The following is a 288,358-nucleotide window of genomic DNA, read 5'->3' as shown; positions in this document are numbered from 1 at the left end:
TGCTACATTCTGCAGCACACATAGGAGGATGAAAATGCCTCCAGTGATTGTTTTGGTCCAGTTAGGTGTCCATTCCTTCCTACAGCACAGACACCCTTGCACCATGGCAGCCAATTGTGCACCAGCACAGTGGAAGTGGACAGGAATGCTTTTCCATCTAAGGTTTCCTCCTATGCTTTGGTATCTGGCTATAAGTTACATCATGACAAATGTAAAGTTTTACCGCTGAACAATTTCACTTTTATTTACAACTTCTCCTCTTTCAACTTTAAATGACAACCCTTCACCATATCTAACTTTCCTTTAAATATTCCTTGTAACTCATACAAAAATTGTATTCAATATTATCCTCTTTTCTTTGGAATAACAAAAATCTCTTGTTTGTCTCTTCTTAAACTACAATGTCTTAACTCTGAGGGTGGAGTGAATTTTCTTGATTTCTCCCATACCACAAAGCATTCTCTTAAGACAATCTACACATTTAATCACATCTTCCCTACCATATACTCCATTAAGGGTACATTTGGAAAGCACATTTTTATCACGTTTTTCATTTCTGAATATTTAACCTTCATGCAAAAACACCAGAATTGTTTTAATCCAAATTTCAGGAAGACCTGTAACTTGTTATCTTCAATCACATCCTATTATCCCACAGACTTCTTTTATAAACTCTACCTTTTGGCACAATGAACATATACAAATGAAGAATCATCCTATATATTGGCAAACCTTGAGATCAAGAGGGCTAGTCTGGCTCAATCAAAAGTTCAACCAAGACTCCTTTATATCTTTCTCACAAGCTCAGACACTGTTCGACCTCAGTGGCGGCTCCCCTGTTACGGCGGAGGAGCGTCACTCCCCTCCCTCCACCAGCAGCAATTGCTGCAAATGCCCTGCCCATTGTTAAAGGGGCAGGGCATTGGGAATGACAAGCACTGAGGGGAGTGCACTGTGCACTCCGCTCACTGTGCATGCGTGTTTGGCTGGCCATCACAGGCCGGTCAAACACACATGCTCAGTGTGCTCTCTCCAGCTTGGCACTGTGTTGGCAGGCTGGATAGAGCAGGCACAGGCTCCAAGTCTGCCTGGAAGCACCCTAACTGGGTGCTCCCAGCCAATCCTAACACTACTTTGAGCAGGGTCAGGATTGGCCCCAGGGCAGGCTGGGAGCCTCTGCCTGCCTGCTGCTGAGGAGACTGCAAAGAGGAAGCGTGGCGCGACGTGCAGGTAAGTTTTTTTTTAAATGTATTTTTTTATTTTATTAATACCCCCCAGCGCGCCGCCCCCTGAAACTTCCTGGAGCCACAACTGTTCAACTTTACATCTACTTTCTGAACCAATTTTACATCTCTACAGAACATCATTGCTCAAGCATACATTTGTTTTGAACATATTTCTCCACCTAATCCAATACCTACCAATTATCTTGCTATAATTTTACACACAGACCCTCAGTTTTCTACTATTTACTCTCACTTACTATAAATACTTAAAATGCATTGCTACTAACAGACCTCAATGTAACATTGAGCTAGCATGGGAAACAGACCTTTCCACTACCTTTTCCATATCGACATGGAAACACATTTGGATCAAAATTAGGAAATCTTCCTGAACAGCAAATACAACACAAAAACTTTTTTCATTTACAATAGGCTTTTTCTGACACCCATTGTTCTACATAAGATTAATCCAGCTACTCAGATACTTGCTGGACTTGTTCTTCAAAATAAGCTGTTTTGAAATATTGCTATTCACATGGCCTTTAATTTCCACTTTTTGACACAGGTTTGGGATCAAATCAATTCTATATTTCATTCCAACATACTTTATTCTGTCACTAGTGTGTTTTGGGTAGCATATCTGATGCATAGGCAGATGTCTTACTTGATTTGAAAATATTGGACTTGTTATTAGCAATTGCCTTTCAGCAAATAACTGGGCATTGGCAGGACTCCTTGCAATTGTCATTTAAATCATGGTGGTATGCAGTCTGATACAATCATCTTTTGAACACTGCTTATATGCACCCTATATCACTTGTTTTAATGTGGAAATTCCTTTGTACACCTGTTACACAGTTCCTTGACAATTCTGCAAAGCTGTTGTTTGACCCGTTACCCTGGGCTAAAAACGTTCTTCAACCTCCTTGACCTCCTTTTTTAGATCATACTTATATACCACTTGTTCTATGTTTCATTATTTATCATTTGTTGTAATCAGCCACCTGTGCATAAACATTATGGGGGTCATTACAACATTGGCGGTAAATGCCACTTACTGCCGTGTAGAAGACTGCCAACACACCACTGCGGCAGCGGAATTCCGCCACAGCTATTACGACCCAACACTACTTTATTGCACAAAACTTTCAATCCGCTATGTCCCTGTCGTAATGTGTATGCAAGGCCTAGATATGTGTGACACATTTAAAATTAATGCCATGTGGACCCCTGAAATGCCGGCTGCCTGACCTGTAATGTGGGACAAGGGCATATGAGGTAACTGCGCTGGCGTTGAACACCGTCGCGGTAGGCAGTCGAAGACCGAGGCGCAATCCTGCATTGGTTAATATTGGACCCTATGGGTCTCAGGAGCCAATTACGAGGTATGCACCGCTGTGGACGTGACCGGCATTTTCTCTCCATTCACTCACTTGATACCTGATCTTCGACAGGAGAGGACCTACACTGCAAGTGCTGCTGTGACCTCAGTATGGAAGAGACAATGGCTCATGTGTCTGGGGAAAGGGCCCCTGCCTTCACCATGGAGGAGTTGGAGAAACTAGTGTATGGGGTCCTCCCCCTGTACACGCTACTCAACGGTCCTCCAGACAAACAGGTAAGTACACCGTGAGCATGCTATATGGGCAATGCCTGTGTGGAGTGGTGTGGATGGAAGATGGGATGGGAATGAGGCATGCATGAAACGACGGTGAGTGCATGTGCGTCATGGCAAGGGTAGGAACGCGGGCCAATGACTGTGACGGTCTGGACGGTTATATCTTCTCCTTTTCCCCGGTACCATTCCTCTAGGTCAGAGCCCACCAGAAGAAGGATATTTGGCGTGCCATCACCAAGGAAGTCCGGATCCTGGGGTTCCACCACAGACGGAGCACCCACTGCCGGAAAAGATGGGAGGACATTCGCCACTGGAGCAAGAAGACGGCGGAGGCCCAGCTTGGGATGGTCTCCCAACGTGGGAGGGGTGCCCGTCGCACCATGACCCCCGTGATGTTCCGGATCCTGGCGGTGGCGTATCCGGAGTTGGATGGGCACTTGAGAGCATCACAGCAGCCACAAGGGGGTGAGTACACTCTTATTCAGCTGATTCAGCACGCATTATGAGGTGTCTGGGTGGGGGAGGTGGGCTGTGGGTTCCCCTAGGCCAGGGCGAGTTTAGTTGGCAAGGTCCCTTTGTAAGGCAGGCGATGTGGCCCCCCACCCCACCAGTGTTCAGAGGCAACTACACCTAGTCATGCTCGTGTGACTTCCATGTGTGCATCAATCGGGCATAGGCCTTGTACCCAATGTCCCTGTGATTAATTAGGGAACTCTAAGTGCACGGCGTAGTGCAGAGCTCTTCTGTGTCTCTAGTGTCCGCCAACGGTAGCGGTATTGCATGCACTCAACATGTCTTTCTTCTGTCTTCCCCCCCCTTTTTTTTGGGTCTCCCTGTTCTTGTGTGCAATAGCATCATTAGACGGAGGAGCAGTGGCACCGGAGCAGGAGGGAGCTGCATCCCACATGGTCCTGGAAGGCGAGACAACGGAGTCTGAAGGCACCAGTGGGACAGAGGGTGAGGGGAGCTCCACGGCGGGGACAGGAGCTGAGACCAGCGACACGGACTCCTCCTCTGATGGGAGCTCCATTGCGGTGGTGAGCCCCTCTGTGCCCTCCGCATCTACAGGTACAGCCGCCACCCTCCCTACCAGCACCGCCCTCCCAGCAGCCCCTCAGCGTGTGCCCCGTGGCCGTTCACCCAGGAGGGTGGGCATCTCCTTCGTCCCAGGCACCTCAGCCTCTGTCAGCCCTGCTGCCCTCAGTGAGGAGACTATTGACCTCCTCAGATCCCTCACTGTTGGGCAGTCTACCATTCTGAATGCCATCCAGGGAGTAGAGAGGCAGTTGCAACAGACCAATGCATACCTGGAGGGCATTCATTCTGGTCAGGCAGCCCAACAGCGAGCTTTTCACACTCTGGCCTCAGCACTGATGGCAGCGATTGTCCCTGTGTCCAGCCTCCCCCCTTCAACTTCCTCCACCCAGACCCAAACCCCTGTACCTCAGCCTATACCAAGCACACCATCAGACCAGAATGCACACACCTCAACACACAAGGGAAGATCTGGCAAACATGAACACCACACATCCCACAGGCACTCACACAAGCATCATACCCATGCAGACATACCAACATCCACTGCCTCCACTGTGTCCCCCTCCTTCTTGTCTCCCTCCTCCCTCCCTGTCACATCTCCACTCACACCTGCATGCACTACATCTTCATCCACTATGTCCATCACCAACACACCCATCACCACACATCGCTCATGTGCAGTCACTGCCCCCACTACCATTCACACATCCCCTGTGTGTTCTCCCAGTGTGTCTGTGAGCCCACCTCCCAAGGTACACAAACGCAGGCACACACCCACCCAACAGCCATCCACCTCACGACAGCCTCCAGCCCATGCACCTTCACCCAAAGTCAGCAAACGTACACCTCCTACAGCCACTACCTCTTCCTCCACTCCCAACCCCCTCCATCTACACGTCCCAGTGTGTCTAAAAAACTTTTCCTGTCCAACCTTGACCTCTTCCCCTCACCTCCCCCACCCCTTCAGTCCACTAGGGCCCGTCTTTCCAGGTCCCAACCCAGCACCTCAGCCACCACATCAGCGGGGACAGTGGTGCCAGCAGTAACCCGCTTCTGGAGTGCGCCAAGCAGCAGGGCAGCCAGTGTGCCAAGGAACCAGACCACAGACAGTCCCCCACCTCAGAAGCATAAGAAGTTGGCCACTGCCCAGAGGGAGAAGGGTCAAACACCTGCAACCAAGGGCCCTCGCATGACTACAGTTGGGAGTGAGAAGAAAGCTGCACCAACATCCAAGGTGGGGAAGGGGCACAGAAAGAAAGGGAAGTCGCCGCCAACCTGCACGGGGGACAAGACCGCTACCAGCACCGCTGCCCAGGACACTGCCGCCACCAGCACCGCTGCCGCCACCAGCACCGCTGCCAAGGACACCGCCGCCACCAGCACCGCTGCCAAGGACATCGCCGCCACCAGCACCGCTGCCCAGGACACCGCCGCGACCAGTACCGCTGCCCAGGACACCGCCACCACCAGCACGCTCACTGAGCCACCCAGCAGCACTGCAGGCCAATGAGCGCCGCAAGCACCGCCTCTAGTGAGGCCACCACGAGCAGGATGAAGCACTCTGGGCACAAAGCCCCCTCCAGAACCAGTGGAGAAAGGCATCCACTACCTCAGTCCTTGGCAGGATGAAGCACTCTGGGCGCCAAGCCCCCTCCAGAACCAGTGGAGAAAGGCATCCACTACCTCAGTCCTTGGCAGGATGAAGCACTCTGGGCACAAAACCCCCTCCAGAATCAGTGGAGACTGTTATCCACTTGAGAGTCTGTGGCTTTGCACTCCCCCAGGATAAAGCAGTGGGCAAACCACCTACTTGAGAGACTTGAGAGACTGTGGCTTTGCACTCCCCAGGATAAATCAGTGGGCAAACCACCCACTTGAGAGACTTGAGAGACTGTGGATTTGCACTCCCCAGGATAAATCAGTGGGCAAACCACCCACGTGAGAGACTTGAGAGACTGTGGCTTTTTACTACCCAGGATACAGCAGTAGGCATGGAGCACCCTTGTGGATCTGGTGTCGTGCACTCATCGGGCTGAGGTGGCCCGGCCTTCCCTTCCCCCTGAGGTGCCTGTTGTATTTCTATCTGATGCCCCAGCAGTGTTCTCTCCGTTTTGATCGGGTATCGAGTGTGGGCCTCGCCCATGCATTTTGGGTCCAGTGGTCCACGGACCTTAATGGTGCAATACCTGGACTTGTATTATTGGTATATATAATTATTTATAGTGTATATATATCTTTGAGTACTGGATTTTAATAGATTACAATTGTTCAAATCATTTCCTTTTGTCTTTGCATTCTTCCGGGGGGGGTTCGGGGATGTAACTGTAATGTATCAACATGTATTTGTGTGTGTGTTGTAGTGGGTGAGGGTGGAGGTGGGGGTGTTGCATGTGTGTGTCACTCTCTTTTCCCTCCCCCTTCCCCTGTGTTGTAGGTGCAGTACTCACCATGGTCTTCGCCGCCGGCCTTCGTGTTCCTGGTAGAGGAGCAGGAAGACAAAGGCAGGGAGAATATGGAGTTCTGGCTCCATGGCGTCTTGGTTCCCCTTGGGGTGTGTAGAGGTGAGCGTTTTCCCTTCCAAGTCTTGTTTCCGCCGTGTTTTTGTTCACGGTGAAACTGCCCCGGAAATGGTGGCGGATTGACCTGTTGTAATACTGTGGGTGGTACATTGTCTTCCGTCTGTCTGTTGGCGGTTACGGCCGCAATGTTTGTTTGTACCACCGTGGCGGTCGGTGTGTTAAAATGGCTGTCTTTGTTGGCGGTTTCCGGCATGGTCGTGATTCCATTTTTTTTCCCGCCGGCCTGTTGGCGGTTTTACTGCCGCTTTAACACCGACCGCCAGGGTTGTAATGACCACTTATGTACCTCCCCCTTCCTCTCTTTCTTCTCTCCTTCTGTTTATTTAGCTGCTTCCTATCAATCAAATGTATTACCTGTTATGTGTTTTAATCTGAATTACAATGTTCATAATAAACTTATTTTTTTAAACTTTAAAAAAAAGTGCTTTGGGCCTACTAAAAGGCGTGTGTGATTTATGAATATGTTCTTCTTATTTACTTTTTCCCCTTGAAATACTTTTCTTAGCAAAGGTTCTGTAAAAATGCACTCTTAACATATAGTCAAAGACAAACAATTGTATCATCTATAAACCACCACCAAAATGCTGTATTTACTGATTGCTTCTTTTAACATTGACATATTTGACAATGATCTCCCTCTTTTCGCAAAGCCACAAATCTAGCAATGATTAGAACAACCTTCCAAGGACAGTGCCAAACACTCTTCTGGTCTGATGTCCTTGTCTAAACAGTTTGCATTTGAGTTTAACTTTACAGAACAATAAATCTTGCACATGTCAAATGGTCAGAAAATTTCCTCTTTACGATTTATAATATCCACTGAACATGAACAGAAGCTTAAGAAAAATGTTTGCAAGGTACTAAACTAAACCGCATGGAAAGGTAGAATCATTTTAACATTGTACTGAGCACACTGTCAATCTCTGAATATTTATCCAGTTTCTTGAAGAAAGCTTGTGGTTGCTGAGACCTGAAATGTATTTTACTCTGTCAAGATGAGGGCCTGGGGGACATCCGACCACAGGTAGGTCTATCCCCCGGTATTATTGGAGGTATGGAGCAGACCAAATGACTGGGCTCTTTTTGGGCTACAACCGTTATGGGTAGTAGCCCAGTGGTAAATATAGCCAGCTAATTTGGGCTGCCACCCACGATTTTGTTGTACAAGTGACACGGTGATGGCCCATCTTAGGCAGAGTCCCCTATTTTCTTTTTGTCCCCTCCCATCCCACCACCTTTTTTCAGAGAATTTTGTCAGGCTTTTTCGGATAAGTGTATTGCATCATGTTCAGGTGGCTTTATATGAGAAATCTGCACCGAGGGAAAGGAGTTGTGTACAGTTGTTGCTTGAGACAGGTGCAGATCGGTTCGCAGTTGGCCGAGAAGTTTCCATGGTTTTAGATTATGTTTTTGTTATTGCAATTGGTGAATCAGTAGGACGGGAGGATGTGAAAACAATCACACCATAGAAGAAAAGAAGAAAAGAATTTGAGTGTTACCTTATGGGAACTAAGCCTATTAGATGTTAATAGATCCAATGATAGGTGGCAGGAGAAGGTTTTAAAGTCACGATGACAAAAGAGCATTATGTTATGATTATAATACTTGCTAGTTTATATCATGTGGGGAGGGCTGGTCATCTAGGGGTGTGAGGTAGGCAGTTAGGTGACAAATCTGTATAGTGGTGTTTTTTTTGTGAGGCAAAAGCCCTAGGAATTTTTGTGATGCGCACCTGTTTCAATAAAGGGGCCCTTTTCACACACAGAAAATTGGTCAGTGGTATGTGCTGTGCCTCTCTCTCCCAACTAACATTTACTGATAGTTCCAAACATAGCAGCGAGGACTCGGGTTCACCCTTATGGGCTGGATGGAGGGACAGGCAGAAACACTTACATATTGAGACTTTCTAGAGCTTGATGAGTAGGAAATAGACTCTGAATGTGGATATTCCTTCACTGGCAATCAGGGTAAAATGTTTCATGGCACCAGACCTGTTATTAGAATGTTTCACCATAGAGATGATAGAGGAGCATAACTTTGGCCTGAGTATATTTTAGTGTTCGCCTTCAAGTCTTACTCGGGGGTTACGGCGTGAAAATATTCAATTAGGGGCATTATTAATAAACGAACGGTGCAGTTTTCTGCAGAAGATTTGCCTTAGGATAGTAGAAAGCGCGACACGCATTTTTTGAAACTTAATTTGAATTTCTGACATGAGACAATATGTCTCATTTTCCAACCACGTTTAAAATAGCACTTCAAATATGTGGCCCTAGCCAGTGCGTACATGTCAACATTTTAGAGCTGGCAAGTGGGAGATCTAAACTCTGCTTTGGTTTTCACTATGTACAACTACCAAAAATAAAATGAGGCCTGTCATATGCTCTAATCTCCCCCTCCAAGAATTAAGATGAAGTGTCAAGCTTTGGTGTCAGAGGTAATTCGTGTAGGGGTAGATTGGAGCGTTCTGATAGGCATCAATATTTTATTTTTTACAGTTTTACAGAACTCTAAATCAGGTTTCTGCATACCCGAATAGGGAGGCGGGAGACTAGCTTTGAAGTCTAGTCTGTCGCCTGAATCGGGAGGGTTGGCATATGTGCCAGTGCAAGGCAGAAGACAATTGGAACCCTTGATGAGGGCACTTTAAATACAATTTACGTCAGGTACCCTTCCACTTGCCTCTTTCAATTGCTCATTGTCCAGCTGTTAATCCGAAATTAAATACTGAACTATGTGTAGCCTTGCCAAATAAATAAGGAGAAATGTAATGTTCTTCTGCAGGGCATATCACAAGCCCGGGGTGAAATAAATTATTCCTTCATGCTGTAGTATGGGAATCCAGCACTACTGAGAATATGCAAGATTTACACCAGCGCCCATGTAGTTTTTGCAGTTTCGAAGTTCCTACAATCCGGTTACGGATATACAGACTAAGTTGATAGGGACAATTTTGTGCATGAAATGTAATCTATACTAAATGGTAGTAATTAAATCCCTATTGTCCGTTTTCTAGAGCGTTTTTAGAAATATTTTAGACAACGTCATCATACCTGGATGGAAAGAATGTTTCGTATGTTTATGATGTCAATTTTTAATCTTCTTGTAGATGTTCATGTTCTTATGCGTTAATGAGTATTTTAACCCGATCAAACGATAAAGAAAGCGTGAAAGAATTAGAACATGTGACATGTGACAAGCGAGTTGGGAGATGACCTGAAATGCAGACTATTCAATGCAAGACAGTTGTGCACGCGAGGCCACAGACAGGTAGAGAAACAGGAAATGGTCTAGGTATCACAAAATTACCACTTGGACAACTGCCTTCAAGCGGAAACATGCAGCAAAGTAGTGATTTTAACGTAATTGTAATGTAATAAAAGCATGATCAAGAGAGTTGATTGATCTGCGGCGATGGGGAGTGTGAGTTATCGAAGAGAAAGTGCACGTTTCTAACAGATACAAATGGAGGCGGATCAGGGAAAAGGTCTGAATGCCATCAATTAGACATCCAGATCTTTGGAGGAAAACCTATGCTCAAGATCTGTTTTATCAATATTTATTTTCAGTGATTTGGAACACCTCCAGTGGACCCGAGCAGTGAGTCAAAAAATAAGGGTGGGTAGAGATTACCATCCCTGTTGGGTTGAATTTGTGTGTCATCAGCATAGATAAATGGGAAAATAAATGAAGAAATGAGCTTTGTCAGTGCATCAACATGAATTATAAACTGTGCAGGACTGACACATGGTATTCATGTAATTTGGACATTGACAATGTTAGGAATAGTTTTTCTGGTTGGCAGAGGTATTCACCCTATTCAAGCAGGAACCACAATCCTAATCGGAGTAAGTCAGTTGCAGACCATAAATTAAACCGTGCTCACCTTCTGGTAGCTTGGCACAGAGCAAACAGGCTTAACTTAGGAGGCAATGTGTAAAGTATTTGTGCACATCTCAATACAGTAACTCAGTGATAACACCACAAAAACACCACACCAAATTAGAAAAACAGTTTATATTTTTATAAGTGAAACAAGACCAAAATGAGAAAAATCCAATAAGTAGAAGTCGAGATAGAAATTTTGAAAGAATATCTGCAATTGTAGTGCTTAGAAGCTTAAAGCACCACCTAGGACTATCTGGTCATGCTAGACCGGGTAAAGTCAAGGGTTCAGGCTGGCCGTGATGGAGCATGTGCCAGCTACTGAGACCAATCTTGTCCTCCTAAAAGAGTAAGTTGTTTGGAGAGTTGCATCAATGTCAAAGATCTGAGTCAAGGAGGAGAGGAGACAATCCGAAGGCAATGCTTCGGTTCCGATCTGCCCAGTCAGGGATACGTCGTCGCCAAGCCATGCAGTCGTTGATGTGATGTCCTCGAGCAGCGATGTGGCAACAGACCCTTTGAGCTGAAGATGATACAATGTCGTCAAGTCACACAGCCACCAATGTGAAGGCGAATCAACTGGGCTGCGCAATTGGTGTTGTGATGTCCCTGGCCTCAGCATCAATACGTCGGCGTTGATGCAAGATGCAGCGGTTCTGATCAACGCAGTGATGACGATTCATGGACTCTGCTGGATCAGCACAGGGAAACCCACTTCCAATGGCCCAGGACTTGATTGGCACCAGTTGCTAGGGCAGGACTCATAGTTGGCAGAATCCAGACGCTGTAGCAGAGGTGAGTGAAGTCTTTGATGTCCCTGAGACTTCAGAACAGGAAGCAAGCAGTAAGCTCTTTAAGTCACTTTTGTTCTGGGGATGTAGAGATGCAGGTCCAGTCATTCTCACTCCCAGACAAAGAGGGGAGAAGGCACCAGGGTAAGCACAGCAAAGCAGAAGTATAGCAAAGTCCAGCAGTGCAGTAGAGTCCTTTCTTGACAGCAGTACTTCTTTCAAGCAGAATTCCCTCAAGTCTTAAAGGTTACTCGTTTGGTGGTGTCAGAGGTCCAGTTCTTATATCCAGTTGAACCTTTAAAATTGGGAGATTTAAAAGAGAGGCCCTTGAAGTGCACAAAGTTCCTGCCCTTCCTACCTTGGACACACTACAGGAGGTTATGCAGCCCCTCGTGAGGGCTCAAGACCCAACCGATTCACGTGCAAGTGTCTGCTCCTCCCTCTGATCAAGATGTCAATGGCCCATTAGGCACACCTAGATTCCCTTTATGTGTGGCTGTCTAAGGGAATGCACCAGATCCCAGCTGTCACCCACCCAGATGTGTATTCAGAGACAGACAGAGGCACAGAATTGTTGAAAAAAAAAAATTCCAACTTTCTAAAGGTAGCATTTTCAGACTTGTGACTTAAATTCAAACTTTACCATACGTTTTGATTTTAAATTGTGAGTCCAGAGACATCAAACTAGAAATATCTATCTGGTCTCAATTAGAAATTACACTTATAGAAATGTAATAAGGCAACCCCACTGTTAATCTATGGGAGAGTTAGGCCTTGCAATAGTGAAAAACAACTTTCAGTATTTTTCACAACCTGGACATGTAAAACCTAAAAGCATATTTCCAATCTTATAAATATACCCCACCATGCCCTTGGGGGTGTTCAGGGCCTATGTTGGGGGTGATCTATATGTATTAAAAAGGAAGGGGTGGGCGTTGGAAGAGGGTTAACTTTCTAGTTCGGCATGGCAATTTAAAACTGTACATACAGGCTCTGCAATGGCAAGCCTGAGTCATGTTTAAAGGGCTATTGACTTGGGTGGCACAATCACTGCCTGCAGGCCCACGAGTAGCATTTAATTTACAGGCACATGTAATGCGCTTTACTAGGGACTTATAAACAAATTAAATATGCCAATCGTGGATAAGCTAATTTTACTATGTTTTCAGCATAAAATACATGCACTTTAGCACTGGTTAGCTGTGGTAAAGTGTCCTGCGTCTTAAAGTCAACAAAAACAAAGTCAGCAAACAGGCGGTCAAAAGGCAAAAAGTCAGGGGGAAACCATGCCAAGGATGCCAGGTCTAAAATCACCAGTGATAAAGAAAGGGTTAACATCATTTTGGACATATCAGATAAGAAGCAAGCTAGACAACTTCCTGGTGAAGCACACCAACAAAAAAAACATTGAAACAGTATTTGGGGTGATACAATGTCAAAGGAAACAAACAAATTCAATCAATCTTTAAACTTTATTTCGCCCGCCAGGGCCATACAAGTGCAACAGCAATACACATACAAGAGATATACAGTCAGATTCCAAGCAGTAGATAAAAAGTTAAAACAGTGATATAATCTACAACAATAATGCACACCATATAAGCATGGTGATATAAAACAATATATTCAAGAGGCAACATTGAATACCGCACAAAATCAAACCTTTGCTGATAGAAATAAATATTTGTTCTGAGAAGCCACAGGGTGCCAAGAAACGTAGCAACAGAAATGACTACAACTTGTTGAGTGTCCATCATAAGGATGTGAAGAGCTGTTAAATAGCTGCGAACACCTATTAGTGTACAAGCAGGGGCAAGCCATTTCCTGCGAGGCGAAGCATAAGCTGGACAAACAAATAAAACATGGGGTATGTTTTTGATATGGATATTGCAAGCCGGACATACAGTCACATCCCCAGTTGACCACTTACAAGTAAATGATCTTAATTGCAGAACCCTCAAAGGAAACTGGAAGTAAACCTTCCTATCCTCAGGTACCAGGATCTCATCCCAAAATGCCTAATATCTACTCTCACCTTTAAAATCAGTAAAATCACATGGCAGCTTAAAACAAACAGTGGTCTACCACCATCCAGTATCACTTTTCAAGTCACTCTTAGAGGAAATGAGGCAGCCTTTTGGCAGTCCCATAGCTCATGCAGGCCAAACAGATACATGTCTTTGACTCTCCTCTGCCAAGGGACTCTGGTGAAATGATCAGCTTTCAGCAAAACCTAAAGGGCTTCAACATAGTGGGCTCCCTGCGGAGTGGCCCACAGCTGCCTCCAGTACAGTAGAGGCCACAAACTAACTTTGGACCCTATCCCCTTAATACCCAAGTCCTTAAAAAGAGGGATCAACGGGGTGCTCTGTGGAATGGAGACTAAGGCCCTCATTATGTCATTGGCGGTAAATCCCACTTACTGCCACGGTGGCCGCCGCCAACTTACCGCCACCGTGGCATATATCTGTTCACCATATTATGACACACACACACACCAATCCATCAGTATTCAGCCACATACAAAAATCCACCACACCAAAGGTCAGTTATAAATTGGCGGTGTCAAAGCTCACCCCGTTACACCAACAGAACTACGCCCACCACATTATGACCCACGAATCTCCATGGCGGTAAACCACTGGCCGTACATACTGCGGTGCTCACAATGGGCACCCATATACAAACCAGCACCACATTGGACAATTCAAACAACACACACTTGACACCCATACACACAGCACACCCACACACCCACACCACTATAAACCACACACCCACATTACCCACAACCCTTTACAAACAACAATTACTGCTAGGAAATTGACACCAAGACCACTGACACAACTCGAGCCACACACTATTCACACCTATACACCACTCACGCACTACACATCACACACCCCAACACATTACCCAACACACCCTCACCAACACACCTCACATAACACCCATGGCACCACAAAGACACCCCGTTTCACGGAGGAGGAGCTAAGGGTCATGGTGGAGGAAATTGTCAGGGTAGAGCCACAGCTCTTTGGAGCACAGGTGCAGCAGATTTCTATAGCTAGGAAGATGGAGCTATGGCGGAGAATCGTGGACAGGGTCAGCACCATGGGTCAGCACCCAAGAACTAGGGATGACATCAGGAAGATGTGGAACGACCTATGGAGGAAGGTACGTTCTATTGCATCAATACACCAGCTCGTCATCGAGAGGACTGGCAATGGACCCCCACCTTCTCCCCCACAACTCACAGCATGGGAGGAGCAAGACTTGGAAATTCTGCATCCTGAGGGCCTGGCCGGAGTCAGAGGAGTATTGGACTCTGGTAAGTCAACTCTATACTACTATCACCGCTCCCTACCTACATTCCATCACATACCCTCACCCTCACTTCCGTCAATCCATTACTTCTCACACACCCAACCATCACATCTCACTCATCCCTATGCCAAGCCCTGCGTGCTCTACCAATGCATGGACACCCCTCACAGCCCTGCATGGACCCTCATCACTAAAGCATGCACACCATAGAGAGCTAACAATCCCTCCATACACTAACATACACAAGTGAAAGCTGCAAGGGTAAATCCAACCAAAGAGGGGAAGCCACGGATGTACAATATGTCAGACACAGAAACCATAACACATCATTTACATCCCCACAGGTATCCCAGCCAATGTCAGCGGAGAGGAGGTGCCAGCAATATCCAGTCCCCCAACTGAAGAGGCCCACAGTGATGACAACAACTTTGGTCATCAGGATCTGGATGACCTACCTGGCCCATCAGGGACCACTGGACAGCCGGTTACCCAAGCCCAGTCACACACCACCGCAGAGCCTTCCCCATCAGGAAACTCCACTGCAGCACCCACACAGCGTACCTATACTTCTGTCCCCAGGACACATCATTCAGCAGTGTGTCCACCCTTACAGGGACCCTAGGCCGCACCTCACCCCCAAGACAATCAGGGACCTGGGGTCAGTGGCAGTGGGCAAGCAGTTCAGGGGACAGAGGCACAGGCCAAGAGGGACACTGGGAGGACTGCTGTGTGCCAGGGGGAGGACAGGCCCAGGGAACTGACTCTCGAGGAGGCTCTGGCAGAGATCCTTGGAGCTTATCAGCATTCCCAGGACATGACAGGCCAAATCCTGGACTATGTGCAGGAGAACAGGCGGCTGCAGGAGGGACAGTACCAGGGGATCAGGGAGGACTTGCAGGCCATTAACATCACCCTGATCTCCATCGCAGGGGTGCTGGCAGACATGGCCAACATTATAAGGGAGGACGTTTCACACCAGTGGGCCCCTGCCACTAGCCAGACATCTGAACAGCCTTCCACTTCTGCTGCTGTTAGTGGCCAGGAGGCCCAGCCACAGGACTCACAGGCCACCAGCATCCTTCCCCCTGCAGAAGGTGAACCACCACGCAAACGTTTCCTGCGATCCAGACAGAAGCCGGAGACAGTTGCCAAGACCCCCGCCAGGAAATGAGACTCTCTTGATTGTCACCCTTGTGTCCCACTCTGTCACCCTGTCCACCTTGCACTGCCATTGCTCTCCTTCCTATGTCCCCTTGGACAATGCACCTGTGCTACAAACAGACTGGAACAATACCCTGGACCTTCCTCCATCCTCACCCCATCCCAATGCACTTGCCCCTCCATATATTCACACTTCAATAAACACCCTTTGATAAAAAACAATTTTGGAGTATGTCATGTATATCAAATATGTATTCATTGTAACAGGTACAAACATTGCAAATCAACTGTTCTAAGAATGAGCATAGATTAATGACCTGTAGCTGGCTGTAGTGATCACACCAGGAGTATATGTCAGGTCATCAACATCTACAAAATGAATTGCCACAGGGAACAGTAAGTGGGCATGGAAGTTTAAAATATCAGCATGCCATTACAACACAAATTAAATCATTACAATGTGAAGTAACAATGTGCCTACCTGTGTGTCATTGGAAGTATTTTCGGATCACATATGTTCTGTTGTCCTCACTCTCATACTCTGCCATCTCATCCTCACTGTCCACAGGGTCTACTGCTGTCACAATGGCATCTCCAGCCTCCTCCTCCTGCAGGAATGGGACATGGCGTCTGAGGGCCAGGTTATGCAACATGCAGCATGCCACCACTATCTGGCAGGCCTTCTTTGGTGGGTAGCACAGGGATCCACCTGTTAGATGGAGCACAAGAACCTGGCCTTCATGAGGCCAAAAGTCCTTTCAATTATCCTTCTGGTTCGCCCATGTGCCTCATTATAACATTCTTCTGCCCTTGTCCTAGCATTCCTCACAGGGGTCAGCAGCCATGATAGGTTTGGGTAACCTGAGTCACCTGCAAATGTTTAGGGACAATATTTAGCCACACACTATCCTATATGGCCCACAACATAGCCATACACCAACAGCTACTGGGTGGGAATCAGGGCTCACCTATTACCACACCCTGTGCCTCTGTAGTTGGGCCATCGCATGTGGGATGCTTCTATTCCTCAGGACAAAGGCATCATGCACCAACCCAGGGTACTTAGCATTGACCTGGGAGATGTACTGGTCCGCCAAGCAGTGGAAACTCTAACGATTCCTGAACACCTGTTCATTCTAGCGGGGGGACAAATGCAATATGTGTTCCATCAATCACCCCAATTCTGTTGGGGATATGTCCCATTGCATAAAACTCGGCCTTCATTGTGGCCAAATCTTCAACGTGGGGGAAAACAATGTAGCTGCACACATGATTTATCATGGCAGACAACACTCTTTTCAGCACTATTGAAAACATTGGCTGTGACATTCCTGCTGCCAAGCCCACTGTCACTTGGAAAGAACCAGTTGCCAGGAAATGGAGTACAGATAGCACTTGCACAAGAGGTGGGATTCCAGTGGGTGACAGATAGCAGATATCAGGCCAGGCTCCAATTGGGCACACAGCTCTGTGATTGTGGCCCTGTCAAGTCTATAGGTGAGGATAATGGGCCTATCCTCCAGTGTTGCCAAGTCCACCAGGGGTCTATACATGGGGGTATGTCTCCATCTCCTCTTCATCTGCAGCGGTAGGAATCTAAGGGACAAAAGAGTGAGAATCCGGTCACAAATTAAACAATGGAAATACAACTGAATTTTGCATCCTGTAAACATGAAATGGGTCATTGTGATTTGTCCAGTATGTGCTAATACCTCCTGTGATGCAGCATTATTCCAGGACCTGTCCCCCCATACCCTGAAGTGGCATCCGCCTGTCCTTTGTGGAGGGACAGGTGGAAGTGAGGCAATTCCGCTGACGTTGTGCGTCGTTGCGGGAGGCGGTCAGGGACCGCTGTGCAACTCCTCATTGGCTAACAATGGGCCCTATGGGTTACAGTGGCAAATGGTGATCTACGCCGGCGGTGACGGTATGCACCGCTGCGGACGTGACCGCCATTTTCTATCTGATTCCTCACATGTTACCTGACCTTCACTGCATGTGCTGCTGTGACCTGTGTCTGGAACCTACCATGGCCCGTGTGACTGGGAAAAGATCCCAGCCTTCACTTCGGAGAAGTTGGAGAGACTGGTGGATGGGGTACTACCCCAGTACGGATTGCTGTATGGGCCTCCAGACCAACAGGTGAGTACAACGTGAGCACGATGCATGTGGCATGAGTGCATGGAGTTGTGTGTGTGAAGGCCTCCTGTAAGGGGGGTGGGTGGATGTCCTCTTGGCGGTGTACAGGTTGTGTGTTGAGCCATGTGTGTGTAAAAGATGATGTGAAGGGTATGGTGGGCCACAAGTAAAATAGGCTGGACTGTTTGTCTAATTCAATTTTCCTGCGTATATTGCCTCTGCAGGCCAGTGCCCATCAAAAGAAGGGTATATGGTGTGACATCGCCAAGGGTTGCGGACCCTGGGGGTCTACGGCAGGCGGAGCACTGACTGTCGCAAACGGTGGGAGGACCTGAGACTCTGGGCACAGAAGACGGCGAAGGCCCAGCTGGGGATGGTCTCCCAACGAGGAAGGGGCGCCTGTCGAACCCTGACCTGCCTGATGGCCCACATACTGGGGGTGGCCTATCCAGAGCAGGATCGGCACTTGAGGGTATCACAGCAGCCACAAGGGGGTGAGTACAGTGCCCATCATTACAACTTATGCATGGTAGGATAGTATACGTGTGGGGGATGTGTGTCAATGGATGCCCCTAGGCCAGGCCTGACATTGCAGCGTAGGTCCCCTGGTGGCTAGGGTTCAGAAGGGAAAATCTTGCTACCTAGCTTGTAGGCAACCACTACTGGGCTGCTTGAGTCCCAGGTGTGATGCATTTGGCGGTGTGTGCCCATCCCCATGCCTTGATGGCTAACTATTTCTCTGGTAGTGCAATGCATATTGCGTAGGCCTGTTTCCTGTGTGGTGTGTGAGGGTGCTGTGTACGCCAACTGTGGTGTTGGTGCAGCCATAGACCCAGTGTATCCTTTGTCTCTTTCCCACCTTACTTGTTTTGTCATCCTGTCCTAATGTGCATTAGCATTGTCTGACGGAGGAGCAGAGGCACCAGCGATGGAGGGAGCTGCATCCCACAGGACCCAGGATACGCAGTCCACTGATGCTCAGGGCACCAGTGGGACAGAGGGCGAGTGGAGCACCATGGCGGAGACTGGAGGGGACAGGTCTGACACAGATACCTCCTCCGATGGAAGCTCCCTGGTGGTGATGGACACTTCTGTGACCACCCCAGCTACAGCCGCCACCACCCGTACCAGCACTGCTTTCCCAGCAGCCCCTCATCGAGTTGCCTGTGCCCGCTCACCCAGGAGGGTGGGCATCTCCTGCGCCCCAGGCACCTCGAGCCCTGCCCCAGTTAGCCCTGCTGCCCTCAGTGAGGAGGCTATTGACCTCCTGAGATCCATCTCTGTAGGGCAGTCAACCATTGTGAATGCCATCCAGGGGCTGGCATCACAGAAGCAACAATCTAATGCATTCCTGGAGGACATTCACACTGGATTTGCGGCCCAACAGAGATTGATTCAGGCTCTGGCCTCCTCTCTGATGGCAGCCATTGTCCCTGTTTCTACTGCCCCCCCAACTTCCACTGCCCAGTCCCATTCCCCTCAACCCCAACCTATCCCAAGCACACATACAGACGAGTATCCACACAAGACAACACCCAAAAGTGTCACAGGCAAACACAAGCACCACACTTCATCCCACAGGCACTCACACAAACACCATCCAGTTGCAGACAAAATAACATCCACTATTTCCACTGTCTAACCCTCCTCCCCCCTTCACCACCTCCCTCCCAGCCATGTCTACACTCACACCGGCATGCATACCATCCACTACTCAATGGTCAGGGCTTTTAACTGAATAGCTACTTGTGACCACCTATTAATGGGTGAAATATCCAAATAAGAGATGGGCCACACCATATCCTCCTCATAAGTAATGAGGAGGTAATCGAAGTCAAGGAACTTAACGGTGACATTAAAGTCACCAGCAACAATAAGCTGGAAATGTAGAGGACACTGCCTAAAAAATGACTCAAGAGTAAGAAGAATACAAGAGGCCATACCCCCTTAGCCCCTTTTACATAAACATTGATAATAATTATTCCTAGATTTAGCCCAAATTGGTGCTGGATGCCTAGTATGTCAGGAGAATTGATAGTTAACTGTTGGATGCAGCAATTTAACGCTGTTTTAACCCAAGTGATTAGACCACCTGAGGGTTTACCCCTCCGAGTAGGGAGCACAGTGATACAAAAATTAAGAAAGCCTGACCAGAAAAATGGGTCCAGGGCCCATGTCTCCTAGAAAAGACAGATATCATAGTCCTCAAAAATTTGAGTACAAGAAGGAAGAGAGATCTTAGAACTCAACCCTGCCACATTCCAAGAAACAAGTCACACCACAGTTTGTTGAGATGCTGTTGGCAACATAGATGTAAGTGTACTCTAGTTAACTACCACCTTCTGGATTTCTTTCAGAGGTGGACGATCAGAACAAATTCAAAAGTATCAGAACTGCAGTGCCACTTTGATCTACAGTTCTCCTTAGGCCATCCACGAAAGCAGCTAAAACTGATTCAGTACTATGCAGAGACGGGGCTCTAAACAAGAATATTTATTTTAGAGAGTCTGGACCCCAGCAATAACATTACAAAGGAGGATTTTAGTGGGACTGATTCTGGTCTCCTAAACAATATAGACTTATCTAAAAGGTAATTTGTGGCTGAACTATAGCAATATTATCTGCTCCCCTTCCTTCCTGCTAAGCTAGTCTTGGATGCATCAATTTTGCCTCATTACATACTAACTCAACTCTGTATGTCCAGTGCTCTGAATTGACCTGCAGGTGGTATTTAAGCATTTCAGAACATGTTTGTAAATATATATCGTGACATTCTGAAAAGTGCCTGTGAACCCTGCCAAGTTGACTAGCTCCTGTGATCCGGGGAGAAAACGACATGCTTGCTTGTTATGTAGCAGACATTTTAGTATTGACCCTGGTGTTACAGTGATCATCTATATGTGACAGTTTATCCATTTTGTTAATCAATGTACTAATAGTTTTATTGTTAAGTGATGCACTGAAAGTAATTTTAATGTGCATTCGCTGTAGAATAGGTTATTGAATGGAATGTGGTATAGCCTTAAACATTTACCAAATTACATTGTTTCTATGTTATAGTTTATCATGTTAATTAACAGTTTGCACAGAAAAATATTTTTAAAGTGACATGCAAAAGTCCAAATTTGGAGTTCAGTGCAACAGTTGTATGAATGGTTTGACAGCGTTATTTCATTTCAAGCGTATTGTAACATGAATATTGCTAAAGCTTATTTTAATTTTTTACAATTTTGTTTATTGGCATTTCAAATAATACATATCTGTTTGTTCATTTTCCCAGGACTTAATACTCACCGTTCTACATCACATTGTTATACAGCCTGTAGGTATCCATTACGTACTTCACAGAACAACAGTCACAGGATATCGTATACCTTATTCACTCCTTGACATACAAAATCATGTTTGGCAAAGTCTCAGACTTGTCCTCCCTGTGTGTGTAAGCCAATAATGAAATAGAAAGAAACAAAACAATATAACTAGTTAACTCAGTAACTTGCCCAGATTTCCAGAGATCATGTGTGTGGTGTGTAGTTGCCCATGCTAGCCCCTGAGTTTCAGGGGCCGGGAGGAGGGGGTGTGGCTGTGCGGAGGGGCAGGAAGGAGCAGACCGGGGGGGGGGCAAACCGAGGGGGGTCCCGCCCACAACGCAGATCGACAGTGGTCAGGTCAGTACTAGTTCTCTTTCATCCCCGAGATAGGGCCCCACCCGTGCCATCATTCACAGCAATGTCAAACGTTTCCCGTGCATCCACCACCTCCGCCCACAAAGGGGCGATTGGTCGGTGCATCAGTCTCCTCATTTCTTCTCTTTGCAGTACCCTCTCCTCCGCCCTTGCCCAGTGAGTAATGTCCGCCACCCATATGGCCAGCCGGGGTCTATACTTGTTTTTCCAAGCCATCGCCACTCTCCTGTGTGCTAGTACTAATGCCAAGTCTGCAAATCTATTTCCCACTTCTTTAATTAAGGGCTTTTAAAAAAGGGCCAACAAGCATACCGCTTGCCCATCTTCGAGTTGTTTAAGTAAAACAGTAGTGTTGAGATGAGCAAACACCTTTTCCCAGTATGGCCTTAGCTTTGGACAGTCCCAGGTCATATGGTGAAGGTCCACATCAGCCAACCGACACCAGGGGCATAGATCCGGTTAATTCTGCATGGGGTAAGATAGGTTCTTTGAACATAGTTATACTGTATAAACTTCAGTTGCGTATTACGTGAAATCTTATATGCAGAGGCTAGAATCATATGCCATTCAGCATCTGTCATGGTTCTGCCTATATCGGCATTCCATTTGAGTCGCAATCCATCTAGTGGTCTCTCAATCATCCCATTTAATGCCTTGTATATCCAGGTGACCAGGTGCCAACCTCCACCCACAACCAGCACAGTCTGGAGGGCGGCTGCCATGGGTGGTTCACCACTACCATTTCCCAGTTCCCTCAGGGCCCGTGCTACAGCCTCATAAGTCAGGAATTGGCAGACTGGCAGACCCTTTTGGTCTGCTAGGTCCCCGAAGGGGAGCAGCATCCTTCCCTGATAGCAGTCGCCCACTGTAGTGATCCCTGTCTCTGTCCAATATTTGAGTTGTCTGCAGGTGAAGGCAGACCCAGCTGAACCACATGGGAGTCCCACAAGGGGTAGCGCAGGTGCATAGGGATTATTTGTGTCTGTTCTCCGAAGGTCTCTACGCCATACTGCTAGAGCTGTGGATACCAATGTGTTCGGTCTGGGAGGTACTGGTTTCCCCCTTAGAAGTTGGGCTATGAGTTCCTTGCCTTGCCCAGCTTCGCCGTCCAGTATTGTCTCTGCTAAGTTTAGCCCTTTAGCCATTGCACCAGCCATTGTAATTGAGCTGACAGGTAGTATAATTCAAAGTCTGGGGCTACAAGTACCCCCTTCTCAGACAGCAGACGAAGTGTCCCCAGTGCCACCCTTTGACGTCCCCGTCCCATATCAGTTCACGTTGTAGACAGTCTAGTGTCCGAAACCACAACACCGGAACAGTCAGCGGCAAGTTGGTGAAATAGTAGAGGGAGCATCACCATCTTGGTAAGTGTGATCCTGGCCATAACTGGTAGTTTTAAGGAGCGCCAGAAAGCCACTTCTGTTTTCAGAGCACGGTATGCTTTCCCCAGGTTACCCTCTCTGTGGTCTTTTTTATTATGATAAATCTGGATTCCCAGATATTTAAACATTCGGGGAGCCCATTGTACATTCACAGGGCACGAGAGCTGACGTGCCACTCCCTCGAGCATTGGGAATACGTACGTCTTTCATCAGTTAAGCCATAAGCCTGAGTGTTTACTGAAATCCTCCAGCGTCTGAAGCCCCTGAGGGAGCACAACGCTCCCATCTCGCACATAGATAAGGAGGTTGTCTGCGTACAGTGAGATGATGTGTGGGGCCCCTCCTCTAGTCACACCCCACTACCGTCCCCTATTCTGGAAACTCTCCGCCAGTGGCTCCATGGCCAAGGCAAAGAGTAGAGGCAAAGGCGGGCAGCCCTGTCTGGTTACCCTATGAACTTCGTAGCTGGCAGATATCGTGCGTTCGGTTTTGACCCTAGCTGTAGGGGGGGTGTAGAGCAAGTTTACCCATTTACCCCACTCCGGTCCCAAGCCCATGCGTCACTGTCTCCAGGAAGTCCCAACATATTGTGTCAAAGGCCTTTTCCAGGTCTACTGACACTATCATAGCTGAGGGATCATGTGGGTGTTTCTTATCATAGAGCAGCATGTAGAGCTGCTGTAAATTACTGGATGTGTTTTACGTAGGGATGAAGCCGTTTTGGTCCTCATGGATGAGGTCCCTCATATGTGGGAGATGCCGGTTCACCACCACTTTGCTGAATATCTTGAGGCCGTTGTTTAACATTGAGAGTGGGCAGTAATCAGCAACCGTTGCCCCGTCCTGCCTCCCCTTGGTAAGGGTATCCCCAACACCTCCGTAGCAGAGTGAGGTAATTCCCTCTTTTCATAAGCCTCCATGTACATCTCCAACAGTCGTGGTGTCAGTACTACCATGAACCTTAGAATTCAGGGGCGAGCCAATCAGGTCCTGGGGGTTTTCTCCATCACCAGGTCTTTTATAGCAGTCTTCACCTCTTGTGTCAACACCGGTACCCCCAATTGTTCACTGCCCGGCACTGGCAGCATTCGCAGTTGTAGTCCACCCAAGTAGGTATGCAGCACACCCCTCTCTGCCAGCAGCAGTGCGCTATATAGGGTCATGTAGTAAGATCTGAACTCATCATTAACCCCTTCGCTGCCAGGCCTTTTCCCCCTCCTGTGCCAGCCCTTTTTTTACCTATTTGGAATAGTTCTCGCTTAGGCCCTCATAACTTTTTGTCCACATAAGCTACCCACGCAAAATTTGTATCCTTTTTTTCCAACATCCTGGGGATTCTATAGGTACCCAGACTTTGTGAGTTCCCCTGAAGGAGGCCAAGAAATTAGCCAAAATACAGTGAAAAATGTGTTTGTTTTTTTTAAAATGGGAAAAAGGGGCTGCAGAAGAAGGCTTGTGTTTTTTCCCTGAAAATGGCATCAACAAGGTGTTTGTGTTGCTAAAATCACCAGCTTCCCAGCTTTCAGGAACAGGCAGAAAAGAATCAGAAAACCCAATTTTTCAACACAATTTTGGCATTTTACTGGGACATACCCCATTTTTACGATTTTTTGTGCTTTCAGCCTTCTTCCAGTCAGTGACAGAAATGGGCGTGACACCAATGCTGGATCCCAGAAACCTAAACATTTCTGAAAAGTAGACAAAATTCTGAATTCAGCAAGGGGTAATTTGTGTAGATTCTACAAGGGTTATCTACATAAAATAGCAACTGAAAAAAAAAACATATTGAAATTGAGGTGAAAAAAACAGCAATTTTTCTCTATGTTTTACTCAGTAACTTTTTCCTGCAATGTCAGATTTTTTAAAGCAATATACCATTATGTCTGCTGGACTAGTCTGGTTGCGGGGATATATAGGGCTTGTAGGTTCATCAAGAACCCTAGGTACCTAGAGCCAATAAATGAGCTGCACCCTGCAGTGGGTTTTCATTCTATTCCGGATATACAGCAATTCATTTGCTGAAATATAAAGAGTGAAAAATAGCTATCAAGAAAACCTTTGTATTTCCAAAATGGCACAAGATAAGGTGTTGAGGAGCAGTGGTTATTTGCAGATCTCTGAATTCTGGGGTGCCCATAAAAGCATGTGAATTACAGGGCATTTCTCAAATAGACGTCTTTTTTGCACACTCTCTTATATTTGGAAGGAAGAAATGAAGAGAAAGACAACGGGCAATAACACTTGTTTTGCTATTCTATGTTCCCCCAAGTCTCCCGATAAAAATGATACCTCACTTGTGTGGGTAGGCAAACCTCAAAATTTGGCTAAAAAAACACATTTTCCTCCCATTTCGGTGACAGAAAGTTCTGGAATCTGAGAGGAGCCACAAATTTCCTTCCACCCGATAAAAATGATACCTCACTTGTGTGGGTAGGCCTAGTGCTCGCAACAGGAAATGCCCCAAAACACAACGTAGACACATCCCATTTTTTGACAGAAAACAGAGGTGTTTTTTGCAAAGTGCCTACCTGTAGATTTTGGCCTCTAGCTCAGCCGGCACCTAGGGAAACCTACAAAACCTGTCCATTTTTTAAAACTAGAGACCTAGGGGAATCCAAGATAGGGTGACTTGTGGGGCTCTGACCAGGTTCTGTTCTGTTACCCAGAATCCTTTGCAAACCTCAAAATTTGGCTAAAAAAGCACATTTTCCTCACATTTCGGTGACAGAGAGTTCTGGAATCTGAGAGGAGCCACAAATTTCCTTCCCCCCCAGTGTTCCCCCAAGTCTCCCTATAAAAATGACACCTCACTTGTGTGGGTAGGCCTAGCGCCCGCGTCAGGAAATGCCCCAAAACACAACATGGACACATCCCATTTTTTGACAGAAAACAGAGGTGTTTTTTGCAAAGTGCCTACTGTAGATTTTGGCCTCTAGCTCAGCCGGCACCTAGGGAAACCTACCAAACCTGTGCATGTTTGAAAACTAGAGACCTAGGCGAATGCAATATAGGGTGACTTGTGGGGCTCTGACCAGGTTCTGCTACCCAGAATCCTTTGCAAACCTCAAAATTTGGCTAAAAAAGCACATTTTCCTCACATTTCGGTGACAGAGAGTTCTGGTATCTGAGAGGAGCCACAAATTTCCTTCCACCCAGCGTTCCCCCAAGTCTCCCGATAAAAATGATACCTCACTTGTGTGGGTAGGCCTAGCACCCGCGACAGGAAATGCCCCAAAACACAACGTGGACACATCACTTTTTTTCACAGAAAACAGAGGTGTTTTTTTTTTTACGATGTGCCTACCTGTGGATTTTGGCCTCTAGCTCAGCCGGCACCTGGGGAAACCTAGCAAACTAGCACATTTTTGAAAACTAGACACCTAGGGGAATCCAAGATGGAGTGACTTGTGGGGCTCTGACCAGGTTCTGTTACCCAGAATCCTTTGCAAACCTCAAAATTTGGCCAAAAAAACACTTTTTCCTCTCATTTCGATGACAGAAAGTTCTAGAATCAGAGAGGAGCCACAAATTTTCTTCCACCCAGCGTTCCCCCAAGTTTCCCGATAAAAATGGTACCTCACTTGTGTGGATAGGCCTAGCGCCCACGAAAGGAATGGCTCAAAACACAACGTGGACACATCAAAATTATCAAATACAAAAGTACCTGTTTTTGCAGGGGGGCGCCTGCGTTTTTGGTCCTGGGCTCAGCAGCCTTCTAGGGAAACCTACCAAACCCAGACATTTCTGAAAAATAGACACCCAAGGGAGTCCAGTGTGGTGTGACTTGCGTGGATCCCCCAATGTTTTCTTACCCAGAATCCTCAGCAAACCTCAAATTGAGCTAAAAATTCACATTTTTCCCACATTTCTGTGTGGGATCATCACACTGGGACACATTTCATACCACCCAATGTTCCCCTCAGTCTCCCGGTAAAAAGGATACCTCATTTTTGTAGGTGGGCCAAGTGCTTGTGAAAGGGAAGAGCCAAAAACATGTCGATATTGAGGGGGAACAAATGGGGTCCAAAAGGGTAGTTTGCAAAAAAAACACTTTTAGGCTGACAAGTGCAGCAGAATTTTTATCGGTATAGATGAGACAATGCTGGGTGGTAGGAAATTTGTGGATTTCTGCAGATTCCGGAAGGTTCCATCACAAAAACGTGGGAAAAATGTGTGATTTCCAGCAAAGTTGGAGGTTTGCAGGGGATTGTGGGTACAAAAATGGTGCGGGTGCATGTGAAGTACACCAGTCTGGAATCACCCAGATGTTTAGTTTTCAGATGTGTCTAGGTCTTTTGGATTTTTCTACATGGCACCGTCCCAAAGACCATAAAGTGCAGCCCTCACCATTCCAAGTGGGATGATTTTGAGAGTAAGCCAAGTTCTCATGGCCCAAATGTAAAACTAAAACCCAAAATAATCAAATGCCTTCTTGCTTGCTGTGGGATAAGATGTTTTAGAGTGCGGGGGAGAGCTGAAAGACTGCTACCCCCTTCAGTTGAGGTGGGGGCGTAACCAGGCCCATACTGGTTGGTAGCCACCACCCCAATATATATATATTTTTTTTAAATTCCCTGGCATCTAGTAGACTTTCTGCCCCCCCCCCCCTGGTGTAGATCAGGGGTGATTGCCCCATCTGCCCACTAGTGGGCAGAACAACTTTGGCCCCATTTATTTGGGGTGGGGGTATGGCCATACCCCCACCCTCTTATTTTTGGAAAAAAAACTTCCCTGGGCAGATGGGCCTTCCAAAAATAGGCCCATCTTCCCCCAATGGGGGGCAGATATGGCCAACAGTAATGTGCTCCCATGGGGAGCGAACTTTACCAAAGGGGCTGCCTCCCTATAGAAAACACACGCATACACACATACCAATCCCTGGTGCCTAAGTGGTTTCTGCCCCCATGGGGGCAGATTGGCCTAACAAGAATTGACCGATCTGCCCCCAAAGGGGGCAGAAGTGGTCTAAATACAATTTGCCCCCCAGGGGAGCGACCCTTGCCTAATGGGTCGCTCCCCATCTCTAAAAAAACAAACAAACCAAAAAAAACACAAAAAGAAAATTAGCCCTGGCGCCTAGAGGTTTCTGCCCCCTCTGGGGGCAGAAATGGGCTAAAATAAATTTGCTCCCCCACCCTCCCAGGGAGTGACCCTTGCCTACCGGGTCACTCCCCTTGCGTGACATTGGCGCTAAAAAAAAGATCCCCGGTGCCTAGTGGTTTCTGCTCCCTTTGGGGACAGATTGACCTAAAATCACCCGATCTGCCCCCAAAGGCGGCAGAAATGGCCTAAATACAATTGGCCCCTCCAGGGGAGTGACCCTTGCCTAAGGGTCGCTCACCATCTGTAAAACAACAACAACAACAAAAAATCCCTGGTGCCTAGAGGTTTCTGCCCCCGTGGGGGCAGATCGGCCTAATATTAGGGGGTGCAGAAAAGGCCTTAAAAAAAATGCCCTCCCCGGGAGCGACCCTTGCCCAAGGGGTCGGTCCCCTCATGCCAGTTTCTTTTTCTAAAATAAGTCCCTGGTGTCTAGTGGGCGTTTCAAAAGTCAGATTGCTTTACAATCCGGCTTTTGAAACGCTCAGAGAGACTTCAAAGGGAAGGAAATTCATTTCCTTCCCTTTGAAGCCTTTCCGGCCTCCTCCACGTGATCGGAAGAGAAATGCTTTGCATTTCTCTTCCGATTGTGCTGGTAGCTGAGCTTCCAGCACGATGGAGGAGGCCTCTGTGATTGTCAGCGCACGATGCGTGCTGACGTCACGGGGTGGGGGGTTCAGGGTGGAAGGGGAAGGGATTCCCCTTCCATCCACGACCGGGGTGTGTGGGTGACGGGCCCATAGGGGAAGCGCTAGCACTCCCATCTGTTCCCGGGTGCAGGACGAGGTGATCTCGTCCAAGGCACCCGGGAAAAGGTGCCTTGGATGAGATCACCTCGTCCAAGGCACTGTACCGGTTAATGTGTGTCAGTGCATGCAGCATAGTCCCGTCCTGGGTCATCAGGTGAGTGATTGGTGCACCCCTGCTTTCCGGTTTTATCAGCCAAGCCAGAAGTCTCCAAGCTCTCCCCTCCTCCGCGTGAATTCTATTAGTGTGTATTTTATAGTCATGGCAGCAAAGGCACTCTAGCACCTCATTATGTGCTTCCCGCGCTACTGAGAGGTGTCGAGGTGCCTCCAGCTTGGCACCCATCCCCGACTCCCATCTACGTAAGTTGCCTCTATTTGAAGGACTTCAGCCGTCAGTTCCCTTCTGATTCCCACTTTTTGGCTGAGGCTATGGCCCCGGATCATCACCTTCAGAGCCCCCCATTCCACCCTCCGATCTGAGGCTTTCTCCTTATTTAGTGTAAAGTACTCCATCAGTTTAGTCGCTAAGGCGCTGCGGAAGACCTCATTGTCCAAGGCTCTAGGAAACAGGCACCACAACGGGATCAGCAGTAATTTCTCAACTGTCTGCATCGTCACTAGCAGTGGACTGTGGTCCGACACTGTTCAGCCTAAGTATTCTGAGTGTGTGAATGTACTGCTAATGCTGGCCGTACAGAGTATATGGTCAATCCTAGTATGTATTTGATATATGTGAGAGTAATGTGAGAAATCCCAGCAGTGCTGGTGCTGCAGCCGCCATACATCTTCCCACGCCCACCCAGATCTCCAACTCGACAAGCCCCTAGCCACCCGGGCTGCCACTGCCCCCACAGAGGTGGAGTAGAACGGTCTATTTTTTCATCAGGGACAGCACTGAAGTCACCCCCCAAGAAATAGGGACCGCCCGGGTGTCCGGCCAGCTGGGTGGACAACTTGTGAAGGAAGGAGACCTGATCTTGGTTGGGTGAATATATGCTCCCCAGTACTTTCAGTCATCCATACAAGCGGCCTTCTTCTAATAGGTACCGGCCCTCTCTGTCCGCGTCCACTGAGACGGGCTCAAATGGTACTCCCGCCCTCACCCAGACCAATGCTCCACACGCGTATGCAGAGTATGTGGTGGAAAACAGTTGCCCCTGCCACCATTTATGGAGGTGATCAGCCTCAACCTTAGTGAGGTGTGACTCCTGTAACAGTGCATTGTGGACTCCCCTTCTCTTCATGTATGTCAGGATACTATGGCGCTTTGACATGTTACCCATCCCCTGAATGTTCCAAGACATCAATTTAAGAGTAGTTGTGGCATGCATCAGGGAGTCCTCAATTGCCTCCAGAATATTTTGTAAGGTGTCTTGCACCTGGCGTGGCTGGGGTCCTCTCTGTGGGGTTGTTGTTTTGGCCCTTTGCTCAGTATCCCCAAGGGTCCAGGGCTCCTGCAACTCGCATCTCACGTGCGCTATTACCGTCGGTGGTGGTCGGCACTCACCTCTATTCTGTTAGATCTGGCACACGCCTGCCATTTTGTGTGGCTGCACCATCGCAGTTCACTGTGTCTTTGCCGCTGCCACCCGGCGCCTCAGAATGCCGCCATCCTCCGTTCTGTGTTGGCTCCGTTCCCTGGTCACTTGCCATCGGTTTTGGAGCTGTCTTAGGCCAGGGGCAGCACCCAGATTGGCAGGATAATTGCAGGCGGTCCGGAGCTGCTCCACTACACCGCCGCCATCTTCGGCAGTTAGCTCCGCCACCAATATTGCTAAAACGTATTAGTACTGTATTCACAATTTTAAATGTGTGTTAATTGCATAAATAAATGTGCTGTTTTAGTTTACTTTCCTTAGCCTAAGTGAGGCCTGCCAGGCCCTGGTTCCTGACTGTGTAGAAAATGTGTAGTAATTCTTGCTAAGGTGTACATATCTTTTAGACATCTTTTTCATGAGAATGTGGAATAGACTATGTATACATTTGCTTCAGTTTGCACAGATGAGCCAAGATAGAATGTCTTCTACATGTTAGCAATGAGAACTTTTGGCGATATTGCAGTCTATGTCGCATGACCAATTTCCATTGGATAATTACACCTTCTGTGTCACATGGAGTGATGGATGGACAAATCATCTTGCAATATGAACTTTAATATATCGCAGCTCAGTTGGACCTCAGTCTAACATTTTCTTGCCATCCCTTTAGGAGCTGAGCCCCTTGGACTCTGAGAGGTATAGGTCTCTCTACCCTTTGCCCCTTTGAGATTCTTTGCTGAGATTTAGAGATGTTTCCCTGACACAGAGAAGAAGACTCTTGATCCAGCTTCTGAAATGCTGGCACCTTCCCTTTCTCTTTTTACTTACTTTTTGCTAAACGTAGTCACTTGTTTCCGCAGATTTTCATTTTCTAAATTATTTTTGTCCTTTTTGTGGTTTTTGCCTTATTGTTCACATGTACTTGACCCAGCACACCAATAATATAGATTTGCTAATTCGTAGGGTTACCCCCGTTTAGAATACTAAAATGTGTGATTTAACAGCTAATGTTCAATAGCATTAGACAGTGCCTGTTTACTCCATTTCAGATTTTCTGATTGCTTTTGGGTGTAGCATTTTGGAATGTCTAGCCTTTTTTATTTTAGTTTGTTCGAACTTCTTCAGGAGGTTTGGACAGCCTATAAGGTTTCTTTATCTTTACAGCCTTGTGTCAAGAATTATCTACACTACTTTCAGCCTTAATTTGTAATAAACACCCTCAGACTCATTTTCAGACTGGAGTTTTCCTTGTATGGCCGCAGTGGTCATGCTGTGATTTCAAATTATTTGTTGTGTAAATTTGATGCCTCCGTCTTCACACTCCTATGCTGGGTGAAAAGATCTATTGAGACCGTTCAAAGCATCCAAAGAGAATTCACATAATTGAGCTGTCGTATTGCTGTAATTGATGTCAGGTTGAGCCTGTACCTTTTAATACCCATCCTGTATATTAAAAGGTATATGTATTGTCCATTCATCAGTTCCAGAGGAAACAGGAGAAAGCCTGACTTCATGCTACACAGTATAGATCCTGGTTTCCATCACCTATCGTTCTTGCCATTAGTACACTGGAAATATTGCCTGTTTAGGTCACAGTAAAGCCTGACAATTACAACTAACCTGTTCCTTGTTGGGATTTGTACCACTAGGAATTATTGTGTGTGTTTGAATTCACATTTACGCCCCCTGCATCAGAAATGTTTAACAATCACTGGCACATTTCAAGATGCAGACCACTAAAAGTTAGTCATATTTTGGAGCCAGTGAAGGTAGCGGACCCACTATTTCCATCATTCCCCCTGAAAAACATGCATGCCAATTAGGGTAATAAGCATGTAGCTGGACTCCAAGTAACTAAGGATTGTGTTGTTAACCAGAAATATGTGACAGGAAGGACAAGATAAGTGGGGTCCTAGCTGTATGATCAGTGTGTTTTTGGACTCTACTGTTTTTTTAGGGTGACCCCTTTAATTCTTGCCTCCTCCTGTTTTTAAGGGTGACACCATTTATTTCACTGTGTGTTCTCTCAGGGTCTAGTGTCACTGCATCTATATTACCCAAATACAGACCTACTTTTAGAACATTTACTACAAAGAAGTAAGGCAACTAGCCTTACTCTGTGTCAGACAAACCACCCAAGGATAACATGCATTCAATAAATCTAATGCCTCAATCAATCCATTTTTATAACACCCAGCTACTCACCTGTTAGGGTCTCAAGGGGCTGGGGGGTGAGGGTGGAGCCTCATCCAAAGAGCCACGTCTTGAGGTTCTTCCTGAAGGTGGTGAGCAATGGTCTTTATCTGAGATATAGAGGTAGGTTTTTCCAGCTCTTTGCTGCAATGTAGGTGAAGGCTCATCCTCCGGTGGTGGTTTCTCAAAAGCGAGGGACAGTGGCCATAGCCAGTTGAGTGGAGTGGAGGGATCTGGCGGGGGGTAGAAGGAGATATGGTGGTTCAGTTAGGCCGGTCTGATGTTGTACATGGCTTTGTATGTGTGGGTGAGTAGCTCAAAGGTAATTTGATTTTCTATCCGGAGCCAGTGGAGGGTCCTCAGGTGCTGGGAGATAAGTTCTTGGTGTGGGAGGTTACGGGCAAGTCTGGCGGCAGCGTTCTGGATGAGTAGCAACGTTTTGATGTTTCTTGTCATGGTGCCGGCATAAAGAATGTTGCCGTAGTCAAGCTTGCTTTTGACTAAAGGCGTGGATGACTGTCCTGCGGCAGTCTGCTGGGATCCATTTGACATTTTTCCAGAGTCAATGGTGGGTGTGCTAGCAGGAGGAGGTGACTGAGTTTACCTATCAAGTCATAGATAGGGAGGAGTCAAGGATGATGCCTAGGTTGCGGACGTGCTCAGTCAGTGAAGGCGGGGTGCTGAGAGATATGGGCCACCAGGAGTCGTCCCATTCTGCGGTGGCGTTTTAAAAAATTATGAGCTCTGTCTTGTCAGAGTTGAGCTTGAGGCAGCTTTCTCTCATGTAGGTGGTGACGGGTTCCATTCCCGAGTGGAAATTCCTTTTGGCCATGTCTGGGTCATCGGTGAGGAAATTGATGAGTTGTGTGTCGTTGGTGTATGACACGATGTTCATGATATTCATTCCATGGCTTCAGACAATGGCTGCAAGTGGGGTCATGTATATGTTGAAAAGAGATGGACTAAGAGATGATCCTTGGAGAACTCAGGAGCTGACTCCTGTGGGTTTAGATGTGTAGGGAGGGAGTCTGACACTTTGAGTCCTTCCTTAGAGGAAGGAGTGGGTCCATTTTAGGGCTGTTCCGCAGATTCCTTGGTGTGGAGTCTGGTGCATTGTGTGATGTGGGAGACCGTGCTGAAGGCCGCGGAGAGGTAGAGGAGTATGAGTAATGTGATGTGGATTGTGGACTAGAAGTGAACAGATGTAGTCAGTGGCTGAAAGAAGAGCGGTCTCCTTGCTGTGGTTGCTGCAGAACCTGGACTGAGAGCTGTCCAGAGCATTGTTGACCTCGATTAAATTTCGTAGGTGTGTGTTGATGGCTTTCTCCAGCACTTTGACCTGGTAGAGTACCCGTGAGATGGGCAGTAAGTTCTCTGGTTCTGATGGGTCGGTCAAGGGTTTCTTCAGGAAGGGGCGTACCTCGGCATGTTTCCAGTCCTCGGGGAAGGTGCTAGTGTTGATGGAGCGGTTTATAGTGTTCCTAAGCCCGGGGGCGATGGATGTGCTGACTCTGACGTAGATGTGGTGCGGGAAAGGGTCCGTGGAGGCTCCGGAGTGGGAGCTGTTCATGATGCTTTCTGTTTCCACCTTGGTGAGCGTGGACCAGCTGTGGAGGGTCTGGGTGGGTTCTGGGGGGGGTGGATTGGTTGTAGATTCGGGTGCTCGGTTGGTTTTCCGGGAGGAAGCTGTCTTAGATGTCTTGGATCTTGCCGTGGAAGAAGGTGGCTAGTTTGTCGCAGAGGTCTTGTGACATGGGTTGCTGGTGGCTTTGTAAGGTGTTTTTGTGAACTCATTGATGACTGAAAACAGTCCCTTTGTGTTGTGTTTGGAGGAGTTGATGCGTTCCTGGACTGCGTTCTTTTTTGCCTTCTTGATGTGTCGACAGTGGATGGAGGTTGTGGCTCTGACTGCTTAGCACTAAGGGTTATATAAGTGGGGACATATCTCTGCCATAAAGGTTCTATAACCATTTGGATATTCTTTTAGAGTGCCCCAATATTGTGGCCATGGGCTACTGTAGGTAAACAGTACCTTTCAGGATACTGCTTGGTAACCAAAGTCTTGCTCAAGAACCAGCATGCCAGTGAATTGCCTTTTCCGATGACTTTGAAAAATGAAACAATTGTTCCAATCCATTGGTCTAGCAGTGCACATGGGGACACATGGAAGTGCAGGAAATACCTGAGTCAGTCTACAACTGCTATACCCTTGTTGTATCATACGAGCTCTTACATTACCTGCTAATTCACAACATTGCAGAATACTACATTGCACCTTCTATGCATTTCTTCACCTTTGATTTTATCAGCAGCATAGCTGAGTGAATTGAAATCTCGCTTCTGGAAGATGCACCCCAAAGATGGGGCCCTCTGGAGGTCACTCGTCTGAATCCCAGCAAAGCTGGCTTCCATCCTTCTCAGTTTGGTAAGCTGTGTACAATTAATTGCAGTTGCAGAAAAACTAGGGGGCATATTTATACTCTGTTTGCGCTGGAATTGCGTCATTTTTTTTTACGCAATTCCGACGCAAAACTAACTCCATATTTATACTTTGGCGTTAGACGCGTCTAGCGCCAAAGTCCATGGAGTTTGCGTAATTTTTTTGCGTGGACACCTACTTTGCGTTAATGATATGCAAGGTAGGCGTTCCCATCTAAAAAAGTGACTCCGAGGCATGTGCGCCGTATTTACACTCCCGGGCAAAAATGTCACCCGGGAGTGGGCGGGTCAAAAAAAATGACGTCCAGCCGCTTTGGCATCGTTTTTTAGCGCCTGGTCAGGGCAGGTGTTAAGGGACCTGTGGGCTCGGAAGGAGCCCAGAGGTGCCCTCCCATGCCCCCAGGGACCCCCCCTGTCACCCTTGCCCACCCCAGGAGGACGCCTAAGGATGGAGGGACCCATCCCAGGGAACATAAGGTAAGTTCAGGTAAGTATTATTATTTTTTTTTTTTTTTGTGGCATAGGGGGGCCTGATTTGTGCCCCCCTACATGCCACTATGCCCAATGACCATGCCCAGGGGACAGAAGTCCCCTGGGCATGGCCATTGGGCCAGGGGGCATGACTCCTGTCTTTGCTAAGACAGGAGTCATTTCAATGGGGGTCGGGAGTCGAAAAGAATTGCGCAAATCGGGTTGAGGCGATAATTTTGCCTCAGCCTGACTTGCCCCATTTTTTGGCGCCCAAGCTCCATATTCCCCTACACCGGCGCTGCCTGGTGTACGTCATTTTTTTTGACGCACACCAGGCAGCGCCGCCGGCTAACGTCATTGAATAAATACGGCGCCCGCATGGTGCTTCAGAATGGCGTTAGCCGGCGTTAGATATTTTGACGCACAACTGCGTTGGCGCAGTTGTGCGTCGAAAAGTATAAATATGGCCCTAGGTATTTAAAATGGTTGGAAAAGGCAGCAGTGTCAAACTAAGCACTTGGAAATGGCAGCTGTACAGAACAAAGCACTAAAATGAAAGCGAAATATTATCATAAGCATTGTTATTATTATTACAGGCAGTGCCACTACCATGATTTCCCCTGCTTTTCTTTGTCTACCACAGAAGGTAGGTTTCCTGTATGTTGGATCAGTCTTTTCCCTATGTTTTGTTTGACTTGCACATCATGGAAATTAGTAACGGAGTGCATTTAAATCTCTAGTAGAAGATGGTGCACGGAGTTTCATCCTGGCCTCTGAGGTATGCTGTAATCTGCAGTCATTAGTTTGATCCTGCTGCATCAAACTCAGCCTTACAGCCATCCGAGGTTGGCAAAGGTATAATATTCGACATGCTAATAGTGAAAGCTGCTATTTACCACACTTAGAAATGGAAGAAGTTTTGATTGAGGTGCAATGTAAAAACAGCAAACAAAAAGACATATTTTGTAAATTCTTGACTACTATATGGTAAATAAAATGGTTAATCAAAGATGCTGAGGGAAATTACTAAAACTTTGTGCTGGAGTTGCACCCTTGGAAAGGATGAGACTCTGTTGCATAGAGTTGTTGGGATTACTTTCCAACCAAATCACAATTTTAATTGAAAAGTTGCCTATGGTGCGCCACTTTCTGTCAAGGGGATATCCCATTGGTGGTACATAGACATTCCCATGAAATCACCTACTTGTATTGGCTTTGTGTGATTTACTTTCGTGTATTTATGCAAATTATGTGTAATTACACAAAATGCAAAGCCATAATTTTGCTCTATAATTTAGGGCAAATTGAGTCCTCAAATCAACTTTTAATGTGAAGATATAGTTAAATAAAAGCATGGTGAACAACAGAGGCATGCGTTCTGTTGTAATCATGTGTTTGCAGTAAATTTTCACAATGAATTGCTTCTGTGTAGTAAAATGTTTTACCACAAATAGTGTGCAATGATGCGATATGGCATTGCTTTTTATTTTTGGGGGAATTTTGCTTAAGAAGCATAACAAAAAAGTTAATAAATTGCATGTATTACCTGGTTAATTGAAATTTTGCTCAAGCCTACTTTTGGCACAAAACAGGTATTTCCAACAACAAATATATTTTGCTAAAACAAGTGTGAGACTTGAACAAGTTTTAAAATACCTCACATATCTCTATCTTTGCATGTGTGCTGCTCTATACAACACACATGAAAGGTGGGGAACATTTTAAAATTTGTCAAAACAATTCTTCTGCAATTTAAGGGCAAACATTCAGAGCAAAATATATGCTTGACAGAACTCATGCACTCTTGCACTATGTTTTTTTAGCAGGTATCATAATCCAGATCACCTCCCTACATCACGAATAGTAAAGAGAAACTTAGAACCTTAACCCCTCAGGGGCCCAGGACGTAACAGTTACGTCCTCGTTTGGACCGCTCGAGTGCCGAGTACGTAACTGTTACATCCTGGTATGGGCCTTCGGGGGAAGCGCTAGCGCTCCCCCTGATGTCCTCATACTCCCCTCTCATGGGCAGGGATGGAAGGGGAATCTCTTCCCCTTCCACCCCCAAGCCCTCTCTGTGGCGTCTGATGAAGTCAGCGCGTGACATCATCAGAGGCGGATCGGAAGAGAAATCCTCCAATCACTTGGAGGTGGCGAGAGAGGCATCAAAGGAAAGGAAAAGCCTTTTCTTTCCTTAGCTGTCTCTCTGAGCATTTCTGCTGCCCAATCATGAAGTGATCGGGTGGCAGAAATGCCCACCAGACACCAGGGAGTTTTTTTTTTTTTAAATACAGATGAGGGGAGCGGCCCCTCTGGCAAAGGCCGCTCCCCGGGGGGCAAATAATTTTTAGGCAATTTCTGCCCCCCCTCGGGGCAGATCAGCCTATTATAATTAGGCTGATCTGCTTGGGGGGGCAAAAACCTCTAGATGCCAGAGATCGTTTTTTTGATTGTTTACATGTAGGGAGCGACCCCTTAGGCAAGGGTAGCTTCCCTGAGGGGGGTTGGGAAATTGTTTTTAGGCCATTTCTGCCCTCCCTTGTGGGCAGATAGGCCTATTTTTATTAGGCCAATCTGTCCCTAAGAGGGGCAGAAACCACTAGGCACCAGGGATTCTTATTTTTTATTTATTTTTACAGATGGGGAGCAACCCCTTAGGCAAGGGTTGCTCCCCTTGGGGGCAAATATATTTTAGGCCATTTCTGCCACCAGACAAAAGGGATTTCTTTTGCGCCAATTTCACACAAGGGGAGCAAATTCATTTTAGGCTATTTCTGCCCCCTTTCAGGTCACATCTGCCTATTTTTATTAGGCCAATCTGCCCCAAGAGGGGCAGAAACCACTAGGCACCAGGGATTGTTATTTTTTAATTTTTATTACAGATGGGGAGCAACCCCTTAGGCAAGGGTCACTCCCCTGGGAGGCAAATTCATTTTAGGTCATTTCTGCCCCCCTTGGGGCAGATCGGCCTATTTCTATTAGGCCCATCTGCTCTCAAGGGGTGCAGAAACCACTTAGGCACTAGGGATTGGTGTGTGTTTTGTTTGGGGGGCAGCCCCTTGGGCAAGCGTCGTTCCCCATGGGGGTACATTACTGTTGGCCATTTCTGCCCCTGTTGGGGGCAGATCAGCCTATTTTTGTATGGCCCATATGCACCTTAGGGTGGCAGAAAGCCCACCAGAGACCAGGGAAGATTTTCTTTAAAAAAAAAGGAGGGTGGGGATATGGCCATATACCCCCCCAAATAAATGGGGACAAAAGTTGTTTTGCCCTCCGGTGGGCAGAAGGGGCAATTACCCCAATCAACTCCCCAGGGGGGGGCAGAAAGCCTACTAGATGGCAGGAAATTTAAACAAAAAGAAAAAATAATGGGGTGGTGGCTATCAACCAGTATGGGCATGGTTATGCCCCCACGCCAACTGAAAGGGGTAACAGACTTTCAGCTCTACCTCTGCACATTAAAACATCTTATCCCACGGCAAGCAAGAGGACATTTGATTATTTAGGGTTTTGGTTTTACATTTGGGCCATTCCCACTCGGAATGGTGAAGGGTACACTTTTTGGACTTTGGGACACTGCCATATAGAAAAATCTACAAGACCTAGACACATCTGAAAACTAAACATCTGGGTGGGTCCAGGGTGGTGTGCTTCACATGCACCCTGGACCATTTTCTTACCCACAATGCCCTGCAAACCTCCAACTTTGCTTGAAATCACACATTTTTCCCACATTTTTGTGATGGAGCCTTCCGAAATCTACAGGAATCCACAAAATTCCTAACACCCAGCATTGTCACATCTATACCGATATAAAATCTGCCCCACTTGTCAGCCAAAAAACATTTTCTTTCAAACTGCCCTTTTGGACCTGCTTTGGTTCCCCCTCATTTTTGACATGTTTCTGGCTCTTCCCTGTCAAACGCACTTGACCCTCCTACACAAGTGAGGTATCATTTTTACTGGGAGACTGAGGGAAATGTTGGGTGGTAGGAAATTTGTGCCAGTGCGGTGATCCCACACAGAAATTTAATTTTTTAGCTAAATTAAGGTTTGTGAGGATTCCGGGTAAGAAAACACTAGGGGATCCACCGCAAGTCACACCTCCCTGGATTCTGTCGGGTGTCTAGTTTTCAGAAATGTTTGGATTTGGTAGGTTTCCCTAGATGGCTGCTGAGCCCAGGACCAAAAACACAGGTCCCTCTCCCGCAAAGACAGGTAGTTTTGTATTTGAAAATTTTAATGTGTCCACATAGTGTTTTGGGGCATTTCATGTTGTGGGCACTAGTCCTACCCACACAAATGAGGTACCATTTTTATCAGGAGGCCTGGGGGAATGCTGGGTGGAAGGAAATTTGTGGCTCCTCTTAGATTCCAGAACTTTCTATCACCGAAATGTGATGAGAAGGTTTTTATTTTTTGCGAAATTTTGTGGTTTGCAAAGAATTCTGGGTAACAGAACCTGGTGAGAGCCTCACAAGTCACCACATCCTAGATTCCAGGTTTGGTAGGTTCCCCTTGATGCCGGATGAGCTAGAGACCAAAATCCACAGCTAGGCCCTTTCCAAAAATCACGTCAGATTTCAATGTAAAAATGTGATGCGTTTATGTTGCGTTTTATGTCGCGGGCATTAGGCCTACCAACACAAGTGAGGTGCCTTTTTTATCGGGAAACTTTTGGGAGCACAGGATTCAAGAACAAGTGCTATTGCACCTGTCTTTCTCTAAACTGTTTCATCCCAAGTGTAAGACAGTATGTAAAAAAGAAGTCTATTACAGAGCACTGTAATTCACATGCTAGTATAGGGACCACAGAAATTCAGAGATGTGCAAATAACCACTGCTTCTGAACACCTCATCTTGTGCTCATTTCGAAAATACAAAGGTTTCCTTGATACCTATTTTTCACTCTTTATATTTCACCAAATGAATTGCTGTATGCCCGATATACAACAAAAACTCATTGCAAGGTCCAGCTCCTTTATTGGCTCTGTGCACCTAGGGGTCTTGATGAACCTACAAGCCCTATATATCTCCACAACCAGAACATTTCAGCAGACGTACTGGTATATTGCTTTTGAAAATCTAACATGGCAGAAGAAAGATACAGAGTAAAACGTGGAGAGAAATTGCTGTTTTTTTCATCTCAATTTCAATATTTTTTAAATTTCATTGTTATTTTCTGTAGGATAACCTTGTAGAATCTAAACAAATGAACCCTTGATTAATTCAGAATTTTGTCTACTTTTCAGAAATGTTGAGCTTTTCAGGATCCAGCATAAAAGCATAAAAGATAGTAAAAATGGGGTATGTCCCAGTAAAATGCCAAAATTGTGCTGAAAAATGTGGCTTTCTGGTTCAAGTCTGAATGTTCCTGAAAGCTGGGAAGATGGTGAGTTTAGCACTGCAAACCCTTTGTTGATGCCATTACCAGGGAAAAAACACAAGCCTTCTTTCGCAGCCCTTTTTTCCATTTATTTTTTACAATGACATTTTTCCTGTACTTTGGCTAATTTCTTGGTCTCCCCCAGGGAAACCCACAAACTCTGGATACCTTTAGGATCCTTAGGATGTTGGAAAAAAAGATCGCAAATTTGGCTTGGGTAGCTTATGTGGACAAAAAAGTTATGAGGGTCTAAGTGTGATCTGCCCCAAATAGCCAAAAAAAGGACTGGCACCTGAGGGGGAAAAGGCCTGGCAGCGAAGGGGTTAATTGAAACGAAGCATGAACAAATGCTAGTGCTTTGTGCCTACAAAGTATAACAAGCACTGATGATAAAAAACTTGGACACTAGTGCTTACACCACATGAAAAAAATTTTTTATCTTGATACAAACAACCTAAATCCAGGCGGTGATTGGTGCAAATAGACAAGGAGATAAAAACCTTTGATTCAAAAACATCTTAGTTCAAATGAAGCATGGAAAAGTGGTTGTGTTTTGTGCATACAAGGAATGATAAAAAAATTGAAACATTATGAAAAAATTGCTAGAGTTTACTGCACCTCAAACTTTCATACTTAGAATTTTGCTGACTAAATCAAAAAATGATACTGATACATGTAACTGAAAATCAGCTGATGATCGGTGCAAATAGAAAAAAAAAACTTGGATTATAATACACAACATGAAAAAAAGTACTAATACTTCATGCTTACAGAGTGCAAATAAGCAAATATAATAACCTGCAATCTTGGGTTGAGTCAAAGTAGGCAAAGATAAAGTGCTAGTGTTTTATACTCCTTTTGGTACACTGTGGCCTATTAACCCCCTCGAAAACACAGAAGATTGATTCACACCCTAATCACATTCAAGGAGCTGAAATTGCTGCCAAATTGCTGTAAAATTTTGACACTCCCAACTCTCTTTGTATGCACTTTTTCAAACTGATTAGTCCTTAACATTTTCGCCCACCACCCCTGGAGTGCTGGGAACTGCTGTGTTCTCCAATTTTTGCATTATTAATGAGCGGGCTATCGTAAATGCAGTTGAGATAATATACTGTCCCTATTTATGTATTTTACGGGTCCCCATAAATGTCTTGAATAACATAGCACTTGCTTTTACTTCCAACCTTGCCTGCAGAACTTTATTAATAACTGCAAACAGACCCTTCCAGAACTGAGAGAGTTCTTGGAATTCATAAAATATTTAGAGCCAATCCTCCCTGATGGTAGTGAAAGCACTGGTTCACAACTGAGGGGAACATTTCATGGAGAGCTTGGGGAGTGCAGCATGCCATCAAGCAGGACTAAAAGAACATCCTTTTAAAGTTTGCTGTCCTAAGGGGCTCATGCCCAAGCTCAACGATTAGCTGCCAATCTCCCTCAGACAACCTACATTGCATTCTTTAAAAAAAAGAATCCAAGAAATCCGCTGTCAATTCCTGAGCTGGATGATTACAAAGCAGCCAGAACCAATTTCCGATGCCTGTAAGTTTACTCCTGGCTAACAACCGCCAGACTGGGTAGTCTTCTTGAGTTGTTCGCTGTGCATTGGTAGATAAAAATTAATTATCTGCCCATAGCTTAGGCTTCACTGCATCCACACTATCCCATTCCATAATAAAATCTAATTTAATTTAATATTATACAAAGTCATTCACTTCCTTAAATCCCTTAGAATTCCAGAATTCTAATGCTGCGCTAGATACATTTAACCCAAAATAGTTACACTCCTGCAGCTTGAGATACCTATAACCAGCTTGGATCTGGTGGGAACTAAATAAAACTCCAATCCTGCTACCTAGCTCTTGGGCAAACTTGTAGCAGATTTTCTTGGGCAATTTCACAGTTTTTGATAAAAGCTGGGAGATTTACCACAGAATCATGGATCATGTTTTTAAATAAAAATACCTCTAGCACCTCTTTGCCATCAATTAATGATACCATGATATCGAGCAACTCTGCCCGATACTATGCTGAAAATGGGAGTGCTAGACCACCCTGGGTCTTATCAAACTGCAATATTGAATACTTCACCCTTGGGGCTTTCTTATTCCAAGAAGATAGTCTACTTCCCAGAATTAAGAACTACTAACTTTTATTGGTACATTGCTGAAAATAAAAATAAATAGTGGTGAGATGAACAAATTGACAAGAGAGACACCCCCTATCAATGTCAATGGAAGGACCAACCATCTTTCTAATAGTGCTTAAGCTTTTCATAACATGATTGTATAATTTAATTGAAATAACTGGTCATAGCTTTCTGCCATAAATATCCCCAAATAACAAATTGGTCATTGAGAGATAGGCTGTTGCTTCATGAAAATGGGAAAATCACTAGCGGTTGCAGTAAACAGAAGAACTTCCTTTGTGCTTTGATTAATCTTGTATCCGCCAATATTAGTAAATTCTTTAATCAGATTGAACACCCCTTATACAATTATCTCATCTGGCTTTCAATTTAAAATTATATTGTCCACGAATAGCTATATTTTGGGCTTAATTGAAATGAATGAACAAATTCCCTCAGTGCTGTGGATCTTTACAGTCAGTGACTCAATAAAAAGAACACAGTTTAGTGCCTCTCTTGATTATCAGCAAGTCCATAGCTCTAGAATTAATTAATATTTTGGCCTGTGCCCCTTGATATAGATTCTTAATCATCCTTATAAATTTAGTTGGGGACATGAAATGATCCAAGCTATAGAACAAGGCATTCCCATTGACTAAATCAAATGCCTTCTTGGCGTCCATCATTATTATTGCTGCTGCAGTTTGAGTATGATGAAAAATAATCTATCTCATGGATTAGAAAGTTAGCATTCAATACAATTAACCTATTAGGTACAGGTCTGCTCTGATCTATGTGAATTAACAATTGAGCAGCAGGGGTAATTCGAGCACCCCATACCTTTGTCAGCAATTTATGATCTGCTTTAAGCAAACTTATTGGGCGATATGAGCCAGCATTATTTGGGCATTTGTCGTTCATTAGAAAGCTGACTATGGTGGGCTCGTTGAAAGAGGAAGGGATCTCCTCATGTCCATTATATCATTAAACAATTCTACTAAGAATGGTACCAGTTAATTTGCAAAAACCTTGTAAGATTCTGAAGGAAAACCAGCATTCCCAGGTGCCTTTGCATTAGGCATTTGTGGAGCACCTCTGCACCCTTCAGGGCTGTTCTTTTAGCTAAAATTGCATCCAAGTGGGTTCTTGGCTACTCTGGCAGATAAATAGAGCTATGATATTGTTCAATATCAGAAGATGTATTTGGAAAAGTATTCTCATATATGTTACTATAATGCTACAGGAAAACCTGGACACAACATCATCCGGACTAAAAAGTAAGTAACAGGTTTCTCAATATGCCTAATTACTTGCTCATCATGTTTAATTCAGAAAAAGCAGGCCAGAAATGTTCCATTCTGTTGATTCTCTTCAAACATTTGTTACTGGATGGAGCTTGAGTTATTTATTTCCTTGCATATAAAAAAAACACATAAGATTTTGCCTAGCCCATCTCTTTTTTAGGGCCTCAAGACCGCCCCACGAATACAAACCCCTGTAGCTTGATTCACCACCAGCTGTAGATCCTTTACTCATGAAGCCCCCTGCTTATTTTATCTAGCTGTCTATTAGACAATATGCCCCTGTGTCTAGACATTAAAGGCCGCCGATACTAGAAAACCTGCTTCCGTATTATGATTGAGAAGAAAAAACTCTTTGATAAAAGTTTTCATATCTTCCAGCCAGCCCTGATTAGTTAACAGTGACCTATCAAACTGTCATCTAGGCCTTTCTTTAGTAGCAGTATCTTGATCTATAAAAATTGAGATTGCTGAATAATCCGAAAATGCATTTGCCCAGAATTCAGAACGCTCCCTTAATTAACATAAATGTTAAAAAACAAATCCAATCGTAATGCTGTTTTAAAACGCTGTGAGTTACAAGTGTATTGGGCTGACCCTAGATGATCTTCTCACAAGGATCTTTTAGATTAAAATCATACTTTATAATAGCAAAGATTTTTTGTTTTGGGTTTAATTGATTTTTCACTTAATTGGACATGTCAAGATGAGGTCCTGAATATAGTTGAAATACCTTCCGATAATGATGTACCCATCTGCTTCCATAACCATATTATGTAGCTGTGTTAGTAAATTGATCACGTCGCTAACGGGTCCATAATAATTAACCATCTCTACTGACACCCCCTGAGCTGAGACTTTCAACCAAAGCCATAAAACTCAGGGATACCTGATAACTTCTTTTATATCCCAATCAATCATGTTGTTCAAATAATGGCAAGCCCAGAGGAAGCAAGAAGTGCTTTGGAAGACCTTTTTTGGAATATAGAACTTTGGATCATTGTTCTTCAAAAGAGTCTTTTGAAGATACATCACTTAAGGAGTGAATAATACCAACCTTTTTAGCAAGCCCCCAAATGTATGATGATTTAGGATTCAGTTGGCATTACAAGATACCACCTTCAAATTACATTTCATTAGATAGCACTATTATATTTGAACTGCCACTCATCAGTCCTCTCACATTATTTCCATTGAACCATTTTTCTACCCTGTTCCTTTTATCATCAGTGTTCCCCACTGAACCTGAACCTCACCCTCAAATGCCCAAGTGATAACTCTCAGACCCCCAACCCCTGATGCGAGGGTAATTGCCCACTTTACCCCTCGCTCTTGCATCAGCAACTTTGGTACCATGTTGCAGCACCTGGCTACCCTTGTGGTGTCTCTAGAGCCCGCGCCCAATGTCTTGACCTAGAGGGAAAGAATAAATAAAAAAGTTTTTAAGTAAGCACAGGAAGGAGACCGGTTGTCAAGGGCTAGTCTGACACTTTAGATAGAAATACTTGAGCTTCTTCTGAGTTGATAAAAAGGTGGAACTGCCCCTTCACAAGGACCTTCACCTTCAACTGTTGTACCACCGATACCTGAGCACCCTGAGTTCTAAACATGCCAGCACATATTATGAACTTCTTTCGACAAAGTGCGCAGATGCCGACATGTCTGAAAAGATTAGAAACTGGATATTGTCTGACAAAGTGAACCTTTTCTTTTCAACTGCTTTAGCCAGAATCTACTATTTAACATGCTAATCAGAAAAGTTCACCAGAATAATACAAGGAAACTCTGAATTAGATTTGTGCTTGGCTAGCGCTTTATGGGCCCTTTTTATAGAAAAATCCCCCTCAAAGTCTGGAAACACAAGGGCCTTGATCAAAGAGTCCACTAGCTGTGGCACATTATAGTCTTTACTCCCCTCTGGGATACCCATGAGGCAGAGATTAGACAGTCTTGTATAATTTTCCAATTCATCTACCTTATTTTCCAAAGTGTCCCTTTTCTTTTCCAGATTAAGCATACGTTGCTGCACTGTTTCGATCTTATCCTTGATCTCTGAAATCCTAGTCTTTTATTCTATTAGGCAGTTTTGCCGTATTCTCCTCAATTATCATTAATCTCTTGAGAAGAGCTGCGATCTCTTGTGCCTATGAGAGTAAAGTTCTCTGATTTCCAGCAATATATTATCAAGCATAGCTTTCACTGATTCTGAATAACTGTCTTTCCATGAGCCCTCCTACCCCTGGTTGTTTCTGAATTGCAGCGAATTAGGTGAGCCATTAAATGCCTCAGTTGGTTGGCCAGAAGTTAGTCCACCACCTCTTCATTAGGTTCCTGTAAAGCCATCTGAAGAAAGATACTATTCTCACTCATGACTGCTGGCACTTACCATACTCCTACTACTGACAATTGTACTCCTCCTGATTTTGCCGGCACCACCTTTGCCATCACCATATCTACACTGTTTTTTACTTGCTTTGTAAACAAGGGGTATTCTTTGGGCTTTGCTTAACTTACTGTCCCACCACCCAAATCTACTGTACTTTCCATCACAGAACCTGCTTGCTCACCCTCAACACTACTGAATGATGCTGAGGAGGACTGCACCCCGAGATCGTCAGATTGAACTCTGGAGACACATCGAGTCTTTTAATTTCCACTTTCCTCTCACTCCCACTCTGAGTACTTGTCCTGCTAGCATTAGTTGTGCTGCGCCTTGGACATCCATTCTGAATTGATGGGAGCATGTCCAAGCAACCGCAGAATTTTCTCTACTGATGAAGGAATAATCCAGAAACACATGTGTCTAGAGATACAGCAATGACTGCACCAAATGAGGTGACTATTTTGATGAAGTTTGAAACCAGTGTGCTTAAAAGATACAGTAATGACTGCTGAATAGTTGTAATACAATAGCCAGCATGCTAAGGAGTAATGACACATGGATATGAGGCAGTGTGCTCCTACCCCCTCCTTTCACTGTTAAAAGGCTCCCATGAGCTGAAATGCTGACAGGCTTGGGAGCGTCTGCACGCCAGTAGCGGTATTGAATCTCAAGAAATTAATGGCAGCGTGTCCAAGCAACCACTGAATTTTCTCTACTGGTGACGGAATAATCCAGAAACACTTGTGTCTAGAGATACAGCAATGGCTGCACCAAATGATGTGAATATTTTGATGAAGTTTGAAACCAGAGATACAGCAATGACTGTACCAAATGAGGTGAATATTTTGATGAAGTTTGAAACCAGTGTGCTTAAAAGATACAGTAATGACTGCTGAATAGTTGTACTACGATAACCAGCATGCTAAGGGGTAATGGCACAAGGATATGAGGCAGTGTGCTCCTACCCCCTCCTTTCACTGTTAAAAGGCTCCCGTGAGCCGATAAGCTGACGAGCTTGGGAGCGCCTGCACGCCGGTAGCGGTATTGAAACCCAGGAAATTAATGGCACCATGTCCAAGCAACCCCAGAATTTTCTCTACTGATGACGGAATAATCCAGAAACACTTGTGTCTAGAAATACAGCAATGACTGCACCAAATGAGGTGAATATTTTGATGAAGTTTGAAACCAGTGTGCTTAAAAGGTACAGTAATGACTGCTGAATATTTGTACTACAATAACCAGTATGCTAAGGGGTAATGGTGCATGGATATGAGGCAGTGTGATCCTACCCTCCTGCATACTGTGAACCTTTCCTTTAATTTGCTGAATTACCCAAATTCCTTTTCTTTTTTTTCTTTTCCTTCTTTTTCCACCTTTTCCCTTTGTTCCTTTTGGTTCAGTACAGTTCCTGCTCTAGCTTTCTGAATGCTTTCAGGCACAAAGGCCTTAGTTACCTCACAGGGGCCATTTTCAAACAGAATACAACCTCCCACTAGGGAGAGCACCCTATCTTGATTCCTTGTGACTAGGTGCACTCAATTCTACAAGTGGGGGAAAGTCAACTTTCATGCCACTGCACCGCCGCGGCAGGAGATTTTCATCACTGCCCACTCCTCGCTTCAACAGCTTTAACCTTGCCACCTTGTGCTGCCAAAAAGCCCCTGTGTGAAGCAAAAAGTGCTGTTCTCTCCACTTGTGGGGAGAGAACAGCAGCTTCAGTGTTGCCGTCCCAAGCAATCCTGGCTGGACTGTTTAGGATCCCTTCCATTGCCTGAAAAACCCTGCACGATCAGAAGACGCTGTCCTCTCCACAGCACTACTCCAGCGTCAGTAAACAACAGCCTTCTGGGGCGGGTGAACTCCACAAGCTTGCTCAGCAACTGAACATGCGGGTGACTCCTGCAGCCTCTCCTCTCTTGCACTTTGATGATAGGGTATGTGCATTAGTGTATGAGTGCATAAAGTGTACCAGTGGTGGAGGAGAGGAAAACCGCACCATATCATAACTATGGTGGTGTGTTTCATGCTCCCTTTAACACACTGAAGTGCGGCAACACTTGTTGCTACATTGCAAAGTATGAAAACTCAGTAAATCTGCTCCCAAATGTTAGAAAAGAACCTAGAAATGTTTATACCATGAGCAGAGTATCTAACGAGGAAAGCTAATACAGTATATATGAAACGGACATTGACAGTGAAGAAATGAGAGGGAAGAAGGGAAGCTGAGTGAGAGTGGAAGGCAAGTAGAACAATGAGTGAGGAAGGTCTCAGAGAGAAGGGGAAAATCAGAGGAAAGGAACTGAGAGTGGAGGTAGAATGCAAAGTAAAGCTGGAGAGATATAAAGGGGAGAAAGAGGAGAAAAAGGGGTACAACTACACAGGTGCAGCAGCACCAGTTTATCTTTATTGTATCACAGGTACAACCATCACATTCTCACTGTGGGATCTAGGTACTTTGCACCAGTTTTATATCACAAAAGTGATGGTATGTGGGAAAAGTATTGTTATAGGGTTTCCTTTCAGCTCAAATCCTGACATACATTGGAAAATAGCCCTCTGGTAATATAACGTAGCGTTTTGTGCAGCTTTGCCCTATTTTGCATCAAGGGGATGTTTCATGGGTGGTACGTGGGCACTGGTGCAACCATCCATGGATTTTGATGTACAGGCTTATCTACTAAAAAGATAGACATGATGTTGCATGATAAATGAACCCTTCTTGGAGAAAGTGTATATTGTGAGAAAAGTTTTCTTTTCTCAAAACCCACACAGCATGAATACAAAGTGGGAAAGTGTCAAATCATGTCTAAGCATATTATGTTATACTAGAAGGGCACCCTAATGGAAAAAACATATGCTTGACATGACAGGCTCAGAACTCCTACATTTAGTACAGCATGTCCCTTATTATGTCATTGGCGGTAACGGATCCGCCACAGTGGCAGTGGCAGATGGACTGCCGCCAAGGTGACGGTGGAGGCCCCCATATTATGACCACAGTGGTCAACCCACTGAAACCAAGCCAGTTTCCCAACAGTACCGCCACTGCATCCAGACCGCCGACGAGGGCGGTTGACATCACTAGGCCGGCATTAGCCACTGCACCACTCAGCCTAATACGACACTGTAGACCGCCACGATTTCCGGGACGGGACACCCACCACCCAAAGCCTGGCGGAAACAGCAAGTAGAAAAGGAGCCACTCACCTCCAGGGATGCAGACAACTCCGCAAAAGCCTTGTAACACCACCTTGAAATCTTCCCAGCACTCTTCCTCGCCTTTCTCCCCTATGAGCGCCGATGCCATCAGTGAGTACACTTGCAGAGCACACAAGAGGGGAAGGGGAGAGTGACACACCCACACACAATAGACACACCATGCACGGACTCCAGAGCGCACACACGTTCACACATGCAACACAACACGCATACAGAGACACACACACACACAAAACACAGCCACGCCAAACACACACATCACATGCACACACCCCTGATCACAACTACACAACTACACAACTACACCAATAGCACCAACAAGCAGAGACACACAAAACAATACAAAGACACAACACAACATACAATGCCTAACTACAAGAAAGAACAGTGAATCCGAATGAAAGAATGTCTAGGAATGCACATTGAACAGCATATGATAGATTGATGGAAACTCATCAGAGAACAAAAATACTCAACAACTGTATGTGATGTAAATCAACAGGAATCCTGTTTTGTAAATATATACATATAAATGGCATGGACACAGGAGGACTTGGAGGTGGAGGGACTTGACTTGGGGAGGGAAACTTGAGGGGGCGAAGGCCAACACGGGGAGGAATCTGTATCAGTGGTATCAGCTCCAGTCTCTCCTGTGGTGCGTTCCTCACCCTCTGACCCACTGGTCCCCTCAGCTTTAGTAGTCTCTGCCTCCTGGGTCCCGTGGACTGCAGCCTCCTCACTCGCTGTTGCCTCTACTCCTTCGCCTGCTGATGCTTATGCACACAAGGATAGGACAGTACAAAGGGGAGGGGTGAAACAGATGGGAGTATAGGGCCAATACCAATCCCCATTGCACATATGTACATTTCAACAACATGACTCTATGAACATTCCTGAATACACTCTCTACAATGTCAATGGGGATTTTCCTACACCAACTGTGCATACACTCTGATGTGCATACACGATCATGATATCACTCCAATTACACTCAGGTACTACTCTACACTGTTAGGGCTCTCGTATACAGGGCCATTACTGTGAGAATTCTGTCAGTGAGTGACATTGCATATTGTCATACCTTCCTATGTCACCCATTATTGACATGTATAGATAGGTATGGATACCAACTGAAGATCCTTTATGTCCATGTGAAATCCAACAATTTGGCACTGAAAAAAAGCCATGAAAACCTGTTGCTCAGATGCTTACCCATCACAGCTACTTCTGTTCACAGTACAACTGTATCCTACCTAAATTAACTGTCATACCTACAGTTGACATCCTTGATCCCATGGCTAACACATCCAGGTAGTCCATAGCAAACTGTACAGAACATGTACTATGCCACTCACCTCCATGTGGCTGCAGTGTTGCTCTCAAGCACCCATCCAACTCCAGGTAGGCCACCGCTAGTGTGCGGGTCATCAGTGGGGTCAGGGTCCGATGGGCACTTCTTCCTCATTGGGAGGCCGTCCCCAACTGGGCCTCTGCGGTCTTCCAGGCCCAACATCTCAGGTCTTCCCATCGCTTCCTGCAGCGGGTGGTCCGCTGGATATGGTCCCCCAGGCTCCACACTTCCTTAGCAATGGCTTTCCACAAATCCTTCTTCTGATGGACGCTGACCTGCATGGGAGACACCGAAGGAAAGGCACATTAATGTAGACATGACAACCTACGGCATTCAGAGGCCTACCAACAGTACACAAATCAGCATTGTACACGACTTCACACGTCCACAACATTCCTAGCAGTCATATCCGTAGGTACACCCTGCACTGTAACATCCTGCATACGCTTACTATTACACACTTACAAACCCATGTAGCAATATACATAACCATAATGCAACATATCTGCTGTTCTGGAGCCCCATACAGCTTTGTGTACAGGGGTAGGACCCCATCCACAAATTTCTCCAGTTCTTCCAAGGTGAAAGTGGGGCCCTATCCCCTGTAACATGCATCATTGTGGCTCCCAGGAACACAACACAGTAACACACTCAGTGGAGGTCTTGATGGCTGGAGAGTCAGGAGTCAAGTGAGATACACTGTAAAAAATGGCAGTCAAGGTGGCTGCGGTGTGCACCGTCACAGCCTGAGGTAATCATCATTGGTCCCTGTATGACATAGACATCAATGTTAACCAATGAGGAGTTGCACGGCGGTTCTGACCTCCTACCGTCATGAGGGCATACGCCGGTGGAATAAGCTCACTAACATCTGTCCCCTGCATGCAGGACAGACAGCAGCCATTTTCACTACAACTGTAATGAATATATTAATTAATAAAGTCACTACTCATTTCCATCATGGACATGTGATGAGTTACGTCCTGGGACAGAGTAAAGTACAATAAGGCAGCATAACCTTTTCTGCTAATGACAACATGACATTGTGGGAATGAACTTACATATTGATGATGACTGTAGACTAGCAATGACAGAGAAGCATTTCACTATTGTTATCCAGTGTAAATCCCAGATGTGTGTGCAACTGACATGGGAACTGACTCTGCACATTGAAGTCTACTTTGCATGCAATAACTGGCAGCATATGTGTTTTGATTCACCATTTGTCACCCTGCAGTAGGATGCACGATTGGTAATCGTTGACATACTTATCTTGCATGCAATATGTGGATGCCGACCACTGTGGAGGGTGAGGCATGTACCTGTGTACCGGTCTCTGGTTAATTTGGCAACAATGGAAGAATGCCACATTATCTCCCACTATCAACTGAACCGTGCTACAATCAGGAAGCTGTGTACCCAGTTGGAGTCTGATCTGCTGACAGCCATTTGACAACCTATAGCCATTCCTCCAACTGTGCAGGTGGTATCTGTCCAACATTTCTTGGCCACTGGCTCATTCCAGGGGATAGTGGGAATGGCAACAGGAATGTCTCAACCTATGTTCAGCAATGTGTTGAGGAATGTCTTATTCAAACATATGGACAGCTACATTCAATTTCCCAAACTTGTAGATTTGCCTAGTGTGAAGGCTGATTTCTATGCATTGGTACATAACCATCATGTGATTGGGGCCATAGATGACACACACATTGCATTAATACCACTTGCTGATGAGCAAGTGTACAGGAACCGTAAGGGCTTTCACTCAATGAATGTGCAGATGGTCTGCTTAGCTGAACAGTACATCTCCCAGGTGACTTCAGGGTTTCCAGGGTCTAACCATGATTCATACATGCCCAGGAATAGCAGTGTCCCATGGCTGATGGCACCTCTACTAAGAGTGAGGGCCTACCTCAATGGTGAGTATGATGAGTGCATATGTTTTTACTGTTACACCAGCCTTACTACTCAGTCTGTATGTGACATTATGGACTGTAACTGTTGGTTTACCCTATTCACAGGTGATTCAGGTTATCCCAATCTGCCTGGCTACTGACATTGGTGAGGAATCCAAGGACCAGGGCTAGGAACGGTACGATGAGGCTCATGGGAGGACAAGAAGGGTGGTCGAAAATACATTTGGGGGGTCATTCTGACCCTGGCAGTCGGTGATAAAGCGGCGGCCAACCCGCCAACAGGCAGGCGGTCCAATAAAAGGTATTCTGACCCTGGCGGGAACCGCCAACACAGGCTGCCACTTTAACACTCCGACCGCCACGGCGGAACAGACAAACAGCGCGGCGGTCACCGCCAACAGCCAGGCGGCAGACAATGTACCGCCCACCCTATCACAACTCACCAATCCGCCACCTTTTCCGGGGCGGGAGCCCCGCCGATAAAAGCACGGCGGAAACAGACTACGAACGGGAAAACGCTCACCTATACACACTCCACGAGGAATCTGGACAGCATGGAACCCGAATTAAACATCCTACCAGCTATTGTCTACCTGCTCATCTACCACGAGTACGAACGCCGGCGCAGACGACAACGGTGAGTACTGCACCTACGACACAGGGGAGGGGGGAGGAGGAAAGCTTACGGGCACACACATATGCGACCCCCCCCCAAACAATCTACACACCAATGCAGAGCACCAAGTCACAGTGACACCACCCAAACCCCCCGGAATAATGCAAAGACATAATTAAAGTGAGAAACAACATTTATGTATATAAGAGGTTCTTTGAAGTCATGGTAAAATAGCAATATGAATTGTAAAAAATCAAGTAAGAACATTGCGAAACCGATAAACATAGGCACTAAGTCCTGCACAGTCACTTAAATTTCCACTGTTCGTGGGCCAAAGTGTATCGACACATGGGCAAAGCCCACACAGGAGACCTGAGTCCGTTGGAGAGAACACTGCTGGGGCATCAGATGACAAAACTACAGGCACCTCAGGGGGAAGGGGAGGGGGGGCACCTCAGCCACATGAGTCCACGACGCCAGATCCACGAAGGGTCCACCATGCCCACTCTGCCATCCTGGGGAGTGCAAAGCCACAGTCTCACAAGTCTCTACAGTGGGTGGATTGCCCACTGTGCCATCCTGGGGAGTGCAAAGCCACAGTCTCACAAGTCTCTACAGTGGGAAGGTTGCCCACTGGACCATCCTGGGGAGTGCAAAGCCACAGTCTCACAAGTCTCTACAGTGGGTGGATTGCCCACTGTGCCATCCTGGGGAGTGCAAAGCCACAGTCTCACAAGTCTCTACAGTGGGAGGGTTGCCCACTGGACCATCCTGGGGAGGGCAAAGCCACAGTCTCACAAGTCTCTACAGTGGGTGGGTTGCCCACTGTTACATCCTGGGGAGTGCAAAGCCACAGTCCATCAGGTGGATTACAGAGTCCACTGGTCATGGAGGAGGCATGGTGGGCAGAGTGCGTCGTGAAGGCCTGCCCGACTCAGAACCGGGACTGCCAATGGGACAGCGGTGCTTGACAGGAAGGGCCCAGCGGAGCGGTGCTTGACAGGAAGGGCCCAGCGGAGCGGTGCTTGAGACGGCGGGGCCCAGCGGAGCGGTGCTTGACAGGAAGGGCCCAGCGGAGCGGTGCTTGAGACGGCAGGCCCAGCGGAGCGGTGCTTGACAGGAAGGGCCCAGCGGAGCAGTGCTTGACAGGAAGGGCCCAGCGGAGCGGTGCTTGAGACGGCGGGGCCCAGCGGAGCGGTGCTTGACAGGCAGGGCCCAGCGGAGCGGTGCTTGACAGGAAGGGCCCAGCGGAGCGGTGCTTGAGACGGCGGGGCCCAGCGGAGCGGTGCTTGAGACGGCGGGGCCCAGCGGAGCGGTGCTTGACAGGAAGGGCCCAGCGGAGCGGTGCTTGAGACGGCGTGGCCCAGCGGAGCAGTGCTTGACAGGAAGGGCCCAGCGGAGCGGTGCATGAGACGGCGGGGCCCAGCGGAGCGGTGCTTGACAGGAAGGGCCCAGCAGAGCGGTGCTTGACAGGAAGGGCCCAGCGGAGCAGTGCTTGAGACGGCGGGGCCCAGCGGAGCAGTGCTTGACAGGAAGGGCCCAGCGGAGCGGTGCTTGAGACGGCGGGGCCCAGCGGAGCGGTGCTTGACAGGAAGGAGCCCAGCGGAGCGGTGCTTGACAGGAAGGGCCCAGCGGAGCGGTGCTTGAGACAGCAGGGCCCAGCGGAGCGGTGCTTGACAGGAAGGGCCCAGCGGAGCGGTGCTTGACAGGAAGGGGCCCAGCGGAGCGGTGCTTGACAGGAAGGGCCCAGCGGAGCGGTGCTTCAGACGGCGGGGCCCAGCGGAGCGGTGCCTTTCTGCACGGCAGGGCCCTCTTCAGTGGTGTCTTTCTGCACGGCGGGGCCCTCTTCAGCGGTGTCTTTCTGCACGGCGGGGCCCTCTTCAGCGGTGCCTTTCTGCACAGCGGGGCCCTCTTCAGCGGTGCCTTTCTGCACGGCGGGGCCCTCTTCAGCGGTGTCTTTCTGCACGGCGGGGCCCTCTTCAGCGGTGCCTTTCTGCACGGCGGGGCCCTCTTCAGCAGTGCCTTTCTGCACGGCGGGGCCCTCTTCAGCGGTGTCTTTCTGCACGGCGGGGCCCTCTTCAGCAGTGTCTTTCTGCACGGCGGGGACCTCTTCAGCAGTGTCTTTCTGCACGGCGGGGCCCTCTTCAGCGGTGTCTTTCTGCACGGCGGGGCCCTCTTCAGCAGTGTCTTTCTGCACGGCGGGGCCCTCTTCAGCAGTGTCTTTCTGCACGGCGGGGCCCTCTTCAGCGGTGCCTTTCTGCACGGCGGGGCCCTCTTCAGCGGTGCCTTTCTGCACGGTGGGGCCCTCTTCAGCGGTGCCTTTCTGCACGGCGGGGCCCTCTTCAGCGGTGCTTGTCCAGTCATTCAAGGGAGCCAGACCTTGCCAGGACTCCCTGCTTAGTCGCCCTCCGACCGTGCAGTTGCTGGACCCTTGTGTGTCGGAGTCCTGGGCCCGTGGGTGTCCTCCCTCACACCCGGGATGGGGCTTGTGGGGCCCTCCTGGTCCGCGCCCCTGCTGGCTGACTTCTCTGCCCTGCTGCCCTTGCCCTCCTTCGATGAGGCTCTCTGGCCCTTGCCTCCCCTGGATGTTGTGGCAGGTGACGGCCCAGGACTTTGCTCCTTGGGGGCAGCCGTGTCAGTCTTCTCGCGGCAGCCCCTGATTTTACGGGTCCTCTTTCCAGGGGGGGGCTGGCTGTCCCCTTGCTGCTGGCCGATGTATCAGTGCTGGGAAAGGGTGGACTCCAAAACCCGTGCACAATGGTGACACTTGAAGCAGGGCTGGTGGTGGCTGAGGTGCTCTTGGGACTCTTAGCAGATGAAGGGGGTGGGTCAGGTGGGGCAAAGAGGTTAAGTTTGGAGAGGTAAAGTTTTTTAGGACCAATGTAAAGGGTAGGTGTAGTGGGTATGGGAGTGGAGGAAGAGGATGTGGTTGTAGGAGAGTCAGGTGTGCTGTCTTTGGGTGCAGGTGCTTGTGACGTAGGCTGTCGTGAGGTGGTTGGCTGTTGGGTGGGTGGCTGCCTGCGTTTGTGTGTCTTGGAAGAGGGGGTGACAGACACAGTGGGAGAGGACACAGGGGACGTGTAAATGGCAGTGGGGGTGGTGACTGCACGTGTGCGGACTGTACTGGAGGGTGTGCTGGTGATGGAAGTACTGGCTGATGGTGGTGTGCATGCAGGTGTGAGTGGAGACGTCACAGGGAGGGAGGAGGGAGACGAGGAGGAGGGGGACACAGGGGTGGTAGTGACTGTTGGCATGTCTGCATCTGGGTGTTGCTTGGGTGAATGCTTGTGTGATCTGTGGTGCCCTTGGGTGTTGAGGTGTGTGCAGGCTGGTCTGATGGTGTGGATGGGATAGGCTGAGGAACAGGAGACAGAGACAGGGTGGAGGCAGTTAGAAGAGGGAGGCTGGAAACAGGGACAATGGCTGCCGTCAGTTCTGAGGCCAGAGCATTGAACGATCGTTGATGGGCAGCCTGACCCGAAAGAATGCCCTCCAGGTATGCATTTCTCCGATGCACCTCCCTCTCTACCCCCTGGATGGCGTTCAAAAGGGTAGACTGCCCAACAATGATGGTCTGTAGGAGGTCAATGACCTCCGCACTGAGGGCAGCAGGGGTAACAGGGGCAGGGCCTGAGGTGCCTGGGGCGAAGGAGATGCCCGCCTTCTTGGGCGAGCGGGCACGGAGCGAAGGCTGAGGGGCTGCTGGGAGGGCGGAGCCGGTGCGCTGGGTGGCGGCTGTACCTGTAGAGGCGGGGGGCCCGGATGTTGCCGCCACCGCTAGGGAGCTCCCTTTCGAGGACGTGTCGGTGTCGCTGGTGTCACCACGGGTCCCCGTTGTGGTGCTCCCCTCGCCCTCCGTATCACTGGTGACCTCGTTGTCTGTACCATGGCCCACCGGGGCCTTGTGAGTTGCAGCTCCCTCGTGCTCCGATGCCAATTCTCCTCCGCCTGATGATGCTAATGCACACATGCACAAGAAGATAAAGAAAAAGGGTGGGGGGAGACATAAAAACAGGTTGAGTGCATGCATTGTCAACACCGTTGGCGGAGAGGACAGACACAGGAGCCTCATGCACTACGCCGCGCAATCGGGGTACACAACTCAGTACTTGTGACTAGGCCAACAGGTCTATGGACAACATATGCGCACATGGGTGATGCTGGACCATGGATTGCTGTACTTGGCACCCTACAGAGGTGGGGGGCGGGGGCACAGGGCCATGCCTAAAGGAGGGGACTACACTACAGAAAGCGCCCTGGCCTAATGTCACCCACAGCCCTCCTCCCCCACCCAGACGCCTCCACTGCGTGTAAAGATAGCAGAATGTGCTGGTACTCACCCCCTTGTGTCTGCTGTGATGTCCTCACGCGCCCATCCAAATCGTGGTAGGCCACCGCCAGGATCCGGGACATCAGGGGGGTCAAGGTACGACTGGCACCCCTCCTACGTTGGGAGGCCATCCCCAGCAGTGACTCGGCGGTCTTCCTGGTCCTGCGGCGGATGTCCTCCCACCTCTTTCGGCAGTGGGTGCCCCTTCTTGTGTGGACCCCCAGGGCCCGGACTTCCTTGGCGATGGCACGCCAAATGTCGACTTTCTGATGGGCGCTGACCTATTTGACATGTACAGGGTGGGAAAGGAATTGTCAAAAATTTTCTGCATGTTAGATGTGATTCCCCCCCCTCCCCAACCCTGCCATGTGGCACATGCTCTCATCTGTTGTGCCTTGCACTCCTCATTCGCTCCCCACCCCACCATCTTACATCCACCATACACAATCCAGGCATAGCCCATTCAACGTGCACCCAGTGTACTTACCTGTTGGTCTGGAGGACCGTAGAGTAGCGCATACTGGGGCAGGACCCCATCCACAAGTTTCTCCAACTCTTCTGAAGTGAAGGCAGGGGCCCTTTCCCCAGTCGCAGCAGCCATTGTCTCTTCCAGACCGAGGTCACAGCAGCACTTGCAGTATAGGTCCTCTCCTGTGGATGATCAGGTCTCGAGTGATTAAGCAGATAGAAAATGGCAGTCACGCCCGCGGCGGTGCGTACCGCCGGCGCACATCGTCATTGGCTCCTGAGACCCATAGGGTTCAATGTTAACCAATGCTGCTTTGCGCAGCGGTCTTCGACCGCCTACCGCCACGGTGTGCCACGCCAGCGCAGTGACCTCACATCCCACTGTCACACTTCACAGGTCAGGCAGCCGCCATTTCAAGGGCCCACATGGCATGATTTCTACTGCGTCACACAGGCATAGGCCTTGCATTGCCACTCATACAAGCCTTTGAATGCATAGCGATTCGTGTACTGTGCAAGCTGTGGGAACGAACCTGTGGGTTGCTTGACTCTGTGCTCCATGTTGTCCTTCCTAGGCACTGTCCGCTGGGACTTGCGAGAAGAAGGATGAATCCTCATGTGTACCGACCGCTGGTGGACCTGTCGACAATGGAAGAACAACACATTATACTTCGATACCGACTTGACCGAGCCACTATACATGAACTGTGTGCACAGCTGGAGCCAGACCTGATGTCCCCCATCCGCCAACCCACAGGGATTCCCCCTCTGGTGCAGGTTCTGTCAGTACTCCATTTTTTGGCAAGTGGGTCTTTTCAGACAACAGTGGCCATGTCATCAGGGATGTCTCAGCCTATGTTTTCTAAGGTTTTGTCCAGAGTGTTGTCTGCCCTGATGAAATACATGCGAAGATGCATTGTTTTCCCTGAGGAGGGTGATTTGGCCACTGTGAAGGGTGATTTCTATGCCCTTGGACATATCCCCAACATCATTGGTGCCATTGATGGGACCCATGTGGCTTTAGTACCCCCAAAAGACAATGAGCAGGTGTACAGAAATAGAAAACATTACCATTCGATGAATGTCCAGGTGGTCTGTTTGGCTGACCAGTACATCTCCCATCTAAATGCCAAGTTCCCTGGGTCAGTGCATGACGCGTATGTCATGCGAAATAGCAGCATCCCTTATGTGATGGAACAGCTACAGAGACACCGTGTGTGGCTAATAGGTGACTCTGGTTACCCCGACCTGCCTTGGCTATTGACCCCAGTGAGGAATCCCCAGACCAGGGCAGAGGAACGGTACAATGAGGCACATGGGCGAACTAGGAGGATTATAGAATGGACCTTCGGGGTCCTGAAGGCCAGGTTTAGGTGCCTGCATATGACAGGGGGATCCCTCATGTACTCACCAAAGAAGGTGCGCCAGATCATCGTGGCCTGCTGTATGCTTCACAATCTTGCATTGCGACACCAGGTGCCTTTCCTGCAGGAGGATGGTCCAGATGGTGGTGTTGTTGCAGCTGTGGAGCCTGTGGAGAGTGAAGAGGAGGAAGACGACGGGGACGACACGGACAACAGGGACACAGTTATACAACAGTATTTTCAGTAGCACCCAGGTAAGAATCACCCACGCCATTTTACATTTACTTCTGGCCTCCTGCATCTCTACTTTCTGTGTTTCCCCCCAGTTCCTTTTCACTGATTTTTGACTTTCCCTTCCCTTTTCAGAGCTCTATGACCCACAGCGTGACTTCTGCTTTGTTTGCCCATGGACTAATGCTTATTGACACTGGTATGTTGTCATCACAATGTTAATGAACATTATTGCACCGTTATGTGTAATACATTTGTAAAGAATACAAGCAGACTCCTGACATTTGAAGTGCAATTGGTGATTTATTTTAAGTGCTGCGTATAGGTCCATGATAGTAAAACGGTGATGGGTGGGGGTGGAGTAATGTCCATGGCAGAGTCCAGTTCTCAGTAGCACAGGTGCATTGCCCATATGCCTGTGGAAGGATGGAGCAGGGGCAGTTCAAGGTTGGACAGGGTGACAATGTGGGACAGTGGGATGACATCAGGGGGTATCTTTGGCTGGCGGGGGTCTTGGCATCCTACTCTGTCTTCTTGTGTGATCTCAGGTTCCGCTTGCGGGGTGGTTTATCTTCAGCAGGAGGTGGGGTTCTGGTGGCCTGTCGTGGTGTGGGGGCCTCCTGTCCACTAGCGCCGGCGGAGGTGGTAGGCTGTTCGTCGTCCGGGCTGGTGACAGGGGCCCTTTGGGGTGCCACATGGTCCCGCAATGTGGTGACTATCTGGTTGAGGGCCAGGACGATGGTCCCCATTGCGGTACCGATGTTCCTGAGTTCGTCTCTGAACCCCATGTACCGTTCCTCCTGCTGTGCCTGGATCTCCTGGAACATGGCCAGTACCGTCGCCATCGTCTCCTGGGAGCGGTGGTATGCTCCCATGATGGTGGTGAGGGCCTCTTGGAGAGTGGGTTCCCTGGGCCGGTCAACCCCCTCTCGCACAGCAGCCCTCCCAGTTGCCGTGTTTCCCCGGGCCTCTGTCCCCTGGACGGTGTGCCCACTACCACTGCCCCCAGGTCCCTGTTGTTGTTGGGGTGGTGGGTCAGCCTGGGTGCCCTGTAGTGGCGGACACACCGCTGATTGACGCGTCCTGGAGACAGAGGCATGGGCCCGCTGGGTGGGAGCTGTGCTGGTATTCCCAGAGGGGGTTGGGTCTGCTGTGGCCTGTGTCTGTGTGTGGGGAACCGACTGTCCAGAGGTCTCCGATGGTCCGGGCTGGTCATCAGGTTCTAGGTCGACAGAGCTGCTGTCATCACTGGGGGCCTGTTCTGGGGGCGGGATGGACAAATCTGGACGCTCCTGGCCGGTGTGTTGGCGTTCGGGCCCTGCAGGGGTAAAAGAGTATGGGTATTGCTTCTGTGTGTGCCATGGCGTGCGATTTGTGGGTGCCCTTGTCCCCCAGTGCTGGCATTCCCTTGTGGGAGGAGTTGTGAGGGTGGTTTGGGGGGGGGGGATGGGTATGTGCAGTGGTCATGCTTGGGTGATGGGTGTCCATGGTTTGTGTTGGCATTCAGGGATTGGTGTTGTGGTGGGTGGGTTGTGCTGGTGAGACATTGGCAGGGAGGATGTGTGCTGGGGGGTTGGGAGTGAGGGTGGGGGTGCGGGTTGGCATGCTGGTGGTTGGGGGGGTGAAGTAGTTGGGATTAGACTTACCAGAGTCCATTCCTCCGCCTACTCCAGCGAGGCCCTCAGGATGCAGGATGTTCAAGACCTCTTGCTCCCATGATGTGAATTCGGGTGGAGTGGGTGGGGGTCCGCCGCCAGTCTTCTGCACAGCGATGTTGTGTCTTGACACCATCGACCGCACCTTCCCCCGTAGGTCGTTCCAGCGCTTTCGGATGTCTTCCCGGTTTCTGGGATGCTGTCCCACAGCGTTGACCCTGTCGACGATCCTTTGCCATAGCTCCGCCTTCCTGGCTATTGTGGTGTGCTGCACCTGTGTGCCGAATAGCTGGGGCTCTACCCTTATTATTTCCTCCACCATGACCCTGAGTTCTTGGTCCGAGAACCTGGGGTGTCTTTGGGGTGCCATGGGGTGGTGTGGGGTGGTGTTTGTGGTGATGAGTGTGGTGTGTGTGGTGGTGTGTGGTGTTTTGTGCGTGGATGTAGTGTGGGTGATGATGTTGTGTTCCTCTGTGTGTTGGGGTTTGCGATAGCTGTGCTCTCTCTCTCTCTCGCCTTCTCTCCGAATTTCTAGTAGTGGGGGTTTGTGGGTGATGTGGGTGTGTGTTTTATAGTTGATTGCATGTGTGGGTGTGGTGTGTGTATGTGTATCAGGTGTGTGTATTTCGAATTGTCCAATGTGGCTGTGTTTTGTAAAGGTGTGTGTATTTTGACCGCAGCGGTGTGTACCGCCAATGGGATACCGCGGTTAAAAGACCGCCGCATGGATTCGCGGGTCGTAATGGCATGGGCGTGTTTATGTTGGCGTGACGGTGGAGGTTTAGTCATCTCCAGTTTATCCCTGACCGCTGATGAGGCGGCCTTCCATGGATGTCGGGTTTTTGGCGGTTTGGCAGTTGTGGGTCAGAATGACCATGGCGGTTTACCGCGGCGGTAGAATGGCGGACTTCTGACCGGCGGTAAGAGCCTTTTACCGCCGAGGTCAGAATGACCCCCTTGGTCTCTTGAATGCAAGGTTCAGATGTCTGCATATCTCTGGTGGTTACCTGCAGTTCTCACCACAGAAGGTGTGCCAGACTGGTGGCCTGCTGATCCATGGAGCATCCACAATCCGGCACTAAAGAGAAACATCCCATTGCTGGCGGAGGTAGGAGTAGGGGACAATCCAGTGGCAGAGGAGGGAGGAAACAAGAGTGACAAAGATGGGCATGTGGAAGATGTAGGCACAAGGACAGATCTCATCCATTCTGGTAGGTACTTCTCTATGTTTGACATGTCACATGTTGGTGTACAGATTGGGTGTACTTCATTATCCATCCCTGATATCATTAGGTGTTGACCCCATTTGGGTTTCACATGAGTGTATACAGGAGTGGTCTGACAAGTAGGCCTACATTGCCACTCTGATGTTAGCTAGTCCATCTGTCTGGGTTACATATAGGGGCTCATTCTGAGCCCGGCGGGCGGCGGGCGCCGCCCGCCTGGAGGGAGCCGCCAAATGACCGCACCGCGGTCATAAGACCGCGGCGGCCATTCAGACATTTCCTCTGGGCCGGCGGGCGCTCTCCAAAAGAGCGCCCGCCGGCCCAGAGGAAATGCCCCTGCAACGAGGACGCCGGCTCAGAATTGAGCCGGCATAGTTGCAGGGGTGCGACGGGTGCAGTTTGCACCCGTCGCGTATTTCAGTGTCTGCATTGCAGACACTGAAATACACAGTGGGGCCCTCTTACGGGGGCCCCTGCAGTGCCCATGCCATTGGCATGGGCACTGCAGGGGCCCCCAGGGGCCCCGCGGCACCCCCTACCGCCATCCTGTTCCTGGCGGGAGACCCGCCAGGAACAGGATGGCGGTAGGGGGTGTCAGAATCCCCATGGCTGCGGAGCGCGCTCCGCAGCCATGGAGGATTCCCCCGAGCAGCGGAAAGTCGGCGGGAGACCGCCGACTTTCCGCTTCTGACCGCGGCTGAACCGCCGCGGTCAGAATGCTCGTGGGAGCACCGCCAGCCTGTTGGCGGTGCTCCCGTGGTCGGTGGCCCTGGCGGCCACCGGCCGCCAGGGTCAGAATGACCCCCATAGTTTTGACATCCTTTCTACTTATTCACACATTTGTGACTTCTCCATTCTGGAACCACATTTTTATTGGTATAGTTTACTGCTTCTTGTGACTTCAGGTGCTGTCAATACTTGGCATCCAAGGGTGTGAGCTGTGTGATACAACTACAACTAATTGCTGTTAGATGCAGCAATTAACTTTCCAAGTCCTTCCCTGTCACACCTACCCCAACCTCAGAACTAGCCATACCCCTCCCCTCAAGAAGAAGCCCACCCATATCAAAGTTAAACCTACCCCTCCAAAACAAAACCATCCGATCTGAAATCAGACCTCACCCTACCTAGGGATGGTCACTAGGGTGCTTGGCAAGCCCACTGTGTAGGTTCATATGGCAGTGATCAGGAAGTGAACTTGTGTTGCACAGCATTGTACATGCACTGATGTATGTGGAATGGCCATTGGCCCCTCATCAAAATGTAAGTTGTGTCAATAAACCAAAGTTGTTGTTTTTGGGTACACATTTGTCTTGCCATTACTTTTCTATCTTTGTGTTCTTTCTGAGTAATTTGTGATGTATGCTTACAGCTGTGATTCACCCTGATCACTGATCCATTTGCTGTGCTTGGCAAGATCAGACTTTGTGAGCAGTGCTGGAGTCACGCAAAACAAGGGGAGATGTACAATGGATGGATATGTGGGTGGTAATCCAATTGGGATGTCATTGTTGTTTGATATAGTATAGCTTGGACAAGTTCAACATGTATTGGGTTGCATTTGTCACCCTGATGTTGAATGTACATTGGTAGCATGTGTACAAACTACAGTTTTCTTTGTCTACCCATGGGGGTTGTTCAATTGTGCTACCTTCCTATACATTTGACTGCCCATGTGTCACTTTTTCATGTGTATATCTTCCACCTACTACATCTACATGTGAGACTCATGCTGTTTCTGTTGTATTTGCTTTCTTGACTTGCACTTACACATTGGGCACATAGGCATGGCAGTTGGTTATACTATTGTTTGTCCTTGTGACACATGGAGCCCCAGTTCATGTGCAAATAGTGTTTTAGGGGCATGTACATTGTAAAATGTAAAAATGTGCCCCAGGGGAACATCCTTCCTGGGGTCCCCATGATGCCACTATCCCAATTCTGCAGGTATTGTTTACATTGTGAGCTTTGGATATTTTTCTTACAAACTATTGTGCAATCCATTTACCTTCTATTCTCTTGCAATGTGGATGATATGTGTGGGTCCATTACAGGGAAGTTGCATGGAAGGTGTGTTTGGGCTAAATGACACATCCATACATGTGTGTCTTCAATATCATGACATGGCATGGCATGTGAGCGATGTGAAAGTGTCATTTCCATTATTGGTGTGATATTGATTTTGTGTTGCTGTTGTGTGACACATTGCTATGTACACTTCACTGTCTCTGAAACTGGGATGTGCAGACGTGTGTGGTTTTGTGTAGTGTGGTGGTGCAGTGTCAGTGACCTGCCTACAGGGGGCATCATGGGACTGTGATTGGGTCATACATTGTGTACTACTCTAATCCGGGACACACAAATTTATACCTGGTTCACGATGCCCCGCCCCCACATCAAGTTTATGGCGGCGCATCGATTTGTGGTTGGATTTGGGGACAGGGGTAGGTGTTTTGTCTTACTGTCGATTGCATCCACAGTGACGCTGATTTTGGCTCCTTCTATCATCAGTGGCAGGATGTGAAAGATCAGCTCCATGGTATGACAGGATGTTTGAAGCTGCCTACAAGTGAGTTCCTACCTTTTAAGCCTCTGTTTCTACCAGCTGAGACGTGGTAGTTGGACGGCCACAATGACATCAGCAAAACGCAACATCATAATATGTTTGGCGGAAACACTAGTGGTGCGTCCTCCAGCAGCCTTATTGGCCTATCTCGGGCTGCAGCGGTCTGCACTGTCTGGTGTGCTGGTGGGCCGGCAACAATCTTTTGTCTATGAAACCGCATGCATCGTAATATGGTCGTCCGACAGCCAACACATGGGCAGTCGGGCCAACGCCATAGCGGTCCGTGAGCCACTAAACTCGTAACCAGGCCCTTAGTGTGAAAACAAAATTGTGGCAAAATGAAAAAAACTACAGATATATTAAAGTCGATGTAAAATGGTATTTTTATATTTTAATTTAGAAATTTTATTTTTAAAAGTTAATATTTTGAATATTGTATATTATTCTTTAATGTAGTACAATGGTTTGCATATTCATTTCTTTAAAGAAAAGCATGTTAAAGAAGATTTGTTAGAACCACTATTTTTTTCAGTGTGTACTGTTGTGTTGTTTTTAGCAAAAGAAGTTAAAATTCAACATAAAAATTAATTCAATTATTTTGTTTTCCTTTTCTTTTGTAAACACCTTCAAGAATGTATTAAATGTATATTATAAATTTATGTATACCTGTGAGTTTTCATTCACTGATTAAACTACACAGAAAGATTACAGTGTATTTTTAATCACTGCATTGTGTTTAATGTGCAATTATGTTTATTTCTAAATAACTTTTTTTAAATAAAGCTACCATACGATGTACAATTCTCATTATTTTAGTACATTAATTTAAAATAATGAAACACAATATTTGTCAATTGTTTACTTTCTGCTAATGCTAATTTACCAATTTAACTACAAACACCTTTTTATAAGAAATAAGTAAATACAACTAATATTCTACATCCATTTCTGAAATAATCATTAAAAGTGTGTATTTATTGTAACTCACATCCCACATAAATGTAGAAAATTCAACTTTTTACTGGGTTACATTTATAATTCTAACTCTAGTCTACAAAACATTGTGAAAAGTGCATGTATTGTGAAGGCCAGATTTACTTGTCCAATCCCAATCACTCCAGTCCCACAACCATTTGGGAGAATGGATATGTTTGACAAGTAATATTTACTATTTTAGAGCCAATCCCTCAAACATTAGGGGAGTTAGGGGAGTAGAGCTGTCAGATTTACCATTCTAATTTCAACCACAGATACATTAATGAAAGTTTAAAAATAGGAAGGGGTTGGATTTCATATTCTAATTCCAGTTTCAGTTTCATACAAATGAGGATAAGATTGACTATTTTAACCCAGCTTCCCACACTTTAGAGAAAGTACAGAAATGTAGGGGTCAGGTTTACTATCTTAAATCTCACAAACTATATACATAAATATATACTCTTTGAAGCATAATTTTATTTTTTTCTTTCAAACATATTTTTTATTGAGTTTCAAACAAAACATACTAAACTTTGAGCAGTGCAAGATCCCAAGTACATTGCAGGAAGTGTACCTTAATCACAACAAAGGCAGTGGCCCTCAGTAAGTCCTCCAAGAGACAGTGCATTACTTAATCCAAGTAATTAAATCAGGTACATGGAAAATAATCCAACCTTTACACAGTTGCCTGTCATATCCATAACACATTAACTCAGAGGCCATCAAATTTTACTCCTCATCACTGGAGTCAGCTTCAAAGCTGGAAGAGTTCTCATCATTAGGGTTATTGAGGAGGAGCCCCTGTGTTGCAATTGCATCCAGAGCACATTCATCAGTGCGAGTTAGTCGCTTGTGCATCTCCTCTGCCACTCTCTATTCAAGGAGATTCCGCAGACACATGTTCATCACTAGTGACCTAGGACCCATCCAGACAACTGCTGCCCTCCTTTTGGCTAATAAGAGAGCAAGTTGGGTGAGCTTGAATGGCAGTTTTTGCCCTTTAGGTTTTTCTACCACACATAGGAGACAAGCCATCGGGGTCAGAGGGTTCACCATACTGGTGGCTCTCTGCACCCCAACAGTACCCAAGAGGGCCCATCAAGCAGCCTCAAGCCAGGACAGCCCCCGGATGCACACACCACGCAGCTAATGATTGATGAGGTTTGCATTGTGTTCCTTCAGGTGTAAAACAAGTCCTGTACTTCCCCTGCATGCACGGTTCCCTATATCCAGAGGATCCAAGGATAATAGGCTAGTGCAGCTAGTCACTGATTAGAGGTAGGTAGTTCATTTACCAGGCTTTTTTCTTTAAAATCAGTTCACCAATAAGAACCTGGTCCCCCTGGCCCCAAGTCAAGACCCCCCAGCTCCATCAGCCACCTCATTTGAGACCAGCGAAGTAACAGTATAGCAGGCCAGGTGTATAGAATCATCTAAATGTCCCCCCATAGACTCCAGCAGCCCCAACTACACTATATAGTTGTTCCCTATGCAGCAGATGACCTTCAAGAGCTCCATGAAGCCCTGCAGCAGCCACAGTCAGCCAACAACTCTAGGAGGGCCCCTGTTGATCACTCACCATGAGCCACCTTCCACGGGCTGGGGGAAGCACTACAGGGCCCCATGTTGGTCAGGGCCAGTGTCCAAATCCACAGTCCCAGCATGGTGAAGCAGAAATCGCCGCCTGCGGCCGGCACTCAGCAGGTACACCTCAAGGCCCGGAGGAGATAGGCCAGACAGCAGTGTAGGACCAGGAAAGTCAGTGGCCTGACTGAGCCCCGATGATATGCCCTCCAGGTGGGGGCTTGAGTCATCCAATGCAGTCCAGCTCAAGAAGGCCAACCCGGAGAGCAACACAGCTCTGATGCTGCTCTCTGGCCCAAGTTGCTGAAACGTCTCTCACCAGGAGTGAGAAGGCACCCTCGTACCAGTGCCAGCTCCCAGGGCTGATCAACACTCCAGTAAGGAGCCTGTCTGCCTCTCACCGTGACTCCTCCAGGTACTAGCGATGGGCACACTAGCACCGAATGTAGTAATGTTTCATATTTTTATCTTTATAAATCAGGTAAGTAACAAATATATAAATTTCACTAAAACTCCCAATTTGTTTTTAATAAAGTTTCCTTTATCCATTATCCGTATAATGCCCTAGTACTCTTAACTCCTTTTTATTACATTAAAATAATGATATAATTTAGTACCATTTCAATTATAGAAGTGGATATAGTTACTTACCATAGCACGCTAACCGTCCAATACAACTCAACATATAAGTTCATTCAAATATTTCTAAATATCCAAAGACACTATTTTTAAAATGCACACAAGTAAATTGTTTACTGTATTAAGACTCATTATAAAACTCTGATTATCTTTTTAAAAAATATTTTACATATGAAATACTACCCATTCAAAACAACAAAATAACCCACAACTGACAAAAATACAATGATTTTTTTTTTTAAATCAACACATAACTAAGAACACATCTACTTCTAAAAATATATTAGACTTACAAATTACAGTTTTATTGCAAAATCTATAAAAAAAATATTTTTGTGTATTACATATTGTAACATTGATTATTATTTACATGTCCAAAAAGTAAATAATTACCTTTTTATATTCTATATTTGTGAATATATATATATATATATATACATATATATATATATATATTCACAAATGTTTATTTTTCACAATATTATGGTAAAACGATATTTAGAACTTTACAAGTCAATACTAAACCATTCCACCTCAATAGCAATAAAAAGAAGAAACACAAGTTTCATTTTTACCTCATCAACATTCACCTATTTAGGAGACCAGAATGTAATGACATCTGTCCTGCATGTAATACATTTTCCAGGTTTCTAGTGCCTCAGGACTTAATTTATAAAACAATTAGTGCTGGTGCCCGAAACTCTGTTCAAAAGCCTGCAACAGGTCCTATTGTATGATAGTATGCCAAATAACAAGGCTGCAGAGGCTGGAATTAATCTCATACCTCTTTATTCAACTACCAGACACTACTGCCCCTATATCTCACGCTGGCAGATCCCTACTTTCTCCCTTTATGACAGTTTTCCATCTTTCTCTTTTTTACCCTTCTGTTTGTTTTTTTCCCATCTCTTGGTCTCGGTAAATACCTTATGTGGATAAATAAGTGCTGGTGGCCCCCACCTGCAACATCTGTCTCAAATTAAGCACTGATTTTCCTTAGAAGTTTGCATTTACAGGCTAAAAAATTGTAAATATGTGGATTTAATGGGGGCACCGTTACGGGGTTACAGGCAGCCGAGCAGGTTGCCATGACTACCCTGGACGCCGTAACCAGTAAGTGCCCCGGGGCCACTTTGATGAGAAATGACCCAACCTGGAGCGATGGCTTCCGAGTGAAGGAGGAGGGGCTGGAACATGGAGAGAGAGAAAAGCGAGCAGATGGGGAGAGATAGGGGCAAGACGGAAAGGAGCTAGAGGATGCCATAATGTGGACTGAGGACCCTAGGACAGTGAAAGATGAGGAGGAAAGAGAGGACATAGGAAGAAAACTGCCGGGGTCGAAGGAAGACCCAAGAGGAGACACAGAAGTTGAAAGGAGCAACGAGGGAGAGAAAAAGGAGGAGGAAAGCAGAGGACCAAGTGGAGGAAACCTAGCGCTTGGTGTTGGAGTGGATGGGGAACCAGCCAGAAAGGAGGACACCACCAAAAGACAATGCCACGTTCCTGGAGGAGAGTGGCTACACAAGGTACACCGATGAATGACGTGACCTGGGAACAGCAGACCTTCTCACCACTCCTTCCAAGGCCAGAGGAACCAAGCTAAAAGAAGAAAATAAAGAACTCTAGTTATATTTACAGAACAGTGTATATTTACTTGTCAAAAAACTAATAAATAATAATAACAATCCCACCATCCTCGACTGCGTGGCCATCAATAACCATTACCAGAAATTGTGTCAGATTTTCCACCACATGCACCATTTTCTAAAACAGCAAGGGCATATCATCTTCAGTGATACCAATTTCAAGACTTTGAAGTTTGCATACCTTTCTTAATATTGGAGCAGTCCTCTTTCTATGCATCTGGAATTTGAGGGTAACTTATTGAAATTTTGCATAGTTCAGAGCATTACCCTTTTTCTCCGCATATGCCCGTTTTGCTGCTCCTGACCTTTCCTCCCCAGCTTCTCTGCATTCCAGGTTGTGGACTCATTACCTCTTGCAATCCATGCCTGTTACTGGCTTTGGCTCCAGGTAGTCAGTGTGCATCATGGGAAGATATGTGGGACTTCTTAATGTCAAGGCTCCATGGTAACAACTGTATAGGAAATTGAAAAATTGTTCTCAATTTCTCAGGAGCTATCTTTTATCTTTCACCAATGCAGCAGCTTTTTTCCCTACTGTAAATGATCTGGGGCAGCTTTGCATTGGGAGCATAACCTTTTAACACAACAAATAATCATCTGACAAAATATATCCAATTTTAGCATATTCTCTATTATCTGCTTACATTTGTAGTTTCTGAAGGAGGAACTGAAAATTATAGTAATTAGTGTATGGTAGGAAATAACATGCAAGTATTCAGATACAAATCAGTTAAATATCTGTTTATCAATATATGACACAGGTCCTATGTGCCACCAGATTTCCCATCTCACTATAAATATAATTAAAATGTTAGTGATCATGTATATTCTGTCTTAGATGTTATTAATTATTGCTGAAATGTGGCATTAGGTTAACATGACATTATTTATAACAACATCTATCCATTACCACTGGGCGTATTTATATGTCTGATCAAATACATTGGGGGTCATTATGACCCCGGCAATCGGTGGTAATGTGGCTGTAGTACCGCCAACAGGCTGGCGGTACATACCGCCACATTATGACATTGGTGGGTTGGCTTCATACTACTCCGACCACCATGGCAGTAGCAGCCTCCGGGCTGGAGATAAGAATCTCCAGCCCGGCGGCAGCTACTGTACTGCCTCAGGCATTTTGACCCTGCCTACAGCCATGGTTTTCATGGTGTTCGTAATGCCACAAAAGCCATGGTGGTAGGCCCCATCAGTGACAGGGAATTCTTGTCACTGATAGGACGCCCCCACCCCCCTAACAACTCCCAGACAACCCCCATCCATGCTCCCCCATTCCAATCCCCCACCCCCTATACACACACACATGCAGACATGCACCATGCATACACACACCCACTCACATAGGCATACACGCATTCATACACACATGCATCCATTCATTCATGCACACATCTGCACCACTTTCACACTGACACGTAGTCACACAGACACGCATTCACATATCCATACTTACATACATTCTCACACATGCATACATGCACGCACACTACACATACATTCACGCACACACTCACACACTCTTGCACACACTCCCACACACACACACAAAAAACCCTCATCCCCCTCCCCTGTCAGAAACCCGACTTACCTGAATCCCTGGGGTCTTCTGGCAGGGGACGGGATGGGGCATTGCTCTGCCAGCAGCGCCCACCAGCAGAACACCACCAGGCCAAATTATTTCTCATAATACGGCTTGTGGCGGTCTACAGGCGTGGTGCTGCTAGTGGCAGCAGCTCCACCTTAACACCATCCACCAGCATGGCCACAGCCGGAATTCCGCCCTTCTTGTGGTAGAAATCCGGCTGTGGTCATAATTTGCCAGGCGGCTGTTAGCCACGGCGATGGTATTTTTGGTGGCTGTCGATACAGCGGTAGGCGGCATTTACCGATAATCTTATAATGAGGGCCATTGTGTTTCAACCATCTAGTGATTTGCCTAACTCATTCAATGTTTGAGATTTGCAGGGCATTTTATGGTAAAACAAAATAGTGAAATCCACATAATTCATACCACCATGGATTACTAGTTTTAAAAAATGTCTGAGTTCACATTTGAAAGAAAGAGCACATTTTGCTAAATCTTTTCAGAATTCATATTATACTATTGTGTAAATAATCACAATTTCTAAGTTCATTGCCATAGGTGCAATAAAAAAAAAATCATAGATTTCTTTCATACTATTTTTTCATTCATTAGATTTTGTCTATGCTGCATGGTTATACATAAAGCTCAATCTTAGTCGTTGACTCTGGGCATTGCATGTTCTTGGACAACCAATAAACAATATTTATCCCTGCAACTTGAACAGCCCGATGTACATTGCTGCATATTACTGCTGTAAATCGACCATCATTGATCGTACTTTTTTCATTTTTTTATGATTTTTTATACGATTAGTTTCTTTGGAAAAGAAGAAGTTATTCTTTTTGTATTTTAATTATTCCAGTGGGTTTCAAACCTGCATCCACCAAAAACCAGAAGCCACACAAATAGGAAAAATCGACTGGCACTTGGGAAAATGTGAGACAATGTTAAAAAAAACGTGTTTTTTTAACTACCACTGACAGAGATTTCTATTTTGCAACCAGATCAATGGCGTCAATTTCAAGGAATCTGTGCTGACAAAAGAACAAAATGAACAGAACAAAGTGAAGCTAATTCAAAACTTGCGGCTAGCGTTCTTGACTATTGCAGCATCATTTATTCTGAATTTTCCAAAAAACACAGTGAAAGAATTTAGAGTTTCCAAGATCTGGCTGCTGGACTATCTCATGAAACAAGACCATGTGAAATCACACAACTTGCTCCTGATCGGATCAAGAATTGCACACCGAATTCTATGCACGATAGATGAGGCTTGTTGAGACAAATCCTTGGGTACTTACATTGCCTTCACCTTCATTACACCTCATCCTGAGACAATTTATTATCAAACCTCAACCTGATTCAATCCAGATGCTTTAAATGGCTCATGGGAGTTAAAGCTCCGAAAACCCGACAATAGTTAGAATCGCTACATGAGTGTGAGAGAGCGTATTTGATATTACATATTATAGACGTGAAATGCTTATGTCTAACAATGCTGTATTAATAAAATATTCATTAAAGCGTATTCATAAATATGGAGAATCGTTCATATGTATAAACTAATGTCAACTGTAAGAAATAATCGTTTATAGTTTGCCTAACTGAGCACATTAAAAGGTATAAAACTGCATTCATTAGAACTCGTATATCTTAAGTTAGCATGAGCCAAGCAGAAGCTGTGTAGCTCTCATATTAAAGGCGTATTTTTCTGTCTCTTCAGTGTGCGGACTTGCAAACGACCATGACCCAGCTATTGTTCTTTCTGTATTAGTTTGAAACATGGGGACATTTTCCCATCCGCATGCTAGCATCTTTTAGTATAAAATGATATGCTTCGAAACATTTATAGATACTTCCAAGGACAATGAGACGAGGGAAAGAGAACTTTTAACCTGAGACGTGTGCCAAGATGGTGAAGTAACCCCGGATATGCCACCTACGAAAAGCCGATTATGAAGACCAATCAGAAGACGGAATAATATCAAGAAATGACAAATGCATTACTTAATGTATAATTTGATAGGTTAACAATGGTGGGGTGTATTGACTAACCAATAGAATTTTGGGGGAATGAATCACGAGAAAGGGATAAAAACCCATGACAGGGAACAAACGAGGCCAATTAGGTAGGGAATGATATTGATTGCATCCCGAAACTCTGTCACACTATTTTGTGACTTGAGACTTAGACAAAACCATCCTTGCCCATATTACTGCCCCTTACACTTTACTCCTTATGAGGAGAGTGTCTTGCCTTTAACTTGGATAGACTGACGGCGATCTAACTGATGTCCTGAAGACGAAGACTGATCCTGAATGCTGACTTAATCAGAGGAGGGTAATTATAAAATTGCTAATGAAAAATTCATTTTGCCTTTCTTTCTAGGTACCAACTGCTGTATGTTTTATTAGAGACCTTAGTTAGATGTTTTCCAAATTGGTGTTCAAAATTGTTTTGCATGAAGCCCAACATGCTAATGCTAATTAGAGGTTAGACGAGGTATTCATTCTGACTGACAAACTGACATGACTGACGTGGTGCTATGCTGAACTAGTATCTTAGAAAGTTCGATGTGTTATAATCTGCTTATATCTATCTGATTGTCTATGCTACTGATTTTTGCATTATCAAAAGCTTATTGTGGTTGTCATCTTGTAATTGTGCTTATATGCTTCTTAATCTTGAGATTAATGCCTTTGCTACTAGATTGTAATCAATAGGGAATAAAACTCATAAAACTTCATTAAGGTGTGGTTATTCATGACTGAAAGGTCATGGTTGCGCCGAATGTTTATTAATGTCTAAAGTAAGAGATATTTTGGTGTTAAACGTTGACAATGTTATTGACATATTGATTGATATTTTGATCAGTTATCTCGTCCTACGGTGTCTCACCACTGGGCCCAAAGATTCATTGGCATAAAACGAGTCCTGATGTGTATAAATTGACATAGACAGACGCGTTAACAGTTCTGGTAGCAGAGTACGGTTTGGCCCTTGGGGGCCCTAGGACGGAGTTTTCACTGTTCAATTGTTTTCTTGAGATAATGCAAACTGAAAACATGATGAGTTACTAGATCTGCCATGGGCTTTCCCGGGATCTCGGAGCCTGCCTAAATGAGTTGGGAATGTTCTCGGCGCCATAGTATGTGTGGTTAGGGTCTCTTTCGCTTATTAAATCTTATGCACTTTGCAGGTAATTGTGAATATTTGAGTGTGATTAGGCCAAATTAAGGCCCTCATTCTGACCTTGGCGGGCGGCGGAGGCCGTCCGCCAAAGTCCCGCCGTCAGGTTACCGTTCCGCGGTCGAAAGACCGCGGCGGTAATTCTGACTTTCCCGCTGGGCTGGCGGGCGGTCTCCTTCAGACCGCCAGCCAGCCCAGCGGGAAAGAGGCTTCCACGATGAAGCCGGCTCGGAATCGAGCCGGCGGAGTGGAAGCTGTGCGACGGGTGCAGTTGCACCCGTCGCGTATTTCACTGTCTGCGCAGCAGACAGTGAAATACATGTAGGGGCCCTCTTACGGGGGCCCCTGCAATGCCCATGCCAGTGGCATGGGCACTGCAGGGGCCCCCAGGGGCCCCGCGACCCCCCCCTACCGCCATCCGGATCTCGGCGGTCCGACCGCCGGGATCTGGATGGCGGTAGGGGGGGTCGGAATCCCCGCGGCGGTGCAGCAAGCTGCGCCGCCGCGGAGGATTCAATGGGGCCGCGGTACACTGGCGGGACCCCGCCAGTGGTGCCGGTCCGACCGCGGCTTTACCGCCGCGGTCGGAATCCCCATTGGAGCACCGCCGGCCTGTCGGCGGTGCTCCCGCGGTCCTCCGCCCTGGCGGTCAAAGACCGCCAGGGTCAGAATGACCACCTAAGTGTTGTTTAGAAGGAGTGGGCGTACTCCACAGCATGAGAGTAGGGAAGTCGGCGTACTTCATGTGAATGCAGCGCTTGTTGCTCAAAAATTATCCACGTGGTTGGTTGTTGTATACGGGCCTATTGAGGTCTAAGACTCCGGAGTATGATGTTAAAAAGATTTATGTTGTAATCTGTGTGGTTTAATAGGTCAATCGGGCGTGGTTGACAGGTCGAGTTTCGAGTTATGATGCATGCGTGTAACCTTCGATGGAGATTTGACAAGTTCTAAAGTGCACTAGAAGGAGTCATTGACAAGTCGAGAGTAGGATTTGCAGGTCGAATTCTGCTTGCGTATGAGGGAACTGAGAAGGAGAGTGTAGCGGCCGAGGCTTCAAGTGAAATCTCTGTAAAGTTCTGAAGTGAATGTGTTACCTTTCCTGTAGTAAACCGGCAGATTTGTGTTGTCATTTAAGTGCTAGCAATAATTTGCATTAGTTTGTATGAGTTGTAAGGAGTTAGCGAGGTGTGGACAAGCCGCAAGACTTTGTCAGCTGCAGTGTGTGTGAGTGTGACGTCAGTGGTGCCGCGCTGGGATAGGTCAGATGCCGAGAGGGGTCGCGCACGGATTGGCTGCCGTCCGTGAGAGGCAATAGGTTGAGCAAAGGGTAGGTGAAGAGTGTCCTGGGAACTAAGCCGTTTTCTGAGTAAATATTAAATAAAATGAACTTTGTTAAGGCATTCAAAAGCGCTTTGAAAGGAGATGTGTATATCGTTGCAACTGATGGGGAACCTACACCACCTGAGGGTACACCAGCTTACACGGTTATGGAGGAAAAGGGTGTTGCACCGTGTTTATGGATAAAACAATGGCGCAAGCTAACAGAGAAAGAAGGGTGTCTAGCGTTTCCAGAACATGGAACATTTAATCAAAAGGTGTTAGAAAATCTGAGGTGGATGTTAAGTACGCAGAAACCACCTCCTCGACCAGCACAATATGAGGCTTTGGCAATTTGGGACCTGATGGCTCTTAAACAAAGACAAGAAAGATTTCACAGAAGATTGACAAGAGCAGAAAAGTCCTATGCAGAGGCTAGGTGGGATAATGAGAACAAAATGTGGAGACGAGGAATAGTGGATGGGTTGAAGCTGTTTCCGGCAATAACCCAGGGAGAGGAAAAACAGGGAAAGAAAGCTTCTTGCAAAACTGACAAAGAACCAGGCAAACACAAAGAGAATAAAAGATCTTGGGAAGAAGAGGACGATTCAGATGATGAGGCGTTTATGGATAGATTGTTACATGATCGTCCGCCACCATACGCGGTGAACGACAGTGCTCCAAGTACTAGCTTGGATCCTGGGAACCAGACGAAAGAGAAGGGTGTTACTGATACAGTGCAGACTAGCGATACAGCTTTGATACAGAATGGTGTCAGTGTACCCACTGCACCAGACTCGCCAATACAGTTACAGCCCCCACCACAGATAAAAAGAATCTATCCCGATGTCCCAGTACTCGAGACTACTACGAACTTGGTGGTACAACCAGACCCGATATATACAAAGCCAAGGTTAATGCAGATTGAGTCAACTCCACAGTTAGTGTCACAACCGCCACAACTGATACCTGGGTATAACCCAGTAGCGGGTCCTTTAAAAGAACCTGCACCAGGATTATTAGATCAGACCTATGGTGTTGAAGCTCCAAGAAGCTTGGGAGCAGGCCAGACACCTACCGCTATATCACTACCCATTACAGTTGGCCCCCCGGTGCCGTTATATGCACAGGAGAAAACAAGGACGTGTGAACAGGGAGTCATAACTCATGAAACGATAAGAGGAGGGCCTATTATAACTCCACAAATAATGGCCCATGGAGGACAGGTTTGCGAACAATCAAGACCCTTAATGGACCTCAGTCCAATAGGGGCACCTCTTGAGGCAATGCGACAAGCAGGATTGGGGGTCCTGACTCCCCAAACTATGAGTACAAATACCTCATACACTCCAATGATACATGCAGGGAACATTTCACTGCAGGGTTTTACAGTACAACAGTTAAATGAGTGGTTAGAGAAAACTTGCACATCACAGAAGACTACAGCGACTGCAATCGAACCTGAGAAAGAGAAACACAATGAATACCTAAATCTAGTACGACTGGGAGCAGAAGCTGCTGAATTAGTGGATGGAACAATGGGAGTAAATAGGTTGGAGTCTTACACTGAGGCAGAATTAAGGTACTTATGCCCTAAAATCACCAAAGAGGTAGGCAAAGTACACCAGAAATTAACGAATTTGGCAGACAAATACAATATCGACATTGGAAACACGAAACATTTGAAACGAAGTTACAGATTAGATTTTGACACAAAGGATTTTGAGCACATGAGATCTGCAGGCATGAAGACACATTTGAAAGAGCTGCTGCAAAGCGCACAAATTTGGGGAGCACTAGAGAAATGGGAAGACCGATGGATGAAGAAAAGAGATAAGGGGAAAAGAGATAGTCCAGGATCTAATGAAACAACAGTCACACCAAACTTAGAGACAGTGAAAATCTTACCTATGAGAGAAACACCTGGTGGTGTTTTGGTGCATGTGCCTTGGTCCAGGGGAGACATTTTATCCTTTATGAATGATTATCCTAGGTTAAGAGAAAAACCGATCGAGTGGTATCAACAGACAGATAGATTCGTGAAGCTTGCGAAATGTCTCTGGGAAGACTTAAATACCTTGTTTGAGATCATTGTTCCGCCAGACTTGTGGCTTGAGTGCAAGAGAGGGGTAGATTGGCCCACAAAGGAACCGGCAAGGGATAAAGTGACTGGAGCACCTTCTGAAGAGGTGATGAAATATTATCATAAAGTAATTGAGTTTTTGAAACAAAAGGTGTCGCCGAAGGTGACTGATTGGCAGAAAATCGACCGGACCTCTCAAGAGGTTAAAGAGTCAATACATGCATATTATGAAAGGTTGCTGAAGGCATTCAAACATTACAGTGGTACTGAAACAATTGAGCCGAAGGACATGAATCATCTTGTGTTCAGATTCGTCGAAGGGCTGAGACCGGAGGTCAGCCAAATGATTAAAAATCATTTGATTTGTTGGCAAGCTAAACCGATTGATGAAGTATTACAGTACGCGAAGTACTGTAGTGACGAAATTGAGTTAAAGCAGAAAAAGTTGAAGGAGAAGGTGATGGTGATGCAGATAAGGGCTGCACAGGCTGGAATACAGGGAAATGGTGTTCAGCAAATGATTCAGCAACAACCGCAATTGAATGGTGTGTTTCAGGCACAGCCAAGAGGTAGAGGTCGAGGGTTTGTGAACCATGGTTCGTACATGAATAATGTTGTTGTTCAAGGTGATGGTCAAGGAGTGAAAAAGATGTCACCATGCCATGTGTGCGGGGGCGTGGGACATTGGAAACGGGATTGTCCGAATATAAGGCAGGATGGTACAGTTCAGCAGAGTATCAATGCCGGTACATTGCAAAATTCACGAGGTTCAAGAATGAGACACCTGAATCAGAACTATCAAAATAATTTGGTGCAAATGTCAGGGGTACAACCTATGCAGCAAATGCCAATGCCGCGTTTCCAAACAGTGTCAGTACAACCAATGCAACAGCAGATCCCTATGGTGCCTAGACAACAAATGCAGTTACCCCTAGCTCCGATGGGACAGCAACAGGTGACGCTTCCTCAACAGGTCACAGGTCAGGTAACAAATCAAAACAACACTGTACAACAATTCCCATTACGAGGTGAAAATGAGATGAATGAGGATTGGTCAGATGATAGCTCAGACAGTGAAGAGTGCAGACTCGCCGCATCCTTAGAGGTAGACCAGAGAGGCCCATATGTGGAGGGAAAAGTAATGGGCTACAAAGTCTCATTTCTAGTCGATACAGGAGCTACACGCTCTACGGTTCGCAGTGCAGAGGTACCAAGATTACCTCTCTCAGGGCGCACCATACGAGTGGTTGGTGTGGCTAATCAGTACCTGACTAATCCAATCACTGACCCAGTGCAGGTTGAAATCGGAAATTTTCAGGGCCTGCATAGATTTGTTGTATGCGATTCAAGTCCAGTATCCTTGTTAGGAAGAGACTTATTGTGCAAAACCAAATGTTCAATTACCTGTTCCAATGGTGGAATAGAGGTTCAGACAAACAGTGATGATGAGGCCGATGAGGGTCAACTCATGGAAGAAGGAGGAGAGATGAATGAAGACTAGCCTCTAATTACCGTTTTCCCAGTGTTCACCTTGATCGATCTACCTGCTGATCTGCAAGGATTGGTGATAGAGAAGGTGTGGGATTTGACTGGAAAGGAGGTTGGATTAATAAAGGGAGTAAGACCAGTCAAGGTGCAGATAAAGCCGAACGCAGTGTTCCCACAAGTGTCACAATATCACATGACTCAGGATGTCCTTATTGAAGTGACACAGATAATTGCAGATTTTCTCAGACAGGGAGTTTTGAAAGAGGTCCTGAGTAGTCCGTGTAACTCTCCAATTATGGGTTTGAGAAAGCCCTGTGGGAAAGTTCGAATTGTGCAGGATTTGAGAAAAATAAACGAAATTGTGGTAAAATGCTGCCCTGTGGTCCCCAATCCAGCAGTAATAATGTACCAGGTTCCTTGTGATGCTGAATGGTTTACCGTAGTAGACCTATCACAAGCGTTTTTCTCAATACCACTTCACGAAGACAGACAGTTTTTGTTCAGTTTCAAATTCCTGGATAAGGTATACAGTTGGTGCAGAATTCCTCAGGGGTTTTCTGAGTCACCATCCATCTTCAATCAGATATTGAAGAAGGATTTGGAACCTCTTGTGCTGCCTTACAATTCCACTCTTGTGCAGTACATTGATGATTTGTTGATTGCATCCAAAACCAAAGACAGCTGCAAATATGATACCATTGCCTTATTGAATCATTTAGGGAAAAACGGACATAAGGTATCACCTAAAAAGCTGCAGTACTGCCAAAAAGAAGTAAAATATTTGGGGCATCTGATTGAAAAAGGGTCTTGAAGAATATCAAAAGAGAGAATAACAGTTGTTTTACAAATGAATCCCCCAACAACAAAGAGAGATGTCAGAATGTTTTTGGGAATGGTGGGCTACTGTCGCCAGTGGATACCCAACTTCTCGATCATTTCAAAACCATTAACAAAGCTGACAGGAAAGGAAGTTAAGGATGAACCATACACAATCACATTGACAAAAGAAGAGCTTGAGTCATTTCTAGAGCTGAAAGAATGCATGTGCAGGGCTCCAGCATTAGGAATGCCTGATTATGAGAAACCATTTTTGTTGTTCTGTCATGAACGTGATGCTTGTTCTTTGTCTGTTTTAACACAGGTCCATGGAGATGCAAATCGCCCTGTAGCATATTTTTCAGCTACTTTGGACCCTGTCGCAGCAGCCTTACCAGGTTGTTTGCGAGCAGTCGCAGCAGTTGGTCAAAGCCTTTCACAATGTGAGGGCATAGTCATGGGGTACCCTTTGACAGTATTGGTTCCACATTCTGTTGAAATTCTGCTGACACGAACTAAGACACAACACATGACAAATGCACGACTTACCAAATATGAGACAATTATTCTGGGGTCACCTAATGTCACATTGAAAAGGTGCACTGTGCTGAACCCGGCAACTCTACTTCCCATTGAGAATACAGAAATAAAGGATGGGGAAGAGTTTGAGCATGATTGTCTGGAGGTGACTGAGCTCAGTACCAAACCTCGCTCAGATATAAAAGATACCCAGTTAAAGGAAAACGATTACATTATGTTCGTTGATGGGTCCTGTCTAAGAGATTCAACAGGAACCTTGAGAGCTGGTTATGCAGTATGTACCATATCTGGTATAGTCGAGGCCTCCTGGCTCGAGAAAGTGTTTTCTGCACAAGTGGCAGAATTGATAGCTCTCACAAAAGCCTGCCATGCTGCAGTAAATCTGAAAGTCACAATCTATACAGACAGCAGATACGGATTTGGAATTGTACATGATTTTGGTCAACTCTGGTCACAAAGAGGGTTCATGACATCCTCTGGTTCACCAGTGAAAAATGGAGAACAAATAAGAGATTTGTTACATGCGATTCAGTTGCCTCTCGAAATTGCCGTGGTGAAGTGCAGTGCTCACACCAGATCACAAGATTTGGTGTCAATGGGGAATGGTTATGCAGACCAAGTTGCCAGATTTTGTGCCTTGAACTGTATATCTTTTAAGGAGCAGTGGGAACTGTTACCACAACCTGAGAATGACACAACCTTAAGCCTAGCATTACGAGTGGTTGATACTTTAGACGAATTAAAGACATTACAAAGCCACGTTGGTAAGGAAGAAAAACGTTCCTGGCAGAAAATGCAGTGTGTACAGAGAGCAGACGATATTTGGGTATCAGGAGAGGGAAAACTAGTTTTGCCAAACAGTCTTCTGTCACAATTTGCCCGATTGTATCATGGGCAGGCACATTTAGGAAGAGATGCCATGATCAGATCATTTAAGATTGATTGGTTCAATCCAAAATTCAGACATGCCGCAGAAATTACTTGTCACAGGTGCGTCATTTGTCAACAGATGAACGCTGGAAAAGGAACTGTGGTAACTTTGAGCCACACTGGGAGAGCTGGTGGTCCATTTAACAAAGTACAAATGGATTTCATTGAAATGCCTGTTTGCGGAGGTTTGAGATACGTGCTGGTGATTGTGTGTGTTTTTAGCCATTGGATTGAGGCATATCCCACACGTAGGAATGATTGTCTTACAGTTGCAAAACTACTACTCAGAGAATTAATACCCAGGTTCGGGTTTCCGGTTTCTATAGAATCAGATAGGGGAAGACACTTCGACAATGAGGTGATTAAACTTCTGTGTGCCGCACTCAACATTGAACAAAAGCTGCATTGTAGCTATCGCCCTGAAGCCTCAGGACTAGTCGAGCAGATGAATGGTACTTTGAAATCAAGAATAGCAAAAATGTGTGCAGCAACAAACATGAAGTGGCCAGATGCATTACCTCTAGTGCTGATGTCTATGAGAAACACGCCAGATAAGAAAACGGGATTGTCCCCACATGAAATCCTCATGGGCAGAGCAATGAGGTTACCGGCGGTACCTGCAAATGCACTAGTGAATATTACAGATGATATGGTGTTGGATTACTGCAAAAGTTTGGCTGACGTGATTCGCTCTTTCTCTCACCAGGTGGAAGCTAACACGTTACCACCAATCGGCGAACCAAGACACTCTCTGCAAGCTGCAAGGTGGTTGTCAAGAAGCACGTAAGAAAATCGTGTCTTGAGCCGCGTTGGAAAGGGCCATATCAAGTGATATTGACGACCACTACTGCTGTGAAGTGTGCCGGGGTTCCCAACTGGATACATGCCAGCCATACAAAAAGGGTAGCGTGTCCTGTTGAAGAGGAACTTGAAAATTCCGGTCCAGCAACTTCAAGTGGAGAAGTCTCAGAGTCAGAGATCAGTCAAGAAAGATCTGAGACTACAGGAGAGCCCGCTGAGAACAGCCGTGTCCCTCAAACTATCAGTGAGTTCGAGAGAGGTGACGAAGTGCCAATCTCAGTGGAGGCAGCAGGAGAACAAAGTCAAGGAGAGGTTCTCCCAGAAGCAGACGAATACAATTCAGAATCTGAATACAGTGTCGAACAAGGAGAGAGAGACGAAGAAGTGGCAAATTTAAATCAGAACGAATCAGAATCTGCCGAACAAGTTTCAAGCCTATCAGGAGAAAACACCATATTACCAGAGAAGGGTGCTGTCCAAGGTACTGAAGGAAAACGCCGAAGTAAGACAAATAAAGGTGACAATTGGCCAGACAAATCACACTTTAGAATAAGAGAAATAGCAAACGAAACAATAATAGAGGAAAGCGATACCTCACGAGCAGACGATCTGAGTGAAGGAGAACAGCAAGGAGAACGAAAAAGAAAAAGAAAAAGAATAGCAAACAGAAGATATACCGGTCCTGAATGGGCATATGCTACAACCTCTGAATGGCAACAAGAATTCTCAGCATTCTGTTTTGATCGAGAAATACCAGGCCAGTACTACGGTACCTGAAGAATATACAACAAGAAAACTGAAGATAAAAAGATCGAAAATGTGAAAGCTGAAAAATAATAAACAAGAATCTTAGAGAAAGAAAAACTACCGGAAAGTGACATTAAACCTGGATTTGACTTATAGAAACCTGATTACGACAAGCTGCTAACCTGAATTGACGAAAAGGGTCCTGGAGTGAGTGAAGACGCTGTAAATTAGGCAGAAAGAGTTTGCTACTCAGAGTTGATTGTTAATCTGCTATTCTGATTCTATAAAAACATGGCTTATAGTAACAAAGGAAGTAAAGTGTGTGGCTGGTTAGGACTTATGATAGGTGTTGTATGCGCAATAATGATTGTGGGAGTGATTGTGGGAATGCCATGGAGAGAGAGTGAAACTATTAATGCAACTTCAAAACCTCAGACTACTACTACAACTAATAAACTATCACCATGAGAGAAATTTGAGCAAGACACAAGACATCTGCATGAGGGAACTAATGCAAAAGGGGAGCTTTCTACTAATGTTTTCTATCGCCTACTAAATGAGTATGTGGGAACTATGAATGCGAAAGACTGTTATGTATGCACTAAAATTCCTTCATCTGTGCAGGAGGGAGTTACTTATCATAGCCTCCCTCTTACGTATGGGATCAGCTGTAGTTTGCTACTAACAAGATTTTATGATCAAGAGCATGTGCAATATTTTTATTCAAATTTAGACGTTGTGTTTTCTTTTGTGCCTGTTATTGAATTCTTAAATAAGTTAGCTAAAGAACATGATATAAAATTAGTTAGAGGATTCTTTGAACCAACACTAACATTTGGAATTGCTTATGCACATCGCAATAACTTAACATGCTTACTGTCTCCTGTAGAGAAAAGCTTTTTAGATCACACAGATGATAGACGAAAAGCATTAAAGGAAAGATTAGAAAAAGGTTTAGAAAAACACACTTATGCAAATGATTATGCTTATACTGAAATTAAAAACACAAGGCAAGTTAGCTATAGATGCATTACACGTAGGTAGACTCTGTATATATAGACCAAAATCTGATCAAGATAATTTGTTTGTGGGAACGAGTGAATGTAGGCATGTGTTTTTGTTTCAGAGCAAATGGACCTTTATGTTAAATGGACAAGACCCAGCGATTCCTGGAATCTATTACATCTGTGGGTTAAATGCATATTACCGTCTCCCTAAGGGATGGTATGGGACATGTTATTTGGGAATAATATTCCCAAAGATTTACCAGATTGATGACTTAAAACAACTACCTAAAACGTCTGAATTACAACATACCAGACAAAAACGAGAATCAGTGGCGGCTGTCATTGGTGACATATTTGGAGCTATAATCCCTTCAGTGGGGGTTATCCTAAATTCTATGAAAATTCAAAAGTTGTCTACTATTGTGGATAACATGCTGACAAACTTTACAGGAGCTATACTTCTGATGGATACTGAACTTGCTGCAGAAAGAGCTATGACTCTTCAAAACCGGCTTGCTTTAGACATTCTTTTAGCAAAGAGTGGAGGTGTGTGCAAAATGCTTAATGAACGTCATTGCTGCTCATATATACCTGACAATAGTAAGAAAATTAGAAGCATGCTTACTAACCTGACTAGAGATAGTACAGATTTGAAGGATCTAAAAGAACTTGGTATTTGGGAGAAATTTGGAAAAGGAATTGCCCGAGTGGGAAGCTGGTTTACCAACATTTGGAATGGGGTACTTGCAAAAATTATGATGGGATTATTAATTGTTCTGATTTGTTTATTGGGATTTTGGGGAATATGCAAAATTAATGAAAAAGTGAAAAGAAATTTGGCTAACAGAACCAAAAGAAACGAAGAAAGTGAAAGAGAGAAAATGTTCAATGAAATATGGGAAAGTTCACATGAAGGAAAAGATGTTGAAATGCGCATTATGCGTAAGGTGAAAAATTAAGACCTGAAAGATTTGTGATGACGAGCGTCATCAGAGGAGGGACTGAGAGAGCGTATTTGATATTACATATTATAGACGTGAAATGCTTATGTCTAACAATGCTGTATTAATAAAATATTCATTAAAGCGTATTCATAAATATGGAGAATCGTTCATATGTATAAACTAATGTCAACTGTAAGAAATAATTGTTTATAGTTTGCCTAACTGAGCACATTAAAACTTATAAAACTGCATTCATTAGAACTCGTATATCTTAAGTTAGCATGAGCCAAGCAGAAGCTGTGTAGCTCTCATATTAAAGGCGTATTTTTCTGTCTCTTCAGTGTGCGGACTTGCAAACGACCATGACCCAGCTATTGTTCTTTCTGTATTAGTTTGAAACATGGGGACATTTTCCCATCCGCATGCTAGCATCTTTTAGTATAAAATGATATGCTTCGAAACATTTATAGATACTTCCAAGAGCAATGAGACGAGGGAAAGAGAACTTTTAACCTGAGACGTGTGCCAAGATGGTGAAGTAACCCCGGATATGCCACCTACGAAAAGCCGATTATGAAGACCAATCAGAAGACGGAATAATATCAAGAAATGACAAATGCATTACTTAATGTATAATTTGATAGGTTAACAATGGTGGGGTGCATTGACTAACCAATAGAATTTTGGGGGAATGAATCATGAGAAAGGGATAAAAACCCATGACAGGGAACAAACGAGGCCAATTAGGTAGGGAATGATATTGATTGCATCCCGAAACTCTGTCACACTATTTTGTGACTTGAGACTTAGACAAAACCATCCTTGCCCATATTACTGCCCCTTACACTTTACTCCTTATGAGGAGAGTGTCTTGCCTTTAACTTAGATAGACTGACGGCGATCTAACTGATGTCCTGAAGACGAAGACTGATCCTGAATGCTGACTTAATCAGAGGAGGGTAATTATAAAATTGCTAATGAAAAATTCATTTTGCCTTTCTTTCTAGGTACCAACTGCTGTATGTTTTATTAGAGACCTTAGTTAGATGTTTTCCAAATTGGTGTTCAAAATTGTTTTGCATGAAGCCCAACATGCTAATGCTAATTAGAGGTTAGACGAGGTATTCATTCTGACTGACAAACTGACGTGACTGACGTGGTGCTATGCTGAACTAGTATCTTAGAAAGTTCGATGTGTTATAATCTGCTTATATCTATCTGATTGTCTATGCTACTGATTTTTGCATTATCAAAAGCTTATTGTGGTTGTCATCTTGTAATTGTGCTTATATGCTTCTTAATCTTGAGATAAATGCCTTTGCTACTAGATTGTAATCAATAGGGAAGAAAACTCATAAAACTTCATTAAGGTGTGGTTATTCATGACTGAAAGGTCATGGTTGCGCCGAATGTTTATTAATGTCTAAAGTAAGAGATATTTTGGTGTTAAACGTTGACGATGTTATTGACATATTGATTGATATTTTGATCAGTTATCTCGTCCTACGGTGTCTCACCACTGGGCCCAAAGATTCATTGGCCTAAAACGAGTCCTGATGTGTATAAATTGACATAGACAGACGTGTTAACAAGTGCACAATCCATGCAAAACACTCATGAAAAAAGCACGGTTCAGTCTAACACTTAACTAAAGGCATTCACAAAAGTGTAGGCTGCGAAGAATACTGGAAATGGGGTTCCTCTGTGATTTGGTTAGGAAAACTTATATATCAACTTCTACTAATCACCCTACTCCGGTTTCTACTAATTATTTGACTCCATTGAGCCAAAGTTACCAAAAGGTGGTAATGTAGCACTTCACAATTGTCTGTAAGCAAATAAATAATTAAGCAAATGTATTTATAAATCCATCAATAAACTACAAGCTGATATTTGTTTACCACATCAAAATCTGCACCCACTCTCATTCTATAATTTAAGCCTTCAAGAGAACTTTTTGTTTTTCCCAACATTGTTTTTTCCTGGTGCGCTTCTTATCTTACTGTTTATTCAGGGTGTCTACTAACCAACACACGGTGGGAAGGCCATTATTTAAAAGCTTAACGCTGTGTGGTGTTAGATAGTGTTATATCAGTGATTTGCCGAATCCTTGTCGGCCAGCCTGTTTATTAGATGATTTATGGTGGATATATTAATGTAAATTAGAGACCTTGATAATTTGTGTATTGAAGTCCGTTTTTTCCAAAAGATGTTTTTTCGGAGTCTTAAGGGCTGATTTAGAGTTTGGCAGACAGGGGACTATGTTGCAAACACAACTGAGTAACCTGTCCACAAAGCTTTCAGTCTGCCCGCCTCATTTATGGTCGGGGTGATGTAAGCTTTCTTTCAATGGAGCTCCCTTAGCTCAGTTGACAGAAAGCTTTCTCTAATTGTCTGCCAGAGTAAGGGTTGTCGGATGAATGGCACTATACTCTCCACTCTAATTAGAGTGGATGGTCTGATGTTCTTTATTTGTCTTTTTTTTCAGGAAAAAACCTGCAGTGATGGACAGACAAATATGACCACCACCCACATCCTGGGAGAAACCCCACGAGGGTAGACATCATTCTATTTATTTTTTTTAGCAAAAAATGCCCTCTTTGGGAGTTTGTTTTTGAAAAAAAATACCGTAAAGCTTTGGTGGATGGACATCATGACTGATGGCGGCTGTCCACCAAAGCGCTGTTTACCTTGAAGTGACTGCGGATCGTTTCAACACTTAGCGATGACAGCTAGGCTGGCAGACATCTCTACATACAGAACATAGTAGTCCATCAGGACGGTGGCGGTAATATCCCCCTTTCCCCACACCCACACCCTAACAGACTCTCCATAACCCAAATAAGCCCCTTCATTTTAAAAAGTGAATTTATTGGTTCCACTGGCACCAGGTAATAGTCTCAGTGTGACATCTATATCAGCTTTAGAATGTCTGGAAAGATTTTTAGCATTACCTCTGTGCCTTATTTTCCCTATCCTTCATATGATGCTATCGACTTACTATTCTTTCACTTACATTCAGTGCTTGAAACGGGCCGGTACTGTCCCATACCGAGTACCGGCACTTTTTTATTTTGAGAGGGAGAGTACCTTCACTTCTCAAGATAGACGTGATACTTTTAATTGGAGAGTGCCAGCACTTCTCAGAAACAAGCAGGAACTCTGGTACAGAGTAACTGCACTTGCACTTTTCCATTTCAAGCACTGCTTACATTACAATATCATACGATTTGCGCACACATTAGTCTTTCATTACTTTCATTGACATTACCACATTTTCTACGTTCGACTCTGTCATAGCCCCACTTCACTGAGGCAATAAACCATTCCACAGTTCCTATTTCCAGAGAGTAACTTTCAGAAATGTATTTATTGTGCTAATTACGTGCTCCAATCTTTTGATAAATATGTATTGAACGCACACGTGTAGTTTAAGACCATGGCCAATAAAGCTAAGTAAGTATGTCTGTCTACATAACTAACTGTTCAGTTTATTATTTTGCTGCCACACTCCGATGCAAAGAAAGCAATGTAAGCAAATTGTTTGCCATTTTAAGAAACGGGGTATTTATTTTTTCATAAATATGGAAACAATTTTAACCTACAGGTAATGTAATATTTTGTTATTTGCAGTATTTTAGCAACACTGTCTTCTGGCACACGCCATCAGATCAATGATTCAGTCATTCAACAACATTGGGACAGAGGACAAGACAAAACAGAAGTGTTTCTGCTTTACTTTCAGGGATACATCCACCCGACTAATACATAACAAAAGGACGTCACTATGCTCAAGGGGTATTTGGACGCCTGATCCTTATTTAAGAGCTGATAAGGTGTGGGCAATGTTAATGGCATTCCTCGTGTTCTTCTCTCGGTGCCATTAAACGCATTCACCTTGGGCCACAGACCATGACAAGATGTCAGCCTACTTAACACAATGCTTTAGAAAAAAAGGAGACAAAGTGAACTAAAATGGTGACACCTCTTTTCTTATCGGTAGCCTGGGGGCTTTTGTGCGTGGGTCCTTAAAGAACAACAGCAATGTCATTATATGTTTTATCTCAGGGGAGATCTTTGTTCAGTGTGTGAGCCCGTGTCGAGGCATTGCCTCCTAGCCCTGTGGGGAATGAAAACACATTTTTTTTAAAGTACTAGAAAACAGACAATGTGCTGAGTCGCCCATAAATTAGTGTCTCCCAACCACGGTCATGCGTGACTTCCATTTTGCACCTTAAAATGGCCAGCGATTTGAACAGAATAGACGAGCATTGTAAAGCTTAATCACACCTTCCCAAACAATCTAAACAAAACAAAACAAAAGCGTCTAGTTATCATGTCTGATTTTTGATAATGAAAGAAGCAATATTAATTTAGACACCCAATTGTGTCTCAATAATATGCCAAACTACCGCATTTTCACCTTACTATTTGGGGTATTAAACACTGAGTTTATTAGACTTTGAAGTGCAACTTAAAGGTCGCACGCATAGACTAAAACACTGATGCATCAGATGAGCTGCCACATTACCAATTGAATTCCTCACACAAAACATTATCAACGGGACGCCAACACAGTGCCAGTACAGCTTTAAACTAAGCTAAACTTTTCATGGGTGCTAGTTTAATCCCATTACTAATGGTAATCAACACTAGCCTAGCGAAAAGTAAACTTTCTATCTCTTGGACGTCTGGTCCGATAAATCCATTAGAAGTTTGAAGTAATCAATGCAGGTTAGTTGTGTACCCAATATGTTCATGCAGAAAGACAACGAAACACTGGAAGAGACATCATTGAATTCAAAGTATTCTTTAGTAGCAAGCAATTGACTTGGGTGATTCTTGAGCGCCAGGAGGAATGCTTTGAAAGTTAAGATGTACTCTTCTTCCATGCCATGGAATTTTTCTACATTTTGAGTTACTTTATTGGACTTCATCATGCCCCAATACTAATATGTATTTATGCTTTTTGCCTTATTGGTGCATTTGTGTTTGGATGTTCCTGGTTCCAAGGGCAGATGGCATCTGTAGGAAGCACAACATAGGGACAGGATGTATTCCATCCTGGGATAAAAAGAAATCATGTATGGAAATTCAACCATACACAGCTCAGATCTGGGTAAACAAAGGTGAATGGCTACCTTTCTTATAAAGGAGGTAGAGATGCAGCTCGTGAACTAAAGGGACCAAATTAGGACTGGCAAGGAACAAATAGGTTTGACTCTTTCACATGTTTTCTGCTACCTTTGCTCCCTCAGGTCCCCAGAGTTTGGCTCAAGAGCCTGTGACTGCCTTGATTATGCAACTGTTCGATGTTGTGTCAAGAATATCACTTTAAAACATGCTAATGTCGCCATTGCCAACAAAGATTCACTGACACAAAGGAACACGTTCAAAACTAAAAGTTCGACCCATGATTGAAGTGTCATTCACCAAGTTGCCATGCCATTCATCACAAATAATACGCTTGTGTGACTGCATCTATTTGAGCTGCAGTGCTAAATACAATGACTAAGCCTTGCTTTCACCTCAAGCCTCTTTAGTACACCTGCCAAGCACTCTCTGCCTCTTTAGTTCACTTTTTCTTTTTCATCCCTACTTTCCCATTCAACAATGTTTTTCGATCTTCCTCTTTCTCCTTTTTCCCGCATTAGTCTTTTCTCTATCTTATTCTGGATTATAATCTGAGGATAAATAAGTGCTGGTCCCCAAAGATGAGCGTCAGTGTGCCGGACCTGCAATTACTGTCTCAAATTAAGCACTGAGTAAGCCTACAAAGTGGCTTCTTAAGGATCGGTCCAACGTGGCAGAGTATCACCCCAACCTATGGCCCCATCTCAGCATCACCATTGGTGCACAGCACTGGGCATCATAAAAAGTTAACAACGGGATATTGCTATACTGGGCTTTCATGTTTAAACCTTTTTGAACCACTAACTCTTCTATCACATTAGACATGAATAGAGAAGTAAAGTTTGAGTTGAGTGAAGAGTCATTATGAGGTCTGTTTAGATAAAATTGTGAGACCCTTTGATTGTGGGATTGGAGACTTGGCTGCTAGTAATCGACCAAAAGAGAAGAGCTGCTCCTTAGGCATGTGTTAAAGCTCTTACCTGGGGACCGTGTAATTGAAATAAAGGCCCTACATGGAAAATACCCCTCAAACCTTGTCTACTTTAAGTAGCAGCTTTCATCTTTTTAAACATTTAAAGCCATCCATTAACATAGCAAAAGATACCACCAATTGCTTTTGTGATCTGATTTGATGAATTCCTCAACCAGCAAAGAAAAACTGTCTGAATAAACCCATTGTGCTTTTTTAGATGTTACCATAGCTCCCATAAAAGTTAGGCTAGTAATGCTTAAGAAATTATTAACAACAATGGGTAAAATGTTTCAAATGTAGGAGAAAATGTGGGTGCATTGAATTAGCAAATTTATGTGAATTTTGTGGAATTTTGCTGTTTTCACCAACACATGAACAAAAGAACCAGGGCCGTAGCCACTAGCAGGGGCATTTGAGGGACAGGCCAGCCCATGTTAATCTTTGCCCCCTTCCTCAAATTGCCAAGGCAGCTGGTACAGTGTTTATAAGACTAAACAAACTGCATTCACCGTTGAATCGATACTGTTTAATTGTAAAAACAAATGCAGATGTTCAGAAGGTGAAGGCAAAATAGAAATGCCTTTTTTATCTCGTTACATTTGCTGCAAATTCAAAGACCGAGTTTAAACGCCAGGCTATTTATTTTGACACGTTTAAAGGTGGGGATGTTGTTTACATCTCTTTCTCTCACTGCGGAATGAGAGGATTTGTAAAGTGAATCAAGTGGCAATATTGTTGGGGTGCAGGCAGGGCCACTGAAATTAGGTGGCAGGGAAGGCCAAAATTATCCGTATGGTTGACTACAAGCTGCGTCTAGAAAACACAAATTATGCGGTTCAAGGTGGCACATTTTTTTATAGTATTCATTTGTTTTTTAGTCATTTGCTCGTATATTTTGTCACTTCAGGACAAAAGTTTCATTTTTTTGTATCAGTTCATTATACAATTACAGATATAAGTAACTGAAAAGTGATCAGTAAATCTTTGCGAAGGACTTCCCAACTGTGCAGCAGCACGTTACAACATTTTTTAGTACATTTGAATCAGTTTGAGCAAGAAACACATTTTTTTGTTAAACTCTCCAGATTATGTGGCAAATAGATATTTATGCAAAAAACGTAGCAGAAACGCATAGTTCCAGTCGCCCTACATACAGGGAGTGCATAAAGAAAAACTAGGATGTCAATTTGTTTCTAATGCACAATTTTTTTTATAATCTGTAAATGAACTGTACAAATGTTTCAACATAAGCAGCAGTTATGAAAGTCTAATAAAGCACACTTTGGTTTGTAATTCTGAAGTGTGATGGAATCAATGATTTTAATAGGATCAAAACAAATCTGGGTGATACACAAATGCTAAATACTGTATTTTATTGTATTTAATCATTTGTATAGCTATTACTACACCACATATGGCACTGAAGCACTTACATACATTAGCAGCAAGCTATGCCTTATAGGAGGGCTTGTGGTTGGAATGTTGTTTTTGTTTTGTGCTCTTATGTGGGAAGTGTTTTCATTTTGTGCGTATTGACAACGGAAGTGCCTTTATCGTGTTATGGGATGCAGAGTAGCAGTGTGGTGGATGATGTGTGAGAGACACAGACCTGTAGTTTATAGTTTTTAGGGTCGAGCCTGCGTCGCATGCGCTTGCGCATGCGTATCGCTAGCGAGACACTTTAGGCATCAGAAAAGGGCTCAGAGCCCCGTCGACGTCACGTCAGTGTCTTTCATTGGCAAGTGGGCTTGCCTGTTAGAATCCGCTTCTTTTGATTAGCGGAAGGCACGCATAGGTCATGCCTTTTCCGGTGGTTAGCCCTCCTCGAGCGCAGCGACCAACTACAGAAAACATGCGAGGCTAGCTGGGTTTGTGGACTACTTTTTCTCTGTTGATAGGTATTATTATGAGTGAACTGTAGCAGCGTGATCACGCTGTTTTTTTCTTTTAATGGAAGAAAAATCCGGTTGGGAGTTTACAACTGCGAACAGCTGTAACTCCGACAAATGCGAGACCCTAGTGCATTTTAAATGCTTGTTCAGTATGCAGGCAGAACTGAACAGCTCTGCAGGTCACTTTATTATATTTCTTATGATTACAATCTGCTTAGATAATTACTTTACTGGGTTGCCTAATCAGAACGTTTGTGTTTAGTTGTGGGCTTGAGCTGGCTTGTAGGGAGAGGGAGGTTCAGAGATTTGCGGGGATATGCATTGTAACTATCATCCCATTTCTGAGTTTCACTGTGAGATATAAAGACGTTGCCATAATATATATAGATATGGGACCTGCAGTTGTGGACTAGATGAAAGTTTTATGGCTGACCCGCAGTGTGTCAGACATCTTCAGTTATTCCATGCCTGTTCGTTTAATGATGGCTGGTTTAATGACTGCACAGTACTGGTAATAAACAACCCTCATATCAGATATGTCTTATGTTTGAGTGTTATAATATTAATATTAGTGTGGGTCAAAAAATTATATCTGAAATTAAATAATTAAATAAATGCCCGGTGCCCCATAGGTGACCCCGCCCCCTCAATTTACCTGCCTATTAAAAGTAGTTTGCTGGTTTGGTTGTTTTCAATCTATGGATTGTAAGTTGATGATTGAGCTTCAGGTTGATGATTGAGCTTCAGGCTGTGACTGTCTTTCAGGGTGCGGAATGTGCGGTGCTCTAGTTGTCTTGGAAATAGCCATATTTTCAACTGTCTTCTGAAGGGTATATGCTCTTGGATGCTTTGAATATTGGCTAGTAACGAGTTATAGAGCTTGGTGGATTGCACTGAGAAAGCAGTGTCTCCTACGGATTTCTTATGGTAAGATGGTAGAGTAATAAGTGGTGTAAGTCTCGAGCAGAGTATCCTGCTTTGTTTTTATTGCTTGAATTAGGCTTGTAAGTATAGCAGTCCTTTTCCTTGGAGAACCTGTGGACAATGCAAAGTGCTTTGAATGTTGCCCTACTTGCTATATGTAGCCAGTGGAATGATTGCAATACTGGAGTCATGTCTTCTCTTGGGTGAAGGTGGAGAAGTCCTGCAGCAGCATTTTGGAATAGTTGTAGTTTGTGTATAATAAAAGCAGGTGTGCCAGGATGTAGGCTGTTGGCGTCGTCAAGCTTGGGCATTATGAGTGTGAGGATGGCTTGCAGTTTCTTATGGTATTCAAGGTATGTGAGGATGCAACCTAATGTTTTCATTGCATAGAAGCTTCTCTGTTTGACGTTTTTAACATGTGGTGTCACACATAGGTCTGAATCGATGGTTACTCCTAGGTTTCTGACTTTTCTTGTTATTGTTGAAGGGGCCTCGTGTTTCTTAGGCCATAAGGCAGTGGGGTGGCATTTTTGACATTGTCTGCTAGTCATAATCTCTGTGTTTGTGGTACATGGTTTTAGATAGTTATTCATCATCTATGTGTTGATTGACCAAAGGCAGTCAATAAAGTTTGAAATTGTAGAGGTCTTCCAGACCATCCATTTTCAAATTGATTAGTGTGTCATCTGCTTAGTTGTAACAGGTGAAACTGAATTACTTAATTGGGTTTGGTAAGGGGAATAGGTAGATCTTGAATAATGGAGGAGATATGATGGACACCTGAGGGACACTACAATGTTGTGTGCACGTTTTGGACCTGGCCCTTTTTGCAGGGACATCTCCAAACTTTTTGCCTCCTTCCTCCTATTTTTTCTGACGTGCTTTTGTTGGCTTTAGGACTCTGGGCACTTTATCACTGCTACCCAGTGCTAAAGTGCATATGCTCTCTGTCTAAATTTTTATTGGTGATTGGTTTATCCATGATTGGCATATCTTATTGAAATGTAAGTCCCTAGTAAAGTGCACAAGAGGTGCCCAGGGCCCGTAAATCAAATGCTACAAGTGGGCCTGCAGCTCTGGTTGTGCCACACACATGAGTAGCCCTGTAAACATGGCTCCGACCTGCCACTGCAGTGTCTGTGTGTGCAGTTTAACCTGCCAATTCAACATGGCAAGTGTACTCACTTGCCAGGCCCAAACCTTCCCTTTTCATACATGCAAGTCACCCCTAAGGGAGGCCCTAGCTAGCCCCATGAGCAGGGTGCAGTGTATGTTAAAGATGGGACATCTACTAATGTGTGTTACATGTCGTAACAGTGAAATACTGCAAAATTCGTTTTTCGCTGTTGCAAGGCCTCTCTCTGTCATAGGTTAACATGGGGGCTGCCTTTAAGTATCTTTTAGATGCAGTTTCCCTTTGGGAGCAGATAGACCTGTGGAGTTTGGGGTTTCTGAACTCACAAAATAAATCTTTTAGTAAAGTTGTATTTTATATTGTCATTTTGAAAAATGCCACTTTTAGAAAGTAGTATTTTCTTGCTTAAACCATTCTGTGACTCTGCCTGCTTGTGTATTCCCTGTCTGTGTCAGACTGACAGTTGGGCGGTTTGTGAATCCCCTCTAGACAGTGACACAAAGGAAGCTGGGGTGTAGCCTGCATATCCTGATGGGCCATCTGGGCTAGAGTGGAGGGAGGAGTGGTCACTTACACGTGAATGGGCTGTGCCTGCCCTCACACAATGCAGTCTCCAACCCCCTGGTGTGAGTCTGGAGCCAGGCCTGGGCAAGGCAGAATCTTGTGAACAACACGGACCTTCCTTTGAAGTTTGCCTACTTCAAATGCAGAAAGATGTATAAGTAATGGTCCCAAAACTCCAGAGATGCAGATCACTTCAGAAACCAAGAGGAACCTCTGTCGAGGAGAAGAGCTGCCCCATTTGCCTGTGATTGTGCTCTGCTGCGCTGGCCTGCATTTGCAGCTTCTGTTTGAAAGAGAACAAAGACTGGACTTTTTGGTATATTCCTGCTTGTGAAGAAACTTCAAGGGCCTGGACTGAGCTTGCCTCCTGTTTTGAAGTATCAGGGCCATCAAAGACTTTCCCAGCCAGTACCTGGACTCTCTGCTGAGACTCCTGCCTTCCCAATTGGTGCCCTCTCCAGTCCCTGGGCCCTTGAAAGGTGAAGCTGGAAGAACAAGGACTGACATCCACGCACAGGATGCTGTACAGAGAATATTTCGATGCACCACCTGCAACGCGGCTGTAAAAACGATGAGCTACCCACCTTGCAACTGAAATTGACACACTACCTGCATTGCAGCTAGGAAATCGACGCATCACCTGCATCGCAACTGGAGAAATGATGCAACACCCGCTTACGGCTGCTGAAAATGAAGCAAACCCCATGCATTGCAGTTTTCCTTCACTGTGCGGCCGGATTTCTCACTCATCATCACTGGGCATCAAAGTCATTGTAAACCTGCGTGGACCCGAGGTGCCCGATCCGGGAAAATGACACACAGCCTCACTTGCAAGTGAGAAAACAACGCATCATTGACTTTTTTCATGCACGCTCACCCGGGAAGCTCTATTATTGATGCAAACTAGGTATTTTGTGCAACAACTTTTCCATTGTTTACTATGGAGCAAAACTCTTTATACTTTAAAAATTCATAACTTGAATTGTGTATGTTGGATTTTTGTCATTTTGCTCTTGTTTGATTCAGATACATATTGCCTATTTTTCTAAACTGGTGTGGTGTCCATTTTGTAGTGTTTTCATTGAATTACTGTGTGTGATTTTACAAATAATTTACACATAGCCTTTGAGATAAGCCTGACTGCTTGTGCCAAGCTACCAAAGGGGTGAGCAGGGGTTATCTTAAGTGTGTATCTCCATTGCCCTGACTAGAGTAAGCCTGCTTGGAGGGAGTGCAAACTGACTGCCAACCAGAGACCTCATTTCGCACAGTGAGGTAGTACAAACGCTGGCTCAAACTCACAGCTGAGAAACAAAGAATTCAATAGGCATTAGCTGAACCCTATCTTACCTCTCACATATGATATGCCAAACATATCATGGCTGTGTGAAAAGATTGAACTGTACAGGACATTGAGTTATGTTGTCCTTAAGCCAACAACTCACATGACCTTTCCTATTCCTGATACAAACCATTCAGAAGCAATGTCCAATCGAGAAATCCAAGATTCCAATATGTCGTAGTGGTTTGATTCGCTTATTGGGTTGGGTCAGAATTGTCAAAAGTCATTTGCCATTTGAATGGCATCAGTCCAGCCTACTCTGATCTGTTTTGAAACATAGGCCCTCTTATGACGTTAGCGTTAAATCCCACTTACCGCCATGCAGACTGCCGCCAAAATACCGCCGCCATAGCGGATTACCGCCACCCATCTTATGGCCCACACATAGCAATCCGTCACTATACAGCCACACACACAAATCCACCAGCTCAAAGGTCAGTGATAAACTGGCAGTAGCAAAACCCACACCGTTACGCCAACAGAATTATGCCCTCAGCATTATGACCCCCGAATCACTGCGGCGGACATTCAATGGCGCTAAACCATTGGCGGTACATACCAATGTGCTCAAAATACACACACCCAAACAAAACAGCACCACATTGGACAATTCAAAGTACACACACCTGACACCCATACACACACCACACCCACACACCACTATAAAACACACACCCACATTATGCACAACCCTTTACCATTACAAAAAAGTGCCACAAGAGATAGGAAAACCACAGATAAGACCACAGACACACACCACCATCACCTATACATCATCCACGCACCCTACATCACACACACAGCACCCACACACCCTCAACCATACCACTCACAATACACTCATGGCACCGCAACGACACCCCAGGTTCTCTGAGGAGGAGCTAAGGGTCATGGTGGAGGAAATCATCAGGGTAGAGCCACAGCTATTCGGATCACAGGTGCAGCAGATGTCCATTGCTAGGAAAATGGAGCTATGGCTGAGAATCGTAGCCAGGGTCAATTCCGTGGGACAGCACCCAAGAACAAGGGATGACATCAGGAAGAGGTGTAACAACCTACAGGGGAAGGTACGCTCCTAAGCAGCAAGACACCAAATAGCTGTACAGAGGACTGGAGGTGGACCCCCACCTCCTCCCCCACAACTAACAACATGGGCAGAGCAAGTCTTGGCAATCATGCATCCTGAGGGCTTGGCAGGAGTAGGAGGAGGACTGGACTCTGGTAAGTCAAATCTCTATTACTATCACCCCCCCTTCCTGCATGCCATCACAAACCCCAACCCTTACCCTCACTCCCATCACTTCATCACCTCCCAAATACCCCACCATCACAACCCACTCATCCCAATACCAAGCCCTGCATGCAACACAAATGCATGGGCACCCCTCACCGACCTGCATGGACACCCATCACTAAAACATGCACATTAGAGAGAACCACCTAGCCCACAAAATCACTACTCACACAAGGCAAAGCTTCCAGGGCAATAAAAACCATACAGGGCAACACACCCATGCACAAGATGACACACACAGAAACAATAACACTGCATTTACATCCACACAGGACCCCCACCCAACATTACCGGAGAGGAGGTGCCAGCAACTTCCAATCCACCCCAGAAAAGGCCCACAGTGATGACAGCAGCTCTAGACGCCTGGATCAGAATGACAAACCTGGCCCATCAGGCACAGTTCCATACCACCACAGAGCCTCCCCCCTCAGGAAACACCAGCACAGTACTCACCCAGCGGGCCCATCCTCTGTCCCTAGGACACATCAATCAGCAGTGTGTCCACCACTTCAGGGACATCAGGCCACCCCACAAACACAGGACGATCAGGGACCTGGGGTCAGTGGCAGTGGGCACACGGTTCAGGGGACAGAGGCACAGGACAACAGGGAAGTTGGGAGGACTGCTGTGGCACAGGTGGAGGACAGGCCCAGGGAACTGACTCTCCAAGAGGCACTCACCAACATCCTGGGACCATACCACCATTGCAAGGAGACGATGGGCCAGATACTGGACAAGTTGCAGGAGACCCAGCGGCTGTAGGAAGGACAGTACCTGGGGATCAGGGAGGACTTGAAGTCCATTAACACCACGCTGGTCACCATTGCAGGAGTGCTGGCAGACATTGCCAAAACCATGAGGGAGGCAGTGGAACACCACCGGGCCCCTGACACTTGCAAAACAGATGAACATCCTTCCTCTAGTGGACAGGAGGCCCTGCCACAGGAACAACAGCACCCTGCAGAAGGAGAACCACCCCGCAAAGGGACCCTGTGAGCCAGACAGAAGCCAGACAACATTGCCAAGGAAATAAGACTCTCCTGAATGTCACCCTTGTGTCCCACTCTGTCACCCTGTCCTCCTTGAACTGCCATTGCTATCATTCCTATGCCCCCTTGGACAATGCACCTGTGATACAAATAGATCGGACTCTATCCTAGACTTTCCTCTATCATCATCTCAGCCCATTGCACATCCCCCCTAGTCATTAGCAGTTAAATAAACACCATTTGAATAAATACAAGTATGGAGTCTGTCAAATCATTTAACCATATATTAGTTTAACAAGCTTTAAACACTGCAATATAACTGTACAGTAGTCTATACATAAGAATGACCTGTAGTTGGCTGCAGTCAACCCATCAGGAGCGATAGTGGGACACAAATATCTGAAAATAGAGATGCCAAAAGGGTACAGTAAGTGGCCATAGAAGTGGGAAAATCAACCTGCCAGTGACAATGTCAAATACAAAACTGTCAATGTAATGTGTAATTACTGTGTCTTACCTGTGTGTCATTGGAAGTACTGTCTTATTATAGCACTTCTGTTGTCTTCATCCTCTGCCCCCTCATCTCCACTGCCCACAGGGTCCACTGCTGCCACACGCCCATCTCCAGCCTCATCCTCCTGCAGAAAAGGCACCTGGCGACGTAAGGCAAGGTTGTGCAACATACAGCATGCCACAATGATCTGGCACACCCTCTTGGGTGAGTAGTACAGGGATCCACTTGTTAGATGGAAGCAATGAAACCTGGCCTTCAGGAGGCTGAATGTCCTTTCTATTATTCCTCTTGTTCGCCCATGTGCCTCATTGTAAAGTTCCTCTGCCCTTGTCCTGGGATTCCTCACAGGGATCAGTAGCCATGAGAGGTTGGGGTAACCAGAGTCACCTGTAAATATCGAGGGACAACTGTTAGACACACACTAACCCTTAGGGCCCACACCATAGCCATACACCAACAACCCCTGAGTTGGAACCAGGGCTCACCTATTAGCCACTACCGGTGCCTCTGAAGTTCAGCCATCACGTATGGGATGATGCTATCCCTCAGGATAAAGGCATCATGCACAGACCCAGGATACTTTGCATTGATGTGGGAGATGTACTGGTCCACCAGGCACACTATCTGCAAATTCAAAGCTCTTTCGATTTCTGAACTCCTGTTCATTTCTCTCAGGGGGAAGGGCAAATGCAATATGTGTACCATCAGTAGCCCCAATAATGTTGGGGATATGTCCCATAGCATAGAAATCAACTTTCACCATGGCCAAATCCTCCACCTGGGGGAAAACAAGGTAGCTGCTCTTGTGTTTAATCAGGGCATACAATACTCTGGTCAGCATTATTGAGAACATTGGCTGAGACATTCCTGCTGCCAAGCCCACTGTCACTTGGAAGGAGCCACTTGCCAGGAAATGGTGGCACAGATAGGACTTGCACAAGAGGGAGGATCCTGGTGGGCTGACGGATAGCAGATATCAGGTCAGGTTCCAATTGGGCACACAGCTCTGTCATTGTGGCCCTGTCCAGTCTATAGGTGAGGATAATGTGCCTGTCCGCCATTGTTGCCAAGTCCACCCGGGGCCCTGTACATGGGGGATGTCTCCATCTCCTATTCATCCACAGCGGTTGCAATCTATGGGGCAAACGGTAAGAAGCTGGTCAGTATTCCATATTTCCAAACACTACACTGCATTGCATGTTGTGACTGTAACATAATATTGTTGTATAGGCCCAAATAGTGCCTATGTGTACTGTGACGCAGTTAGGTGCCATGGCCTGCCCCCCCTGAAATGGTGTCCACCCATCCTGTATGAAGGGACATGTGGAAATGAGGTAATTCCGCTGACGTTTTGTGCCGTTGCGGGTGGTGGTCGAAAACCACCTTGCAAATCCTCATTGGATCCCATTGGGCCCTATGGGTTACAGTGGCCAATGGTGATATACGCCGGTGGTGACCGTACACATGGCTGCGGACGTGACCACCATTTTCTATCTGTTCCCCCACTTGCTACCTGACCTTCAACAGGAGAGGACCTACACTGCAAGTGCTGCTGTGAGCTGTGTCTGGAGCCGACCATGGCTCGTGTCACTGGGGAAAGGGCCCCTGCCTTTATCGCTACAGAGTTAGAGAGACTGGTGGATGGGGTCCTACCCCAGTACTGAATGCTGTATGGGCCTCCAGGCCGACAGGTGAGTACACTGTGAGCACGATTAATGGGGCATGAATACATGGGGTGCTGTGTGTGAGGGCCTCATGTGGGGGGGTTGGGGCAAGGGCCTTTGGCAGCGTGCTGCATGTATGGTGGGCAATGTCTGTGCGTAAGGGGCTATGGTGGGCCATAAGTGTAACAGGCAGGACGGTCTGATTGATACCTTTTCCTAGGTGTATTTCTCTGCAGGTCAGCACCCATCAAAAAAAAGGTATATGGCGTGGCATCGCCAAGGACATCAGGCGGAGCACCCACTGTCACAAATGATGAGGACCTGAGACACTGGGCACGGAAAACAGCAGAGGCCCAGCTGGGGATGGCCTCCCAACGAGGAAGGGGTACCCATCGAACCCTGACCCCCCTGATGGCCTGCATACTGGTGGTGGCCTATCCGCAGCTAGATGGGCGCTTGGGGGCATCACAACAGCCACAAGGGGGAGAGTATAGTGCCCCAATATACTACTTGCGCGTGGTGTGGTGGCATCCGGGTGGGGGATGTGGGCCTGTGGGTGCCCCTAGGCCAGGGTGGCCAGTGCAGGGTAGGGCCCATGTTGGACAGGGTCTGATGTCAACCTCCTCCAAACAAGCTAGTAGGCCTCCACTACTGGGCAGGGGTCTGTGGGTCTCTGGTATGCTGCAATTGGCGTTAGGTATCCCTGTCCATGGGCTGGTGACTAGCATTGTGACTGGTGGTGCACTGCCTAGTGCGTAGGTGTCAGCGAGACCGGATCCTCGGGGTTTGCGCCTGTTCCCAATATGTCCACCTCTTGGCAGCTCCAAACTCTACAAGCCATTATAGCACAGAGTTAAAGAATGGCCAAGCGGGGGATGGGGTTTAGGTTGGGAACAGCGGGGAAGGAGACCTGTGGAAGCAAGAGTTAAGAACACAATAGCAAAGTCATTCATATTAATCTTAATGAGCTTTGTTTTAACTCTTGATGCTCTAATAACATGAGAGATCAAGAACTTTTTAATAACGTGACCTTTTTATAATCATATACTCTGAACACTGAACTTTCTCAAGTTAATCCTCAGAGTAGCAATTACATCACAACAAGAGTCAATGAGTACATTCTTTCCCAAAGAATTAACTGCTATAGGATTCATGAATTATACTGTAGAATAGGCAAACTGACTAAACTTGTTTTGTCAAAAAATATCACACTCTGTTTGATCTAAGCTTCAAGATTCAATTGCCCAGAAATGATTGTGCATCTTATTGCCAGACTGCGCATCAAGACTCAAGAACCTGGAATGATCGCACACTCTGATGATCTGAAATGCAAGGGTTAATTGCCAAGAATGAATCGCGCACACTGTTGCCGATTCAACCATCAGGATTCAAATGCCTTGAAATTATCGCGCACTCTGCCGATCCGAACTGCAAGGGTTAATTGTCAAGAATGAATTGTGCACACTGTTGCCGATTCAACCATCAAGATTCAAATGTCTGGAAATTATTGTGCGCTCTGACGATCCGAACTGCAAGGGTTAAGTGCCAAGAATGAATCGCACACAGTGTTGCCGATTCAACCATCTAGATTCAAATGCCTGGAAATGATCGCCCACTCTGCCGATCTGAAATGCAAGGGTTACTTGCCAAGAATGAATCGTGCTCACTGTTGCCGATTCAACCATCAAGATTCAAATGTCTCAAAATGATCATGCATCATGCTGATCTGAACTGCAAGGGTTAAATGCCAAGAGTAAATCGCACATGCGGGAAATCACAAAGCCAAAACTTAAATGTTTCTAGAAAAACGGATTTGAGGTCTTTCCCGAACTCCACCTTACAGCCCTGCTTGAAGATCAGCAAGATAATGAAGACAGGGCCAGGAAATGTCCAACTCCCAAACCTTCACCCTCTTCCTGCCCCAATGTCCCTAAGAAGCTTTTCCTCTCCACCATTGACATCTTCCCTACCCTTCCTCCCCCCGTCCTTCACGTCAGGCCAGGGTGAAGAAAACCCAGGCAAGCACCTCAGCCACCCAGTCCAGGGGCACAGTAGTGTCGACAGCTACTGCAGTTGGGAGAGGATCCCAGGCACCAGGCAGCAACACTGACAGGGTGCCTGCACCAGGTGCATCAAGGAAGGGCAAGGAGGCACCACCGGCTGTGACTGGGAAGTGCAAGGAAGCACCACCAGCTGCAGGTGTGAAGGGCAAGGAGGTACCACCAGCTGCATGTGTGAAGGGCAAGGAGGCACCACCAGCTGCAGGTGTAAATGGCAAGGGGCAATCCCCAGCTGCTGAAAGGAAGGGTAAGGGGCCTGCACCAGAAGGCAGGAAGTACAGGAGGCCTGGTGCTGGGACTCATTCGGAGCCCCCACGACCAACCATGGTGGTTGAGCCGTCCGAGGCTGCATGGGAAGAACTGCAGCCTCCCCCCACCACTGCCAGCACCAACACCAGCACTGCCACCAGAACCACTGCCAGCAGCCCCAGTGGGCAGCCGTCCGAGGCTGCAGGGGAAGGGCTAGAGCCTCCCCCCATCAATGCCAGTGCCACCACCAGCACCGCCACCAACACCGCCACCAACACCACTGCCAGCAGCCCCAGTGGGCAGCCGTTTGAGGCTGCAGGGTAATGGCTGGAGCCTTCCCCCACCACTGCCAGCACCACAACAGGCACCACTGCCAGCAGAAGCAGCCCCAGTGGGCAGCCGTCCAAGGTTGCAGGGGATGGGCTGGAGCCTGCCCCCACCACTGCCAGCACTGCCACCAGCACCGCTGCCAGCAGCAGCAGCCCCAGTGGACAGCCGTCCGAGGCTGCATGGGATGGGCTGGAGCCTCCCACTACCACTGCCAGCACCGCCACCAGCACCGCTACCAGCGGCAGCAACTCCAGTGGGCAGCTGTCCGAGGCTGCTTGAATGGGCTGGAGCCTCCCCAACCACTACCAGCACTGGCACCAGCACTGCCACCAGCACCGCTGCCAGCAGCAGCAGCCTCATTGAGCAGCCGTCCGAGCCTGCAGGGGATGGGCTGGAGCCTCCCCCCACCACTGCCAGCACCAACACCAGCACCACCACTGCCACCACTGAACAGCCGTCACGGCCAGCGGACAGTGTGTAGTCCTGCCTCCATGGGCTGTTGTACGTCCTGGCCCCAGCAAATCCAGTGGGTCTGACACCCAGGTGAGAGACTGTGACTTTGTACTCCCCAAGATCTGCATCACAGGGCACAATGCCCCCTCCAGAACCAGTGGAGAAGCCATCCACTCATCCCATCCTTCCCAGGATGAAGCACACTGGGCACAAGGCCCCCTCCAGAACGAGTGGAGAAGCCATCCACTCACCCCATCCTTTCCAGGATAAAGCACACTGGGCACAAGGCCCCCTCCAGATCCAGTGGAAGAAGCTATCCACTGACCCTATCCTTGCCAGGATGAAGTACACTGGGCACAAGGCCCCCTCCAGAACCAGTGGAAGAAGCCATCCATTCACCCCATCCTTCCCAGGATAAAGCACACTGGGCACAAGGCCCTCTCCAGAACCAGTGGAGAAGCCATCCACTCACCCCATCCTTCCTAGGATGAAGCACACCATGGTCCAGCCCATGCACCTGCACCCAAACACAGCAGACAGACAACTCTTACAACCACTTCGTCTTCCTCCACTCCCAAACCTGCACCTCTTCCTGCCCCAATGTCCCTAAGAAGCTTTTCCTCTCCAACATTTTCCTCTTCCTTACCCTTCCTCCCCCCGTCCTTCATGTCAGGCCAGGGTGAAGAAAATTCAGGCAAGCACCTCAGCCACCCAGTCCAGAGGCATCAAGGAAGGGCAAGGAGGCACCACCAGCTGCAGGTGCGAAAGGCAAGGAGGCACCACCAGCTGCAGGTATCAAGGGCAAGAAGGCACCACCAGCTGCAGGTGTGAAGGGCAAGGGGCATTCCCCGCTTGCTGAAAGAAAGGGTAAGGGACATGCACCAGCAGGCAGGAAGGACAGAAGGCTTGGTTCTGGGACTCATTTGGAGCCCCTACCACCAACCATGTTGGTTCAGCTGTCCGAGTCAGCAAGGGAAGGGCTGGAGCCTCCCCCCACCACTGCCAGCACCAACACCAGCACCGCCACCAGCACTGCCACCAGCACCACTGCCAGCAGCCCCAGTGGGCAGCCGTCCAAGGCTGCAGGGGAAGGGCTAGAGCCCCCCCATCACTGCCAGCACCGCCACCAGCACCACTGCCAGCAGCCCCAGTGGGCAGCCGTCTGAGGCTGCAGGGGAAGGGCTGGAGCCTTTCCCCCACCACTGCCAGCACCACTACCAGCACTACTGCCAGCAGCAGCAGCCCCAGTGGGTAGCCGTCCAAGGTTGCAGTGGATGAGCTGGAGCCTTCCCCCACCACTGCCAGCACCGACACCAGCACCGCTACCAGCGGCAGCAGCCCAAGTGGGCAGCTGTCTGAGGCTGCAGGGGATGGGCTGGAGCCTCCCCCCACCACTGCCAGCACCGCCACCGCCACCAGCACCACTGCCAGCAGCAGCAGCCCCAGTGAGCAGCCGTCCGAGGCTGTAGGGGATGGGCTGGAGCCTCCCCCACCACTACGAGCACCAACACCATCACCGCCACTGCCACCACTGAGCAGCCATCACCGCTGGGGGACAGTGTGTAGTCCTGCCTCCATGGGCTCTTGTACGTCCTGGCCCCTGCAAATCCAGTGGGTTTGACACCCAGGTGAGAGACTGTGACCTTGCACTCCCCAAGATCTGCATCACAGGGTGCAAGGCCCCATGCAGAACCAGTGGAGAAGCCATCAACTCATCCCATCCTTCCCAGGATAAAGCACACTGGGCAAAAGGCCCCTGCAGAACCAGTGGAAGAAGCCATCCACTCACCCCATCCTTCCCAGGATGAAGCACACTGGGCACAAGGCCCCCAACAGAACCAGTGGAGAAGCCATCCACTAGAGAGACTGTGGCTTTGCAATCCCCAGGACCATGCAGTGGGCAAACCACCCACTTGAGAGACTGTGGCTTTGCACTCCCCAGGACAGCGCAGAGGGCATGTAGCCCCCTCCAGGACCAGTGGTGTTGTACCATCTACCGGCTGAGGTGCCCCCCATTCCTCATCCCCCTGAGGTGCCTGTGTATTTTTGACCCTGCAGTGTTCTCTCCATGTTGTTGCAGGAGTGAGGTGGGGCCTTGACCTATGTGTTGTGGCCCTGTGGCCCACAGACATTGAGGACTGGGAAGTTTCCCTCCATTTGTAAATATGTATATATGTTTGTAATTTAATGCACTTATTCATGTTCTTTAATCGTTTTACACTCACTTTCTTCCAATCATTTTGTCCTTGCATTATTCCTGAGGGGTATGGGGTAGATATGTAATGTTACTGCATCTGTTTGTGTGTATGGGGTTGGGGGTGGGGTTGTTGCGTGTGTGTGTCACTCTCTTTTTTCCTCCCCCTCCCTTGTGTGCTAGGCAGCAGTACTCACTGTGGTCGTCTTCGCCGGCGTTATGCAGGAAAAGATAGACGAGCATGGGAATTATGTGCAACTCAGGCTCCATGGCGTCGTGGTTGTTCCCTGTGTCTCCAGAGGTGAGTCCTTTGACTTCTGTGTTCTGTTTCTGCCGTGCTTTTGATGTCGTTGGTACCGCCCCAGAAAAGGTGGCGGATACGCCTGTTGTAATACTGTGGGTGGTACATTGACTTCCGCTGGCTGTTGACGGTTGCCGCCGTGGTGCTTGTTGCTACCGCCGTGGCAGTTGGTGTGTTAAAGTGGCTGTCAGTCTGAGCAGTTTCTGCCGTGGTAATAATTCCATTTTTGTTACCGCCGACCTGTGGGTGGTATTACTGCCACTTTATCACCGACTGCCAGGGTTCTAATGAGGGCCATAACCCGGTGAGATAAAGTATCTGCTCCAGAGATCTTTATTTTGTTGGCAGGAGCCAGATAGCTTGTTAGGTTAATCTGCGTGCTGCAGAGGTCTTCAAATACCATGACTAGCGGTAGGATGAGTCTGAAATGACCCAACATAGCCTGTCATGTCACAAAAGGGCTGTTACAACAGACAAGCTATCAAAAATAGATTAATATCTAAATAACCCTGGCAGGGTCAACATGCTGAAGAGGCATCTGATTGAACCAAATATTGTGGAAACCATAATCGATGCTGAAAACATTTGTATTATAATTGACCTCTCTAGACATTCCTGCAGAACAAAGACTAACATTTTCTGATTTGTATATAATGTATTTTAATGTCTGTGTACAATGAATTTGCTTTTTGAATCTACTTTATGGTCATTGGTAATAAATTGCTTTAATGAGGTCCTATGTAAATACTGCCTTAAATGCATAGTCCTTGGTGAACAAGTGTTTTTATTGGGAAACACATTGGAACACTGGGTGGTAGGACTTTAATGGCTTCTCATAGATTCTGGAATTTTCCTTCACAGAAAAATGAAAAAGATTTGTGATTTAGCAAACATTTGGTGTTTGCAGGGCAGTCTGGTTAAGAAGAGAAATTAGGATCCATGAAAGTAACACCAGACCACCCTAGATGTTTTGTTTTCTGAAATGTCTGGGCCTGGAAGCTTTCCCTTGGTGCCAACCGAGCTGTGGCCTAAATACTGCAACAACCCATATTGCCAGAATTGAACAATTTGCCAGGCAAAAATCCTGATGTTTTCATTTGTCTTAGAGGGCTTAGGGAGCATTTTTCTTTCACCGGCCATAGCCCGGTCACACTAGTGGGGTACTATTGTTATTGAAAGAAGTGTAGGATTGCTTGTGATAGGATGTCTGTGGATGCCTGCAGATTCCATTAGTGTGGTCTCCTTTCACTTTTGTTTTGCTCTGCAATGTCTGCGTGCACAGCGTGCTCCACAGTGCAGGAAAACAAAAAATCTGACACGGGGGAAGCATTTCCCTTGCGTCCCATATTTGATTTTGGAAAACAAAATATTACTGGTGTTCTTACCAGACACATTTTCATTTCCAGTACTGAGGAAGACTTCTTGGCGTCCACCGCTTTGTGAAGGATCCGCCTTAAAGCAGTTCAAACTCACCAAATTCATGCAGTCTGATATCCTGTCCAACAAGAACTGACAACAAGCTGCAGGGATCTGATGGACATACTGCACTAGCATCTTTGTTCCATGATCATAGGGGACTTCTCCATTCCCAGAAGCCTCCAAGAATTGGAGGAGTCTTGTACTGTGAATATATCAAAAAGCACAGTCAGCACAGAAATGTGTCAGGTGCTGCTATGGCTAATCACTGACCAGAGAAACTTTAGTTGTCATACATTGTCTATGAGGAAAATGAATAGATAGTGAATAAAATATATTGAGAAGTACAAAGAAGATAGAAAACAAGAGAGAGAAAAAAGTTCTAGAAAAGCTAAGAAGATTGGGAGAAAGAAATAAGAGTAAATGGAAAAAGCAAGAGAGCAGGAGAGTCAGGAATGGGAATATAGATGGAGTAGCTAACAGAAAGAAGTACTGGGGACAAGGTTGAGAGAGACAGTGGGGACGCAGATTAGAAAAAGAGGAGAGAATAGAGAAAGTGGGAGAGAGCCTAAAGGAGCAAAATGAGAGTTAGATACACATGAAGAAACATTGGTTGCATAGTTAAGTAGAATGTATAGCTTATCATGGTTTAGCCAATACATCTGGTATAGTTTGATTTCAATGCACAGTTTTGCACTTTAACCATTGTTACTTGATACACATTGGGGGTCATTCTGACCCTGATGGGCGGCGGAGGCCGCCCGCCAGAGTTCCCCCCTCCAGAACACCGCTCCGCGGTCATAAGACCGCTGCGGTGATTCTGGCTTTTGCACTGGGCTGGCGGGCGGCCGGGGTCAGAATCACCCCCATTGTGTTTTGCAAATTGCTTAACAATGGCACTCCCTTGTTATTTATTACTATATGCTCTTAGTGAGAAGTGCTGATGCCTTCTGTTTAATGCATATCAACCATGCCTATATTTGCTGATTTAGTCACTGAAAAGTACAACCTATTTGGTGAGAAGTCCAAATTCTATTAATTAGGTGATCTGGTTTTCTAATAAACATTTAAATAAGGCAGTCTCTTTACTGTTTCATAAAATGAAACTTGACTTTTATCTGCATCTGTAGTAATGCCAAGCAATTCTTCTGCAAGTAAATATTTTCAATCTCTAGTTAAACATGCCAGGCTTCCATGCCTTCCACATTCACAACTCTGAAAAGTGATTGATCTTCCAAGCAATTTTAGTCACATGGAGAGTGCCACATTGAAGCTTCTATGCAAAGAGTTTACTGCATGTGAAAAAGTGGAGAATGTCCGTAATTTGGAAGTGGAGGACTTTGTGACATACAAATGGTGGGTACCATGGAAGAAGCATCAATGAGAGATGCTATGACAGTACAGTATCTTAGGGGTCAACCTTGAAATCACTACTCAGAGCTTTAGAGGCAGCACTGGTACATTCCAGTTATGGCTCCTGAAACTGGAGATTAAACTAGTGTCCTCAGACACCTCACAGTCCTCAAATTGACTCAACCCAGGTTCCCACCATCAGCTGTCCTTTGCCATGCCTACCTCTCCTACTGGTTTATGTCTAACAAAGGTTTCCTTTGGTGCAACATCTTTCGCACAACAAGCCTGTAACTATGAGAGCTGTATGCCTATATTCCAGCCTGCTTCAAGTCCATGCAATTTTGACTGGTGGTTTTAATCAAATGTAATTGAATTACCATCTTTTCTCACCACTTTATCATGGAATTCATTGTGGGATCTTCCTTTGTTAAATGACATCTAATTTCAATTTAGTTTTCACCATTGTTGTAGCCCTAAAATGTTTAAAACACACTATTCACCACTAATTTCCAAAACAACTGTATTGATGGATATGCTCCAAGCTCTCTATAAAGTTATTTTAAATTAGGGGTGAGTTAAATTAAAACTTCACTTATTAAATCAGGCGGAATTGTGAACCACCATTCTTTATGAAGCAAATGAAGTTTCCTAAACTTATGTGAGGTAAGGTTTAAGTTTTCAGACCTTCCACGTGTGATGATTTCCTTATGCAGAATGTCCCAGATAGGACATCCTACAGCAAAAAAATGTGGAGTGCTTTGGCTGTACTTCCACTACCTGAGTTAAGGGTTGTGGGAGGGAAGAATCTTAGCTGAGGTCAGCTTACTTAAAAAAAAATATATAACTTCCTATGCTTTACATTTCACAAATCATGAACAGTTTAGAAAACACACAAAGCTGTGAGTCAGCCTACTTTACAACTTTACACCACCCTACTTTACATTCCATCCTATTGAAAAGATTTAAATTTGGATTGTGTAAAATTGACTGTGTGCTTTAATATGTATCTTACAAAAATCCACATATTCCTTTGCATTGAATCACACAGATAATGAAACAAGAATAATACCAAATCCAAAATATCAACAGGTAAGTATACATTTTATATAACTTATTTCACATATATGTACCTAAGCAATACTTATTATATATTTGTTTTCAAGATATGTATATGTGAAGTTAGTAAGAGCAAATCTATATTTTCCTACATAAACTTATATTTTGATTATCTGTCCTCTATTCTTGTAAGACGGTATTCTGGAGGTTGATATTTAGTAGTTGGTAGACTTTTTATCTTTGGCGTGGTCTCCCTTAACTTTTTGCCTCTGTTTCCCAGGTTGTTGATGTGTTCTGGACTCTGTTTTTGCTGTTTTTGTTACTCTGGGCACTTTACCACTGCTAACCAGTGCTAAAGTGCAAGTGCTCCTATACAAAATGTGTATGTAATTGGTTCATCCATGATTGGCATATTTGATTTACTAGTAAGTCCCTAGTACTGTGCACTAGAAGTGCCCAGGTCCTGTAAATCAAATGCTACTAGTGGGCCTACAGCACTGGTTGTGCCACCCACGTAAGTTGCTCTGTAATCATATCTCAGACCTGCCACTGCAGTGTCTGTGTGTGCAGTTTTTAACTGTAAATTTGACTTGGCAAGTGTACCCATTTGCCAGGCCTAAACCTTCCCTTCTATTACATGTAAGGCACCCCTAAGGTAGGCGCTAGGTAGCCCAAAGGGCAGGGTGCAGTGTATGGTTAAGGTAAGACATCTAGTAATGTGATTTATATGTCCTAATAGTGAAATACTGCTAAATGTGTTTTCCTGTTGCACGGCCTGTCCCTCTCATAGGTTAACACAGGAGCTACCTTTAAATATGATTAAAGTGTAGATTCCCTTTGGGAGCAGATAGATATGTGGAGTTTGGGGTCTCTGAGCTCACAAATTAAAAATACATCTTTTGGTAAAGTTGATTTTAAGATTGTGTGTTTGAAAATGCCACTTTTAGAAAGTGAGCATTTTGTTGCCTAAACCATTTCTGTGACTCTGCCTGTTTGTGGGTTTCCTGTCTGGGTCAGTTTGACAGTTGGGCTGATTGCACCTCTCACTAGACAGTGACACAAAGGGAGCTGGAGTGTAGTCTGCATTTCCTGATGAGCCATCTGTGCTAGGAGGGAGGGAAGGAGTGGTCACTCACACCTGAAAGGGCTGTGCCTGTCCTCACACAATGCAGTCTCCAACCCCCTGGTGTGTGTTTGGGGCCTGGCCTTGGAAAGGCAGGATTTCACAATCAAGAGAGACTTTCCTTTGAAGTAAGCCTACTTCAAAGGCCAAAATGGGTATAAAGAGGGCACCGAAAACCACAGACTTTAGAACACTTCTGGAAACCAAGAGGAACCTCTGCCTAGAGAAGAGCTGAGGAAGAAGAGCTGCCCTGCCTGTGACTGTGCTTTGTGGAGCTATCCTTCAGTTGCTGCTTCTGCCTGTGCTAGAGGACAAAGACTGGCCTTTGTGTTGCCTTCCTTCTTGTGAAGATCTCCAAGGGCTTGATTTAGAGCTTGCCTCTTGTTGTTTGAAGTCTCAGGGATAGCAAAGACTTCTCTCTGCCAGCACCTGGAGTCTCTGGAGAGACCTCTACTGTGCTAAGTGGTGCCCATCCAGTTCCTGGGGCCCTGAGAAGAGAAGCTGGCAGCCCAATTGTGAGAAATCCATGCATAGACCACCATGGGGGGGAAAGATCGACGTGACTCTGATCTGCGGCTGAAAAATCAATGCGCCGCCTACTTCGCGGCTGAAAGATCGATGCCTGCGGCTGAAGAAATTACACGAAGCATCGTTGACAGAGACCAGTGAGATCACAACCCACGCTGCCTGGGTTTCTGACCATCGTGCGGCTGAATTTCTGACGCAAACACTGCTGGGCATGCAAAAACAAAGCAAGGCCTGCCTGGACCCGAGAGTGCTGACCGGATGGACGCATCGCTCTCCTGCGGATAGAAGAAATGACGCACGCCAACCCAACTAAGGGAGAAACTACTCAAGGTCTCGCTCGTGAGTGAAATCGACGGATGGTAAGCCCTTTTTGATGCACACTCACCAGTGCAGGGTTATTTTTAAGGCACCCAAGGTACATTTTCATGCTAACAGCATTAGAGTTGTGTTTAAAATTACATGAAGACTCTTTTTGCTTTTAATTGATAACTTGACTTGTGTATTGTGGATTTTTGTCGTTTTGGTCTTGTTTTGTTTAGATAAATATTTTCTATTTTTCTAAACCTGTGTTGTGTCATTTTGTAGTGTTTTCATTAAGTTACCCTGTGTTTTGGTACAAATTAGTTACACCTAGCACTCTGAAGTTAAGCCTACTGCTCAAGCCAAGCTACCAAGGGTGTTAGCGGTGGTTAGCTGAGGGTGATTATCTTTCACTCTGACTAGAGTGAGGGTTCTTGCTTGGACAGGGGGTAACCTGACTGCCAACCAAAGACCCCATTTCTAACAGTAGTACAACCAGTATTTAGGGAGGAATGCACCTACAGAGCACAGTGGTAATGCTTGGTCAGAGATGAGGGCCATGCCCCCCTAAAAATATACTTCTGGCTCCGGCCCAGCAAAGAACCATGGCGAGCAAATGCTAAATACTGTGAACCACAAACCATTGAAATTTTACAGAAGCAGGCAGAAGTGATTTGTCACCTTTATTTGTTTTCATGTTTGTGAAAAATAAAACTTTTCTCAGGCCTATTCACTCGTCACTATGTCAAATAGGCCAAGTAGAAGCAATATTAGAGAGAAAAATAGGGAGTCTGGTTAGAGTGACATGAGGCTACAGAACACAGGACAATGAATCTTGTAGCTGTAAAATCAACTGTGCCTGTTTGCTTGGATTATGTGATGAAAACCCACTCTCAGAGGAAGTTCTGGGATATCCGAAGGTTTGAAAAACTAGCCAATACATTGGATTAGGTCTGAATGTCACTGCAATATTTTAATATTGAGTGACATTTGTGAGAAAGTGGTTTATTAGTTTATTAGCTGTGGTGGTTTGGTGTCCACCACAGGTAATAAAGTCATTTTCTTGTTAGGTCCTGTTGAAGGTTTCAGTAATATAAAATAGGGCCAGGTAAAATTACAATGATGCTGGAGTATTCTGAGTAATTCTGGTAAATTTGCATTAGTCTTTTGAAGTGAAACTGCAGAGATTATGCAATTAAGCATGTTCATATAAATAGGAGTAATTTAGCACAATAATGCTATTGCAGGAGCGCAGTATAATAAATGTAGTGAACATAAATGGATGCTGGATGCTGCTGTTTTTATTTTGTTGCATTTAGGGCTATTTTCTTGACATAAAATGCCTCCTATGGCCTATTTTGGACACAATGATGCATTTTGCACTAACAAACTACTCTAAATGCTGTGCTACATTCCTCATGTAATCAGATGTAATTTTGCTATAATTTCATGTAATTATGCTACAGCAAAATAACAAGTTACACTCACCTTTTTTATAAAGCTGTGCTTAAATTAGAGAATAAATGTAAACATTTATAAGTACTAGAACAGTTAAAAAATTGAAAACAAAACACAATTAAAAATATCGCTATGAAATTCATAAAAATAGAGAAAAATGTAATAAGCAAAATGAATCCAAAAATCAGAAAAAAACAGTAATCGAAACGGGAGACATATATTTTAAAAGATTTAAATGAAAATAGCACCAAAATGCACAAACAGCAACTAGTAGCCAATTCTCGCTGTAGACTGGGACAAAGGCGCGATTTGAGGCCAACCATAATGGAAGTCCCAGGAGCTCAGAATGTGTAGACAAATGCAGAAAGATTCTAACTTTCCTATAATTAACTAAAGAGTACAAAAATAAACATGTTTTTTCTGCTTATCATTGTATGCTAGAAAAACAGAGCAAAAGAAAAAAAAATGTGCTTTCCTTTACACAGATGCTTTAGTTATGCTCCATGAACCGAATTACCTTTTTCCTCAGCTCCTAGCTCTGGCAGCAGACATTGTGACATCAGCACTTAACAGTAATAAGCTATTACAGCTGAGTTCTGACATAATTTCTTTATAATTAGTGACCGGGTGTGTCACAAGTAAGAAGAAATTAGAAACTGGCTTTGTGCAAGGGATTGCAAAATCCCATATATTATAATATACTTTTTCCCCAGGAGCATTCAGTCAGCTCTCTCCATCCACTGATATGATGTTGTGTCATTCACATTTTGCTTCCACTGAATTCAGCATGGGGCAATGGGTCATTCACATTTTTGCTTCTTCAAATTCAGTATGAGGCAATAAGTCACCCTACTTCTGCCCACTAGCTAACTCACTAGCTAACTTCACTTTTCTCTTTGAAAAGCAGCATATAGGCATACAAGATAGTTCCCTTCAGTGGCATTGTCTTTATTTTTCCATTATTATTATGTCACTATTGCCTTTATGATCACCCTACCACCAAGGGCACATTCCAGTTTAATCAGTTCCTGTCTCTTGCTAATGGCCTTGTAAATACCTTTAGGAGTGACCTTTGTTTATCTGACTACCACTTATTCACAGCATACCAGATTTTGTCCAATTGAAACTGTCCTTTATAAAGTTATCCTGTTTTTAGTATGCACAAATTGAACTGCATTTATAACTTTACTCCTGTATGTCATGCTGATATGTGTTTTAGTTGTCGACTGCAGTTCTATGTATAAGACATTTTAGCCTGTATTTCCTATGTCTGTAACTTCTCAGTTTGCTTTCAGTGGCACTAAATATTGTGCATGTATATATATGTAACTATTACATTACTAATAGAAACTGTGTGGTTGATCAGTATAGGGAAAGGTGCGGAAGACATTGTGACGCGAAGGGATAATTATCTTGAGCAGTGTAGATGAGTGTGATGCCTGCTGAAACCCCTCCCAAACAACGTGGAAAAGTTAATGATATTATTTTCAAGCTTGTTTGTGTAGAAGACTCTGCGGGTCATTCCGACCCTGGCGGTCGGTGGCCGCCAGGGCCACCGACCACGGGAGCACCGCCAACAGGCTGGCGGTGCTCCTACGAGCATTCTGACCGCGGCTGTTTAGCCGCGGTCAGACGCGGAAAGCCAGCGGTCTCCCGCTGACTTTCCGCCGCTCGTAGGAATCCTCCATGGCTGCGGAGCGCGCTCCGCAGCCATGGAGGATTCCGACTCCCCCTCCCGCCATCCAGTTCCTGGCGGTTCTCCCGCCGGGAACCGGATGGCGGGAGGGGGAGTCACGGGGCCCCTGGGGGCCCCTGCCGTGCCCATGCCTATGGCATGGGCACGGCAGGGGCCCCCGTAAGAGGGCCCCTAAAAGTATTTCAGTGTCTGCAAAGCAGACACTGAAATACGCGACGGGTGCAACTGCACCCGTCGCACCTTCCCACTCCGCCGGCTCTATTACGAGCCGGCGTCATCGTGGGAAGGGAGTTTTCCCCTGGGCTGGCGGGCGGTCTTGCGAAGACCGCCCGCCAGCCCAGGGGAAAACTCGGAATACCCTCCGCGGTCTTTCGACCGCGGAGCGGTATTTCGGAGGGGGGAAGTCTGGCGGGCGGCCTCCGCCGCCCGTCAGACTCAGAATTAGGGCCTCTGTCTCAACCTTGAGAACAAGAGTACAGGGAGAACATGGAATGAAAACAAAGGCTGGAGAAGGGCAAAGCAGCCAAGTGCTGATAACATAGCTAAAAAATGCCAGAATGAGATAGAATCGAAGCTTCGAGTTATTTAAGCACTGAAGTGTGGGTGAGGGATCTGAAGCTCGCAGATGGAGCTGTGAAAGCTGCCATGGCCCAGCGCTGCCTCCCTGTTTGCTGACCGTGATGCTTGAGGGGGAGAGAGGTCCACACAGGCGGTAGAGGGCTTCCCAGCATTTTGTGGACTAAGTTAAGTTCCACACAGGGATGAAAGGCCTTTGTTTCTCTGCTCTATTATTATGACTGATTATTTATGCTTGCACTGTGTTTATAACCTGAAGTATTCAGCTTGTTTATATTTTGCTTTCTAAACCTCATAGTGAGAGCCTGCTGCAGTAATTGAAACATGCATTTTGGTATGCAGTAAATCAAAGCTTATCTGAAGTATTCAGCTTGTTTATATTTTGCTTCCTGGACATCGCAGTGTAACACATTTTGGTATACAGTTATTCCAAGCTTATATCTGTCAATGACATAGATGCTCCTTGCAGTGTACTTATATATAAATAGATGCTTTTTCATTGCTATTCTTATTCTGTCAATGAACTCTTTGCTCATACGTATACATAGATGCTATTTGTAGTGTACTTATATATGAATAGATGCTTTTCATTGCTATTCTTATTCCACTATTGTTAATGTGCAAATGCCTACATTTACCTGAAATTCTAGTAAAGCTAAATTGTATTCATAATTGGCGTGTGGTCCTTCATTGAGCGTCCTTATTGACTTATACCGAACAGGTGTCAACCAGTCACCTGGATAAGACAGTGGTTTACTTCAATTTCTTATTCTTTTGTCTGTTCCTATATCTATTCAACCCTCTCTGTCCTTACAAGCCTCTTTATCTATTTTAAAAAAAATCACAAAAAAGCATTAGCAAAGACAAGAGGCTGGCAGCCAACACAAGACCAATCTGATTTTTTAGGTCTGCTTTTAGCCAAGACCTTTTGATTTTCTAAAATGATGTGTGTCACATAGCAGTTTGAGTGATTTAAGTCAGACGTCATTCATTAGTCTGTTATTGTTTCACTTGCATTTGTCTTCCACCAGCACCAACATGCATCACAGAACTATGGGTCAGTTCACTTCACCCATCTCATTGGCTGAATTCACTGTGAAACATGGCATGCTGCCCTTTCAGCAGGAACATAGAGACACACAAAGTGGTCCCCTTTAGTGCCAGGCACTACTATGGTAATTCAGTGTTCTTAGGTAATATTTTGTCTTTAGCCAACGTTTTTGTTTGATTAACGAGAGCCTGGCAGCTTACCAAACAATAAATGTTTGCAAAAACCAAGACAGGACAAAACAAGAATTGCAGAAGCCATAATGCTGTTGGCCAACAGACAATGCCCCTCATTACGAGTCTGGTGGTCACTAGACCACCAGACTTGCCGATGGCGGTCAGACCGCCGTCAATGCAGTGGTCTGAGCGTCATATTAGAACCATGGCCGTCGGGCCGTGGTGCGACTGCCAGCTCCACCAGGATCAGGGATCCCAGTGGTCTGGCGGTAGGTGAAGACCCCAATCCACTTGGGCAGCGCTGCAAGCAGCAGTTCTGTCCTGGGGATTATGACCTCCTTGTACGCCAGCCATTTCATGGCGGTAGCACCGCCATGAAAAGGCTGGTGGAGAACGGATGTATGGGGTCTCAGGAGGGGCCCATGCACTTGGTATGGGTAGTGCAGGGTCCCCCTGGCCAGCGCCCTCGCAATGTTCACTTTCTACTTTGCAGACAGTGAACATTGCGAAGGTTCTGGTACACCCTGCATCCTGCAGCATTGCCACCTGCTCAATTACAAGCCGGAGACAATGCTGTAGGCTGTTTCCCACTTGGCCAGTGGGTGGAAACTCAGGCTTCTGCCCCCTGACCTAGCAGGAAACTCTTAATGGTCCCATTGGGGAGGTAGCCAGTATGGCGGCAACCTCCCTGTCGAAAATTTGGTGGACGGTGTAAACCATCCACCAAACTCATAAGAAGGCCCAATGTGTTCCTGTGTGAAGTGTAAGGGGAGGAGATATGGCCTAATGCCAAGAGCTGTCTCTTTAAAACTTGGGAACCAAGTTCCAATGCAACCTTGGCTCTACAACCTGGGATTCTGGACAAACTTTAACCTCTATGTGCCTTTAAAAACAAGAGTAACGCCTGGATCTCTTGTAAAAAGTCTGGTTCTCATGAAAAGCACTCTAATACCCAGAAAACCACGAAAAGAAAAATAAATAAATTACTGGTGTGAAGATAAACGGATCAAGTCTGACCTAGAGTTGACTATGAAAATAGAGGCCCAATGGCTGGACAGACAGATGGATGAATGGAAAGGGGAATATAACAAGGAATGAGTGCTGCAAACTGAGGGACTACCTACACTCCGAAATAGGCATGAAGTGCATGGATTTTGAGTTACTGCTGCTGGAGAGGCACATGGAGATCCTAAGGGACGAAATATTGTTGATTAAGTGTGACTCTATGACAATACATATTTAAAACGGTTTGAGATTTACATTACAAGTCTAGTTAATTATGCTGCAGAGTAGGACCGCGGTGAATAAAAAGAGTTACTGGTGGTGAATGGCACTTGGGTTTATATACTCGAAGAATGACGAGTTGTTTATGGTCCAGCGACGTTACAACGGCACAGTTAAGTGTGGCTCGGGTACTGAAATAGAAAATACCTGCAAATCGAGAGAGGCGTTCGCATACCAATAATAAAATAAAGAAAACTATGATACTCTCAGTGACTCCGCTCCTCCTCATTTCGGCAGAAAACCGACCTAAAATGTTCTCTGAAAAGAGATCTTCTGCTTCTTGGATATGTGTGAGTACGATAGCAAATGCATGTTTAAAGAAAGTGCTTTCCAAGCTTCGTTAAACCTGGTTATTCATAGACTTTCACTAAAGATGCTTTTCTTTTACAAGAACCACAGACATATAAAATAGGAGAACACACTAGGGACAGAGAGGAATTTATTCAGAATCCCTAATGTTAGACAGATTCGATTTCTGTGGTTTCTTCCTTCCTTTTCTTGGAAACAAGGTCTGTAGTAAACGTGACTGTTTCGAATGGCTTATCTGACAAGAATCTTATCTGCATGGTAAATTGTTAATGACTGATAGCAGTAAAGTCAACCCTCTTTTCGTCAATAGCACCGGCGTAGGCAGTAGGTGAAGTGTGATATTAATTGTGAAGTGTTGCATGCCTCGTTCCCCTGGGCACGCTAACACATTGGATCAATGCGAGGTCTCGGTAAATTTCAAGGTCACATATCCAATTAAAGATCTTGCAATCCTTCATTGCTCTTTGCAGTTGTTGAAGTTAGGGTAAAGTTGCAGACAAAAAACGAAACACTGACTGAGTTTAATATACTAAGAACATCCGTTATATGTATTAAAAAAAACCGTTTTTCTGTTTTAATTCAAGAAATACAAAAGCTTGTTTTAATCAAGTGTGCTTGTATATGCTAATAATCAATTACGGGTCACCCTCCACTCGCCACTTTCCATAGTGAGAAAGTGCTCAAAAACCCACCATTCTTATTCTCTAAATTAGCCACGCATGCTCACCTTCCTGCATAACCCAAATGCGTCTGACTGCCACCCACAGTGTATATATGTACATGGTTTAAATAATGCACTTAGGCCCTTACAATTCATGGCCTGGTAAATGGGCGAACTTTTCTGCACAGGAAGAGTTACTGATACCTGGGGTACTGGTGGTTACAGGGGTGGGGAAAATGCGACCCATTACCAGTTGCTCCACAAAGGTTCACAAACAATAAGCTACCTGAGAAAGTCTGGGTCCAGTTCTCCAAGTAAGTCCTCATTTTTGTCCAAACTTTCACCCAAAAATGTTGACTGTTTTTAGTTGCCAAAATCTCCGAGTGAAAGCTAGATCTGTGGAGTTTCCACAAATCTCAATATCCCTATGGGACCTGTAACGGCTGAATTAGTAGACCAAATGTTATGTGAAGGCTAGTATTTTTTACTGCCTTGTCCAAATCACTAGCAGTTTGGTATCCTACTTTTATGTAACCACTCACCAGTCAGCACGTTTTAATTTACCAAGGTAAATACTTCTTGTCAGAGCCCTGTTAAGAGGGCTATAGGGCAAGCAGGGATTATGGGGCCTAACTTTGAGGTTTGAGGCCTTTTACTTGTGCTGTCCTGAAGCCTGACCTACTATGGATGCTGAGCAACTGGACCAAGTGCCCCTTCAGCACTTGACTCTCAGAAACACAGGAACAGAGTGGTCCAAGTAGTCCAAGTCTCCCTCAGGGGCCAGGGAGGGGGGAAGGGAATGGGGGAGGAGGTAGATACAGGGGGTAAACACAGGTTCACAACTTAAAATATGTGTAGCAGCAGCAATAAATTATTGCCCAGTAAAATACTCACTTTTATTAAAAAAGAGAAGTATTTTGTTCTATCACTATCAACAGAAAAGGAATACAACATTCACAAACAACTTCCACAGCCCCAGAGGTCAGAGCTCTAGTGTTTTAAAGCAGTTTGCAGTGTCCCACTCTCTCCTCCCTCTAAAGATAGTGGGTATTCCCAATTCACTATAGGCAAAGTCCAAGGTAAGCCCCACTTACAGTCAAAGTCTCAACACTTCCACTCCTACTCAGGCTTACAATCAAAAGTGTTCCAGTGCTGAAGTGCTATCTATCAAGCAAGTGCTGCTGGGGCTGACTAGCCTGAAATCAGCCTTACCCACATCTGCAGGATCAGAACACCCAGAGTTCTTCAGCGTGCCTGGGCAGTGAAGCGACGGGTGAAGGTGAGCTTACTTCACACAGCCCAGGTGGGCTGCTCTTGTTGATCCTCAAGCTTCGCACATGCCGTTGTGCAGTCACAGTGATCAGATGGTCTTTGTGGCTACTCTGAGCTAGGTAAGTTCTTTGAAATGTCCCAAGGTGCCTGGAGGCATACTGTGAAGGTCCTGATGTTGATCCTTCATCACAGTGCAGGTCTGTGGAGGATCCAATGATGGCCCTTCTCCTCCTGTAACAATCCCAACACACTTCTTGATTAGTCCCATGTTCCCCTCTGGCATATGGGTAACTGTCTCTCTGCTGCATGTGGGCTCTGACCTAATCGATGCAGCCCCTCCTGGCAAACTGGGTCAGCAGTTCCTCACTGCACTCTGGCAATGACACATTCCTCACAGTGATGATCACAGCTCAATTCATAGCAGCCCCTCCTAGCAAACAGGTTTACCAATTTCTCCCTGCACACAGAGGAGGACCTATTTGGCACAGTGACCTACACACCTCACTTCACAGTGGCCCTCCTTTGGCATTCAAGGGTCCCCAATATTTTCCTGTGCATGAGCAACGACTTGATCACTGCAACAGCCATTTCCTCACACATTGTTAAGGGAATCTACTTGATAGGATTCTGCACTGCACCTCACTCCCTCTAATGCTCTCCTCTTCCTTACAGGGCACACTAGTCTTGGCAGGGAGGCAGGCGCTGGTGCTCCATTCTCCAGAGCTGGCGGTCTTGGATTCCTGGTGATGTCCACTCACCCAGCTGGGAGAAAAGCAGGTTTTGGCTCCCAGTCCTAGTCATAGGCATATTATTTGCAGAGCTTCTCCTCCTCACACACTCTGACTGGCTCCTTGAACGTTGACAATTTTGGGAGTCTCAAGCTCCCCTTCTTAAAGTCCATATCCTGACACAAAATGTGATTTAGAGTCTGAGACTTTGAAGTTTAAATTGCATTTCTGCTTTCTTTAAAAGTGCCCACTCCTCTGCCTTCTCTTTTGCACACCTGGATGTCAGTCACAAAGCCGGCAACATCATCGCCCCGCACCTCCAGGCCGTCATCAACTCTTCTTTTTCTTCTGCTACCTTCCCCGAATGCTGGAAACACGCCGAAGTCAACGCCCTCCTAAAGAAACCTACGGCTGACCCGAGCGACCTGAAAAACTTCCGCCCCATCTCTCTCCTGCCTTTCCCAGCCAAGGTAATAGAGAAGACCGTCAACAAACAGCTGACCACGTTCCTGGAAAACAACAACCTGCTCGACCCTTCACAAACCGGATTCCGAACCAACCACAGCACGGAAACCGCCCTCATCTCAGTCACAGACGACATCAGAACCCTGATGGACAACGGTGAAACAGTCGCCCTCATCCTCCTCGACCTCTCGGCGGCCTTCGACACCGTCTGTCACCGCACCCTAATCACCCACCTCCGCTCCACCGGGATCCAAGGCCAGGCCCTGGACTGGATCGCCTCCTTCCTCTCAAACCGTTCCCAAAGAGTTTACCTCCCACCGTTTCACTCAGACCCCACCGAGATCATCTGCGGCGTACCTCAAGGCTCATCGCTCAGCCCGACACTCTTCAATGTCTACATGAGCCCCCTCGCCAACATCGTACGCAAGCACGACATCATCATCACCTCCTACGCCGACGACACCCAATTTATACTCTCCCTCACCAAGGACCCCGCCAGCGCCAAGACCAACCTACAAGAGGGTATGAAGGACGTCGCAGATTGGATGAGGCTCAGCCGCCTAAAGCTGAGCTCTGACAAAACGGAAGTCCTCATCCTCGGCAACACCCCGTCCGCCTGGGACGACTCCTGGTGGCCCACGGCCCTAGGCACCGCACCGACCCCCACAGACCACGCCCGAAACCTCGGCTTCATCTTGGACCCCCTTCTCACCATGACCAAGCAAGTCAACGTCGTGTCCTCCGCCTGCTTCCTCACCCTCCGCATGCTCCGCAAGATCTTCCGCTGGATCCCCGCCGACACTAGAAAAACCGTGACCCACGCCCTCGTCACAAGCCGCCTGGACTACGGCAACACCCTCTATGCTGGGACCACCACCAAACTCCAAAATCGCCTGCAATGCATTCAAAACGCCTCGGCCCGCCTCATCCTCGATGTACCCCGCAACAGCCACATCTCTGCACACCTGTGACACCTGCATTGGCTCCCAGTCAGCAAAAGGATCACCTTTTGACTTCTCACCCACGCACACAAAGCCCTCCACAACAAGGGACCGGAATACCTCAACCGACGCCTCAGCTTCTACGTCCCCACCCGCCTCCTCCGTTCCTCTGGCCTCGCGCTCGCTGCCGTCCCTCGCATCCGCCACTCCACGGCGGGTGGGAGGTCTTTCTCCTTCCTGGCAGCCAATACCTGGAACTCCCTCCCCACCAGCCTCAGGACCACCCAGGACCACTCCGCATTCCGGAGACTCCTAAAAACCTGGCTTTTCGAGCAGCAGTAACCCCCCCCCCTTTCCCCTAGCGCCTTGAGACCCACACAGGTGAGTAGCGCGCTTTATAAATGTTAATGATTTGATTTGATTTGACAGTTGCATGTCTCTCTAAAGATTACTCCCGGGCCTCACCCCTACTCTTCATGATTCTCTTTTCAGCCCCATCTCCTTCCTGAGATGTACACATGCCCCATCCTTGTGGGCTCTCTCTTAATCAAACATCTCCGTTTGAAGTGTACAGGGGAAACCTGACTATCCCTTCTCCAGTGTGTTCCACCCAGTTTACAGGAGTGCAGCAATACACAAATCCTTGTCAAGGTGCCCCACTAAAGTCACCAAATAAACCTGTGCTTAATCCCTTAGTAGCCTGGCACGAAGTAGTCAGGCTTAATTTTGAGGCAATGTGTGAATTATTTATGCAGCCCTCAAACAGCAACATAGTAAAAATGTAACACAAGAAAAATGCCAATCTAATTTAGAAAAGTAGAATACAATTTTGCCAAAATGACTAAACTCCAAAAAGAAAATTGGGGGGGGAGGGCGGTGAGTATGATTGTTTTAAATTTTAATGATGTAAAATAGCACTAGAAAGTGTAAACCACGGTTATCTGGTGGTGCTAGACCAGGTCAAAGTCAAAAGTCAAGGCCAACCACGATAGAGTGCGGGTTGTTTTCAGGGACCAGGTTCATCCTCATAGAAAGCTTCCACTTCAATTTAGAATCATTTATAGCAAGAAAGTGGTTGAAAGTCTGGGTCCAGTTCTCCAAGTAAGTCCTCATTTTTGTCCAAACTTTCACCCAAAAATGCTGACTGTTTTTAGTTGCCAAAATCTCCGAGTGAAAGCTAGATCTGTGGAGTTTCCACAAATCTCATTATCCCTATGGGACCTGTAACGGCTGAATTAGATGACCAAATGTTATGTGATTGTTTTAAGTTTTAATGATGTAAAATAGCACTAGAAAGTGTAAACCATGGTTATCTGGTGGTGCTAGACCAGGTCAAAGTCAAAAGCCAAGGCCAACCACGATAGAGTGCGGGTTGTTTTCAGGGACCAGGTTCATCCTCATAGAAAGCTTCCCTTTCGATTTAGAATCATTTATAGCAAGAAAGTGATTGTTGATGAGTATTCGGCAGGGCAAGCTGCAATATGGATATGACGAGGGGCTTGATGACTATAGGTTGCTGCTCGGGGCCCTGGTAGGATTATCAACAAAGGTCAGCGAGATCTGAGTTGGAAAGTAAAAGTCTTGCTGTCTGTCGGCTTTGGCTTGGTGAAGCCCTTTGTAGTCAGAATTAGAAACTTTTCTGGAAGTCAGGTGTCATTCAGCGGTTTAAACCAGCATGCTGCAGCTTCTACAGCAACCCTGGTCTCCATTGATTCTCCTGGCAAAAAGCTGCCAAAAAGTTTCTAAGTCCCAGCTCTTGCAGTTTGGAGACAGGAGTAGTTCACTTTATCACCGACCAAAGGCCCAGGACCTGGGGGCACTACATGTGGCTTAGGACTCACTTCATCAGCAGAGTCCATGGCCGGTCCAGTTGGAGCTGGTTGAGCAGTTGCAAGTAAAGGCCTATGGAAGCTTGTTGGGCCTTTCCAACTCAAACAGGAGGTCAGCTAGCTGACTCTTGGTGTAACTCCTGCGGTCCTGGGATCAAGGCAGTCAGGTCAAGTTTTTTTTCAGGTTCTTCAGACAGCAGAGCAGTCCTTCTTCTTAGTCATCACAGGTTCAAGAGTTCTCTGATAATAGGTCTGTGGGTTCCACTTCTATGCCTATTGGCAGCATTTGGGTGGAGTGCAAGACTTTGTACACCTCTTTAACCAGTTCTGGCCAGTTCCTCCCCTCCAAACAAAGGTAACAAAGTGTAAGATTATGATTACAGTGCATTCATCAAAAAACAACTAGTAAGGCAGATGAACTTTACAGTCATGGCAGAATTTACCTAGTCTTGCACATGGGGAGATTGACCTGATTCCACATTCTCAGACTGCATTCCTACACAACAAGACACGCATTGAAGCACAAAAGACCCAGAGAATCGTGAACAAATTCCAATTTATAATGCCATCACAGTTGGAGGGAGGTCAGCTGGCAGTGCCTAGTCACTAAAAACAGTACTGGCAAGTAGACTGAGGGCGGAGACCACCTGAGTGCCAAAAAAGCAATATGGAGGCTTTGCCTATATTATAGAAAATCGTCTGTGAACAGTTATGATTATTCTTCCAGGCCAAAGTCAGAGTAATAACAAGGAGACTGGGCACTTCCACATCCACATCACCATCTTCATACTCAGTGCTGCCTACCCAGGAGCTTCACCATAAGTTCGAACAATATCAATTTTTGAATGGGATGTACGCAATACGGTTTGGTGACCACATTTATTCATTTTCAGGAAAAATCTATTTCAGACCCCAAATTGGTAGAAGCAGTCTAAAGTGACTTGTCATTAGTACGGTCTAATCCAGATTCCAGTATCATGGAGAGGTCTGTGCTTAGGTATTCTGCATAGTTTCTAGTCATACAATAAGTGATAAAGGAATGTGGATGGTTCCAGGCTCCACAGAAGGGAAGAGTCATGAATTAAATTCCATTTTTTTCCTGATGATAAAGAGGACTAAAGAGGACTGACTACTATCCAGTGTTATTGGATTTGAGGGCAGTAAATTAGTTATCAAAATGAAGCCAGACCAAAAGCTTTATCCAATATCTGGAATGCAAACCAGCAAATCTAACATTATCTTGACCACTACTAATTTAAGACATATCACAAAATGATTGTCTTCTCAACCATGGAAACAAATATCACTGAGTGAACATGCAAGGACTTTCAGATTTCATCACTACAATCAACCAAAATGCACAGACTGGATTCAGCAATAGTGACATCTCAACAATACACTATAATCTATTGAACCAATGCCATACAAATAGCAAGCAATGCAGTAAATCCCAAATCTAATGACAACTTCAAAGCTACCATATTACAATCTTCACAAGCCAATTCGCTTCCCAAAAAGATAGAACACCAGTGCAATCTAATTTTATCTTTTGTTTCTAGTTTTGTTATCATATGCTCACACGTAATTTCAAACCTAGACTTTCCAACCATCTTAAGATACAAATGTGTGTGAAGCCCATCAACCAAGCTTTCAACAATTGAGAGAGCAGTAAGCAGCTTTGTGACTCCTGATTCATGGGCACCCCAAATAAGAAGGGGAAATGTGGACATTGAGATTGTGTGGTTGTTAACAGTTAAATGAAAAGTAAAAAGAAAGTGAGATATTTTCTGTGAGCTGCTGATATTAACTTTATCCAACTTCTGTTTAACAACACTCAGGGGGTGATTCTAACTCTGGCGGGCGGCGGAGGCCGCCCGCCAGAGTTCCCCCCTCCAGAATACCGCACCGCGGTCGTAAGACCGCTGCGGTGATTCTGGGTTTTCCACTGGGCTGGCGGCCGACCGCCAAAAGGCCGCCCGCCAGCCCAGTGGAAAACAACCTTCCCACGAGGACGCCGGCTCTGAATGGAGCCGGCGGAGTGGGAAGGTGCGACGGGTGCAGTTGCACCCGTCGCGAATTTCACTGTCTGCAATGCAGACAGTGAAATTCAAAGTGGGGCCCTCTTACGGGGGCCCCTGCAGTGCCCATGCCATTGGCATGGGCACTGCAGGGGCCCCCAGGGGCCCCATGACACCCCATACCGCCATCCTGTTCCTGGCGGCAGAGCCGCCAGGAACAGGATGGCGGTATGGGGTGTCAGAATCCCCATGGCGGCGCAGCGATCTGCGCCGCCATGGATGATTCTTTTGGGCAGCGGAAAACCGGCGGAAGACTGCCGGTTTTCCTCTTCTGACCGCGGCCAAGCCGCCGTGGTCAGAATGCCCTGCGGGGCACCGCCAGCCTGTTGGCGGTGCTCCCGCCAATTTGTCATCTCTTCAATCTTCAAAAAAATATAGCAGCAGTTTCATAGTAAGAGATGATTTTAACTTAAATGTAATGTACGTCTACACTGTCAATATAGAAGTAGAAGATAGAATATGGAACATTCCCGAACAAGCAATTTTTTTGGGTACATGTTTGGTTGACCCCCCTGTTCATAGAAGGCTGAAGATGCCTTTTTGGTCAATTTCCATCAGACAATCCAGTAAGTTGCACTCACATTGCAAGACTGAGAAAAGTAGTCTTACACTACATTATTATTATTATAATTGGGGACGCTTCTACAAACATTTATAATCAATCAGAAATTAAACAGTGATCATCATTCCCAATCTATAATTATAACAATAAATGAGTACTTGAGTAGCTAAGCCTTTGTAAACACTGATGGACTCCATAAGGTAATAGGATAAATTCGAACAGTACCATCAGTGCAAAATTCGAATACTGGTCTGAATTGATTTCCTTAAAATTGTCACAGTTAAACTCAGAGCAGTAGTACCCAAAACATTGGGGAAAATGTATGACTATACAAAAGAATTACCATGCAATTAAACACAATTTAGGGTACAGACAGCAACCACAGGACACACAATTTATAGTTCATGATGAAGCTAAGGCAAAAAAAAGAATTAGCATAGAAAAATTATACTGCATCACCTCAGTAAATAAGGACTTTACCCAATAAATCAGATTACATTTGCGTCACCATAAGGAACTAACTTTGAAAGCAAAAAGGACTGCATAAGGAAAACTCTAGGTAGCTTTACACAGAACTTGCTTTTCCAGAAAATCAAGAGAACTTTTCCTTTGAGTAAATAAAATAAATTTTTCCAAGAGGATCCAAGCAGTGAACATGTCAATTCTTCTAAGTGGACTTCTTATATCAAGACACTGTATGTTAATGAAAAGGCAGGATCCTTTTCTGTCACTACATATTCAAACATCACTGGTTATGCACACAGCTAACCCAAGTGATGTATGGATGGATACAACATACAACTCATAGATGACTAATTCAGTGCCATTCCTTTTGGGCACCACCAAACAACTCAGTTCACTGCTAAACACAAATAGTGAAGATGCTGTGTAAGACACTGCTGGGTTTGTAGCCACAGCTTCTAAAGCTAAGAACAGTTACTGGTATAATCTATGAAAAACAATCTAACAACTGGTATGTTAATATTATGGTGACAGAATCATGGCTAGGATTATAATTTCAACTAATACACAAAAAATGGTGGTAAACTACATCATTTTTGATGTTCACTCAAAATACTCCATAAGCGTGTTCTCAGAACACCAACAAAGCTTCTTGTAATGGTTTTAAACTGGTTTCAGGGGCAACTGTGGAACTACGGACAACATAGTAGCTCTGTCACTAATAGTATACGAAACACAAAAAATCAACGTCTTGTTTTTTATTAGTTTTAGAGTTGACAGAGAACTGTTATGGGCAAAATTAGCCACATAAAGCATTTAAAAAATACTATTAATAACGATTATTGCTCTATATTGCAACAGTTGGATACAAGTCAAAGTAGGTAGATAATTCAGCATCGACTGATAAAATATACACTAACAACAGCTTTAAGCAAACATGCTTATCAGCAGCTCTCTTATTCAATTTGTAAGTGACAGATATTGAAAAAACTTTAAGGAATCCTAGAGCTTGCTCTCCCACCCCCAATTCATTTGGCACCCATTACCAAAAATGCAATTTGCAGTTCACCTAGTTCTCCTCGATAACACTACAGTAGTGCTTGCCTACAACATACATTTACAAAAATAAGTATATATTGTGTCACTAATGAACTTGAGCTCAACAATGACAAGACAAAAATAGTAGTGCTCTCCTATTACTGAAGCCATAGATACATCAGGACTTCAGACGGAAACCCCAAATTCAATACTCGGTGGTCGAGTTCCAAGCAAAAGAATCATTCATATTTACAAATACAAATTGAACTACATCTTTTCCTTTTTGAAATGTTTTTAAAAAAATGTAATGGCCTGTCAATGTTACCACTTGTACATGTATAAAGTTAAAATTTGTCCTGTCATAAACTTATGGGTTGGAGGCCTTCTAGGGCAACACAACAACTGGATAAATCAAGCCCAGCGTAATTTATAGAGATACATTTTCGCATTACCACAATCGACAAGCCACAATAAAATTTGTATAGAGTTTGCTTACATAAAAGCAACCTTTCTAGGATACTGGTAAAACTTACACCATGCTGTTGAAAGGTCCTTTAAAGGTTCCCTTAGTGATGAATTTGGCTCCGCGTGAAAAGCTTCTGAACAAATATATTAAACTTAAACAAATGGAAAATAATCTTAAATACTTTAAATTTAAGACTCACTGCAATCTCATTTTGGGAAGCTATGAGTCAAAAAAGCCTCAACCGTAACATGAACTTGCCATTTTCTGGGAATTAAAAACCCAGTACCTCTATCAACAATTTTGAATTGGGAGACATGTTGCACTTCTAGAGGTATTAAGAACAAAACACCAACAGACAATTCTGTACATATAAAAATAAATATGGAGACCCGTTTACATGCTGCTGTCCAACAATTTAGATTAAAACGAGAAAATTTTTGTTTCCATTTTTTGTTATTTAAATAGACTGATTTGTAAAGATTCAGATAATGCTAGTTTTGATAGCTCTGATAGAGTCTTACTAATAATTCTGTGAAGTATATGAACAGTGTATCAAACTCTCTGGACAAACAATAACACACCCCAAGTTTGAATGACTAAATTATATATAATTGGACTTACCCTTTTCAAACCACTAATTTAAATTATGCACAGGCTTTAACTAATTTTAAGAGGTTGTGCATTGTTTTGAATTATTATACCTGTATTTATTTAGCACATGTTGAATGATTTTAAATAACAGTGTTCAGTCATTCATTCATTACATTTGAAATTGTTATTTTTTATTACCTAATTCCCTTAAAAACACCAGGTGATTATTTGTCCTATATAGCCATGTTAGGATTCAATCAATCAGGGAATTTGTAAAGTGCACTACTCACCTGTGAGGGTCTCAAGGTGCTGAGAGGGGGGGAGGGGCACTGCTACTGCTCAAACAGCCACGTCTTGAGAAGTCTCCTGAAGATAAGGAGGTCCTTGGTCTGATGCAGGTGGGTGGGAAGAGTGTTCCACGTCTTGGTGGCGAGGTGCGAGAATGATCTGCTGCCAGTTGTAGTTCTGTGGATGCATGGGACGGTGGCGAGGAGGAGGTCAGCGGAGCAGATCTGTCGGGTTAGGGTGTGGAAGAAGAGCCGTCTGTTGAGGTATTTTGGTCCGGTGTTGTGCAGTGCTTTGTGAGTGTGGGTGAGGAGTTTGAAGGTGATTCTCTTGTTGACGGGGAGCCAATGCAGATCTTTCAGGTGGCCTGTCATGTGGCAGTGGCGGGGGATGTCCAGAATGAGGCATGCAGAGCGTGCTGGATGAGTTGCAGCCTTTTCTGGAGTTTGGCCGTGGTTCCTGCGTAGAGGGGATTGCCGTAGTCCTTTGACTTCCATGACAAAATAAATTCTTAAGCTTTGCTGTGTATCATCACAACTACTGACATTTTGTTATTTCATGTAGTCTGCACTGTGACAACTCCATACCCATGAAGTTGTTAGTCACTTGTTGCTTGCAAATACATGAGCTTCTTATATTCTCACATTGGGCCCAGTCGTATGCAAAACAGTCTTAACCCTGCTCCAATGGGGACAGTCAACCCAAACTGTCCGGTCAGGCCCTCCCTGAACCACCACACAAGCAACTCAAGACATATTTCACTCTGATCTGGGTCTCAACTAAGGTGGAATGGTGGACAAAAGAACAATAAATTGGAATGTTACCCCAAGTCATTGTTAATGGTTAGAATTATTCAAAGCATTCCTCCAGCCACCTTTTGTGTGTTTTCTGTACTGCCCTAAGTGGGAAGGGTATGCCCAGACATGGTTTCCATTCTCACTGTGCCACTGGAGCCATTTTACCCCAACTAAGGATCATCATTCATGACAAAACCAGTCTTCATTGCTTGTGTCTCAGTTCAGGGAAGACCTTGTAGGCTGGACTGTTCCTAACAGAGCAGGATCAAGACTGATTTACATATGGCTAGGTCGAAATGGAGGTGGCATTGTGAGAAAAAAAATATGGGTTGTGCTAATCAGTGGACAGATGTATTGCAATAATTCCTCCCATCACCTTTTGTGTGTTTTGTACCGCCCTGAGAGACATGGGCATGCCCAGACGTGGGTCCTGTGCTCACTGTGACACAAGAGCCAAGCTGCACCCAACCGATGAGTCCCAATGAAGGTAAAACAGATCTAGGGTTACTTGTGTTCTGGTTTAAGGAGGACCTTCTCTTGCATCTTGACCTGGACTATTGTACTGGAGCAGGGCCAAAACTGATTTGCACATGGCTGGATGTAAACTGGGGTGGTATGGTGGACAAATGAGTGAGGGACTGGAATGCTAGCTGAGTGATTGCGAGTGGTTAGACTTATTGAAAGCATTTGTCTCATCACATTTTATGTATTTGCAGTATTCAGTACTAACCAGGAGAGAGTATCATCACTCATCCCCATTCTGTAGCTTAAATAAATCAGGAAAGGATGAGTTCTGAAAATGCCAGTTCATCAATGGTTACAAATTCAGAGGGCCATGGTCGACTGCGTGTTAATTTGATCATTGTCCAGACTACACTTAAAAGCGTCAGTATGATGCATGCAAATTTTGTGGGCCAGAATGTAGAGGACATCAAGTAAATGACAGCAGTGACCCTGTCTGGTGTCCCTAGAAAGTGTGAAAGGTGATAAGAATACTCCTTAATAAGCCACAGCTGTGAGGCTCTGAAATGACTACTACAATGTCTGAGTGGGCTTGTTCTACAGTCCCATTTTGTTCATTTTATTAACTAGATATATCCTGTCCATTCAATTGAGGGCTTTTTCCACATCAAGGGATATGGCAAGGTTTTCATCTATGCTGTCCTTGCCAGACCACATAGCAGGAAATAAGTTCCTGAGATGAATGGTGGATGATCTCTTAGCAATGAACACCCACTAGGGGTAGGATGAACTACATGGTATACAAACATTTCAGGTAGGTGACTCAGATGTTTGCTAGTATCTTCTTTTTAACATTGAGTAAGGATAAGGACCTGTAGTGATGACATCGGGATGGGTCTTTGCCCAGTTTCAATATCTGGGAAATTGTTGCTTTGATAAATTCCAGTGTGAAGCTGCCCACCTCACCTGTTTCTTTTTATTGCTTACTTATAAGTGACACTAATCAGTTTGTATTACACCTATATTATTGGTGGGGAAACCCGCCATCTCTGGGGGCTCTTCTGGTCATCTTTCAATTAATAGTCATACCTATTTCATCGTTGATATGTCACCTTCTGATAGTAATCTGTGTTCCGGCACCCTTGGAGTGTGTATGGAGAATTAAACATCTCTTCACTTTCTAGGGAATTCATGCACTCGGAGTGATTCAAGTTCTCATAATAATATGCAGATTTGTTTGTGATTACTATTGAGTTAATCTGCATCTTGCTTTGATGAACTTTGATGGTGACTAGTGCATGTTTCTTAACAAATGTGGTTTTATAGTGCAGTGTATTCATTTGGCAATAACTCGAGGATGGCAGGGGCTTAGTATATCAGTATCAATATTTACGGTAGTCATGTTTTGGTATGAAATGCTATTGGGAATAATGGAAGCCCCTGAGATTCCAGGTAGAAATCTGTGGGAAGCTGGGAATTTATGAATAATCTTTCTTTAAACTAGTGCCATCTACACAAGAGGCGAAAATGTAATCCCGGTTTTAGGGATTAGGTAGTCTCCAGCATCTAATATTAAATCAAGTGCTAAAGCATGTCTATCCCTTCAGCTACGCAATTCAGGTTCACCTCATCTGTCCAGTTTTGGGCCAAGAACCAAGTTCCAGTCCCTGCCTAGAATGATCAGAGTGTGACCAGTTCAGTAAAGTGTATTAGTCAGGACAGTGACAAAAAAATATATAGGGGGTGATTCTAACCCTGGCGGTCGGTGATAAAGCGGCGGCCAACCCGCCAACAGGCCGGCGGTCCAAAAAATGGAATTCTGACCCTGGCGGGAACCGCCAACACAGCCTGCCACATTAACACTCCGACCGCCACGGCGGTACAAACAAACAGCGCGGCGGTCACAGCCAACAGACAGGCGGCAGACAATGTACCGCCCACACTATTATGACCGGCCAATCCACCACCTTTTCCGGGGCGGGAGCACCGCCGATAAAAACACGGCGGAAACAGACTACGAACGGGAAAACGCTCACCTCTACGCACTCCACGAGGAAGGAGGACAGCATGGAACCATAATTAAACATCCTACCTGCTCTCGTCTACCTGCTCATCTACCACGAGTACGAACGCCGGCGCAGACGACAACGGTGAGTACTGCACCTACGACACACGGGAGGGGGGAGGAGGAAAGCTTACGGCACACACATATGCGACCCCCACTCCCCCAAACTATGTACACACCAATGCAGAGCAACAAGTCACAGTGACACCACCCAAACCCCCCAGAAAAATGCAAAGACATAATTAAATTGTGAATAAAAATTTATGTACAAAATAGGCTTTGAAAAGTAATGGTCAACTAGCCAAATAATCAATATCAAAATAAATCCATACACAGTGCAATGGATAACCGAGGCAATTAGTCCTGCACATCAAAAGAAAATCGAAGTGTCCGTGGGCCAAAGTGTAACAACACAAGGGCAAAGCCCACACAGGAGACCTGAGTCCTCTGGAGAGAACACTGCAGGGGCATCTGATGAAAAAACTACAGGCACCTCAGGGGGAAGGGAAGGGGGGGGCACCACAGCCACATGAGTCCACGACGCCAGATCCACGAAGGGGCCACCATGCCTACTGTGCCATCCTGGGGAGTGCAAAGCCACAGTCTCTCAAGTCTCTACAGTTGGTGAGTTGCCCACTGTTCCATCCTGGGGAGTGCAAAGCCACAGTCCATCAGGTGGATTACAGTCTCCACTGGTCAAGGAGGAGGCATGGTGGGCACAGTGAACCGTTAACAGTGCATGCAGGAAGGGCCCAGCGGAGCGGTGCTTGAGACGGCGGGGCCCAGCGGAGCGGTGCATGAGACGGCGGGGCCCAGCGGAGCGGTGCTTGACAGGAAGGGCCCAGCGGAGCGGTGCATGACAGGAAGGGCCCAGCGGAGCGGTGCTTGAGACGCCGGGGCCCAGCGGAGCGGTGCTTGAGACGGCCGGGCCCAGCGGAGCGGTGCTTGACAGGAAGGGCCCAGCGGAGCGGTGCTTGACAGGAAGGGCCCAGCGGAGCGGTGCTTGAGACGGCGGGGCCCAGCGGAGCGGTGCTTGACAGGAAGGGCCCAGCGGAGCGGTGCTTGAGACGGCGGGGCCCAGCGGAGCGGTGCTTGAGACGGCGGGGCCCAGCAGAGCGGTGCTTGACAGGAAGGGCCCAGCGGAGCGGTGCTTGACAGGAAGGGCCCAGCGGAGCGGTGCATGACAGGAAGGGCCCAGCGGAGCGGTGCTTGAGACGGCGGGGCCCAGCGGAGCGGTGCTTGACAGGAAGGGCCCAGCGGAGCGGTGCTTGAGACGGCGGGGCCCAGCGGAGCGGTGCTTGACAGGAAGGGCCCAGCGGAGCGGTGCTTGACAGGAAGGGCCCAGCGGAGCAGTGCTTGAGACGGCGGGGCCCAGCGGAGCGGTGCTTGAGACGGCGGGGCCCAGCGGAGCGGTGCTTGGCAGGAAGGGCCCAGCGGAGCGGTGCTTGAGACGGCGGGGCCCAGCGGAGCGGTGCTTGAGACGGCGGGGCCCAGCGGAGCGGTGCTTGACAGGAAGGGCCCAGCGGAGCGGTGCATGACAGGAAGGGCCCAGCGGAGCGGTGCTTGAGACGGCGGGGCCCAGCGGAGCGGTGCTTGACAGGAAGGGCCCAGCGGAGCGGTGCTTGAGACGGCGGGGCCCAGCAGAGCGGTGCTTGAGACGGCGGGGCCCAGCGGAGCGGTGCTTGAGACGGCGGGGCCCTGTTCAGCGGTGTTCTTCTGCACGGCGGGGCCCTCTTCAGCGGTGCTCTTCTGCACGGCGGGGCCCTGTTCAGCGGTGCTCTTCTGCACGGCAGGGCCCTGTTCAGCGGTGCTCTTCTGCACGGCGGGGCCCTCTTCAGCGGTGCTCTTCTGCACGGCGGGGCCCTGTTCAGCGGTGCTCTTCTGCACGGCGGGGCCCTCTTCAGCGGTGCTCTTCTGCACGGCGGGGCCCTGTTCAGCGGTGCTCTTCTGCACGGCGGGGCCCTCTTCAGCGGTGCTCTTCTGCACGGCGGGGCCCTCTTCAGCGGTGCTCTTCTGCACGGCGGGGCCCTCTTCAGCGGTGCTCTTCTGCACGGCGGGGCCCTGTTCAGCGGTGCTCTTCTGCACGGCGGGGCCCTGTTCAGCGGTGCTCTTCTGCACGGCGGGGCCCTCTTCAGCGGTGCTCTTCTGCACGGCGGGGCCCTGTTCAGCGGTGCTCTTCTGCACGGCGGGGCCCTCTTCAGCGGTGCTCTTCTGCACGGCGGGGCCCTGTTCAGCTGTGCTCTTCTGCACGACGGGGCCCTCTTCAGCGGTGCTCTTCTGCACGGCGGGGCCCTGTTCAGCGGTGCTCTTCTGCAAGGCGGGGCCCTCTTCAGCGGTGCTCTTCTGCACGGCGGGGCCCTCTTCAGCGGTGCTCTTCTGCACGGCGGGGCCCTGTTCAGCGGTGCTCTTCTGCACGGCGGGCCCTGTTCAGCGGTGCTCTTCTGCACGGCGGGGCCCTCTTCAGCGGTGCTCTTCTGCACGGCGGGGCCCTGTTCAGCGGTGCTCGTCCAGTAAGTCAAGGGAGCCAGACCTGGCCTGGACTCCCTGCTCAGTCGCCCTCCGACCGTGCTGTTGCTGGACCCTTCGGTGACGGACTCCTGGGCCCTTTGGTGTTCTCCCTAACACCCGGGATGGGGCTTGTGGGCCCCTCCTGCTCCGCGCTCCTGCTGGCTGACTTCTCCGCCCTGCTGCCCTTTCGCTCCTTAGATGGGGCTCTCGGGCCCTTGCCTCCCCTAGATGTTGTGGCTGGTGAAGTGGGTGAACTTTGCTCCTTGGGGGCAGCCGTGTCAGTCCTCTCACGGTGGCCCTTTAGTTTCCTGGTCCTCTTGCCTGGTGGGGGGCTGGCTGTCCCCTTGCTGCTGATTGAAGTGTCACTGCTGGCAAAGGGTGGACTCCAGAACCCATGCACCACAGTGACACTCGAAGCTGGGCTGGTGGTGGCTGAGGTGCTCTTGGGACTCTTTGCAGATGGAGGGGGTGGGTCAGTGGAGGGAAAGAGGTCAAGATTAGCGAGGAAAACTTTCTTAGGACCAAGGTAAAAGGTAGGAGAAGTGGTGATGGGAGTGGAGGAAGAGGATGTGGTTGTAGGAGAGTCAGGTGTGCTGTCTTTGGGTGCAGGTGCTTGTGCTGGAGGCTGTGGTGAGGTGGATGGCTGTTGGGTGGGTGTCTGCCTGCGTTTGTGTGTCTTGGAAGAGGGGGTGACAGACACAGTGGGAGAGGACACAGGGGACGTGTAAATGGTAGTGGGGGTGGTGACTGCACGTGTGCGGACTGTACTGGAGGGTGTGCTGGTGATGGAAGCACTGGCTGATGGTGGTGTGCATGCAGGTGTGAGTGTAGACGTCACAGGGAGGGAGGAGGGAGACGAGGAGGAGGGGGACACAGAGGTGGTAGTGACTGTTGGAATGTCTGCATCTGGGTGTTACTTGCGTGAATGCTTGTGGGTTCTGTGGTGCTTGTGTCTGGATGAGCTGCCCTTGGGTGTTGAGGTGTGTGCAGGCTGGTCTGATGGTGTGGATGGGATAGGCTGAGGAACAGGAGACAGAGACAGGGTGGAGGCAGTCAGAAGAGGGAGGCTGGAAACAGGGACAATGGCTGCCGTCAGTGCTGAGGCCAGAGCATTGAACGATCGTTGATGGGCAGCCTGACCCGAATGAATGCCCTCCAGGTAGGCATTGCTCCGATGCACCTCCCTTTCTACCCCCTGGATGGCATTCAAAAGGGTAGTCTGCCCAACAATGATGGTCTGAAGGAGGTCAATGACCTCCTCACTGAGGGCAGCAGGGGTAACAGGGGCAGGGGCTGAGGTGCCTGGGGCGAAGGAGACGCCCGCCTTCCTGGGCGAGCGGGCACGGAGCGTAGGCTGAGGGGCTGCTGGGAGGGCGGGGCTGGTGCGCTGGGTGGCGGCTGTACCTGTAGAGGCGGGGGGCCTGGATATTGCCGCCACCACTAGGGAGCGCCCATCCGAGGACCTGTCGCTGTCGCTGGTGTCACCCCCCGTCCCCGTTGTGGTGCTCCCCTCGCCCTCCGGATCACTGGTGCCCTCGGTGTCTGTTCCTGGTCCCACCGGGGCCTTGTGACTTGCAGCTCCCTCGTGCTCCGATGCCAATTCTCCTCCGCCTGATGATGCTAATGCACACATGCACAAGAAGATGAAGAAGAAGGGTGGGGGGAGAAAAACGAAGACCAGGTTGAGTGCATGCAATGTCAACACTGTTGGCGGAGAGGACAGACACAGGAGCCTCATGCACTAAGCCGCGCATTCGGGGTACACTACTCAGTACTTCTGACTAGGACAACAGGTCTAGAGACGACAAACGCGCACATGTGTGATGCTGGACCATCGATAGCTGTACTTGTCACCCTACAGAGGTGGGGGCCGGGAGCACAGAGCCATGCCTAAAGGAGAGGACTACACTACAGAAAGCGCCCTGGCCTAATGTCACCCACAACCCTCCTCCCCCACCCAGACGCCTCCACTGCGCAGAGAGATAGCAGAATGTGCTGATACTCACCCCCTTGTGTCTGCTGTGATGTCCTCAAGCGCCCATCCAAATCAGGGTAGGCCACCGCCAGGATCCGGGACATCAGGGGGGTCAGGGTACGACTGGCACCCCTCCTAGGTTGGGAGGCCATCCCCAGCAGTGACTCGGCAGTCTTCCTGGTCCCGCGGCAGATGTCCTCCCACCTCTTGCGGCAGTGGGTGCCCCGTCTGACGTGGACCCCTAGGGCCCGGACTTCCTTGGCGATGGCACGCCAAATGTCCACTTTCTGATGGGCGCTGACCTATTTGACATGTACAGGGTGGGAAGGAAAAATTCATCAATTTTCTGCATGTTAGATGCGATTGGCCCCCCCTCCCCAACCTTGCCATATGGCACATGCTCTCATCTGTCGTGCGTTGCACTCCTCATTCGCCCCCCACCCCACCAACTTACATCCACCCCACTCCACACAGGCATAGCCCATTCAATGTGCACCCAGTGTACTTACCTGTTGGTCTGGAGGACCGTAGAGTAACGCATACTGGGGGAGGACCCCATCCACAAGTTTCTCCGACTCCTCAGACGTGAAGGCAGGGGCCCTTTCCCCAGTCGCAGCAGCCATTGTCACTTCCAGACCGAGGTCACAGCAGCACTTGCAGTATAGGTCCTCTCCTGTGGATGATCAGGTCTTGAGTGATTAAGCAGATAGAAAATGGCGGTCACGGCCGCGGCGGTGCGTACCGCGGCGGTGCGTACCGCGACCGCCGGCGCACCTCGTCATTGGCTCCTGAAACCCAAAGGCTTCAATGTTAGCCAATGCGGCTTCGTATAACGGTCTTCGACCGCCTACCTCCACGGTGTGCCACGCCAGCGCATTGACCTCACATCCCATTGTCCCACTTCACAGGTCAGGCAGCCGCCATTTCAAGGGCTCACATGGCATAATTTGTACTGCGTCACACAGGCCTAGGCCTTGCATTGCCACACATACATGCCTTTCAATACATAGATAATCGTGTGCTATGCATGCTGTGCTGAACGTACCTGTGATTTGCTTGACTCTGTGCTCCATGTTGTCCTTCCTAGGCACCGTACGCTGGGACTTGCGAGGAGAAGGATGAATCCTCGCGTGTACCGACCGCTGGTGGACCTGTCGACAATGGAAGAACGCCATATCATACTACGATACCGACTTGACCGAGCCACTATACATGAACTGTGTGCCCAGCTGGAGCCAGCCCTGATGTCCCCCATCCGCCAACCCACAGGAATTCCCCCTCTAGTGCAGGTTCTGTCAGTCCTCCATTTTTTGGCAAGTGGCTCATTCCAGACAACAGTGGCCATGTCATCTGAAATGTCTCAGCCTATGTTTTCAAAAATCTTGTCTAGAGTGTTGTCTGCCCTGACGAAACACATGCGAACCTGCATTGTATTCCCTGAGGAGGTTGATTTGGCCACTGTGAAGGGTGATTTTTATGCCCTTGGACATATCCCCAACATAATTGGTGCCATTGATGGGACCCATGTGGCTTTAGTACCCCCAAAAGACGATGAGCAGGTGTACAGAAACAGGAAAAGTTACCATTCTATGAACGTCCAGGTGGTCTGTTTGGCTGACCAGTACATCTCCCATGTGAATGCCAAGTTCCCTGGGTCAGTGTATGACGCGTATGTGATGCGAAATAGCAGCATCCCTTATGTGATGGAACAGCTACAGAGACACAGTGTGTGGCTAATTGGTGACTCTGGTTACCCCAACCTGCCTTGGCTATTGACCCCAGTGAGGAATCCCCGGACCAGGGCAGAGGAACGGTACAATGAGGCCCATGGGCGATCTAGGAGGATCATAGAAAGAACCTTTGGCCTCCTGAAGGCCAGGTTTAGGTGCCTGCATATGACAGGGGGATCCCTGATGTACTCACCAAAGAAGGTGTGCCAGATCATCGTGGCCTGCTGTATGCTTCACAATCGACATTGCGACGTCAGGTGCCTTTCCTGCAGGAGGATGGTCCAGATGGTGTTGTTGAAGCAGCTGTGGAGCCTGCGGAGAGTGAAGAGGAGGAAGACGAAGAGGACGACCCAGACAACAGGGACAGAGTTATCCAACAGTATTTTCAGTAGCACACAGGTAAGAATCACCCACGCCATTTAACATTTACTGAAAGCCCCCTGCATCTTTACTTTGTGTATTTCCCCCAGTTCTTTTAAACTGATGTTTGATTTTCCCTTCCCTTTTCAGTGCTGTATGACCCACTGCGTGACTTCTGCTTGGTTAGCCCATGGACTAATGCTTATTGACATCGGTATGTTGTCATCACAAAAATAATAGAACATTATTGATCAGTAATGTGTTATACATTTGTAAATAATACAGGCTGACTCCTGAATGATTTCAGAGCAATGAGTGATTTATTTGTAGTGCTAGATATTGGTACATGATATTAAAACGGTGATGGGTGAGGGTGGAGTTATGTCCATGGCAGAGTCCAGTTCTCGGTCGCACAGGTGCATTGTCCATATGCCTGTGGAAGGATGGAGCAGGGGCAGTTCAAGGTTGGACAGGGTGACACTGTGGGACAGTGGAATGAGATCCGGGGGGATATTAGGCTGGCGGGGGTCTTGGCATCCTACTCTGTCTTCCTTTGAGATCTCAGGTTCCTCTTGCGGGGTGGTTGTTCTTCAGCAGGAGGTGGGGTTCTGGTGGGCCGTCGTTCTGTGGGGGCCTCCTGACCACTAGCGCCGGCGGAGGTGGTAGGCTGTTCCTGGCTAGTGACAGGGGCCCTTTGTGGTGCCACATGGTCCCGCAATGTGGTTTCTATCCGGTTGAGGGCCTGGACTATGGTCCCCACAGCGGTAGCGATGTTCCTGAGTTCATTGCTGAACCCCATGTACCGTTCCTCCTGCTGTGCCTGGATCTCGGTGAACCTGGCCAGTACCGTCGCCATCGTCTCCTGGGAGTGATGGTATGCTCCCATGATGGTGGTGAGGGTCTCTTGGAGAGTGGGTTCCCTGGGCCTGTCCTCCCCCAACCTCTCGCACAGCAGCCCTCCCAGTTGCCCTGTTTCCCCGGGCCTCTGTCCCCTGGACGGTGTGCCCACTACCACTGCCCCCATGTCCCTGTTGTTGTTGGGGTGTTGGGTCAGCCTGGGTGCCCTGTAGTGGCGGACACACCGCTGATTGACGCGTCCGCGAGACAGAGGCATGGGCCCGCTGGGTGGGAGCTGTGCTGGTGTTCCCAGAGGGGGTTGGGTCTGCTGTGGCCTGTGTCTGTGTGTGGGGAACCGACTGTCCAGAGGTCCCCGATGGTCCGGGCTGGTCACCAGGTTCTAGGTCGACAGAGCTGCTGTCCTCGCTGGGGGCCTGTTCTGGGGGTGGGATGGACAAATCTGGACCCTCCGTGGCGGTGTGTTGGCGTTCGGGCCCTGCAGGGGTAAAGGAGTATGGTTATTGTTTCTGTGTGTGCCATGGCGTGCATTTTGAGTGCCCTTGTCCCCCAGTGCTGGCATTCCCTTGTGGGAGGTGTTGTGAGGGTGGTGGTGGGGGGGGGTGTATGGGTATGTGCAATGGTCATGCTTTGGTGGTGGCTGTGTATGGTTTGTGTTGGCATTCAGGGGTTGGTGTTGTTTAGGGTGGATTGTGCTGGTGAGACATTGGCAGGGAGGTTGTGTGCTGGGGGGTTGAGTTTGGGGGTGAGGGTGGGGGTTGGCATGCTGGTGGTTGGGGGGGGTGAAGTAGTTGAGATTCGACTTACCAGAGTCCATTCCTCCGTGTACTCCAGCGAGGCCATCAGGATGCAGGATGTTTACCACCTCTTGCTCCCATGCTGTGAATTGGGGTGGAGTGGGTGGGGGTCCGCCGCCAGTCTTCTGCACAGCGATGTTGTGCCTTGAGATCATTGAGCGCACCTTCCCCCGTAGGTCGTTCCATCGCTTTCTGATATCTTCCCGATTTCTGGGATGCTATCCCACAGCGTTGACCCTGTCTACGATCCTTTGCCATAGCTCAGCCTTCCTTGCTATAGTGGTGTGCTGCACCTGTGTGCCGAAGAGCTGGGGCTCAACCCTTATAATTTCCTCCACCATGACCCTGAGTTCTTGGTCCGAGAACCTGGGGTGTCTTTGGGGTGCCATGGGGTGGTGTGGATGAGGTGTGGGGTGGTGTTTGTGGTGATGTGCGTGGTGATATGTGGTGATGTGTGCGTAGATGTGGTGTGGGTGATGAAGTTGGGTTCCTGTGTGTGTTGGGGTTTTCTATTGCTGTGCTCGCTCTCTCTATCTCTATCTCTATCGCCTTCTCTCCGATTTCCAACTAGTGGGGGTTTGTGGGTGATGTGGGTGTGTGTTTTATAGTTGATTCGATGTGTGGGAGTGTTGTTTGTATGTGTCTCAGGTGTGTGTATTTCAAATTGTCCAATGTGGCTGTGTTTTGGAGCTGTGTGTGTATTTTGAGCGCGGCAGTGTGTACCGCCAATGGAATACCGCGGTTGAAAGACCGCCGCGTGGATTCGTGGGTCAGAATGGCATGGGCGTGTTTGTGTTGGCGTGACGGTGGAGGTTTGGTCATCTCCAGTTTTCCGCGGCCCGCTGATGAGGCGGCCTTCCTTGGATGTCGGATTGTTGGCGGTTTCACAGTTGGTGGTCAGAATCACCGTGGCGGTTTACCGCGGCCGCGGCGGTAGAATGGCGGACTTCTGACCGGCGGTAAGGGCCTTTTACCGCCGAGGTCAGAATGACCCCCATAATCTCTTACTGGAGCATGTAATAAGCCCACCGCTAGAGTCAGTGTTTGGTTTTTTAGCTTGATAAGGACCTAATGCCATGGGTATTATGCCAAGGTTTCAGAAATGTTACAAGAAGAGATTTTTATATCAGAATTGGTACTCCCTCTTTTGTGATAATGGTCTGTACAGTGCCATTATTATTTATATGGGAAATTTTACGTGAGAAGAATAGTTCACCTACCCAATCTCCTCTGAGTTTGACTACACATGGGTCTCCAGTGTCTATGTTATATCATGCTATCTGTGTGTGAGCAATAATATATTTCTTTCTTTTAATACAGTGGGATAGACCCAGGCTCACTCTCCCTGTGCTGTAGCTTTGCTCCTTCTCCTATGTTTTCCATGCTTTCTACTCTATTTTTGAGTGCTTTCTCCTTGCTTTTTCCTATTTCTCACTGCTTTCTCTTTGCTTTTCTCCCATTTTTTGTGTACCTTTCCCTTGCTTTTCCCTCATTTTCACTGCTTTCTCCTCGCTTTTCCCCCTGTTTTGTTAGTTCCTTCTCTTTGCTTTTCTTTTGTTTTCACTGCTTTGCTTTCTTCTTGATCTTTTCCTCATTGCCTCTCCTGTATGCTGCCCCCTATTTCCTACCTAGCCCCTCCCATCACCTCCCAGCAACGAAGCCTCTTCCCAGGACCTATATAATGTAGGCCACAGTGCACCCCCATTGAGCAGGTCCCAGGCCTAGCTCTCCCAGTTGCTACATCGTTCTTGCTCAAGACTTCCCCTTGCTCTTGCCCCTTTTGTGCCTTCTTCTGGCGTTTCCTTCATTTTCACTGCTTTCTTCTTGCTTTTTCCCTGTTTTTTTGTGTGCCTTCTCCTTACTTTCCCCTTGTTTTCAATGCTTTCTCACTGCTTTCTCCCTTGATTTTTGTGAGGTCCCCCCTCGCAACTCCAGACCATCACCTGAGTTTCTGAATTCCAAAGGGCCCTCAAGACCTGGCTCTTGGAATGAGCCTTCGGAACCTGCAAGTGTCTGGATACCCTGGTGGGTGATGAGACACACTTTATGATAATAATGATTGAATGTTTGATTGATTAATATGTTTAGTGATAGACTGTAGACCTCTGTTGGGTGAAGTTGTCATTATTGGTCGAGGTAGGTGCAACTATGTTCAGTTTATTGAACAAGTGTTTTGTGACTAATGACCATCAAAAGGATAGGGGGTCCATCAGTAGTGTGCTCAGTTACAAATATTGCAACATACAGCAATTAGAAAAGGAGCAACTGTATTGTGCAGGCCAAAGTGTACATGCATGTTTCTCAACATGGGTGAAAACAATAAGGCTATCTAAGTTTCTTTATTTGGGTGGGACATTTACCAGCAAAGTTAGCTACCCATCCGCTTCTTATGAATGTGTATTGTGCACTGAGTAGAAAGTGAATTCATGTGGTACATAAGGACTGTGTGAAGCTACTAGGGGTTGGTAGTGTGTCATGATATAATAAATGTATAGTAGTGCCCGCTGCGTCATGTCAGCTCTTCATCATGAAACAACTGTAAGGATTAGTGTATAAATTAGGCTAGGCTTACAATGATAATCATAACATTAGAACTCTTGTCTAGTCTTCAACATTCTGGCTACTAAGCATTGTGTTTAAAAACAAAAAAACAAAATTATTGTATTTTACCACAATACAAACATTGCTGCAGCAGAGAACAACAGGTCAAATGAATTTGACCATGTCACAGATTTCAAAGCAAGCAAACGATAAAGGTACTGGTATTCTGGCACTGGAAAAAAGATACACCAAGAGGACATCCAAGTCAAAATTTGGCTAATCAAGGGGCCGTGCCCTTGGTGGCACCAGGTTAAAGGGACAGCATGTAATCACAGAGTGGTTGTCAAATTTCTTCAGACCTGGAGGATGGGGGCTGAAGAGAGGCATACAGCTCACTGGTTGTGGATCCAAGCATCAGTAGTAGGGGCTCTCATACTGCCCTGATACAGGCCTATGCGTTGTTTGGAAAGAAGGAGGACAAGCGGTGTAAAGCATCTATGACCCAGGAGTAAAGGTTTGACATACCCCAAAAGTGTCATCATAGGGTCTGGATCAACCGTGTGTTTAAGCATAATTGAAAGCATAATGAACACCACCTTCTAGAAGGTGCATATCAGTGGACAATTCCAAGTAAGATGTGCAAAGTCTGCACAGTCAGCAGCACATTTAGATCTTTGATGTGACCTAGTGGGATCCAGGAAAGCCAAAGTTATGGGTGTGTGTTGGCACAATTAATATATTTATAATGAAGCAACTTTTGTCTGTGGTTTAAGGATCCAAGTTTAATATGGCAAAGCCTAGATCCTGTTCCCACACCAACCTGGTCTGTTTGCGGCCCTTAAGTTTCATGGTAAGGCTAGTGTGATAAAAGCGAGAGATCAGCCAGGCATTATCCACAGCAGTGATTATTAGTGTCAGGTGTGGAAAGTCCTGGGTATTTGCATAAAGTGTCTTGCAATGTACTTTGCAAATAATGAAATATGAACTGATACATAACAGTGTGTCTTCCAGAGAGAAAGGTGCTGATGGCACAATGATCCTGCCATTTGTGAAAAGGTCACCATTGGTGCATGTATAGTGGATTTCTAATGTCTTCTGCACTAGGCGTTCCTTGGTTGGGGGGAGCCACGGGTTGTTCAAGAGGGGTATGTGTGGGGAATAAAGATCTCCACTCCCTAGGTACCGTCTGAGTCGCAACCATGCCTAGTGCATTGTGGCTAAGGTTTGAATATCTATTGGGTCCCGCAGTAGACCCAGGAGAGCAGTGTTTAAAATGGGGTTTTGCATTCTTGGTGATGTTCAGGTTTGAGATAGGGAAGACTGGCATCTGGATGGTACCAGTGATAAACAAAGTGACACTGTGCCCCAAGATAGTATAATTGAAGGTCAGGTTCCCCAAAACCACATCATTCAATGACAGAGTAAGCATCTCGGAGCAAATGCAGGGACGCCGTCCTCCACATACCGGCTGCAACAAAAGGCTGTAGAGGGTATCGAAAAAAAGTTTAGTCAAAACAATAGGGATATTAATAAAGAGGTATAGGAAGCATGGGAGGACTACCATCTTGATTATATCTATCCGGTCTGTCATTGAGAATGGAAGCTAAATCCAAGTCTCAAACTGAATGATGAGTTTCTAGATGGCAGGGCCGTAATTCTGGCAGACGAAGTCAGACTGTTGTCTATGTATTAATATCCCTAAATAGCAGGTGGAGCCTGGGCACCAAATGCAAGGGATAGTCTAGCTTGCAAGGGACAGTGGCATTTGTCAGGGGCAACAATTCAGACATATTCTAGTTTAAGGCTAGGTCGGACATGACTTCAATGTGGGTGATTTCATCGATCAAAGCTGAGAATTGTGTGGGTGGGACACAAGCAAATAGTAGTATGTCATCAGAATATAGAGATGCTAGGAATGGGCCTCAGTGAAAGCGAAAAGCCTTGTGTAGGTGTCGTTCCTGAAGGTGGCAGATCAATGGATCCAAGACAATGATGAAGGAGGGGAGGGGACATCCCTGTCTAGGAAGGCTTCAGTGAGCGTGCCATTAATTCTCAAGTGAGCGAGTGGGTGTGTATATAAAAGCATGATAAGGTCACGAAAACCCTGAGGCATGCCTAGTTTAACCAAATTCACCTGTAAGAAGTGCCATTCTAGCAAATCAAATGCTTTCTCAGGGTCCAATAATGCATTGGGGAAATGTTCTGCTCCATTAGGAGAGTGAGGCTGGTAGAAAGGACCTTCGCCAGTATTTTGTTGTCATAATTCAGTAAGGACAGAGGCTGGTAAGACATGCAGAGATTGCTGGGCTTGCCGGCAATCTCTTGGAGGCTGGAAGGGGAGAACTCCCTCCTCAAGAGCCTCTGCACATATCTCCAACAGGCAGGGGGGCCAAGATATATTTATAGGCTTTATAGAAGTGGCTCTGAAGGCCATCTAAGCCAGTGGCTCTGGACCATCTAAGCATGTCTATCGCTTGAGTTATCTCTTCACACGTGATAGGACAGACAATAATTGCTTGTGTGTCCTGGTGAGCCACGTCATGGCCACCTCCGCTAGAAAGATATCTACTGATAATAAGAGAGGAAAGTGACAATGATGTTGGCGATATCACTGGTAGAGGTACCATCATCAAAGAGGACGTCCATCACATACCCAGAGCAATCGAGCCAGAGTGTAGCCCATGCGCTCACCTTCTCCAAATTGATGGGCCTGGACATACTTTCCCAGATAGACAACCTTGCATTCAGTGAGATCATGAAATTCTTATTGCAAGGTTGAGCACTTGTTGAGCTGCGTATTATGGAGGTCAACGGTTGTGTTAAGATTGAGAGTTTGCCATGCCCCCTCCACTCTGTAGAGGAAAGTGTCTATGCTGTGTAGGACCCCAGCATCTTTGGATACACAAACACTTTGATTATAGACCGTAAAGGCCTCCCAAAGTACAGCCTGATGATCTACCAAGCCAGTGTTGATCGTAAAGTGTTCATTGATAGCATCAAGGAGTTTAGTTTTAAATGTGGCATCGAGGAGAACATTTTCGGGGCAGTGCCACTGCTGAGCAGAGTAATAACTAGAAAGGGGGGGACCCTATTACCCTATCCTGCCTAGGGTCAATCTAAAATCAAAAACACCAAACAGAGCGGCAGGTAGGGACAAATCAGATAATTAATTACAAAAAACAGTGCTTAATTCTGCTTCTTTTGGGTTAATTTTCTTTCCCATATTTATTTCAATTAATCTAAAAAAAAGGGGGGGGTGGGAAACAGCTATGGTTATTCATTAAATCATTAAACACCACATAAATACAAACATACATAATATGTACATAAACAATATACAGAACAACACTTACAATACTAACAAATAATTAAATCTATAAGGGTTGACGATATAAGAAAACAAAGGAGGGTTATGCCCCACACACTTTATCAGTGGTCACTGTCATGCGATTAGAATTGTGATCCACTACCAATGCTATGGATGTGGGCTTATACTGCACTTAGCTGTCATAAACCTGTATATTTCTTTTCCACAGGAATTATATGGTGCATATCAAGTCTCTTAATTATAGTCCATTGCTTAACGAGCCCACAAACTTGCAAGGGAAATGTCAACGCGTTTCGGCCTTCTGAATTAGGGCCTCATCAGGACTGGAGAAGGGCAATACCATCTCTATAAAAATCAACAACAAACAAAAATTTGTACCATTCATGTGGTGTTATAATAGTCAGTACATCAATGCAGAATAAGCCAGTGCCATCAAAATGCCTTGTATGACCTATTTTCCATTATTTTGCTAACACCACTGCGCAAAGAGGTGATGCCAATTTCTACCGTTACCATTGTGCAAAGCACTATTTACTCAATATTAAATATATTTGCCATTATATGTAAGCAGGCATTAATTACACGCTGTCCATCAGCCATTATAAGTTACCTGGACTTCATTTGAGGAGAGAACTGCTAAAAGTCAGCCTCATTTCCTTCTGTTCAGCCTTTTTATGCCAGAGTTAATAAACTAGCTTTGTGTAACAAGTATGGCGCCGGGAGAAAAACCTCAATCTAAAAAACCAACAAACAAACAAAGACGCTCTTAGGACTCCATCTAGACCCATCTCAGTTTTTTTGTCTGTAGCCCCATGGTGCCGTAACCTTACCGCGACAAAGGAAGCCCGTGTGTGTACAAATCAAGGCAACTCAGAGCGACTCGTATCTTCTCAATTTCTGTTACCTGGTAACCACGCGTTCTCTGACGCGCGCGAACGTCTAACTTCTGACGTTCTTGCTCGCGTTTATTTATGCCTGTGAGGGCCAACTAGCTTGCATCAATTCTTGGCGAGATGCGGCGGCCATCTTCGGTGTATCGCAATCATATACTGCCCATATTATGAGCGTCTCTTCAGCACCTAACAAAATCTGAACACAAACGGAATATTAAAAAGATATATGTTATTGGGGAGTGCTAACTGTGTCTTACATTTTAATCCATCAGCCTTCAGATAGCTCACATCTATTTGTCCAGTTCTTGTCAAAATGCGGTGGCCATCTTGGGCGTGCCGTCATCATAAACTACACATACTGTGAATGTCTCTTCTAAATCTGACGAGATCGTCACCTAGACAGATAATTCAAAAATATATATAGACTGTTGGGGAAAACTAGCTGGGTCTTACATATTAGTCTATCAACCTTCTTGTAATTATCTAGAGGGGATCACTATTTCTCTTGAAAAACAAACAAACCAGATTACTCCATAGGTGTCCCAACGGCATTGGGGGTACAGTGTTGTTTACATAGACAAAATAAATACAACTCTGTAAATCAAAACATTTATATCTTACAGCTATCTTTCGAAGACTTATTTTATCCGGTCTCGACAGCAAAGTCAAAGCCTCAGTTGATTAGAGCCCACATTTCATCATCATCATTTAGTCCAGTTTTGGCTGTTTGAAATGTTTCAATGAACCTAGCTTCCAATTTCAATAATTTCCTTGTCATTGATGGTCCATCCAATTTAAATTGTATTACCGCTAGTACTGTCCACCATATATCTTCTGCTTTATGTGTGGACTCCAGAAAATGTCATACTAGTGGTGCTCCTTTAACTGCACATTTAATTCTTGAACTGTGCTGTAGAATCCGAGTCTTTACTGGTTGCGAGGTTTGTCCGATGTAAGCTTTCCCACAAGGGCACATAATGCAGTAAATCACATTTTTTGTATTACAGTTCGTGAAATCATTTTGTACATGTACTATGCCATTTATTTTAACCTCTTTAGTGACTTGCGTATATTGGCATGCTATGCATTTGCCACACCTATAGTGACCTTGAACTGTTGGTAACTGCAGCAAAGACCTCAAATTGTTCTTTTTTTCGGGTTGTCTCTGTGCCACCTGTACCCATTGGTCTTTTAAACTGTGTGCCTTCTTGAAAGAGAAAAGTGGTTTATCTATATTAAGCTCATTGATAATTTTCCAATTTCTTTCAATAATGGAACGTATTTTATTTGCCTTTGGGCTAAATGTAATAACACATGTCAAAGGAACCTCTTTTGTTTTTACTTTTGGGACAAGGAGTGTTTCTCTTGGAGTGAACCAAGCTCTTTTGGCTGCTGTTTTGACAATTTTTTTAGGGTAACCTCTATCAATTAGTTTTTTAGTCAATTCTTCCACATTACAGAAGTAATCTGTTTTTTCAGTGCAGTTTCTTCTTATTCTTAGAAATTGCCCATACGGCAGATTTTGTTTGAGTGTACGTGGATGACCGCTTGAGAAGTGTAACAGTGTGTTGCGGTCTGTCGGTTTTTTATATAGGCTGACTACTAGTTTTCCATTTCTATTCCAAATCCATAGGTCAAGGAAATTGATTTTTATTTTATCTTTACTCATGGTAAATTTAAAGTCAGCTGTGCGGTGATTAAGCCAATTAAGAAACAGATCTAAAATTTCTATCGTCCCTTGCCAGATCATCAGAATATCGTCAATGTAACAAAACCAATTGTTAATGTGTCTGCTAAATGGATTAGCCTGTGGATAAATCCATTTCTGTTCGGAATAATCCATCACCAAGTTAGCAATTTCTGGGGCAAAGCTGCATCCCATTGCTACTCCTTTCACTTGTCGGTATAGCTTCTCATTATATTTGAAAAAATTGCTTTTCAAACATAGTGTGGCTAACTCCACTAAAAAATCTGTGGGGGGATTCATGGGTTCGATGTTATTATTTAGAGTCTGTTTAATAATCTCTAATGCTTCATCTTGCGGGATATTGGTGTAAAGAGACTCAATATCATAGGTAACTAAAAGCTGACTATTCTCATCAAATGTTAGGTTTTCTAGCTTATTGATAATATCCATTGAGTCCCGTACATAAGCTGGTGTCTTAGCTACAAAAGGTTTTATAAAAACATCAACAAATTGAGCGAGGGGTTCTAGAATAGAGCCACAGGCTGAGACTATTGGTCTACCCGGTGGATACTCTGCGTTTTTGTGAATCTTGGGTAGAATGTAAAAACCTGGAGTTCTTCCCTCGTTTTGGTTCAGAAATTTGTGTTCTTTTTTGCTTATCCATCCATGTTCCCTAGCTGTAGCTGTCAACATCTCAATTTTATCGCTGACCTGTTTAGGTGTATTACTTTCAATCTCCCGGTAATGTGATTGATTATTCAGTTGTCTCATGACTTCTTGATTGTATTGTTCTATACCCCAAATCACGATACCACCTCCTTTTTCAGCCGGTTTTATTATGATTTCTTTATTTTCGGCTAAATTAGTGATGGCTTCTTTTTCCATTTTGGAGCAATTGTCATTGTAGTAAGTCCTTTTAGAATTAAGTAAGTCTAATTCTTTCAACACTAGATTTTCAATACTTTTATTTCGTCAGGCAAGTCATTCCTCTCCGGTAGGAAGGTAGATTTAGGCCTGAGTCCACTGTCTACAGTTTTATCTTGTATCGGTATTGAACTGAAAAAGGCTATTAGTCTAACCTTACGGAGAAATTTCAGTTTTTCGATTTTACTTTCTACAGGGTCTTGATTCCTAATCGGGACAAACGAAAGTCCTTTACTAAGAACCAGTTTTTCTATTTGTGATAGAGGGTATGTGGACAAATTATAAATAGGGATTGAATCTTCTGATTTCATTGTTGTCTCCTGTAAGCTCTCCTTCTTGTTCGGAAGAAATTTTGATCTTGAAATTGTCCCCTGGGATTTCCACCCCCTCTCGAGCCTCTGCGGCTGCCTCTGCCTAAAAAAGGTTGTGCCGTAGAGAAGGAGCCTTGTATCTCTGGTTCGGAATCAGACGATGTGTCCGAGAAAGTTATAAATTTCTTGCGGGATCTTGTTTGAAATTGTAGGTTGAGAGTATTGGGATTATTATTTTTATAAAAGTCTTCTCTTAGGTAGGAATATGTGTTCAAAATATCAAAAAAATGTATGTCCCGTGCTAGCTTAGTTGTTTTTTGATTTATCGTGTTGACTTTAAACTCTGCTATGGTTTTGTTAACTGAATCTAGAAGTTGCTGAGCATTCTGTATGGTATTATCTGAAGTTATCTCTTGTTCGAGTTCAGCGATTTCTTTTAATTCGCTCTCACTAATCCTTAATGCCGTTTCAACTGAAAGGGCTAGCAAATCTCTAGAACATTTGGTCCCTACCCCGCTGAATTGTGTCAGGTATTTAGGGTCACCCATGAAGATCACAGGGATATTTCTGACTTGTAGGCCTTGTGGGATTGTATTGTTCTTTAAATGTTCAAGTAACACTTGCGCATGTAGTTAGGTCCTACTTTGTCTAGTTTAGGTGTTTCACTGAGTGGAGATTCTCCACTTAAAAGTGAAGGCAATTCTAGAAGCTTCGATATTTGTTCTTCTATATAACACACTGTTTGATGATCTGACATATTAGTACTAAATGTTACTACCTATTTGTGTGATATTCTTAATCTGACTACATGAACGTACTACACTTATTTTCTATCTATAACACGAAAGACCGCTGAAAACCAGTTGCACCCTTTTTATCATTCCACTTTATTTTATTTAACCCCCGTTTCTTGGGGGTGAAGCATCTGTCTTATATCTCTATATATACCTCACACCTAACCAGGTGTACTAAACAATAACTAGAAAGGGGGGGACCCTATTACCCTATCCTGCCTAGGGTCAATCTATAATCAAAAACACCAAACAGAGCAGCAGGTAGGGACAAATCAGATAATTAATTACAAAAAACAGTGCTTAATTCTGTTTCTTTTGGGTTAATTTCTTTCCCATATTTATTTCAATTAACCTAAAAAAAGGGGGGGGGGGGAACAGCTGTGGTTATTCATTAAATCATTAAACACCACATATATACATTCATTCATAATATGTACATAAACAATATACAGAACAACACTTACAATACTAACAAATAATTAAATCTATAAGGGTTGACAATATAAGAAAACAAAGGAGGGTTATGCCCCACACATTTTATCAGTGGTCACTATCATGCGATTAGAATTGTGATCCACTACCAATGCTATGGATGTGGGCTTATACTGCACTTAGCTGTCATAAACCTGTATATTTATTTTCCACAGGAATTATATGGTGCATATCAAGTCTCTTAATTATAGTCCATTGCTTAACGAGACCACAAACTTGCAAGGGAAATGTCAACGCGTTTCGGCATTCTGAATTCGGGCCTCATCAGGACTGGAGAAGGGCAATACCATCTCTATAAAAATCAACAACAAACAAAAATGTGTACCATTCAGGTGGTGTTATAATAGTCAGTACATCAATGCAGAATAAGCCAGTGTCATCAAAATGCCTTGTATGACCTATTTTCCATTATTTTGCTAACACCACAGCGCAAAGAGGTGATGCCAATTTCTACCGTTAACATTGTGCAAAGCACTATTTACTCAATATTAAATATATTTGTCTGTTTACTGCTGAGCAGAGTAGCCAGGGAAAGGGATCTGCAGTGTCATTTTGACAGAAGAATGTTCTGAGAACATGCAGGGGAGGTAGGTGACATCGGTCTTCCAAAGCAAGGAAGTGTGGAACAGTGTGGGGGCTGACTAATAAATACACCCTCTGGCTTGAGGATGAGGAGCCAGCCAGGCGTCTGACAATTGATAAGCTTCTAGCAGGTTCATTCAGAACACTATGGGAATCAGGCTTGGAACCAAAAGGGACCCCTGTGGAGTCCAACGGGGGGTGGAATCTCATATTGAGGTCATCCCCAATGGAAGGAAGTCTACCTGAGTGCAGCCCAGGAGCACAAAGAGCTCTCAATAGACGTTGGGGGCGTCTGTCTTAGGCGCCTACATATTTGCTAGCAGCAATGGTCTGCCAGCCAGTGATTATGATGTAGTGGCCTTCACCATCAACAATTCTGTCATAACATTGCAAGGTGATGCTTTTAAGGATCAAGATGCAGACCCCACAAGAGTAAGAGCTTTAGTGAGCGAAGAAACAGTTGGAGCCCCATATGGAGGCAAAAAGGCAAGTGTCTCAAGGGGAAAGATGAGTTTCCTGAAGAAAAGCAAATTTGATAGCATATCTGTTAAGGTATTCAAACCACAGATATTCCAAGTGATGCCAGGAATATCCACACTATCGCAACATGTCAATGTGGGAGGCAGAGGTGCAAATGAAGCAGTTATAGGTGAGGCATCTAGACCACAACAAAGGGGTCATAGCAATTAGTATTGGTGCAGCATACAAAAGAAGCAGTAACGGTTCAAAACATACCCTACCCATTACTCACACTGATGCCAGAGGCAACTGGTGAATCCCATAAAAAAAAAAAACCATAACAAATACAATACAGGTAGGCACCTTGGGGGAAGGAAAACGCAGCGAGGGAGGGGTCAGTGCCCATTATGATCACATGATATGAAGTCTTATAATTATGAATCAGCAGAGTATAACACCTGCAGGAAATAAGAAGAAACAGTTGCTGGGTCGGTGCAGAGTCGAGTGGGTACCGATAGATAAGGCGGAATCACAAACCTAAGTTTGTCTTGTTCACATGAAAGTTGACTGGGAGGAAGGGAAGGCATTGATAGGGCAGGCAAGCAGCTCTGGGAGGCCGGGGGGCGATGCATCAACCTTCCCATGTTGCTTACAAAATTGGGCCGCATCACCAACAGATGTGTTGAAATATAGTGTTTACTGTTCGCCTCCACCGGCAGGTGAGCCGGATCAAGCCGGCTTTATTTGAGACCCTGCTGTTGACATCTGCATACTTGCAAAGGGTCTCTTAAACTGCCAAAGTAAAATCCAGGAACAGTGAGATATTTGCATTATAGTATTTCAGAGGGCTACACTTATGGACAAGGTGCAGTACCGTATCGCAGTCCTTGAAGTTCAAAAGACATGGAATGGTGGGGCGAGGCGAAGCACCCAGAGGGGGGCGAGGGCCCAATGATCTATGTGCTTATCCAACCACAAATGTGGAGGTGAAAACTTGGCCACTAAACAGGTCAGTAAGCACTTTTTCTACAAATGTGGGGTAGCAGCCAGTCTGTGTAGATTGAGTCACCCCAAGGTGGTTGCAATGGGACCGAGATTCCAAGGCCTCATTTTTAGTAATGGTGGCTTTAATAATGCCCTCCACTTTGTCTAAGCACTTCTTAATGACCACAGCATCGTCTTCAATGCTGGAGTTTCTTCCTTCCCTCTATTTGCACTCCCTAGCGGTTCAGGTGTTCATTAATTCATTCAAGGCAGCTGTCCAGGGAATCCAAGCAGGCACCTATAGAGTTGAAGCCTGTACATAGCTCTGCAACTGTTGTGGAGGGCCCCTCCAGGGACAAGCCTTCATTGTCTGCTGATGTCAAGTCAACACTGTCTGATTGGGAGAGGGGTTTCCTGGGGCAACTGGTAGGGTCAAATGTAAGTTTTTTCTGTTTGGGATCATTACAGCCATGGTTACAGCAGAGTATGTCAGGGGCCGCGAGGCAATGGCCATGCAGGCTGACGTGGAGCTGCACAGCAATTCAGGTGAGTTTCAAGGCACTGCAGTAAGTCAGCAAGCAGTTAAGTAAAGTGGAAGCTGGGCAATTTGTTGAAGGCAAAGATACCCTGGTAGACCCAAACGAGTGAGGGGAGGAACACTGAGATGGCAGCCATGTAGGATACGGCACATGTGGGCGGAGCAGCTATGGTGTGGCACGGCTTTGCAGAATGCCCCTGCACCGAAGAGAGGTGAGGCTCCATGTGGTGTGCAGTTGTGGGATGGTGCCTTGAGGGCCACTAGGTCATGGGTCACACCTCTCACCTGATCTCTCATGAGACCGTAGAAACCTCAGCAAGGTGGCTGCAACGCAGCATTGTAGAGCACTGTAGGCTGCACATCCACATGCAGGCCATTGCACAACAATGTCAAGTGGTCCAGCACGAACTCTGGCCCCGGCCACAAGGAAGTCTCCAGGTGCAGTCGCACATCAGGCATGGAATCATTGCTGACCGAAGCGTCTGCCTCCTTACTGCCTGGTTCACCCGCGGTCCATTGCCACAGGGCCTGTGGGAGCCACGTTAGTCTGCAGCAGTGGACATCTACAGGCAAAGCGGACACTCCACCTGACCTGGGATACACATCAGGGGGCTTCATATGAGGGATGAAATTCCATGATGCGGTTGGCTGATACTGGAGCTTCAGAGCCGAGTACCATCTTGGTCACTAGCTTGGCCACGCCCCCTGGCTACTAAGCATAGTTAATTGTTCTTGAGGGGGCACTCTGTAACTTATATCTGGGTTCCTGAGATCTTCTTACTCTCTCTATCTTTCAACCATCGTCCAGGAGAGTGCAATGTAGTCTGATCTTTGCCTTTTATCTTAGGGTCAGGATGTCAGAGGAGAATCTGCCATTTATTTCACTCTGCATCTAAGATATAAAAAATATTTTCACCTTCTGTGGGTTTCAGAGAAAATTCGAAGATACAATTTTGTGTTCTCGTTGCAGGAACAGATCTTTTTTTTTAGCAATTAGCATTAACTGTCAAACTTTTTGCTGCATCAATAGGCATGCAGCATTCTTTCTGGGTCCATGACTGACGTTAATGTCCCTTGATCGAATCCAATTGGTATCCTCCACAGTCCCAATCAAGGATTTAACAATCATTCACTCTCTCATTATAGTGTCCATTGTAACATTGGTCATTTTGGATATTTGCCCTTCCTTGGTTAACTATGTTCTCTGCTACTGCTTCAGAAAAGAGCAGTTGCTTCATTAGTTTAGAACCTGTCATGAAAAGGCCTTTTGTTGGATGTCTTGGGTGTATTCATACAATAAACTTTTGTAGTCATTCTGCCAGGCTGAAGGGATAGTCATCTGTGCCCTTGTAACCACAGGGGTGTCTCTATGGGCGCAAATTAGGGTCAGCTAGGTAGCACACTTAATGAAGATACCAGTCTAATAGGGGTGTAGAGTGGAGGTGAGTCGTGACTCCAAATAGATGCATTCATTTCAGTAATGGAGAACAGTTTGTAGTCAGAAAGAGGGTAAGAAGGAGGGTTACCAGTGAAGGACGATTCCACTGAATCTGTCCCAATAACCCAATAGTAAAGTTATTATGGGCTCCAATCAAGCTATATGACTGGTGCCTTTCTACTGGGTTAAGCAGTGGTTTGTCCCAGCAGGATACATGCCCATGTCATGATTGGTGGTCATGGACCAAGTTAGCACTGGGAGTTCAAATTGTTATAGGAATATTATTATCTAGGCTTTTAGTATCCTCTCTCCATCTTTTAATATATGGGAGACGTGACATGTCGATAGGGGCAATTGCTTTGTGCCAATAGAGAGGTGTCATTAGAATTCCAAATGAATCTCCCCTTTGGGTTGTATTGTGCAGTCAAAATACAGTATTAAGCAAAGATGAAGACCCTGTGACCTTCAATGCCATGATGGGTCATGTGTCACATTAGCTCAATAAGCAACGAGGGGATGGAGTCTGTGAACTGTAGGCCAAGCCAAGCCAGCACAGGCTTGCTTAATGAGTCTGAGCAGTGTGTATACACTATGCTGGATCACAGACTTTTCTGGATAAACATCTTGGACTCAGCCATAGAAAATTGTTCATGTCCTCTAAGACAGGCATATTTTGGCCGCCTAAGTCACCAGCGTCTCATATCACAGTGTCTTTGGTATTCTCCCTTTTTAGCATGGAATGTGGAAGGACTTGTCAGAGCCTCAAGGGAAAGGTGCCATGAGTCTGAAGGTCAAGCTTCGCCACCTCCACAATTATATTAGAAAAGGAGGGTATTTGGATTTGACGTTCTTGGTTTGCCTTCCAGTCTCCTGTTTTGCTGACGTTGTTTTTTTTGGCTTTAGGATTCTGTTCACTTCCCACTGCCAACCAGTACTAAGGTGCTTGTATTCTTTCCTTTGAACATGGTAGAATTGGGTTGCACCGAATTTGGCATATTTAATTTACTTTTAGATCCCTAGTAAAGTAGTAATACATGTACCTAGGGCTTGTAAATTAAATGATATTAGAATGCATCACTGATTGTGCCAACCATTTCAGTCACCCTTTAAACATTTCTCAGGCCTGCCATCGCAGCCCGAGGGGGCAGTTTCTAAACTGCCATTTTGACTTGGCAAGTTAAACCTCTTGCTAGGCCCAAACCACCCCTTTAAGACATATACATCACCAGGTGGAAGGTGGAAGTTGGACATGTACTTTTAATTTTTACATGCCCTGCTACTAAAAAACTCATAGATTTGTTTTTCACAACTGTGAGGCCTACTTCTCCCATAGGATAACTTTAGGCTAACTTGTTACATTTAACAAGCAATAACTTTCAACTTCGCATCGCAAGCCCCTCATCAACCACATCCTTGATGGAGATGTAGAACCTTAATCGCAGCTGCACAGCTCCTAGGAATAGCTGAAGTGTGACACATCTTTGACAAGGAACTCTGCAATGCTCCAGAATCAGGTTTAGGGTAATCTTGTTCAGTGGGGCTGACTGAGTTCCAGCAGCGGCCCCAGCTCAATTGTGGTTGACCCTGTAACTTTGGCCCATTCCAGCATAACCAGGTAACAACAGTTGGCACTTTGTGCTTTTTGGCACTATTTCAAACGTATATTTTTAAAATTCCATATTTCCAGTTCCGCTGGTTGGTTTTTTGCAGTTTTGGTCTTATTTTTTATGACATTGTACCCTATTTTTTAAAATTGTTGTGCGCTTTTTCTTGTGTTGTATTTCAATGTATTACTGTTTGAAATTCTGCATAAATACTTTACACATTGCCTCCAAGTTAAGCCTCACTGCTCTTGAACACAGGCTAATTTGGGATATGCTTGTGAATTCATCATGACAAAGGTCGTAGTTACAGGATTTCACCCCCTTCTGCCACAAATCCAAATTTCTGACAAGGGTTCATTATATGATGATCCAGGTATATTCCCTCTAATCGCTGCTTATGCTAGAGGAGATTTATGTGTGGGCTGCCAAAGTAATGGCTGTCTCATTGATATATATTAGAAGGGGTTCTAGTCTGATAATCGCTGTGCTGTACACATGGGTAGGGTCATTGCTAAACTGATATGACACTCTATCCCCACTGTCAAGTCAACGAGTATTGGATTGCTGGGGAGAAAAGAACAAAACCAGAGATCAGCAAGTCTGTGGTTCTATGAACAATTAGGAAAGAAAATCAAACTTAAAATAAAAATGAACTAACCCAATGAAAATTATAGGAGAATACAAGAATGCTCACACACTTCAAACTAAAATATAAGACTCACAATCTGATTAACCTGTTTTTAGCAGTTTGTGGGCTTGTTTAGTGGCCAAGTGGGTATGTTTTAACTGTTGATTTCCCTGTTATTGCCACAAACATTGCTTTCAGCACATATAAATGCATGCAATCGGTCATACCTTTGAAAGTATCAGTACAGTGTGTGTTTACAAGATCAAAATTGTCCTATAGACCAACCTGACCTTGTTCCAGTCCTAGGATTTATGAAGTTCATTTTCATCCTGTTAGAAATGGGTCTTTGGTTGGCAGTTAGGTTACCCCCTGTCCAAGCAAGCACCCTTATTCTATTAAGGGTAAAGGAGAATCACCCTCAGTTAACCCCCGCTCACCCCCATGGTAGCTTGGGACAAGCAAGCAGGCTTAACTTCTGAAGCAAGGTGTAAAGTATTTGTACCACCACACTCAGTGAAAACACTACGAAATGATACAACACAAGTTTAGACAAATAGTCAATAATTATCTAAACAAAACAAAACCAAAATGACAAAATTCCAACATACACAAGTCAAGATATGAATTTTAAAAAGAATAAGAGTCTTAATCCTTAGAAAACAGTGAGAATGCTTTTGGCGCACAAAAGTACCTGGGCAGCATTAAAATAGAGCCGCTCGGGCGAGTGTGTGTCGAAAAAGGCCAGGGATGCGTCAATTTCTCACTTGCAAGTGAGATAGTGCATTATACCTCCTCCGGTCGGGTCAGCGTGTGTCATTTCATCTCTCCTGCAAGAGAGTGATGCGTCGATCCTGGATGGGCACCTCAGGTCCCGGCAGGCTTTCCGTTGATTTTCCATGCCCAGCGATGTTGGTTTGATATCCAGTTGCATGGTGTCAAGAAACCGTGCTGCGTTGGGGCTTGCGTCATTAACAGCAGCCTCTGTGGGTGTTGCGCTTTGTTTCTCCAGCTGTGTTGCATCAATCTCCCTGCCGCCATGCAGGTGGAGCATTGATCTTATCGGCGAGCCCAGCGGCGTGTCATTTATTAGCTGCAAGGCGGGTGGTGTGTCGAAAGTTTCCCTGCACGGTGGTCTTTGTGTGAATTTCTGCCCTTTTTTCACCAGCTGTACCTTTCAAGGGCCCGGAGACAGGTTGGGGCAACACTTGGCAGGCAGGACTCTCAGCAGAAAGTCCAAATGCTAGCAGAGAGAAGTCTTTGTTGTACCTGAGACTTCAACAGTAGGAGGCAAGCTCAGTTCAAGCCCTTGGGGATTTTTCACCAGTGAGATATCACACAAAAGTCAGTCTTTGTCCTCTCTCATGCAGAAGCAACTACTGCAGACCAATCCAGCAAAGCACAGTCAAAGGCAAAGGGGCAGTACTCCTCCAGCTTCTCAGTTATTCTCCTTGGCAGAGGTTCATCTTGGCTCCAGAAGTAATCTAATTTTCAGGGGGTTTGGGTCCTCTTCTTATGCCCCTTTCTCCCTTTGAAGTAGGCCTACTTCAAAGAGAAGTCTCTGTTGTTTTCAAGATCCTGCCTTGCCCAGGCCAGGCCCCAGACACACACTTGGGGGTTGGAGACTGCATTGTGTGAGGGCAGGCACAGTCCTTTCAGGTATAAGTGACCCCTCCTCCCCTCCCTTCAGGCCAGATGGCCCATCAGGATATGCAGACTGCACCTCAGCTCCCTTTGTGGCATTGTCTAGAGGGAATTCACAAATAGCCAAACTGTCAGTCTGACCCAGACATTAATTCCACAGGCAGGCACAGACACAGAATGGTTAAGCAAGAAAATGCCCACTTTCTTAAAGTGGCATTTTCAGAACGACAATCTAAAAAACAACTCTATCAAAAAGATGTATTTTAAAACTGTGAGTTCAGAGACCCCCAAACTCCATATTTCTATCTGCTCCCAATGGGAAACTGCACTTAAAAGGTATTTAAAGGCAGTCCCCGTGTATGGGCGAGATAGGCTCTGCAACAGTGAAACCCGAGTTTGGCAGTATTTCACTATCAGGACATGTAAAACACACAAGTACAAGTCCTACCTTTTAAATACATTGCACCCTGCCCATGGGGCTACCTATGGCCTACCATAGGATTGACTTACATATAGTAAAAGGGAAGGTTTGGGCACACTTGCCAGGTCAAATTGGCAGTGCAAAATGCAGTGCAATGCAGTGGCAGTTCTGAGACATGTTAACAGGGCTACTGATGAGTGGCACAACCAGTGCTGCAGGCCCACTAGTAGCATTTGATTTACAGGCCCTGCACTTTACTAGAGACTTACTAGTAAATCCAATATGTCAATCAGGGATAAACAAATCACTAATACAATTTACACCGGGAGCACTTGCACTTTAGTACTGATCAGAAGTGGTCAAGTGTGCAGAGAAGATAAACCAAAGGTGCCAAGTCTAACACTCAGTATGGCAAAGGGTTTGTTTTTAATAGTCCCACAGAATGCATGCAGATTTATCAAAAAGATTGCTCACAGGATGGGTCACATGTTTTGACTCATCATTATTTGAATGAGGCGGATCTAAGCAGCTATGTGGATGCAGATGATGGATGGAATGCTGAACAGTGTCAAATATTCACCCTCAGTCATAGATCTTGGCTTAAATCCATTGTTTTTTTGTTTGCCACACAATTCCTAAATCCAAATCAGTCTTGACCCTGTTCCCCATGGGAAGAGTCCAGCCTCAAATGCTAGGCCAGGCACTCCCTGGACCAGAAACAAGCACCCTGGGACCTGTTTCAGAGCATCACCGCTCATCAGCCAGGCTAGCTTAAGCCTCCCTGGGCTAAGAGGGGTGGGAGGAGCTGACACCTGCACCTGACTAGGACTGGACCTGCCTGCACAAAGAAGCCTCACTCTCCTGGAGAGTGCCTGGGACAGAACAGAACGGAACTGGATATTGTGAGGAGGAAGGATTTGCCTTTGAACCTTGCCTACTTCAAAGACCAGAGCTAGTATAAGTAGTGGACCTAAAACCCCAGACTTTTAAAGCACTTCTGAATCAAGAGGAATCTATGGTAAGGAGAAGAGCTGAAGTGTAACACCGCACATCTCTTTTCCCATCCGCAGTCGGAACGCGCTGCCGATTCTCAGAGCGCTGTTCCCCGCGTTTTCTTGCCATTTTGGCAACACGTACTGGGAAGCGTGTTTTGCGCTCCCGGTCGCGTTGCCCTTACCAACTGTAGGGCATTGTAGTCTCCCCTGTCGGTGGTGGTCTTCTTTCTGGTCTTTTTCTTTTCTTTTTCGTTTCTTTTTCTTGCCTCTGTATTCTGCCTTTCTTCGTGTTCATGTTGGTGTCCATGTTGTCTTCTTCCTGTTTGCATTTCCCAGCATGCTCTTTTTCTTATACACTACCTCTTTTTTCCTATTCTTTTCTATGGACTTTTTCCCAATTCAAGATGGTGTTCTTTTCATTTCCTGTGATGTAACTTCCCCTCTTTCAGTATATAAGCCCTAGCTTGTGTTGCAAACACTTCCCTTTGGTAGTGCTCTTCGCTCCTGTTCGTCATTCCTGTTTTCGCCTTGGAGTATTTTTGCCTTGTTTTTTCCTGTTTTCAAGTCCTGTTTTTTCTTCTTTTTTAGGAGTTCCTGTTTGAGGTTTTTCCCCAGTTCTTGGTTTCTTTTTCCTCTGGGACTCCTTCTGGAGGGTATGGTCTGCTTTGGCGTTCCCTGTCACGCGGCTACTAGAAAGGGTCATCCCTATCTGAGATTATCCAGAACCTGCAGAATACCGGGTGTGTTCTCCAATCCTGCATCTAGAGGTGAGAAGTCAAGTACAGTTCATGACATGAAGAGCTGGAGGAGGATTACTGCCCCTTTGCAGGGTGTGCTTTTCTGGGTTGGCCTGCAATTGCTGCTTCCGCCTTAAAGAGGCCAAAGACTGGACTTTGTTGTTTATCCAGCTTCTGAAGTTTCTCCACGGGCTTGAAGTAGAGCTTGCCTCCTGTTGTAAGTTTCAAGGATATCAAAGACTTAAGGTTCATCTGCCTTCAGCACTTGAATTGTATGTTTTGTGCTGCAACAGAAGAAAAACCACCACGATGCCTTCAACAACGCTACTGCCTGCACCATGACCTGGTAATACCACATAGAGCTGTGCTCCGCTTTGCACCACAACCCTGGTCTCACTGATACTGCCACCTGACGCCATCACAGAGTTGCTGCTTGCACAGTGACCTGTGGGCCCCGCACTCTGCATCACCTTGCTCACACCACAACCTTAGTATCACTGACGCCGCCGCTCTACGTTGACACCAACACCGTTGCCTGCAGCCTGGCCTAAGGACACCGCTCATGACCTACACGAAGCACCATCCCGTCCTGCACCACAGCCCCAGTCCACCAACGCCAGCACCATCGACTCCAACATCAGCAACAGCCCCCCTTGTCTGCACCAGGACCCATGGGCACCGCACGGAGCCCGCCCCGTGTCGTACCACTGCCTTGGTCCTACCAACAACAGTGCTTCAGCAACATTGATGCCGCTGCCTGCACCGTGACATGGAGATACTGAACATCGCACTGCCTCACTTCACACCACAACCCTGGTCTTACTGACACCTCAGGACGCCGTCGCAAGCCACTGCCTGCACCGTGACCTGTAGGCACCACACACCGCAACGTCCTGCTTCCCACCGCAGCCTTGACGCCATCGACGCCAGGGCTCCTGACTTCGTCATCAGCCCAGAGTTCGATCTGCAATGCGTGTGACTTCAAGGGCCTGATAACCCCTGCAACAACCTTCAGAACTGACGCCTGTCGACGCAGCAATGCCACACTCCGGATCTCATCTCAAGGATCAAAATGCCCACCATTGCCAAGGTACTATCTGCAGGTTATCCCGACACCGTAGCTGGCCCGTGACACCATGTTCAGCCTGAGCTGTTGGATCTGATGTTCACAACACCCTGAAAGCCCCAGACAGCGCAATTGACTTCAAGGAACTGTATTTTTAAGTCATTCTTGCAAAATTGATATATGTATTACTGTGTGTTGGATTTTTCTCATTTTGGTCTTGTTTTACACGGATAAATATTGGCTATTTTTTTTAAACGGTGTGGTGTCCTTTTGTAGTGTTTTCACCGTATTACTGTGTCTTATGTGCAAATGCTTTACACATTCTGAAAAAAGCCTGACTACTTGTGCCAAGCTACCCATGAGGTGAGCAGGGGTTATCTGAGCTGGGTATCTCCCTCACCCTGACTAGAGGGAGGGTCCATACTTGGACAGGGTGTAAACCAACTGCCACCTATAGACCCCATTTCTAACACTGAGGAATTTACAACCCTTCACCACCTGATAACTATTAAAAATGTATTCTGAGCCTTTAAAGTTGCAGGATTTGTTTTGTCTGCAGTATAAATTGTCCCAAATATCAATACTTTTCATGCGAGACCTGTTAACAATGGAATCAAAAGAATTAAAGATGAAGTTGCAGAGGTTTCTGGCTCCTCACAACCGTGAAGTGACCTCTTCACTCTGAGAATCGACCACCTGTAACAACCACCAACGTGAATCTCCAGGAGCAACTATCCACTGTGACTGGCAATGTGAGACCTGTACTTCGCTGCAACAGTGACATTCTGCAATGATCACCAATGCAAAACTCCAGCAACAACTGGCACTTCATGCTACAACAATGATCATCTACGATGCTTGACCTGCTCATCACTCTCACAGACTTTTCCTTGCGGCACCTGCCAATGCGAACAGCATTCTTTGCGCCAAACTTTAGAAGATAACTCTTCAGCTGACTACTGTATTCCCTGAATGCAACCCACGTTCCATCATTGTTAGCCTGTACTTGTGACTTTTCCCAGACTAGCTCTACCAGATAATCTCGAGTAGCGCTTTGTGCATCTTAGTGCTATTTTTAACCAAAAGTCTAAAAATGTTTATCTCCACTTCTGCTGACTGAATGAACTCTATTTTTCTAAACCGATTTGTGATTTTTCTTATGTTTATTTTTCACTATATTACTATTGAGTTCTGTAGAAATACTTTATACATTGCCTGTATTTGAAGCCTGACGGTTTGTGTCAAGGTACCAGAGAGTTAAGCACAGGTTATTTTGGTGACTTTTGTGGTTCACCCTGACAAGAAGTGTGTTTATTATTTGAGCTGGGCTTCCATCTCTCCCAGTAAATAACCACATTTCTTTCACTTAGCAAATGTTGCATAACGTTTGTATCATTGCTGTCAAATCAACTGTTTTTCCAGAGCCACAATCTTGTATAAATGCACAGTACGATAATGTATTTTGTGACTCACCCTCCTACCCACATACTTGATGAAATCAAATTTATATATCATGGATAGCAATAGAGTTTTCATATTTGTCTTTACAGCAATTATTCCGAGATCATCACCAAAGTCAATAGTCCCTGTCATTAACACTACTCTGGTGTCAGCAAAGCAGTCATGTCCCTTCTCTGTACTGGAAAGGTTAATATCCAGGAGATCTAATGACAAACCCTTGCTTAATTCTTGAGTGCTTTAGATGATGTGATTGGTCACCCTGATGTACAGAGCACACTTCTCAGATTGTTCAACAGCAACTGGGCTACTGTGAAACAATCTCCTACAATATTTTTCTGCAACTTGGCTATACAGCTATGTAAAGCTTACTACTGCTTAGAAAAGCAGTCATGCATTACCATTTTGTAATACCAGAGGTGGCACTTTCCGGTGAATCTACAATTCGTGCAAAGTTTGTTTCACTATTTGATCAGCAGAAAGTCAGGCAGATCTTATGAGTCTCAAAGAGAATCTGACACACAAGCTCACTTTTGTTTGTTTTTTCACAATGTGTAAGAAATGTAAAGGTGTATATGAGAGAAGCACGGAGTTTCCGAATTTCGCACTGGAATCACACTTTTACCACTATGATCCACTGTCAAGTCTTGTTTATTCTTCTTACACAATTATGCGACGGGTCTCACCAAGTTACAGATCACCTGCATTCCCTGGGTACAACCCAGCCTCTCATGACTTTCAGAACAAAATTACTGTCAGACTATAACAATATTCATACTGAGTAGTTTATGGAGCTGTCTTGTCCAACTCTGCTAATTAGGGTGTCATGACCTCTGGACAGGCTAACATGTCCCGTCCTCTTGGGAACATGAACAGTCTTCGCACTGAAGAACTGCACACATTTCAGTGGGAAACAACAAGGCATCCTAAAGATGATTGTTAGATTTTCTAAAAATGAATTACTACTTGTAAATTAATTTACTAATGCTTTTACATCGAAGTGACCTCACGAGAATCCAGTGGGATGTAGATTGTGTCTTTGAAATCTCATGTATGCTTTATAGGGGTATCAATATACAGTTTCAGATTTCATGAGTTCCTCTTTTTTCTCCTTAGAATTTCCAGCACATCCCATATGACAGACATGCTGAGGCAGTGCAGAGAGAGGGTCCTTTTTGCTGCATGTGAATCCATCAAGCCCTCATTATAGTCTCCAGCAGAAACACATCACCTACTTATGTAGAGGGAAGAGTATTTATGGGCCAAATTCGAAGGTATGAAGTACAAAAAAGCGAACTAGCACATGCTTCATTCATTTGAACACCTCGACTGTCAAGACATCTCTGCAACTTTCGTAAGGGTATTTCGATTTTTCAGTTGCATTTTACAGCATTATGTGAAATGGTAATTTAGGACCATGACCTATTTAACATAATAACATGTTATTAGTTTCCATGTAAAATACGTACACCTAGTAACTACAGAAAATGTTGTCTTCTGCATGATCTACGTACGCAATGTATTTCAAAGGGAATTCTTAATATACAAAGGGCCATGGGCATTCTACATACAAATTTGTTTGGTTAAACCCAGCAAAGTAACTGAAACATAAAAGATGGACTTTTAAATACACCGAAAGGAAAAAAGGCTAGAATGTAAAAGCTTTCATGTAAATGACAAGTTACATATGGGAAATTTGTATCAATGTTGCTTGCTTATTATATTAGAGATTAATTTGTCTAGCTTTGACTGCAGAGAAGTAGTGGTGTCTGTAGAGGTTTGGGAGTGTTCAATAGAATAATCGAACATGAAGTGGCTTGGTGGAAAGGACATAGAGTGGTGGGAAAGAATAGTGATGTTATGCTTTTAACTCCTTAGATGCTTAGACTTTTTACCACCCTAGTGCTGATCCCTTTTTCAGGTCGAGCCTCGGCAGCGTGCATGCGCTGTCTCTCGACATGTATATCCTCTATGGATTTCCATTCATTATTGTGTGTGCTGTGCTGAAATGCAGGCTTTTCATTGATGCATTGGTTGCATCTGCCCCTCCTTTGTGTGCTTGGTTCCCTCTCATGGCTTCTGACTCTATTACATGTACTTTTCACTCCTGTCGATTTTTGCTCAAAGCGACACACTATTTTTTTATATTTGTTCTTGCTGGTGTTTTGGAATGTGGTGTTTTCTGTGCTTGACCAGAGAAACATGGAAAGGTGCTCTCCTGGCGGCATTAGGAAGTAGGAGAGCGGGAACATGTTTCTACATTTAAATGCTTTGTAGGCCGACAAGCTTTGTTGCATCAGCACCCCCAGCTTTATTCACGAAGAGGGTTCAACCAATGCTGTAGTTGGATCTCCATTTGTAATTTTCCGCTGCTTTGGTTGCATCAGCAGGCAAGGTTTCATTCACAAAGAGTTCCACCATTGCCATAGTTGGATCGGCATTTGTAATTTTGTTTCGTTCCCTTTTTGATTTTGATTGCCACTGTTTAAATGTGTAAGTTTATTTGTTACGATCGGCATGTGTTTTTTTTGTTTTGTTTTTTTTGTAGGGGAGAGCTAATGCAATGGCTCGAACCTGGTTCTCCAGTACCAAAGTTGGCAGCTCCTCTCAGACCCGAAACTTGAAAAGCAAACTTTTTTTGATGGAAGGTGACATTACTGATGCTTGTGTATTCTACTTCCTCCATGTCCCAACATACCAGACATAATCATCATCACACTATTAACAGTGATAATAAATAGACTAAGGCAATGCTAATTTAGACGAAAGAAAGTTATAATAACGTTGTTTTGGGGTTGGGCTTGTTTTGGGTTTCTTTTACTGGACTGGGCTTATTCTGAGCTTGTTTTAACGAACTCTAGTGGATGTTCTGCAGCTCCTGGCATTGTTATTTTTTGTGTACCACTGTTATAGTAATAGGAAGAACAGGGATCCAGCTGGAATGAGGCAGGTACATTTGTGTGCTGAGTGCACATCGTGTGTGATTCATAAAATCATGAATAGTCCAACCTGCAAGATGTTCACTGTGTGTGTGTGTGTGTGTGTGGAGGGCGAGGGAGGGGGTGAGAATGCTGGTTTGTTTTGCACTGTTCTGGAGGTGTGTGGGTGTGTTGCACATCTATTGCCGGTAGCCCAATTTCTCGGACGGTATGGGTGTTGATTGCAGGCACTGCTTGTTTTTATTAGGCACGTCTTATTATAGCGCTCAGATGGGTGGTATCCAAGCACTGTCACCGGTAACCTGGAAACCTCACTTGGTTTCTGCACCTGTTACAAAACTCTTACAGTGTAATACAATGACATTAATGGGAACACTTTTTTTAACTTTAATTTTTTTACTCAACGTTTCATACAGCTCTTTTACCATTTCTAAGAGCTGTAAATAACAGCTAGTGACATTTCTCATGTGTAGCATGCTGAGAGCGCTGCGTGGGGTTCTTGCCATTGACCTTGTTGCTTGAAGGTCTGCTTGTCCAGCAAGATGGAATGTACAATAGTTTTCATCAGTCGCACTACAGCTAATGTGATGTGTGGGTGACAACCAGTTTTAGGAGGGATTTATCTTGTACGCTATCCTGTCTGTTAAATTATACTTGTTGCTCTTTGCCCAATGCTGTTGTTATCATAATCTTTTAATTAAGAAACAATAAATACGTTTTTCTGAAATGTCTTTGAACAGCTTTATGATGGTCTTGGAGGGGAATAGTTTTTACTAGCAGATACACTCTTTAAAGTTTCTGGTCTATGACTTGCAGTTGTTTCATTTTTCCGCTTATGTAGATCTTTAGATTTATCAGTCATTGTTTGGTTTGCAATGCCCTGGTGGAATGTTTCAGGTTGACCTTTAAATCATCATATTATTGTTATTTTTGTTCTGGTATATTGTATTGCTTATAACACTCTTTTATTATAACTTTTCAACATTCCGTACAGCAGACACAGTGCTTTACAGCATAGTTTAAAGTCATTAGCAAGGCAATAGCTCTTGTCTAACCACTTATAAGGTCTCAAAGGCGAGACCTATTGGCTATGCCAATGCTTGTTTATATTTAGGGCACATCGTGTCAAAGCCAATATGATGTTTTTTGACATCCGAGGCAGGGTACATTTACATACTTGTTTCCACATTTTGGGGAATTATAAAGGTATCCAGTGATTGCTAATTCCCCTGAAGGAAACTGAGAAAATAGTCAAAATATAGCAAAATTGTTTTTTTTTTTTGAAAATGGGAAAAGACTACATTGCAAGAAAGTGTTTTTTTTCTAAAATTACATTAAGGAACAGGTATGCAGAATAAGAAAAACATAATTGCCACAGTTTTTCATTTTTCTAAGCAGTGGCCTGTTTTTCCTATTTGTTTGTCATTTTTACCTAGTTGCAGTTTGTGGTGGAAAAAGGTGGAAAACCCTGAGGAAACTCTGAAAAGTTCATATTTCTGAAGATGTTTTTTCCAAAGAAAAGGATTGTTGAAATAAAACAACAATGAAAGTAATTTAGAAAAAACTTAAATAGGGAACAACATTTTCATCTGTAATTTTTGGTTGTGATTTTCAAAAGTAATATACTGTTACATCCGTCAGATCTTTCTGGTCACAGGGATAGCTAGTGTGTGTTGGTTGTCATAAAATACCTGCTACCCACAGCCAACAACCGAGCTGTGGCTTCAAATGATTTTTCATTGTGTGCAGACTGTGCTTCACGTGAGATGTGTGAGAAGTAGTTTATTAGTTTGGGGTAGATTGGTGTTCACTACAATTTATAAAGTCCTGTTATGTCCAATCAAAGTTTTCAATTAATTTAAACCTGAGCTTAGCCTCTGGTGTCTTTGGCAGAGAGCACACATGCAAATGTGTAAAGCACTTAGAAGGACCAAAACAGCTCATACATCAATAACACAACAAAACAAAAATCCCATTTCAATGTATAAAAATAGAGAAAAATTTAATAAACCACATGGCAGCAAAACAAAAAAAATCCTGTAAGGGGATCCGGAGAGAAGAATGTTTAAAGATTTAAGTAAAAATAGAGCTATAAAGACCGAAGTGGCATTGGTAGTCAATGGCTGCAGTGAACCAGGATGTAGGCATGTTTTAAGGCTGACCCCAATGGAGTGTGGGTAGGATACACCATATGGATTGGGCCGACTAGGGACTGGCAGTAGGGAAGTTTGAAAAAAGTTTTAAAGTTCCACTCTGAAAAGGGGCTTTGTTGTTTGTCTGAGGAAAAACTCTTCTCCACACTGGACAAACCAGAAATTCGATCTAATGCTGTAGAACTGCTAGTTGGATACCTTTTTGAAGTACACTTCCCAGGGCCTTGGTGGTGCATTAAGATACTACCATGGTATCAGACAGAGGGTAAGAGGAAACCCCAGTCAAGGTCCAGTTGCCAGTGGTCAGTTCAGTTGGCATTCTTCACATGAATGTCCTCTTTAGCCTTGCTATGTCACTGGTTTCACCCAGGTGTTCAGCCTTTTAATACATAGAGATCTTTCTGTCATTGGATTTCAAATGGAAGGGTCCACCCTTTTCAGGTTCTTCTCACAGATCACAGATGCCAATTGCCGCAGATTCAGTCTGCCTGGTATCCTTTCACACATCCAGCAGAGTTCTGAGGAAGGCTGGGTAAGGGTTTAGCTTTGCAGGGTTCACCAACTTCTTGGTGCAGGACACACTAAGATACTCCTATTCTCTTTCTGTCCAGTGGTGTGAAGGTTCCCAGGACCTGATCTATCTACTTTAGAAGTAGCTTCAGTTTGCTTTACTGGAAACAGGCCCACAATGCAAGGTGCTCTGGCAAATCTAAGATGGCCTAGGCCTTTGAGCACTCTAAAGTTGGGCTCTGGGGTTTTAAATGGAGAGCATACTATGATAATCCTAGTATTCTCCAACATCTAAAACTAAAATCCAGATTGAAGTAGGCACTGTGCCCACAACAAAGACAGACATCTAGTATTACAAAAGCAGGGTCCATCAGCAAGAAGACAGAGGATACACAAGATTTGTTGTGGAATCCTGTTTGCTCCTTTTGAAGGAAGCAAAACTGTTACATATGCATCAGACAGACCTGTCATGCAGGATTTGACTCTGTGATGTAAAGTGCAGGGACACAGCCTCCATCTGGTATATTTTATTGAGCTCAGAAGAGTCAGCTCTGCCCATTCTGGTCATCCTATTATGTTTTCCTTGAAGGACTTACACACATCCTCCTGGACTGAGCAGAGGCTGGGAAGTGACAGAGGGTAAGGCTTATTAGCCATGTGTCAGTTCCGATAGGCAAAGTATACCTTTCTAAAAGTAAATTTTCCTCAATATCTATTAAAAATCCAACGTCACCATTTAATTGCTTTTTAGTAACTATTACAAATAGTGGTTTAATTATTTTTCTAACTAGTGCTTTTCCAGAGGCCCTATATTAGTATGTAAATCTGTACTCTGATTTTCTACGTAGGACACATGCCACAGTGAAAATATCTTGCAGGGCCTTGTCACTGTAAGCCCTTAGTAGCATTGATTGTCTACATGTTCCACTTTTAAATACTATTGGCCTTCCTTTGTGGGGTACAATGCCTACACAGAGCAACTTACTAATATGGAAAAGGGAGGTTTTCACCTCGCAAAAAGGACTATTTTAATGTATTTCACTGCAGTAGATAGTGCAATAAGTGCTGAAGTCCACAGATGACATTCCAATTTCCACATTTAGGTGCAGTTTCTACAATTTACTGTATGTCCTTGTAGGAGAGTTAAATATGCCAATGAGGCGTTAGGTAATTTTTTCATGATTTAGGGATCAAAGCACATACAGTGGGCCCTGAACAGCAGTGCCTTACTGTGCTGAGTCTTAGAAACAGCAATGGAATTCATCAGATAATAAGTCTAACATTTAATGAATACAAAATTGATACTGGGGTGAGATCTGGAAGCAGAAGCATTGTTACGTGCAGTACAGAGCAGAGCGGGTGCAGCAACAGCAGAGCGAAGCCGGGCCAGGCTTCTCTGGCTTATCCGGTGTCTCAGGCATCTTGGAGTCCCTAGTCCATGGAAGGACATAGGAGGGAGCAAAATTTGGTCCCCCCGCGAGGGAGCGAAACTGGACCCTGTTGAAGCAGAGGCAGGCTGCAGGACGCGTAGGCAGCCGCAAATCCACAGAGCCATGGTAGCAGACAGCACTCAAGCTTGAGCGACCTGCAGACTTGCAGGCTTGCTGGCTTGCAGGTTGTGGCCGGGTCAAGAGTTGATTGTGTGGATTGTGTAGATTGTGTGGATTGTGAAGCTAGGAGGGGCTTGGAGGAGCTTGGTCTGGCATGGGGGCGTGTTGTTGTATGGCTGGCAGTGCAGTCCCACACTCTCCCTATATCTATCCCACATTGTCCGCAAATGCTCCTTGTCCATCTTCTCGCCTTCCACACATTATTGCTGCCACAGCTACCTCCAGAGTGCACCCACCCGCCTTTGGCAACATAAATTCAGGCGTCCGGCTGTGGGGCGTCACACAGGATTGTTACTGACCACATCTAGCTACACCCCCATTGTTGCTGGCCGTACTTCTTACTGCATTCATCAACTGCATTTTCTGCCTGTATCTTTTGCACTATGCATTTGACCATAAACCTAGCCACTAGTCTACCCCCTACTAAGCCTTGAATGCCTGCAATCCTGTTGTTATCCGCTGTTATCCACAGCCTGAATTGTGCTCAAATCGAGAACAACAGCCATCTCAGAAAGCAATTGTGTGAGCGCAGAGGCAATAGCAGTCCTCTGCAGAGTATGTGCCCAGGCTCTCTGTTGAAGTGGCTCGGATAGCCCGAGTGCATCTTATAGATAGCCTATTGTGCCCCGCTCACCTTTCATCCTTATAACAAGATCGCACAGTAAGAAGCCGATTTCCATCAAGCAAGCATCAGCAATTGACTGTAGCATCGCTTAGATCCAATAATCCATCAAGCCGACAAAAGAGTTACAATCAACTCCAGTTATCTAAGGCTACTTAAGGCCAACATAGAAAAATGAGATCTGGGTGAGTAAGACAGGAAGCACGGCCAAAACAAGCAAAAAGCATAAATCAAAGAAGAAATACAAAAAACCTCAATGGAGTAATTACCTCGAGACCTAACAAAACTAACCCATTTGTTTCCCCGATTTGAAAGTATTTCAGTTGGGGTTCCATTGACCATAACTTCTTGTTTCTTAGGGACCCAGCGGCAGCGAACTTCTCAACAACCAATCCAGCCTTAGGCTTGCCATCACCTCTTAAACCACAGCCCCAATTTAAAAGCGCAGGCCGGGCTCCAACCCAGGGCCTATAAATGGCTGCAGGCAAATCATCAATTCCGGCCACCCCGTCCACTAGCACCGGTGTCATTGTGCCCAAAGCAAAAGTTATCGAAGTAAAAGTGCAGGTGCACACCTTATGTTGCTCTTCCTACCCTGTCAACAGAAGTTCCGTTAACCAGTCCTCATGTTCCCCCACCCGGTCTAACAACTGCTGGCTCCTATGACCACCTAGGAGAAAAACTAGGAGTGCCAGATAACTCTTGGCCCCACTCAATCTCACTTTCGAGGAATGCTGGAAGTCAGAATGAATATCATGAAAACCCACTCATGTACTCAACAGCAACAACTTTCATTAACTGCATCACTAAGTCTGATAGTAAAAGTTGACATGTAGCCTCATCTGCTACCATGCCACACTTAATAGCAGAGCAGCCCAAGCTACCAGAGGCAAAGGTATCCCAAATGTTTAGCTCTCCTTGTGCCTATTCAAACATGAGCACCGCCTTCAGTGCAACAGCTAAAAGTCCCTTACGGTGATCCTCTTGAGAGACTGTTAAAATTTCACTCTGCATTACTAGGCACAATGCACACTTTAATCCAGGCGCTAAATATGCAGTCCAACAAACTGGACATTCAAATTGACCCAATGAACGTAATGACCACACATATAGTGGATATAAGTGCCAAGCTGGAGAAGTTAACCATCTTAATAACGTGGGTGCAATTCCCCCATTTCAATTCCCCTCTTCATGCTGTCCTATTATTGACAAATTAAGCACACTCCATACAATCCTGCAAGCATTATTGACCAAAGAAAACCTGCTTATTCCAACAGAGTATTTTGCGATCCCACAGCCCCCAATTAATCAACAGCCTCAAGCGCAAACCAACTCGTTCAATATGGCAAATTATCAAAAAGCTCCTGATAAAACCATAATGATAATTGATTTACCAGGTAATAGCACTAATTTCAACAAGCCTTATTTAGATAGCTTATCCAAACGCCCGAGGAAGAAAGTAACAAAAGACAGGAATAAACTTCACTACCAAATTAACAATGCACCACCAAAGATTTTTCCGATATATGCAGCCAAGGAAAACACCCCCCACTACATCAAATCACACCTCATCCCACCTGGACACAGAAATAGAATTAACATCTGCTCCTCATAAAGGCATTGATCTGTCCGACCATCGAACAGACAGGGTATCATTGTCTTCAGCTAAAATAATGCCAAAAAAGGGCGCTCTCTTGTATGCAGCGGTGGTAGCACAAGCAAAAATTGAATCCCTTGAGGAACGTACACATCAAGCACAGCTTGAAGAGAGGCCGTTGCAGCCACCAGTGTGGTCTGCTCCTACAGCTTTTGCATCTCCACAAGTGGCAGCAACAGTCCAAACAGAAATTCAAAATAGTTCAGGCCATCAAGAATTAAACTCAAGAGCCCACCAGTTGCCTGCTAAGACCGCAATAGAGCAGAAGACACACAGCTCAAAAGCAGCAGATCAGTGTAGGAAATGAGTGACATCTCAACCACCACATCACGCCAATCCAGCTACAAGTGGGGACAGTCCAATTTCCCTACGATCCTTTCAAAGCAGAGAAAGATTTGTTTGCATCGCAAATGTTTCTAACTACACCGCTCTCAGATTTGTGGTAAGAATTATAGGCCCTCCGGCAAGTAGTAACCTGCAGCTAAACAAACAGAATGTTAAAAAAGCATTGCAATACAGTCCGGGGGAGGACCTCGAATTGGCAAAATATAGGGCCGCAAGTTGGACTCCCGCGCCTCTGAGGTAGTAAGATTGCCTAAGTGAGGAAATCAAAACCAAGATCAACAATGTATCACACAGAGTCTGGGACATTCGCCTATGAGAGCTCCCTCTAATGCTTGCATCCTCATGAAGCCTGAATACATCTCACAGGGTAGTTGTGACACCTTAAACAGAGGAAACATAATGCAGCTACTCGCCGAAATTCTGTCATTGAAGCACTTAAACGCCGCAGATCTCGACTCAGTTAAATTTCTGCCTGGTGAAGATGCAAATGGGCCGGAATATACATAAAACAATGGCGATCAGAAGCTATAGCACAGTCAATTTTAACACGTGCAGATCTTTTTGAATCATGGGGCATCAATATCTTAGAACAAACAGCAATGCGCTATCGTACTCAATCTTGCCGTAAGAAGCCCGTCAATTAGTCTTGAAGACACTGTAGAATCAGTATCAGCTGCCACTCCGCATTAAAATCAATAGGTGTGGATTGCCCCATCGCTCAATCTACCAAAAAGAGGGTGACCTTGATCCCCTGGAGCGGGAGGTTAAATCAGAGTCCCTCCTCTGCATTCTTTGATGGAACATTGCTGGTGCCAAAACTGTAATTCAAGCCGGTTAAATACCAAAAAATGGCAGTTATGTGACATGAATGCATTACAAGAAACATGGCTGTTGGAGCTGCTGCCATAAAATGGATACATACAGTTCCCTGTAACCTAAACCCCTCGAAGCACGCCAAAGCACCGACCAACACTGGACTCAATAAATCAGCCAATTTAAAAAGACTAAAGTGGTCCAGTGACACCATAGCTGGTTTGACATCTTGGGCGTAGAGTCTGTTAGAACAAGCAAGCACACCAGCACCCTGCCATAAGGATCACTGGAATGCCTTTCTTGGGGCCATGCAGCTGAAGGCCACTTGTGTAACACACTGACAAATTGGCAGAGGCACTTCAGCGTTGTAAAAAAGAAGCCCAAATGCTAAAGAAAGAGCTTAAAAAGGCAATTAAGAGGTCGAAGAAAGTAGCCACCCCAGTAGCAACATGGGAGTCAATAAAGCAGCTTAGCAATATAAAAAACACGTTTGGGAGGAGCGGAGGCTCAGGAGCAAGTCATTTTGGTCAAGGCTTATCTATAGTTCCAAGAATGCAAATACTAGCCTGCTTTGGGAAACAGTAAATGTTTTAGCACCCCCCTCCACTTCCCAATCACTCAGGCTATCAAATGCCCCAAACATTTCAGAAGAATCAGGGGTTAAGCATTTGAATAGCACCTTCTCCAATGATCTTGCCTTAGGGGCCTTAAGGCCATTTAAATATCAAAATCTTGCAAACAAGGCAAGTCACCTGTGCCCCACTTTGTATAACCAACTGCTCATCAGGAAAAACAAAGCAGTAACATTGCATGCGAGTGACACTCTACAAGACATTTGTTTTAGCGCAACTTACTGTTTGAAAGAAGTAGAATGGATTAGAAAAGAAGGGCGGTCTGATGGATCCCCAGGCCCAAATGGCATCTCACAGGCCATTTTCAAAATGGATCCTCAGTACTCGGCAAGTGTGCTGTCACCTTTATTCAGAGAAGTAGTAGGGTAGTAGTAGTCAGTAGTAGGGTCTGCCCACATTAGCATATTCTAGTGCTGCCTAGCACAGGTTGTATGCACCACTTTTGGACAGCTTGCAAACTAAACTATGCAAGGCAGCAATCGGCCTCCCAAAAAATGCCTCCCCGGCACAAGTACGATTGGAATTTGGCCTTATTGCTCAATTGCTAGGAATAAAGTACGCTGCAATAAAGGCTCAGTATAAAATCAGAGTAACACAGAGCTGTGTATTAAACAATGGATTGTGGTCAGCCTTAATAAACAATCCTACCTCCAGTCATCATAAATACCTTTTCTCTGCAGTAAAACAGGCAAACACACTTGAACTTTGGGAAAATAATTTCTGTACCATCCTTAAAGAAAGCAATAAACAGAGCAGCAAAATGTAATTTGGTTTTGCATGATAAGAATTTATTTAGCAAATGATCTCGTGCATGGATGGTCAATAACAATTACGTCACGATGAAGCCTGCTCAGTACTTACTTCAGACATTGCAAACTGATGGCCTTACTCTTTGGCAACATTCCAGCCCTAGAAAACTTGCCACACTGGAAGCATAAAGGCCCAACAAATTGTAGATTATATGATTCTGTAAAAGAGGACCTTATACATCTAATACGTATTTGTCCCATGTTAAAGCAAGCTAGGGTCGCTTTATTGAAAAAAACGTTCTTGGACAGAGGGGTACATTCGTGTAGGTTGTCAATTATTTGCAGTCTTAACCCGACTGAATTGCAAATAGATAAAATTCCTTCAGCACCACGCAAGTGCAGTGACCACGAAACTGAACTTACATCACTTAGCACTTGCCTTAATACTAAGTGAATAAAATTATGGTAGCTATTACCAATTAACTACACAGTCTAGCACAAATAGTACATTTTAGTATGCCATATTTTATTATTTATTGGGTGTAGTAGTATTGTGAGAGTTAACAAGTAGTTAACTATTTAACATCTTGCCATTCAAATGTTTAGAATTAGAAGTGGTTAGAAACGTGTATTGTATTCAGCCCTGTAATTGTAATCTCATTGACAATCTATTTTACATGATTTTGTTGTTTCTTTTACAATGTGTACATTGTTATGGATTTTATTAACTAAACAATAAATATATGTATTGTCATTATTATTATTGTTATTAATAATAATAATAAATAAAATCGATACTGATAAAGCCTGTGAATTTTTTAAATGTACTCAAGCTACTGAGTTTAGAATTGCAATAAATTGGGTTACTGGTTAGGGGGGGTAAAACGCTACTCAGCCAAAAACCACAAACTTGTCAGGTTGAACTGACAAGCAAAACCTAAATTAACCTGTGCTTAACCCTCAAGTAGCTCAGAAAAGAATAGTTAGGCGTCACACAGAAGCAATGTGTAAAGTATTTGTGCAACACTTCAAAATGTAACAAAGTAAAAACACCCCACAAAAAGGATACCACACACGATTGGGAAAATAGAGTATTTTAAATAAATAAAACAAGACCAAAATGACAAAAATCCAATTGATAGAACTGGAGATATGTAATTTTACAGAACATAAGTGAAAAAGGCAACAAAAAGCACAAAGTGCCAAGTGTAGATATCTGGTCACACTAAACTGGGATGAAGTTCAGGCCTACTGAGATGATGGAGCTTGGTTCAGCTACAGAGTACCTTAAATCCGGGTGGCGGAGTGTTGCGAGGTCCCACGTCAAGGATGAGTTGCGCAGCTGAGGCAATCTGTCAGTTCGGGGGAGTTGTGAAGTTGCGATGCAAGGTCCTGTGTCCTTGTCGAGCAGGCCATCAATGAGGGGAGCTTGTGAAAGTGCAAAGTCCTGTATCGAAGATGCATCATGCACCGGCTGGTTCGGAAGAGACTGCGTGGCCTAGGATGTGAAGTCCTGCATCGTCATCAAGACTCCCGTCAACAAGAGGTTTTCAATGCGAGGGCCTGTATTGGGGTGCATCAGGCAATGGCAGTTTTGATGCAGGCTGCAAGGTGGATACAGAGCCCTTGTTCTGGAAGAATCCTCGCAACAGGGGCGATGTATTGTTTTTGTCCAGGCTTTCACCACACAGCAGAAGTGATGCATCAGTTCTGCTGGATCTAAGGATGGGCTGGCAGAGCACCTTTAGGCCTACATCCAAGGGTTCAGGACTGGGGTGGCACCACTTGTTAGAGAAGGAGTCACAATTGCAGAGTCTTGGTGCTGGGTGCAAGAGACTAGCCCTTGGAGCCTCTCTCTTGGTCTTCGGTTCAGGTTACAGGTCCAATCATTCTCACCCAGGCAAGAGGGCAGCATGGCAACACAGCAGGGAGTAGTCCTTTCAGTAGCACAGCAGTCCTTCTTCCTGGCACAGCATTCCACAGGTCTAGATGTGTACTGAAGTGTTGGTGCCTGAGGTCAAATATTTATATCTGGTGCCACCTTTTAAGTGGGAGAAGCTTCTAGAGATTTCCCTTTGAAGTGTACAAAATTCCTGCTTCCCCTGCCCAGCTCCATACTGACTACAGTCAGAATGCAGTCCTTTGTGTAAAGGCATGACGCAGCATATTTAAGAATAAGTAGGACAGTGACCTGCTCCACCCTTCCATCCTGCTAGTGATGGCCAATCCAGACATATCTAAGCTCTCTCTTGTGTGTAGCTGTCACAGAAGAATGCACCAAGCCGAAATGACAACTAGACCCAGTCTTGTGACCCAGAGACAAGCTTCAGGAACTAAATGGCTGAGGCAGGAAAATTCCAACTTTCTAAAAGTGGTATTTTCAAAATTGTAATAGACAAATCTGACTTCTCCAAGAGTATTTTCCTTACAATTTCAAAGACACCAAACAAGAACTGTTTACCTGTTCCCACTTTTAAGGCACAGCTTATTAAAAGTAATAAGGTAACGCATCTCCTACTCTAGGGATGACTATATTCATGAAACAGCCTCATTTGAGCCTGGCAAAAGGTTTAGTCTGCCAGGTCGAACTGTCAGTTTAAAACTTCACACACAGGCTGCAATGACATGCCCGAGGCATGTTTAAAGGGCTTTTTAAGTGGGTGGCACAATTGGTGCTGCAGGCCAACTAGCAGCATTTAATTTACAGTTCCTGAGTGCATGTAGTTCCACTTTACTAGGGACATAAGAGTAAACTATACATATCAAGTAGGGATAAGCCAATGTTAACATATTTTAAGGAGTGAGAACAAGCCCTTTAGCACTGGTTAGCAGTGGTAAAGTGCACAGAGTCCTAAGGCCGTTAAAATGAGATCAGAAAAATTTGGACGAGAGGGTGGGGGAAGACCACCCTAAGGCAGAGAGATCTAAGAGTTGGGTTGTAGGAATTCTGTGAATCCCTGCAGTTTCAAGAACTTTCTCTCACAGAAATATAAAGAAAAAGCATGGTTATGGAAATAAATTGTTTAAGAAATGTAGTGGGATCCACACAAACCACACCGTTCTGTATTTATCTGGGTGTTGAGGTTTCAGAAATGGCTACGGTTGATAGGATCCAAAGCCAAAATACTGCAGCCATTCAGCATGGCAAGTGAGAGGAAATCAAAATGTGCCCCCTCTCTATCAGCCCATGTGTCAAAACTATGCCCGAAGAATCCAAATGTACTCTAATGTGCCATGGGGTGGAGATGCTTGGTTTGCTTTCACTTTTGACATTGTGATGTCTGCGCACTCACAGTGTCAAAACAAACAAAAAACAAATCAAGACACGAGGGAAGCGCGTTTCCTGGATTCCAAATGTCTTTTTTTTAAAGGAAATGTTGAGGTCGAACTGTCCATGTCCTCTGCAGTATGGTTCATCCACTGCATTATAGAGATTAAAAAGTTATTCTGATGAGCAAGAAGAGCTAAAAGCAAATAGAACATAAGGTGCGAAGCTGAGGGTTTTTACATGGGGTCATCATTTGTGACACTGTAATGTTTAGATTAGTTGGCATGCTTTAGTTTATTTACTGGAGGGTCCACCTGCTATTGTTTACGGACAGTAAGTGTTCCATCTGATATACTATAATAAGATGACAATTCCGTATGTGTTTTTGCACACCTGGCTGCTTTGCATCCTAATTTTAATTTTGTTCTGAATTGTACTAACTAGGCGCTGAGTAAAACGCCCTTTTGTAGGAACCTTTTTGCAGTCAGCTCTTAATGTCTTCAAATGCAGGGATGGAACAATGGAATCAGCTGACCTGAATCGGTGAATTTGCATTCCATGAATGCTTGGAGGAACAGGGGGGCAGACGCTGCTTTCAAACAGATAATGGAGCATTCAGGGAATGGTATTGTTGGGAATACTAGACTGACATATTCCCCACCCAATGGACACAGCCACAGTTGTCAAGGTGGACGCTTTTCCTTAGAGACAGCTTCCACTTTACAAATCTGGTACCACACCTTTTTAGGCCTCAGTAAACGATCAATCGTTTATTACCGCACTTGAGGTCCCAAGCCACTGATTCATTCCTACTGATGCATAAAGGAAATGGAGGCGCCCATTACATGCCCCTTTTCCTAATTGAGTCAGTATAGGTCACAAAAGTCACCTAGTGCATTAGTAGGCTTCTAATTCTCTTTTCTTTTTTACATTGTGTCACAAATGTTGAGGTTGTAATGCCTATTTATGGGTGAATTGCAGACTTTCAGACCGCAAAACATTTTCATACCTCAGACATTTTAACTTTCTGGTTTAGGGTAGATTGAAATCAGTTTTCTAACTGAATATTGTTTGTTCATGATTTTTATATCTGTGATTTGTACAAAACTATTGGTTTCAAGTAACTGAAAATAAAGGTATTGCGGGCCAATTGTACAAAATTCAGATTTTGCATTTCCGAAATAGCGAATCCTAAGAAATCGCTATTAGGAAACGCAGAATGGAATGTACAAAAATTTACATTTCCTTGTATTTAAGAAATGCTACACCATTCGGTTGATGTGATTTTTTTTGCTCTTCCAAATTTGTGATTTCGGAATAGGAAATCACAAATTAGGAAATGCAAAACCAAGGGTGCCTTTGGGTCTACGGCCCGCCATGATGCACCACAAAAAAGTGGTGCACATGTAAAGTGCTCAAATGCTGTAAGGGCGTGTGCGTTCTACATGGCACTTTAAAAAATGCATTTTGGGTGCATTTTTTTCAATCGATCTTTGTTACCATCGACTATGAGTTGATGGTAATAGCATTTCCTAAATGCCCATTTAGCATTTAGGAAATGCTTTGTACAAGTGCTTAGGAAATCTCATATAGGAAATCCCTATTTGTGATTTCCAATTTGGGAATCACAAAATGCAATTTCTACTGGATTGAAATCACATTTTGCAATTCTCTACTGGCCTTTGTACATCTGGAAAGGCAATTTAGCATTCCTTAGTGGACTGAAATTTCGATTCGGTCTGTTAAGAAATGCTAATTCCTTTCGTACGTCTGGCCCATAGGTTGTACTTCTTTGAGTGCAAAGCCTCACCTGGAGTAAGCCACTCTATCTTTATGTAGTGAACAGAAGCAAAGGGTTGGTCCATTTTTACCAAAGGTAGATGAGTTCACTGATGGGTGTTAATCTCTCAGTTTTCAGAATGGAGAATAGAAAAGACAAATTATTTATTGTGTACATGTATTCTGGTATGATAACACAATAAGTTTCCCATTTCAGCTTGGAGAGATTTGGAATAGATTTACCAACATATCATGAACTTCGTTGTTTTGTAAAGGTCTTGTATCAGGAGCAGTGAGCACTTTGAATGGTGTCTTAATGAATAATTGATTACACCAGACAAGTATCAGACCCTTAATGAAGCCATCTTCATGCCACATTTGATAACATCTTTCGTATAAAAAAAGTGGTGGGCATTCTTGCTCAATTAAAGCTTCTTGAATAAGGAACACTTTACAATTTATATATGCTGTGTTAGTAGGATTTGGGCGCAGCCAGACTCACCCTCGGCCTTCCCCAATGAACCCACATCACACCCCACCTCAAGCAACTCCAGTGGCTCCCCGTACAGAAGAGATGACAATTCAAGCTGCTGACCCATGCACACAAGACTCTACATAGCCAAGGACATGCATACATTTACCACCACCTGAACTTCCACCAACCATCAAGAAGACTGTGTTCTGCTTCCCTTTCAATTGCCCACACCCCCCACATTTACTGGAGCAGAAGTGGAGGACGCTCCTTCTCTCACATTACAGCAAAAACCTGGAACAGCCTCCCCCACGCACCTCTGGACCATCACCTCACTTCCAGAATTCTGAAGGGCCCTCAAGACTTGGCTGTTCGAATAAGCCTCTGGGACCTGCAAGCACCTGGATACCGTATCGGGTAAAAATCCTGATTGATTGATTGCTTGTTTTTGTGTAGGGACCTTTAAACATGACTGCAGTTATTCTCTACACAAGCCACATATCATATTCAACAGAAATGACTAGTCCAAGATGCCACTTCAGAAGTAAATGTGCCCTTTATAACAAATTATAAAAGCAAACCATAGCTTGCATTAGCACTTATAAATCTATGTGGATAAAGGACATGAAAAATATGAAGAAGTATGGAAGGACAACACAAGGAACTAATCCTGGTTAAAACTAAATCTGGATCTCCTCTTGACCCCTGCCACCCTTTTGCACTATCAAAGACAGGAAAAAGTATTAATCCTCTGTTTAATCTTCTCTTTAATGTATCCCTTGACTAGGATCAAGTACCCCTTTCTTGGAACTCACGATGAGTAACTATAGGCCTATGTCCCTTTTTCGTAATTCAGGAATGATGTTGGAGTATTTAGCAAATAGGCAAATTGACAGCTTTTCCCAACACAATTATATTTTTCATAGCTCCCAGTCTCACTTCCTTGCTGGGTTCAGCAAGGAAACTGCTCTCTTGGAGGTTTCCGGATACTTCAGAACCGATCTTGATCTAGGTCGGAAGGCAGTGGTAATTCTATTAGATCTGTCTGCTGTTTTCAACACAGTGTCCCATAAAAATCTCCTTCAGAGATTGGAGAGTATTGGAATACTGGACAGGGTCTATGACTGGCTGCATTCCTTTCTTTCCAAAAGACAGCTGTTAGAAATGGGGTCTTTGGTTGGCAGTCGGATTATCCCCTGTCCAAGCAAGGACCCTCACTCTAGTCACACACAATTCAAATTATCCTGTGCCCACCCTCTGGTAGCTTGGCACGGAGCAGTCAGGCATAACTTAGAAGGCAATGTGTAAAGTATTTGTGCAATAAATCATGCCATAAAACAGTGCAAACACCACAGAAATACACCACATAGGTTTAGAAAAATTTAGAATATTTATCTGAGTAGTTTAAGGTAGAAACAATCATGATTTGATAACTACAAGTTGAAATACCACTTTTGTAATGATAAATAGAGTCTTTAGTTCTTAAAAACAACAACGGTCTCCTATGAGCAAAAAGTACCTGGTTTATGTCAAAATTATCTGCACGGGACCGCAGAGTAGGAGATGCGTAGAAAACGGGGAGGTGCTCGTCAGTTTCTCCGGGCGCACACAGATAATGCGTCAATGCTTTTCCACGCAGCAAGGGCTTTGCGTCGATTTCCGGTGGGCAGGTTTGGATCCTCTTTGGGTTGTGGTGTATTTGGATGCCTCAGGGATGATGCGGAGAAATCCTGGGCATGCAGGGCGAAGTCACAGGAGCTGCACCGATCCGGTGGGAAATGCGGGGAAATTTCTGTTGCACAGCAGGCACTGCGTTGATTACTCTTGCAGGAAGTCGGGCTGGGTCATTCCGGCTCGGTGATACGTCAATCCGGTGGGCCGTGCGTCCAAGTTCCGGTCGCAACGTTGACGCTGCATCGATCTCCACTTGGGGAGCCGGACTGCGTCATTCCGGTTCGACGTTGCAGTAATTTTCTCACCGCAGGGCAGGCTGTGCATCGATTCCTGCAGGCTGTGCATCAATTTTCGCCGCACAAAGAGTTCTTTGCAAAGATAAAGTATTTTTGGCCCTGAGACTTCAGGAAACAGGAGGCAAGCTCAAGCCGAGCCCTTGGAGAACACTTCTCTGCAGAGCCAGAGGGCAGCAAGGCAGCAGGGCAACAGGGCAACAGCAAGGCAGCAGTCCTTTGTAATAAAGCAGTCAGGTGAGTCCATTGGGCAGCCAGGCAGCTTCTTTAGCAGGTTGCAGGTTCTAGTTCAGAGTTTCTTTCCCAGGAGGTATCTTGTCAAGAAGTGCCTGAATTGGTAGGGTCAGGGACCCAGTTTATATACCCAAAAGTGCTTTGGAAGTGGGAGAGACTTCAAATAGTGTCTTAGAAGTGCACAAGGTGCCTTTTCAGTACAATCCTGTCTGCCAGGGTCCTAGTAGGGGGTTTGGCAGTCCATTGTGTGAGGGCAGGCCACTGTAAGTGTCAAGCCCTCCACCCTTCCAACCCGGGAAGACCCATTCAGTATGCAGATGTGTGCAGGTGTGACTGAGCATCCTGTGTTTGTGGTTGTCTGTTTGAAATGCACAAGGGAGATGTCAATCAGCCCAGCTAGACGTGGATTGGAGACAGGCTGTAAGGCACAGAAGGATTTAAGTGCAGAGAAATGCTCACTTTCTAAAAATGGCATTTCTAAAATAGTAATATTAAATCCAACTTCACCAGTCAGCAGGATTTTGTATTACTATTCTGGCCACACTGAACATGACCTTGCTACTCCTTTCAGATCAAAATCTCCCACTCAAACAGTTAATGAGGGTAGCCCTAATGCTAGCCTGTGAAAGGAGCAGGCCTCACAGCAGTGTAAAACAAATTTAGGAGTTTTACACTGCCAGGACATATAAACTACACATGTACATGTCCTGCCTTTTCTCTACATAGCACCCTACCCTTCGGGTTACCTGGGACCTACCTTAGGGGTGACTTATATGTAGAAAACGGGGAGTTTAAGGCTTTTCAAGTACTTTTAAATTCCAAGTCGAATGGGCAGTGAAACTGCACACACAGGCCATACAATGGCAGGCCTGAGACATGGTTAAGGGCTACTTATGTGGGTGGCACAACCAGTGCTGCAGGCCCACTGGTAGTATTTAATTTACAGGCCCTGGGCACATGTACTGAACTTTGATAGGGACCTACAAGTAAATTAAAAAAGCCAATTGGGTATGAGCCAATGTCACCATGTTTTAAGGAGAGAGCATATGCACTTTAGCACTGATTAGCAGTGATAAATCGCACAGAGTCCTAAAGCTAGCAAAAATGAGGTCAGAAAAAAAAAGGAGGAAGGCAAAATATTTAGGGGTGACCCTGCTGAAAGGCCATTCCAGCAACAACAAGCTGTATTTCTATCTCCTTTTACCTCCCAGTTTAGATTCAGTAGATGTGGTGTGGCTCCTCTGGCCCTTGTGGTGCACAAATGGGGTGTGAAAATTGTATCTAATGCAAATGATAGCCTCCTGATGTTGGACTTTCAACAGCTTAATGATTCGGTGACCAGTTATTTCCTGAGTTCTCTTACGGCTGTTGCGGACTGGATGTATGACAGCTGCTTTCAACTTACTGCTGGAAAAACTGAGATTCTTACATTTGGTACACCATTTCCTATTGATTCTTTATTACTCTGGCCATCCATTCTGGGCCAAAATCTTACTCCATCTATAGCTGCGAGAAATCTGGGGGTTTTGCTGGATTTTGCTCTGTCCATTAAAACTCAAGTTAGTTCATGGTAGCTATGCATTTTAGCCTGTTGAAATTATTGAAAGAGTTTCTAAAATATCTTCCTTTATCGATATGGAAGAGGGGATCATTCATGTCCTGATTACCTCTACATTAGATTATGGAAATGTCCTTTATTTGGGAATCTCTCAAGAGTTGCTTACATAGCTACAACATGTCCAGAATGCGACTGATGCCTTGTATTGAACATTCCTAAAAGACATTTCATCAGTTCTGGCATAAAAAGTCTTCACTGGTTACCAATCAGATCCAGAATTAAGTTTAAAGCTCTTTTAATCACTCACAGAGCATTTTTTTTAGTACAGTCCACCCTATATTCAAAACAGATTAAAAATATGTTCCCTCTAGGGGGCTTTGATCTGCAAATCCAAATCTGCTTTTTGTTCTAAAAGTGCGTAAAGTCAAAGCTGGTGGCAGATTTTCCACTTTTCTTGCACCAACTATTTGGAATTCGGTACCATTGCACCTTCGCATCACCTCTAATGAAAATGTAGGTAGAGCTCAGATGGAAACTTTCTTTTTCCAGGAGCCTTAGAACCTCCTTTTTCCTAGTTGTATTCCCAGCGCCAAGGCGTTTCTTCTGAAGCAGCATTAGCGCTTTATAAATAAAAGTTATTTCATTCACTGGATTTAGATAAAAAAAAGAAATACTTGATTCACAACTGTGCATCTATGAATTTATCAACAAATATACTAAATACCCAAAAGACAAATAAGGCTGTGGTTAATATGGGTTTAATTGCAAAAAGAGAGGCTATATTAGGAATCAAAACAGTATGAGATATTCCAATTCAGATAAGGAAAATTACCTAATTGATATCCATGCAACCCTATAACAAAACAATTGCCGAAACGCTTAGGGAGTCATAATATAACGTAATACCTCGCTGGAAATAAATTGTTATTTTTTAACATTTGTTTTGTCACATCAAATAACATCTGTTCACCATGGAAATTATGCTGCAAGTTTAAAAATAAGAGCTGTATTTGTTTTCATTTAGTGGATGTGTGTTGATAATAGGGAATTATTTGGTAGTAAAATAAGAGTTTCCGACAGGAGTGCCAGAATTAATAAATTGTGTATCCAAACCATTTGGATATAATATAGTACTATTTGAAAATTGCTTGCATTATTTGAAAGGAAATATTTCATATAGTTGTTATTTGCAGCCGTAGGCAGAACTGTCTCATGCAATGTGTATTGCATGAGCAATGCAGAATACAAGATCTACCAAAAACTTGCTGCTAAACGTGGTGAGCAATATTACTTATGGAGCATTCAGACCCATTAGTGTTTTGTGAAGCTGAAGAAAACAATTGAGTGATCTTGTACTGCTTTTCGCAGACATAATTGTCTTCGTTCTCTCTCCTGAAATGATTTGTTGCCTTATGTGCCTCATTGAACTAATCTATCAGTCAACAGCTTTGATGCGGTTACAGGGATGTTATAGGTAGGTTCAGATTTTATACACACAAAACCATAGAAATTCATATGTTAGATACCCCCTCCCTCTAGCCCAACATAATGTTGTGCTGTTGTGCTGCCTCTAACCCTCCTGCTTGCAGTGCATTGTCTTCTGTGCTGCCACAGCCCCTCCCACCTGCCCTGTGAGGTCCGCTTGCTACCCCTCACCACCTCCCACCTTCTCTCTGTTGTCTGTGTGTATGACATTATGTTCTCACTGTTTCCCACCAGGGTGTGCTGTGCTTCCAGTGTCCCTCCTGCCTGCTAACCATAGTCAGCTTGCTGCTCCTGCCCTGCCACCTGCCTTGTCTGGTCTGTTGTCATGCCCCCCAGCCCTCCTACCCTCCATGATCTGCTATGCTGAAACTATCCCTCCTATCTGTCCCGTATGGTCAGTTTGCTGGCCTTGTTTCTTCCCCTCTGCTTTCTGTTGTCTATATGAATGGCCCTGTCCCTTCCCTATTGTTTTCCATGTCCCGTTGTGTTACACAGCTGTCCCCTTACCCTGTATGGTGTATTGTGGTGCTGCAAACATTAAGGTCAGTTTGGTGTCTCAGCCCATCTCCTTCCTGGCCTCTGGTATCTAAGTCCATGTTCTTACCCCATTCATCCTGCCCACCATGATCCAATGTGCTCTACTTGCAAACATTTTTAAGAGGGGATTTTAGGGAGGAAACAGATAAAAAAATTCCCTTTAGGCATAAAAGCATTGTTAGTCTCCTGCCTGAATTGGGTCTGTTGGCATGTATGTTTGCACTGCTACTGCCTCTTCCTTCTGCCCTCAATGCTCTGTTATTTTGCAGCAGTCTCTTTTGCCTGTCCTGCATTGTTGGTTTGTTGCCCCTGTCCCCCTTTCCCCTGGTACCCATGGTCTGTTGTGCTGCCAAAGCCGGAGTCTGTGCCCCTAACACCTGCATCACCACAGTATTCTACTGACCAACTAGATTGCATTTCAAAGTGGTGCTATCATGTATATTGATCCCAAAATGGCTGCCAGCACTTCCTGATTGAAGTGCTGCCAGCCAATCAGATATCAAAATGAGATCTCTGCTTAGGCAGCACTCAGAAATGCAAATGTGTTTTTAATACCTCAAAAACTACTGAACGGGTTTACACCAAATAACAAAAACCATGATTTCTGGACCAAAGGTACCTTTCCACCAAATTTGGTGTAAGCAGTTTGGGCTGTAGTCATGTCTAAAAATCCCTATGGAAATTGCACGGGGGAAAAGAGTTTTGACAAGTGTGTGTGTGTGTATATATATTTTCACTGAAAAAAAACCAAAGGTTACAGGGATGTTATAGCTAGGTTCTGAATTTGCTTGTACAAAACCATAGAAATTCTGCAGTTATAGTTAGAGTTCTTTCAAAACCCCCCTTTTCTTTTTTAATGTTTGCCCTGGGGAGGTAGTAGTCCCTGGGGCTGCGGGGGGATTGCAAGGATCCCCACACACAATACCTGAAATGCCCTTGGTAGGTGGTTGTCCCTGGGGCCACAAATATACACATGCCCTGGGGAGGAGGCAGTCCTCGTGACTGAATGGAGGTTACACTGCCCTCCCACATACAATTACATCTTAGCCTGGGGGAGGTGGTGGTCCCCAGGGCTGCGGGGAAGTGCATGGCCTTCTCCTTTGGATGGAATGTGTCCCACGTTGCGATGAAGGTTGCAGAAGTATTCCCATGCAGAAATACTGCAAACAAATCTTGTTAGCTGCAAGGGTCGTGGTAAAGGTTTTTGGGTGCTGCTGGGAACCAGGAAGGACCAGGATGTCACCTCTAGGAGGAGGAGACAAAGGGGGCGCTCAGCAACTCAGAGAGCCCCCACAGAAGCAGGCAGCATCTGCAGAAGTACCAGAGCAGGCACTTAGAAGATTAGTGAACCTGAGCTGGCTCAGGGTCACAAAGGAGGGTCCCACGACGTTGGAGGCCAACTCAGCGGGTTGAGCACTGCAGGACGGAGTGCTGGGGACCCAGGCTAGGCTGTGCACGAAGGAAATCCTGGAAGAGTGCACAGGAGCCAGAGCAGCTGCAAATCACATAGTACACAGGTTTGTAGTCTAGCGTAGGGAGGCAAGGACTTACCTCCACCAAACTTGGACTGAAGGATCACTGGACTGTGGGAGTCACTTGAATAGAGTTTCTGTGTTCCAGGGACCACGCTCGTCAGGATGAGAGGGGACTCAGAGGACAGGTGATGCAGTCTTTTGATGCCTGCGTTAGCAGAGGGAAGATTCCGTCGACCCACAGGAGATTTCTTCTTGGCTTCCAGTGCAGGGTGAAGGCAGATGACCCCGAGAGCATGCCCCACCAGGAAACAGTTAAGAAAGCTGGCAGGATGAGGCGCTACAATGTTGCTGGTAGTCGTCTTGCTACTTTGTTGCAGTTTTGCAGGCGTTCTGGAGCAGTCAGTGGTCAATCCTTGGCAGAATTCAAAGAGGGAGATGCAGAGGAACTCTGGTGAGCTCTTGCATTCGTTATCTGAAGAATTCCTCAGAGGAGAGACCCTAAATAGCCAGAAAAGGAGGTTTAGCTATCAAGAAAGGAGGATTGGCTACCAAGAGAGGTAAGAGCCTATCAGAAGGGATCTCTGACGTCACCTGCTGGCACTGGCCACTCAGAGCAGTCCAGTGTGCCCCCAACACCTCTGTTTCCAAGATGGCAGAGGTCTGGGACACACTGGAGGAGCTCTGGGCACCTCCCCTGGGAGGTACTGGTCAGGGGAGTGGTCACTCCCCTTTCCTTTGTCCAGTTTCGCGCCAGAGTAGGGCTGGGGGATCCCTGAACCTGTGTAGACTGGCTTATGCAGAGATGGGTACCATCTGTGCCCATCAAAGCATTTCCAGAGGCTACTCCTCCCCAGCCCTTCACACCTATTTCCAAAGGGAGAGGGTGTAACACCCTCTCTCAGAGGAAATCCTTTGTTCTGTCTTCCTGGGCCAGGCCTGCCACGACCCCAGGAGGGCAGAATCCTGTCTGAGTGGTTGGCAGCAGCTGCAGTGGAAACCCCAGAAAGTAAGCCCTGGGTAGGTGGTGGTCCCTGGGGCAGTAATAAGCTCTGGAGGGCCTGGGACATGGCCCACCTGTAGGCTTTAAAAAAACAAGTGTGGGAGACCATATTTTTTTTGGGTAAAAAAATTACTGCAAATTCTTGGTGATGCCGAACATTCGCGATGAAAAAGTTAAAAGAAAACTTACTCTGAGGGGTCCCTGTGGGACCCCAGCACCAGAGCTCAGGGGGTCAGGGTAACTCCACCCTGGTCCCTTTTCTTATTTGTTTACTTTTTTCTTGGGACTCAGCTGAAGCCGAGTCCGAGGATGTCTGCCAAAACTTCCTGGTTTGAAGTTGTGGCAGCCAATCAAAGCTCTGCAACTACGTGCACAAGCTCTAATTCTCCGCAAGTCATCAGGGAGAATCCAAGGCCCTAGATATACACTGTATTTTCACTGTATTTTCAGTTTATTTTCTAAAAAATTACTGAACCAATTTATATCAAATAAGCAAAAGTGTAATCTGAGTACCGAAAACTAGCTTTCTGACAAATTTGGTGTAATTCCATCCAGTGGTTTGGGCTTTAGTCGTGTCTAAAGATCCTATGGAAATTAAAATGGGAAATGCAACCCTCCCATTTTCTCGGTCCCCGCTTGACGGATCACCCTAAAGCTTTCCGTGCTCAACAAGAATCACCAGCACACTTTTTCTCAAAGAGTTTGTGAAGATTTGTTAAAGGGTGTCGAAGATGTAAGCAAGTCAAAAAACACTTTTTCAGTGGGGACATGGTCCTAACTATAACTACCTGAGCTAATTATAACTTACTCCCTGCAATGTACTGCTTATGACATCATATCTTACATCACTGTAAGACAAGGTCATGACAAGGGTCAGTGACATCACTGATGACATCTCAAATGAAATTACTAATGACATCATCCAGTGTGTGTGAGGGTTTTCTAAAAGTGTTAAAAATATATACTAAATAGTACAAAAAAAGTGAGTGGGCTTCTGAATTGCTATATGAGTGAATGAATGACTGTGTAAATGGCTGTATGGTGAGTGAGTGGCTGTGTTGAGAAGCGGTATGGGTGAGTATGTGGGTGTGTGAGTGGATGTATGAGTAGCAGTATGGGTGAGGGTGTGGCTCTGTGAGTGGCTGCATGGGTAAGTGACTGATTTCATGAGTAGCTGAATGGGTGGGTGGTTGTGTGAGTGCCTGTATACGTAAGCAAATGGGTGTGTGAGTGGCTCTATGGCTAAGTGAGTGGCTGTGTGAGTACATGTATGGGTCTGTGAAAGGGTATTTGGATAGTTGAGTGGGTGCATGAGTGGGTATATGAGAGGTTGTATAGGGGTGTGAATGGGTGTGTGAGTGCCTCTGTGATGTAATTTGAGATGTCATCAGTGATATAACCAGTGATGTCACTGACAATGTCATGAGTGAGTAATATGCCATGTCATAAGCAGTACATTGTGGGGGCGTAAGTTATAGTTAGCTCAGGTAACTATAACTGCTGAATTTCACTGGTCTTGTGTGAGAGAAATGTTAGCCGAACTATAATGTCATTGTAACATTTGGTTTCTTCAGTAAATTTCAAAAGTTTCTTTTCTTCTATTTTCAAACTATAACTTCCCTGTAACCTTTGTTTTTTTCAGTGAATTTCTAAGGAAGTTTTTTTAAATGTTATTTTCTAACTATAATAGTAGCATGAACCACCCAGCTACCAACACACAGCACCTGCCAGTCCTGACACAGCCCTAGATTCCAAGGACCCAGCTATTACCTTCCATAGGACAGTGGTAGGCATCCAGCAGGAGCTAGGCAAGCAGGTGCGGGTTGGGATGGAGACCATGGCAGGCACCCTAGAGGGAGTGCAGAGGTGCCTCAGTCCAATTAAGTAAAACTAATTTGCCATCAGAGGCACCCACTCCCAACTATGTGGACTCCAGTAGTCCCTGACTGACACAGCTGCTCACATGAGGCAGAGGCTTTAACCATTACCCTCCCAAAGTGGCAGCAGCATGATAAACAATAGGCTGAGGGCTATACAGAATACCCTGGAGTCCATACAGTGGGAAGTGTCCTCCCTCAGGTAAACATAGCTGCCTAACACCATGATGTTACTGCGGTGTTGAGAAATCAGCAGTTCCTCCTTGCTGAAGTGATGCCTTATGTGTTTCCACAAATGGCCGCTGCCGGGACCTTTGACTCCACATCTCTATCCCATGGGGTGTGTGGCCCCCTCAACCTCAACAACAGCACCACCCATGGCACAGGAAGTACCAGACACATTAGAGGATGAAGATGTAGAAGGAACAACACTCACAAGGAAAACCACTCAGTAGCACCAGTCTGTGCCACATGGACAGTATTTCCTTAGTTCTGTGCTTAAGATCATGCCAACAGGCAATGTGCCCTCTTCACTCAACCACTGTTGACTTGTCTGCTATGTACTGTCATTGTCTCAAATCTTAACTATTGGCAATTTGGACACCTCCTCACTAATGTACACTTCTCCTAACCATGTCTCATATCACGACCCTCACCCCGGGACTCTGACCTGTACAACAAATGGCTTAGGATCTCTCATGGGTCTGTGAACTGGACATTAAGCAACAATGGAAAATACACTTACACCTGTAAATAAATCACCTTGTTCACAAGTAACATTTCAACGTTTACTGTGATCCATCAACTCAGCTAAATGTATGCATTGTGTGAAGCTATGTCAATGAGAACAGAATATAATTACATGTGTGAATTACTGTCTGACACAAAGCCACACACTAGGATCCTAACATGAAAAAGATGAATGATGTGTTTTGGGCTGCAACCAACTTAAAGAGTCTTAAATACATGTATTGAACAGATATCCATGGAAGTTGACATATGGCATGCATGGGTCTGAAGCAAGTGTATGGTAATTTACCCAGATGAGAGCACCAGCCAACTAATATGAGTGGTTCAGAAGAGGCAAATCTAATCAGTGATGGGAAGCTGTCAGTGTGGCAGGATACAGACCCAAATTTGGCTAATGTCATATGTGCCACACTTTCAAACAATAATACTGCCAGACCCCAGCAATGACAGGTGAAGTTCCATACTTACCTGTCCAAGATACTGTATATAAACACATGTGAATGGCTGGAACTGTGGATGACAAATGTTTTGGCTAGCTGATGTCAGTTAGCAGCCAGTATGACAGCTCCTTGGTCATAGGGGATGCACGTGGTCATCCATGAAAATAAAGACAGAAAGCATACCCTGAGCCATTCCTTCTACTTGGCCAGTGCAGACACAAGAACACCCAGACACTCATTCAACTTGGAGAGATAATTGTCTAATACTAACAGGATGTATTAAAACATATTAAAAACATCATATCAAAACCTATCCTTTACACTACCCTACACTAAACTATCTTAACTTAACTTATACCTACACCTATCTATCCTATTCTAAACTAATCTTATACATGTAACACCACACTCTAAACATTGTCCCCCCACCCCACTAAAGAGACAAGACACGGGTAGGACAACATAAACTAAGGCTACACACGTACTAACCTAAACTATCACTTAAACAAATGTATATTTTTAAAATATTTTTTTAGATATTTCAAAATGATTTTTTTTATAAACATATAAACCCCAACATAACCCCCACCCAACCCCTCCCAAAATAAAAAATGTACCTAAACCCACCCAACCCAACTATACTTACACTATCCTACACATAAACTACACTATTTTACTACCCTAATACTACCCAACTATAAACCATTTAATAATTTTACATCACTAAGAGAGGGAGGACCTGGGAGGCTGTGGCACAAATTATTTTACAACTTCTTCATTTGTTTCTTGCAGTCCTTTAGTAGTTTATAATTAAGGGCATTATCTCTTTCCAACTTATACAGCCTTGCCATCTTGTCTGCCATGTCCCTTTTCATGCCTGATTCGAAGGTAGAGCTTGTGGCTGGAGCAGGTGGCTGGCTGTGGATTGGTGCTGTAGAAGAGGAGGAGGTAGGACCAGCAGAGGCTCCCCTGGCCCCAAATTTCTTCTCTGATGCGGCCTGAGCAGTTCTGGTCTGTAGCGATGTCCCTCATTTGAAAATGCACTACAAGTCTCAGTCGATTTCTCATATTTCTCTTCTCCATCCTTTGGTACCCGGCCTGTACTACCATTATGTTCCCGTACCTGTCAGCTCTCTTCTCAAAGACCTGTTTTTTTCCACTGAGGTCATATTTGCAGCTGAAACATGAGGAGAGCATGGCATTAAATACAGCATTGGGTGGAGGTAGAACAGACATACAACGTACACAGCAGCCTCAAATGACAAATGCTGTCCACCATACATTCTGCAACACTGACAAACTCCAAATCGATACAAACTTCCTACCAGCCATCTACGATATCATGTACATGTCACTGGGGTAGCGGCTCTCCATTGTTGACCATCAGGTCCCAGAGTTAAGTGGACTACTGCATCCTTGCTTAACATTTGTGTCATCAGACTAGTGAGGATCAAGTGGCCCTACAATTCCAGAATCCCTGTGTCATTGTCAATACCTGGCACAATTTATGCAATCCACTACTTTGACACCCCTGGTGCTACATCGAGCCTTGGCCATGCATCATGAATACAAGGTCATCTTATAGGGGACAGGAAACTTCGCACTGGCAATTCTAAGGTTTGGCAAAGCATCATTCATGTGTCCTTGGATTAACACATGCTCAGAGCACGCGTTACAAGGGGCCACACCATTGCTCACAATGGGTCCACATCTACAGTTCAGGCTTTGTTCTTGTATAGTTTGGCCAAAGCATGACCAGTACATCTATGTTGTCCACAGAATGGGAACCTATTGCCCTGTATTTGTGCAAATTGGGAAATGCTATGCTATGTTGTCCAAAATGTGTAATGCAGCACACACATAGTCACAGTAAGATTGGCACTGCACTGGGTGCAGCTACACTATGCCTATATATTGAATAACATGTGCACATGCATTTCAGACATCTCCAGGTACACACTCAGCATTCACATCCTATGCACACAAATTGTGATAAAGATCCCTCACAAATATCATGATGGGCAGACCATGTTGGTAAATCTGCACACATCCAGCCTGCTATATACCATAGACATGACACACAACCTACGTCAGCAGAGTTGTACTCAACTGAGTGTTGGACAGCACAATAATGCTCCTTTCATGATGGCTGCCTCACTCAAAATCTGAAGAGTAGTAAGGCACAGGTGATGCAAGTGTTTCCTACTTATGCCACCTAGAGACCTCTACACATGTATATCATCTGTACCTTTTTATGAGTAACTGAAAGCTACGTCTGGCACACAGTGCTGTCACAAGTGCAGTGACATATTTTGGCAACAGGCATCTTAATCAGATAAACAGTAGCTCAGACACATATCATGATTGACATCAATGTTTTATGTGAACATGCTTTCCTATTCCTAACACCCACTATTCCATAGCAGCACACATTGGCACTTGTGCAAAAATCAACTCATACTCCACCCTCAACATAATATCAGACATGATGGCCATATCCTATCTCAGATGACATCATCTCATTGTTCACAAATTACATTTCATCTTTGCATTGCACACTTCAGACCTCTCATACAAAACGAAGGAATGACACACGCGACGCACAAGGTGACACTTACTGGCTGCATTGGGGTCTTCAAATCGGGACACTTCTCCAGTGGTGTATGGTGGAGATCCACCTGCAATACATGACAGAAAAACATTGCTTAGTGATTTTTAGACATTTATTTGCATGGACAACTTAGTGGTAGGGCAGAACAACTGTAAAACATTTATAATCTATCTGTGAGATGAAGGTCCAGATAATGAAGACCCTGGCACCACCAAAGCATTGGTTTCCCTGAACCCCACTCTGGTGCATTTCACTGCACCATATGTACATGGATTTGTCATGCAGCAGTTTATTAGCATTACACCTCCATGTCCATATGGAGCAGCATGTCACAGTATTCTGCATCAAAGAAGCATACAATGGTTGTTGCAGTGGCTGTCCTATTTTAGCACCCGTTGCTTTTAACCCTGCCCCAGATGTTGAAGACATCTTACTCATTATCAGTGCAAAAAATGTTCACTGCCCAGGGGTGGTATGAGCATAGCAAAGTGTTGAGAAATGCATTTATACATCCTTGTTTCTTGTCATTAATATGTGTGTGCCATGTCAAGGCACACACAATACAGCTCAAAATGCCATGGCAGTATCCCAATGTTTATGTAGTTGTCACTTCCTGCACATTAACTGAATAACATTGTGGATATCTTGCTAATACTGTGTGGGCAGCCATTGTCACAATAATAGACCATTTATGTCCAGAAAGGGATACCAACCTGTGCATATACACTTCCCTCAACACAGACACACTGGCACTGTGGTCTAAGTATGCCAGTGTGAAAGAATGGTTCTGACCATCTGGTCCACCCTGAGTTTTCACTTTTTGACCACCTGTTTTTTTACCTTTTACTGTGAGGGCGCCTCCTAGCCAGGGACTCACACACAGTAAACTCATGGTAAAATGGACTGCACGTGTGACCGCCGGTGCCGCCTTGCTAAGGAAAGGCTGCTATGGCACAGCAAGAGTAGGTGCCCCGGATGGTTACACGTGATCATGTGTGCACACGTGTGTGCACCCATTTAAGGACTGTGCAGGCAGGGTTCCTGGCATGCACAGCCCAAGAACTGTGCATAGGGGTCCTGGCACAGAAGGAACTATGCAGAGTGGGTGGTGAACTTGAGTAGGCCTCATGAGATGAGTGTAATCATCTGAGGTTTAGTCAGTGTGCTTACTGTCTTTTTACTGTAGGGACACTCCAGTACATGTCAACATCAGTGTGCTTACTGTCTTTTCACTGTAGGGACATTCCACTAAATGTGAATAGGAAAGAGAGGCCTAGGGCATAACTCAGGTCCCCAATGTACACTGTAACCTGTATGAAAAGAATGATGCAGTAGGTTACAAAAGCATAGTTGTACAACTTATGGGTCATTCAGATATGTCATCTTTTTCTGTCTCAGCTCAGGATTAGGGTCAATTACTGCTCTATCCAGCTGCCTGAGCAGGGTCTTGCATCAATCGGCCAGCTGTCAGCCCCTGCCAGGAAATGGTATTAGAAGCCCTGAAAGGAATGTTAGGAAGGAAGGGCTGAGTTTCAGAGCACAGGTGGCCCTAGCTCCTGGATGACACCATTTTGAGCTATCCCAGAAGACTGTGCAGGAAGGAGAAGACAGGGGCAAGGAAGTGATGTGGCACATCTGGATGGGGCAGAGGTGCAGGCCTGCAAGACACTTCCGCTCCCACTTAAAAGGTCCTGTACAGGGGAGAGAACTCTCTCTCTCTCTCTTGGCTGTGCTTCACTGCTGGCTGCTGGACACTGGGACTGCAAACGGGCATCATGGGCAACTGGAAGGAAGAACCCCCTGACTGCCCCCTGGGGCAGGAACTCTGCCCCTGAAGTACTTTAGGCCCAGCAAGAAGCATGCCAGGGCCAGGTAAACTGGTCCCTCACCCCCGCGGACTAGTTGGGGGAAAGACTGGGCTGGCGCAAGGAGAGCGTGCTGCCCAGAAAAAATGGAGGCCCCCCTAGAATTTGGGACCCTTCTAGGCCAAGAGGCTTAACGAAAGGGCTCCTGTGGCAAGGACTTGTCAGCAAGAGTAAAGCAACACCAGAATCATGAAAACCGGCCCTTGGGGGCCTGAGATATCAAGAGGAGAAGGCCCAAGACCTTTGACCTTTCCAGAGACAGCAACGAAACACATAGGGCTCTGCCGCTGCTCCAGAGTCTGCCCCCGTGGTGGGCCAGGGTCCAGGGGCTGCCCCAAGAGGAAGAGGAGCTGAGGGAGTGACGTCACCTTCCTACTCTGGACGAAGAAGGGGCCCCAGACCCTATCCCAGGACCGTGTCAAGTCTGGCTCATACAGGGAGATGAGGGGGTGCCGTTGTGCACCCTCCCTTTCCGCAATGGTGTAGGGACCCCAAACCCCATCCCGGGACCGCCTGCTGCCGATTTAAGGTCGGGGAGCGCTGTTGGACTCCCCGTGAACAGACTGGAACGGGACCCCCGACCCCATCCAGGGTTTCTGCGAAGAAGGATGGCTGGGGGACACAGATATGCCCCCGCAAGATGGCCGCCAGCTTCGAAAGGGGCCAGTAGCTGAAGAAGAAGCCAGGGAGAGCCATCGCGCTCCCCGTCAAGATCGATCCCAAGGGCTCCAAACCCCATCCCAGGGCTGCAGCAGAACCAAAGTCGGGGGGTGCCGTCGTGCCCGCGTGAAAACAACCTGATGGGCACCAGACCACATACTGGGGCCCCATGAAGTAGAGTAAGTCCGGGAGTGCCATTGCGCTCCCTGTGAAGGTGAGGATGGGCTACTGACTCCATCCCGGGGCCCTAAAGATGCAGAGGAGTGCTGTCGCACTCCTTCAGGAGGCTTGTCCAGCCACAGCCCCTGCACGCGTCTGCCCGCAGGAGCAGGCAGACACCACCCGAAAGGCCAGCTCCCAATGCAGCACCTGGAGCTGCTGGCCGTGCTGGGAGCCAGTAGGGGCAGCCAGGGGTGGGCTATCTGCACCACCCCCAACAAGGGATCGCTTACCTACTGCGGGGTGTCCAGGTGGAACCAGGCACGGCCAAGGCAGCACACCAGCTCTGGCACAATCACTGCTCTCCCCAGTGTAGTGTGAGAGCTGCTCATTTCCTATGTGTCCCGCCCCAGAATGCCTCACGAGGCACCAGGATTGGTTTAGGCCCCTAACCAGCTTGTGGTGGCCCCAGGAAGATGGGGCCACCACCAAACAAGTACCCCTGAACACGGGGAGCTGCAGGAGTTGAAGGAGCAGTGCAGCCTCCCCCAACACAGTTTATGTCTCCACCCTAGTTTACGTGGGACAAAGAATTGTAACTCCTCCCAAGGGTTCCATCGCAAGGTAAAGCACAAGCTTGTTGAAACTTTCTTCTTTGCTTTTAGGATGCCACTGTTTAGGGGTGTAGGATGGTATTATGTAATGTTAATCAACAGTAATATGAAAGTAATTCTAAATGAATCCTAACCTCTAAATTGCTTAAACATGTCTCAATATGTTCTTTATTGATGTTGATTTGCTTAATGAGACTTATAGCCACCTCCTCACACAGTAGATATACTTATTTGCCATATGTAGGTGCTCTCACTCTAAATTACAGTCAAATGTTGCATTGGGATGCCAGGGATTGTTTTGCCATATGGGTTGTTGGATTATATTCCCCCTCCGGGGAGACATGAGATATTGCACAACATCATCCAAGAGTAATTCCATCAATTTGTGTATATCTGTAAATTGTTGCATAACATTGAGTAGTGTGTGTGTGTAAAAAATTTACTTTTGATTTATCAAAAGAAAAAGCACAGACTGGACAATAATTTATTGAGTGTCATGCTTGTGTGCTCCTGAATGTGGATTACTAGCCCACACCACCTCCCTTGAGTAAGCCTTGGACTGCTCTACAACACTACCTTATAAGAGTCAAGCACTACAACAGGGTGTTTGGTTCCCAGTGATGGTCGTGTGCGGACCCATTACTTGTGCAGGCTACACAACTAATGACCCCCCTTCCAACAGCCAGCATTGGTGCTGGCTACTGATAATGTTCTAGTGCTGCCACAGATGCAGGCCTGCCCCATACTGTCTATGAAACGGAGCAGGCCTGTGCTACAAAAGCTGCACATGTGTGTCAGGTTTTATAACATTGTGGGGTCTATGTGATACTTGATGTACACAAAGAGGAATGTGCAAGTAGTCTGGACTCAGTGCCTAGCTAAGCTTTCTTAAAAGCTGTTGGCCAAAGACACAAAGGGGCTTATTTAAGGAAAGTGGTGCTGCATGTACTGCCTCGCAAATGTCCTTGCGCCACCCCTTCCCCCATCAAGTGTGCACCGTATGTAATATACGGTGAACAATGCCGCAGGGTTGGGGGCTATTGCGTAATTACATATAGATGCAAATGGTGTACTCAGCAGAAGTAGCACCAAAAATGTAGCATTACTCCTGCAGAGTACATAGGGGACAATCATATATACTTGATATTGACTCACAGTGGCCAGGCGTCATATTTTTGGCATAGCGGAGTATTGAATAGTCTGATTTCCAAATGTACATATGACTACCACACAGTAGATATGAAGGGCTATGTTCAATATATGGTAATGCGTCTGATACCCATGACAAATCGTACTCTGAGGGTGCAGTAGACAATGGCTGGGTTGATTTCACGTTACACCTGGCAATGTGAGTGCATGTGTATCCACACTGAGCTGTGTTGTTAGGCTCAGGCTTCATGATGCTGTGCTACATGTGTGACATATAGTTCCCCGTGCATCTATGATGCAGGAGATGGTGTACTCAGATGTGTCAATGAAGGATGGTGTGTGCCGTGCGCGGTTGGAAGCCATGTGTAGTGTCATATGTGCAAAATGTAACACAGTAGTGTGTTCATGCGATATCAAACTTCACATATCTTCCTTCCTGCATGGATGCATGTTGGACTTTGTTAAATGGCTGTGTAGTAATATCAGTCCCACCTATGTTTCGGTATGTTGAAAAACATCTGATGGTTATTTAAGAATGTCAATGATCATGTGATTTAAATACATTTTCATTAGCGGAAAGTTGACTTTTGTGCACACTCCAACACACAATACCAGGCCTGTGCCATTTAAGAGGTACATGTGTGCTGAGATATCAGACATATGTGTGCATGCCACAAACTAGGTACCTACAATCAATCATGTTTGTTATGACTGTCACAAACAATGGCATACAACTATGTAGCTCTCAGGCAATGATGGCAGCATTGTGATCCTTTGTATTGCTTGACTATTTATGCCCACACAGACACATGGTCGCATGTTTTGGTGCAGCTTTACAATGCTCCACTCTGCTCAGTCCACTGTGCACATGCATCAGGCCCCTGACTGTGCAAAGTGTCAGTGTAGCCTCAGCATTGGGGTTAGGAGGTGTTGGGTGGGGATCTAGCCTCCTGATGACAGCTCCTCAGCAGAGCAATGTGCAGTTCCCTGCAGACTAACACATCTATATTTGTGATCCGATGGCCTGGGATTTTCATTTTCCTTTGGGGTACATGATGTCAGGCTTGCCCTATCATGTACAGAGGATTGGCTACTTGTATGTGTAGGACATGTCCCATCATTTGGCATGACCTGACAGACATGGTAATAAATTCTTAGTAATTTCCATTTGCAGCTTGGTTAGGGCCTGTGTCGCTAGTGTAATTTGCAATTTTTGTACGACCCAGGGAATAGATGATATCATCTGTCACTGCCTTCTTTCAGAATAGTATGCGATGGGCAACTACAATGTTGTGGTTGTACCAAACCTGAGTGGGTTATGTACTGACCTATCCATCCTCTCTAAACATATGTTGGGTGATCATATGGTGACATTGTTGTGTCAGTATTGGTCTATGTGTGTACCTTCTCCATCATTTACGGCATATCTTGTTTGGAATAGAATAGGTCCTACATTGCTGGCATTCTTTAGGCTGCTTACACTTTGTACACATCTTCTGCTGCAACATTGGCCAGTCACACATGGATAGGATGCAACAAGTGACTTGTGTAATTTGGAGATGTACAGATCTTCTACTATTGGCTACATGATGGTTTCCCTCTCATTTCCAAGCTTTGTAAGATTACATGACTTCCACACACACATGACAGTACACCCGCCTCAGCATTTGTGTAGTCTCCAAATGACCTCCCCATTTTGCATCTTCAAGTTTCTGTGGGATTCTCTCAGCTGTCCTTGCACATCCTTTGGTGTACATGGGTGTACACTAAATTCAGCATTCCACAACCTATGTCAGTGTCACCTTTAGTGTATCTTGTTCGGGAGTAAAAATCATCTCAGCGCTATATTATTTTTTGGCTATATGCAACATATCTGTCTCCTTCTTCTGGCATACATTTTAGAATGGGTCTGGGACATGTTTGGACATTGTTAGACATACTTGTACATCCCACACTTGAGTGGCATGTTAGAGAGCTAGACATTTTAGAACATTTTGTCACTGTTGCTAACTTTCTCTTGGTCAGGCATGTGTTTGTCAATGAGAGGTGTGTTTTCATATGTGGTGTGTGATGGTACCATACTGACTATACTGGGTAAGCTTGGTGACACATGTCAACCATTGTAGGTATTTGCAAACCCTTTCCTACCCAGGCCACACACCCGTACATCAGTCTTCACATGTATATCCAGATTAGATGCATGCATTTGTCAAGACAGCAGATTTGTGTGACAAGTGTGTTAGAATGTACATAGGGAGTAGGATAGACTCTGCCTACGCTCCACCCACACATTAATTTGGTGATGCATTCTCCCATTTTATGGTTACATCCTGGCTACAGGCCATATGTATGGAAAGAGGATCAGCACCCATTGCTGCTTCACTTGTCTAGCAACCCTAAGCGTACTCCACAGCCAACATGTGTGTGCTAAATATGAAATACAGCACACCATGTGGCAGGGTTGTGTCCAATGGCAGTGCCAGGACGTAATGCTTTTGATATACCGTGTAGACTTATGCTCAAACTTTGGTTCCTAACCCTGAACAGTCAAGGAAAGTCAATTGATAACAATGGTCTCCCCCCCCCTTGTCACACGTGCTCAGTGCTGGTGTAGCAGCTATCCACCTTGGATGTGACACACTTCGGTACCTATTTTTCTAATGCACCATTTGGAAACAGCCCCTACTGTATGTGCGTCTCCTTGCATGCATTTTGCCGGGTGTGGGGATGATGTGTGGAAAGTTGCACAATGGCCACTTAACGCCACATATTCTTTGTGAAGCGTGGATCTAGGTCTATGAGAACCACATGGCTGTGAGTTATGTGAAACATGCAAGCGCTCTACCCTCTTAAATCACAACCTATGTTCTAACCATCTTTGTTACTGTTGTGCTTCTTTCCTGCTCTCTGAGGTATGAGCAACTTTCCAATGGTATATGTAGTGAAGAATGAGTAGACCATGGACATTCTGGTGCAAAATTATTTATTTGTGATAATAACAAAGTGATGTTATTTGTACAGTGTCTAGGTGTAGAAGTTCTGTGTAATTTGTTGTCTCTTGCCAACTATAGCAGCAGTGTTATGTTGTTCCCTCTCCACCTATGCTGGATCATTGTCATCCTAGTCCTCATTGCGGACATCTACCAGTTCATCCCAGGGAACATTGGTCTGTATACATGTTATGCAAGATTGCACATACAACTATCATCTTGCATACCAGTGGTCGTGCATACAACAGGGCTAGGGACCTGTACCTTGACTTCAGGAGCCCTTCATTGTCTGCCGGCTCTTCCACCATTGCCAGGTTGCTAAAAGGAGTCGTCACCCATGACTGTATGCAGTTACCTTGGTCAGCTGCAAAGGAATAAGAGAACATGTGTTGAAAATGCATATTTGTGGTTTTGTATGTTCCATGGCAGATGTTAGTTTTAGGTGGAACGGTGACTCCAACTTGCTTCTGGTATTGTGTGTGTTCCTGTTTTGTAGTATGGTTCCATTGGTTTGTGTTGACGGACATTATTATCATGGGTTGTGGCTCAGGGACCTGGTGATTGTCAAATTAATCCAAACTGACAGTTCAACCATGCCAAACATGGGTTGTGTTGTCCATATTTGAGGTTGTGTCCTATTGTTAGTGGCACCTACCACCTCCTTGCACCACAATTGTGTCATTTGTATTGACACCATGGTAGCCCTACAAAGCCAAACTCAGGCCTCCATGTTACTATGTGGCACTACACATGCAGTGCGACACTTTGTGACCTTTTGTGTCATATGATGGCTGTGCTTGCCCTCATGTGTACAAGGGTGTGATTTACACAATTGGAGGAGTAGCAAAATAAGTGCAGTGGAATCTCCAAGGTTCCTATACATAATTTCCACAGACACTTTCAACACATGTACAGTACAGGCGTTGGGAGGGGAAACACCATGTTTTTGAATAGGTCCCTACGTACGGTGCACGAAAGGTCAGGTATGTTCTCAATACTCCTACCAAGTCCAACTATTGCATCTATCATCTTTACGGTATTGCACCTACTGTGCGCCATGGTGGCCCCTTACTTGTATACTGTGTACACATGGTGGCATTATGGGACACCAAGTAGGGCATGTGAAGTGGCACTCAACTAGGTGCAGCATCTCTTCTCATTTATCTGCCTCATGGTCTTTCATGGCTAGTGATTTTGTATTCCTATGTGTGCAGCACAATGGAACAGACAGGTGAAGGTGCGCACTATAGGTACGTCAGGTATGTATAGGTGATATGTAGTTGATCATGGCAACACTTGTGTGGCATTTGATATTGGTGCCTCCAGAAGCTTGTACACCATGACAAATGTGGGGCTGTGCCTATGTGACATTCACATGGCTGAGCTATTGTTTGGTGTAATGTGTGTGGCATCTGTATTTAGTTGTCAACCAGTAGACACATATAGTGGTTTGTTGCCAACTTCTGTATGCAAAGGGGACATAGCTCCACCTGTCCTTCACGTGGTGTGCCAGTCAGGTTGTGGCTGCAATATGCACATTTGTGTATATGTGTGTGTGAATGCCGTGTAGTGTGGCATGTGGAATATGTGTTGTTGTCTTTACATCTGTGTTCCCCTGCCAATGTGTGATTAGTGTGATGTATGTCTTGTTTGTCCTACAATGTTGGTGTAGCGTCTGTGTACTGGTTGGTATGGTGGCTTCTCTATGAGTAGTGCAAAAAGAACAGATGATGGACAGAATGGTGAACAATGCAAACATTCACCCCCAGTCACAAAGATCTGGGCTTAATCCACCGTTTTTTTTCTCACCACGCCACCCCAGTTTGGACCCAGCCATATGCAAATCAGTCTTGGCCCTATTCCTCATGGGAACAGCCCAGCCCGAACTGCCAAGCCAGATCCTCCCTGGACCAGAAACAAACATCCTAGGACCAGTTTCACCATTCATCAGCTAGGCTAGCTTGAATCCAGTGGCACGGTGAGCACAGGACCCACATCTGGGCATACCCTTCCCACTTGGGGTGGGCAATAACTCACACATTGTGATCAGTCAATTCATATATATATTACATGGAATCCATATACTGTGCTGAACCTGTGAAATGAACTAGGCAATGTTGTGTATCACAAGTTTGAACTAGAATGCAAATTGAATACACACATGTAGGCCCTGTGACATTGTCCTGAAATGCACAGCCTGCAGTGACCAGTGCAACATGTTTGGGTGTGACAACTGGTCAGGCACCACACACTGGGCAGATGTCAGACACTTGTGAGTATACCTAAAAATGACTTTACCAATCATCCTAACATCCCAACATTTTGGGAAAAGAAAGGTTGACTTAAAATGTATGTGTACAGTACGTATATAAATGTTCATATTGGTCCTCATATTGGTGGATTTTGTGTAGGTCAGTGCAGCAAGTCTATATGTTACAAGTCATTATGCTTCATCTCAGAAGGTGTAAGGTGTATATAGTTCTGTCACTCTGGGAAAGTGTCACAATCCATAGGTGTTGTGTGGACACCCCCCACAACGTTCATGGAATGCCACTAAAGTGCAGACTAAGGCAACACAATGATTTGCCCAACCTTGTCTCACTCCATAGCTAGGAGGCCATTTCAAACCTTGAAAAGTGGCTTAGTTCGGCACCATAAATATTTATTAGTGTGCGCTGTCGGAGTCTCACAAAAAGTGATGTGCAGGTGCCTCAAGGGGCTCATAAATATGTCCCTAAGTCTTCAATAGAGAGGAGCAGTCACAACTGGTTAGCAAATCCATGACATGGCTACTTGCTGACAAAATCCTAGGAACCAAAAGCTAAAGTAATGATGTGTGTGAGGGGTGTGAAATGCCAGCCAGCCTGCATTTGGGGAGGAGGGTTGTGGCTGGTAAGGTAAGTCTAGAGACGGCAAAGCATATACATCTAATGATTGAACTGCACAACTTGAAGCCAGTAAAGGTGGGGTTCAGCCCAGTTTCTTGACTTGACCAAATTCTGTGATCCTAGACCAATGTTCATTTCACTTTACCTCCCCTTCCCCATAATCACAAATAAGTAAACCTTGAAATACAGGACTTCAGGATGTGTGCTGTACATAATCGCATCCAGTGTCAGATAAAATAGACCACAATGTTGTGCATGTACATTGGGAACACAGGCCAGAAAAAGAATGCACAGCAGAAATGGCTGACCTCACAGTCCACTATGGGCAATGTTGGCCCTGTGGGGAGGGGAGGTGGGAAGTAGAATGAATGTTACCCAAACCTTGCTTGATTATTGTTTATATCAAACTTGTACTCAGAAATGCACTGACAAAAATCTGAAATGCAAAGATGAACCAGCTCTGCATGTTGTGAACAGCTCCTTTAGAAAGTTGAAGATACCACATCATAATCATGATGTCCCTAAAAATGAAGGTGTGTCCAATGGTAGGAAGTGCAGGACACCCTAGTTATTTATTTTCTGTAGCGCTCAGTAATCTCCAAATACATGTGTGCCTGTAAGTGTGATACCTGGATGATATGATAGTCACATTGAATTAACAGCTGACCAGTGTTGCTGTTGACCAGGGGGCTGCATGTAAGGGTCAGGAGGCACACATGTGGCCACTGGCCTGAATAGTGTAGATCACTTGTCCATATCTATGATATGTACATGTAGAATCCTTTGGGCATGTACGTTACATTACAGCTGTTGCCAGGACTACCTCAGTGATACAGATGACACCACCCAGGAGTTTTGGTAGACATCCTGGCTGCAGAGGTCAAACCCACTCCCATCCATCCGTCAGGTAAGTGTGCCACATAGTGTTGCAGACAATTGATACCCTACCCATGAACAATAAAAAAATCCTTGTGGAAGGGCAGAAGCAGATATGGCCACTTTAGCATCACATCTGAAGTTGGTATGTAAAATGTGTTGTAGTTGGCCTAATCCTCCCAGCTCACAAGCAGCACCTCACCAAAACTCAAACAGTAAAAGGTGATTTATGGCAGCCTTTATGCATGGACTCAAGACTGTGACATCTCAGGGGAGTTGTGGTTAAATGGAGAGTACCCTTTTCTCATCTGAGTAATAAGTCTCAGTCACATCTCAGTCACACGCAGGAAATGAAGGAGATACAGGAAGGTTTTCAATTGGTTTGTTAAAAATACTGTAATCTACTGTAAAATACATGAGCTGCAATGATAAGGATAACACACAGTGCAAGAAGCATAATTGTACAAATGAGCGTTCTGAGTACAAGACCCCCATCATCTTGCAATAAACATAAGATGTGAAATAGGCCCTAGCACCTCAGCATGGAGAACCTAATTTCTAACCTAAAGAGAGCTAGGTGTGCTAAACCTAATCTTCCAGTACTGTGTCCATGAGAAGTGCCCCCCAACCCTTGTCACCTTGGAACGAGGCCTCTAGCTCAGACTCCGTGGGGACATGAAGGCTGCGTCTGCATGAAGGCAATGTGTAGCATCAATAGCGCTGATGGCATCTGGTAGGAATCCTATAATAACCTTGTCTGCATGAGATGTACTTATGCAGATCTTGTAGAACCCCTGACACAGGGATGTTCCCGAACAATAGATAAGAAGGCATGCTTGGGACAGCAATTATATAAACAATGCCCTCAAAAGTACATCCTGTTCCTGCTACATCTAAGTGGGAAAGAGACATGATGTGAATACCTATGTATATCACTTGTCTTTGACGCTGATAGTGACACCTTCACAGGGTGGCACTGATAATGTGAAATCAAAACATCTTCCTAACTATGAGCATGGCAGGCATTTTGAAAGAACTAATTAAATAATTGTGCTAAAGCAGAGCAGGCTAAGTAGGTTAAAAGTCACTAGGTAACGGGGCATAGGCCTGCAAGCCAGAAGGTTAAGCTAAACTCCAGATTCCCATTAAAACTAAATAGGACCCATTACAAATGTACCCAACATAAATAGTGATGTGTGTGTCAAGTGTGCATATTCACACATGAATCATGCAGAATATTAACTATGGTGTCACTTCTTTCACAAGCTGCTGGTTTAAGGATCGTATCTTCTGCTACACACTCAAGGAGCCAGGTCCAACAGCTGAAATCAAGGGCCACATCAGGTAACTTTGAGGGCCTCAATACCACACAGAGCTGTGGTTGGAACTGGTGAGTTTGCTTTTGCATTGTACATCTGCATTGAACACCTCAAAGCCACAGTGTGAGCTGTCACATGTAGGTGTACACAAACTAGGTCGCATGTGTAACATCCGTTGATCTGAAGATAATTTGACTCAATCTTTGTGTTGCATCACATGATATTGTAAGGAAAATAATTAGCCTGTTGCAACTTCTGCCTTACAGGTGCTGAGGATGATGAGGTGAGTCAGGAGGAAGGACCATCAACCAGTGGCAGGCAACAGGCAGTCCAATGGGAGAATCTATTCCTCTTCCAACCTGCCTTGTCAGCTTCCACAAATGCCCCGGAGGAGGAGGAATAAGTAGAGAAGGAGGGAGATCAGGCCCAGATTTAAATGGATGTCAAGGCCGATCCCCTGCCTACTACTGTTGCACATGTGGCATAACATCTGCTCTGGTCAGCATAGTGACTCCTACTATACCCGAAATGATTGCCCATTCCTCACATACACCATCACAACCATCACCTCCTCACAGACTTCCCATCCAGGTCAGATGTGTAGGTTCCACAATACAGTCCTACTCTGGCAGTGTCTCCAAGGTCTTTTTGCCAGCATCCGGGGTACATACCAGCCTTGGTGAAGAGCAAGTATCCCTAGACACCAATCACCTCCTCACAACCTCCCACTTACCATCTCCCCCAGTGGTGGGCCTAACTGTGGCATCCAAGTCCCTCCCAGCCAGAGAGGATTGGTAGATGTTCGTGGTGGAAAGTGGGCGGAGGATTTCTTCCAACAGCAGTCAGATGTGAGGCAGGACATTTGTGCCATAGGGGCTACACTGTCTCACATGTCCGACTCACTACAAGACATGCGCCAACTCCCACAGCTGGTGCACAGAATGACCCAGGTAGTGGAGGGGATGGATACGTCCTGGCAAGCCATGGGGAAGAGGCTAAATGATTTCATGGCCATACAGAGGGAAGCGAGTACAAGACATAGGCCCTTATTTGGAACATGGAGGGATAGCCTACCACTGACCATGCTGACAGTCGACAGAAGACTACCAGTGGTGGCGGCAGGCATGGAGCCTCACCGCCATTGATGACGGTGAGGCCCGCCATGCGCCATGCTGGTGGTCTCCACCCTCACCACCACGTCAGTCCATACCCCGCCACTCGTAGAATTATGCAGTTATAGGCGTGGCGGTGTATGAAGGCACAGCAATGCCAGCAGACCAGCATCCAAGGAGCCAGTCCCCTCCCGGAGCAGAGCAACGGAACAGGTAAGTGCTGCAGAGAGGGAAGGGCAAGAGGGGTATGCATGTGTGAGTGCATGGGGGTATGTGTGAGTGTTTGTGAAGGGGATGTTTGTCTGAGTGTATGAATGCGTGTGTGCATGTAGGTGAATGTATGGGTGCATGAGGATGTGGGGGTTGGGGTTTGGGGGAACCTGTATGTAGGGGGGTGGGTGAGGGATGGTGAGGGGGGAACTGGGAGGGCTACATGTTGATTTGGGGGAGGAGAGTTGGGGTCAGTTTTTGGGTTTGGGGGGGTTTTGGGGTGTGGGGGTGTTTCTAGGGGCTTGGGGGCTAGGTGGGAGTAGGGGGATGGGGGGCCTGGCGTGTCACATACAGGTGACAGGAATAAGAATTCCTTTCACCCGTATGCTTTTTTCTAGTTTCTATTACCCTGGTGGGGTAATTCCTGTTGGAAATGGGATCATAATCCAACTGCTGGTCCGGCCTCCACCCCTGCGTCGAATGTGCCTACCGTCGGACCGCTCAGAATATGACGGTCTGGACCGCCATGTAGTTGGCGGTAATGACCGCCACTGCCGGCGTGGTGTGGCGTTCATTACCGCCATGTTCATAATGACCACCATAGTCAGTACATAGAGGGGAATCAACACATCTACATGTCACACTCATCTTCTGGTTAAAAAGCCTGTGCAGGTTCAATAGCAACACTCCCCTTGCGCCCCCCACTGCATAGTCATGTCCCCCCCCTTATACAAGCACCACCACCCCCTGTCCAGGAAGCTCCCTCCCTTGTATAGGCACTACTACACCCTGTCCAGGTACCCCCCAATTGTACAGGTACCTCCACCTCATGTCCCAGAAGCGCCCCCCTTGTACAAGCACCACCAACCCCTGTCCAGGTACCTCCCCCACCTATACAGGCACAGTTACCACCCCTACTCCCCCTTGTACAGGCACCACCACCCCCGTCCAGGAAGCTTCCACACTTCTACGGGCACCACCACCCCCTGTCCAAGCACCTCCGCCCCTTGCACAGCGACCACCACCCCTGTCCAGGAAGCTCATCCCTTTTACAGGCACTACCAACTCCTGCCCAGGAAGCCCCCCACCCCCTGTTGTACAGGCACCACCACTCCCTGTCCAGTAAGTCCCTCCTGTACAGGCACCCCCACCCCCTGACCAGGCACCTCCCCCACCTTTACAGGCACAGCTACCACACCCACCTGTACCTCATAACCTCAGGAAACATGCCTCCTCACAATGATCCTCACCACTAAACTTGAGAAGACACAAGTGAGATCCCCCATGAGCACTGTAGCAGATGTTTGCACATAACCATTTAAATAAAAGACATAAACCACATTTAAATTGAGTGGAGTAATAGTTGATGACGGTCAATTGCTTGGTTAAAGTGCTTGTGGGGCACATATGTGTTAATAAACATGTGTAAGGCATGTTCATTAATACAACCATCTGTGTACAAGTTATCATGTTGAAAACGTAGCTAACCCACTCCAGACTATTACTTATATACTTTGATTCCACCAAATAAAAGGAACTGCATGACACACTGCATTTTGATTAAGGTTTTTTTTATATATAAATTTGATTACAAAAATGAAGAAAAAAAACAGCCATTGGGAAGGGAGAAAGGAAATCAAATAATGCTCTTTAAGCAGGTTGGGCAGGGGACTTGGAGGGGGCTATACAAAATAAATAAAACACATCAGGAAATGTCAGGGGAATCAGTCTATATACAAGGAGTAAAACAAATGCCCATTGTCATAACACAGTCCAGTCACTCATCATTCTGGTCATCCTCCTTCTGCAAGATGATCATATCATCAGCTTTGGTGGCCTCATCCTGGTTGCCTGGTGGAGGATCAGACACCTCATGGGACTGGGACACACTGAGGGTATGTGGGGTACAGGGAGAAAACAGTGTGGGATGACGAACAGGGAGATACATGAAGGGTGGTTTGGGAGCGGTGGTGGGACAGGGCAGAAAGCATGGCTGCACCCAAGGAAGTGTGGGTGGCATTGAGGGTGGCCATCTCACAAGACTGTTCCTCTCTAAACCTATGCAGTTCTTCTTGGACCTGCCATAGGATCTGAGAGGACACACCTGGTTCCCCCCTCAGATGCCACCTCCCCTTCCTGGGATGCATCCACAGGGCTGACATAAAAGGGAGGGGTGTGGGTCACATATGAGGGATGTGGGTTGTCGGGGACAAGAGTGCTTCTTGGGTCTACTGGGCATACACTTGGAGGGGGGCTAGTGGCAGGGGTGCAACTGCGTGCCCCGATGGACTGGGGGCCTCAAGAGTTATGAAGGGGTCAGTGTGTTGTTTCGGCTTGCTATAGAGACACCTCATGTGGTTCCTGATCTAGTTTGTCAAGAGGAGAGTCAAATTCCTTCCACCCAAGGCCAGAGGTGTCCAGTGTCCGCAGCTTACACCTGGTCTGTGGCACATGATGTAGTGTTTATCCAGGTGGGTGCACTCCCCCTGCCTGAAGATGTTTCAGGTCCCTCCTCCTCTTCCTCTTCAGTTGATGAAAGAGGCCATGCACTGCAATGTTCTAAGGATGCCCTTTTCTGCTCCTGGTCATGTCTCTGGTGTTCCTAGCCAGCCGGGCCATTGAAATAGAAGTAAGAACATCATGTAGTTTTTGTACAATTCAGTGCAAGGCACATAAGTACATGAAGCAAGTGCTGACTTTGTTCTCCTTTGATCTCACTAAAAGATTTGAGGTGACTTGGAGCCAAAATATATGCGTACTATCTCTGTGATGTCCTGGCATTACTCACACATTGACATCTGTCACAATTGTGAGGAATATACACTTCTGTAGTGAGGAAGCCTCAACTTCATCATTACTGCAATCATTGGGCCCTATTCACAAAGGTAAACGTAGGCATCTATGTTTACCTCTGTAAATTGTGCCCAGTGTTTCCTGTCCTAGCTACCTAGTTGTCCTCCAAAGTCAGTCTACAAATGGAGATGAGACACAGGGGGTCATTCTGACCTCGGCAGTAAAAGGCGCTTACCGGCGGTCAGAAGACCGCCATAACACCGCCGCGGCCGCGGTAAACCGCCACGGTCATTCTGACCCGCAACTGGCAAACCGCCAAAAACCCGACATCCACAAAAGTCCGCCACACCAAAGGTCAGCGAAAAAATGGCGATGACCAAACCTCCACTGTCACGCCAACAGAAATACGCCCATACCATTCCGACCCACAAATCCACGCGGTGGTCTTTCAAACGCAGTATTCCATTGGCGGTACACACCGCCGCGCTCAAAATACACACACACATAGAAAACTCAGCCACATTGGTCAGTTTGAAATACACACACCTGATACACATACTAACACCACTCCCACACACCCAACACAATATAAAACACACACCCACATCACCCACAAGCCCCTACGACCCGAAATCATTGACGAAGGCTAGAGAGAGAGCACAGAAGAGACAATCCCACAACACAGAGGCACACAACACCATCACCCACACAGAATCCACGCACCAAACACCACACACCACCATACGCACCACACTCATCACCACAAACGCCACCCCACACCTCAACCACACCACCCCATGGCACCCCAAAGACACCCCAGGTTCAGTGACGCCGAACTCAGGGTCATGGTGGAGGAAATAGTCTGTGTACAGCACCGCTCCGCTGGGCCCTTCATCTCAAGCACCGCTCCGCTGGGCCCTTCCTGTCAAGCACTGCTCCGCTGGGCCCTTCATCTCAAGCACCGCTCCGCTGGGCCCTTCATCTCAAGCACCGCTCCGCTGGCCACTGCCGTCTCAAGCACCGCTCCGCTGGCCACCGCAGTCTCAAGCACCGCTCCGCTGGGCCCTTCCTGTCAAGCACCGCTCCGCTGGGCAACGCCGTCTCAAGCACCGCTGGCCCATTGACAGTGCCGGTTCTGTGTCGAGCAGGGCTTCACGAAGCACTCTGGGCACCATGCCTCCTCCATTAACAGTGGAGTCGGTAATCCATCTGATGGACTGTGGCTTGGCACTTCCCAGGATGGAACAGTGGGCAAGCCACCCAGTGTAGAGACTTGAGAGACTGTCGCTTTGCACTCCCCAGGATGGCACAGTGGGTAAGCCACCCACTGTAGAGACTTGTGAGACTGTGGCTTTGCACTCCCCAGGATGGGACAGTGGGCATGGAGGCCCCTCGTGGATCTGGCGTCGTGGACTCATGTGGCTGAGGTGCCCCCCCTTCCCTTCCCCCTGAGGTGCCTGTAGTTTTATCATCTGATGCCCCAGCAGTGTTCTCTCCAATGGTATCTGGTCTCCTGTGTGGGCTTTGCCCATGTGTTTGTGCACATTGGCCCACGGACTAAGGAACTTTGACGGAATGTGCAGGACTTTTTGCCTATGTATATATTGTTGAATATGTTCATTCCTTATTTTTCTATCTTTTATATGGCATATTTCCCATACCTTCAATGGAGCTATTTATACATATATTTTATAGATCATTTTAATTGGGTCTTTGCATTATTCCGGGGGGTTTGTGTGGTGTCACTCTGACTTGTTGCTCTGCATTGGGGTGTAGGTATTTGTGGTGGGGAGTGGGTGTATGGCGCATGTGTGTGCCCGTAAGCTTTCCTCCTCCCCCCTCGCCTGTGTCGTAGGTGCAGTACTCACCGTTGTCGTCTGCGTCGGCGTTCGTACTCCTGGTAGATGAGCAGGTAGACAATAGCTGGTAGGATGTGTAATTCGGGTTCCATGCTGTCCTCCTTCCTCGTGGAGTGTGTATAGGTGAGCGTTTTCCCGTTCGTACTCTGTTTCCGCCGTGTTTTTATCGGCGGGGCTCCCGCCCCGGAAAAGGTGGCGGATTGGTGAGTTGTGATAGGGTGGGCGGTACATTGTCTGCCGCCTGTCTGTTGGCGGTGACCGCCGCGCTGTTTGTCTGTCCCGCCGTGGCGGTCGGAGTGTTAAAGTGGCGGGCTGTGTTGGCGGTTCCCGCCAGGGTCAGAATTCCATTTTTTTGACCGCCTGCCTGTTGGCGGGTTGGCCGCCGCTTTATCACCAACCGCCAGGGTCAGAATGACCCCCACAGTCTGGATGGATCTGTCCATGCGCAAGCATGTATCTATGATCATTCTGTAATGTGCAGACTTGATAGTCTTACACTGACTTTTGTGTGTCATTTGATGTGTAGCGTGGTCTAACTCCACACACATGCTTAAATGGGTGTATATATACAAACCTGACATTGGTTATGCCCTTTGCTAAGATGTGAATTTATGTATTGGAAGATCCCTGACAAAATCAGACAATCTACATGGCAGGTGCCACATTTGGCATGTCAAAACTGCCTGTTGGTGCTGTATACTAGTTAGCATGTGTGCATAGTTTGTACAGCTAGCTAGACACTACATATGACATACAAACCACTGTTGAGAAGATGTGTGCATTTGTTTTCCCTTGGAAATGTTGGTACCAGTGTGTGTGAAACAAGTATCTGAAAATAAGCCTTTACTCCAAGACACATGAAATAAAAATTTACACAAATAAAACTCACAAAAAGCATGGGTGATACTGCATCCAACACCCAAAATCTTCTGGACACCCACACAGGATAATGTCTGGCCCATCCCTTTGTCATTGCAGCCAGCAGTGATAAGGCCCTTAGTTCATCAGTCATGATGTTGTATTGCATTTCTTCATCCAATTGCAAGAGCAAGGCTCATTTCCCCAGTAGTGTTCAGAGCACTAAGTCGCAGAGTGCTCTCTGGTCAGTGTATCAAATGTGCTCTAATGAGGCAATGACCTTATGACTACTGCAGCAATTGCTTGTATTGTGTGTATGGTTACATGAGACACATGATGGTACAGCTCAGTCACCATTCACATTATACCAACTGACAGATAATGCAGACTATGTACTTACCAGGTCTCTGCTGCTCAAACTCCTCCAGCTGGGCAAGGAGGGTCAGCTAGGCTTTCCTCAAGATGTTTCCTGTACAGTGGTCTAAGGTGGGGCCAGGGCATGTGGGACTGGGAGGACTGGCACTATAGTTTCTGGGTCTCAGCATTTCATGTCCTCCCAGTGCTTGTGGCTTGTCCTGGCCTGCCGGTGGTACACGCCCACTGCACTACAGCACTCCATGATGCACTCCTACAGTTGGGCATGTGCTGCATTGCTCAGCTGCTCCTCTGGCCCCCCATAAAGATGAGGTTAACTGTCAAGCACCCCAAGCTAAAATGGACAATTCAGCCTCACTGAAGGGGGGTACCCCCGCATCAAGTCTCTCTCATGTTGAAGGTAGTTAGGGAAAACAGAGCAGCAGGATGACAGAGGATTCTGTCTGTAGGTGAGGATGACAATAAAATGGCTGCCTGCAACTTCCTGTTATGAACTTCCTGCCTTGTACTTCCTCTGTGTCATTTCCTGGAGAAATTAATTGTGTTCTGGCCCGTTTTCGGATTCTACGCCCCAACAGTGATTAGATGCAACCGGGGCGTTCTCTCTCCACCTTGGGCATCTAATCCACACCCAGGGGCATAGAATACGCACCTATGGCATAGAATCTGCACTCAGAATGGAAAACAATGGCCTAACAAGTGTCACAAATGTCAACATGGGTAAGAAGGGAAGGAAGTGTAATTCAGGAAGGAAAGAGTTTATACCTATACATTATAGTACATCTGGTCAACATTTGCACTTACAACAAAGTAGTCTGCAGTGTGTCACCAAAGTAGGGGCAGGTAGTGATGTTTATCCCTGGGCACCTAGGGCCAGATTCATAAATGGCTAAAGCAGGACTGGGAATCCAAAGCAGCACTGGCAAGATTGCCAGACCAGCCCTCACACAGAGACACAGAGATAGGAAACACAAGTGTATGGATTCTGCAGGCTTACTGCTTTTGTTACTGGGGGCCCATATTCCAGCACCAGTTCTGAACCCACACTAAGCACAAAACCAGCCCCCACCCCTCCAGCCTCCCTGGGGAAACTCCTGATACCCCCTATGGCCAAACAGCCTATGCACATGTGTCAGTGGCCCCTCAGTCATTGCACTTGGGGCAGATTCTTCACAATGAGACTTCCAAGTGTGGGGGGCCATTATGAAACAGGCTCATACATGTGGTTTGAGATTTCATCCAACATCAGAAGGGAGCAACACTCCAAACCCCCTTCAATATATAGAGGGGCTGACATCCATTTCATGGCCATTGAGAGTCAACCTCACCTCCAAGTAGGATATTCTGACATCCTGCTGAACTGTTGAACCCACTTCACCCAACATGGCTGAAGGACCTGTGGACGAGGCACCCACACATTCAGTGATACTGATACGGACATACTCATCGCGGGGGTGCTTGATAGGTAGTCCCAGCCTTAAGAGGACCCAGAGAAACAGATGCATGCTTTTATCCACATTGATAACTGGGGCCTTATTACACATAGTACACACTTTCTCGGTTTGCACCATGATGGACTTTGAGAAGGTGCAGAATGTGAAAGTGTGCCCCATTACATTTAATGCAGTGCCCCAGGGCAGCTGCACACTCACACTGCCCTGGGGGGGTGCTGTCAAGTGAATAAGAAGAGCAGTCAAAGCGGCTGCGCCATGTAGCACAGTGCAAATGTCAACCCACATGCACATTTGAGGGGGATTAGCAATGCCCTTGCAGGCAGGTGCAGTAAGTGACTACACCCACCTGCAAAGGTATGTCTGTGGTGTCCATAGGACTACCTTTCTCCCCTACAGGGGGCTCCCATCAGGGTATGCACTAACAGTGCCCCACCTTTTATGTGATAGCTTCTTTGGCTCTGCACCCACATCTCATAGGTGGCGTGGCTGCAGTGATTCTGTCCTTACCATGGGGCCATGCCCTCATGCTAAAGAGTGGACACCTGCTGGTGCTAGTGCAGGCCCTATATGTACAGCAGCACTATTCAAATTACAAAAATGGCAACACAAGCGTCTTCTGCTCTTTATGTACTACACATGTGCCTTGGGGGTGCACATTTACATTGCATACCTGGGGCACTTTGTAGAATATGGCCAATAAAGTTTATTTACTGTGTGCTGCAAGGTAGTGTGTCTTTTTACCTATGGGTGATCAGCCTAGATGTACCATTAGAGCAGAGTGTGTGTGTTAGAATGACATTACCTACTCAGATAGTGGCAGCCACTCCATGTCATATATCTCGCAAGGAACTTCTTGACTTCTTGAGTTGACAAGAGAGAGTGACATGTCACCATAAGGGTACATTAGACCTGTGTGTTTGATGTATTCTCCATTATGCACAAAATGGACTGGCATTGCAGTGCCCCCCCCCCACTTTTTGCCCCATGTTTGCTACCAGATGCTGTGTTTTTTTCTCTGAGAATGTGCCAATGCCTTTTGCTGTTAAATTGCAATGTGAATTGGTATATCCAATTGACAAGAGCTTTAACACACCACAAGGCCTTTTTATATGATACCAGGGGTATCCAGAGCATAGGTGATAAAGAGGGTACCAGGGCTGCAGCACTTATTGTGCCACCCTGTCACCCCAAGTAAAAACAAAGTCTGTAGATCGCCATGTCAGAACTGCATGAGCAGCCTGTCTGCTTGAGATCAACCCTGCACACACCATGTGTGACAGGGTCACTTCACTGCATTTAATATATGTCAGTGACCCCTAAGGCAGGCCTCCTAAAGCCCAGGAAGCAAGGTGCATTATTTAATCTGTGTGCACATATATGTGCAAGCACATATTGCCCTGTTGTAGCATTTTAAAATAACTCCTACCGCAATTGACCAACGAGGCATAAGATACCATGGGTTAGCATTAGGTCCGGACCTATATGTCTAACTCTATGATGCCCTGTTCGATTTCCTTTGTGTCTCGTGTCAAACACAGTGCTTTTTAACCCCTGCCACAATTGTGTGGTTGAAGTTAATGAAGCATGTACCCAGATGGCACTTTGGAGTATGCCCACCTAGTTTCACCAGTGTTCCTGTGTTTTTGTGGGCATTTTTATGGGTTTGCAACCAAGCTAGAGATCTGACCTCATGCTGGGGAGTGCGTGACACTCCCAGAGGTATGAAACAGATGCCTGTGTGTGTCAGAGTAGACACCTTTGCCCACACAAGATGGCTAGTGAATAGAGCCATTGCAGTGGTGAGCTTCAAAGGCTCAGCAGCTGCATGTGCACAAAGGAAGTTGTCCCCCACTCAAGGGCAAAGCTTCCCCTCCCCCAAGCACCGCATTTGCATGGGCAGGTAGTAAGTTAGGAAGTCAGAAGGGCATGCACTACCAAAGGCTTGCCACACCTCTAGGTATGGGAGCTGAAGTACACGATCAAGGAAGGTTTCAGCCATGTTGGGTTTAGGATGAAAATGCAAAGGTCTGATTAGTTAGGTGAATTGCACCCGTTGGATGGCATCACCATAAGGGGTGGAATAGCCACAGGTCAAGCTGATCATTGGTCCCTTGTCCTCACACCCGTAACTATCCTAAAATCTAGAACTTAAGGTACACCCCATACATTATGATTCATGTCTGCCTAAGAGCAGGACTGCACGAAGAGAGGAGCATAGAGACTGCATCTGTGTCAGCCAACCTACACCCTCTGGACTACAACTTGCCCAGGACCAGAGGTCAGTTCCAAAAGGAAAGGTGAACCCCTCTGCATCCTAAAGACTTCACTAGATCTCCCTTGGACTAGAGGAGATAGTCCTCTTCAGCCTGCAGATTCCAAGCCCAATGACCTCTGAAGAACTGTCTGCTGGGCTCTTAAGGAATTATGCTCAAATGAAGATAGTCAGCTGTTTTCAGTAAACTGAGAACGCGACCCATAGCAAAGCTCAAGTGTCTGTGTTGCTCCTGTGGTTTGCTGCAAGAAGATTCCCAAGGTCTCTGCCCATGCTGTTGCCAACCTACACCAACGCCCATCCATGTTTGTGACCTATTGGTGGAGATTCTACATTTTGTTTTTACTCTCTCTTGGCATGTCTGCTGAATTGGTGCCCACAGAACAGGTGCACCTCTGCACCCAAGTACCCCAATCCAGGTAGAGTTGATCTGCCTGTTGTTTCTGAGTCCAAAGCCCCTCAAATTTCCTTTTGCTAAGTCGTGCATTTAAATGCCTGTATTTTGACGGCTGTGATTGACAGCTCATTTCACATTTGCAACTGGGTACCCTGAGCCAAGAATAATTTTTCTGATTATGCAGACCTGGTCTTAGGGTCCCAAAGGCACTAAATCCACGAGGGTTCCCTGGAACTCGACGTCTAAGTAACTGCTTGCATATATGTGTTTCCTATTGACTGCAATGCAAAGTTTTACTGTGATTTATTTAACACTTGAAAATTCATACCTCCATGTGTACTGCATTTATTGACTTTGTTCTTGTGTCTAAAAATATATAAAAATAAGAGTTATTTTTATAAATTGGTGTCAGATTTCTCACGAGTTGTGTCAATTACTTAATGCAAATGTGGGTGATGTGAAATGCTTAACACATGTTCCTCTAAGTATCCTGTCTGCCACTGTACCAGGACTGAGGGAAGGTATACTCAAGTGTATCCGAGGTCTTGTGTTAGAATTACATGGTAAGACACCTCTGCCATACCACATAATATTTCCACCTCGCAACAGTAACCATTTTGAATGTGGCCAGTAGGTGTTAGCCTGATTAATGAGGAAGAGCTTTTCTGATAACACAGTCCTGCCAAGTTTCCCAGGTCCATTCATGATGTGCTGATCCAGGCCACATGATCATGATGAATTCTGAGTATTGCAGTCTTTGTCATTCCATAAAGAAACATTAACCAAAGTCCCAGATTCCACTATAGTTAACCACAGTCCTGGAGTGACACATCCCATGAGCAGCTGCCAAACATGGCAGCTATGAGCATGGACTATCTATGTTTCTACACTGGTCCACTTGTCCCATGCTGCACATATGACAGAGATATGGCCACGCTGCCACATGATTTGCCACACACACACACACATAAAGGAGGCCTGGTTCACAAAGGGCCTCTGGCCTCGTGGCAGAGGACACACACTTGTGGGAGAGTCTCCGCACTTGGGACAGGACCTCAGCACTGAAAATATAGCAACAATTTCCCCTTAGGTACAGGAACACACCCACTTATGTGGAACCTTCAACTCGAGGGCAAAGGCCCTTTGTGAATCATTCCCCTCTTGTGAAACTGTCCAGGGAGATCTCACAAATGCAGACTTTTTATCCCTATAGTCAATGAGGCCCTAAGAGACATTGTCCACACTAATCCCTGACATGTGCAAATAACATATTGTATGGATGATATCTTGACTCTTGGCAATGGCTGTTGTTTACCTGAGACAAAATAGTCTCAGGATAGAATATGTGGAGTGTCATATGTCCAACTATCATCAATGACAACAGAATACAAAACACATGAAGGCATTGACAAAACATGTTGCTCAGGTGAAAAAAGTGCCAACCAGCTGGTCACACACCTGCATACCTGTTCTGCTTAGCTTCAAACTAAGAAGGAAGGAGGCATAAGAATGCAAAGGATGAAGCACTTTTAGTTTGAGTAATAAATGTATTAAGGCACTTCCCAGGTCTCAAACGGAAATATACGAAAATATTAATGTGAGCATTTAACTTGAATGCAGCAAAATACGTGTAGATACTAAAATAATCACAGCAGTTGAATAATAATAAGCAGAAGTGCAATATATCAACAGTGAACATGTATGCAGTGAATATATATATATTTATGCATGCACACAGCAAAGCTAGATAATTAAGAAATAAAAATGCATCACCATGGGGATCGAATCCAACATCATCCTTGTCCTTGCCAACATCAAGCTGTGGAACCCTGGATAGCTGAGACAGGAGAAATATTCCACAATGAGTTACTTCTGCCTCATTGCCAAGTTTCCCCACCTCATATACCTTAAACAAACCCAAGAGGAAGGTTCTGGTAACCTTCGCCTTCCATTCGAGTAAGTTGTGAAATTCAAGCTCTGGCTGTACTTGGTCTGTGTTGAAAAACAAACAAAAGTATTGGTCAGAAACCAATGTGCATTTCCAAGACAGAGCTTTACCCTTCTATGCTATAAGCATTCTCATCCATGTACTTATCATCGTTACTTTCCCCATGATATGCAACCTTCTCTGGTGAGAAGAGCGAAAACATGTGTAATGTAGAAAACAACCTGAGCTTGGAAAAATACCTGCACCACCGATGTGACGGATTTTGAAGCTAAGCACAAAATGGAGTCAGTGGTCAAGATGGAGTCAGTGGCTAAATACAGATAGCATTATAATACTCTGCCCACTGTTTTGTATAATGATCCAGTTGCCCAAATTCAGACCTAGATGAGGGTCCAAAGGTATGTGTAAGCTATGCTTTAATGTTATGTTGTGTAAAACACAACAGGCTACCATAATCTTTCACACAACCTGAGAGGAGCACAGCAGCTCCCCTCTGTATGATCAAAACTCAGAATCTTGACTTCAGGAGACCAAAACTGCGCTCAATGACGGCTCGTGTACATCTATGTGCCCTATCGTGCTCCTTCGGAGGCACAGTGGTTGCACGTCTTTGTGTTGTGAAGAAATGAGGGGAAAGTGCATATACTGCATCATCTGAGGAGGAAAATGGAGTATTATTTGTAAATGTCCCTCTTGCCTTTGTACAGTACATAATGTATGAAATGGCACATGCTGTGTCTGTTGGGGGCATGTATGTGGCATGAGGATTAGTGTTGTATAATGGTTGTGCATATTAAAACATAATTATACATATCATACTTGTGTGGTGCTTCATACTTTCCCAGTATCCACATGTTGCCAAGCTCTCCCGCTGCCATCTGCTGGGCAAGAGGTGACCTGCAGAATACATAGCTGTCATGTGTACTGCCTGTGAACACTGCATGCACATCAATAAAGCTACCACTGCCATCACAGAAACCCTGAATGTTGGTGGAGGAATGGGTGTGAGTTAAGGAGTTTGAGCTGAGTGGGGGGATGGTAGGCACTTGCACATGTGTGTCAGTACGAAGGATTACCTCCTCCGGCCTGAGGTCAGATCATCCGCCCGAGTGCAGATGATCTGCACCAAGTGTGGATAATCTTCACCAAGTGCAGTTAATCTGTTTGACAGGTGATCATGCACCCGGAGTGCAGATTATCCACCCCAAGTATGCATCATCTGCCTCGAGTGTGGACGTAAAGATACTACTCGTAACTTATCTTTGAGAATACCAAAAAAGTTATAAACTTAGACTTTCGGTCTAAACTTAAACCAAAAGTCTAAGGCCCTCATTACAATCCTGGCGGTCAAAGACCGCCAGGGTTGTTTCGTTGGAAGCCCCGCCAACAGGCTGGCGGTGCTTTCCTTGGAATTACGACCGCGGCGGAAGCGCCGCAGTCGCACCGCCTGGACCTGCAGTTTCCTGCCACTTTGGTCCCGGCGGTTGTAATCCCCCAGCCCAGGGGATTACGAGTCCCCCTCCTGCCAGCCTTTTCATGGTGGTATGAACATAGTTCAAGTAAAAAGTACGACGGGTGCAACTGCACACGTCGCACCGCCACAACACCGCCGGCTCCATTTGGAGCCCTCTCCTGTGTTGCAACTGACATCCCCGCTGGGCCGGTGGGCGGAAACTAGGTTTCTGCCCGCTGGCCCAGTGGGGATCTCGAAATGGCCACCGCAGGAGTGCGGCCGCATACAACTTGCCAGGCGGTGCTTGCCGCCCGCCAAAGTTTTAATGAGGGCCTAAGTTTGCCTTTGAGAATCAGGGCCCAGTGTGTAAAGCCTTTTTAGGCAACACCCCAACAGTAAAAAAGTGAAAACAAAGCCAAATTAGGGAAATAGAGTAAACTTCAATAAATGTAATTATACTAGAATGACAACAATTCAATTAGTAGAACCAGAAATATTCAGTTTTAAGTGCAAATAGCACCTAAAAGCACAAAGTGCCACAGGTGGTCACCTGGTTGTGCTAGTCTGGGGGAAAGTCACAAGTTCAGGCTGATTGTGATTGTTGGACTTGCCCCTACCTACAACTCCACCCCTAAACTCTTTGTCTTCACTCCTCATGTTTACAGAACCTATTTTTGTTGCCCTTAAGGACTGCTAACCAGTGCTAAAATGCTTGTGCTCCCTCACCTAATCATGGCAAAATTGGTTTATGTTCAATCGGCACAGTTAATTTACTCATAAATCCATAGTAAAGTGGTAATACATGAAATCAACCTGTAAATGAAATGCTACTACTGGGCCTGCAAGACTTACTGTGCAACCCACTTAAGTAGCCATTTAAAGAAACATGTTTCATGCCTGACATTGCAGCCTGTATGCAGTTTTAAGCGGTCGATTTGACTTGGCAAATAACCCCTTTACCAAGTTTTAAACTCTTTTTTTTGCTAATAAGTCATCCCTAAGGTAGGCCTCAGACAGCACATAGGGCAGGGTGCATTGTAAGTACAAACTTGGACATGTACTTTTAAATTTTACATGTCCTAGTAGTAAAAATCTCACACATCTTTCACTGCTGCGAGGCACACCTCTTGTTCTTGAAGCCAGGACTTCCAGAAGGGACTCTAAAGGCTGGCCTCCTGATCAGAGCCTCAGCAACTGAAAAGCCTCCAGTTATTTTGAACACACATCCGGGGCCTGCCTGAGTGAGTCCCGATTCTTTAAGTGGTGCCTCCCCAGCTCTGAATCATTGGTAGTAGTGCTAAAGGTGTCTAGATAGACGAAATCCAAAACTTGGGACTTTGAAAATTTTTGGCCAAATGTGCATTGCCAGCCAGCCTAAGTTTGCAGCAGCTTCTGCTGCGTTCTTCTCCACAGCAGCAAATCCTGTTTAGCCACTCCTCGCAGAAAGAGTATGTAGTCTCATGGAGCCCTCATCAGCCACAGTCTGCAGCTTCATCCCACTGGAGATTTTTTACTTCCAAAAAATAGACTAAGCCTAAATGAAGGAGTATTCACTGTGACTTCGCCCAGTGGATCCCTGATGATGAAACCTCCTCCTTGGACATTGCCAACTGCCTTGCCCCCCTGAACTTTACCTTCTCAGATTGGGCCCAGTCTCTTTGGATCATTGAATCCAGGGACCTTCTCAAACTTGGCAAGTATATTCACGTATTTTCATCAAGGCTGGCAGGCTAGATTATCAGCAAAGAGGCACTACAACCCCAAACCTTAGTCCCTTTACCCTGGGCTCTCCTCTGATAGCACTGGCTAGAGGTTCAATCACTAACACAAAGCAAAGGAGGAGAAAGCACCCCTGACTCGTCAGTGTTCCAAGTGTTATTTCCTATAAACATGTGCGATTTACCAGTACTTTTGCAATTTGTTCTCAATAATTGGACAAGATCTTTCCCTTCATCTTGGCCCCCATTTTCAATTCTTTTAGAAAGTCCCAACTCACCTTCTGAAATGCCTTCGCAATATCAAGCACAGGAGAGCCAAGGCTGCTTTCAAGGAAGGATCTTGTCCAGTCTTTTTGTCAGGATTTTAGTGAAAATGTTGATTAAGATTTTAAGAGCTCAATGAGACAGCATGGTTTACACTCCTTTGGATCTTTCCCAGGTTTGGGGAGGAGTGGACCACACACTGACTGGTTTACCCTCTCACTTTTACTAAAGAAGTTTTAAATATTCTCCAAAGGCTAAAGCAGTTGGTCCATACTGTCTCCATAAAGGGCTAAGGGGATGCGATGAAAGCCTGGGAACTTGCCTGGTTTCTTCACCTTTATAGCTCTTAGTATCCCTTGCATTGCAATAGGTTTGTCTAATTTCTCCAGCCACTTTGGGTTGATCTCACTCTTGTAGGCGCAGAGCCAAAACCTATCTGATGACTATCTATTGATTGATTCTGCCTGAAAGATTTCAGTAAAAGCGAGTGAACCCCATTTGAGTCTACTGTTTGTCCATGGCTAGAGTACCCTGTGCTGTCCTGAAGGGCTTTTGCCCTTTGTGCGTACAAACAGAATGCAAGAAATGCATCCAGGTCTTCCTTTTTAGTTCTGAGTTCTTGAAGATGGCTCTTATTCAAGTTCATATCTCTGGTTTGTTTCATTGACAGGGTTTGTTTATGATTCTTTTCTGAGAGTTGTTCTGTTGGTCCTGGGTATACAAGTTGCAGATCCAGTCCTTCTCACCCAAGCAAGAGGGCAGCAGGTCAACACAGCAGGCAGCAGTCCAAGAGAGTGGTAGTCCTTTCATCAGCACAGCTGTCCTTCTTCCTAGCAGAGTCTTCCACAGGTCCAGAAGTATACGAAAGAGTTGAGTCTAAGGGTCCAATATTTATACTTGGTGCCCATTTTGAAGTAGAGGCAGCTCCTAGAAGTTTCTACCCTCCTGAGGTATTTGGAATTTCCTACATCACAACCCTTGCTCCAGATTGTCTGGGGTCACAGTAGAAAGGTGTCAAACACTTTTGTGAGTTTGCTGAGGCAGAGACTCTGCGAGTTGCAATTGTGGTAGGTGACAGCTCCTCCCTCTGGTTAACTCAGAGAGGCCCATGCTGGAAACATCTATCTTTCCTTTGTCTCACTGTCTGTGAACAATGCACATAGTTTGACTGCCAGCTACACATAGTCACGTGACCCTGTCAGACTGCAGGCATCAAATGGTTAGAACAAGAAAATGCCAACTTTCTAAAAGTGGCATTTTCAGAATTGTGATTCTAACTTTACCATTAAAGGGGACTTTTAATGACAATTGTTTAGCTAACAAAATTGACCTGTTTGCCTGCTCCCATTTGGAAGTTACAGCTATACAATGTAATAAGTTAGCCCCAATGCTATCATATGGGAGATGTACGTCTTGCAGTAGTGAAAATATTTTAGAGGTTTTTCATTACCGCCTATTTTTTAAATACACTGCACCCTGCTTTCTGAGCTGTTCAGGGCATTCCCTAGTGGTGACTGAAATGTATTAAAAAGAAAGGTTTGTGTCTGGCAAAAAGGTTTGATTTGACAGGTGGTAATGGCAGATTTATTACTGTACACACAGGCTGCAATAGAAGACTTGGTACATGTTTAAAGTGCTACTTAAGTGGGTGGCACAATCCATGCAGCAGGCTCACTAGTAGCATTTAATTTACTTAGATCTGGGCACATTTAGTGCAACTTTACTAGGGACTTACAAGTAAATTTAACGGCCAATTTGTTTAAAGCCAATTTTACATTTTTAAAGGAGAGACCACAAACACTTTAGCACTAGTTAGCTGTGGTAAAGTGTGTAGAGTCCTACAAGGCAACAAAATGGGTTCAGAAAACAGGAGAATGATGGCAAAAAGTTTGGGGATGACCCTGCAGAAGGGCCCAGGTTCAACAAAGCCCTTCTCTATTTATTGCATTTTTAGATAAGCTCAAACATGTCTTGGATGTGTTGTGTTTGTTTTTCCTCTTTCCACTTTAGATCAACACAGGAGTTTGATTTTTACCCCAAACCTATGTATTCCAACCAATCTACCTATAATGTTGTGGGAATCAAACAGTCTATTCTGGTGGACGTTCAATGTGTAGTTAAATAGAATGGCCAATCCTTACGTCAGAGTTAGGAAACATCTATGCATCATGTAGCTCTTGATCAAATAATTTGCTTTTAAACTTCTTTGGAAAGCGTTAGTGTGACACAAAGCCTGAGAAGATCTATCTAGGTTCTAAGCCAGATTTAGGTCACCTCTGAGAATCAGCAGTTCCCTAGGTGATCCTCCATAACTCCCATAGTTTTCTACAATGTTTGTTAGGAAGGTTTCTGTTGTGAATTTGGGCGACATAATTTATTGAGTGTATATAATTTGCCACTAAGTTTGATATGTAAGTCTACATATTTCCCATTAGGATTTCTAATGTCCCTCTGGCTGTCCCCTGCAAGATTTCCCTTACACAAAATTGGCACTCCTGTCGTCCTGGTTATTGCTGAAGCCAGATACTGTTGTAGATAATTCTATTCTGCATATGAAATATGTCTTCTCTTAGAAGATGAGTTTCTGTAAGGAAACTATGTCTAGGCTTGATTGCCTGAGATACCTCCATTTCTTCAGTATATCAAGCCCATAGCCCTGATCCCACCCAATTCTGACAACTAAACTCCTGACTATTTGGGATTTATAATGTAGTTGACTATGTCCTCAGAACATCTTCCCAATTCCTGGAAAATACAAATTATACCCTCCCACCTAGAGGCCCTCTTTAGGTCTTAAAACTGCAGTGGCAGCCTTTGGAGTTCCATGTGACAGATTATGGTGGTCATCAATTGGTCAGCATCGGAGAGTGTTTTGAGTTTTGACTCAATAGATTCCAGGTGTTGATCAAAGACTTTAAGTTGTGCATTGACCTTCATTATTTCTTTACAGAGTTCTGTTGGCAGAATTTGCATGTTACTTGCTGTTGATTGTTCTAGGTCAGCTCTGCTAGACTGCCTTAAGGTCCTCTTTAGTGAGTGTACCATATTTGCCACCTTGATCCATGAACTCTCTGCTTGTCGTAAACAGAAAAGTGTGACCAGGGAGCTTATAAGAGGTACCAGAGATAATCATAGTCGTTTCTCCTTACAGGCATGATAAGGGAATAGAGTTTGTGCCACTATTCACCTGTATCACCACCTTAACAAGCCAAATGCTGCAGGCCATGGCTGGCTCCTGGGCTCTTCATCAGTAGTTGTTGCCTCTTTCTTATCATCACTGAGCATCACCTTCTTCACTGTGTACATACTTCCCTCAGTCATTGTGGCATCCTCAACCTGGTGGATCAAGGGGCTGCTTCTTTTAGCAAAGCTTCTTTTAGTCCACACTACCAAGCCCATCACACAGCTGTGAGTTGGTTTTAATCTGGCCTATTGCCATCTTTGACTCACAACAGCTGCAGCTATTGCCCATGTCATGCTTTGGGGCTCCTGTATTCTCATCTCACTAAGGTCCTCAGCACACGGGGGCCTTGGAGCACTAGGCTGGTGGCCATCTGCAGCAGTGATCTTCTGTAGGGCCAAGGAGAATCCGAGTGATACTCTGGTAGCCATTTTTGGGCCCCTTAATCTTTTTGCCCTTCAGGAGCCTAGATCATTCCAATTCACATGGAAAGTGAGAGGATTAGAATGATCTAGGCTCCCGGAGGTCAAAAAGATCTCCTCAGAGTAGATTTGACACACAGGCTGGCAGAGTGGGGGTAAATCCCTACTTGCTTTTACTTGCCATGGTGAATGGCTCAGGGTCAGACAACACCCATGGAAGCATACAAACCCTGTGCTTTTTCAAAATGTAGAGAACCAGGTGAATCCAGGGTGATGTTGTTTGCATTTATTCCCCTACATTTACTTATTCAGAACCTCCTGCAGACCTCACACTTTGGCTAAAATCAAGAATTTCCCTCACATTTCTCTGAATTAAAATTCTGAAGTATGTGGGAAATCCACAAAATTTCTACCACACAATGTTTCCACAATTCTTTTGATGAAACAGTATACCTTAATTGCGTAAGGAACCAAAGTGGTGTCCATGTAAATCACACCACTGTGGACTCCCCTGTGTATCTAGTTGTCAGAAATGTTTAGATTTGTTAGATTTTGCTCAGTGGCAGCCAAGCCAGGCCCCAAATACTACAGGTATTGAACTCACCAAAGTGGGTAAATATTAACAAATAAATTCTGAAGTTTCAATGCTGTGTTATTGGGCCCTTCTCACTACGGGCAATTGCCCCAGATAAACAATGGCGTATTTGTTGTTACGGGAACACAGAATAGAATAAATTTTTTATATCAACTGAATTGCTCCCCATTTTGGCTTGTAAATGTGAGCAAGTGTGCAAGATAAACTCATTTTGCAAACTGCCCTCTGAATTGCAAGATATGGGTAACCCCAAATTCAGATTTGTACAAGCATCCACTATTGATTGTGCACAAGTTAAAAGTGCATAGGTTTCCTTCACTCGCTGCCTTTATGAAAGTTTAATTATGCCAGATTTATCTTGGTAATTTCGGGTTACTCTTGTTACTCAAAATTACTGAATACTGTGCTGACACACCCATTCCCCTAATCTAGAGTAATTTAGGGCACAAATGTCTACTTCAGTACCACAGGAATGGGAGCTCAAGTGGTACTCTTCATGTTCATTTGGATTTAGTGATATTTTATATAATGCATCCTCTGGCCCATTTTGGATGTAGATGTTCATTTTACACTATGAAAATAGTGCTAAATTCAGAGTTCTGATCCTTGCATCATACAATATTTCGCAATTTTGCTGTAATTAAGTGAGTTATGCCCACCCCTACTTCATAACAATTTTCCATTCACTAGATTTTACCACACTAAGGGCCAGATGTAGGAAGCCTTCTGCGCATCGCAAACTGCGAAAAACACAGTTTGCGATGCGCAAAAGGCCTAACGCGATGCACAACCTCAAATTGCGAGTTTGGTACCGACTCGCAATTTGAGGCTGCGACTCGCAAATAGGAAGGTGTGTTCCCTTCCTATTTGCGACCGCATCGCCATGCTGAGTTCCTTTGTGACCGCGAATGCGGTCGCAAACCAACTCGCAGTTACCATCCACTTGAAGTGGATGGTAACTCATTCACAAAAGGGAAGGGGTCCCCATGGGACCCCTTCCCTTTTGTGAATGCAAAAAAATATATTTTTTCAGAGCAGGCAGTGGTCCTATGGAAAAAACGAAACCAAATGGTTTCGGAAGTTTTTCTTTTTGCAGCTCGTTTTCCTTTAAGGAAAACGGGCTGCAAAAAGAATAAAAAAACTGCTTTATTAAAAAAGCAGTCACAGACATGGTAGTCTGCTGTCTCCAGCAGGCCACCATCCCTGTGAGTGCATGGACTCGCTATGGGGTCGCAAACTGCGACCCACCTCCTTAATATTCATGAGGTGGGTCTTTGCGACCCCACAGCGAGTCGCAGAAGGTGTCTGAGGCACCTTTCTGCAATTCGTTTTGCGAGTTGCAATTTGTGAGTCGCAATTTTATACCTGCCTACATCTGCCCCTGATTGCTGTATGGTTGGTACTCAATGAAATATCATTATAAACTGTAGCTAACTTATTGGGTTTGTGTATTGCACGTTTTTGACAGCCATTAAACAATGTGAGGCATATTTACAGAAGTTGAGTGACGAGTCCGCTGCACCAAAATTGGCATTGCAGCACTGCATCACTTCTAAAATGCAGAGATGGACCATATTTACTAGTTTACGTTGCATCCCTGTGTTTCCCCCGTGCTGGCACTAAATTAGCAGTTGAACATCCAAGGCAGCCACCTTTGTGCTGTGGTACAAGGATGGCTGCGTTGCTGGGGAGATTGTTTTTGTGCAGGGAGGGATGTCTTCCTGCACAAGAACAATCTTCAATGGCAATTTGCTCTTTCTGTGAGTGCTGCAGAACACATAAAAAGAGCAAGAAACAAGTAGAAATTAAAGCATTTCACCTCCATGCGCATTGGGCCTTGGCATTGGATTTTGGTGGTTCCTCAGATTTATGAAATCTCGTAAATCTGGGGCATCATCAAATTGCAATGGGTGTTGCTGTGGGACGTCACAGCAACACCCATTGCACGCCACTTCCACGCAAATTTCTGCATGTGAATGGGCCGTATTTGAAGGTGGAGTTAAACCGCAAAAAGTGGCTTAACACTGCCTTGTAAATACGGGACAGTGCACAGAGCCACCAGAGCATCACAAAAAGTGACACTCCCGTGACGCTAGGGGTTTGTAAATATGCCCCTGAATATCCTTGAGAACAAAAAGGTTTATTGACCATATTGGTATATTACGTTTGTAAATCGGCTATTTGGGCAGATAGTTACAGATGAAAGTGTTGTCACCTACTCCAATTTTTTCCTATTTTTTTACATTATTTGTGATTTTAATGATTAGTTTGCTTTCGAAAGCCATTAACAATCTACACAAATGGCCTTTTGCTCAATTTGCAAGTTTGTCTATTTTGAAGAAATGTATAGCATCACCGATTCAGTGAGGAGTTCCTCCAAGTTTCCACCTATAAATGCAAGTCGGTAGAAACCACAAGAAAAACCAACAACTACCTAAAAAAATATAAAAACTGTCATAAAAAAATAATTTATTTACCAATCTGCTTGTTCCCAAAACTATGAAGATAGTTATCTTAGTACAGCACACAATTGTTTTGATGTCATTTTTACATAAAATATGTTTTCTGGCATTTTTCCAATTTTTCCCATAGAAATGCAATAGCTTACCTATTTTATTGGTTCTCTCTAGGGGAGTACACTAACCCTTGCGAATCTCTACCAGGTGGAAAAATTGGACAAAAATATGTCTTGAACAACTCTTACAGAAAAATGGTATGACGGTTCTAGCATGAAGTGCTCAAATATAAAAAAAGACTCAGCACACAGGTGAGGTGACACTTCAGCAGCTAAGGGGTTAAAGTGTTCCTAATGGTATATTATACAAGCATCATCAGCAGTTAAACTTTTACATATGACAACATCAAATGTGTATGCATTTGGTGCTGTGCCCATCTCTTATACTATTTGTGCTTTTGGTGTAGCTACTTTCTCAATAATTGAGAAGGTGTGTAGGCCTGGCAAGGGAAATAAAAGGTTCTATATACATACTAAAACAGTAAAATACAACACAATGCATTTCATATGGCGAAACAGACCACGTTGTTTTTCCAAACCAATCAATGGACAGATATGTTTAGCATCAATTTGGTGTTCCAACACCCAGCCTAAAATGTTGCATGAACGTTTGGTCCACTTACACGAGTCGTCATCCTCTGTTCTCATCATTTCTGAATCACAGATAAAAGTTGACTATAATTGGTTATCCAGTGTTAGGCATCATTTACTGAAAAACTGCCTGCAACAGGTATTCCTCAAAGTATCAAGAGGCTTTAGGTGGTCGTTACATTGACTGCTAAATATTTAATGGCAGAATTTTGCATTTTGGTAATATCATGTTCAAAAGATTGCAAGGATTCTGATTTGTATCTGGGTAATATGGGTATACTCCACTCCTGACTGAACATTTTTGCCCATTAGCCTTATGCATTGCTAGCTGTAGTGTCAAGTTCAACCTCTCACTTAAAAGTCTCTATTAGAATTACAATGCTATAACGTGCCTAAGAGATTAAATCGTGCAATCATATGCCAGTGGCATTCATTGACCTGTCACTGCCCAATGCACACTTAAGTGTGTCACTTTTCTCCCTTATGTTTTTTTAAGCTTTCATTTGTGCTTTATCAGTGACGCAATTAACCCTACATTAGAGCACTTAGAATAGAAGTATATTTTATGAGGCTGTTCTTAAAATTGTCCACCTTCTTCCCTTCATAATATCTATCTTGTGTTTCTAGTGTCCTTCCATGGTATATTTAGTACTCTATTTGATGCATGAAAAGGTGAGATCATCCTATAAAGTTAGGGTTAGGTTTTTTCTCTTTATCATTTTCTTTTCTATACCCTATATTTCCTAACAACCTGTCTGACCTAATTTTTACACACTCATTTCTTTGAAATCTTTCCATTTGAGCTTGCATCTGCAAATGTTTTTGTTTCTTACAGTAGTGAGTTACATGCTGAGACGGTTATGTTAATTCTAAAGATTCCCTGGGAGCATGATGAGAGACTGCAACCTGGAGTTACATTTGTGCCTTGCTGACTCATTTGAACATTGGTCAATATCCATTGCTGCTAGCACTAACAGCTTGATTATGACTTCAGTGGACGGAAAATGCCATCCGCCGAAGTCCTGACAGGTAGGTTGCTGCCAGTGCAGCTGCCTCCCCGCTGGGCTCATTACAAGTTTTCTGCCCACTGGCCTAGTGGGAAACGGCCTACAGCATTGTCTCCAGCTCATAATAGAGCCGGCGTCAATGCTGTAGTGCATAGGGTGCACCAGCACCTGTCGCAATGTTCACTGTCTGCATAGCAATATTGCAATGGGGCTGGCCGGGGGGGCATGCACGGCCCATGCCAAGTGCATGGGCAGTGCAGGGCCACCCCTGGGGCCCCCTTTGCCCCATCTCCACCAGCTGTGCTGGTAGCCAGAGCTACCACCATGAAACCGCTGGCAGAAAAAGGAGTCGTAATCTCCAAGGCAGCTTGCAGGGCTGCCGCAGTCATAATATGGAGGCCCGACCACCACCACGAACCTGGCGTCATTGAACCACCACAGTCGTGATGAGGCCATAAATATTTTGTCAGCACCTTTACAACAAATGTGTGGACATGGCTCCCTTACTTTGCTTCCAATGACTACTTCCACTCTGAATCTTTCTACCACCTAGCGTGAATAAATATTTGCAGACAGTTTGCAGACACATGCTTACAAAAGGTCCATCGGCCCACCAAACTAAGGCACCAGTTTTGGCAACATAGAACTCCATGCAGACAGGCCACATTGTTTTATTGTGTAAAATAGCATAGGTAAATGGTGTGAGTAATAAGTGTCTGTTTCAAATATTCTTCAAAATTATTTGTGCTGAAACAGTCACGAGTCTTCATATTTATCTGACCCTTAAGTCAACCATACAATATTATATAAATCTCCATACATTTCGGAAGAAGATTTGCATTGTAAAATCTCCACACTGATCATTCAAATCATGTAAGGGTTATAGCTTTTGAAGCTCCCCCCATTATTTCTCTGTGCATATTGCCACAATGTAGCCATTTGTGCAATAAAGTAGTATAAATTGTAACGCAGATTTGTTTATACTGTGATTTTAAAAACAGTTTTGAAAAGCAGCTGGGAGTATTAACATGTCCCTACAGACCTTTATGTGCAACATGAAGATCGAAAATTAAATGGACTGCGGCAGGTTCATTCAACCCTTACTTCTGTGAGGTTCCGTAGGGGAAATGTCTGGTTTCTCCACCAGCCGGACAACTTATATGTCATATCTTTTGCATCTTATTCTTCTGTCCACAGCCATTTCTTAAAAATGCTATGAGGGCCACATATAATTCTCATTGACCTGCGAAGAGGCAACACTTGCAGAGCCAGCCCATCGCACATGTTAACATTTAGTTTAGATCATTGATAGCAGGGTAGAACCTATTGAGTATACTCAACCAAACCCCTTTGACACATTCACATACACTTTATGCATTATAACAGTATTCTTTATTAGGTTTTGAATTAGCCAAGACCTCTTATTTTCCCCCCAATATCTGAAAACTACTTTCATACACACATGCATAGAGAAGATCTGAGTCAGCCCTTTACTTCCACTTATCCGCTGTAATAATATTCACTTTTTGCTTACTCCAATCACAGCATATAGAGAAGAATGGGGCATCCCTCTTTGGCCATTTTCTCAGCTCTGTCATTGTGGGATTCTTTTCATAGAGGCCAGTGTGGTACTTTGGATGGCATGAAGCAGGGTGTTTCCTCTTTCTAGAAGAGAGAGTATTAGGCTTTCAATGGCAGTTCTGATGTGCTTTTTAGGGAGGAAAAGATTATTTTATCAGGAGGAGCTGGCTATTTGCAGTTCTAATTTTCAATGCAACGTGTTCTGTGAAGGAGAGGCTTGCATTGAGGGTGAAGCCCAGTGATTTTGCACTGGCTGTCACTTGATTATTGATGATGTTCAGATTCTTCAATCACATAAGTGGAAAGGGGTGGGTCATGCCACTGCAAATCCTCCCTCAACAATACAGAATAGCACAAGCAGGTACAGTAGCTATGAAACCGAGGGGGCTACTTCTCCCTCACAATATGAATAATCCCTGCCCTACTTAGGCATACCAGAAGTTCTATTGGGACAAGTAGGAAGAACAATCCTATAGAAGAGGAAGCCTCACCCACAATTAGTGGCATGCTTCATCATAGGCAACTTTTCCCCACTATGGTAGGACAATGCCACCAGGGCACACTCAACCTCTGGGGGGGCAAGGAAGAAGGAGGGAGGTCTTAGATAAAGTACACTCAGACAAATGAGGGATCCAGATCAGTTACAAATACCTCCTAGCACCCAGGGTTTCACCTTTAAAGCTGGGGATTACTGGTATATTGAAATACAAATTTGAGATGGAATGTGAGAATAATGACTCAATCCACTACCCTGAGCCAACATGTTTCTGCCCCTATCTCTTGCCTATACAGGTCATGGGCATTCTTCTGGGTCAAAGATCCCTAATGGACTAGTTTATTTGCTGTTATAAAAACTTGGTGAAACCAAAAAACTCAGGTTAGTCCTTCCTAGTTCGTAAGTTATCACATCCACAATTTTAAAAACGAGATAAAGAAAGGTTTTTTAAAGTGTGATTGGTAATTCTAGAACTCACATGCAGAGCCATACTGTCTGATTGTGAAACAAAGAGACACTGCACAGCATGTAACTCAGAAACACATATGTAATGTGAAAATCTCACATGCAAGAAAACACACATGCAAATTACAAACTTTTTTTGTTCAGAACTGTTCCTTGCCCTTATTTTAGGGGATTCCATCTTCCCCGACTGGGAGGGGACGATATCCTCTGTAGTCACTCACAAGCAAAATGGAAGAGATGGATCACTACAAAGCTTAAGGAGTCTATGTCTAACATATGGACTTATTGTCTGATACATGTCTTATAAAAATCATATCCGTAGTGACCTTCTTAAAGTTTGTATACCTATGTGAACTCACAGTCACACTAAGGGATAGACAAGGTTGATGGATAACTTTATATGGTAAAGATATTTTATGTCTAAGGAACATGCTCATCAATGTTCTAACAACAAAGTCAAGAGACCATTGGTTTTACACTGTTATTAAGTTCTTGTATTTTGGCATTGCGTACATATCCTCATATCAATTCCTATGCATATATTTCCTGGGATGCATGACATTGCAGCTGAATAGTTGGTGGTAGTGGGAGTTGTAAAAATTAGGGGGAAAATAAAGGGTAATTTGTGTGCCTTACAGTCGAGTTAACACCTTAGTATGCATGTATTTTTATGACTGTCAACCCCCGAGGCGTGTGCCATGACCGCCCAATCATAGGTGGTAGTGGGAGCCAAACATTTTATGAGAGCCCATGAAAGGATATGTTACTTACACATAGGTTGAGCCATAGCCATACTATGCAAAGTTTTCAGTGGCCCACAGAGGTGACATGGCAGGACCACTTTCTCAGTGGTGGCAGTGGGAGCTGCATTGTTCAGGAAAGCCCAAGTGCTCACTTAATTTTAGGCCTGCTGTAACTCACCTTTTTCCCCATGCAATTTCCTATAGGGATTCAGAACACGATTACCGTGTGAACCACTGGTCGGAATTACACCAAATTTGGCAGAAAGGTAGCTCTTGGTCCAGAAAGAGGCCCTTTTTTATTTGGTGTAAATCCATTCAGTTTTGGAGTTATTAAGTGAAAAGAAAAATGTACATCTAGGGACTTAGAGCCTCTGTAGAGCCAACAGTCCCGTACTGATGTTTGATTGGCTGCCATAACCTAACCAGGAAATGCTGGTAGCGATTCTGGGACTCAGCCGAGCCCCCCCAAAAAGTGAAAAAAACTGAAATATAAAGAAAAGGGGGCAGGCTAGGAATACCATAAACCTCTAAGCCTAGTGCTGGGGTACCACACGATCCCCGTCTGTGCCAAAAACATATTTTTAAATTTTTGAGGCAAAATTCATGGAGGAGCAACAAATCTCGGTGTAAATGTAAAAAAAAAAAAAGTGTGGTCTCCCACGCTCGCTTACTGTTTAGCTCTCAGGTGGGTCAGGTCCACAGGGATGTGCCGTGCCCTAATCATGCACTGGCACATATTACATCAGTAATAACGTATTCTATGACATGATTCATAGTAAAACTGAAATATTTACAATAAAATAGTGATGAGAAAACTGTGCATGGTGGTGGCATAAGTTATAGTTACCTTAGGGCATGAGCTATAATTATTTGAAATAACTCTAACAGCTGATTTTCAATGGTTTTTTGATGTAAACTATAACGCCCCTCTAACTTTTGTTTGTTTCAGTGAAAATATATATATATGTCAATGTGTTAATGTATGTACCCCACTCACGTACTGTTTTAAGGGCTACTATGGTTATCTAGCCCAACAAGCAGACAATGGAGCTATGGTTGTGTAGCCAAGCCACAAAGCAAAACAAGTGTAGCCTATACTAGTGGCAGCTGCAACCTCAAGTTTGGAGACTGAAATCTGGGGGAGGGGGCAGGGAAAAGAAATACGTTGTTGTAGGAGTGAGAATCCACACGTGCGACCTGATATTCAGGTCCACCAAAGGGGCTCTGTGGTCCTAAGTAGGCAGAGGCATACTATATTGCATGATTATAAGTTAACGTACCGTATGCCAGAAACAATTGTTCTTCCTCATGGAGGGAATTTGTTTTTATGTACCTTGGGGAGGATGTAAAAGTGGAGGAATTGATGTTGCTTTTGGATGAGGAATTCTGATTCATGTTTAGTGATCCAACCATTGTCCAGGCCCTTTGTTACCAAAATAACAACTTCTTCCTGAACTTCAAGAATGGGAGGCTTCGCTAGGTGTTTGTAGTTGTGGGAATCATTGAGTAATTTAAGACACTCATCCTTGTACATGGTCTTAGGTAGAATCAGAATGACCCCAACTTTATCAGCAGGTTTGATCATGAGGGAATTTTCTACTGCCAATTTATTAAGTGCCTTTATCTCATCATTGGTGGTGTTACAGAAATTTCTGTGATGGTGATCCTCCAATGAGTCAATCTTCCAATTCACCACCTTCTTGAATTCCAATATCTCTGGTCGCATTACAAGAGAGGTTGGGGTAAAAGTGGATTTTGGATGTAGTCCTGTATTATTGTCATATTGCTTATCATCTGGTTGATTTTTAAGGAACACCCTCGGTCTCACCTTTAATAGGAATTCTGCAGTCTCTAAGTTGAGAAGACATGCTCTATTGGAGTGGGAACATAGCAGAGGACTTTATTAAGTACCCTGTTTTCTATCTCAGTCAGAGTACACTGACTGTAGTTGATCATGATGCCTTGGGGATATAGGCTTTGCTTCTTCTCGAGGTTGGTTCCCTCACTGTGCTGGGTTCCGAATGTTTTTTTTGGTCAGGATAACCCTTTTCTCTTTCCTATCCTCTTCCCCTGCCTCTCTCTAAAAAAGATCTACTAGGATAAAACCACAGGATGTTCTGTTGGGATAACAAGGTTGGTGGTCCATAGTTTGGGGGCCAATCCAAAGGGTTTGATTTTGTGGTGGAGGCCGAATGGGAAGCTGAGGAGTATAGAAACACCGTCAATTTCATCTCCTCCCTCTCTTTTGTTGCCCCTCAGCAGTGTAATCCCCTCCCAGACAGTGGAGCTGGAATCCCTTAAATCAGGGTAAGGAACAGGCTTGAACAAAAAATGTTTGTAATTTGCATGTGCGCTTTTTTTGCATGTGCAACTTTTACATTATACGTGTGTTTCTGAGTGGCACGCTGTGCAGTGTGACTTTTGTTTCTCAATGAGACAGTATGTCTCTGCATGTGAGTGCTATGGTTACCAATCATCCTTTTAAAAATACCTTCTTAAGCTTGTTTTTAGATTTGTAGGTGTGATAACTTATGAACGAGGTAGGACTCACCAAGACTTTTTGTTCTCAGCATGTATTGTCTAATGGCAAATAGGTTAGTCAATTGGGCATCCTTGGCCCTGGAGAATGCCTTTGACCTGCAAGACACAGGGGCAGAAACATGTTGGCTTAGGAGGATGTATTGATCCATTGTTCTCGTATTCAGTCTCGCAATTGTTATTAGTTGCACCAGAGGTCCCCAGAACTCAAGTTGAAAACCCGGGTGCCTGGGGTATTTTGAACTTGTCTGGGTCCCTCATATGTCCAGTAGGACTTTATCTAAGACTCCCACCATCTTCTTTGTCCCTGGAGGTTGAGTCCACCCTGGTGGTATTGTCCTACCAGAGTGGGGAGAGGTTGCCTATGATGAACCAAGCCACACATTGTGGGTGAGGCTTCATTTTCCAAACGATTGGTCTTCCTACTTGTCCCAATAGAACTTCTAGCATGTCTAAGAAGAGCAGTGATTATTTATATCATGAGTAAGAAGTAGTCCCCTCTGTTTGTTTCAATGTTCAGGTTCCTGTCAGTTGGCTAAATTAGGACATATTGGGCCTGATTTAGAATTTTGTTGGCAGGTTACTCTGTCACAAATAGGACTGATATCCCATCCACTGAGGGCTTAATTTATAAAACAGTAATTGACAGGGCCCTTCTCGGGATGCCGCTACAGCTTGCACCACCCATTGCCCCTGCCATCACTCCCAATGACAATACCAGCATAAGTACAAGTGTGACAATTCTCACTACTCCGGGCCACCCAAATCTATAGGACTGGCATTGGTGGCAGACAATGCGGCCGCACTCCCGCGGTGCCCATTATGAAACAGAGCTTCCGTCCACTGGCCCAGCGGGGATGTGAGCTGCAACATGGGAGCCGGCTCCAAATGGAGCCGGCGGTGTTGCAGCCGTGCGACGGGTGCAGGTGCACCCGTCGCGCTTTTCACTGTCTGCAGGGCAGTGAAAAGCCACATGGGGCCCTGTCAGGGGGCCCCTGCTCTGCCCATGCCAGTGGCATGGGCACTGCAGGGGCCCCCAGGGGCCCCGCGACTCCCCGTACCGCCAGCCTTTTCCTGGCGGTTCAAACCGCCAGGAAAAGGCTGGCTGTAGGGGGACTCATAATCCCCTGGGCAGCGCTGCTAGCAGCGCTGCCCTGGCGGATTACTACAGCCGGGGCCATTGTGGCGGGAAACTGCCGGCCCCGGCGGTGCAACCGCATGACCAGGGGAGCACCGCCAGCCTGTTGGCGGTGCTTTCGTCATTTCAGCCCTGGTGGTCCTGTACCGCCAGGGTTGTAATGACCCCCTGTGTGTCTGCTCATCTTAAAATCTGATAGACAGTGCCACCATGTGGTAGACAGTCATTAGATCCAGTATGGTGAAACAAATACGAGTACCAAGCACCAGAAATCACCAGCTCAAATTAATCATTGTATACACCATATTACAAATGATTATATCCTATGCACCTTGTAGAATGGCGTATGGGATATGCATCATGTCTGTGATGGAGTAACTGTTGGCCAAACTCTAAATCATGCCCATTGTTTGTTGTTGTCGAATAGGAGGAATTGAGTTCTGGTGGTGATTTTCTGAGTGAGAGGCAGTCTCAGGGCTTTATTTCTAAAATAAATAAGTTCCAGGGCCCACAGTACCACTTAGAGGGCCACTGCAGCTTGCACAACCAACTGCCTCTACAAGTGCTGCAAAATAGAAATAATAATGTCCTGGAAAAACATATTAAATTGCTAAATTGATATACGTTCCTGGAAAAAGGCAGACAGTGCCACTGGGTAATGGAGAGTCATAAACAATTACCAGTTTTAGGAATTTAGTGCTGGTGCCGAGGACTAGAAAACACTTGCACAGACTAAGCACTGGGCAGCCTTTGAAATGATAACGGCAAGGGCTGAGCAAACCTTCATATAGATTTGACTCATTGAGTTGAGGTCCAAGGGGCTCCATGTATAAAACAAAGGTGATGAGGAGAAGATGGGCCACTGCAGCACTCTGCAGGTGACAGAGAACTGCGGGTGACAGTTATAAAGGAGGCATGACAACTAGAGAATCTTATTTGTGCTGACATTTTGGATAATGCTGGGGTACTTGACTTTGTAAAATGCAGTGGAGAAGTCCCTGAGTGTTGTGAAATGCTGCCTCAGATGTACATACCTTTATATTGGACACGATCCACAATGGCAGAGTATGGCATCTCTCTGTATGTAGAGTGAATTTAAGAGATGGGAGGATTAATTGAGTGAGGTGGGAGATCACCTCAGATATTAATCACAATCCTTGTCATGGAGACCCAACACGGGCAATAAATAAATCTGTGCTTAACTGTCTAGTAGCTTGGCAAGAAGCAGTGGAGCTTAACTTAAAGGCAGTACTCAAACAGCAACAAAGTAAAACCATACCACAAGAAAAATCCACCCCAAAAACGTACAACTGGGAGGGGAGAGAATATGGTGGGCGGCTAGGTGGCGAGCTGCGGGAGAGCTAGACCAGGTCTGATAAGGCTGCGTGCTTGGACACAAGCTTAGCGGTGATCTGAGCAGCAGCAAAAACCTGATACAAGGCAGCAGCGGAGCTGCATAGCAAAGTGGAACAAGGGCTCACCATCTTGCGGTTTGGGAGGCAGAAGCATGAGCTGTGGTGAAGGGGACACAGCGGGGAGAGCGCCTGCATCCTGGTCTTGAGCGGCACTTGGTATCCAATGCGGCAGGAAAGCTGCCGCGAGAATTCCCTTTTTCGGGGGAGAGGCGGCAGGGACAGCACATGCAGTGGAAGGGCTGCAGGGAATAGAGAAGCTGCTCGGCCCTTACTGGAAGTGACTTTTGCTCCTGGAAAACAAGGTAATTTGTGCCTCTCCGTTTCTGTTGCAATCCAGCCTGGGAGCCTTACTAAATTTATAGGAGCCAAAAATATCGTTATGCATGACTCCAGGGAGTTGAATGGTAATAAAAGGGAAGGAGAGAGAGTAGGAGTGAATAAGTCTGGTCCAGCTAACTCCTTAAGAAGTGGCAGGAGGATTTCTGGGACCAAAGGAAAACTAGCTTCTTTTGGAGGCGAGGCCCACCGTAAGACTAGTAATTTTGGTAACTTTGATAATCAGGAAGTTCAAGTCAGTATCAATCGCAGATGTAATGGCAAGATTACCTCTAACTTGAAAGGTGAGAGATTACTGAGCAAGAGGCCTAGGATTACCCCTCCTCTAAAGACATACTTTAGAGTTTTGCCCAGTTCTTTGAATATGGAGGAGAGAGAGCTTGTGCAACAAGACGTGCATATGGAAAAGGCTGCCTTGAGTGGCAGTAGGAGCTCAGTGGTAAATCAAGTTGCCAAAGGTTTCAAGTCCTGAAGGATGCGGCCTTGGGGGAAATGGAAGATGGCAGACTCTCTTGTCAAGGCCCTCTAGCTGACTTTACAAGTGGGGCACTAAATAGTGATTCTCAATGGCCTGAGATGGGTGAGGTGTCAAGGACAGGTGAGGTTATCCAGGAACAGGATCAAGGGCCCGATCTACAAACTTAATGGTTGTGACCCCTTCGTGATTGCTTTCAGGTGGTGAGAAAGGGCAGGAGTGGGGCTTGGCAGAAGAACCTCTCAACCAATCCATTGCAGGAATGCTAAGAGCCCTATCTTTGGAGGTCAGGAGTGGTTTTGAGACCTCGAACACTAACCATAAGGAGATAAGAGGCCTATGTGAGGTCCTTAGAAAAAAGATCGATGACTTGGCAGAGAGGACCAATACCCTTGAGGAAGAGGTAGGAGACCTGAAGATCGTGGTGGAATAAAACAGGGTGGAAATTCAAAGTTTGAAAGCCGGGCGGAAAGTGTCCTGCCTAAGCTTGAAACTGTGGAGAACAATCAGAGAAGAAACAACTTGAGATTTTTAAGGGTCCCAGAGGGCGTGAAAGGTGGTGAAATGAAAGGATTTTAAGTCTGCCCGATCAAACAAGATGTGCAGGTCGAAGATACAGAAGAAGCCATTGCAAGGGATATTCAAAGGGTGCATAGGGATCCTTTTAGAAAAACACCGAGCAGAGACAAGCCAAGGAAAATATTGGTCAGTTTCCATACGTATGCAATTAAGGAGCGTATTTTAGCAGCTGCGTTGAAAAAGAAGTCACTAACCGTGGAGGGGACTAGTTTTGAGATCAGATCAGATCTATCAAGTATGAAATTAAATAAACAATGGGAGTTGGGGAAAACAATGGATGTATGGAAGGGGCTGGGGGCTACAGCCCAACTAAAATTCCTGGCTTCCTTGAAAGTAATGCAAACAACAAAATTTATAACTTCAGAGATTGTAGAGAAGTAGATGATTTGATTAAAATGTTAGAAAAGGGTGGCCAATACGGATAAAGTAAGGGAGGAATTTTTGTAGCTTGTAAGCAAGGGCCTAGTGGGATTCTACCGAGGCAGTATCGCCTGGAGAAAGGAGGTAGGGTGGGTTCTCCCAGGGCATTTGGGGTTGAGATTGGGATTGGGTTGGGTTGGATGGGGGAGGGGGAAGTAATCACTGGGTGGGGAGCGTGGGGGGAAACAAAAAAAGTGCCCTCATTCAGTGGAGAAAATTGTGGTTTTCAGGGGGTTACCTGAATTGGGTTTGATGGTAGAATATAGATGGCAAGGGTAAATGAGTTGAAGCTCCTATCTTGGAACATTAACAGTCTATGGGTAAGGAACAGGCAAAGAAGGTTGTTGCAATACTTGAGAGATGCCCAAGCTCATGTGTTAGTTCTGCAAGAAAAACATCTGTTCAATGAAGAATGTATTAAGCTGTTCAAACCGTGTAGATGGCTGCAACAGATAACAAGCACCACCCATGCCGTGGGTAGTAAAGAGGTGGCTATATTAGTTAAACACCATCCTAATATCTATTTTCAGAGGAGGCTAGTGGATAAGGCAGGTAGGTGGGTAATTGGAAAATTGCATGGGATTTGATTCTGCATTTACTTTGGTGGGCTATTTTGGGCCTAATAAGGATGGCACCGCTCCTTTGGTTGATTTATTTTGACATTTGTTGCAATTTCCCAATCGTATAATATGAATGGGAGACTTCAATGTAGTGATAAATTATGAATTAGATAGATCCTCAGGTAGCAGATCGAAAACTAATGAAAACATGCAATCTCAAGTGTTAGCTATGATGTCTCAGTTGGGGCTGCACAATATATGGAGAGATAGGATGGGGTTAAAATGGGGATATACATATAACAACAAAAAATATAGACATTCATCTAGGATTGATTATGTTTCAGGAGATGGGAGTTTAAGGGAGTGTGTTGAGGTGGTAGCACATGTTGGGGCCCACTTATCTGATCACGCAGCAGTTATTCTGAACATTCGATTATGGGGAGGGTAGCCCAGAGTAGGTGGACCCTAGATAGAACTCTACTACTGGATGAGGACATTGCAGCAGAATTGAGAGCAGACATAGAGGAGTTTTTTAATCTCAATGCAGGGTCATCGTCACCAGCTATGGTATGGGATGCCTTCAAGGCTTTTTTGAGAGGCAGACTAATAAGAGCTGCCTCCATCAAAAGGAAGGCATATATATGAAGAAATCAGTTGACTGGAAGAACGTATACAACAAGTGGAACAAGAGTTGATACGTCTGGATTGTGATGAGGGGGAAATTGAAAAATTGAAACATTTTGTAAGTTACACCAAGAACTATGACATGAGCTTGCAGGGGTGATAGATAAGAGAGTCAAGAAGAGATGTGAAGCAAATAGGGTGGTGCATTTTGAGTATGAGAAAAATTGTGGGAAACTTTTGGCCTGGAGGCAAAAGACTAACCTGGTTAGGAATAAGGTGGCAGAAATACGCAGTAAGAAATATGGGCACATTTGTTGGAGTGATGAGGATATTGGGGATTCCTTCCGGAATTATTTTAAGGAGCTTCACACAGAGAACCTAGAGATGTCACCAGGGATGGTTAAGACATAGTTAAAGGATCTTGGTTTAACTGCTTTGGCTAAGGAGGATGATAAAGTCCTGAACGACCGGATAGGACAAGCCAAAGTTGAGCGGGGTATACAGTCTGGCAAATTAGGAAAAGCGCCAGACCTGGATGGGATACCCTTTGAAATCTACAGAGTTTTAGGAGATAGTATAACGAAAATCTTAGCGGGACTGTGTAATAATATCCTAGAAAATTATGGTGTGCTTCCCCCTCTTGGAAGGAGGCCATTATCACATTAATTTTAAAACCAGGGAAATACCCTAAGTGTTGTGACTCATATAGGACGATTTCTCAGCTAAACTGCGATTATAACATTTTTGCAAACATTTTGGCAGACAGATTAGGTGGAATTATATGTAGACTGATACATGAAGTCCAAAAAGTGTTTCTAAAAGGTAGATACATGAATGAGCTGATATAGAGTCTGATAGGCCCAAATAAACCTAGCCAAGTCATGTAAGGAACATATAACTTTAGTGATGATAGACACCACAAAGGCGTTAGAGAGGGTTAACTGGATATATTTGAATACCCTCTACGAAGTTTTTAATTTGGGAGGGAAGTTTATAAGGGCATTGCAGAAGATATATCAAAACCCGGATGCAAGAGTTCTAGTCAATGGTATACTAACTCGTCCTTTCAAAATCAGAAGGGAAACAAGACAGGGGTGTCCATTATCCCCACTCCATTTTAACCTGTATCTAGAGCCCCTGGTCTGCAAAATTAGAGGAGAGCAGAGGATAGCCCAGTTCAGATGTGGGAATTGGTACAGGGAGGTTGTTTTATATTCAGATGATCCGATGATGTTCACAGCAAATTTAAAGCAAACTTTACCAGCCCTCGAAGAACAGACAGCGGAATTCAGGAAATTGCTGGGTATGCGGTTAGTAATGGAAAAACTATAGTCAAACCTGCCTGTCTAGGAAGGAACCATTTGTTTTCAATCCACAGGGCCTTTTTGGACCCCAAAGAAGCTACCTAATCTGAAGAAAGGTAACTTGGTAAGTTGTAAAAAATATGGCCTGAACTCCGCAGATGATTTACACATGTTTTGGGAGTGCGCACAGCTCAGCCTGTTTTGGAAAGAGGTTGTGAAACTGTTAATAAAAATTTACCTATAAATTGTCAGGTAAACCCCCTTTTAGTTATTTTTGGATGTCTGCTGGATTTAACAAAACTAAATAAAGTCAGTGCTTAATAGCTTTCTATATGATACTACTGGCTAGGAGAAAGACATGCAAGAGATGGATTAGCGCTTCTCCCCCAACTTTTTTTGATTGGAAAAATTCATTAATTTATAATTTAGCACTTGGTGTAAGGGTGAACGAGGAGGAGAATAAGAAATATACATTTTGGGCTCCATTAAAAAAATAGTTAGTAAGGCAATAATTAGTCTGTCCTATGATTACACTAATAGTTGGTCCTGGAAAATGCTTTGGTGGTAAGCTATTAAGCTTGCATTAATCAGAGATTCAAACCAATCCAGACAGGAGCCTCTTAGGGGAGATCGAACACGGATTAAATGGCCCCCTAGATGAGGTCTTCGAGGAGACATCTTGTTGCCAGTTAAGTGAATGAGGACACAAAAAAAAAAAAAAAATCCAAAAAGAATTTAGAAGAATAGAGATTTTTATAATAAATAAAAAGATATCAAAACTATACCAATCTAATAAGTATAGTCAAAGAAATTACATTTAAATATAATTTTCAATCAAAAACAGAGCCAAAAAGTACAAAGCAACAGCTGAGGTTATCAAACATTAAGGCTAGCTGTGGAAAGAGTGTGGGTTGAATATAAGGACAGGATTTGGCCCGTTATAAAGTTTAACTTATAACTTAGAATTCTTTATGAAGAAAAAATGGTTGTTGACAAGTCATGGACAGGGCAAGCTGCAGGCTGGATGCAAAACAGAGCTCAGTCACGTTGGGTTGCTGAAGAGGAAGGTCCTGGTGCAGTCATTGACACGGTAGGAAAACTCTGAGCAAACAAAATTTCAAGTCTGTGCTCCGGAAGGACTCAACATTGAAGGGGTTGCTGTTCAGCATCGGTCCCAAAAAAGTTCTCTAAGTTTGGACTTAAAATCTTTTGTGGAAGTCAGCTCTTCTTCAGCAGAGCAATCCGGCAAGCTGAGAATGATTAGCCGTTCAATGTCAGCTACTGTGACTTTGATGGCAATCCTGGTTTCCATTGGTGCACCAGGAAGAAAACTGTTAAACATTTTCTAAGTCCTAGCTTTTGCAGTTTGGTCAGGAGTGATATACTCTAACACCAGTCTAGGATTCAGGACTTGGGAGGGGGCACCACTTCGGGGTTAGGAGTCACTCTAAAAGGGGCCAGCACCTGGGATCAGGGCAGGTCCAGGTGTAACTGGTCAGTTAGTTAGTTGTGTCTCTGTAACTCAAACAAGGGGCCAGCTAACTGACCCTTGAAGTCACTTCTGGGGTCCTGGGTTTGAGTCAAACAGGTCCAGTCTTTCGTTAGTTTTTCAGAGAGCAGGATAGTCCTTTTTCTGACTCTCCACAGGCCCAGGAGTGTTCTGAGGAAGGTACTGAGAATGCCACATTTATGCCCAAAGCCAGCCTGTTGGTAGGAGAAACACCTGGGTGCTCCCTAACCAATGAGGTAAAAGTCTGCAAGCGTGCCCTACCCACTGATGCAATACTTCCTGCGCGTTTTATATTAAAATATCATGCAGTGCCTTAAACCAACATGGTAGAACTTTTCTTCCCCTAAACAGAGCTCCCTATGCCCACCCAGTGATGTGGTTATGATAATGGTCACATCCTCCCTAGTGTTCACTCTAAGCCAGTTCTGGGGCAGTTCACCCCTCCAACTGGATTTGGGGCCCTGTTGTCTATGAAGAAAAAAGGGAGGCAGGCCTAGGTAAGAGCAACATCTGCCAATAAGAGGATAGGCATTCTTTGAGGCCCAGGAAGGGGCCAGGCACAGTCCCCAGGTTATCCTGCTCAATGAAGAACAACACCTCCTGACCCCCGCCTTTTGTCCACTGTCTGGGACCAATCCACATTGCACCACAGAGGAGCCATCAGCAGTCAAGTGATACTAGACACTGACAGAAAGACCCTTTTGGCAGGAAAATGAAACTTTCTAAAAGTGCCAGTTTTAAAATAGCAATATAGAATCCAACTTGATCTTTAAATTGTATTTAGAATTGCTGCTAAAATGAGTCCGTGAACCAGTTTTCTAGCTAATCCCAAACTGAATTTAGCACCTGCCACCATGACAAATGACTTTGGACTTCAGTGACATGGCACTAGGGACTCACGATGTCATGTGACTTTAGAGGTGCTGCGGTAGCGTCTGGTCTGCGGCGTTGGTTGCGGTCATCGTACTTCAGCAAGGATCACGGCCTTGGATGCAGGCACTGCTGCGGAGTCACTCAGTGACGACGGTTCTGGAGTTGTCTGGAGTCAGTGTACCTGGTTCTTCTTGTTTTTAGGCCAACTTTCACTCCCAAGGGCCCAGGAAGTGGAGCGGGCACCACTTAGGAAGTCAGGGTCCTCAGCAGGAGAACCCAGAGGCTGGCAGGTGAAGTCTTTGCTCTCCCTGAAGCTTCTTAACAGGAGGCAAGCTCAGTCCAAGCCCTTGGAGAAACTTCACAAGCAGGATACACAGCAAAGTCCAGTCTTTGTCCTCTCCAAAGCAGAAGCAGTAACTGCAGGCCAACCCAGCAAAGCACACACAGCATAGGGACAGCACTCCTCTTTACAGCTCTTCTCCTTGGCAGAGGTTTCTCTTGACTCAGAAGTATTCTGAAGTTGTGGGGTCAGCAGTCCAATGCTTATATGCATTTCTGCCTTTGAAGTAGGCAAACTTCAAAGGAAAGTCTTTGTAGTGCACAAGACCCTGCCTCTCCCTGTCTTGGCCCCAGATACACCCTAGGGGGTTGGAAACCGTATTTTGTGGGAGCAGGCACAGCCCTATTCAGGTGCAAATGTCAACTCCTCCCACCACTGTAGCCCAGGAAAACCCATCAGGATATGCAGGAACCACCTCAGCTCTCTTTGTGTGACTGTCTAAAGTGAATTCACAAAGAGCCCAACTGTCAGTCTGACCCAGATGTGTATTCAGCAGCCAGGCAGAGGCACAGATTGGTTACACAGGAAAATGTCCACTTTCCAAAAGTGGCATTTTCAAACTTACAATTAAAAAGCAACTTCACCAAAATATGTATTTTTAAATTGTGAGTTCAGAGACCCCAAGCAGCACATCTCTATCTGCTCCCAATGGAAAATTACACTTAAAAGATCTTACAAGGCAATCCCCATGTTAACCTATGGGAGAGATAGGCCTTGCAATAGTGAAAGCCAAATTTGGCAATATTTCACTATCAGGATATGTAAAACACACTAGCACATGTCCTACCTTTTAAATACACTTCATCCTGCCCAGAGAGCTGCCTTAAGCCTACTTTAGGGGTGACTTACATGTAGTAAAAGGGAAGGTTTGGGCCTCGTAAGTGTGAGCCCTTGCCAGGTCGAATTGGCAGTTTAAAACTCCACACACAGACACTGCAGTGGGAGCTCTGAGACATGTTTACAGGACTACGGATGTGGGTGGCACAATACGTGTGTAGGCCCGCTAATAACATTTCATTTACAGGCCCTGGACACACATAGGGTACTATAGTATGGACTTACTGATAAATCAAAGATGTCAGTCATGGATAACAAAGCACAATCACTATTTACAGAGGGAGCACTTGCACTTTACCACTGGTCAGCAGTTGTAAAATGCCCAGAGTACCAAAAACCATTGAAAACAAAATGCAGCACACAGTAAAAAAATGCAGGAGGCAGAGGCAAAAATGCAGAGCAAACCATGCCAAGGACGCCGAATCTAACAGTTATGTTTCCTTTGCAAGAACCTATCCATTGCATTTATCCTCAGTGTTTCAGAGGACTTTCTTTAGGAACTCCGATTGCCTTGCATTTGTTTGATCTATGCTGTCTCTTTGGCTTCCCCTATTACAAACAGGGTTTTAGAAAAACTGTTATTCACTGCAATAAAATGACATTAGAGTAAATTAAATATTGTTTTCTACTGATCTGCTGTAATGATGCTCAGTCCTAGAGTTGAAGGCTGACTCATTCCTGGAGCTAGAGGGTGACTGTTTAGGTCCATGTTTATTTCTTTGATTACAATTCACAATGTGAAAAGTCTGCTCACAGCACCAGTGGATTTACTTGGAAACCATGTACAACATACATTTGTAACTGGATAGCTGTGAATAAAGGGGGTGTTTTCACATGGAGGTTCTGAGTGATATTATAGACAAGCTGAGTTTTGCTCTTGTCCCTATTTCAATCAATCACCAATCCTCAGTGAGAAACATCCCAATTATTCACAGCCACACATCTGTAATTACATATTTTATTTATAATGTGCCTGTGTACTGCATATTTCATGTAAATTATTTCAGGTAGGATCCGCTGACCAATGAATGTGCCCATTAACCCTCTGGTTACAGTATTTGTACATTAGTTTGCAGCTCTATACAAAGGAGTTCAGTAAGATTAAAGTAAGGGGTTTTTGATCTTTCAAAGGAATCAAAACTATTTGATACCTTCAATACTTTAATGTATCAATGTATTAGTTGAAATTATGATTAGTGCAATACAAGAAGAAGCATTGCAAAATGTACTGAGTTACAACTCCCATTGAAGCTCCCAATTTTCCACATACAAGAACTCCTTATCCTAGACCAGGGGTCTTCAAACTCTGGGGCGTGCCCACCTCGGGGGATAGATCCCCAGGGGGCACAAATGCCTCTCTAACTAGTTTTACATCAAGATGGCCTGCAAGCTTGACTTTATTTTTGCTCATTTCCAGACTGCCTTCATTTACATGTAGGGTTAAAATGCTTAAAACCGTGGGAACTGTAATTGGTGCCATGGTGGTGGGAGTCAAAGATTTATCTAAAAAAAAAAAAACATTCTCTGTCTTCTTGGTTTTTTCACCTTCACATAACTGCATATAAAAACACACAGACCTTGTATTCAAGATAAATGCAAAGTAGATTAATCACTGGGAAAAGTAGTCTTTTATATCATGAAACCTCACTTAATTAATGTGATCACTGCAGATGTCTGCATGTCTGTCAGAGACCAAAGAAATAAATCCTGCTTGGTGTAGCGGGGAATAGTGACTAGTGTATGTACAGTGCTACGAGGTCCCACCCTGTAACAAAAACCACTATGAATATGTAACTCATTGTTTTAAAAATTATATTGTACACAGCTTAAGATATAGTGCTGCAAAATTATTTAGAGCTTTCAAAATATATATTTTTGTAATAGGTAACTCGTATAGCTGAACGGGGTAGAGGACTTGTTTAAAGATTGGAGTGGTGGCCAGGTATGATGAGGAAGGAGTGAAAGAGGCTGAGGAGACAGTCTGCTACTCAGGGCTCTCGTAAAGAAGATTCAACTGCATTGAGGACCAGCACAGTGATGGGTTCACAACACCCCAGTTATGGAGTGCAGTGTAGTGTTTTTTTGGTCAAATTCTGTTTTTGTTCTATAGGTTGCTCTTTTATAAGTATCACATTTAATGTAGCTTATGAGCTACAGAAACTGTTTTGCTGAAATGATTTTAGAAGCCCTACCCCTGTGCTCAGCTCTGCCCCTCACACTCCCCTAATTCTTGCCATACAATTTTTGGAACCGGACCTGACTTCAAAACATTTTACAAAGGGGGATCTCATAGCAAAACAGTTTAAAGACCTCTGTCCAAGACAATGGAAATGAGAAGGGTCCACCCACAAATTTGGGTGATGTACCAAAAGGCATAACAAAAAGGCCTTACTCTAAGGTTCATAGGTCATGTCTGCCATTTACTTGCAGAGTTAAGCAGGCTCTAAGGTTCAAAGTTGAAATTGTGTGCATGTTAGGAGGTCAAAGAGGTAGGTTCTACTTCTTTACTCTATCCTTTCATAGATACCAGCCTGTTGAGTTGTCCCTCAGATTACAAAAAGGCCATACACGTCTAAAGGCATTAACATCTTGAAGACTGTTGTGACCACATGCTGAAAGTCAGAACATGTTCAGCACATGCAAGAACATAAAGGTAGCAATAGTGATGAGAAGACTAACAGGAAGGTTGGAAAGCAAGTGTTAACTGCAATGTGATTACAATAGAAGATCACAGCTATGTTAGTCTATGGCCAAATTATTTTTAACTAAACTCTGACAATACATTCAAGCATTTCCTTTAAAATGTAAATCGTTAAACCTAAAAAAAAATTCAGCCAACGAGTAGAGGAATACGTCGAATATTTTTTTTAAACCATTCAGGCATTAATTAGATTATTAATTGCATGTTTGTTTTAACATGAAAGTGTGCTTCAGAAACTTTGTAGACAGTATCGTTTCCTATAAAATACGTGCTTTCCTTTATCTTACTTAAGGGAGTGATAATTCGGTCAAACTCGCCAAGTTTAGAACATCTGATGCATACACCAGACTTGCTAATGTCACATAAAATATTTGTTGCCTTATAGCAGTGAACTCTTTCCAGATGCTGGATTTATGTCTGATCTTGTGACATCTAATTTGAGCGCCCGTAGCCCCAGCATGATTCTACACCTTCTTCATGGTAACGAACATGGAAAGCAACTGTGTACAATTCTGACTACTGAAGAATTAAAGCAAAGTGCAGATATCTTAATAAACTCAACCGAGTCATGATTAGTTTCCCAACGCCTTCCTTCAGTATCTCAATGAGACACTTAATCATGTTTTTATAGTCCAGTAACTGGCATGCAAGGAGAAAAATAAGTGACAGAAAGAAATACTGCGCACTTGTGCCCTTGTTGGGGATATCAGGCTTTTGCAGCAAGTGGAAAAGTAATTTACATACCAAGAGTGCAAATATTATGCGAAGACAAACATCGCCTTTGTCGCCGGGTGGGAATCCCAGCATGGGGTTAAGTAGGCGTTTTGAACGTCTTTTCATCTAAAGCGTGTCACAAAAAGTTCACGAGGGCATGTTGATAACACAAATGTTAAACAAATCAGCCCCGTTCGAGCTCTTCAGCTCCGTGTTGCAAGTTTCAGATGCGACGTGTTTTTGAATGGTGGCAATGTTTTCCTTTGTTTGATTCGCTAATGAGTGTAACATCACAGCACTTAGCAGGAATTCTGGGCTGATCATTTCAGTCCTGTTCTCTTTAAGGACTTGTGTTGCACAGGTGTGTATGTTGGCACCTAATAAATCACTGCTGCGGACTTCTAACACTTACTCTCCTGTCACCCTAAATAAAACGAGACATGGTAGATTGGGAAGTTTACAAACTTGTGGCTGCGTTCTCTACTGCACAGTGAATAATACATCAGTGACCACAAATGCGAATTTCTGATTTTTGTCGTTTTTAAATCGATACATTAATGTGTTATAAGGCCCTTAGGTTTCGGACTACATTTGCCCTCAAAATAGCCTAATGTTTATTGATTTGTGGAGCACTGTGAAGCGCCCGCAAATCATGCAACAACCAACTTGCAAAACCATAAATTATTCGACGAATCTGCACTGCGGTTAGAAATTCCATTGTAATAAGGATTTCACAGCTGTTTTATAGGTGTCTCTATTCAATTAAAGAATCACATTGTGGTTTCCATCCTTAAAATACATAATTTATGATGTCCCTTTCAAAACATTCTAAGATACTTTTCTTGCATTGGATATATTTACTGAAAGGTAACGAAATATTATTTAAATACCAATTAATTTAGACGAATTGAAACAGTACAATGTAAATAATTTAAATCCCTTTAAAGAGCTACAACTGGAAGAGTAAAAGAAACATGCAGTCTTCTATTATTATCTACCTAAGTCTCCTTCCTACATTCCGGTACATCACATACTTACTACAATTTTCCTCATTGTACTTTTCTATAGTACTGAATTGTACCTGTATCATCATAGCATTTATGTAGTGTTCTAACATATGGTATGTTAAAATGTTACATTTCAGAAGTCTGTGGAGTAGTAGAGTAGTCCACCGTAGGGGAAGGATTTGTACTTGGCCCATATTGATGTTATATTCTCCGATCAATGTATGACATGTATTTTCTAAGCTTCGTAAACACTCAAGAGTTTAATTGTTCAAGGTATTTCGCACAATTTGTATTTGAAGTACTTAAACAGCACTCAGATACTACTTTTCACACCCATTTCAGAATTACTTAATAGCGTAATGTGCTGCATATAGTATTCACAGAGAGAATGCATATATGTATAGTTTGCACAAGGTCATACATTATTACATTATTTTTTCCAATTGGAATTCCTACTTACTGACAGCTTGTAAGAGCTCGATGAATTGGTCTCTGTGTTGCATATTTGCATGGTGTCGTCTTATCACTCTTTTTTCTGCATGGTGCATGTGATGTGATGTCAGCATTCCAACATGCAGTAGAAATATAGTCACAGGTAGTATAATAAAAGTTCTGTTAGTGTTTCTCTACAGATAAGAAACTTATGTCCTGCCACCAATATTAAACACAGCATTCTGTCATTCATTACAATATGTAAGAGTTTTTGCAGCACCAAGTTAATAACCATTAATAATTTGTGTATGTTTGTATTTGTATTTGTATTTCTTTTATTCTCTTCTCCTTCCCTACTGGCCACGTTACCCAGTAGGTTATAATGAGAGAGAGAAAAACTTACTTCTTCCCCTGGTACTGACTCAGCCTATACATTTCTAAAAAGCCTCAACTTGCGACCAATAGATAAGGAAAATTATTGTAGCACTAAGCGGCAAATTTATGTGCCCCTTTGCACCCCCCTATTGCCACCATGTGTTTGCTGTATTTCAAATACGGTGCACCATGGCGCAGGGTACAGGCAAATAGAGTCATTTCCATGACGCTATTGATGCACTCTGCAGGCGTTAAAAATGCAGTAAAAAATGGCTTAAGGAAATCTCATAGATTTCCTTACGCAATTTTTCCGGCTCCCCTAATGTGTGAACGCCCCCTTTGCATACATTATGCCTGGCACAGGGATAATGTAGCACTAAGGGTTACAGCATGGCGCAATGCATGCATTGTGCCACCCTGTAAATGCGGTGCGGGGAATTCAACCTCGTTGGGCCACATTAACGTATAAAATAATGACGTTAATGTGGCGCAAGGCGACGCTAGGGCATTATAAATATGCCCCTAAATATATGGAAACTGTTTCCTGGTTACCAGTAAGCATGTCAGTATTGATCCGTAAGGGGAACTTTTTGGTAATTTCTAAGCATTTGCAGTGTTTATAGGGCTTATGAAGATGGCAAAGTTAAAAAAGTAACTTTAAAATTGCGAGGCAAAATACTTTACAGTTTATCACACCTCTGAGAATCGCACTGATCTAGTAGCATCAATAGGACGGCTCTACATAAATAAAGATGCCCAATCAGCATATTTTAAACAAACAGGACATAACTTAGGTAAGAGTTAAATAAAAAGCAAACAAATTCTATGAAGTGAATATTAAGGCAAAAATGCAACGAAATATATAGGGTAACAAGTCTGAGATGAGCTCATGTTGGGAAAGAAGGGTACAGACTCTCAGCAAATGTGAGGAATCGTGAATTTTGCAGTAATTCGAATCAGCCATAACTGGGTGCATGACAATTAACGTAACATCTTTTTCATACTTTTTCACATTTCAATACGACAGCAGCACTTACTTAGAGGTGGTTTTTGTACCTGATCAAAGCATCAATATCGTGAAGAATGTCTAAGAGAGAAGAGGATTTGCAAATCAGTAGCTGAAGGCTCATGAATCAACTTGAACCTAAAAACAAAAACGCAAGACTATAGCATAACATTGAACAATAGACTACATAACGAATGAATAAAAAGTCACATCCAGTGGTACAAGCCCAGGCATAAAACGTAATGGCCCTTTATATAATGGGTAACAGTGTTAACCTCCCAAAACCAGGCTGCGCCCCCTTCCAAAACCCAACAAATCAGTGACATGTATCAAACTGTCTTTGGGAAGACGGCCATGTTTACAGATTAAACACTCAGACATGACAAGTTAACATTATTATCTTCATAAATCTGAATATAGCAAACCATACAAAAAATGCCATTGGAGTCAAAGAAAATACATTTACAATTAATATACAGCAATGTCATCATCATTGGATATGAAACAGTTTCATCATAGTGGATCCTCCATTACTTAATCTTCCAACACTAAGGTCCAGTCAACCTTCATCCTAAGAGAATCACACAAGTGGACTCCACTTGTATCCTTGAGGAGTGTTCCTCACTCCCTGTAGTCTTGTCCGCACCCTAGGGGGCCACCCCTCCAACATTAGGCAATCTGTGGTTCTCCTACAGTGAGACCAGAGGGTGAAGCCCCATGCCCTACATTGTCTAACTTTGCACCCTTGCCCCCCCAGATGGTGTGAACATTTCCCTTCTGGCTTCAGATTGCTGCCTAACCCCCTCAGAGGTGCTCTAGGAAATGAGTTGGGGGACTCCTCTGCTGTTGTAGAGCGAACTTTGGGTTCACTTTCGCACCCCTCTACACAAAAGAAGGGAATGGGTGGGTGTGCGGCACATCGCTGTTTCTGCCATCACGATACTTCCAATGTAAAGGAGGAGACCAGGGCATTCGTGCCTTGAATAGGCCATGACAGTTGCAACAGTGGTAGCTGAAGTGACATGCACAGTGCGCGCTGCTCCTACAACACTGCAACAAAGTTCCACACCGGACACCCTCCGGGACACAAAGGACAACCTGGAAACAGTCGATCCCTGAATTCCTTCTTCCCCCACTCAGACACAGAATTGTGAGTGTGAGGAGGGGGCCCTGCCCTTCGGGGCATCCGGCCCTAATACTACACCCCTGTATGCCAGGCTGCTCTATCCAAAAGATTGCCAAATCACTTAGATGGTCTGTCAGTACAAAAAATAAATGTGAAATTAAGCTCCTGGAAACCACAATGTAAGAGAAGAATCCTAAACATTGCCTTGATTGGGAAGTTATTTTAATCGTAGAAAAGGTCATATAATATGTTTGGTACAGTCCAGAGAGTACAAAAATATAATGTTGAGCAAATATTACCAATGGATGTGTTTCAGACCCATCTATGTTGGGGCTTCTTTCTCAAGCTCTTGCTTCACAGTTTCATCCAGTGTTATAGCTTGGGTATATTTGTAAGGTGACAAGGAACTTTGAAAATATGGAAGAAACATTACTGTACTGTATGCATGGTGAAGAGAACACTCAACCAGAGAAAGAGCATACAGGTCTAGATAAAATGCAACTAGACTCCTGGAACAACCAAATTCAACACTAATGCTGCTGAAATCATCAGAGCAACAATATACCCCACCATATGGATATGCACCATACCCATAAAAATTGCTTTGCATGAGAGCCAAATAGAGTTGGAACATACCTAAAGAGTAAAATTGAAGGATTTTCAAATCGCTTAGAAATAAATGTAAATTGGAATGTAGGAAGGACCACCTTACAAATAGAACTAAATAATATAAATCCCTTGAATATAATGGTTACTAATGGCTTAACAGCTCATGGATCTTTCCTGAGGCTCTTGATTGCATCAAAAAAGGATGTGAAAAGCTGCCAGTGCAAGAGCCTGATAAAAGACATTGACGAAGAAAACGAGAATCTGGGGAGGACCGAACGATAATGACTGCAGTCCATCAAGACTTGAGAGGCCCAGATATGGGTATATGCTGCTCCAAATAAAAGTGGGCAGAATACCAGATGTACAATGCCAGAAACTCTTCAACACTGTTATTCTGTGTCTAAAGCTGAACCCATCCACATCTAGTTCATGCAAATCATAAAAGCTGTCCTTTTCAGTTTTACCTTTATCTCAGATTGTCTAGGAACAAGGGTCATGATAAAGAAAATTGGATGGTTCCTAACCAACTCAAATAGACATTAACTTTTACTTTTAAACTCAAACTTTACCTCTCACCTGCAAGCACTCTGAAATGATCAAAAGTCAACATGCAACGCTAAACAAAACCTCAAAATAAAGAAATGAGTAAATTAAAAAGTACATGTGTTTGGAACACTTAACCTCAACCCCCTCTGGTTGGCTTCCACTGGCAAGTAAACTGATATACTGCTACAGCTTCAGCTGAAATAATTCTAAGCAAATAAAAGATGCAGGGGTCTCTTAATGAATTTAGTGAGCATGACTAGAACCACCTATTTCTGTTTTCTCCTGGATCTCCAAAGCACCTGAAAAAGCAGGGCAGTGAAAAGCATAGTGAGGCAATTTGTGCCACAGACACACTAGAGCAATCAAATCACCTCTATGTTAGGAGATCAACCGGTCTGCCATAAAATCACTGGTGTTTATGCTGTATTTTGATTCAGCATTCTATCAGTGGTGTAGGAAACTGTCTGTACAGACTGTTGGATGAATGAGAGTTTAAACTGCTGCTTACTGAGAACAGCCTCAGATCTTACTCTGTTATCTGTGCTGAAATGCTGATGTAAATATTTTACGGATAAACAATAAAACAATAATATCTACACCTTCTGTTCCCTAATAAAATATAAAATAGAAGCCCTCCATTCTCCAGTTAAATACATGGACATAAACCAGATATTCATGTATGAACAATTACACTGTACAAGATTGCTTGGTGTTGAGAGGTGTAGAAACTGAATTCAAGATTGAAATAGAAATAGGATAGAAAACTATTGCTATAATCAAATCTTTTCTTTTAGAAAGGTGAGTAATGTTTCTGTGATAGTTTTCAGAAGTTAAACAGATGAGCAAACTACATACAGTTTTAACCCCTTCTGTGCCGGGGACGTAATAGTTACGTCAACCGGTACAGTGCTCCCTCTGTGGGCTTCCCTCCCACCCCCCCCCAAGGCAGGGATGGAAGGGGAAGCCCTTACCCTTACACCCCTGGCCCCACCGACCCCCCCCAGTGACGTCTGATGACTTCAGCGCGCATTCGCGCGCTGACCTCATTAGAGGCTACTTCCTCATCCAGCGCGATCGGACGAGAAATGCAAAGCATTTCTCTTCCGATCATGTGATGGGGGCCTGAGAGGCTTCAAAGGGAAGGAAAGGAATTTCCTTCCCTTTGAAGTCTCTCAGAGCATTTTAGAAGCTGGATCGGCCGATTTTTGTTAGGCCAGTCTGCCCCCAAGGGGGGTTAGAAACCACTAGGCACCGGGGTTTTTTTTTGCGCCGATTTCACACAAGGGGAGCAACCCCTTAGGCAAGGGTCGCTCCCCGGGGGGGACATTTATTTTAGGCCCCAGTGGGTGGAGAAACCATTAGGCGCCAGGGATCTTTTTTTTTTTTTTTTTTTTTTTTTTAGAGTTGTGGAGTGACCCCTTAGGCAAGTGTCGCTCCCCTAGGGGGCAAATTCTATTTAGGCCACTTCTGCCCCGGGGGGGGGGGCAGAAACCTCTAGGCACCAGGGATACATTTTTTTGTTTTTGTTTTTTAGAGGTGGGGAGCGACCCCTTAGACAAGGGTCGCTCCCCTGGGAGGTGCACAATTATTTTTGGCCATTTTTGCTCCCCTTGGGGGCAGATCGGCGTATTTCTATTAGTCCGATCTGCCCCCGGGGGGGCTGAAACCACTTAGGCACCAGGGATTGGTGTGTGTATGTGTGTGTTTTCTTTAGGAAGGCAGCCACTTGGGTAAGTGTCACTTCCCATCGGGGCACATTACTGTTGGCCATATCTGCCCCATTTGGGGGCAGATTGGCCTATTTTTGGAAGGCCCATCTGTCCCCAAGGGGGGACAGAAAGCCCACCAGAGACTAGGGATTTTTTTTCTCCAAAATAAGAGGGTGGGGGTATGGCCATACCCCCACCCCAAATAAATGGGGCCAAAGTTGTTCTGCCGACCAGTGGGCAGATGGGGCAATTACCCCTTATCCACACCCCGGGGGTCAGAAAGTCTACTAGATGCCAGGGAATAAAAATAAAAATAGTGGGGTGGTGACTACCAACCAGTATGTGACTTTTTATGCCCCCACCCCAACTGAAGGGGGTAACAGCCTTTCAGCTCTCCCCGCACTCTAAAACTTCTTATGCCAAAGCAAGGAAGAAGACATTTGATTATTTTGGGTTTTGGTTTTACATTTGGGCCGTGAGAGCTTGGCTAACTCTCAAAATCATCCCACTTGGAATGGTGAGGGCTGCACTTTATGGACTTTGGGATGCTACCATGTAGAAAAATCCACAAGACCTAGACACATCTGAAAGCTAAACATCTGGGTGATTCTAGGGAGGTGTGTTTCACATGCACCATTCCCGTACCCACAATGCCCTGCAAACCTCCAACTTTGCTGGAAATCACACATTTTTCCCAGGTTTATGTGATGGAACCTTCTGAAATTTGCAGGAATCCACAAAATTCCTACCACCCAGCATTGTCTCATCTATACCGATAAAATTCTGCTGCACTTAGCCTAAAGATGCTCTTTTGCAAACTGCCCTTTTGGACCCGCTTTGTTTCCCCCTCAATTTCGACATGTTTTTGGCTCTTTCCTGTCACAAGCACTTGGCCCACCTACACAAATGAGGTATCATTTTGACCGGGAGACTGAGGGAACGTTGGGTGGTATGACATTTGTCCCAGTGCATTGATCCCACACAGAAATGTGATTGTTTAGCTAAATTTGAGGTTTGCTGAGTATTCTGGGTAAGAAAACATTGGGGGATCCACACAAGTCACACCTCCCTGGACTCCCTCTGGTGTCTAGTTTTCAGAAATGTCTGGGTTTGATAGGTTTCCCTAGATGGCTGCTGAGCCCAGGACCAAAAACGCAGGTGCCCCCCGCAAAAACAGTAGTTTTATATTTGATCATTTTGATGTGTCCAGATAGTGTTTTGGGGCATTTCCTTTCGCAGGCAGTAGGCCTACCCACAAAAGTGAGGTACCATTTTTATCGGGAGATTGGGGAACACTGGGTGGAAGGAAATTTGTGGCTTCTCTCTGATTCCAGAACTTTCTGTCACCGAAATGAGAGAAAAAAAGTGTTTTTTTGGGCCAAATTTTGAGGTTTGCAAAGGATTCTGGGTGACAGAACCTGGTCAGAGCCCCACAAGTCACCCCATCTTGGATTCCCCTAGGTGTCTTGTTTTCAAAACTGTTCCGGTTTGCTAGGTTTCCCTAGGTGCCGGCTGAGCTAGAGGCCAAAATCCACAGCTAGGTACTTTGCAAAAAACAGCTCTGTTTTCTTTGTGAAAATATGATGTGTCCATGTTGTGTTTTGGGACATTTCCTGTCACGGGCGCTAGGTCTACCCCCACAAGTGAGGTACCATTTTTATCGGGAAACTTGGGGGAACGCTAGGTGGAAGGAAATTTGTGGCTTCTCTCTGATTCCATAACTTTCTGTCACCGAAATGAGAGGAAAAAGTGTTTTTTTGGCCAACCTTTGAGGTTTGCAAAGGATTCTGGGTAACAGATCCTGGTCAGAGCCCCACAAGTAACCCCATCTTGGATTCCCCTAGGTGTCTAGTTTTCAAAACTGTGCAGGTTTGCTAGGTTTCCTTAGGTGCCGGCTGAACTAGAGGCCAAAATCCACAGCTAGGCACTTTACAAAAAACAGCTCTGTTTTCTTTGTGAAAATGTGATGTGTCCACGTTGTGTTTTGGGGCATTTCCTGTTGTGGGCGCTAAGCCTACCCATGCAAGTGAGGTACCATTTTTATCGGGAGACTTGGGGTAACACAGGATAGCAAAACAAGTGTTATTGCCCTCTGTCTTTCTCTACATTTTTTCCTTCCAAATGTAGTACAGTGTGTAAAAAAGACATCTATTTGAGAAATGCCCTGTAATTCACATGCTAATATGGGCACCCCGGAATTCAGGGATGTGCAAATAACCACTGCTTCTCAACATCTTATCTTGTGGTCATTTCAGAAATACAAAGGTTTCCTTGATACCTATTTGTCACTTTTTATATTTCAGCAAATTAATTGCTGTATACCCGGTGTAGAATGAAAACCCTTTGCAAACTTTTTGCTGTATTTTGGCTAATTTCTTGGTCTCCTTCAGGGGACCCACAAAGTCTGGGTACCTCTAGAATCCCTAAGATGTTGGAAAAAAAGGACACAAATTTGGCATGGGTAGCTTATGTGGAGAAATGTTATGAGGGCCTAAGTGCGAACTGCCCCAAATAGCCAAAAAGAGGCTCGGCACAGGAGGGAAAAGCTCTGGCAGCAAAGAGGTTAAAGTCCAGGAGTTCAACCCCTTAGCTTCTGAGCGTTGCCTTCCCCAAAGCTGGGCCCTTTTTGATATTTGGGGGGGCTTGGTGCTTACCCCTTCATAGCTTTTTCCCACCTAGGGTAGCCACACCAAATTTGCATCTTTTTCCAGCATCCAGCTGATTCCATAGGTACCCAGTGTCTGTGTAGTCTAGAGGGAGGCACTGAGAAATTTGCCAAACCATGGCTATTTTGTTATAGAAAAAAGGAACAAAGAAAACAAATGCTTTTTTCAGTGAAAGGTGTTAGGATCAACTTTTTCCAAAATTCAAGAAAAAGCAGAGTTGTCTCAAAAAACATTTTTTGGCACAGTGTTTGCATTTCTGTAGGAGGTAGCCCATTCTTCCTAATTTATGTGGCTTCAACCTCCTTGCACTTTGTGGTGGAAACAGGTGTGAAACCCATGCATGATCCCACAAATATACTTTTTTTCTGGTAAGAAGCCAAAATTCTAAATTCAGCAAGGGGGTATTAGTGTAGATCACTGAATTTTTCCCCAATAAATTAATTGTTGAAATACAAAAATGAGCACAACGTTTTCCTATGTAATTTTTTGTCTCAATTGATGATTTACAAAGACAGTTGTACTGTTGTGTCCATTATATGCTTCTGGTCAAAAGGGTTTATAGGGTTCATAGGTTTTTGAAAAACATGTGATACCTAGAGCCAACAACTGAACTGCAGTTTATAAAGGTTTTGCATTGTGTGCCACCCACACAGCAAGTCATATGGTAAAATGTAATGAATGAAAAATGGGAATGAAGAAAATCTACATATATTTGAAATGTGCAGAAGATACTTGGTTTAGGAACAGTGGTTATTGATACACTTCTAAATTTAGGGTTACCCATATCATCATGTGATTCCGAAGGCATTCTGCAAAATGTGTTATATCTCACACGTAATGGGAAGCCAAAATTCCAGCCAAATTTAATTGATAATAACAAAGGTTTGACTATTCTGTGTTTCCACATATCTGTACACCACTTGAGTGACTGGGCCCGACTTGGCCTAGCACCCATAACCCAAAACACCCCAAATCCAAATGGAACATATCACATTTCACTCAGCAAAATCAAAGCTTATTCTATAATGTGGATAGCTGCAGAATTTGGGCTCTTCCTCAGACACCACCAACAAAAATCTACCAAACCAAGATATTTCTGAAAAATGGACACCCAGGGCAGTCCAGGGTGGTTGGGCCCTTCAAACCTCATACTTTAGTTAAAACGTGCAGCATCCTCACATTTCAGTGACAAAAGGATCCAGAGACTGCAGGGCTCCACATATTAGCTACCATCTAGCATTCTCACACTTGTCCTGATAAAAACGGTACCCCACTTGTGTGGGTTCTCCCAGTGACAAAAAACAGGAAATGCCCCAACACGCAACATGGTCAGACAAATCTTTTCCACTCAAAACCAAGCCTTTTTTTGCAATGTGGGTAGCTGTGGATTTTGAATCAGGGCTCAGTTGCCACTCAGGGAAACTTACCAAACCCAAACATTTCTAAAACCACACACCCAGGGAAGTTCTGTGTGGTGCAGTGCATGTAGAACCCCCAATGTGTTCTTACTCACAAAGCCTTGCAAACCTCAAACTGTAGCTAAACCGATGCATTTGCCTCATATTTCTATAAGAGGAACTTCTGGAATCTGCAGTGATCTTCAAAATTCCTAGCACTCAGTGTTCCGTTTTTTAATTTTAACAAATAGGTACCCAACATTTGTGGGTGGGCTTTGCACACACAACAGGAAAGATCCCAATACGCAACATGGACAGATTCAACGCTTTCACTCAAAACCAACCCTTATTTTTTGGCAATGTGGTTAGCTGTGTATTTTGGGCCAGGGCACTGCTGCCAACCAAGGAAACCTAAAAACTCAGTCATTTTTTAAAAGTAGACACCGAGGGTGGTCTGATATATTTTTTATCTATAGTGCCTTGAAAATCTTGAACGTTGGCTAAAACATTTGTTTTCTTCATGTTTCTGTGAGAAAAAGTTCCAGAAGCAGCTTGGATACACAAAATTCGCACCATTCAGCATTACAACACTTGTCCCAATAAGACGCTACCCCATTTGTGTGAGTGGGCCTAGTGCTCGCGACAAAATGGTCCTCAAAACACAATGTGGAAACATCAACATTACCGAATACTTTACCAGACAGAAAGGAAATCAAGATCATCTTCAAGACCACATCTTAATTATGAGTATATTCAGAATTTACTTCAATACATGTGTACACTAAATTAAACCGTGGTGGTGGAATATTAAAGAGTGTCTTGCAAAACTGGTGGTAGACCTGCCAGAACCTATGCATAGAAAAGTCATCTTTTTCTCATCAGTAGGAGGGCAATGCTTCCCTTCAAGTTGTTTTGGTTTCATGTTTTGATTGCTCTCTGGGGTCTGTACTGAATAATAAATGTTAGCTTACTTAGCTCTCGATGATAAATGGTGAGCCAGATATAGATGTGGCATTGATTAGGCAGGCAGATGGTGCTCTCTCATTAATCCCCAGCAGGTCGGCATGATATGTGTTTTACCATTTTGTATCACCAATGACTCTAAACAGTGGCCTGCCTGGAACGATAGAATAATGTATTTCGCATGTTTCTTGTAATTAACCTCTTTTCTTACCATAATTCCACTTAGTTTCAGCATTTTATCAGTGGGAGATGACAAAGTTGGCTTTAAGGGCTTAAATCTTAGCATTTCTTTTGACCTGAATCCTGAAAAACTATAGAAGAGATGTTTGTTATGAACTCGCAATGTATGCAACACTTCAAACAGTGAAACAGTGAAGCCACCACACTAAATATCACACACCATGTTAGATCAGAATTTAATATGTGAAACAAGACCAAAATGGCAAAAATGCAACTAGGAGAGTCTGAGTTATGATATTTTAAAGAATAAATTGAAAAATAGCACCTAAAAGCATAAAGTGCCAACCGCAGCTATCTGTTCGCCCTGGACCGGGTGAAAGTCACACGTTCAGGCTGACCTTGATGGAGCATGAGTCAGATATATGAGTGGTATTTGGCAATGGCTACTTCCCTAAACATCCCAAGGATGATGATCCCTTGCCTATAAACTCTCTCTCCTCCTCAAATAATTATTCCTCAAAATGAGGGACAAAGCTAAAAAATTTACTTGGACACAGTGCAGGCAGAAGAAGTTGTTTGGTCTGTGAGTTCATTGTGTTATGTGGTTAGCCTGAAGGTGGTTGGTAGGTGTTGAACTGTAGTTTAGCTGTAGATGGGCGATGGAGTTCAAAACAATCACTTGTGCATTAACTGGTATGATGGAAGCATTGGAAGCCTTGTTATAAAATTCAATAGGATTAGCTTTAAACATGTGAGTGATTAGACCCCTACAATAAAATTAAAAATAATTTACTTTAAAGTGTACAAATTATTGGATCATAAAAAAAATGCAGCAGTACCAGTAGCTGGCCATATGTTGTGCTAGGCTCATTCCAAGGCTGAATTGGAGTACCTTTCCTCCTGTATTGGGTGCTTTTTTGAGACTAGCATGGAAATGGATATGTATTTATTTAGAAGTAAAGAACAGTTGAGTAATATTGGTGTACGTTAAAAGGTAAGGTGACATTTGCACTGCCACGCCAGACCTAAAAATCCATGCAGGTTAATGATTACACACTCACATCTGTGATGCTGGAAGAGAAAAATACAATAAATTATCTAGTTATCTAAGATCATTTAAAAGCATTACAAAGTCGGGTGAGTGCCCCTGAACACGTTTGCAGGGTGAACACTTTTTTGTGGAAGCACTCAACTTGTGCCCAATCAAAACATGTCCTTCTGACTTCCAAATGTGGTCGGAGCCAAAGGCCCTTGTAATGATACATAATTGTTTTGCGACAGCTGCGCTGTCCACCCAGACCATAAAAAGGGGAGAAAATGGAAGGGTGAAAATGACACCATGTAAAAGCGTATACTCCAGACAGTAGAATCAAAATTATAAGCAGAGTTTCAATAACTAAGATGAGAGCATACCTAGTGTTAGACCTTAAGGTGGCCTTCCCCCCAACTTTTTACCTACCTCCTCAATTTTTCTGGTCCTGTGTTTGCTGGTTTTGTGACTGCTAAGCAGTGCTAAAGTGCATCTCCTCCCTCCATAATTTATGGTCACATTAGCTCATAATCAACTGGCATTTTTAATGTGCTTATAAGTCCCTAGTAAAGTGCACTACATGTGCCCAGGGCCTGTAAATTAAATGTAAGTTGCCCCTTACAAGTGTCTCAGGTCTGCCACTAGAGGGCCTGTTTATGCAGTGTCACACTGTCATGTCGACCTGACAAGTAAACCCTCTTGATAGGCCAACATCTTCCATTTTTATACATATGTCACCCCTAAGGCAGGCCCTGCATAACCCACAGGGCAGGGCACTTTTAAACTTTATATGTCCTGGCAGTGAAAAACCTTCCAATTCAATTTTCAAACTGCAAGGCCTATCTCCCCATTAGCACTGGGATTATTTTACTACATTTTATAAGTGTAATTTCCAATTGAGACAAGATAGATATTCTGAATTTGGTGTCCCTGGACTCACAATTTAAAATCATAACTAATGATGAAGTTGGATTTTAAGTTGCCAGTCTAACAAGCATTTGCAATGCAATAAGTCTCACATTTGCTTGATTTAGAGCTATTGGCATTATAAAATGCATAACTGGACTTTTCTTGCCTCATAAATTGGTCAACCTTGCCACATAATTTGGTCCTCTCTGTCAGAATTTCTACGCGGGTAGTGTGTGCATTATTTTAGTAATAGCTGGTGTAATTCAAATGAATCATTGGATGATTTGGGCAGAATCAGGAAGGTCATGTTGGGGTGTGCAAGTAAAATAAAACAAGTAAGAGCTATTAGCACTGTAAATTACTAACTGGACGTTTATTGCCATGTAGGTGGAGGAGAAAGGGCAGGAAAGAAAATGTGACATGGTGAGAGGCTGGAAAGGAAAGGAGAACACGTTTTGTACAGTGGGCAGTCCAGCTGTTTAAAACTTGAGAGCACCATGAGCGTGACTGAAAAACAAAACAAACAATGACAAGCCTGTTGCAAGTTTTTTAAAAGTGGTAACTCGATTGGCAGTTGCAGAAAGGACTGGGCCTGTCCCCACACAAGGAGGTGGAAACCCCCAGTAGTAATTCTGAAGCCAGGGCAGGCAGGGTAGGGACCTTTTACACTTCAAAGCTTTGATTTGAAGTCTCCCCCAATTCAAAGGCACAACTGCGTAGAAGTACTTCACCCCCGACACCTCCAACTCAGTACACTTCTGGACCAGTGACTACTCTGCCAGGAAGAAGAAGTGCTGCGCTGAAAGGACTGCTACTCTGCTGGACTGCTGCTTTGATGAACTCGGCCTTGCTGTGCTCCTGCCTTTATGAGCTACCCTGCTGCCTGCTGTTCCCTTGCCTGGGTGAGAAGTACGGGACCTGCATTACTTGACCCCAGAGTGCCTCCCAAGGCTTGCCTCCTGTTGCCTAAGCAAAAGACTTAAACCTTCCTGTTTCAACCCTAGGGCTCATCCGCTTGTGAGTCTGTCTTGCCAAGTGGACCCCTGGAAGTGGACCTAGGGGTTTGCTCCAGTGGAACCGATGCATCCTCTGCTGCACAAGCAGAATTGATGCATCACCGCTGTTGAGGGAATGGGATCAGTGGATCACACTAGAAGCCGCTGCTTGCACTGCAAACCACCACTCTGGAACCGCCACATTGCCTCCATTGGAAAAGATTGATGCATTGCCTCTACAGCATGCAGAAATCCAGTGCATCGCATTCAAAACCACAGCACCTAGAAACCGATGCTTTGCTCCCGGACCCGATGCATCGCCGCAGCTGCAATGCACGCCTCAACTGCCTGGGGATCACTGACACATTTCGTGCTGCGACAAGTACTAAGGTACTTTTGCGAAGTGGGCCCTGTGTGGGTCCTGGATCAGGCCTGCACTTAATCGCGGTGGTATGATTTCTTCACTTTGTCGAAGACCAGCACAACTAATTAACTCTTTGAGCTCTATTTGCTTTTAAGTGCATTTAATCTTTAAGAATGCATATCTCGACGTCTACTGGATGGATTTTGTTATTTGGGTCTTGTTTATTTATAAAATCATAATCTATTGTTCTAACCTCTTGTGGAGTCTTTTTTGGTGTTTTCACTGTGTGATTGTTTAAGCATTGCACAAATACTTAAGCATTGCCTCTTAAATTAAGCCTGACTGCTTTGTGCCAATCTACCAGAGAGTGAGCACATACTAATCTAGGGTGTGTTGTGACTTACCCTGACTAGGACTGTGGTCCCTACTTGGACAGGGTGCATACCTCTGCTAGCTAGAGGCCCAATTTCTAACACCTAGCATGAATTTGTCTTTTGAGTCCTATTTGCTGAAATTCATTAGTCTCGAAAGAGGAGCAACATAAAAGCCACCAAACAGACAGATATATGTCTGATATAAGTAACTCATATGGAGATATATAATATGCATGCTCCAGAACAAAATGTCCTACTCTTAGAGCAAGACACCTAGTCAGAATAAATACATAATCCATGTTCTAAAACAAAGACTGTAAGACAAGAAACACGTTAGCATCATATATCTGCAATTGATCAACTAAATGCTACATTTTGTTTATGCAGTGCTGCCTTTGTCATATCATGGAGCCAGTCAGCACAGGCAGTAGGCAAAGACTGACTCTGAGTCCTCAGGACACACATTTTTGCCACAACTAGTTCTGTGTCTATCCATCTCTTTCTGTGGCGAGACATGTCTGAAAAGTCCAAAATGTTGTGTAATATTATCAGCAAAGGGGGAAAAGTCTAATATGATACTGTTTTAGGGGTTCATAGCTTTGGCCACTTCACGTCAAAAGGTCTGTAATAATTTACACTACCATATGAAATGTAGCATATCTTCTCTAGGGCCACTGCATTTCCAACAATCAGAATTTTGGGAGTGGTTAGCAAGTCTCAGCTTTGGCTGGGACAAATGCCAGTTGTGTAAAACGTGAAGTAACTGAATTTCAGTCCAGCTTCACTGAGCTCTCTGTCATGCTTATTGAGTCTCCCTCTTTGTCCACATGCATACTGTCTTTTGTAGCAAAGGTTCGTGGGAGCCGATGAGGTTGCTATGCTTTATATAACAAAACCTGGCCACAGGTATTGTTTATGATCGGCTTTTCTAACTGGACACAATCAAATAGCTTTTTGGTGGTAGACAAGAAAGTAGCCAAATGCACCATGTGCTGTGTTCTATGTTACAGAGGTATGTGGGGACCGAAGACCTCCTGATGACAGAGCAGCCTGCAACTTTGAGATCAGGAGGCAAGTTCCGTGGGTTCCCAAACATAGTTTGTGTCCATTTTATCTACAAGGCACAATGTGGCTATAGGAAAAGAAATGGGGAACATCCCCAAAATATTGTTAAATCTGGGTAGGGGTTGACCATTTTAATTGTGTTTGCACCCTGCCCCAGGCTTATAAATGAAGGCCTGACCTTTCAATACTATTTGAATTTGCCTTGGCAAAAAGTACATTTGCATTATGGTATGTTTCCTTCAAGTCTCTTTCACTATAGATGATGAAATATAATTAAATTCAGAGACCATTTGAAAGATAATTCAGCCATAGATGATGAGTCAATACCAGCATTCATGAGGAGGGTCTCTCTTTTAAGCCAGTTTATTTTATATCTGGATTACCTACTTAAATTAAACACTATTTCAAGCATGCCTGGCAGTGAGGTCGCAGGATTTGCAACTACAGCCAGAATGTCCTCTGCATAGAGAAGGGGCTTGACTTCTATCGCTGTTTATATGCCTGATACCTGTAGCGATGTTTTTATTTTGGCTGCCAGGGGTTCAATTTTTAAAAAGAAGAGGAGTGGTGACAGTGGACAGCCCTTTTTTTTACCCCTCCCAACAGTAAAGTAGTTTGAATGATAGTCATTACACAGTACAGATGCTGTCAGATGTTGGTACAACCATTGCATTTATGAATGAACATCTCCAAGAAACCAGCTCTGGCCGGCCTGAAAAGGTACTACCATTTGACCTGGTAAAAAGCCTTTTCTGTGTCGAGATACACAGCAATATGATCATCATATGTATCTTTAACTTGCCAGAATAAATGAGAGTGGATTGTCATATGATGACTTGAGGAATGCCCTAGGACAAAGACGACCTGGTGTCTGTTAATTAGGGCCCATTTGAGTTTCCTGAGCCGGTGGTGAAGAACCTTTACTAGAATCTTGATATCGGAATTCATAAGTGAGATTTGTGTCTAACTATCACAGTCCAAAAGATTTTTGCCTGTCTTAATAAGTAAGACTCTCACTGCTCTATTGAACTGTAGTAAGAAGTTGCTGGTCTCGCCTATATGTTAAAAGACCTTGCTCAGCTATGAGGCCAGAACATCCACATTTAGCTTGCAAAACTTAGCCAGGAATGCTCTTCAGGTTTTTTTTCCAGTTGGCATGGATTCAATGGTCTCAATAATTTCTCCTTCTGTAATATCTATCTCTAAATGTTAAACTACTTCGCTTTTTCGTTGAGGTAAAGTCAGCCCGGTAAAATTTAATTGAAAGCAATAGAAGAATAACGAACCTTGTAAAAGTTTGAAAAATCTCTCAGGTTTGGGGTTAGGAGTGTAATCAACTTGTTATCTCAGATTTGAAGTGGATGTATAGCTTGGAAGAACTCCATTTTCTTTATTTACACATCAAGAAGACTGCCAGCCTTGTCATCCTTCTCATGTTCATGTTATTTAAGTACAATCCTAGAGAAAGACTTTTCTTTGCTGCAGTGGAGAACAACATGTTTAAGTGTAGTTTTTCACGAACCAAGATTTTTGGGGGTCCTTGGAGGGATACTCTCTGTAATGCTTGGTCAGAATCTGAGCATGATCTGTTGTTCTTGTTTTTTTGTGGCTTGTGGAAGACTTCCCTTCTGTTTCTCTGAGCTTTTGTGCAGGTAGATAGCAGGTTGAGGCCCCAGAGTAGGAAAGTCCAAGGTCAACTTTCAGTTGAATGAGCAAGTGATCTGATGTGCAACTTACTAGTATCCAGCAGCCTCCCAATTTTATCAGTATCAAATTTGATTGTAGCAAAAAGTCTATCCTGTTCTCCGTACCATGTACAAAAGAAATAAACATGTGATCCCTATAAAGACACTAGAGATCGAAAAGAGCATGGTAAACAATTAAGTCCTCGTCTAAGTGTCTATTCATGTTCCTGCTTTTCTCTTTGAAGGAGGATATGTCAAGTATGGAATCTAGAGTCAAATTTTAATCGCCTCCAAGGATAGCGTTTAAGCGAACAAACGCTGTCAGTAATCTGCCCACACCCACGAAAAGAAGGTTTTTGTTTCTATTAGAAGCATGTATGGATTCTAGTATTATGTAGGAGGAATGGATAGCTAGATTACTGTAAAAATATCTTCCTTTTGAATCAGACCACATCTTACAGATATTATTTCTTGTGGATCGGGATTGCCACACTACCTTATCTTTGAGATGGTTCTGCATTGTAGAGGACCTTCCCAACCCAGTCGCTCCTGAATTTGTGTGGGACAATAACCGATAAAAGAACCTCTTCGATAACAGTAATGTCCACCTTTATAGTTGCTAAATAATTAATATTTGTTCTGCTTAATATACTTGTTGATGTTTATGAAATTAAAATAAACTATTTTCAAGTTGTTGGGAAGTATGCTTTCATGGGAAATAGCCATGTTTTTCCTCCAATTTAGAATACAATGAATAGGCAAAAGAAGAATTCCTACTCTAGCTACTGAAGGAACTAGGGTTGAAATAGTAGATGTTGGGGTAGCTAAGGTCTTCTAACAAGAAGATCAGCGTACTAAACTTAATAGATGCATGTTAGCAATGGGGTTTCTAGTTGGCAGAGGTATTCACCTTTGTCCAAATAGGGACCACAATCCTAGTCAGAGCAAGTCACAAACAATCCAAATGATCCTGTGTCCACCCTCCAGTATCTTGCCACTGAGCAGTCAGGTTTAACTTAAAATGCAATGTGTAAAGTATTTGTGCAATAAATCATACAGGTACACAGTTAAAACACCACAAAAATACACCACACATTTTTAGAAAAATATATAGTATTTATCAGGTTAAATTAAGGTCAAAACGATAAAGATTCAGTAAGCACAAGTTGAGATATCACTTTTGCAAGATTAGAAAGTGTCTTAAATCTTATAAATCAACAACTTTCTTTTGATCACACAAAGTATCTGGTTTGCGTCAAAAATAACCGCAGAGGAGGAGATGCGTGGAAAAATAAGGTGTGCGTCAGATTTTCTAATGCGGCACAGACGATGCATCATTTCTTTCCATGCTGCAAGGGGCTTTGTATTGATTTCTGGCATGCAGTTTTGGTTCCTCACTGCGATGAGGGGATCTTTTGATGCCCAGGGACGATGCGGGAAAAATGCTGGGCATGCAGGAAGAACTCACAGGCATTGCGTCGATCCAGTAGGCGATGTGTCAAATTTTCTGTTGCATGGCATGTGCTGCATCAATTCATCACTCAGGAAGTAGGGCTGCATCATTCCGGCTCGGCTGTGGGTCGATCCGGTAGGGCTGTGCGTCAAATTTCCAGTCACAATGCAAGAGCTGCTTTGATCTTCACTCGGCAAATCAGGCTGCATACTTCCAGTTCGGCTGTGTGGCGATTTTCTCATTGCAGGGCAGGCTGTTTGTCGTTTCCTTCTTTGCTGTGAATCGATTTTTGGCGCACAAGGAGTTTCCTTGAAGAGATGAAGTCTTTTTGGCCCTGAGGCTTCATAAAACAGGAGGCAAGCTCAATTCAAGCCCTTGGAGAGCACTTCTCATTAACGTCTGAGGCCAGCAAGGCAGCAGGGCAACAGCAGGGCAGCAGTCCTTCACAGCAAAGCAGTCCAGATGAGTCCTTTGGGCAGCCTGGCAGTTCCTCTTGGCAGGTTTAGGTCCAGAAGTGTCTGATTTGGCGGGGCCAGGGACCCAGTTTATATACCAAAAAATGCCTGTGAAGTCGGGGAGACTTCAAAGAGTGGTTCTGGAGCGCACAAGTTCCTCTTTCCGTTCAGGTCTGTATTCCAGGGTCGCAGTAGGGGGTTTAGCAGACCATTGTGTGAGGGCTGGCCACTAGCCTTTGAAATGTAAGTGTCCGGCCTCCACCCTTCCAGCCCAGGAAGACCCATTCAATATTCAGATAAATGCAGATGTGTCTGAGTGTCCTGTGTTTGTGGTTGTCTAGGTGAATGCACAAGCGACCTGTCAACCAGTCCAGCCCAGGCGTGGATTTGAGACAGGCTGTAAGGCACAGATGGAGTTTAAGTGCAGAGAAATGTTAACTTTCTAAAAGTCGCATTTCTAAAATAGTATTACAAAATCCAATTTCACCAATAAGCAGGATTACCCTTCTGATCAGAATCCACCACTCAAACAGCATGTGAGGGCATACCTAATGCTAGCCTTTGAAAGGAGCAGGCCTCAAAGTAGTGGAAAACAAATTTAGGGTTTTTTCACTACCAGGACATTTAAACCACACCTGTATATGTCTTGCATTTTACCTACATAACACACTGCCCTATGGGTTAACTAGGGCCTACCTTAGGGGTGACTTATATGAAGAAAAAAGGGTGTTTAACGCTTGGCAAGTATTTTTAATTGCCAAGTCGAAGTGGCAGTGAAACTGCACTCACAGGCCTAGCAATGGCAGGCCTGAGACATGCTTAAGGGGCTACGTATGTGGATGGCAAAACCAGTGCTGCAGGCCCACCAGTAGATTTCAATTTACAGCCCCTGGGCACTTGTAGTGCACTTTACTGGGGACTTACAAGTAAATTAAATATGTCAATTGGGCATGAGCCAATATTACCATGTTTTTGGGAAACCGCACATGCACATTAGCACTGGTTAGCAGTTGTTAGAGTGTTCAGAGTCCTAAAACCAGCAAAAATGAGATCAGAAAAAGAAGAGGAGGAAGGCAAAAACATTTTGGGGTGACCCTGCAGAGAGGCCATTTCCAACAGTGCACATATGTATATCAGGTATGTGTAATCAACATACAGTGTACTAGAATTCAGGAACCACTCAAACTGTGATTGAAAGGCAACTCATCTTAAGGTCGCCTAGTCTGACATAACACATTAGCATAACCAATGGGAAACATCCTTGATAATGAATGTGGGGGTGTATGATCAGAAAGGCAGATTCTCCTAATCACTCTCAGCGAGGAAATATTTCATATAAGCACCACTATAATGTTCGGTGGAACTAAGGGGGTTATTCTAACTTTGGAGGAGGTGTTAATCCGTCCCAAAAGTGACGGAAAAGCGACGGATTTACCACCAGCCGTATTACGAGTCCACTATATCCTATGGAACTCGTAATACGGCTGGTGGTATATCCGTCACTTTACCGTCACTTTTGGGACGGATTAACACTCCTCCAAAGTTAGAATAACCCCCTAAGTCTTCAGCTGCGTTTTTGTTCTTTAATAGTGATCTTGATTCACCCCTGTCCCATGTGAGCATCCAGATGAATTTCTCATTGTATCACTTTATCCTTGTCTGGAGAAAATGTTGCATCTTTCTGCATCTGCTGCCTTTTTTGTCCTTCAGTACAGAGGTATACTTGCAGAGTAGAGCCGAGGATATAGAGATCTTTTGCCTCTTATATTTTAGGGACTGTGTTTCCTAGCATGCTGTAAAATGTCTAGTGTAGCCATGGGATAATAGACATGCAATTATTGCTCAAACGCAGAATAAGTGGCTCAGCTAGTGTGGATTCTGTGTGTTTGCTGGAAATCCAACGGTTAGTTGAAGTTAATATTTAGTAGGGGCAGGTGCCACTGTGTCAGAAAAGCTTGTATATCATCTCCTTCTTTTTCCAGAATACCAAAGATGCAATTGTTATTTCTTTTACTGCGATCTTCCAAAAGAGTGACATTTTGCAGGAGATTCCAAACATCAGACACTCAGTCCAGGATCTGAAGGATCCTTTGCTATGCATGTGACACTTTGCAATATGTCGTGTCCAGCTTTACTCAGAAGCTAGTTCTTGTGTCCATTGCTGCGTGCTCCACCATTTGTCCCGAAAGCTTGGTTGTCTTTAATTCCTTCATGATGGCATCCAGAACAGTGGTAGAGATATTCAAATCAATTTGTTGCTGCTTGCATGGTACATTTGCCCATGAGAGCTTCAGAAAAGAAAATCTTGCTTTTGGGACTTCCAAGATAACCTACCAATCAATCAACAACATTATAAAGCCTTTAATATTAATCTAGTTGCAGAGAATAACCAAAATAAGTATCATAGAAAGGTCATTCAAAAGAGCTTAACACTGGGGATCATCCAGTCACAATGTTCTTCAGGGGACCTTAAGGTGTGCAACATACCCTTCACAGATGTGGTAGCAAGAGCCCTCAGCACTGCCATCTGTAGTGAGGTGAGCACCTGCAATGACTACCTGCAGTTGGCAGGGAGCTCTTGTAAATACACCTCTGGTAATGAGCTCTTATGGGAAGCAGTGGAAGGATTCCCTCCTGGTGACTTTTGTGCCCGATCCAAAATGGTAACTGAGAAAACATAATCATCATGTTCTCTGTAGGACCTTTCCACTTTCTTGGAAAAATTCACATGTGACCCTCATGATAGAATATAGAATGCCTGCAAACAAACCTGCTTGCACATAATGCTATGACATGACAGAGATAATGCCAGTAAAGCACAGAATCTCTCCAACAGTAAAAGTCTCTCTTTAGCACTCGAATTCTGCCTTCCGAAATTGAAATTTGGTTCATAAAACGTCCAGCAAATGTATACACTTTTTCTTTCTCCTATGATGACTTTAAATTCTGCATGGCATCCAGAGATTCTGAAGAAAATTTACATTCTTCAAAATATCCAAGGATTCTCTGGGAGAACCATGCTCATCACCGCTACGCTCAAATCTGAGGGATAGGCCCTAATAGTTCATGTGGTAATTTTAGAGACAGCAGAGAACACTATGAGAAAACTAGGGACTCTCAGATTGACCTATAAAGTCTCTTGGATTTGGTGATGTTCATAGAGCTCCTTATTGACTATGAATGATTCAAAGAATCCCTTAGATACATAAAATTATTTTGAAGGGTATATATTTCATAAGAGACTCCCTGTGGAATACACCAGCAATCCAAGAAACCCTCCTTAAAATGCAAACCTTGATAAAGAAAGAATAAATGCTGTCAATGACAATCAAACATTGTTATTGTGCATGTAGAATGTAAAACTGTCTATGTCAACAGAAGAGCGTATCTGTCTGATCCAGCAGAAAGCGGACAATCCTCATTCCTGTCACTGAAGAAATAAAAGTAACGAAAACCTTTTTTGCGAGTAGCAAAAAATAATATCCATCAAAAATGTCCTCCTGACAAATTACTGAAAAATATAACCTCTGTTTTTAAATGTGCCTAAAGAATAATTAATATTTTATACATTATCATTCATGTCAGCCTATTGTAACATTTGATACAGCACTAAGGTGTGTTGGTCCCATGCTCTAAGGGGCAGACTTAAGAGCCCCTAGTGCCTACTTGCACCACATTAACGTCATTCTTTTTTTTACACTAATGTGACTCAATGAGGCCAAAATTGCTGCACCAAATTTACAAAGTGGCGCAATGCATGCATTGCACCACTTTGTAACCTTTTGCGCTACACGGTGCCTGTGCCAGGTATAATGTATGCAAAGGGGGAGTTCCCCCATTTGGGGGGCTGAAAAAATAGAGCAAATAAATCTAACAGATTTCTTTGTGCCATTTTGTTCACTACTTTTAATGCCTGCTCGCAGCAGGCATTAAAAGGAGGCACACCATTGTTTACAGTGGGCCTCAATGGACTTTTCAGGCTTAGCGTCAACACTTTTAACGCTAATCCTACAAAGCTCCGAACTAGCATCAAAAATGTTGATGCTAGTTCCCTAACTACTACCATGGTGTGCCGTATCTTAGATAAGGCGCACACATGGTGGCATTGGGGTGCTCTATGGGGAGCAAGAAAAGTGGTGCTGCACTGAGTGCATCACCACTTTTCTTCAATCTGGCCCTAAGTCTAATACATAGCATGAAGATGCCCCCATTTCCTCAATAATGATGTTGAATTACATATTACTATTGATGATCTGGAAATTTAGCTTGCACATGCAGTTTTTTCACTTGCAATCAATATAAACACAAGTATCAAATCAGAAATGATAGGTTTAAGTCTATTCTTTGAAATATAATCTTCAAATAGGTCTTGCAAGTATGGGAACAGTCATTTCCCTTTGTAAAATGGCAACTGGCAGCAGTGTAAGATTTATTTCCCAACTCCAGGCAAAATAGCATTTTGTTTTTATTGCGATTTTGTCTCCAAATACAAAGGCCTTTTGGGCCTTTTCTTGATGAAAATCGGTATAACCTAGCAGGGACACACTATTGCTATCCTTAGTCTCGGACATCATGTACCTCCTCATAAATTTCCTCAGCAGGAAAGGGTCTTTGAGAGCTTCCTGGAAAGCTTACAGTGTGCAATGCTCTGTATTTGCATGTCACAAGCATCCACAACATCTGGTGGAGTATCTTTCGCAGAACACCGTGCTGAATCTACCAGGCTGATGGGTGAATCTGCTCCATCATGCACTTGGGAACGTGCTAGCAAAACTGAAGGAGACCTTATTGCAAAGGAGTCTGCATTAGATTGACTGGATCAGCACGCCAATCATAGAATGATCTCCTTCACATTCCTCATTCCTCCCTCCCAAAAATGGAAATTATGCCAATCTTACTTGATCCCTCACTGGGGCAATTAAGTGGAAACTGTGTAAGGCAGGACAGTGGAAACTGCGGATTCACAAATGTTTTGACCGTATAACACACTTGTTGTCGATGTTCAATAGTTGGGTAAAGTAGGAAGAGTAGTTTCTTGTGCACCAGGACATCTAGAAGATGCCTGGCAATGTGTCATCAGTTGTTTCAGCTCAGATTCTCTGAAATTCTCACTCTGCTTTGCAGGTCTCACCTTTCTTTTGTTTTCACTTACTGGTTACCCTGTGGATAGTGCTTTACTTACTACTTAACTCTTGAAACCTTTTTCTCTGCTATTGATTCCTTGTCCTCCTCCCCAAAAGCTCTGGTTCCTAACCATTGGTGATTCACTACCTGTGGTAGTGTTGTAGTGCTTTAAACTGGATTTCGACTCAGGCTCGGTCTTGTCACAGCATCTGCAATTTAAAAGAATAGTAAATCTAGATCTGAATGGACCGCTGCATAGCTTGAGGTATAATACTCTTTTATATTTGTTTTCCTGTTATCTTTTATCCTTATAGTCAGTTGACCTGTCTGACCATTGAGACCAAATCTTAGGTTTATGATGGGTCCTAGGAAAGGAAAAACCCCAATACAGTGTGCTGCAGTCTTCAGCTTAGTTTTTAGGGTTGAGCACAAAGTACTCTGTTACTAGTTTAATCTCACTGTGGGTTTATAACCAGACTATGTCAAGCCCATCAGTGTGGTTGGTTTGTGGCCTTGCCTTTTAAATTAGCTTAATTTAATTAGTGAAAGACATGCATATGTCATGACTTTTCTGGTGTTTAGCCCACCTCGAGCGTACTGACCAACTACCGAAAACATACGAGTCTTCATGCTTTTGGTATGGTATCTAAACGACTTTTTCTCCGTGTTTCGTGGGCAGCACGATCTCGCTGGGCAGTAGTCAAGCGATTTGCATGACATGGACCGTGTTACATGGATATTTACACTTTTGCCGGTTTCATGGATAATTGCACTTTTGCCGGTTACATGGATAATTGCACATTTGCCGATACTTTTAACTGCAAACAAACTTCTGTTCCCTTTTGTGTGTCTTCTTTGCTCGCATGGCGGCCATCGGCTCGCTTATGTGAAACAGTTTTACTTTTACCTTTCAGTTTATGTGGCAAGAAAAGGCACGTTAGTTGTATTAAACTATTTTACTTTTCATTTTCAGTTTATGTGGCAAGAGAGGATCGGTTAGGAGTGTGCAACGCTAATAGCTTTATCTCGAGCAAACGCGAGACCCATTACTTGGCAAATGCTTGTTCCACCTGTTACCTTCGTACATTGTTGCTGGTGTTCCTGGTTCCTGTTATGGATGTGCAGTGCAACCTTTCCACATGCATAAAGGATTTAAAGGCAACACGGACTATCAGCAAGTTCAAATACCACAACCTGTCACAAAGGTCACAAAGTTGTTTCAGGATGAAGAAAGACACTTGATGGCCGAGTCAAGTAAGATTTATAGGCGAGGAAGACAATTTGTGATTTCTCTTTTTGCTTTGTCTCCAGCTTGCTTTGTTCTCCATCTTTTTATTGTGAGTTCAAGACACCTATGCACTCAATTGACTGTAGCTCTATTTATGCAGAGGAGTACCACTCAGTCATTTTAGAGTTGCCGTCTCTTTCCACACCCAAAATAAACAAAGCAAAACACAAGAACTCTTTTTTTCAATCTGCACCCAGTAAAGTTACTGCGGCTCCAGGGCAAGTAAAGTGCCCAGGGTGAGCACAGTTGAACCCGGCTCCCTTCTGCAGCACAGAGGGAGTATGAAACCCTCATCCAGCAGCCTTTGAGCTAGCCCAAAACACCTTCCTGACTCTCACAACAGCTTGCTGTGGCCGGCTAACATTTAGCATCTATGAATAGGAAAATCTGTGGAATTGGGAAGAGCATAGGTTTTTTCCCAGGAAATCCAGGTCAAGCAGGTTATATCCCATTCGAGAGTATTCAACTGAAAAGGGTAGGAGTGACAGGTAGAGATACTATTTCAACCCCTGTGCTGCATGCCTTAAATCTGGGCAACTCATAATCAGTCCTGAAGCATGGAAGTAGGAAGAGATTTGATCAAGTTCCTTTAGTTGGCCCAGACAAAAAGAACTGTTTATTCAAGTTTTCACTTTTTAACACTGTGAAATCATATGAGGAAAAGGGGATGCAAAACAAAGTAGAGAGCTGGATGCATTACACAGTGGTCTTTACGCTACTGCTACTATGTGACCTCTGCACTTTCCAAGATGGCGAGTTTCACTGGAGAGATGGATATACACACCCTAACTTAAAATGGCAGCCTTGAGTGATGCGTTAGTAAGCCACAATAGGCCTGGACAGTGCAGCAGTGAGAAAAGCCACTGAGGAACTAAAGCTTCATTGGAGCAAACCACGCAAACAAAGAATTCAGGTGGGTTCCGGAGCGCATAGGGAAATAATATACTTCTAATTGTCTATCACGTAATCGTCGATTTTTTTAGAACACAACTAGGAAAATCCCTTTGTTTTTAATAACATGTTTAATCAGGGAGCCTTTATTTTTAATGCCATAGAATTAATAAAGTTGCTTTGTTTATGGCACATGTAAAAAAAAAATTGCACTCAAGAATGTATTCAAACTACATAACAAAGTGCAATTAAACAATATTTAACAATGTAAATGTGTCGTATTTCCTACTTGATGTGGATAGTGTAAGAAGAGCGGTCTACTATCTTTTTAAAAATTAGGGTCTCACTGTTGCAGAAACAATTCAACCTTTGTGGTCTGATGTATTATGTCAGTAGAACATCTCAAGTGACAACACAAATAGCAGTTATATGCCACTACAGGTTTAAAGGATGTTATAGTTACATCTTTATCAAAGGAAGCCAAATGGGCGCTGCTTTGTTCTTTAACTGACAGAAATGCATTTTGAAGTTTGGCCATTGATAATGAAAAACGTATGCCCTGGGTTTCTGATGAGTAAGCAGCAGATAAAGTTACAAGAGCACAGGAATGTATGCAAGATTTATACCTTACACAGTGCAGACCTTTTCTTTCAGGGGGCTTCAAGCATGAAACCAAGCAGCAATTCCTTGAAGGCTGGCATTTAATTATGGACTTAGCCAATAATCCATTATTGAAGTGCATAGTCAGGTAAAGCTACCCAGAGGATTACGGTTAACGGTGCAAATTCTCAGTGGATTTCGTGTTTAAAGGTTGACTGAAGGCATGGAAGATGAATGTGGGCTCGGAGGCTATCAGCCGAATGTGCTAATGATGGTTTGTGAGGCATCAATCTTCGTAAATACTGCTTCGATGGCTTTCTTGATTACACCTTTCTATGTCTTACTTTGATGAAAGATGCATTTTATTTGCATTGCCGGCTGAGATTACTAACTAGGGAAAAGGAGAGATTAAATCAATAGAGTATAATGTAATTTCTACATGAATTTATCAACTTTTCAAGCCCCTAGAAGGCTCACATTGAACAGTAATTAGGGAAAAAGTAGCCATATATTGGTTGTTAATTAAAACAAAAAAGTCAAAGTATCGATATAACGCGATATCCATGTAGCCAAATTGTTATATGAGAATGTGGCGATTTGCTTGACTTTAGACTTTTAGCAGGTTCAAATGTTTTAGTTAGTCCCCAACAAATTCTTCATCCAGATTTACTTTAAGACACAAGGTATCATTGGCTTATTACTGCCATCACGTTTCTCGTGTTTTTTTGCCAGCAGACCGAGCACAAGGCCTTCAAGGATGTAATGGGACAAATAAAAACGAAAGCATTTCATCCCAGTCTGGAAAATTAGTCAATGGTTGTAGAAAAAATTCATATATTAAAGGCATGTAGGATTTAAGAAAGTGTATTAGTGTCAAAAACATAAATAAACAGCAATATGACTCAAGGCCGAGACTGGATACAGCACATGTTATACTGTCCATAAAAGTAGAATAAAACTACTCTAGGTAGTAAAGTGCTCCTTTTAAAGGATGCAAACCCTTACCAAAGAAATAATTCTAGAAAGAGCTTTGCCCATTCTGTATTTTGGCAGTCTGGGGCCGGACCACAAAACCTTTTTTGACTGGCGCTAATATAAGTCCTTGGTGGTAGTTAAGGCAGTGCTTGGTGCAAACACTTTGTACTACCGTATTATGAAAGCAGATTTGTGGGGAGGTTGACAAGAACAAGTGGGTATCTTCGTAGTGTTGAAGTTTGCTATTATGGTGACTTGTCATATTGTATTTTGGGATGCACTTATTCATGTGCTTTTGTTGTGTTGTACTGTGATATTTTGCATTCTGTTTTGACTGTTTTGTTGTATTGTACCTGTTACATTACACCAGCTCTTCGGCCCAGTGCGATGGCACAGAATTTATTATGTCACCCAGGTAAAGGGCCGCTAACTTTCCAAGTGGGGAAAGATGTTGAGGGAAGTTCTTTGTCACGATGTTTTCTTTAAAGCCTGATAAAGTGTGTTTTTTTAAAATGCCCTTTATGCCATTTCCCTCTCCAGGTCTTCATCGTTCTCTCTCTATGTCCATCTCCTCCGTTATCCCATTCGCTTTTATAATTTCTCACCCTCTTCTAATCATTCTGTCATCCTCTCTTCACGCTCTCCTTTTCTTTTCTTTGTCTCACTCTCCTTCATTTTCTCCCTCCATTCTCTGTACCTTTATTCCTCTCGCTCCCTGCCCTCTCAAATTACTCTTTCCTACCTTTCTCGCGACCCCTCTGCACTTCCTCGCCTTTTTCTGCCAATCTTTCTAACTCTCAATCTTTTGGCTTGTTTCTCTTCATCTCATCCCTTTACATTCCTTTCTTCCTCAGTTTTCCTTCCCTTCTTTAACTCTACTCTTTTTTCATCCTCTGTCCCTGTCCTTGTTTTCTCACTCTACACCCTATCACGTGCCTCTCTTGATATCACCCTTACTACCTCCACTGACTTCTCTCCTTGCGTGCCCTGTATTTCTACTACCACGCTCATCTTTCAATCCTTCTCTTTTCCTTTTTACAGTGCGCATTCGTTCCCCCATTTCGTCTCCTCTGGAACTCTTTGCTCTCTCTGAACTTTTCCTCAGCTTCTGTCTTGCTCTTCCTCCCTCTCACCTACGTCTCACCTATCTCATCTTACCTTCCTCTGTAAAATTCTCTTTTTTCATCATCTTAATTTCTCTTACTTTCTCTATAACTGTTTTTTCCTTCTCGTAACCCTTTCTTCGCTACCATTCTCAACCTTTCTTGACACACTACACCACTAGTTACCCTACTTGAGGTTTCTTTTTCCTTTCCTCTGACTCACCTACTTGGTCATACAGTAAGCACTACTTTCTATGCGGTTCTCATGATTTCTCATTAATTATATCTCTCTCAATCAGAATGGGTAAGAAAAGCTCTGTATTTGGTGCAAAGTTCTATAGAAAACCTTACAGCGTTTTTTTTCCCTTGGGACTGATGTTGAAGCAGATATGCTAATTAAGAAAATGTATTAATAAAGTTTATGTACTTAATAATGAATAATGTGTAGAGAAAATAATGTGCATGTTTGAAAATGTGCCCTTGGGGTATGTCCGCTATGTATATGATGTTGAATTAATATAACTAAAACTGTATGAAATAATGAAAAATATATGAGAAAAATGTAGTAATATGTCATATTGAAATGTATAACTTATGTTTTACTTTAATTTGTAGTGTTAACTTAGCCAAACTTAAGGCCTACTCTCCCAAGGCCTCGCACACAGAGAGCAGAAAACAATAACCGTGTTTGCAAGAAGCTGCCTTGGTCTAACCTTGACTCACCCGATGTAAAAGTTGCTTAGCTAGAATTTTCTGCAATGTACTACCGGCGGACCGGAGATGAGGAAGACAATTTCATACAATTATGTGCAGAGTAGGCTAAATGTACTTTCCCAGGACTTGAAAAATGAAGGCACTGACTGAAGAGAAACATGCAACAATTTCATTATCTGAAGAGCCGGATGATGAGGACATCGTATAGCGGACCAATCCACATCTTGTGAACGGACTGATATTAAAATTGGTAGATTTGGTAAACAAATACTATAGGTTAAAGTCATATCTGCTGACTGACTGACCAATTCGGAATTAGGTGGACAGACAGGGAGACCCTAGTAAAAAGTCATGACAAATTGCTAAAACTGGAGATGCGAGGGGAGAATTGATGACGTCAGGAGATGCTGTCCGGGGTTCTGTCGTTGAGCTCATAATCTGTGAGCCTGATGTATGGCTGACTAATTGATGACCTGAAGACGAAGACTGACTTGTTGCTGATCCATCCTGGATAGGTAGCTATAAAAATGTGACTGACAATTTGTGCCTTTTCTTCTAGGTGCCAACTGGGCTGATTATAGAATTCTCACTTAGATAGATTTTTTCGAAATTAATGTTTTCTCTAAAATGTTTTTGCATGAAGTCCCACATGCTGATGCTAATCTTAGTTAGGTAGGCTGTTAAGGGAGATGTTGACAGTGAGACTTGACTGACAAGCTATTTGCTGAACTCTGCTATTAATGCTGGTAATTTTGGATTATGTAGATGCATTTACACAAATGGTTTTCTTCAAGTTATGATGTTTTTCATTTATGAATTAATAATTGTGCAGATTGAATAAAGATTGAACTAACGGATCAATTAGAATTGTAATCAATAAAAATTGTTTAACTCTTACTGAGTTGTGGTTATTCATGAGTAGATGGTTTTGAGATGTTTTTTCCATGGAATGGTTAATGATTATTGATGTTAGCTATTGATTCAGTATTCACTGCATGACTAGGATACTCCATGCGATTCAAAAGGTTCCTCGAACTATACGCGTCCCCTTGTAAGTTTACTTACTAAGGACCAGGTGCGCTAACAGTTTTTGGTAGCAGATTAATGGTTAGTTTCCTTGGAGAACTAGTTGTGTAGTGACTGGTTATGTTAGTAGTTTGAATTAGGGTTAGTCGTTCATATTTTATCAGGTTTGAATTTTATTTTTCTGAAATGGCAATTGTAGCAAAGATGATGTCCCCTTAATCCCAGAAATGACTTTCCCAGATCGTGGATACTGCTAGTAAAGATTGGTATGTTTTGGGCGTGTTTTGTGATAGTGTGAAACTTGTAGGGTGCGCTTGCAAAGGCTTAAGCAACCCGCACGTGCATTATGATGTATGTGAGGTAACGTAGGGAGTCTGCGTATTCCAGTTAAGATTTAGTAGGAGTGTGAGTACTTCGCAGTATGAGTGTAGGGAATTCACCGAACTTCGGCCCATATTTATACTTTTTGACGCTAAACTGCGCTAACGCAGTTTAGCGTCAAAAAGTTTTGCGCCGGCTAACGCCATTCTGAAGCGCCATGCGGGCGCCGTATTTATTGAATGGCGTTAGCCGGCGCAAGCAGACCGTCGCTGCCTGGTGTGCGCGAGAAAAACCACGTACACCAGGCAGCGCCGGCGTAGGGGGAAAATGGCGCATGGGCGTCTTAAAATGGGGCAAGTCAGGTTACGTCGAAAAAATCGTCGTAACCCGACTTGCGCCATTTATTTTCGACGCCCATCCCCCATCAACATGACTCCTATCATTGTAAAGATAGGAGTCATGCCCCCTTGCCCAATGGCCATGCCCAGGGGACTTCTGTCCCCTGGGCATGGTCATTGGGCATAGTGGCATGTAGGGGGGCACAAATCAGGCCCCCCTATGCCAAAAAAAATTATTAAAAAAAAATAAAAAAATACTTACCTGAATGTCCCTGGGGTGGGTCCCTCCAGCCTTGGGTGTCCTCCTGGGGTGGGCAAGGGTGGCAGGGGGGGTCCCTGGGGGCAGGGGAGGGCACTCTGGGCTCATTTTGAGCCCACTTGTCCCTT

Source organism: Pleurodeles waltl, chromosome 4_1 (genome assembly GCF_031143425.1).
Source record: "Pleurodeles waltl isolate 20211129_DDA chromosome 4_1, aPleWal1.hap1.20221129, whole genome shotgun sequence".
NCBI classification, from domain to species: Eukaryota; Metazoa; Chordata; class Amphibia; order Caudata; family Salamandridae; genus Pleurodeles; species Pleurodeles waltl.
This window is presented reverse-complemented; position numbering follows the sequence as displayed.